At 38.6% G+C, this 288,358-nt stretch overlaps 11 protein-coding genes, 2 long non-coding RNA genes and 2 pseudogenes across 21 annotated transcripts in view; 11 read left to right on the top strand and 4 right to left on the bottom strand.

Moving 5' to 3' along the window:
• The window catches only part of LOC127424230 (voltage-dependent L-type calcium channel subunit alpha-1D-like), a 64,817-nt gene extending 62,374 nt beyond the window's left edge, over window positions 1-2,443 (top strand). The window contains exon 48 of the mRNA XM_051669223.1: window positions 667-2,443. Coding sequence (XP_051525183.1) covers window positions 667-933 — 267 coding nt within the window. The 3' untranslated portion in view covers window positions 934-2,443. The remainder of the gene's footprint in view (window positions 1-666) is intronic.
• Window positions 2,444-5,607: 3,164 nt separating this feature from the next.
• LOC127424231 (synaptophysin-like) lies at window positions 5,608-19,951 on the top strand. Of its 2 annotated transcripts, none has more exons than XM_051669224.1 (7): window positions 5,608-5,709; window positions 7,229-7,294; window positions 11,174-11,298; window positions 13,074-13,272; window positions 13,875-14,066; window positions 16,929-17,247; window positions 17,806-19,951. In XM_051669224.1, exons 1-6 carry the CDS (start codon window positions 5,692-5,694, stop codon window positions 17,211-17,213), a joined length of 885 nt encoding a protein of 294 aa, XP_051525184.1. In that variant the 5' UTR covers window positions 5,608-5,691; the 3' UTR covers window positions 17,214-17,247; window positions 17,806-19,951. The 2 variants fall into 2 exon arrangements, with proteins under 2 accessions (XP_051525184.1, XP_051525185.1); XM_051669225.1 differs by having other exon boundaries at window positions 16,929-17,258.
• Window positions 19,952-37,720: 17,769 nt separating this feature from the next.
• On the bottom strand, window positions 37,721-47,716 carry LOC127424407 (EMILIN-3-like). Its single transcript, XM_051669592.1, has 4 exons — window positions 47,571-47,716; window positions 42,456-42,575; window positions 41,612-42,336; window positions 37,721-39,681 (listed from the first exon to the last, which is right to left on the bottom strand). Exons 1-4 carry the CDS (start codon window positions 47,714-47,716, stop codon window positions 37,721-37,723), a joined length of 2,952 nt encoding a protein of 983 aa, XP_051525552.1.
• A 17,927-nt stretch (window positions 47,717-65,643) lies between these two features.
• On the top strand, window positions 65,644-89,429 carry LOC127424292 (sterile alpha motif domain-containing protein 10-like). Its single transcript, XM_051669329.1, has 5 exons — window positions 65,644-65,810; window positions 71,510-71,691; window positions 82,754-82,922; window positions 84,988-85,128; window positions 87,799-89,429. Exons 1-5 carry the CDS (start codon window positions 65,798-65,800, stop codon window positions 87,819-87,821), a joined length of 528 nt encoding a protein of 175 aa, XP_051525289.1. The 5' UTR covers window positions 65,644-65,797; the 3' UTR covers window positions 87,822-89,429.
• Window positions 89,430-90,517: 1,088 nt separating this feature from the next.
• LOC127424198 (uridine-cytidine kinase-like 1) lies at window positions 90,518-113,465 on the top strand. Of its 2 annotated transcripts, XM_051669175.1 has the most exons (16): window positions 90,549-90,611; window positions 90,700-90,862; window positions 94,067-94,251; window positions 94,424-94,530; window positions 95,168-95,338; window positions 95,509-95,580; window positions 96,895-97,084; window positions 97,200-97,261; window positions 97,654-97,670; window positions 97,822-97,920; window positions 110,206-110,299; window positions 110,531-110,593; window positions 110,690-110,812; window positions 112,323-112,430; window positions 112,611-112,767; window positions 113,012-113,465. In XM_051669175.1, the coding sequence occupies exons 2-16, from the start codon at window positions 90,759-90,761 to the stop codon at window positions 113,092-113,094; spliced, it is 1,635 nt and encodes a 544-aa protein (XP_051525135.1). In that variant the 5' UTR covers window positions 90,549-90,611; window positions 90,700-90,758; the 3' UTR covers window positions 113,095-113,465. The 2 variants fall into 2 exon arrangements, with proteins under 2 accessions (XP_051525136.1, XP_051525135.1); XM_051669176.1 differs by lacking the exons at window positions 97,654-97,670; window positions 110,206-110,299 and having other exon boundaries at window positions 90,518-90,862.
• LOC127424199 (uncharacterized) lies at window positions 102,117-103,295 on the bottom strand. The gene is made up of 3 exons (XR_007894428.1): window positions 103,257-103,295; window positions 102,858-102,973; window positions 102,117-102,264 (listed from the first exon to the last, which is right to left on the bottom strand). It is a non-coding gene; the product is annotated as an uncharacterized LOC127424199 (long non-coding RNA).
• Window positions 113,466-117,326: 3,861 nt separating the features above from the next.
• Window positions 117,327-161,257, bottom strand: LOC127424277 (uncharacterized). Of its 2 annotated transcripts, none has more exons than XM_051669299.1 (7): window positions 160,927-161,257; window positions 137,083-137,304; window positions 128,390-128,447; window positions 126,997-127,084; window positions 125,912-126,489; window positions 121,709-121,843; window positions 117,327-120,268 (listed from the first exon to the last, which is right to left on the bottom strand). In XM_051669299.1, exons 2-7 carry the CDS (start codon window positions 137,214-137,216, stop codon window positions 119,714-119,716), a joined length of 1,548 nt encoding a protein of 515 aa, XP_051525259.1. In that variant the 5' UTR covers window positions 137,217-137,304; window positions 160,927-161,257; the 3' UTR covers window positions 117,327-119,713. The 2 variants fall into 2 exon arrangements, with proteins under 2 accessions (XP_051525259.1, XP_051525260.1); XM_051669300.1 differs by having other exon boundaries at window positions 127,051-127,084.
• A 3,501-nt stretch (window positions 161,258-164,758) lies between these two features.
• LOC127424186 (uncharacterized) lies at window positions 164,759-175,914 on the top strand. Its single transcript, XR_007894424.1, has 4 exons — window positions 164,759-164,985; window positions 172,189-172,297; window positions 172,651-174,738; window positions 175,791-175,914. It is a non-coding gene; the product is annotated as an uncharacterized LOC127424186 (long non-coding RNA).
• Window positions 175,915-178,344: 2,430 nt separating this feature from the next.
• LOC127424185 (YTH domain-containing family protein 1-like) lies at window positions 178,345-187,439 on the top strand. The gene is made up of 6 exons (XM_051669154.1): window positions 178,345-178,737; window positions 179,308-179,332; window positions 180,761-180,840; window positions 181,569-183,200; window positions 185,656-185,700; window positions 185,882-187,439. Exons 1-6 carry the CDS (start codon window positions 178,711-178,713, stop codon window positions 185,906-185,908), a joined length of 1,836 nt encoding a protein of 611 aa, XP_051525114.1. The 5' UTR covers window positions 178,345-178,710; the 3' UTR covers window positions 185,909-187,439.
• Window positions 187,440-206,326: 18,887 nt separating this feature from the next.
• Window positions 206,327-212,538, top strand: LOC127424181 (glucose-induced degradation protein 8-A homolog). Of its 4 annotated transcripts, none has more exons than XM_051669145.1 (5): window positions 206,327-206,383; window positions 207,057-207,181; window positions 207,479-207,675; window positions 209,099-209,296; window positions 210,957-212,538. In XM_051669145.1, the coding sequence occupies exons 2-5, from the start codon at window positions 207,064-207,066 to the stop codon at window positions 211,128-211,130; spliced, it is 687 nt and encodes a 228-aa protein (XP_051525105.1). In that variant the 5' UTR covers window positions 206,327-206,383; window positions 207,057-207,063; the 3' UTR covers window positions 211,131-212,538. The 4 variants fall into 4 exon arrangements, with proteins under 4 accessions (XP_051525105.1, XP_051525104.1, XP_051525106.1 ...); XM_051669146.1 differs by lacking the exon at window positions 206,327-206,383 and adding an exon at window positions 206,488-206,901; XM_051669144.1 differs by lacking the exon at window positions 206,327-206,383 and having other exon boundaries at window positions 206,475-207,181; window positions 209,102-209,296.
• LOC127424062 (solute carrier family 17 member 9-like) lies at window positions 212,192-231,210 on the top strand (annotated as a pseudogene).
• A 795-nt stretch (window positions 231,211-232,005) lies between these two features.
• Window positions 232,006-249,686, top strand: LOC127424489 (dnaJ homolog subfamily C member 5-like). The gene is made up of 5 exons (XM_051669761.1): window positions 232,006-232,147; window positions 241,766-241,897; window positions 243,387-243,600; window positions 243,723-243,894; window positions 245,758-249,686. The coding sequence occupies exons 2-5, from the start codon at window positions 241,788-241,790 to the stop codon at window positions 245,868-245,870; spliced, it is 609 nt and encodes a 202-aa protein (XP_051525721.1). The 5' UTR covers window positions 232,006-232,147; window positions 241,766-241,787; the 3' UTR covers window positions 245,871-249,686.
• Window positions 249,687-250,496: 810 nt separating this feature from the next.
• Window positions 250,497-267,997, top strand: LOC127424398 (tumor protein D54-like). 3 transcript variants are annotated; one of them, XM_051669567.1, is made up of 9 exons: window positions 250,497-250,633; window positions 251,246-251,322; window positions 254,729-254,877; window positions 258,976-259,023; window positions 263,232-263,333; window positions 264,633-264,656; window positions 265,252-265,296; window positions 266,471-266,519; window positions 266,671-267,997. In XM_051669567.1, the coding sequence occupies exons 1-9, from the start codon at window positions 250,615-250,617 to the stop codon at window positions 266,737-266,739; spliced, it is 582 nt and encodes a 193-aa protein (XP_051525527.1). In that variant the 5' UTR covers window positions 250,497-250,614; the 3' UTR covers window positions 266,740-267,997. The 3 variants fall into 3 exon arrangements, with proteins under 3 accessions (XP_051525527.1, XP_051525526.1, XP_051525529.1); XM_051669566.1 differs by having other exon boundaries at window positions 250,498-250,635; window positions 251,227-251,322; XM_051669569.1 differs by lacking the exons at window positions 264,633-264,656; window positions 265,252-265,296 and having other exon boundaries at window positions 250,508-250,635; window positions 251,227-251,322.
• Window positions 267,998-268,814: 817 nt separating this feature from the next.
• On the top strand, window positions 268,815-274,299 carry LOC127424575 (pancreatic progenitor cell differentiation and proliferation factor A). Its single transcript, XM_051669931.1, has 5 exons — window positions 268,815-268,976; window positions 272,819-272,924; window positions 273,144-273,221; window positions 273,690-273,774; window positions 273,891-274,299. Exons 2-5 carry the CDS (start codon window positions 272,870-272,872, stop codon window positions 274,012-274,014), a joined length of 342 nt encoding a protein of 113 aa, XP_051525891.1. The 5' UTR covers window positions 268,815-268,976; window positions 272,819-272,869; the 3' UTR covers window positions 274,015-274,299.
• Window positions 274,300-285,330: 11,031 nt separating this feature from the next.
• The window catches only part of LOC127424061 (protein-tyrosine kinase 6-like), a 6,712-nt pseudogene continuing 3,684 nt past the window's right edge, over window positions 285,331-288,358 (bottom strand).

Raw genomic sequence — 288,358 nt, 5'->3', positions numbered from 1 at the left:
TCAAATGTAACACTTTTATTTACAATATGTAACAATTCTAACATGAAGTTACATTTGCTACTAGTTAAATTCAATAACATTACCATAGTGTAAAATTTAATTCTTACATTATTTTTAACCTTTCTTTGATACTACAAACACAGTAAACAGGCAGATAAACCTTTCTGAATATATATTACTGTAAAGGTACACAATTTTTTGTTCATGTTTCTCTGGCTATGACAGTAGTCTTGAGTTTTATACTAACACCTATTGGCATGGATGCTGCAACACATAAAAGCAAAAGCTTTTCAGTACTATGGTAGAAATGCCCTATTCAAAGTCAACCATGATCAACCATGAGCGAAGGTGTTGAATAACATGGAGGTTTCTGAGATAAAATGAGTGGTATTCGGCTGATCATATGATATGATATATTTGTTGGTCCCCATGACACGACCTGCAAATGTAGAATTAAACAGCTTTTTATAGACCACTAAAATGAATGAAACTCATATGAGTGTACATTATTTAAACATATTTTAAAAGTACTATTAATTTCTCTGTCAAACTTCAATCATTTCAGCGCACCTTTAATATACATAAAATATGAAATATAATATACATCTGGTTGGATATGTCTAGTACCATCAATACTACAGATCTTTCGCCTTTTCTTCTTCTTAGGTCTTGATCTCTGAGGGTTTAGGCTTGTATGCCAAGGACCCAAAATTTGTAGCCTTTGCCAAGCGTGAGATTGCAGATGCCTGTCAGATGACCATAGATGAGATGGAAAGTGCTGCAAGCGATCTCCTGAGCCGGGGGGGATCTGGGGAGAGCCAGAGTTTCCGGAACCATACAGACATGGGCCCCATATACAGTGATGAAGAGCCGATCAGGAGCCATGAGGAAGAGGAGCTGGCTGATGAGATGACGTGTGTTACATCTTTCTGAGTAACAGATAAAGAGAGCCAATCAGGACATGAGTGGGAGGGGCACCAGAAATGCTGACAGGCGAATCAAATTGTTCATGCTCCTTGGAGTCAGAGAAAGACTCTGGAAAGAGGACACGTGTGAGGATTCTGTGCTGACAGGAGGTGGATTTGCTCAGAAACATTGTGACTGGTTCATACTGAGTCTGTGAGAGAGCCCAGCACCAGTTGCTCTGTAAACATGGCACTTTTAAATTCTGAGAGGACTTTTTATAATCAGGTTATCATGTTGAACATGTTTTATATCTTTAAATGTGTTTTTACTCCATCGTTCTTGTTTACGTCTGTCTTTTTGTTTTTAAACTCCTTTTACAAAGGAATACTCCTGTCTTTAGATTTACAAACACTGTATTTTAAATCATTCATATGGAAAGATCTCATTGAAATCATCAATTTCAAAACAAATAACCATTATGTTTTTGTTCAAGTTCCAACATTTGTCTTGCAATGTGTGTATATGTGTATTGCATTTTTATTTTTCACCATTTTCCATAATTATGTATTGATTAATCTTCATTGGTATATTGACTGAGTGTACTATCATTGCGTTAAGAGTGCAGTAAGAGGGTTTTGTGGTGTTCACTTTGAAGGCATCCTTTTGTTCAATGAACAGAGCAATAGAGCAATGAGTCCTATTTGTGTTGGGTTTTACAGAGCCTGGCTGGAGTTTCAATGACTTATTTTTTAGAACAGCAAAAGAAAAGAAAAAAAGATTATTCTTTTTTAAATGACTTGTTTAATTTTGTATTTCTTTTATATTTAATTTGTTGTTTTTCATTTTGTTTTCATAGATGTGTTTGACTATAATTTTGCTGATATGCCTAGTCACCCTTAGTCTTGTCAGTGTCTTTTTATTAATGACTGGGTCTGTTCTCAATCAAAATACCTGTAGATCAGCAATAGCAATTGTGACCTATTCAACAAGAGGACACAGTGGCCTATTCAGTGGGCATGTTGTTCAATGAAAACGTAAATTATTAAAAATAATTTTCTTAAAATACTTAACATCATAGCAGATGTTTATAGAATCTCAAACTACTGTACTACAACATCACAACACAACTTGTAACCACTGCTGTGTGCCCCTTACAACATACATTTTGGTCCATTCATGTAAATATTTAGCACATTATTAGTGAAATCACTTTTCATGGAATATTATGGTAACTAAAGATCAGATTTATACATTGAGATTGAATGAGAGTTTATTTATTAAATTCAGAATTACGTTTGTAAACCAATATATAAGGATTAAATATTTCCACTCTGTCATTTGTTTTTCTTTATAATGTCTTGTGAATCATGGGCTGGTATGCCATAATTGCATTATTTTGCTGTTGTTTCCAGCAAATGCATTTGTACAGGTGAATAGAACACAATAATTATCACCTTAAACATAAAATATGCCATCTTTTATTCTGACAACCTTGGAAGTCCAGATCAGACACTGACCCCATTTTGTGTGTGGCTTAATGGAGAAGGCATCAGCCTCCAGAGCTGGTAATTGTGAGTTCAAATCCCACCTGGGTTGCTCTGTTGAACATACCTGACATTTGCCCAAATTGTTTGGGCAAAGTAGCTAAATTTACCGACACTGCTTTCTCTCAGTTGGAAAGATATTTAAAGTGAAAGACTGGCACAAGAAAGCCAGATGTCACTCTTACCAGAAAGAATAAAATATGGTAGATATACAGGTACAGTACATAAAGATTCTACATGGATAGGAATTTTCAACAGGCTTTTTATTCACTACTAGGGCTTCTGAGGGACAGCCCGTGTGACTTTAAGAGCTTTTCTGTGGAGTATACTGTATGTTGTACTGATGCATCACAATGTGTTGGTGGAAGTTTACACTCTGATCCCCTTGTCAAGTCTTACAATTGCTTCGATTATACAGTGTTGCATTGTGGGGGAGGACACTTGCTTTATCCCTACTGCCCCATCCCTTCCTCCAGATTGCCTTAGCAAAGCCCAGCTGTTAGAAGTCTAACAATAGCATCTATGAAAAATGTCCCGCAAAAGCATTACTCAACCTTATTTACAAACAGCAAGGTAAGCCAAAGTACTTAAGATTTTGCCATTGCAATGTCCTCACAGTATACAAAAAAGGGTCTCTAATTACTGTTTTTATTAGCAGTGAGAATAAGACAGCTATGATAGCTGCAGCGCTTTGGGCTTGGAAACAGTGGAGGAAGGAAAAAAGAGGGAATGTGAAATTATGTACATTTTTATTCAGTTTTGTTCTTTTATTCCTGTCTAAAATACTAGTGAAGACATTTACCATTATTTCTCATAACAAAAACATTTTACATTAATAAGAGATGCATTTATATCTGTGCAATGTGACATTATCATTTAAATGTTTTAAATTGTTGGGGATCAACCATTCATTGACTAAAAGACTACTGTTTTAGTCCTGTTTGTCTTTATTATGGGGTTATAAACCTTTAGCCATTTCTTCATTCCAGAAATATTTTCATGGTTTATAGCATTTCTCTTTTTCAAATATGACTGTGTTTTTTTCTTCTCTAAAAATAGTGTATGAGTCATCATTGGCAGTCATTCTTTGTATGGTTACTTCCCACAATGAGAACATTCATTTTCAACCTCTTCTGTGGGGTCTATGGAAGATCAGCACTGATTCATTTATTAATCAAAACAATATATTTTGGAAATACAGTGGACAACAACAGCCTCTGGTCTCTGTTGATGGTAAATGGGCCTAGTGTCTAATGAAATACTGAGTTAGTAGTGTAGCTCAAACATGGGCACAGATATCACCTCAATTAATAGTTGTTCATAATTGTGATGTTGTTGTTGACAACTCTCGGGAATAGCTATTATTCCTCAAATGATAACTGGGGGTTCAACTGCACCAGTGCAAATTGACACCCATCTAATTTAATCTCAGTAGTGAGAGGCCGCTTGACTCTTTTGGTGTGAGTGATCAATAACGCCCGTTTCACACATGATCCGTATGCAGTACGTATGTGTGGTGGAAATTCTGTAATAAAACACTCAAAGACTGCGGTGCCTTTTTAATAAGTATTTAATAAACACACTTGCAAGGTGGACTCAAAACCATACAGAGACTCTAACTCCGACTGGTAGTGAGCAATGAAACCTTCCAGTTCTCTAGCTTATGTGGGCACTAGGATACCTTTGCCCTGCAATTCTGATAACGGATTGAAGTAGACAACCGCAGCTGTGGTCAGCCGCCCCTGCCAGAGGCAAAGAGACAATTCCTTGCTCCAGATACTTACCTCTCGTGACAGTTTCAACCTTGACAACAGTATCTGAGTTATTAGTTAGATAAATACAAGGAGGTGGGGGTGTGAGGCCACTCTTTTCTCAGAAATGCAGGGAGTATTCAGTCAAACACACACAGAAACACAGAAAACACATAGTATATGAATATATTCACTTAAGACTTAATGTATGATTGTGATTACACATTACTTAGTATATAGTATTAACATTTCTATTACAGTATGCGGTGCGTACGCGGTGCAGAAGCAGCACGCGCTTGATTATGCTTTCACATAATATGCGTTTGCAGTGCACAACTGATCCGTGGCTTCTGTATACCACAAATACAACAATTAATTATTTTGATTTTAAACATTTAAACATGGTACTTCTCTTATGTGAAAAGGTAGTCTCACAAACATTTTAAATTAAAACTTACCATCCACACAAACAGCCGAGGAAACTGCCTCCCATGCCTTTTCTTTTGCATTTAAATCTTAATACAAAAATCCTGCGGGTCATAGAGAACTTTATGTTTTTCCATCTCCACGATGAGACAAATGTCATTCATTATGTCTTGTTTTTCCAAATGTGAGGTGAGGTGTTCTCACCACCAGCCTGTCACGTGATTGCCGCTTTCTGCTTAGATGTGAGTGTCTCCACCCAATATAACATGCTGTGAAGTGTGTTTTACATAAAAAAAAAAAAATAAAAAAAAACAAAACAAAAAAAAAACAATTATATATATATTTCGATATACTTCCAATCACATTTGTTATTTTTGCAACTCCTGGTAATAGTGTGTTGTGGTTTTCTTTGCTTTACCCAGGGCTGAAAGTCATATGGTGACTGCGAAACACAGTAGCCTTGAATTATATACATTTATAGTGAAATTGCTACATTTTCGTGTCAATCCATGCTCGTTTTGACCACGAACAGTGCGCTATCACTTTATTCAGCACGTGCAGCACAGCAAAAATAGACTCAGTGTGGAAACGTTGCTGCACTGCTGTTTCTGCACCGCTCTTGTAACGCATTGCCGTGCTGTATCCGCGTGCGGTCTGAATGCTCTAACCTGTTAACATGGGCACTGAAAAAATACGTACTGCATACGAGGGTAAACCACATTCATCATTTACGGCCTCTGCAGCACGTGCACCGCGCAATTGAAACGCCAGCTCCTTGTTGAGGGGGAAAAAGAATATTCGACAGCATTCCTTCAGACGAAGCTTCACTGACGTTCACACAGTGATGTCAATTGTGATAAGTTAACAATCTCACCTCACAGTGATCCGCGTCGGTCTACTCATCCTTCTGCTCTTTGCGCACCAAAAACGCCTTCTCTGGGTGCGTGACGCAACTGAAGCTGTTCCGTTTATCTTTCCTTTCCCCCTCCGCGGTCTGTTCCGCTTCCATCACTCTCCTCCCCCCGATTGTAGCTGTTTCTCCTATTTCCGAGCAGGCGACTAACATGGATATTGTAAATCAGGTAGGTCGTTTGGGGCGCAATTGAACCGAAGGATGTTATTTTGGATATCAGTGCTATGTTTATTGTGTGAATGGTTTGTCTTTCGGCCAGAGGTTCATTGTATGCGATGATGAAGCGCTTAGAAATTGTGGTGGAAAATTCGTATAGAGGGAGAAGTGTCCCGCTGATGCTGTCCGTCTGTTAAGTGATAATATTTTCAAAGGGCATTTCGTTGGTGACTTATTTCTTTTTCGTTTTTAAGACATCACTGACGTTATGGTTTCTGAATGGTATTTAATGCAAATCTGATGAAGCGCTAGAATAAACTCATTCGAGGTGGGCTGAGAGAAACAGTTGATGCTCAAATAAAAGACTAAATGCATATTCACGGGTAGGCTATTATTTTAAGTAATATGATGGTTTGTAGTAATCTTATATTTTGTTGTGTGGAACAGCGTAACATCTATCCACAGAGGCCGTTTATCACATGCAGATGCGCATGTGGAGAGGCTCTTTAAAATGGCAGCTGACTTTCATTCCAACACTGTGATTGTATGACTTTCAGCTCCGAACCGAGGCCCGTCTTTATTACTTCTAAATGTATATTAGGCTATATAAGACATTGATCGTGAAATATGTGCCAACACTGAATATTACACACACAATCAATCATTGGTAAAACAGAGTTTTTGATGATAATATTGAAAATGCATAATCGGACAGAAATATCTGCAAGGTGATGCAAGCTGAATTCATGTGTAAGCAAATATTATATATGTCAGTGAATAATTAATAGCATAAAGAGGAGTCCTGAATCGTTATTGATTTTTTCTTCTTTTTTTCGGATGGTGCGTAAAGAAGTACTGTCCTCGCGGGCAAACAATTGTGTCTCGTGAAACCGCACCTTTCCACGTCATTCTGCCCGAATAAATCTTATCAAATACCACCGGACTGTTGAGCAAATATGTATAAATATCTTATCATGTATGTATGAAGCAGACCAGTATAATTTGCACTCAGCGAAGGGCCATGATTCATTCTCCATATTGCTAGGGAGGAGCACCGCCACTCATATAGAATCTGGTTTCTAAAATTATTTCTTAAAGGATGAATTTGCATATACTATTGCATGCTGTTCAACACCTTTCTTTGGGACAGAGATGCAAGTGACGGGCGCGTGACACGCACTCTGGCCTCGGTTTAAGGTCCTCCCCACACACCGTCGTCTGCCTTTCAGAGCCCTTTGGTGACATACACAAAGATGTGCGTGGGCGATATAAAGAATTTATGATATGAAATAATACGTTTTTGTTGATGAGTGGCTTCTCCCGATAATGCTATACAGCAGCAGATGCTGCGCGCGCAGGTTTCGCACAGCATCCTTCTCAAAATAAACTGGAGTTTGTAGAGGCCTGTGTGTACAATGAGTCATCGTGGCGAAGAGAAATCATCACCATACTAATAACAATAACAAATGTCAATCATCTTTTGTATATCTGTAACATTTCCCCCTTTTTTTTTTTTTTTTTTTTTTGTACAGTTGGTTGCCAATGGGCAATTCAGGGTGCTGAAAGTCCCATTGGGCTTCATCAAAGTCTTAGAATGGGTAAGTTCTCTCTTTATAATTAGACTATGGTGGATTGTTAACAATTTTTGGTTCATAAATTAATTCCAACCATTTGTTTTTATTTATTTATTTATTTTTACCTTAAATGTGCACCCAGTAACTTTTTTTGTTTGTGTCATCTTGGATTTACAGTGACACCTAGCTGTGTGGATGCAGCATCATTAAAAATCAATAGTTTTAAATTACAGATGCCATTGTAGAAATTAACTATTCACAGTCAGCCATTCATTCATTTAATTAAAAAGTGAAAGTGTCCAATAACAGGGCAGTTACTGAGATTAAATGAGTAGTGCTCAAAAAGTTGTGTGATCCCAACATGGCAGCCCCCATGAGGGGACCCTCTCCATGTAGAATAAAACAGCTTTTATCCACCTTTTCCTGAGCAATCACTGGGAGGTGCCATGATGATTCCAGTTGCCTGTTTTCTGTTTCTGGTCTCAAGACGAACTTTAAAATCTATCAAAACGAGCGATCCAGATGGAGAGCAACAACCATTTAAAGGTGCACTCAGTAATTCTAATCCAAAACACTTTTTGTCAAATTCTTCAAATATCTCCTCACAGACTGCTAGCTGTCCGTTCTGTGGGTGGGCTGAAAAAAAAATATAATATTTGTACACAGCCCTGGCTCTGTAAATGGGACAAAAAAAAAAAATGGATCAGACCGATCCACACAACACTACTCCAGCCAACCAGCCAAGGTTCTTGCGTGTGCACAGGATGGTGGGTGGAGGCAGAGCAAGAGGAAAATTCATTAGAAGAGTGATGGCAAATCTGGTTGATGCAAACTTTCTAAACTCCAAGGAGGACAAATGGCTGAGAAACAGACCAAGAGAAAAAGGTCAGATGAATATAAACTAAAAAAGAAGGATTATGATAAGTCGAAGTCTAGGAGCCGTGTCAACATCAGTGAGGCTTTTCAGCGGTAGAGACCTTTGAGAGGTAAAAGGAATTAATTTGTGTGCATGAATTTGGGGGCCGGAGCTTCCAAAGGAGCACTGAAGGGAGGGGTGTGTTTGTTTTGGCAGTTGAGTTCGAATATCAACAGTGTTTCTTAGGAATCGCTGAGTGCACCTTTAAGTTTTTCGAGTACAAATTTGTTTGTGCTGTATTTGGTTGTCATTACATCTCAAAGTAGTTAATGGTATCAACTTAACTAACCTCGGACAATCGCTTCATGAAATCTACACACTCAGGTGAGGCCCTGTCTATAAAAAAAAAACGGTCATCTCGACTCTGTAAAGTGTCGGCACTATACAGCCACATATTTTTTGACCATTTTTACAAATGTAATACTTTAAACATTACATTACCACTAAGAATATATGCCGATGTGAGTGATAACACTGGAGACTGGAAATTGAAAACAGTTGAATCGTGGAACACTTCCATGTTCAGGAAAAAGGTGGATAAGCTTACTGATATGACTGGAGTCTTCATGCACCTTTAAAAACTGAAACCAGAGGTTTGAGCTTGGTCAAGGACAGATAATTACCGCGATGGGAGAAAGGTGCCATACATTGTTCCTGGCAGGCTACTCTGCCTTGCAGGCTACAACTGGTGAGGATCAGGGTGGGGGCAGGGTTAGGGCATCTGCTGCTTGCCAAGAACAAACTGTGGCACCTTTGTACAATGGGCAATGATTACTGTCCCTCATTTATTTTATCATGATGTCGTGTCATTTTCAGCGTGGCGTGATGTATATTCTGTTGACCACAAATGCATATACAAGCGTTCACTGCCACTGGAGTGTCAGACTGATTACTCATCAGTGTCTGTATGATATTGTGCACATCAAGTTCTCATACACTGAGGTTGACAGTTACCACAGCGCACGTGGGATTAACACAAACAATTTCAGAGTAATAGTGCCATCTAGTGGTCACACAATGCACCTTCACTCTCCACTGGGGTGGAAAATTACATGAAATAACAGACTACACACAGTAGGATCTTGCATTTGCATCCTGTCTATACACTCCAGGGCACTACATTGTGGACTGTACTGTGTTTAAAATCTATATTATTTAAGTACACAACATATGCAAAGGAAAATATATCCCTGACATCCTTATCATTGTAATATGTAAATGAAATATGGAATGAAAAGTGACCATATCAGTTTACTTGTAATCCATTACCAGAAACAATATAGGTCTGTGTATTAAAATGTCTTAATTTTGCATTATTTGGCATAGAAAAGTAAATTGCCACTCAAATATATAATGATAATTTTTCACATATTATTATTTTTTGAGTTTGTTAAATTTGGCCCAATCTTATTATGTTTTAATTGATCTTATGTCATCTGTTGTAATTTTGGCTTTAATGTATTTTGATTGTATCTGGTCTGGTTGTTACTGGTGTGTTTTTTCTAGTCTGTTCTATCTTTTATGACCTGGTAGACATTCTTTTATTATTATTATTATTATTATTATTATCTAGTTTAATATAGTGCTTTTTGATTAGTTCAGGCTTTTTTGTTCTTGTTGAAAAATAACTGCATTAATAGGAATTTTTATGGTTGAATTACCTAATTGTTATTTTTCTTTGTTAATATCGCAGTGTTGTTGTTGTTGTTGTTGTTTTCTTGGCCTTGTTTGACTTGTTAAGTCTCATCTGGTTTGCCTTTGTTTAGTTTGGTTTATTTTAGCTTGATGTGTGTCTATTGTCTTTGTCTTCTGTGGTATTGCATACACAACACAATATACAAACCAGCTCAGCGATATGACAGATGGCAGAGTATCTCAGTTAAATTGAATAGCTTCATTCTCCGTGCAGTCCCTCCTCCATCCAAAGTACACATATAATCTCTACCAGTGACTCAATCTCCCAGATTTAAATCCTGAAAGGAAAAATAATGTGTTTATGTCCACACCAGGATGCTGGACTCACATAGAGAAAGATGCTTCTCTTTTGGTTTGTTTTCTTTGGTGATTTTGTATGTATTTTACGTTGATACACACATTCAACAGTATATAGTATTTAATACACTCCCAAAAATATGAATTTTTCACACCTTTTCAGCATTTTAACAAATGTTATTCCTCCTTCCAAACAATGTTGCTCTGTCACTGAGGCTGATGCTGATTGCATAATACAGTGTAACTGTCGTGCTAAAATACACAATACAGTTACAGCCATGATGCAAAACACCTGTTCTCTAAGCTATTTTGTATATCACTGTGCAGACTGTTAACTCTTAATCTCGATCATTTGTCTAAATACACAAATCTTCAATAAACCCTTGATTCTCAACTGTTAGTGCACCCACTAATTCTCATATTGTTCTGTTTTACCTACATCTCTGTCCTAGCTCATACTTTTCTGAGCAACTTTTGAACATTGTATTGTGGCACTTCTCACGTTTCAGTTTTTCAATTTTCAATTTTAATTCAGCTTTATTGGAATGACAGTTTTATAACAGTATTGCCAAAGCATTACAAAGTAGTTTCTATATAGATTTTAAATAAATAAATAAATATAAAAATCTAATAAAAAAAAAAAAAAATTCAATATTACAATAGTGAAAAAAAGAAGAAGAGTGAAACACGTAAATATGAATAAATATTACATACGGGGGAAAAAGACACAAAATAACTTAACTATATTCTTATATTGTGAATGGCAGATACATATATAGTGGCTAGTGTGGTTGTGTTGTCATCTTCTCCAAGTACAAATGTGAGTTTTTCTGTATCAGACAGTTCATGGAATAAATGATGAAATGTTTCAAATTGGTTAAAGAATATTTCTCTGGCAGTCTGGTACTTTGGGTACTTCTCATGTTTCTTTCTCCTTAGGATGTGTTTGTCTGCTCTGAATAAAGGCACATGTAAAAGTTCCTGCTCTTTTCTAGGTGTTTGCCATCTTTGCATTCTCCACATGTGGGAGTTACTCAGGCTCATTCAGGATGAGTGTGGAGTGCAAGAACATATCACAGAGTGACCTGAAAATAGATGTGGATTTTGAATATCCCTTCAGGTACACCTGACCTTAAGAGCTGTGTTGCCATGTCTTGGTTATTTACTTTAAGTCACTGAATCTAAAATGACTATTTATTGTTTTGTAAATTTAAGTGCATTTTATTTTATTTTATTGAATCTTGGTGCTTGTGTGCTACATTTTCTAAGAACTTTTTGCCATCCTAAGTAGTCACAGATGTGTAATTTTCTTTTTTAAATTTTATATATATATATATATATATATATATATATATATATATATATTATATATATGTGTATATGTGTGTGTGTGTGTATATATATATATATATATATATATATATATATATATATATATATATATATATATACACTGTGTGTGTGTGTGTGTATATATATATATAAATTTTTTTTTGTTTGTAATTATTTAGTATAAAATTAAAACATCACTCTTTGTGTTATATTACTATGGTATTGATACAAAAATAAAAAGTCACCACTTCCGCAATGGGGTTTCAAATACAGCTGCTGAGGGAGTGACAAAATTTGGCATCTTTCTTTCTTCGTAATTTCTTTCGTCTGTCGTAATGCATCTCTCTCTCTCTCTCTCTCTCTCTTTTGGAAGTTATGGAAAATCATTGGAGCAAATGAGAACTAAAAAATAATATTAGCTGTGGTCTCAATAGAAGTAAAACCCACTTTAGTTTACTTCTGCGTTCCAAACCCGTAAATGTGAAAAGGGTCCATACTTTTCTAAATCTAAACCTTACCTTTCCTCTCGCCAAATGCAGTGTAGTATTCGTATTGAAACTAAGGCTCTTGTAAGTCACACTAGATAAGACTGTCTTCTAAATTCTTTTTATGTATATGTACAGTACTCCCACAACTATAACATTGTCTTTTATCCACATACACCTGTTCAATTATCGTGTTATTTGTCTCTCAAAAGCAGTGTTGGGGAGTAACGGAATACATGTAACAGGATTACATATTTAAAATACAAAATATAAGTAACTGTATTCCACTACAGTTACAATTTAAATCATTGGTATTTAGAATACAGTTACATTCAAAAAGTATTTTGATTACTGAAGAGATTACTTTGCATTTTATTGTCATTTGTTTCATTTAATATTTAGTCCTTTCAGATGGAAAACATTTATCCATATAAATGAAGCGATCCAAAGTGCATTTGAACAGCGGTGAAACACTTTCTTATGATGTGTTACATTCATACGAGCAGACAGAGAAGTAAGATTGAAGTAAGTTTGGAGCAGAAGAAATAGAAATAAACCTTGTGTAAATTATCAGCTTTACGCTAAGCTAAAATGCAATTTCTAGCCATATGTTTTTATCAAGAAAATTCACGTTGGATCATAATTTCTTTTTTTCTAGTAAGACCTTTGATATTAGGGCAAAAATCATATTCTTGATAATAATTTTCTTTATTGTTTTCCTGTAAAAATATAAAAAAATCCTGTAAATAAGATCAATTTGATTTAAATTGTTTTAGAAACAACACTGCATAAGATATTTAGGTTTTTCAGAGAATGTATTTTAACATGTGTATTTTGTCTTACTGTACTGGGAGAGTTTTTATATTCAAAACAAGTGAAAAAATCTACCAGTGCTGAAGAAGTAATCCAAAGTATTTAGAATACGTTACTGACCTTGAGTAATCTAATGGAATACGTTACAAATTACATTTTACAGCATGTATTCTGTAATCTGTAGTGGAATACATTTCAAAAATAACCCTCCCAACCCTGCTCAAAAGCCCTAATCCACCATTCTCCTCCACTGTATCTCTTCCAGGCTCCATCAAGTGTATTTCGATGCCCCCACCTGCAAGAGTAGTGGTTCCGAACATTTCTTCCTGGTTGGGGATTACTCATCCTCAGCAGAGTTCTTCGTCACCATTGCCGTTTTTGCATTCCTATATTCCATGGCAGCTCTTAGCATCTACATCTTTGCCTTTGAGAAGTACCGTGAGAACAATAAGGGACCACTGATTGTGAGTTTTCCTTCATGATACTTTAAAGAGTTAAGGATCCCATGAATTTGCTTGACAAGCACAGTTTTCTCTCCTGTTGACGTATTACCTATTGAAATAGGAAGTTTGGATCTGACACTTGAAGGTTCTTTTTTTTTTTTTTTATTGCTTACTTAAGTTATGACAAAGCCATGAACCATGATTTTCAACTTGCTTGTTGGTTGCAGGTGGTATGGGGGAGGAACAGTCTCATTCTAGAGAGTATTTTACAAAATCTAATTCTGTGAAGTGCAAGATTGGTGTACATTTTTTTGGTCCATTTTCCTGTAAAGAAACACTGTAAATTTTAAAATAAACTTTTCATTTTGTAAGGCTAACTACACCAGCATATAGATAGCTTCAATGCTAATAACAGACTAAAAAGACTTAAAGCCACAAAAATCCAATATTGATTTCAAAGGTTCTTTAATGTAGAAGTTCATTAATGTAGCAAATCAGCGGTTGGTTTTGTTGCTGAGGTGCATTTGAGGATGTGTAAACTAAGATAAAAATATTTAATTATTGAAGCAGAGATTGAGATTTTGTACAACCCATGGCCTACATTTATATATCCATCAATACAGGATTTTGGTGTGACGTGTGTTTTCACCTTCATGTGGCTGGTGAGCTCATCAGCATGGGCAAAGGGTTTATCAGATGTGAAGACTGCTACGGACCCTGATAAAGTCCTTGGTCTGATCCCTGCCTGTGAACAGGAGGAAAACCGTTGTCGTGAAGTTTACGACCCTGTAATGTCTGGTCTCAATACTTCTGTGGTAAGTCAATTCTGTTTGGCTTGACTGTCATTTTGGCTCTATCTGCAAGAACAGATTATGGATCAGACCATTGGGGGCCAGTCCCCCTGAAGATGTAAAACTGATAGAGAAAGACAAACAGTGCTTGAATGTGTGCCAGTGACTATTTCCACAATGTGAAATAAGCAAAGAATTGAAAAGTGTTACCTGTTCCTATCCCTTCCCCAGCACTAATACCATATTGCAGCTTTTATGTTGTATAGTGAAGGTACATTGTCATCTTATTTGCAATGCATTACTCATGTGGTGTGTTCTTTTTCTTAATCGCAACTTTGCAACTTTATATCTTACAATTGCCACTTTATAAAAAAAAAAAGAAAAAAAAGATTGCTGTAAATGTAAGATTTAAGCAAATGGTTAAAATTGTATGTATTTGAATATACTTTACTTTGCTAAGTATAAAAGTACTAGTGCTTGTATCTAGTTGACACTGACACTATAATATTTTAACAGTGTATTTAAATATTAAGTAATATATATACTTTAATGATACCTGTCTTTCTACAGTATCCATAACACTAAATAACACCATAATCGATATAACACCAAAATACACATGCGCTCTCTTGTTGGCAGCTGCTTTCCAGCACTCATGTATGTGTGCTCATGCAAGACGAGCGCTTGCGACACGAGATTACAACTGTGTGTCTGGTAAAAATTCCTGTGTTGGTGAAATATTGGGAACTGTGTTGAGTTGGTCCATCCAGATGCAGTAACTACCAAATATTAAGATATATAACTCTGAAAACAAAGTAATATAATATATACTGATGTGCTTGGGGAATTTGCGAGCTTTAAAGGAATAGTTCACCCAAAAATGAAAATTTGCTGATAATTTACTCACCCTCAGGCCATCCAAGATGTATCTGAGTTTCTATCTTCATCAAAACAGAATTTAAGACTTTTAGGATTTCATTTCAGGCCTCCTCCTCTAAACAATGCAAGTGAATGTCCTCCATTTTTTGACGGTCCAAAATGCATATTTAGGGTGCATCAAAATAATCCACACGACTCCAGTCGACAAATAAAGTTCTTCTGAATGCAAACGATTGATTATTTTTAGAAACAAAACAATACTTATATACTTTTTAACTACAAACGTTCGCTTCAGTACATCTCAGTGACGTAAGCTTGTTGGTAAGGTCCCGCATCACATGGAGGAGGAGTCAGGAATCGCGTCATTGTTTACATTGTTTATTTTTTATTTTATTATTATTTGGAAATAATTTTTTATTTTATTTGATATTGTTTTGAAATTGTTTTGGACTGTTTTAGTTTGTGAACGGCACAAGTTTCTCTTGTAAACAAGAGAAATTTACAAAACTCTTTTATTAAGACACTATATGCCATGAACCTCGCAAACTCTGGCAAAACTAGCACCTATTTTAGCCTATTTACAGCCTTCTATCTTCTAAACTAACTACGGAAAGCCCATAGGGACAATACCTCTTCTGAAAAGACTAGTTAAAACAAGCTTAAGCTGGTTTTAGCTGGTTGCCCAGCCTGGTCATAGCTGGGTATGGTGGTTTTGAACACATTTTTTATAGCTGGTCAGGCTGGTGTTAGCTGGTTTTCCAGCCTGGCAAAGCTGGTGTAAGCTGCGAGGTTAGCTTGTCTCCCAGCATGACCAGCTAAAAAGTAGCAATGCTCCTTCAAAAATTACAGATTTTAACAACAACAACAACAAAAAAAAAGCCCATAGGGACAATACCTCTTCTGAAAAGACTAGTTAAAACAAGCTTAAGCTGGTTTTAGCTGGTTGCCCAGCCTGGTCATAGCTGGGTAGAGGGGTTTTGAACACATTTTTTATAGCTGGTCAGGCTGGTGTTAGCTGGTTTTCCAGCCTGGCAAAGCTGGTGTAAGCTGCGAGGTTAGCTTGTCTCCCAGCATGACCAGCTAAAAAGTAGCAATGCTCCTTCAAAAATTACAGATTTTAACAACAACAACAAAAAAACTTTTATTTTGCTACTCACCTTATTTTGTCATCAGATCACTGTTTTAGGAATTATGCTTTAAAAATGTACAAAGAGGTACAAAAGTTTTTTTTACTGTTCTAAGAATAACTAGTTTCTATTGAACACGGACTGGATATGTTGAAAGAGAGCCAACAATGAAAGATAAATAGAAGATAAACATATTTAAAAAGATACAAAAAATAACTAAATATGATAACATGACTGATAAGAAAAAAGTTCGTTTTTACTTCTAAAACATTTGTGCACTTCTGATAATGCCGTCCTGACCGCTAGAGGGCGCCGTTTGCACACAACGCTGACTGAAGTGCTGAATGCAGACAATATTTCGAAACATATCCTTTTAAGGTTTAGTCACCTTGCAAGGCCATATTGCGATTTCAGTCTTAATTCAGTCAGTCATGCAGCATTAATGGATATTGCCGATGTCTCAGAAATCTGCTGGTTTCAAAGCTCTTAGAAGTGGCAACCCTTTTGTGGCTGTTATTCTTTCTGGAATGTGCATTTGAATTCACAGAGTTTTCCAAAGTTAGTTATTAATTAATTATAAATAAATGATTGTTTTTTCATATTTGCATTTACATGCTTAACCAAGCATGTAAACGTAACCAAGCATGTTAAGCATTTCATTTGGTCAATGATTAGGTGATAAATATATATATAAATATATATGGTGTATTATCTTTAGATATTTCATCAAAGGATGGCCCCATATGTATCCACAGAGTTCTCGGCTAAGCCCCGAATGTCCACTGACCATAGAACCGCCGCTGGTGTAAAGACAATATGCAGCTCTTTCAGTGTCTTTCAATGTCTTGGTAACCCTCAGCACTCTTTCTTTTCCCTTCAGGTCTTTGGCTTCCTGAACCTGATCTTGTGGACGGGTAACCTGTGGTTTGTGTTCAAGGAGACTGGTATCATTGCACCATTTATGCGCCAACAGCCCGCCCAGGAGAAGCAGCCAGCCCCTGATTCCTACGGGCAGGGAGGTTATGGGCAGCAGGACCCATACGCCAGTTCCCAGGGTGGCTATCAGCCTGAATACAGCCAGCAAGGCTACAATCAGGGTGGAGACTACGGCCAGGGTGGCTACGACCAGCAGGGGGCACCCACCTCCTTTTCCAACCAGATGTGAGCAGAGTAATATCTGAGGAAGTGGAAGGTGACTGGTGAGTGGAAGGTAATGTTTAGAAATGTATGGATGAGTTCAGAATGGCATACAACCAAACTATGCTTACTATTTCTGCCTAAAAAAGAGAAGAAATGGAAATAGTAAGAGTAGTATGGTATTATGCCATTCTGAACTCAGTTTATGCTATGTTCAGAAAGGAAATATTCTAAACATAGCTAGCTTACTACATACTGACTACTGCCCACTTCACAATACTGTGTACTACCTAGAATAAAAAAAAAATTAAAAAAAATAAATACAAAATACAAAATAAAAACTGAACAGTACACATGACACAATAAAAGTTTCAAACAGTTGTATGAAACATTGTTGATACATGACTTTATCACATTGCATGTGAGAGATGTCCAGTTATTATCTTATTATTTAGCAGTTTTAAATCAGTTTTGTATAAAATTATTTTGGCAGTCTCATCAAAATAGTGATATTAAATATTATTACCACTTTCTTGGACCTGCTCTTCTTTTCTCAATATATTGAGAAGCTATTGTGCCAATGTCAGTCTTAAATAGTTTTTCTCACTCTCTCTCCACAGAAAGAAGTTGATCGTGCGACTCTAGCAGTGTGGTGCCTGAACCCTACCCTACCCACACTTCTCCCTGTCTGTGCGTTTGTGCTTACATCTGTGAATGATATGAGGGGCGGGAGGGAGGGGAGGGGCTTATTTTAAATCACAAATAGAGGGTAGTGTGATAGAGCAGAGGGATTTTAATGTGCTGTTTATTATTGTGATGTATAAAAGTAAAAATAAAATAAAAAAAATTAGGATCGATCAAACTTCAAAACACTTGAATACCAAAATATTAAAAAGATTTGAAAAAGTATCTAAATCTTATTGCTATATGAATTTTGAATTGAGGATGTTGACAATAGTAATGCTACACTTGAGAGAATGTATTTGTCTGTGCTGTATCATTATAAACCAATATATTTCCTAAAGATATGAGTGGGATTATTCCACTGTAGTTGAGTAAAATTTAGAGACCCTCAAATGACTATAATAATCATGTGAAAATTTTCACAGAGCCCCACAGAAATTGCTCCTTGAAAATCTTTCCTCTTGTGGTTCGTAATTTGGTACAGGTTGGAAGTCCCATCAATTTTAAATATTCACCTGGTGTTTGTTTGTTTGTTTGTATTTTGTTGGTTTTATTTATTCACGGTTGGGATGGAGCACTGCTGTGACTGAGAAGAGTAGGGACATCCAAGGCTACTCTGAGCAGAATCATTCCCAAACTCATAGAGGGACCACATTATTTCAACCAACAAGCAAAACGGTTAAGGGTATCTTAAAGCATTTCTCATTTCCTGACTAAAAGTGCTGACTTTGTTTTGTTCTCTCTCTCTCTCTCTCTCTCTCTCTCTCTCTCTCTCTCTCTCTCATTGTCTTTATCAAATCTCTGTATTATGAAAAGCACATGCATTCTCAGTTAAGAATTAGCATGGTTGTTCATAACCCAATGCCTCCTCTTGAGTGCTGTGTTGATGTAGTGCTTTTTAGTTAGAGGATGCTAAAAGTAGATATAAATGTATATGGGGTTTTGTTAGTATTGTATGAGCTTGAGACAGAGAGAATCAATCCTATGTTTTGAGATGTCAGTAGTGTAGATATACAGTATGTACCAGTTTCAATCTCATCAAAATTTCCCCTTTGCCTCTCTCAAAAACATATACACTATTACAGGACTACACCCTGTGATATTGAAGTATATTTTCAGATGTACATATAAATATATATTATATATGAAATGCGCCTGCACATTCTTAAACCGAAACCATTAAATGCTGTTGTGTATAGATATGATTTGGTTGCATCAAAACATCACTTTAATGCCAGTATAAATTATTTGTTTCTGCTTGATTGATTAATCAATCGCAATGCAGATTTCAGAAATATCTGGTATACATGATAGCTAGACCTCTCATATGGAATCTGTAATAGCAAACAGTTTTCCATGATTGGAGTTTGTTTAAATTAGCTATGAAATCCACATTTATCATTCCAACAGCTTTTGGGACAGGTTAACTGATGCAATAAAGTCCTTAAATGTTCTTGTTTTGTAAAGTATTCAAACAATGAACTATATCAAAGTCTAGCAGAACTGAGATAAAAATATGCTGAGTAAATATATTATTAATCTTGTAAAATAACCAGATTTGATCATTTTCTAGAGGTTTATTTAGAGCTGATTCAGCAGACGTTGTTATGAAGAGATTATTTATATTGTTGCATGATCAGATGCTCATAATGCAAGCTTACCAAAACGTATAATTGACTATCTAATTATTATTTTTGACTCTTTAATTTGCCTGCGAATTTGAGGAAAATCTGGTTCGCTTTTGGGTAGAAGGCCATCGGCCTGCTAAATATATTAGTTTGTCTCTCTCTTCCTCGTTTTCTCTCTCTCTTTCATCTCCCACTCTTTGCTCTGGTCCACTCTTCACTTCCAAATGAATATGCTACTCAACTTCTCCGTTGTTAGTGTTGTTTGATATGTCTTGTGAAACTCTCGATGCCTTTGGGTTGTGCTGTATTTAATGTGTACGATATATTCTTAGCGTTTATGAAGATATTGATGAAAATGATTATGACCATGCTGAAAACTCATTCACCAAAATTATCCAGAAATTCTGTTGTATTGTTCTATGGAATCAGTGAAGGAAAAGTCAATAAAGAAAATGTTATCCTGTTGAAAAAAAAAAGAAAAAAAAGTTTAGGATGTTTTCTGTTGCTTTGTTTTGATCTTCGTCATCAACAGTAATCAGGAATCTATTTAATACTTATGAACACACTTTGTAGCGACTTAAGCTCGTGCAAGTAAGACATGTTAACCGTAATATGCAAATGTGGATCAAAATGACACAGCCATCTAATTTTAAAAACATAAGTTTTACATGAAGTGGTCTTTTCATGTGATATTTGATCATGTGAACTGCAACTGACTAATTTTACATTTAGTTGAATATATATATATATATATATATAGTGTGTGTGTGTGTGTGTGTGTGTGTGTGTGTGTGTGTGTGTGTCATTTTTTTTTTAAGTTTACATCACTACCCCTAGAATGGGTTGTATATGTCCCGTATGTGTTTACTATAGTATTCAATGCGCTTAAAATTGGTATTACACTTCTAATGCAATGTTTTCATTTTTCATTTGTTATGTAATACATGTTAAATACCATATTCATATTTATGTGTAGTATGCAAGTATAGCAGGTTGTCATTTAGCTGATGCTTTGTCCATGTGTTTATATCTAGGTTATATCTAAATCTTTTCATAAAAAATTATAAACAATAAATCCTAGTCCATTGTACTTATGTATGTGTTTGTGACATTTCAAACATTTCATTTGTAACCACCAAACATGGAAATTGCCCATATTATTGTTATACAGCCTTTTTTATACTGTCACCCAAAACACCTCCATTTTCAATGTGTGTGAATCTCTGCAGAATTGAATAATGAATGAATATATTAAGCATTAACATTTTTAATTATTAAGAAAATCATCATTACAGTTACTTTTCCTTTTCACAAAGAATAAGCATCTAGATTTCACCTGGGTCTTTTTCGACCCACAAATGCATTTTAAAGTTGAATATGTGTTCTAGGGTTAAAGTTAGTTTGAATAAATCACAGCATCATACCCATATTCATCTTTCAATTAAGTAAGAATTGTTATATTAATATAACACATTTTCATGTTAATTAAAATCTCTAAATAATTATTATAAAATAAAAAAATATATTTATATAAAAACATTTATACAACAATTTAAAATGCTTAATGTTACAGTGAAAGTTTATAATTACACTGTAGCAATGACACTTCAAAAGCAACAACCATGAGACAGAACAGTCAAAATTCTACTCCTGGAGGAAAATCACAATTATTAGAACGCTCCAGTATTTAAGACCAGTCGTCACGTGGGTTTATGTAGGCTTACTCATTTCAGTCTACTGTACACAGCATGGCATATAGTGCATTGCTATTTAGTATATTTTGTGTCATGAAGTGCACACCATTTTATTGTAATTTGTCAATGTGATCTCATGAGAATTCGTATGTATTCTTACGTAATGTTACAAATATTAACTTACAAATAGCTACGTATATTAATGAGATCAGGCTGAATTTGTAGCTATATCCTGTGTGTTTACAGTCTATCTACAAGTGTTATAACCAGGCCTGGTTCTACGGGGGTGCTTTTAGAGTGCTAAGCACCCTCAGTTGAATATGGAATATTGAATATTGGAGTGTGATGCCTATTAAGAGCATTGCAAAAAAAAAAAAAAAAAAAAAAACAAGCACAATGAGTCAATGTAGTAGGCCTACAATTAGTCTCATGTCTGCTTTGCTACTACAACTCAAACTTTAACGCATGGCCATGAATGCGTTTTCTGTGTCGAGGTAATGTTCCCTCTGCGCTGCATGCTGGTCATGCGGCCGCACTCAAAATCCATGAATCACAATTTTATGTAGGCTACTGCACAAAAATGCTACCCCAGGTCGCATCAAGGCATAGTCCGTACCAGGCAACAACTAAGGCAACTGTACTGGTGGCCTAAGATGGACAGCCAGACAGAAGCTCTGATACGGAACTGTCCTACCTGCATACAGAATGATACAACTGCTGTTACACATGAAGCTCCTCTCAAACCGGTTGCTCTGGCATCTGCTGCATGGGAAAAGGTTTCCATTGATATTGTAGGACCATTTGAGGCCGCACTAGCAGACTGCAGGTATGCAATCACCCTTGTGGACTATTTCAGCAAATGACCAGAAGTTGCTTTCTCATCCAGAGTCGACACAGCTGCTGTCATACTGTTCCTTTCCACTGTTTTCTCTTTTCATCAAAGTCATCTAGCAAGTCAGTCCACTGTCGGCCATCTTTGGAATGCTCTCGGGAGGCTATTTCCAGTCATGCCAGTGCAGCTCCTATCTACTTGAATGGGGGAACAACGAAATCTAATAAATGGTTGGTCAAGATTATGATCAAAGAACATATTTCAAATCAGCAATTACATCTGATAATCAAATCATAAATTGGGCTTCTTTACCCCATATTACGTTAAAACACACAATTTTCCCGGCATGTATAACTAATGTGCATGCGTGTTAGCGAGTTGATTGACAGGCGATGTCTGTATCTAAAAGGTGATTGGCTCTTTCACCTGTAAGGCGGGACTTCCTTTCTACATCCGTTGGGCGTTCCAAGGGCGAATTCCATCAAAAGTGGTCACTCCTATGCCCTGTTCACTACAAAAGACAGAGCTCTTGATGTGGGAACTCTGAAGGGAACATGGTATTACAGTTTAAATGTAGCCTTCACTAAAAGTCTTCTGAAAGGGCTCTTTGTGAAAAATTTACTTTCTTACTTTTATTTGGAATGACCTTTCGAGTGGCATCCCCTTCACAAAGTGCCCTTCAAGGGTGCAAAAATGCCGTTTGGAAAATGCCCCAAGTTCTCCTATCCACAATATTCTCAGCGAGTCCACTGTGGCTGTGTCTCATTTGGAAGGATGCGTCCTCCGGAGGTTGCGTCCTTTGAAGGCTGCATTATACCGTGTGTCCTCCTTTAAACTCTCTCGTTTAAATGAGAGGGCCTTCGTAGGATGAAAGGAAACAGAATGTAACATGGTTGCTATGACAGCACGCCACTCTTTAACAAGCGCCAGCGCTTTGAGTGAGAAGGGAACAAAGTCTCTTCAGAAGGGAATGTATGAGGTACATTTTAGGAGAGTTATAATGATGTAGAGAGAAAAGAAAATAGATTTTACAGGTGTACTTTTAGTCTAATACTTTATGTTAATTATATATTAATATAACTATACATATTATATACTCTGCACCCATCTACTGAGGTACTTCAACTTGGGAATTAACATTACTTGCGTTTGAACATCATATTTACGGGCAAATCGGCATTATTTTTTTTAGACATTTCCGTTGAAGCAAAGAATTGTGGGTTGTGAGAGCCCACGAAGGATACACCTCATGCATCCTCCGAATTCCCGTGAAAGAAGGTCGCATTCGATGGCTGCATTCGAAGTGTCCTACTCGCTTTTATGAAACGAGACAGCCTCGATGACGTATGCGGCTGACAAATGTGACCTCCGGAGGACGTATCCTTCCAAACGAGACACAGCCTGTATTTCGCAAGATGGGCGGAATTTCCAGTTGGCTAGCGGAAGTGCGATTGGTTAGCATGTTGTATGTAGCCGGTCACTGCTTCCTTGCGTGTCATGCAGTTCGATTCTTGCTTATTAAATGTTGTAAGATGTCTTAAAAATTTCCCGGACAATGTGTGCAGTTAATGGTTATCCTAATAATCAAGTGAAACTATTTGTCTAAAACTGCAATGTTACGATCAGAAACCACTTGCAAAGCACAGCGCTCCTGTCCCAGATGCTGTTTCTTCCATCGGCTTCCTACAGAAGGATTGACTTAGGAACATCTTTTTGAAAAAGCTTTGGAATAATTTGTCTGTGTGCTCTTTCCACTTTATTGGCAAGAAGTCAACAGCACTATTACCTATATTATCCACCTACTACAGACGTCCAGAAAGGAGCGCAATGAATTACATATAAACGATAGCATTATTGTGCTAACAGGTGTGTACATGTGCTGAAAGTTCATTAGAAATGTCTAGTTAACATCTTTTTTGTGAATGCTTCACATGTTTTGAAATGGCATTATTATGGAGTATAAAAAGGAACGGTGTTTTACCTGAACTGTCTGTGAGTAGAGACGATGTTTTTAACTGTTTTCATGCTGTGATGCTTAATGGATAAATTCTACAGTGGAAGACCATAATTATTCCATGAGCACTTAACCAGTCATTAAAAGAAAAAAAAAAATTGCACTTTATTCTATTTTGTATACTATTATGTTGCTAGTGGTACTTTGTAATTCAGCACTTTTTATACCACTGTCTCCTAAGATGATTCGCTTATGTTTTCCTCTCTTGTAAGTCACTTTGGATAAAAGCATCTCCCATATGAATAAATGTAAATGTAAATGTATTGGGTGTTATAGGTTATAAGGTGTTTTATCACATTTGAAATTAACTGTATTCTGATTTTCCTCTGCCCTGCATTTTTCCTGCCTGCAATTCACTTTCTTTTGAATGTCTTTGCACAATGTGCTTGTCTTCCCTTAAGAGGAAAAGGTGATTAGGAAAACAGTGTGCACTATAATTCAGTATCAGTTAAATGTATTTGTACAGTGCTTTTAATAATACGTACTGTTTTATAGTTGCTTTACAGAGAACATTGAACTTTTGTGTACAATGTTTATAATGTATGTCATGTAGTTCTTTTTGTATGGTACAGTTTATTGTTTGGCTGCTAATACATCATTAGTTCCTACACAAGAACAATAAATTAAATCTATCAACAGGATCAATAGTTCAGTCAACACTAAAACATTTCATGTAGGTTATAGCATTTAGATACAGATATTATGTAGGTAAACTAATAATTATAAAGCTAGATTGAGTTTACTACACAGTTATCTCCTGCAAAATAATTGTATTTTATCCGAAAAACAGCAGCATGACAGTCTCATCGCCTGAGTCCTGTAATACACGAGCATCCTGCTGTCTGGACCTCCCCGTATCTGCAGTAAGTACATAATCTCGGTACAACAAACTCTTCAGGATCTGACTAGACTCAATATATGCTTTAAAATGAACATAATTATCTACAGTTCTCAAAACATGCCCAGATTTACAGCTGTGAAGGCGCTAATAGGCTACATAGCTTTTCAGGTTAGTCTGCTCAGGTTCTTCCATCGATGGATAAAGACTCAACAAAATAACTAAAATGCATCTATTTGTGATATTTGGCCATCATCCTCAAACCCATAATCATTTACAGATAGGTGGGGAAGACCAATATCACCTTGCTATAATTCTGTAATTAGTTGTTCTCAAGTTTCTGTCATTTTAATGCTGTGTTAGCACATAACAAAACGATTGTTTACGCTTAACCGTAAGTTCCGCCCACATCGCCCGCAAAGCATCATGGGACTCAGGAATGTTGTGGATTCATTTAAATAGAAGTGGCCCATCTCTGTTAAATAACCTCTGGAGACATACACCTTTTTCTCAGTTTTGTTACTGTTTATTTCATACGTACATAACACCCAAACATGAATTTATTTCAGAATCAGAATGAGCTTTATTGTCAAGTATGCTTACACACACAAGGAATTTGTCATGGTAACAGAAGCTTCCAGTGCAAAGAGACTGCAACCATATATACATACATACATACATACATACATACATACATACAAGCATATACATTTAAACATATATACATATAGTGACATAAAAATAACATATAACAGATAAAAAATAGAGAAATATACAATGGAGCAATAAAGTTGTTGAATATTTTATATACATTTATGTGCAGGTGATGTAATGTATTGTATAAAAGTAAGATATGTATGAAATATGGATATAAGTAGGAATGGATGGATTGAATATTGCACATGGAGGTACTAACAAAAGGAAAGTATTTGAGGGCAGTTTTAACTGTTCATGAGGTGAATGGCCTGAGGGGAAAAAAAAACTGTTCCTGTGGCTGCGCTGGCCAGAGGGCAACAGTTCGAAAAGGAAGTGTGCTGGGTGAATGAGGTCAAGAGTGATTTTACCGGCCCTTTTCGTCAATCTGGATGTGTACAGTTCTAGCAGGGTGGGTAGGGGAGCACCAATAATCCTCTCAGCAGTCCGAACTATCCTTTGAAGTCTTCTGATGTCTGACTTGGTTGCTGAACCAAACCAGACAGATATAGAAGTGTAGAGGACAGACTCAATGACTGCTGAGTAGAACTGTATCAGCAGCGCCTGTGGCAGGTTGAACTTCCTCATCTGGCAAAAGGAAGTACAACCTCTGCTGGGCCTTTTTCAAAATTGAGTCTGAACATTTCAGATCCTGTGAGATGGTAGTGCCCAGGAACCTTAATGACTCCACTGCAGTGCTGTTCAGAATGATGAGCGGGGTCAATGTTGGGGTGTTCCTCCTAAAGTCCACTATCATCTCCACTGTTTTGAGCGTGTTAAGCTCCAGGTTGTTTTGACTGCACCAGACGGCCAGCTGTTCAACCTCTATTCTGTATGCAGACTCATCGTCATCTTGGATGAGGCCAATGACTGTAGTGTCATCTGCGAATTTCAGGAGCTTGACAGAGGGGTCCTTGGTGGTGCAGTCGTTTGTGTACAGGGAGAAGAGTAGTGGGGAGAGCACACATCCCTGGGGGGCACCAGTGCTTATTGTACATGTGCTGGAGGTGAATTTTCCCATTCTCACTAGCTGCTGCCTGTCTGTCAGAAAGCTGGTGGTCCACTTTAGATAGAGGCAGGAACAGAGAGCTAGGTTAATTTAGTCCATAGGAGAGCGAGGTAGATGGTGTTAAATGCCAAACTGAATTCAACAAATAGTATCCGTTCATAAGTCCCTGGTCTGTCTAGATGTTGAAGTATGTAAAGCAGTCCCATATTGACTGCATCATCCACAGACCTGTTTGCTCTATAGGCAAACTGCAGGGGATCCAAGAAGGGTTCAGTGATGTCCTTCAGGTGGGCCAACACCAGTCTCTCAATTGACTTCATGACCACAAACATCAGACAACGGGTCTGTAGTCATTGAGTCCTGTGATTTTGGGCTTCTTTGGGACGGGGATGATTGCGGAGCATTTGAAGCAGCAGGGAACTTCACACAAATCTGTGTGAAGATGGGAGCCAGCTGGTCAGCACAGGATTTTAGACAAGTAGGTGAAACACCGTCTGGGCCATGTGCTTTTCTTGTCGTCTGTTTCTGGAAGACCCGGCACATATCTTCACAGATCTTAAGTGCAGGTTGAGTAGCAGGAGAGGGGAGGAGGGTGGTTGTAGGAGGTGTAAATGTTTATTTGCTGTGAAGGTCAGAGCGGGTGTGGAGTGTGTGACTGGTCTTTTCAAATCTACAGTAAAACACATTCAGGCCATCAGCCAGTTGTTGATTGCCTACAGTGTTGGGGGATGGTGTCTTGTAGTTGGTAAAGTCTTTCAGGTCTCTCCACACTGATGCAGGGTCGTTAGCTGAAAACAGTTTTTTTCAGCTTTTAGGAACAGCTTCTTTTAGCCACTCTAATCTCCTTTGTCAGACTGTTTTTGGCCTTACTGTACAAGATTTTATCCCCACTTCTGTAACCATCATCTTTGGCCTGACGAAGCTGCCTGAGTTTTGCTGTAAACCATGGTTTGTCGTTGTTGTATGTTAAATAAATTCTAGTAGGAATGCACATATCCTCACAGAAACTGATATAGTATGATGTCACAGTATCTGTGAGCTCGTCCAGGTCTGTGCCTGCAGCCTCAAAAACACTCCAATCAGTGCAATCAAAGCAGGATTGTAGTTCCAGCTCTGCTTCATTGATCCATCTCTTTACAGTCCTTACTACAGGTTTTAGATTTTAGTCTCTGCCTGTAGATCGGAAGAAGATGAACCAGACAGTGATCAGAGAGTCCCAAAACTGCTCGAGGGACAGAACGATATGCATCCTTAATTGTTGTGTAGCAATGATCCCGTGTATTTCTGTCTCTGGTGGGGCATGTAATATGCTATCTGTATTTTGGCAGTTCACGTTTGAAGTTGGCTCTGTTAAAATCTCCAAGAATAATAATAAGTGAGTCCGGGTATTGTTGTTCTGTGTCTGTTATCAACAGCCAGCTGTTGCAGCGCTGCGCTCACACACGCGTGTGGAGGAATATAAACACACCAGAACAAACGAGGAAAACTCCTGCAGCAAGCAGAAAGGCAGTTGATAAAGAGTGCTTCCAAATTAGGACAGCACATCTTCTTCAGCGTTGTTACATCTGTACACCGCCTCTCATTTTCCCCGTTATCTCCGCAATACAATCCGTTCTGAACAGCTGGAAACCTGATAGATTTAACGCGCTGTCTGGAATAGCTTCATTCAGCCAGGTTTCTTTGAAGCACAATGCAGCAGAATTTGCAATGTCCTTATTTTTTTCTGGTGAGGAGAAGTAATTCATCCGTTTTGTTAGGAGGAGAGCGGAGGTTTGCTAGATGGATGCTGTGGCAGTGCAGTTCAAAACAAAACAAAAAACAGCAAAAGAACTGGAGAGCTCCATAACGAGGTGGCCCTCCATGACATCATCTTTATTTATTTGATGTTTTATTTATTTATTTCAATTGTTCCTGTTTCTTGAAAGCCTGAGCGACTTATGTGTATACATCAAACAGTATACCTCAAACAGTCTTCGGTGGCGAACAGATCAGCTGTATGTAAACAGGTTCACTGAAACTGAAGCCCCATACACACATGCAGCAACTTTATCGCTTGATGTCACAAGTCTCTCTACTGTGAAGTCACCAGTGGGTGTTCCTACTGCTGTTACTCTAACGTTATTGGTGGACTGCACGTCTGGCCATATCTTTTGAAAATATGGTCACAGATGAGGCATTTTTCTAGTAAAACTACAATTTCATTATAATTTGACAAGAAATCAGTTTTCTTGTCCCTAAAAATGCACATTCTGCAGGGGAGAGTGTTTTTTATGAACTGCAGCAGTGCTCAATGTATCATAACATTAATAAGACGAATGAATTATCAATGTATGAATCAAACTCACTCAGACTGCTGACAATTTCTTTTCCACTCATAATTTTTTTATTATATCCATGTATGTGGTTACAAACAAATCGTGTAGAACAGTGAAATCACTCACAGAAACTTCTGTCTTGTCTGCACTCGACTCCATTATCTCAAAGGAGACGGATGATGTGAGCTCCACTGACACAGTCTTCACTCCTATTGGTTGTTGCTCCCGAAAGTCGCTCCTCCCCTGCGGCGGCGAAACCCAGTTGGCTCCGCCACAGCCCGAGCCCAGTTCTCGGCCCCAGCGTAGAACCCCCCCGCAGGAAGCTGATGCCCCCCCGTCTCACAAACTGGCGCAAGGACCCGGAAGGCTCCGCTGCTAGCATGGAGCTGGTGCCCAGGCCACTCCGTCCCCTGGTGGAGGGCCGGGAGGTAAATCCTATGTTTCCTTTTGTTTTGTGTTTGCCGCACCCCGAATGGGCTGCGGTACCCACATTTTCAAAAAAAGAGCGGTTTCCTCACTCCTTGGGTCACATAATCGGCCCTTCTCCTCAGTCGCTGACCCGCCCTATGCCAGGTACGCGTAGCAAGGTAAGTGCTTTGAGGTTCCCCTCAGCGCATCCACTTCAGGACGAAGCAAGGCTCCTCGATGTGGCATTTCCTGCTCCCCCCCGCTGCGAGGCCCCGCTCCCAGGTACATCAGACGTGATTGTCCCCTTAGTGCCCTTCACCTGGAGCTTGGACGTGTGGTTAGCGCTTTTCAACTCATCGCGGTGGCTGGCCAGGACCATCCGACTCGGCTACGTGATTCAGTTCGCCAGGTGCCCGTCCCGGTTCAGCGGCGTCTGCTTCACCTCTGTGCTGGGCGAGAACGCTGCCACCCTGCGTGCAGAGATCATGACGCTTCTGCACAAGGGCGCGATAGAGCCTGTCCCTCCAGCCAAGATGAGGAAAGGGTTCTACAGCCCTTACTTCATCGTGCCAAAGAAAGGCGGTGGGTTGCGGCCAATCTTGGACCTGCGAGTCTTGAACCGGGCCTTATACAGACTCCCGTTTAAGATGCTGATGCAGAAGCGCATTTTGGCATGCGTCCGGCATCAAGATTGGTTCGCAGCGGTAGACCTGAAGGATATGTACTTTCACATCTTGGTTTAAGTCCTCCCCTTCGGCCTGTCCCTGTCCCCTTGCGTCTTCACGAAGGTCACAGAGGCAGCTCTTGCCCCGTTAAGGGAAGTGGGCGTCCGCATACTCAACTACCTCGATGACTGGCTGATTCTAGCACACTTTACACACGAGAGAGTTGCTGTGCGCACACAGGGACCTGGTGCTCAGGCACCTCAGCCGTCTAGGGCTTCAGGTCAACTGGGAAAAGAGCAAGCTCTCCCAGGTTCAGAGCATCTCTTTTCTCGGCATGGAGTTAGACTCGGTCTCGATGATAGTGTGCCTCACAAGTGAGCGCACGCAGTCGGTGCTGAACTGCCTGAAGTCATTCAGGCGGAGGACAGCGGTTCCACTGAAACACTTTCAGAGGCTCCTGGGCATATGGCATCCTCGGCAGTGGTCATGCCGCTCGGGTTGATGCATATGAGACTGCTTCAGCACTGGCTTCAGACTCAAGTCCCGAGATAGGCATGGCGCCGCGGCACACATCGCGTGGTTATCACGCCAGTCTGCCACCACTTATTCAGTCCTTGGACAGACCTTGCGATTCTGTGGGCAGGAGTCCCCCAACAGCAAGTGTCCAGATGCGTCGTGATCACCACAGACGCCTCCAAGTTGGGCTGGGGTGCCGTGTGCAATGGGCATGCAGCTGCTGGCTCCTGGACAGGACCACAGCTGTGTTGGCATATCAACTGCCTCGAGTTGCTGGCTATACTGCTCGCCCTGCGGAGGCTATTGCCGTTGATCCGGGTCAAGCATGTGTTGGTCCGGTCGGACTACACAGCGACAGTAGCATATATAAATCATCAAGGCAGCTTAAGCTCTTATCGCATGTCACAACTCGCCCTGCATCTCCTCCTCTGGAGTCAGCGGCTGAGGTCGCTGTGGGCCACTCACATCCCGGGCAGCTTCAACGCCACAGCGGACACGCTGTCAAGGCAGGTGATGCTCAATGGAGAGTGGAGACTCCACCCCCAGGTGGTCCAACTGATTTGGAGTCGATTCGGCAAAGCACAGATAGACCTGTTCACTTCCTGAGAATCCTCCCACTGCCTGCTCTGGAATTCCCTGACAGGAGCCCCCCTCGGGATAGACACGCTGGAACACAGCTGGAACACAGCTGACCCCGGGGGCTGCGCAAATACACGTTTCCCCCAGTGAGCCTACTTGCACAGACCCTGTGCAAGATCAGGGAGGACGAGGAACAAGACACCCAACTGGCACCCACACCCAGACCTCTGGAACCTCCACGTCTGGCCCTTGGATGGGACGTGGAAGACCTAAGTGGCCTGCCACCAGCAGTGGAAGACACAATCACTCAGGCCAGGGCTCCCTCTATGAGGCAGCTTTATGTGCTTTAAGTGGCGTTTGTTCACGAGTTGGTGTTCTTCCCCAGGTGAAGACCCCCAGAGATGCACAGTCGGGTTAGTGCATTCCTTCCTGCAGGAGAGGCTGGAGCGGCGGCTGTCCCCCTCCACCTAGAATGTGTATGTGGCCACCATAGCGGTACACCATGATGCAGTGGATGGTAAGTCCTTAGGGAAGCACGACCTGATCATCAGGTTCCTGAGAGGCACCCGGAGGCTGAATCCTCCTAGGCCATGCCTCTTTCCCTCATGGGATCTCTCCGTGGTCCTCCTGGGCCTTTGGAGAGCCCTGTTTGAGCCGCTAGAGTCAGTTGAGCTGAAAGCCCTCTCTTTGAAGACGGCCCTCCTGATTGTGCTCACCTCCATCAAGAGGGTTGGGGACCCGCAGGCATTCTCTGTCAGCGATACCTGCCTGGAGTTTGGTCCTGTAGACTCTCATGTGATCCTGAGACCCCAGCCAGGCTATGTGCCCAAGGTTCCCACGACCCCCTTCAGGGATCAGGTGGTGAGCCTGCAAGCACTGCCCCTGGAAGAGGCAGACCCAGCCCTGTCGTTGCTGTGTCTGGTGCGTGCTTTGCACATCTACTTAGATCACACGCGGAGCTTTAGACACTCTGAGCAGCTCTTTGTCTGCTTCGGTGGACAGCGGAAAGGGAATGCTGTCTCCAAACAGAGGCTTGCCCACTGGATTGTGGATGCCATCGCTTTGGCATACCAGGCCCAGGCTGTGCCCGCCCCTTTGGGAATACTAGCACACTCTACAAGGAGTGTGGCATGCTCATGGGCACTGGCCAATGGCACCTCTCTAGCAGATATCTGCAGAGCAGCAGGCTGGGCAACACCCAATACATTTGCGAGATTTTACAATCTCCGGGTTGAGCCGGTTTCATCCTGTGTTTTGTCAGGTATGAACAGGTAAGTTTGGTAACACGGAACAGCTGGCCGGGTGTATTACTTGCGTATAGCGCCTTTCCCCTCCCATGCGAGTTCACGAACCGTGAACCCTGAATGTCCTTCCTCCCTAGCCCTGTGGCTCACGAATTCGGCAGAGGAATTCGCAGTCGGACCCACTATGGGTACTAATATGCCCTGTACTGGGGTAGGTGCTCCACAGGTGCCGGTTACTCTGGTAACCCCCTGTGATGTATTTTCCTCAGTACGGTCTCCCTGTTGGCAGACCCACGTCTCCCTTGGACAGAGCTCTCTCTGCCCCCAATCACTGTGTTTGTAGAGCTCCTCCCCTTTGAGGCAGGACCTACCACTGCGCCTCTTCCAATGGCGGCTGGTAACCCCACGTGATGTATTGCCACATGTTACCTCCCCGTCGGACAGGATGTGGTCTCCACGGGGTCTTTTCCCCCTGAAAGAATAGGAAAGGGAAAGAACACCTTCCCCGATGTGTATAATAGCGTTAGATGGCGTTAGCCAAATCTAATACTCTGTGGAGAGAAACATAGAGAGAAAAGGCCGCGGCTGGCGTGGCCTGCTCCCATGCTAGTTTCGTCGCTTCCCCCCCTCTGGGATGTGGGGAACTAATGATGTCTTATGGGGCGTTGTGGGAGGTTACGTGCTGACTGATGCACCTGCTATTACGCACGCAGCAGCTTGCTTGCACCTGCATCAGCAGTTCATGGAACACGGTCCAGCTGTTGTGGCATTTTTCTATAGGGAACCCTAGTGTCACTACATCGACACAACGTCGAGTGAGTGACAGAAGGGGAATGTTTTGGTTACTGTTGTAACCTCTGTTCCCTGATGGAGGGAATGGGACATTGTGTCCCTTTTGCCACAAAGCTGTACTATCCTCTGAAATGGCCAGGATCTTGTCTTGGCTCCTCAGCACAAAACCTGAATGAGTGGTTGCGAGCCAGCTCCTTTTATACCCGTATGTCCGGGGGAGTGGCATGCAAATTCCACTCGCCAATTCTCATTGGCCTTTTCTCAAAGATTAGAGGTGTTTGGGGCTCCCAAGTGCGACCCCTAGTGTCACTACATCGACACAACTTCTCGTTCCCTCCATCAGGGAACGGAGGTTACAACAGTAACTGAGACGTTTAGCAGACATCAAGTTGGTTTGAAAATAGTACTAATAGCAAGATTTAAGCATAACCGATGGTGGATGGGGACGATGATCACTGCGTAAAAGGCTTAACTTTGAATCTTTTGAATTCAACTCTGACTTTCTGAAAACAATGTCTTAACAATGAACAAAACAATGAGCAAATAAGCTATAAATAAATAAAGCAATGAGTAAACAATAGAACAACAGAACAATCGCTGGTTTGAATCCCGCTGGGGGCGGGTCGACTAGGACCGGTAATACTGGTGCCGTGACCCCGAAGGAAGTGAGGTTTAGTGGGGTGGGTGTAATGGTAGCCCACTGTTATGTGATAGCTGTACATTGTGTAAACCTTACTCTCCTTGCCTTAAGAGATGCAACAGTGACTGAGGCTAGAGCCACGGCTTTTCTAGCCTCCTTGCTAGCACGTCCGATTCCCATGTCAGAGATCACTAGTTGGAATCCCGATCAGGGTGGTTCAAGTAGGACTGGTGACAGAAATACTGTTTTTCACCTTGAGCTTTAAATTAGCCACATTTAAGTGACCCAGATCTAGACATTAAACTGTAAATGATTGTTATTGACGTGTTGTGTGAGAGTGTAATCCTGCTCTTGTTCTGAGTGATTTTATACTGTTTTTATTTATTTATATTGGACTTTAATTTTGTGTTACACTTCTGAGTGCCAATGTTCATTAACACTAGGCTTTGTGGAGAGCAGAAAATGCAAAGCACATAACAAGTACAGTAGTTATGTCTTTCACTGCTAACCAAAATTCAAGGTTGGTGATCCCCGATCAATGAATTTAGCAAAACTATGTCTGACAAACAGAGAATCTTGACCTCAATACAAAGAAAAAAAATGCATGGTTCTAAGTGTTCATGATGTATATTTTAACATTTTGAATTTATTGTTATTTATTATGTGGGATGTTTTATTTAAAAAATAACAGAAGCCCTAGAGTGTTACATCATATTCTGTTGCCAATACTCATTGCAAAGTTTGAAATAATATTGCATGCTCAAGACCTAATGTGACCTCAGCTTTAGACTACTCATTGCTTCTTTAGAATGAGCAGTTGCCCTGTTTTCTCTCTTGCTGAGCCTCACTCTTCGTGTAACGAAAAAAGCTTTACATCCATCTTTGCTGTGTCTGCTTAATGAGTATATAAAACCTCACTCTAAATGCAAAAATTTGCAAATACATGTAGGTGTATGTGCATGGCAGGTGAGGAGGTGTGTGGGTGTCGGGGGACAGAAAAAGTTTCATATACTTTATTTCTTGCTTTAGGTCCTGTGTCTCATTATTATAATTTGTAAAACGGTCTCTGATGGATGCTACTTGTGGAGCCCCATTATAGGGATGGCCTGGGCCAGGATCACATTCATCATATATGGCATGAATCTGCACCTAGAACTAATTTTCTACCCATGGATGGTAAAAGAGCAAATATGTTTTTCCTATTTCCTCATACTGCAAATACGTTTTTAATACCTTTAGTTTCTGGACTTGATATTTTTATCATCTGACCATTTAAGTGTAGCTCATTAAATAGTTTCATTCTCAATCTATTTTTTATTTTAACTAGAAAATCACAAAGTCATTTGTTCTACTTCATCCTGCAGGGCTTCTTCAGAGCAATCACAGGTTCGCTCTTCCTCCTCATTACTTCTCTTGTCTGTATGAGCTGGGGATGGGAAAATATGTGGTGGTTGTTGGTCTGGTGAGTAAATTAGCTAAATAATTATATGTGTGTTTGTGTGTGTGTGTGTGGGCAGGTTTAAGTGGTTTACGAGGACTTTTGTTTAGGTTATAAACTGGTAATTACAAGAGTATTATGCTATAAATGTGGTTTATGAGGACATTTCTAGTGTCCCCATAATTAAAATTGCTTAAAAAACATAATAAATGATGTTTTATTGAAAATGTAAAAAAAAGTTTTTTGTGAGGGTTAGGATTAGTGGTAGGGTTAGGGTTAGGGGATAGAATCTATAGTTTGTACAGTATAAAAATCATTATGTCTACGGAGAGTCCTCATAACGATAGCTGCACCAACATGTGTGTGTGTGTGCGTATGTGTGTTTGTGTGTGTGTGTGTGTGTGTGTGTGTGTGTGTGTCCAAAATAATACTGTTGTGATTGTAACTGTACAAATAGTAAGTATACAAATGGTTAAAGATTTTCTTATTTCCTGTTGCCTGTGTATATTTCATTATTCATGTGCTTTCATCATCATTTCAGTTACTTCATTGTTGTCTTTATTTTCTCTATTTCTGTCTCTTTCTTTAAGGTGTTTGGTTTGATGGCAGTATTACTCTTTGGATATGATGCCTTTGTTATCTGTAAAAACATCAAGACACTGAAACAGCAGGGGAAACTGTTGGTAAGTAAAATTCATCAGCACAACTAGTAGACCTAATTATTCACCTTAAAATTATATGTAAGAGCTGTTAAAAGCCCTTTACAAAAATGTGTTATTAGGAAATAAGCTGAAATATTGTGACACATCTCTTGTTTTCCTTCCCAAGGAATGTAGTGGTGATAATGTAAAGCCCCCTTTACATTATGTAAGAGGGGGTGAAGGGGAGAGCTTGAAGCCAAACTGAAGAAAACGACGAGTGTGGATGCATCAGCTTGAGAAAATAAACTAAGGAATAAGATGTTTACATGCCATTATAAATTAAGCAATTAATTCTGTATATACAGTATAATGTTTTTATCAGCTATTGAGCTCTTAAAATCTAATGTAGATGACAGTGAGATAAAAAGAAAGTTATCATGCTCCCTGTGCTTACAATGGGAATCCCTAAAAAATACAATATTTTAATTTGAATGTGCAAATATGGTCATTCATTTATATCACTTTTTCACTCACCTATTGCATGATTTTTACATATGAAGTGCAATTATATAGGCCTACATAAAAAACCTTAATTATTGTATTATTTTTATTAATTCTAAAGAGTCTAAATCTTGAATAAAATTATCAAATTTTAAAAATTTTACTTTAAAAAAATAAGTCCCCCTCGTGCTGACAAAACAGTGCCAACCCGGATCTCATAATAGCATTCTGAGATGCTATTCTTCTCACCACAATTGTACAGAGTGGTTATTGGAGTTACCATAGACCTTGTCATTTCAAACCAGTCTGGCCATTCTCTTTTGACCTCTCTCATCAACAAGGCATTTCCATCCACCAAACAGCCGCTCACTGGATGTTTTTTGTTTTTGGCACCATTCGGAGTAAATTCTAGAGACTGTTGTGCGTGAAAATCCCAGGACATCAGCAGTTATAGAAATACTCAAACCAGCCCATCTGGCACCAACAAACATGCCATGGTCCAAATCACTGAGATCAAATTTTTTTCCACATTCTGATGGATGATGTGAACATTAACTGAAGCTCCTGATCGTATCTGCTTGATTTTATGCACTGCACTACTGCCACATGATTGGCTGATTAGATAATCGCATGGATGATTGTTGGTGCCAGATGGGCTGGTTTGAGTATTTCTGTAACTGCTGATCTCCTGATCTCACAACAGTTTCTAGAATTTACTCAGAAAGGTGCCAAAAACAAAAAACATCCAGTGAGTGGCAGTTCTGTGGACGGAAATGCCTTGTTGATGAGAGAGGTCAACAGAGAATGGCCAGACTGGTTCGAACTGACAAAGTCTACGGTAACTCAGATAACCACTCTGTGGTGAGAAGAATAGCATCTCAGAATGCTAATCTGAGATGGGGGTTGTCGCTGTTTTTGCGGCACGAGGGGGACCTACACAATATTAGGCAGGTGGTTTTAATGTTGTGGCTGATCGGTGTATTGTACAAAATATTCAATTTTAATGATTCGTACAGTATATACACAGTAATGAGTCTGACCAGCTCAAAAACTGAAAAATAAAGTGAGATTTTGTAACATTTTATTAAGAACCAGCTTTTAAAAACCAAAAAATATACATATATTTAAACATTTTTCAGAAAATTCCTATTAAAGTTACAAACACAATGTAAAAAGAGGTAACAAAGTCAGAAATTTATTCAAGTTTTGACCTTGTGATTGCCACACAATCACAAGGTCTTTAATCTGAAATTCAACAACATTGATCATACGACAGATGTTGGTAAAAGAGAAGTGTCTCCTGAGTGACTAATACTATGAAACAGTATGTTTTATATGAGTATAGACTGTCTACTATGTGTTGGTGTTTACAAGAGAACAGTCTTATAAAATTTGCTTGAAATACTAGTCACCTCTGTGCTGTGTGGGGAATGCAAACTGGTCACCTCTTGGATGGGTTGGCTCTGTTGTGAGGTGTTCTGCCCTTTGTTGTGATGTAGCTAACAAATTGTCCCCTGCTATCCTGGTCAACCCAGATTGTCCAGTGCAGTTTTGGAGGCTGTCTCTGAGCTTAGACAGCTGGTGAGAATGGTTAACAAGGGTGCTATTTACATGAGACAGATGCCCATCAGAGTGTCTTTCCAGCTGTCCTCGAATTCTCTCCAGGTCTTCAGCCAGGTGTGCCAGGCCTCCACACTGTCCCTCCACACGGGTTACACGACCCCCGACTTCAGTAACCTCCTTCTGGACACCCAAGGCAGTGGAGCGGCAACCCTGGAGTTCTCCGGACACTCTGCGTCGTAGATCCTGGAGTTCCCCTTTCAGACGGGTCAACCTTCTTTCCCCAGTGCCCAACATAGATGCTTGCCATCCCACTAGCTGCACCACACCCTTCACCTGCTGTGCAAGCCTCTCTTCTCTCTCTTGCCAGGTGAGGTTGGTGTGGCCCACTTCTTTGATCACAGAACAAAGTGACTCTTGCAAGCCACTGAGAGATCTGTTAACAGAGTTTACAGTGACTTTCAGGAGGGCCACCTCACCCTGAAGACTAGCCTCCTCCTGTTTCTCTGCTAATTGGATGAGAAGATTGGATAGGGTGGTGTTGAGGCAGTTCAATCTCTCTGCTTGTAAATCAAGTTTCCCATCCAGTTTCTTGTGGATATCCTCACTTGTTTTCTCTTCAGTTGCCAAAGGAGCTGCATATCCTGTAAGAACAGGTTGTGGAATACACAATGACGTACAGTGGACCTCTATGAATTTGAGCTGCTCCTGAACACGTTCCAAATTGTCTTCCACTTTTTCTCTGAGTGATTCTACTTCAGTTTCCAGCATAGGCACAGCCTGACCCTCCAGCAAGGTTGGTGCAGTGACATTACCTAGCTCCTCCACTGCAGCCAAGAGACGATTTTCAAGAGCCTTTAGCTTTCCCTCAAGTTGTGCCGCCAGGCTACTAGACACTCTTTTGCTAATGTTCACTTCCTCTTGATTCAGTGTAATCTTCAGCTTGTCTTTGACATAGCTTAGCCGGCCCTCCAACATGCCCTCTATATGGTCCTTGTGTCCACCAAGTTCGGCACGAAGGTGTATTTGGGATTCATTCAAGCCACCCACTGATTGCTCCAGATAAACTACCCTTTCAGTTAGACCTGACACTGCAATACAGCAACCCTCTTCAGGCTCCAGGTGCTGAAGTTGAGCTTGGAGTTTTTTAAGTTCTGTCCTCAATTGTGTTGCCCTTATGTCTTGGACTTGCTCAATATGATCCTGTCCATTCAAAATTTCGTCCTTGCACTGGAGTCGCACCTCTGTCACCAGACCTTCGCATCGCTTCTCAGCACTCTCCACTCTCTTTTCAAACCCGTCTAGGATTGCTACCCGAGCCTCACTCATTTTGGACTCCACCAGTGCCTCCAGGACTTTTTGAAAGTCAGCTTGAGTCAGGTTCACTGACCCACCAGATAGACTTTTAAGGATGTTATTGTGAACCAAGACTACTCCTCTCAACTCTGCCAGCTCAGATGTCTTCGCAACTAGATCCGCACGTAGCTCTGATAACTTTTCAGCTAAATCAGCCAGGTTTGGGAACTGCCCCACCACATCTGAACTTTCAATATCCAGTGCACCTCCAGGCAGATCTCCAAAACCTACGGAATTGTCTCTGGAAAGAGATGGAGCAGCAATAGGGCTGGGAGCAGCAGAAATGAGTGCACTCAACATCCAATTGGCATCTTCACGGAGGGAAGCACGTAAGCTGTCCTCCAGGCCTGTCACTGTACCACGGAGAGTCTCAAGACCAAGTGAGAGTCTCTGCACATCCTCCTCTAGCCTATCCAGCCGTTCGTCTTCAATACTGTTGTCATCATGATCTGTGAATAAATGTTATTTATTTTGTTACTCTGGGCTTATTTAAAGAAGCAGTTTGTGGGGAAAAAAATGCAGATTCTAAAACTAAAACTAAAACTACACAGCTGCCATTACAAATCAAGATTAATTCTTTATATTTATAAATACACTGTTCTGAAAAGCTACTGAACTTTTTAAAATACAATGTAAAGGATGACAGTGAAATAATGTTATTATCTCTCCTGTCCCTGCTTTGGCAATTTAAAAAGTGAAATACAGAATTTAAATTTGAATGTACAGTATATAGCAGTGGCATGCAGAGTACAAATTGGCAACCCTTTCAATCTACCCCAACCTCCCCCCACCCTGACTGCGTACACAAAAATACACCCCATAATATTACCTCACAGTCCCCGATGTGCCACGACGGATTGAGGATGTCTACATTGGTGTGTCAAAACGAACATTCTAAACTGTTTATTTTTCTGGTGGGCAGGAGTAGCGCAAGCGCGTGCAGCGCTAAATGGAATAGGGCATCCGTTTACTGTCAGTGCGCTGCTGCAACAGATGCTTCCATTATTGACAGCTTCATTGATTATAATATGATCTATTTGCTTTTGGAGCAAAACGCAGCTCAAGTCCTGTGTTGACAGGGTGTTAGTCAAAATACGGCTATTTTCAGTGACACTTTTTCTGTTGTGTTTCTTTCATGGAAGCTACACTCAGTGGATGCGATTGTGAGAACAAAGTATCTTTGACATAGCAATAAATTATGATTGTGCACAGTGCAGGAATGTTTTTAATTAGTCCGTTCATTTGAAGAAAATAATGTCATTCGGATTCTTCCCTGCAAATCATCCATGGATTTAAGACTGCTTGCTCTGCTTGAAGCTGGACATGTCACACTGTTCATGGTAACCTCAGGTAGAGACAAAAACACGGCTACAGGAAGGGTAACTTTCCCAACTTGCGTTCAAAGTGTAATCCCTTCTCCTTGGATCTGTGAAGGTGCAGACTGCTGATGCCCAACCCCCAATGTGAAAATAGGTCAGGTTTTCTGTCACTCTGGTAATACAAATTAATTACAGAACTCTTCAAAATCTCCTGTGAAGAGGGACACAGAAATGTAAAGATACAGCACAATAGGGGGGCCTGGGTAGCTCAGCGAGTACTGACGTTGACTACCACCCCTGAAGTCATGAGTTCGACACGGTTGCTAGGGAGGGTAGAGTCACATGGGGTAACCTCCTCGTGGTCGCAATTAGTGGTTCTCGCTCTCAATGGGGCACGTGGTAAGATGTGCGTGGATTGCGGAGAGTAGCATGAGCCTCCACATGCTGAGTCTCTGCAGTGTCATGCACAATGAGCAACGTGATAAGATGTGCAGATTGATGTTCTCAGAAGTGGAGGCAACTGAGACTTGTCCTCCACCACCTGGATTGAGGTGAGTAACCGCGCCACCACGAGGACCTACTAAGTAGTAGGAGTTGAGCATTCAAAATTGGGAGAAAACAGCGTGATAATGAGTAGTTTCGATTGGCTGTCATGGACCGCTTACACTCCGTCAAACAGGAACAATGCGAAAATAATTATGGTAGTATGCATTACATTTAAGTTGTTTTTGAAGCTGTATATTTATGTATTTTAATGCATTTATTTACTTAATGCACATACTTTGTTACATAAATGAGTGAAAAAACATTTCATAATTTGAATAACGTTTCTGTCTCAGTTTATGTCACCCCTTCTCAAAAGGGTTTGAAGGAGACGACTGCATGCCACTGGTATATAGTCATTTATTTATATTACTTATATCATAAAATCATCATTGGACATCTCACTTATTTAATGATTTTGACTAAAATCATATACCTAAAAAATTTTTATTTTATTTCTTAAAAATGTGTATTTATAACTGTAACTTTGCTACATTATAAACTAAAGCTTCCTCACCTAGGCTTGTTTCACTACCACCAGAGGGTATCTGTGCATTGGGAACAGGCTCTGTCTCACTGTGTTCTGGTATAGTGCCATGGTTTTCTGGCTGAGGGTCCTGGTAGTCTGTGATTGGCTCAGGCTCTTCAGAGATTAGATCATGGCCAGGATCTTCAGGGTCTGGCATTGGTTTGGGATGATCTACTTCAGGCCCCTGGTGGTCCGGATAAGCTTCAAATGAGGTGTCTCGGAAAGTGGGCCCAACACTGGGGCCTGGGTATCCATTCATGTTATTAGATGGTGCCTGAGGTTTATTCCAGGGGTTCCTGCTATGGCTGGGTCGGAGAATTTGCCCTTTAAAATAAGGCATTGTACCCTTTTTAGAGGGATAATGACCTTTAAATGAGGGTCTAGGACCCTTATGTGCAGGTATGTGCCCTTTATAAGAAGGCACAGGTTCCTTCTGCGCAGGCATTGGCCATTTGAAAGGAGGCATAGGACCCTTATGCACAGGCATGGTCCCTTTAAAAGAAGACATAGGATCCTTTTGCGCAGGCATTGGCCCTTTGAAAGGAGGCATAGGACCCTTCTGTGCAGGCATTGGTCCTTTGAAAATGGGCCTTGCTTTCATTCCATAGACTGCAGTGCAACCAACACCTGCATATCCAGGACAACATTTCCACTCCAGCTCAGTCAGAGTCTTATATGCCACTTTGTACATGGGCTTATAGAACATGCAATACCTGTGAGAACACACAGGGTGTCAAAATAAACTCAATCAAAAAGTGTGTGTAACTGTACAAATTTATTACACAAACATTGTGAGTTAAGAGTAAACAATTATTAATTGCTAATGTCTTACTTTAGAACTGGGCATTTCTGACCCCAGGCACACTTGTTGTACTCTGCCTTCACAAAGGGCGCTGCTCCACCCTGAACAGTGAATGAGACAGTCTTCTCCACAACAAATGCACAGTAGTTCCTGAAGAGAGAGAGTTGGGTGGGGGAGCTTTTACTCTCAATGACTGAGGTGGTCTACAGCACAAAGATCCATTATTCACACTCTCTAAACACTGATGAATTTGCTTTGAAACTGTATTGTGAAAAGCACTATACAAATACAAATTACTTGACTTGATAAAATAACCGTTTTTTTGCTGTGCTATACTGCATATGCTGCGTTTACTAATTGTAAAAAAAAAAAATATATAGTTTTTAATATTAGATACAACAAAATACAGAAATCATGTGGTATTTATTCTTTATGAAAACACTTCTAAATAATACATTGGGTGTAGATATCACTACCAATATTGTTATTTACATAGACTAAATATAGCCTACCATTAATGAAATCTTGTTTTATTACATGTCATATTTCAGTGGGGATATAATTTATTAAAATTGACAGTTACTTGAGCAAACAAGGTTTGAACAAAATCAGACTGAAATTCACGGCTGTTTAACACTTCTGTGTACAAATTTCAAGGCTGCTTATTGGATAAATACAGGTAAACGGGTAACACTTTATAATAATGGTCCATCATTAGGTAATTATGCAGGAATTAATGCAGGACAAATGAGTAGTACTACATTAACACTTTAGTTACTACTATTAACTAATATGGAAACATGATTAACCAATCAGTAAGTAATAGTGAACTGATGACTGAGGCAGTTCACTGTTAGTTAATCAGCAATTACTGAATTTGATCTGCCTCACTGAGAACTATTAACTAACTATGGCTAATTTTAAATAACTACTAATTAATTACTATTCAAAACATTAACGTGTCTAAAATGTGAATGATTATGTTTTTATTGTGAACAAGATCATGCATGGGTTCTTTGTGGGAATTAATTTATGAATGTAACAGTTCGCTAAATCAAGGCTACAGTGTCTGGTAGAATATCATAGTCAAGGATGTAACCACATATTCAGGACTGATGGGGACCAAATGTAATAATTTTAGCTTATATTACAGAAATATAGGGATGTATGTGCCCAACCTGTGTATTCCTTAGGATATCTCTTCTGTTGATTAAAATATTATTAACTTTTGCATGTTTGATGCTGAAGGTCTTTTTTAAATAATTCTGGTAACCCATAAGTAATGAGTCAAGTGTTACCACATAAGTATGAAGGAATTACTAATGACCATTATTTTAAAGTGAGGGTCATGATAACAGATTATTAATTAATGAGATCTTACTGTTTCCTTCCTTGGGAGTTAAAGGTTATCTGGACCATTATTCTAAAGTGAAAACACATTATAAACCATTAATAGTAACTGAGGTGTTACTTGTCAGTTAGTAATGAATACTCAAGTGTTTGTTCCCACATTTTATTCATTTAATCAAACAGATAGTTAACAAACATTCACAGACATTCAAAAAAATGTTTTGTTCACAATAAAAACATATTCATTCACATTTTAGACACATGTTAATGTTTTGATTAGTAATTAATTAGTAGTATTTTAAATTAGCCATAGTTAGTTAATAGTTCTCAATGAGGCAGATCAAATTCAGTAATTTTTGATTACCTAACAGTGAACTACCTCAGTCATCAGTTTGCTATTACTTACTGATTGGTTAATCATGTTTCCATAATAGTAGTAACTAAAGTGTTAATGTAGTATTACTCATTAATCCTGCATTAATTCCTGCATAATTACCTATTAATGACGGACCATTATTACAAAGTGTTACCAGTAAACGTCATATTATGTGACTACGCATCCTTTACGGTGAGCTTACAACCTACTAGTTAAGTCTTGCCTTAAGAACAGGTGGTGCAAACCAAATTAAGCACTGACTTAGTTACAAACTAACTAGTTACTAAGCCCTTAGTGTGAACTTTACATCTCAAATTAAGTGAGACCTTACACACAGCTGGTGCAACCCTACCATGAGAAAAGACGCATTTGCAGCATGCATTTGCGCTGTTCAGAAAAACAATCAAGTTTCTCACTTGATTGACAATAATAATAATAAAAAAACATTCTTTATGCCTTATTTTGTGTTCATTATGAGAAAAGTCAGTGGCGTCTCAGGGTCATTATTTAGTGTGGGGCACAAACAATCACTTAACAATCAATTATTTGACCGATCTTTGAAACATTAACGAATAATACAAAATTCTGTCTGTTATTTTGACAGATAAAAAAGAAACAAGAAAACATTTTAACCTAGAGCATCAGTTTTGACTTCACTCTTTGTCCTTCACATTCCTGCTGTGCATGTGTCCTGGGTAGGGTTGCACCAGCTGTGCGTAAGTTCTCACGTAAGTTAGGACGTAAAGATCATACTAAGGGTTGTAACGTACATATAGCTGGTGCAACCGGCCCCTGTTTATTCCCTGGTATTAATATGCATATTAGATGCTTATTAACTGGCACCATCATCATTTACATCTGTATTGTGCATCTCTTTTGTGATTAGATTTTGAGTAGAGGGTATCTGATTTCATGTATCTGACTGGACTCAAACAAGGGGAGTCCAAATTTTTATCATAAAAGCATTTTCTACTATCATATATGTGCCATTATAATAGATACTTCGCACATCAATGCCCTAGTACTTGTAAAATGAAAACAAGTATGACTGATAAAAATAGACCATGACAGAAATTTTACAGAGAGTGACGAATAAATAAATTTTTTTGGGCAACATGTGAACATGATGGCACAGAAACATGCCTAATAATTTAATCTCAGCATAAAACACCACTAAGACCTGCACATCCACATCAAAAAAGCTCAAGTGACCGTGAAAGTAAACCACAAATAGGAAAATTGTCAAAGGGTGTGCATATTATCTCACTAACTTGAATGAATAGCATAACAAAAAATCTGAACGACAGTAGAACCAAGACCGTAACTAGTGGGGTGAAAGGTGGTAACGATTCTAGGGGCCCAAAGGTCCAGGGGGCCCCACAACAAATTCTAAACTGTATTTTTTTTATAGGAAAGGGGCCCAGAGCAATGTATAGTCTGGGGGCCCAGATTACCTTGCTACGGCCCTGAGTATAACACTAAAATAATCAGAAGATTATTGAAAAGACACAAAAGCAAATTAAAATTATTAAAACGAAGAGTACACTACAATTTCTATGTCTGCATGCAAGTAAACTGAGTAAAATAACTTAACAAAGGAAATAATTAATAAACTCCCGGACATTTTGCCATTCTGTGTAAATAGGTGTACAGTATAGACACAACATTAACCAATCACAACCAAGTGTGCTGATAAAGATGAAGTGCATTTGATTGCCTGCTGTTGTCATTGAAGCAGTAATAACCTCAGCTAATTATGACTTTATTAAAGAAAAAATTTGGCGCAGGACCCCAAACTTTATTTCCTGCGCAGAGGCGCTGCTATTTATCGCGGAAGAGACCTGGCCAATGTGAACATCCAACGCGACCGCCCAGCTCACACCTCGCTCACATCACGCTCATGGAGGATGGCCATCATTGCACGCTCGTTGCACATGTGCGTGACGTTCTCCAGATCTCTGTTGATTAACATTGGGGATAAAGTGCTAGCCCCACGTATAACAAATGAGAATGAATAAATGGCTTTTACGTAGCATACCTTAATAATAATATAAATTCTCAAATTAATATATACTTTTTTCTTGTATAATGGACATAAAACACTTTTAAGTTATGGAAAATATTTTATTTCTTAAAATAAATGTATGATGATGCCATGCAATTTGCTCAACAGCGCCACCTCTAGTGGGGCCCAGCCCCACTTGCCCCTAATGTAGAAACACGGCTGAGAGAAGTATTCTAAAAGTATTCTAACAAAATTGTATCCACCTTTTTCCTGGGGGTTTTAGTGGGGAAACGAATGTGGTTGGAACTTACGCCGGAAGTCGTTCTATAGCTTTCCCTAGCTCTGGCTGCAGTCATTTTAGACCCTGTTTATAGTTGGTTATAGACGTGTTTCTGATGATCCTTTCACAAATGGTCAGCACCAAATATAGTTGTAAACAAAATGTTTTGTTATTGGGTCACAAAAACCACATAGAGAGGTAGTCAAAAACCACATCGCATTTGAGGTTTAAAATGGCATCCTGATACGTCCCGGACAGCAGCAAAGCATCACCTCTCACTAGTCAATCACCCTCCGAACAAATGTTTAAACTTACGTGCGGATTTAAAAGGAAATAACCGTCCGATCGTAAAACGGAAAAAGCAATTACATACCTAAGTATGAGAACTTCCCGGCTCTTCCTCAGTGTGTCTGTCAGATTTGAACATGCAGGGTGACAAGATGACAAGCACACACATCTGAAGCTGAACTAACACAGGTACTCCACTAAAACAACCAATAATTTTGCTCGAAATATTGCATTTGTGCTTAGATTAAATCTCAGCTGCATCTGGGAGAAACAGCATGCCTATTTTTTTCACACTTTCTTTGTCTTTATGACTTTTTTGCAGTTTATTATGGTTCAGTAACACACTGATATAGTGATTGATGTATGTCCATATGAAATCATACACGCTCTCCTCAAAATCCCAACACCACAATGAAAGAATGAATGGACGTATACCACATTAACAGCTGTGTTAACTTGACAACGGAAGTAACGCACATATTTCTCGCTAAGCATCACAGGAAGTAGGAAAAAGGTGGATAAAGGAACTGTTTTCTGAATACACGTGCTTGAAAACGTAACGGGGGCGGAATACAGTTAATTCATTTTTCTATTCTGAATACGAATCATTACAATTATTCCGTTACAGCCCAACCCTGAACATGGGATGATAATTATACATTTTTACCAACAAGTATTTTTTAATGGATTAAAAATGTAAAATGGCCAAAACAAATCAGATTACATGCAGTATTGCCTTCTAAATGTGTCTGGAATTTAGTTTAATTTATTTAGCATTCAACAGCCATTTGACCACCTGTGCAAATAATAATATAGGGAATTTGTGTTTCACTCATGGATACTCACTCATGTCTAGCAGCTGGTTTCGGGGAGCCGTATTGTGGTGGGGGTCCAGAGTAGTGGCTGAATTGGTTGGGTGGAGGGTGAAAAGCTGTCACAGTCAGTATAGCACTCAGGAGAATCCGAAGATGGAGAAAACACTGCAAGTTCATCATCCAATACTGTGATGTTATCAATACTGAGAGTTAAGTGACAGAGGACAAACCCTCAATTGCCAGAATTTATTATAAATAAAATAAAATAAATGAGCATATAGACCTAGAAACTGGCAGATGCATTAAGTCCATTAAAAAAAAGTATTACTTGCTAGTGTCACATCTGCCTGCCTAATCACTCTTATAAATTACAAAAAAAGCTTTCAGATTAAAACAACATATATTAGCTCTCAGTAAATGCACAGAAAAAGTTCTGGTGTCCAAAATGGTGATGCTGAGAAGATTCCTGCAGACTGCTGTGGTCGAGAGTCTTGGCCACCTCATAAAACACTGGGCCACCTCATTTACATAGACCAACCCACTTTGTCACCTAACACAATTCACACAAAGGTGGCATTTTGAGACCTGACCCACACAGTTCAGGATAAATTTCAATGGAAAGAGTTAAAGATGGATAAAACGAATTAATATTACGAACTGAATATTAATGGGATAGTTCACCAAAAATTTTAATTGTCTTAATATTTATTGACGCTCATGTTGTTCAAAAACCTGTATGACTTTCTTTCTTCAGTGGAACACAGAAATAAGCCTCAGTCATTATTCACTGTATTTTTGTGGAAGAAAGATGCAATGAACACATCCTTTAAATTATGAGTAAATGATGACAGAATTTTCATTTTTCTGTGAACTTTACCTTTAATTATCATTTTGTTTTACTGTTAAGCATATATATATATATATATATATATATATATATATATATATATATATATATATATATATATTAATTGATTTAAAATGTTTGTATCAAAACATTCATTAATTACCAGTAATAGTAATTATCAAGACTGTCATGATATAACAACACAACACCTATTGCTTTTTGAAATTATATAGTAAAAACTGTAGTGTATACATGTGGTACAATGTTGGATCATTTTGAATATGTTGTGTTGTATTCTACTTGGTCATCATGTTTTCAGAAAGTGTTTTACACTGTCAGTCTTATGTAATCTTTCTGATTATAGCCTGTTTGGCTGAACACTGAATGATATAGGAGCATATGGCTCTGTACATAAGTTAAGAACATATGGATTAGTTGTAGGCTGTGGTCACATGCACAAACACAAAAATAGACACAGCCATATGGAACAAATACAGTTTTCCTCAGATAAACACTTGGAGTCAGACTGTAAACAGTAACAATTACCTGATGATAGCAAAACAGCTCTAATGAAAATTATACAACGTGAAAGAGAGCATTTTATTTATTGTGTGTGGTCTTTAATGCCCTTTTAACCATGTTTGTCCCATATATGGTTAACAGACCTAAACAAACTAATAATTATTGAAGTTACCGCTCTTTTCTCTTTACTGCTGTTACATCTGTCCACTGTTCTTGTATCAATGGCTGTTGCTATGGTAGCATTTGAGGCTGTGGCTGAGTTGCAATCCTTGAACTACAGGTGTGGGGAGAAAGTGAGCATTCCAAACACTACTTACTACTCATAGACCTCAATTGTGCACACCTGCAAAAAAGCCACCTCTCTCTCACCATAAGTAAGCACACACCCCTACTCAAACCTCCCTTCTAAAAAACCACCAGGGCAAAACACAACATGCCTTTGTTTAGTTTCAATGGCTAATTAGCTGACTGTGTTTATCCTGTTTCTATGAGCTGTGGTGCTCTAATGAAGAGGGTGAGGAATCTGGAAGTTTAAACATTATTTTCAGTCTTTCCAGTTTATAAAGACCTGCTATTGTGGCAATGCATGTCTGAAATAAAAAGACTTTAAACCCCTGTTGGGGATGATTTGAATACTAATATAGGTGTTCAAAAAACTAGGCTAACTGCCTCTAATGAGATACTTTTTAATTTATGAACAAAATTGTGAAATCACATGTATTACAAATGACAATTTAGCATAATTTATCATTTGGCATAATTTCTGCAGTAATGTCAGACATCAGTCTAAGCTAAAGATCTATTAGCCTCAGCAGAACGAATGTACAGGAAAGACACTGCATGTCACAAAAACGAAAGCAAAGAGAAAAGGCGATGTTGAAAATGTTTACCATAATTTGCTGAGGGCTTGTGTATGCCACGGGACACGAACACACAGAATGGTCAAGTTCCCAAACTTGCTAAAAAGGATATTTATGACAAAATATTATATAAGTATTATATAAAAATAGTATATGAGAATATATTGATATATTTTGAGTTTTAATCATCTAGTAATCTACTTCCCTGACGAAAAAGGCGTGTAGAAAAATAAATGTAGGCTACAATATTATTTAAACCATCATCATAAAATCATGAAGATTCACTAATATACACTATTTTTTATTAACTTTACCCAAATATTAGCAAACTTGGCAAGCTAGAAACAAATAAACAGTGAGTTGCTACTAAACCCGTTCCACCAGCACAGTTGAGTACATACAGTTTGTACTATGACTATACAGAAAATAAAGTGATTACTACATACATTTTTTCATGGGATGATGGATATAAATAATAAGATGTTTATCGAGAGTGGGTAATTGAACTTTATTATACACTAAACCGTCATTAAATATAATTTACATATAGTTTACATTCTCTTTCTATAGAATTTTCACTGGACGAAAACTCCTAAGACAGTACCACCTTTTGAACGGACTATACTTTTAATTTTCACAGTCTCATTTTCTTGGTATCTACCCTTGACTAAGGTCTATATTTCATTACATTTAACATGAATCTTTCTGTTTTTGTTTTATATGCAATGTTACTGTCTTCTTAGAATGAATCACTTGTGTTGTATCTTTACTCAATTGTTAATCACATTGGATTAAATTATTTGTTTACAAAGATCTCTGGAACACTTGATTTCGTTTGGTCAATCTGCATAAAATATTATGTAGGCCTAAAATGGATGCTATCTGTAGAATTCACTGTTGTACCAGGCAACTGATTTCTATATTGACCTGTTTCATGTGACGTCACTGTATGACTGCGCTGCCATACAGTATTGTGACTAAAATTCCACATACCTTCAGCGTGTTGCGCTGTGGGATGAGACAAAAGCCGGCGAAATTCTTGCTTCTTTTTATACATTTTGAAAAAGTGAAAGGCCTACTGCTGTTTACTTGAAAGAGATAAAATGTTATTTTTCTTTAAATAAAGTTATCTTTCAAGTGAGATGGCTTCATTTCGCCAAAGTCAAGAAGCGATAAAGGGGGAGAGCAAGAATAAAAACACTTTTGTTCATTTATTAAGACATGTCAGTTGTCTGTACATATGAATACAATAAAACTGGAAATGCACATAGTATGATGTTAAATTCATAGTACCCACACTGTATAAAGGTATGTCATAACACATTGTAATAAATAAAAAAGCACTAAATGTCAGTATGCAGTCCTATATATTTAATATTTTATATACTAATGTTAGTCAATATACAACATATCATAAGATTATGAAGCACAGACTTTAATCACACACCAGACTACAATGTAAACATATTAGTTATATACACTAATATGCCTTGGTTACTTTCTGTGTATTCTTCATGAGTTAAAAGCAGTTCTTACATATTTAAATGTCTGCCAAAGTCAAATTTGGCAATATTTGCATTGACTTGAGACCTGTATACACTTTTCCTGTGAATTGGCACGTATCAAAAGCTATTTTTGAGGTTTTTCTTGATATTGTTTCACAAGTTTTTCCATTAACCACCATAAATTTCTCCTGCTGATGGCCTCAAATATGGTGGCTACGAGTAAAAAGGGACGTCACAGAAACAGGTCAATAGCTGTGCGATTTGCATGTTTCTCGTATCACTCCGTCTCATTTTCATCGAGTTGTTGGTGTCCTGATCACCCTGTCTGGGTTTATTTTGCGATAATGACCAGCTCACTATGCATTATCCTTTATCAATGTAAACTTATTGCATTGTATTATATACTCTATAAAGTAGTTTCAGTTGTGTGAATGAGGGCTTTTTAGACTGCAACCCATTTTTTTTTACTTTAAAATGGCTTTCTAAAGAAAAGACTCCCAAAAGTTAAATCTGTCTATCTGTGTGTCAACACCCTCATATTATTCACCAACTGTTTGACAAAACAGGCACAGTATGTCGCTGGCACTGGCTTTCCACCACCATTCAGGACACATACACACCATTCTTTACAATCACCTCCACCCAGGAAGTCCACAGGTTATGACATCACAGTTAACCAGTTGTTCAGGACTCAGACTCTCATTCTCATATAATGCTGTTCTGTATGCAGTAGTGGGCAGAACCTGTGTTCATCAGGTGTAATTGCCTCAAAATAGGGTTTCAATGACTATTTGCACCTTGTAGAAGTTGCAAATAGAAAATGATTTAAACAGTGTAAAACATGGAAAATAGGCTATGAGGTGTGTGCAGGGTCAAATGTTCCCCATGGGGATATTATAAGCAAAAGTTTTGGAAAGGCCTTTGACATGGACCAAGATGTATTACTTTCTCTCTCTGTCTTGCATCGTTTTTTCTTTTGTCTTTGTCTGCTAAAAATAGCACCAACCAGTTACATTCAACCCCTGATGGTGAAATCAGTTAAGTCAGCAGTGTGTTTGTCTGCTAAAGGCTGTCATGTTTGGTGTGAAGTGTGGCTGATGCCTGGCACCTTTTCACTATACAGAAACGTATGGAAACAAGACTGTTTAAACAGGTTCTTTTTCCAGAACCAAGAGCGGTCATTAATTTCTTCTCCTGCAGCCAGAACAACCAGACAGATGTACAACAACACTTGTAAAAGTTTTCTTGGCAACTCATTCTTGAATGTGGCCTATGTTTTTACTGATTCAACTGGTGCATTATTATTATTATTATTATTATTATTATTATTTTATTTCACTTTCATTCACTGGCATATGGGACCAACCCCAAACCCCTAATGGTGTTAGGAGCAATGAAAATCTGGTCTGATGTGCCTATCTAGGAGTATATATGTAGCAGTGCTTAGCTTTTGCCAGGCCAACTGCTTTTGTGTGAAAAGTTTGAACTCATATGGGCCGGGATGCTGCAGGGCCCAACACAAAGGCTATAATATCCCCAATGCCAAAAATGTGACTTTTTGAGAGGAATCGTTTTTTTAGTTGAGTACCTGTATTAAATTAATTTCAGATGTGCATACCTCACATGTGACTCAATCCACATGAACTCATTTAGGAGACACTTTATTCAAAGCGAATTCATCTGTGGCACTGCATATAGCATACTGAAGGTGTTCTATGAAGTCTGTGTATGTAACGGCTTTTCCAAATCGTTCGATTGGACGGTTATTTTTTTTAAATATTTATGTAACTGTTTAAAACCACTATTTTACAGCAAGGACTGTTTGTGGGTAAGTAGGCGGTCCTTTACTGCTGTCATTTACACTAAAAATGCAGTGTGGTGTTTTTCTGACTACCTACGAATGTGGTTTGAGTGATCAGGTAACAAAACATTTTGGGTCCTGTTTACAACTGCATTTACCACTGCCCAATTGTTATTGGATCATCATCAGATATCGGGATAAACAAGGCCATAATTACCAAAATGTGCATGGAAAGTAGCTTGGAATTTCGAAACAAATGTTAAAATTCACGAACTTCTTCACTAGCCTGACTAAAAAAAATTGCCTTTCAGCTTTCCGTAGTTCGACACACATTACGTACAATTGACAGCTAATAGCTTATTATTGATTAATCGGGTGTTTAAAGTTAGTTTAGAAGATACCAGGCTGAAAAGAGGTTAAAAAAGGGGATTATGAGAAAAAAATAGTTACTAGATTTGTCAGTTTGCATGGTGCATAATAAAAGAGTACTGAAAATGTCCTGGCTTGTGACTTAAAGGGATAGTTCACCTAAAAATGAAAATTATCTCATCATTTACTCACCCTCATACCATCCCAGATGTGTATGACTTCCTTTCTTCTGCTGAACCCAAACAAAGATTTTTAGAAGAATATATAATCTCTGTTGGTCCAGTGCAATGCAAGTGAATGGTGGCCAGAACTTGGAAAGTCCAAAAAGGATGTAAAAGCAGCATAAAAGTAATTCATAAGACTAGGGATGTCCCGATACCGATACCGGTACTGTGCTCATGTACTTGTGCTCATAAAAATACTCTGATACTAAAAACCGATCCCATCTGACAAACTAAATGTCATTGTGTAAACATTCAGTGCACAAATTAAATCCACAATGTATCCTAGTGTGATTATTAAACAATAAAGGCTGCAGTTTAATTAAATAAATATATAGTCTGCATGTGCACACACGGACTACATATTTAGTCAATGTTTGTAATCACACAGGGTCAAGTAGCGACCTACTCTTCCGGAGGTGCGTGAAGCTGTCGTCACTACACCACTTCACTCAATATTGTGTCAAAATAAAAGCACTGGTAAAATAAAATACAATGAATCACTACTGTTTAGCTACAGTATGTAATATTCACTGTAATAATAATAATAATAAAATAATATTTGTATTATATTTCAGCAATACCTCATATCTGTCATCCTCTGTTGTGCAGGACTTTATTTGACAAAAATAACTTCAATGTTGTATTTTGAGGATCTGTATAAAAGAACTTCATATGATAAAATAATATGCAATGTTATGTTGAAAATTACTGGTAATTGTTCTACTTTAATTTGATTCAATTTTTACTGAATTAAAAAAATTGTTTTACACTAAATTTTTTTTATTGATTCCTATATTAACACATAAAAGCAAGAACATATACCTACAGAATCAATACTTAACCCCCTCTATTACTACCCCCCCCGAACTTAATTATAGACACACAAAAACAAATATTAAAAAATAAAATAATTAATAAAATATAATAAATCACACATATAACCTCTACATCTCTCTCCACTGTCCCACCCCGACAGCCCTCCAAAAATGGCAAATATTTGCCCCACTTTCCCATAAACAAGTCCAAATTACCCAATTCCCCCAGACTCCGAACCAGCAGGGAGTAATACACTGATGCCTCATGACCTTTTCCAAAAGCAGTAATCACCTCTCCCAAAGCATCTGCCACTTTATGGGGGTGTGTGCTACTCCACAAAATAGTACAAAGCATGTGGTGCAGCTGTAAATACCTATAAAACTGAGATCTGGGAATCCCAAAATGATGACCCAAATTCTCAAAAGATCTCAACACTCCACTCTCATACAGGTTGCCGAGTGTAACAACCCCTCTCACAATCCACTCTGACCAACAGAAAGGGGACTTATTGAAACATAATTTTGGGTTCAGCCATATGCTTGAGGCAACATTTAAATAAATGTCCGAATTAAATACTCTGGCCACTTTTGTCCAAATCATGTGCAAATGTGAAATAACAGGGTGTGACTTAACTTCTCCAGTTAGTTTAATAGAAAGACTTTGCAATGGTGAAATAGGGGCAAGGACTTCCTGTTCAATAGAAAACCAGGGAGGGGCTCTCTCAGGTGGAAGCGACCAATGAGCCAAATGCCTGAGACCGAACGCATAATAATAAAACAAATTCTTGGGTAAGCCTAACCCACCTTTGTCAGTTGGCCTATGTAATTTGTTGGAATGCAGTTTGGGACATTTACCATTCCATATGAAGGACTTAGCAATTCTATCAAATTGCTTAAAATAAGAGAGGGGGACATCTATAGGGAGTGACTGTAGCAGGTAGTTGAATTTTGGAATACAGTTCTTTTTAATAACATTAATCTTCCCAATCATCGATAAATGTAATGAAGCCCATCTGTCCACATCGCTCGAAAACTTTTAATTAAAAGGTCAAAATTAACTCTAAATGAATTAAACTAAATCAGACAAATTTGCTGGGAATAAAATACCCAAATACTTAATGCCCTGTTTGGGCCACTGAAAGGCACCCGGCTGAAAGGCCGTTACTGGGCAGTACGCAGTCAGAGCTAAAGCTTCGGATTTAGACCAGTTGACTTTGTATCCAGAGAACTTGGAAAAGGAATGAATAATTCTGTGGAGGCAAGGCATAGATCTAGTATGGTCGGAGACGAATAATAAAATATCACACCTCCCGCCACCACCCCTGGAAAATCATCCTCCTTTCTTATCGCGGCTGCTAATGGTTCCAGGGCAAGACAGAACAATAATGGGGAAAGAGGGCAACCCTACCGAGTGCCCCTATCCAGAGTAAAATAATCAGAAATTAATCGATTTTTTTGTACCGCTGTTACAGGGTGTCTATAAAGTCACTTAATCCAACCAATGAATGTACTCCCGAACCCATACATTTCTAAAATCTTAAAAAGATAATCCCATTCTACCATATCAAATGCCTTTTCGGCGTCAAGTGAAATGGCAGCGACCAGAGACTGATCATTCGCTACTGACCACATGATATTAATGAAATGCCTAATGTTATCAGAAGAGCTGCAGCCCCGAATAAATCCCACCTGATCTATATGTATAAGAGATGTCATAACCTTAATTAAATTATTATCCAAAATTTTGGACAACATTTTTACATCTAGCTGGATCAGGGAAATTGGACGGTAACTTTTACACACACACATGGATCTTTGTCCTTTTTAAGAATCAGACTGATCCGGACTTGTGTCATAGTTGGAGGAAGCTTTCCATTCTTTAATGATTCCGTATAAACTTCTAACAAATGTGGAGCCAGTTCTGTAGCATAAAATCTAAAATATTCAGCAGCAAAACCATCGCTGGAGCTTTGCCTGTAGGTATGGCCTTAATTACCTCATCACGTTCCTCCAAGGTTATCTCAGAATCAAGATAACTTTTTTGCTCAGTCGTCAGTTTAGGAAGTTCTAATGGTTCCACAAAGTTTCTAATATCTTCATCAGCAGACGAAGACGTGGAACTATAAAGATCAAGATAGAACTCTTTAAAAGCAATATTAATATCAATGGCCGAGGTAAAAATGTCACCACCAGCAGATTTCACTGAGGGATTGGTTGAAAAAGACACTCTCTGCTTTATATATCTAGCCAAAAGCTTCCCTGCTTTGTCCCCTGACTCAAAATATGTCTTGCCCTGAATAACCAAAACTCCACTTTCCACGACAAAATAGCATTATATCTGTATTTCAATCGAGTCAATTCACTGAGGCCATCAGATGACATTCTGCGCTTCAGCTCTGTCTCTGCACTTTTAATATTCCCTTCCAAATCCACAAATTCTCGTGCTTTGGATTTTTTGGTGAATGAGGCATACTGTATGATCCGACCCCTAAGAACCGCCTTAAGTGCCTCCCAAGCCACACCCACAGAAGATACAGAGGACCAGTTGGTCTCCATATAAACATTGATTTCGGTCTTTAACATTTGTTGGAAATCAAGATTTTGCAAAAGGGATACATTAAAGAGCCAACTATATGATTTATTTTTCTCCGCATGTGGCAACATCTCCAAACTCACAGGGCGTGATCCGAGACTAAGATGTTTCCAACTGAGCAGTCAACAACAGATGAAATGAGGGATTTGGATATTAAAAAAAAAATCTATTCTAAAATAAATCTTATGAAAAAATATATAGTCTCTATCTCTACCAGATGGGTTCAAAAGTCTCCAAATATCTGCAAGACCAAGATTTTTAAACATCTTGTGAAGCATCACTGTTGCTCTAGGGGGCTGAGTCCATCAAAATATTAAAGTCTCCTCCCAATATTATATCATGAGGGGTGCCAGTGGCTTGCAGCATCCTTTCAAGATCTATAAAAAAGCCCTGATCATCAAAGTTAGACGCATAAATATTAGCCAAAATCAACCTTTGCCCCTGAATTTCTGCTAAAACAATAATGACTCTTCCTAATTTATCTTTAATCTGTTTGAGAAATTTGAATTGTAGATGTTTACTTATTAATATAATGACTCCCTTGCTCTTATTTGAGCCAGCACTGAAGAAAACATGTCCACCCCATATCTTACCAAATTTTTCAGCTTCCTGCGGGGAAAGATGTGTTTCTTGAAGAAACACTATCATATTTCTTACGTTTAAGAAAATAAATAACCTTTCTTCTTTTTATAGGGTGCCCCAACCCATTCACATTCCATGTGGAGAGAGATAGTACACTCATATTAACATTTGACATATTGATATAATAAAAAATAAAAAATGTGTCAAAAACAAAATTATACAGACCACATTCCCCATTAATGCAACAATCAAACCCCGAACTTCCCCCCGAACAAAACAAACAGAAAAACGAAAAACGTGCGCATTAACCCCGTGCACGACACGCCAACCGTCAGTCCCTCTAAACTCAAAGAGTCCATGTACGCCTACGAGAGCCCCCACGACAACTTTGCCATTGGATTGCTCAAGTCCGGTGCTTCTATACAAATTTTGTGAGGCAAAATTACATAACAGAAAATACTTTGTAAAACAGACCCCAGCCAACAGGCAGAATAACAGAAAAAACATGTAGACTCATTCACAGAACCGTCTCGAAGGTGGGATCCTCCGCAAAACAAACTCCAGCTGATATAAAGCCGTTCAGTTTCCTCGGACAGACAAACAACTGTTTAGTGAGCTGGCTGTTATGAGTTCAGCAGATGACATAATCATTCTACTGTCCCTTAAAAATACTCTACAAAAACAAACTCCAGCCAACAGGAGGCGTAAGCACAAAGAACGAACAGATTTATCCACAGCTGTTCCAAAGGAGTGTTATTCAACAGAACAAGCTCCAGCCGCTAGGCGGAGCCAGCACGAAAAACAAAACTGGCATCCCGGTTCCTCGGATGATCAAGAAACAAACTAACTCGGAGGCCGCACAAAAAAAAAAAAAAAAAAGAAAAAGAAAAATACACCATAACTTACTCAGCCTATCAACTTTATAAAAGACGTCCTTTATGTGAGCATGTAGATATTTTGCGGTCATCCATAGTGTCCATTCTCGATCTGGCCAGGAACTTCAGTATAAAAAAACGATCTTCCGTCAATGCAAAAGTTTCTTGGAGTCATGCCACAAAACAAACTCCAGCCGTTAGGCAAAGCCAGCGCAAAAAGAAACAAAAATGGCACCCAGCTTCCTCAGATAATAGAGTCTCTGACCGCGAGTCAGTCCACTGATATAAGAAACATCAAATGGATTACTCCAATGTATTTATGAAGGAGAGTGCCTGTTTTGGACATGCAAATACTTTGCGACCATTCTTCGTTTCTATTCTCAGTTTAGCTGGGAACATCATTGAAAAGTGATCTTCTGTTGGTGTAAGAATTTCTTACATTCCTTCAACCGATCACGTTTCTCTCTTGTCGAATTCGCAAAGTCCGGGAACAAGAAAACATTGTGATTCTTCCAAGAAATCTTTCCTTTGCTCCTCGCCTGGCGCAACACGAGATCTTTATTGGATGATTTCAGAAATTTGGCCAGAATCGATCGGGGCCTGTCTCCCTCAGCAGTTCTGCGAGCCATAACTCTGTGAGCTCGCTCGATTTCCAGTTTATGGCCTATGTCGAGCAGACTCGGGAAGAGCTCATCCAGGAATTTCACCATATCTCTGCCCTCTTCATGCTCAGGAATTCCAACAATTCGTATGTTATTCCTTCAGCTCATATTTAGAAATATTTGATATGTTTTGGACACAGGCAGATTAGCGGATAATTCCCTTTCCGATGACTCAAGATAATCTATACATCTTTCAATTTCTGTCACTCTTGTAACCAACTCAGAGAATTTTGTTTCCATTGCCGTAATCGAACGATGTATTACAGTGAGATCCTCCAAGTCAGCAACAGCCTACGTCAGCATTATCGAAATGTAGGACAGTTGACACTGAATTTCAGCTACCGACATGCCGTCCAAATCGAGTCCCGGTCCGCAGGCCCGTCAGAGGCCTCAGCTTGAACACGTAAGTGTCTTTTAATGTCTCCAGAGTCTGAGGATTTTGACTTCTTTGCCATGTTTACCTCAAAGAGCAAGTATGTAACTGGGTGTATCAAATCTCACCGGATTATAACATGAAAATAATTAAAAAACTAGCAAAGTTCGCAGAGCTCGTGTCCCTCACGTCTGCTTCTCGCATGGTGTCCGTGGACTCCTTACTCTATTGAATTAAATTATTTAGATATCCTTTGATGATACAATTGAATTTGTGAAGGAAAAAAAAAAAAGGATTTCATAGGGCCATACATGTTAACATGCAGAGATGCTTCTGTTCATGAAAAATAATCTTCCCCTTAAATTTGCAAAAGAATGATGATAGACAGCCTTTACATCTTCAAGAGAACTGACCTGCTGACTTTATGGTTTCAACAATTGTAACTCAGTTAGATGTAAAGGATTGTTTATAGTAATTATTTTTATAAAGATTTTTTTTCAGTGAAATTTTATAAAGTATTGTAATTAGGGTTAGGCTTAGGTTTTTACAGAACTGTATTTTAAATCTGCAACATTACAAATAAAAAAAAAATAAAAAAAGGTATCGCATCGGTACTGGCGAGTACTGAAAAGGAAGTATCGGTACTCTTACTCATTCTCAAAAAACAAAATGCTATCGGGACATCCCTACATAAGGCTGTAGTGGTTAAATCTATATCTTCAGAAGTGTTATGATAGGTGTGTGTGAGAAACAGATCAATATTTCAGTCCTTTTACTATAAATTCTCCTCTGTGCCCAGTAGGTGGTGATATGCATGAAGAATGCAAATTGCCAAAAACAAAAGAAGGTGGAAGTGAAAGTGGAGATTTATAAAAAAAGGTTTAAATATTGATCTGTTTTTCTGAATACATGAATTTAACTCCTGGATTCATGTGGATTACATTTATGCTGCCTTTATGTCCTTTTTGGAACTTCAAAGTTCTGGCCATCATTCACTTGCACTGAATGGACCTACAGAGCAGAGATATTCTTTAAAAAAAATCTTTATGTTCTGCAGAAGAAAGAAAGTCATGCACATCTGGGATGGCAGATTTCCCTTCCAAAATGCATTAGTTATGTGGGGTGGGCCTAGGTTAAAGGGTTAGTTCACCAAAAAAATGAAAATTCTCTAATCGTTTACTCACCCTCATGCCATCCCAGATATGTAGACTTTCTTTCATCTGCTGAACTCAAATAAATTTTTAGGTGAATATTTCAGCTCTGTAGGTCCATAAGATGCAAGTGAATGCAAGCTCCAAAATCCACATAAGGGCAACATTAAAGTACTCCAGACGACTTTGGTGGTTAAATATATATCTTCTGAAGCGATATGATAGGTGTCGGTGAGAAACAGATTAATATTTAAGTCCTTTTCCTTCACTTTCACTTTCTCCTTCTGTTTTTGGTTTTTCATATTCATCGTGCATATCGACCCCTACTGGGCAGGGAGGTGAATTTATGATTAAAAAAAATACTTTTTTGTCATGCATAATATGTTTTTAACGTGCTGTTTAATCAATATTGTTTAAATAACCATTACACAAGACTGCAAAATCAGGAGTTCCCATTTGTTTATTTGCCTACTATGGGGCCGTTTACATGACAACGTTTTTAACTAAAAACGGAAAACGTTTTATGCGTTTTGGCTGTTCGTTTACACGACAACGGCGTTTTGGGGCCTGAAAACGCAAACTTTTGAAAACGGGTTTCAAAGTGCAAGTTTTTGAAAACGATGCCATTATCGTCTCTGTGTAAACACACAAAAACGTGAATTTGTGAAAACGATGACGTCATGCGCACGCGTATTACGTTTTCAGCCTATAGGCATGCGTGCGAGTACTTCGAAACAACACGCGAGACATTCAAAACTACAATGGTGGACTACAGGACTGTGTTTGTGCTGCTCAAGATTTAGTTTATTGACGCTTCTCCAGCAAAGTGTAGATTTACTGCATCACTACTACGACCAGTGATCGCCATCTTCATTGTTTGTATTCACCGCTCTGTGGAAGAATGCTTATGTGCGCAGGCGCGTAGTGTTTCTTTACAAAGTGACATCGCCAACTACTGGCCTGGCATGCATAACACAGCGTTTTTAGTCGTTTTCGCGGATCCGTGTGAACGGGGATCGTTTTATCAACGTTGTCGTCTGTACGCGAAACTTTTCAAAAACGCAAAGGAAAAACTTTTCCATTTTTAGTACATCGTTGTCGTGTAAACGTACCGAGAGAAAACGACTAAAAACGCTGTATTATGCATGCCACGCCAGTAGTTGACGATGTAAAGAAACACTACACGCCAGCGCACATAAGCATTCTTCCACAGAGCGGTGAATACAAACAATGAAGATGGCGAAAGCATCAAACAATTTTGTCTGGACGGACGATGAGGTTGCTTTCTTACTACAGTTACTTTGCTGGAGAAGCGTCAATAAACTCAAAATCTTGAGCAGCACAAACACAGTCCTGTAGTCCGCCATTGTAGTTTTTAATGTCTCGCACATGCCTATAGACTGAACTCTCAAGATTATTCAATAAACTCTGCTCATTTTTACCATCACTTCATCTCCTGCCTTCTTCTGTATTCCCCCTGCTGACTCTTGGGCTGGTAGGAGAGTAAGTTAACATAATAAGCTGTTGATGTTGACTGGTTTTGGATATCAGACAGAACTCTGATACATGGATATCTTCTGACGGAGAGAGAGGTCTTGTGTACACTGGATCTAACATGCATTTTCACGGCCTCATTTTTTCATATTCTAAGCATATCATTGAATATTGTACATGGCATCACATCTCTGTCTATAGGCTATATACATAAGCGGTGGGTGAATGAAGTGCAGGGTAAAGGTACATCAAATAAAATTAAGTAAATAAATAAATAACATTTAAAATACAAATACATTTTTCCCATCTGAATCCATACATTAATTTCAAGATTTTCAAATTGCAGGTTCTGCCTACTGTACAATGTTCACACTCAATACAAAACACTCCAAATGAATACATTGTTGATTATTGTTATTTGTACAGACACCAGTATTCATATTGATAATTATACATCTCAAATTGATGCCTATCAATCCATCATTCTTTATATAACACGTAATAAGAGTGCGCATGACGTCATCGTTTTGTATGTTAACACGGAGACGATAACGGCATCGTTTTCAAAAACTTGCACTTTGAAACCTGTTTTCAAAAGTTTTTTGTTTTCAGGCCCCAAAACGCCGTTGTCGTGTAAACGAACAGCCAAAATGCATAAACATTTTCCATTTTTAGCTGAAAACGTTGTCGTGTAAACGGCCCCACAAGTAATGTACGTGAAATGTATTAAAACAGGCGTTTATCGTGGTATTTTGGTGTCTCTCAAGGATGCGAATTAAGTTGTTTCTGACCTCACGCGAGTTTGTGCTCGATTTCAGACTCATACGTGAGTACACGTGACGTCAACGGTATGAAACGGGGAAAAACAAGTACATTTCATGCTTTTAGCAGCCTGCCAAAAAATATATATATTCCCGGAAAAAGATATTGTACAGTATAATGAAATGTTTGTGATCAAAATATTTCGTCAGAATACATGGTTGATTTTGAATGGCCGTCAAAGAGGAAACATGCTCTTAAGCACCGAAGGGTGTAGTTCCAGCAGCTACCAGCAGGGATTAACGATGACCTGCTAACCAGCTAATTCTTCTCTCTGAAAAACTGTGGAGAGATGCTGCCCTCTAGTGATAAAAGTGCACGGAGCACAATTCGTCCTTTTGTCCAATAATGGGTCTCTATAGTATCTAGGTCTGAGTAGTGTCTTACACTTAGCCATTATAAACCTTAGCCATACGTGCATTATTGCATAACTGTAACGTCAATTAAAAAAATTATGTAAAAGTTCACAGAAATGCATACCCATACACTTAATGGTTCTGTACTTGTGCGTGTCCTTACGTTCCTCTTCACAGACACCACTAGCCTACAGACTACAGGTGCATCTCAATAAATTAGAATGTCGTGGAAAAGTTCATTTATTTCAGTAATTCAACTCAAATTGTGAAACTCGTGTATTAAATAAATTCAGTGCACACAGACTGAAGTAGTTTAAGTCTTTGATTCTTTTAATTGTGATGATTTTGGCTCACATTTAACCAAAACCCACCAATTCACTATCTCAAAAAATTAGAATACATCATAAGACCAATAAAAAAAAAAAAACATTTTTAGTGAATTGTTGGCCTTCTGGAAAGTATGTTCATTTACTGTATATGTACTCAATACTTGGTAGGGGCTCCTTTTGCTTTAATTACTGCCTCAATTCGGCATGGCATGGAGGTGATCAGTTTGTGGCACTGCTGAGGTGGTATGGAAGCCTAGGTTTCTTTGACAGTGGCCTTCAGCTCATCTGCATTTTTTGGTCTCTTTTTTCTCATTTTCCTCTTGACAATACCCCATAGATTCTCTATGGGGTTCAGGTCTCGTGAGTTTGCTGGCCAGTCAAGCACACCAACACCATGGTCATTTAACCAACTTTTGGTGCTTTTGGCAGTGTGGGCAGGTGCCAAATCCTGCTGGAAAATGAAATCAGCATCTTTAAAAAGCTGGTCAGCAGAAGGAAGCATGAAGTGCTCCAAAATTTCTTGGTAAACGGGTGCAGTGACTTTGGTTTTCAAAAAACACAATGGACCAACACCAGCAGATGACATTGCACCCCAAATCATCCCAGACTGTGGAAACTTAACACTGGACTTCAAGCAACTTGGGCTATGAGCTTCTCCACCCTTCCTCCAGACTTTGGACCACTGGGCAACAGTCCAGTTCCTCTTCTCCTTAGCCCAGGTAAGACGCCTCTGACGTTGTCTGTGGTTCAGGAGTGGCTTAACAAGAGGAATACGACAACTGTAGCCAAATTCCTTGACACGTCTGTGTGTGGTGGCTCTTGATGCCTTGACCCCAGCCTCAGTCCATTCCTTGTGAAGTTCACCCAAATTCTTGAATCGATTTTGCTGGACAATCATAAGGCTGCGGTTCTCTCGGTTGGTTGTGCATCTTTTTCTTCCACACTTTTTCCTTCCACTCAACTTTCTGTTAACATGCTTGGATACAGCACTCTGTGAACAGCCAGCTTCTTTGGCAATGAATGTTTGTGGCTTACCCTCCTTGTGAAGGGTGTCAATGATTGTCTTCTGGACAACTGTCAGATCAGCAGTCTTCCCCATGATTGTGTAGCCTAGTGAACCAAACTGAGAGACCATTTTGAAGGCTCAGGAAACCTTTGCAGGTGTTTTGTGTTGATTAGCTGATTGGCATGTCACCATATTCTAATTTTTTGAGATAGTGAATTGGTGGGTTTTTGTTAAATGTGAGCCAAAATCATCACAATTAAAAGAACCAAAGACTAAAACTACTTCAGTCTGTGTGCATTGAATTTATTTAATACACGAGTTTCACAATTTGAGTTGAATTACTGAAATAAATGAACTTTTCCACGACATTCTAATTTATTGAGATGCACCTGTAATTACAGTACACCCAAAGTATAGCCTACTATAGATTCAAGAGACACTTTAGCATGTTTCGTATATTTAATATATGTTACGACTATAAGATATATTTAACTGTATAGCCTATATGTTTACAAATGATGTAATAAAGAGTAAGTGAAGCATATGAAAATTTTTAGCGAGTCTTGCGCTTTTATGCATAGTGGGCACAATGCATTGCTTTAATCCACTATATGCATGATAGTGATTGATCCTTTTTCAGTTGTGTGCAAACATTGCATAATATTCCAACTTTGTCTTTGTGAAGTCTACAAATATCCATGCATGCACTTTTGTTTTAAGCCATCAAACATGTTCAAGACCCTTTATAATCCTACACAAACATGAACTAAGAATGAACTATTTTCACATTTATGACAAAGCTTCACAACAGAGCTGGTTGAGTTGAACAGTGCGCGTGGGGAGGAGAATGTGTAGCGCAGAGCCTTTTACTGGCGCGCGCTGTGTGTACTATCATATTTTACACGGAGAAGTGTGAAGCGCGTGAGTCGATCACACTACACCCTGGATGTTATAGCTAATGAAACATCTTTCCAGGCACACAGGGTGAAAATGGTACACTTCAGGGTACAACTTTTAATCTCACAGGAGCAGTGTTGCTAGTTGGAGCTTGTTGCACAGAGCCTGGGTCGTTGACATGGCAGTGGACGGTAATTATTTTGTTCCTATTCAAAAAGATACTCGTACTCGGGTCTCAGGTACATAGATTGTACAATGCTAGAGCTCACTCGAAAGATCACTTGTCATATTGCAAATCGTTTTTCTTTTTAATTCCTAATTATATGGTTTTGAAAATAATTATTTATATAATATTTGTATACATTTATATAATATATGATTGATATACTTTGATTACAACATTAATGTTGAAATTGCACATGGCACACAGGTAGGCACTTGTATTTATTTGATAGAAAATATAAAGACATTTTAATCATACTTGAGTTTCCTTGGTGCATCTTTGTAGTTTCAATGATATAATTGCCTTGTATTCATAACTTCGTGATCCATGGTTAGTTTTGGGTATGTTGCCAGTATGTTGATTATGTTGATTAATTATTTCTGGGCATCTGTGGTGGGCTTCTAATGTGTACAATGCAGAGTTTTAATTTAAAAGCATACTTTAAAAGTACTGGCTCAACAGCATAACTGCAAAAGAGGAGATGAGAGATGAAAACATACATCCCTCTCTACAATGCTTTGATTTTATTTTCATTTAGGACTAACAAAAACGTAATTATCTATAAAGTAATTCCTCATTATGTTTGTCACCGGCTTCTTTGTGAGCATATAATACCAAAATATATTGATTATTTGTGAGGATCTCTTGCTTGTGTCAAGTTAAAGGGAAAGTGTTATCTGCTTCTCAGAACATTTTGTGGTTGTCATCTGTAAATTGAAAGGTGTTGACTTGTAAATGTGGCTTCTTATTTGGCACAAAAGATGTCCTTCAAAAACCTCAAAAGAAAATACCAATCTTCTCTTTTTCCTTTTTGTTCTACAAACGAGTGTTTGTACACATAGGCACATGCAAATGCATACGACACAGTGTGGTATGAGATCACATAACATAATGAAACTAGCTTAGTTTTTCATACTTAACTAGTGAACCAGGTAACTGCTAAGCACTTTGTGTCACTACACTGCTTTAATGAAGGCTCGCATATTAATTTTCGCATTTATCTGCATAGATAATGAAGCCAGACAGATCTGAAGGAGCTAGCTCCAGATTTCTCTCTCTCTCTCTCTCCTCTATATCTGTCTGCCTATCTGTAGCTCATTACTCTGCACAGATGTTGTGTTTCTCACTTTTCCCAAAGTTCAGAACCCCTCATGCTGTTCAGAGATCTCTGGTACACTTGCTAGGCTCTCACAAGAGACCACATCGTTAGTTCAGTCCAGTGGGTGCAGCAAGTGAGAAAATGAAAACACCTTGGCCTAGATTTAATTAGTCCTATGTGATGGATGGATGGATGGATGGATGGATAATGAATCTCTAGACGGATTTAGAGATTTTCAGTGGTTGATTCTATCTTTTACAGTTAAATATTCCTAGTATTTAGCACATTTGTGTGTGTGTGTGTGTGGGCAGGTTTAAGTGGTTTACGAGGACTTTTTTTTTAGGTTACAAACTGGTAATTACAAGGGTATTATGCTATAAATGTGGTTTATGAGGACATTTCTAGTGTCCCCATAATTCAAATCGCTTAAAAAACATACTAAATGATGTTTTATTGAAAATGTAAAAATGCAGAAAGTTTTTTGCGAGGGTTAGGTTTAGGGGTAGGGTTAGGGTTAGGGATAGAATCTATAGTTTGTACAGTATAAAAATCATTATGTCTATGGAGAGTCCTCATAATGATAGCTGCACCAACATGTGTGTGTGTGTGTGTGTGTGTGTGTGTGTGTGTGTGTCACAGTGCAGTGTCTGAAAGCCTTTATGGATCAGTGAAACTAGACTTACATTTTCTTGATTGACACATGCAGTGGAATGGACCACTTATGAATTTGGCACCATGAAGTGTAGACAATGCTGTGATCACATATTCAAGAATGAGGGTGACCATATGGTATAGTTTAAAATTTGGCCATTAAAAAAACTAAATAATGAGTTATGACAAAAATCGGCTCTCTTTGACTATGATCTGTCCTGTGACAGAGGGGTTTGGCTTAAAGGAATAGTTCACACAAAAATGAAAATTTGCTGATAATTTACTCACCCTCAGACCATCCAAGATGTATCTGAGTTTCTTTCTTCATCAAAACAGAATTTAAGACTTTTAGGATTTCATTTCAGGCCTCCTCCTCTAAACAATGCAAGTGAATGTCCTCCATTTTTTGACGCTACATATTTAGGGTGCATCAAATTAATCCACACGACTCCAGTCGACAAATTTCAAATTTCAAATTCTGTTTTGATGAAGAAACTCAGATACATCTTGGATGGCCTGAGGGTGAGTAAATTATCAACAAATTTTAATTTGGGGGTGAACTATTCCTTTAACTATGCTCAGAGAAAATCTCTATATTCAGAGAAAACAAAGTGAGATTTTGTGGTACTCCCTTGAATGTATACTGTAGACATGCTTTGTTTTATAAATGAAAAGACTGATCTCATAGTGAAATCGGAAACAGTACGTTGACTTTTCTTTAGTTAAAATCGGTCTGTGCTTACAGAAACTTACTGCAAAACACTGCTTCCAGTGACCAAAGTGGTAAGTGTTATTGGGCATATGAGCACGTGTGAGCTCCATTTTACTGGTGTAATGTCCATTGAGGGGCGGCAAAAGATGAGTTGTGAAGCAAGATGTTTTTGGGTTTCCCACGCTGCTGACAATATATGACTGATATACTTTGATTACAACATTAATGTTGAAATTGCACATGGCACACAGGTAGGCACTTGTATTTATTTGATAGAAAATATAAAGACATTTTAATCATACTTGAGTTTCCTTGGTGCATCTTTGTAGTTTCAGTGATATAATTGCCTTGTATTCATAACTTCGTGATCCATGGTTAGTTTTGGGTATGTTGCCAGTATGTTGATTATGTCGATTAATTATTTCTGCGCATCTGTGGTGGGCTTCTAATGTGTACAATGCAGAGTTTTAATTTGAAAGCATACTTTAAAAGGACTATGGAATTTTTTTTTTCTTTTTTTTACAAATAAATACAAAGGACTAGCTCAACAGCAGAACTGCAAAAGAGGAGATGAGGGTTGAAAACATACATCCCTCTCTACAATGCTTTGATTTTATTTGCTTTTAGGACTAACAAAAACTTAATCAACTATAAAGTAATTCCTCAATATGCTTGTCACTTGCTTCTTTGTGAGCGTAAAATGACAAATTATATTGATTATTGATTATTTGTGAGGATCTCTTGCTTGTGTCAAAGAGAGAAGGTGTCACAGGGGAAGGTAAATGCACTGGAGCCGGTCCAAAAGTGTCTGATAGGAGATGCTGCTTGTCGTTGAGTCAGCAAAATGTGGCTGATTCTAGGGTACTGAACTCTGACAAACAACATGGCGACTTCCCATGTGATCATGTTGAAATGGACAGCAAAAACCTGCTGCTCCTAGACTTATAGTGGGTCAAGATTATGTTTTTAGAAGTTTCTAAATTTAGGATTGCAAGCCTTTTTGTGCATGAATATCCAAAATAAGGGCAACATCTGTCCTGGACTAACATGCCTTGACGTGATTTCACCCTCCAGCCACAGCAGTGCGACGTCTCCCTAATGCCCACTTCAGAGACACTGCGATGAAAGACTTTGTTCATCTGTGACTCCATTCCAAATGCATTCAAACAGGCAGGCATCCCCCATGCTCTCTTGATGAGGACAGCCTTTGTAGACGTCTGCAAGGCTGGAGGGAACGAGAGAGCAAAAGACATCCCTTTTATCTTATCCAGGCCTCTACCTTCCAACACACATAAACTCTCCCTCTCATCAACTCTTCCATTTGCACGCACACATATGAAAATACATGCTCACTCATGCAAATACCCTCACACACACATACACACACACACACACACACACACACACACACACAGGCGTAGACAGAGATTTTTTTAATGTGCTTATTTGTGCTAAGCCTATGCTGGTAATTACAAGTGTGAGGTTTTAATGAGCATGGATGCACACTGTCTCTGTCTTTGTCTGTTAATGGACTAGCCTTTATACTCATGGGAGAAAATCTGCTCAGCCTGCCCACCAAATCATTTGAAGCTGCCAGCCTTGTGAAACTATGCTCTGCTGTGTTGCCTATAGAAATGTTGTCATTGTCTTAATAGGAAACATACACTCACTTATGTATTGTACTGTAGCCTATGGACCAGAGTTGGGGAAGCTACTTTGAAACTGCTTCATGCAAAGCTACTGTACAAGCTACTCATCATTTAAAGTAGTTAAACTACAGTAAAGCTACTCTTTTGAAAAAGTAGTTAGCTACACTACAAGTTGCTAACAAAATACTTTAGCAAACAGCATTTAAGCTACTTCAGATGGCAGTTAACAGTAAATGCAACTAAAATACTGGAAAACACCATTTAACTAAACATTTCGCTATATAAAAAAAGATCAAATTCCATGCAAGCCAATCAGAATGTAGCATTGGTCAGAGGATGCAGTGACCAAAACATTCTGGAGTTGTTTTGATGAATCAGATAGAGTCAGAGAGTGAGAGTGTTTGTCCTTCTTATCCATTCCATTACCTTTGTTGATTTGTGTGCATCCATGATTGAAACACACACACACACACACACACACACACACACACACACATATGCCATGTTGACCATGTAAATACTTTGATGGACATTAAAACCCTTCAAACTTGGATTTTGCCTCTGTGTCCTTACTGACACTCCATGGCGATGACCAGATACACCACACTATAAGAACCTGTTCACTCTCACCTAGACTTACTTTTCCAAGTAAGAAAATATTTGTGTTGAATCATATGTCATTTTTTACTACCAGGCAGGTATTTTTAGGTCATGCAGGAGTCTTTATTAATGCGATTTGCTGTTTTCTTTATGAGGAAGTGAAAATGCTGGTTTACGGGGTTTTCTTTTTTCAAGCTGGTTCGTTATTTTGCAGCACTTAACGTTCTCCATCCTGGAAAAATTTAACCCCATATGCTTCTCATTAGATTATCCCACAGGCTACCAAAGCTCTGCTGTTTTATCACCCTCTGACACGCTAATGCATAATTCTCCCTGTTAACTTTGCTGACTAGCATCTTTAAGTATTATTTTGGAAGAATCCAAACCGCCCAGTCACCCGCAGGAGATATGGGTCATTCAAACATTTCTTTCTGCCAGGGCTTAGCTTTTAGCTGAGCCGAAACCATAAGCTCTCCTCTTAAAGACCCCATGAAATCATGATTGGAGTTTTGTGGCTTTTAATCCATGTCTATTAGCTTTGAAGACATCTTATGATAGTGTACTTCAAAACATTGACAGACTTAACTTTTAACAGATACTGTATACAAATGTAGAATTTCAAGATCATGTGATGTAACTAAAGTCTTCTGGCTATTTAAAAAAATATGTAATGGGCCCTTCGAAATGTCAAAACTTTCTGTATACCACCAAAATATGAACTTCACAAAAAACTCTACAGACAAACCTAGTCATTGAACTGACTCTTAACCACAACTCTTGCTTAAACTCACCTCCAGCATTTTTGATAGACATAAAAGCGCTTACACACTGAGTGCTATATGTGCTGAATATCCCACAAGGTACTTGTCCCCCTGGAACCAGAAAGAATGGAATTTGTGTGTGTGTCTAAATTAATTAATGCCAAATCTCTTGGTCTTTCTCTTTTTCTATTTTAGCGGCCTCCAGTTTTACTTTCTGTCGCCCTGCAGTGGAATACAGGGCTCTTCCAGAAGACTTTAAGTACCAGTTAAACCGCTGCGCAAGTGGAAACCTGACCTGGCATGAGGGGCAAAACCGCAAAACAGCAGGTGGTCGCATGGTCAAACTACTACAGCAGCCTGGAACCGAGGGACTGCAGGTGGGGGCCGTTTTACAAAAACTTCTTATCTTAAGTCTTAAAGAAAAAGTTAATCGATTAACTTAAAAACGATTATTCTGACAATCAATTGAGTAATCGGAAAATTGTTTAATAACTCATGTTGCATAAAGTTGTCACGGTGAAGTCACATTTGGCTAAAGTGCATTCATTATCCTAAGTTTTGATGTATTTTACAATTGAATAACAACAACAAAACAATTGTGCAAACAATATCTAAAGCCAACAGACACCCAAAGCAGTCTATAATATATATAAAAAAAATTATATAATAAAATCTGACAGAGACTGGCTTCTCCAGGTGTGCCCAACTTTTTTGAAAATGCAAGAGCTACTTTCAGGGGCGCTTTAAGGTACCTCTGGATGCAGGGCCTCCTCTGGGCCCAAGGCCCCCTCTGGGCCGTTGCACACTGTCACCATGTCAAAAACCAAGTCTCCCACTGAAAGCATTTAAACACTTCTCCCAAGAACATGGATAGGGCTAAATGGGCCCCATGGCCGCGAGCTGGGCCCCATGGGAGTTTTAGGCCCCTGGGCTACAGCCCATTTAAGCCTGTTCGCTAAGGCACTGCTGTCTACTTTTATCTTTAACTAGTTCAACATGATCTACCCATTTTAGTTTATAACTCAAATATGGGAAAATAGGCCATGGAAATAAAATATTCTTATTCAAATAAAATATCTTTTCAGAAACAATGTCTGCCCACCAATCTTGTTTAATGAGAATGAGTTGTATATATGATTACTATACAAGTATTTTATAGATATAAAAGCATTTTATTTGTTTGTTGTTTTTTAAACTATCACTTGCATGCAAAACGGAATACAATATTCACAGTAATCACATGAGATAAATTTTTTTTTACTCTTGCATTGAGCTGCAGCAGTTGCAGGCACTGTTGTGCATGTGCTACATACTGTAAATTGCAAAAGCTTGTCGCTTGCCACGTACCATGTAAAATGCCCATAAGCATCTGGACATTCAGTTTCTTATTGAGTAAACACTGTTAATAATTTCTCATGTGGAGACTGGCCATTTCTCCCTCAGGTAAGCCAAAGTTTTATATTGCATCTGTGGGGCGCGAGACGTGCAACTGTTGTTTTAACAGCAGACACTGACAGCATACAGACCTGCGGTTTTATTCAGTAAATAAAGTTTTCTGGATTCCCACATTGAGTTTTACCTGTAATGATGGCCATAAACTATAAAATATTTATCAGAAGTGGGGTGTTGCAATCTATTTTTTAAACATAATCATCACAAAATCTAATTTACATGAGGTGAAAGATTGCATTTACATTCAAATGGTAATTAATTTACATAGAACAGAACTCAAACGATAATTGCTGAAAATAACCTTCTTAGATTGTCTGGATTCGTTCAGATTTATTGAACAGAATGTGTTTGTGCATCCGTAACTGCGTGTGTAACTGTAATCAAGTCAGAAGGACTTTTTTTCCTTGACATTATTTGAGTTGCTTCATAAAAGCCTATATTGCAAATGATTGTGTAGATAAATAGGTTTAGATTGCATTCCAATGTGTATTTTTTGTTGAGTTCAGTGTGTCCAGCGCAGCAATGAACAGCTCAACTTCTCTCAAATGCAGTGAACTTACTGTGCTGTGTTCAGCGGGTCAGTGAAAACCAGAAATCATCTTTTCAAGTGCTGTTGCATTGCTGAAGTGATGTTATGTTTTTTTTTAGGTTCTGCATTGTCTTTCAAATCTAAAGTGAAGCGCTGTCACACAGCTGAAACCTCTTATTGTTATGCGTTTGCACCCTTGTCCGCAGACTGCGTAACTTCTGCCTTATTTTGAATTTATTGATTCAGCTATTTTGTAATCGAGGAATTTTTTTATCAAGTAATCAAATTAAATAGATTAACTGTGACAGCCCTAGTTTGGAACAACATGAGGGTGAGTAAATGATGACATCATTTTCATTTTTGGGTGAACTATCCTTTCAAGTTAAGATCTCATAAATTCAAGTTAGGATTCTGAAATCACCATGGTTAATAAATAAAAAGTAATTCTAGAGTTAGGACTATTCCACCTGAGACTCCAGAGCTTGATCTCCTAACGAAATTCCAACTATACACAAGTCTATGTGCATGTAAGCCTATATCGTCTTATAATGAGAACTGATGGATGGGTTTAAAAGTCATATTTGCAGCATGAGGAAGATGTGCAATCTTCTGATTAAATAATGAATATAAGACCTAATTGAGCCAAGTGGTGTATTCCATGTATTAGCTTCAAATGATAACCATTTTATACTGCCTCATTAAGATGCCTTGACTACAGAAGCTTGTTTTAGTGTATTTGCATATGATTTTATTAAAAATGATCACAAGAGTAAATTGAGAAAGACCTTGATCTTAAACTTTGTTTGACAGCTGTGAAAAATTGCCTGCCATTTTTAAGTTGGCTGTGGAAATTGCAGTCATTATACTGCAGAGCTAATGCTATGAAAGTTTTTAATTAGGACTTCCATAGTTTATTCATTAAATTTTTTTGTTTGTGTGGATATAATCAGCTGTCTATTGTTGCATTTTTTTAATAGCTGGAAAATGTTTCTCGCCTTTCAGGAATGCACTCTATAGAAAGCTGTCAATTAAAATAAGGTGCTCCCTTTCTCTTTCCAACCATCCATCTTTCTACCCATCCATCTAAAATGGTTTTTACTTAGTTTACTAAAGAATGAGTTAGATGTTGTTAGGCCAGGGGGTAGAGCAGAGAGTGGCTTTAAAAAGCCTCAGTGGGCCTTAGGTCACATGGGCACATGGGCACTGGCCGAATGCTGATTTGAGCACTGAGAGCAGAGATATGGAGCATAATGTGTGTATTCATCTTAATTTGATCTTCTACATTAGCATCTTAATGAAGCGAGCGCCTCTAGTCTGGTTTGCAAAATGTTGTGGGTCAAAGTTAGTCTCGTCCCACATAGGCGGTTTGCACTTGCTAATTAGGCCCAAACCTGATTCCGTTAAAGTAAGATAATATTATCTTAATGAGTTTGTGTTCTGTCTTATTAATTAATAAGTTATTAATGTTATTCAAAGGTAATTACGTAAGGCAAATCCAGTGTTCAGTGGTCATTTCGATTATCTTTTCCATTTTTCATTTTCTGGCTATAAATTAGTTTTCTATCCCCTCAATGAAATTATAAGAGATGCCGACCAGTTGGAAATTTTGTGTGTCGTGAGGGTTAATTATGAGGGTGAATTAAAATTACTGAATTCAAATTTTTGATATGACGTGCTTTTCTCTGAAAAGAATGGTTAGGTTTTCTTTCTCAAACGATCACACACAAAATCGACATTCTGCTTCCGAAGGATCATGTACTCTGAAATTGACCTGATTTTGCCGAATTACTGACAAGCGACATCCCCCAGTAGACATTTTTGCATCAACTCAAATGCGATCATCTAACCCTGTGGTGCTATTGATAGTGTGTTGTGCGAGCAATATGTGAGACAAAGTTTCTGTTCCAGTGGAAACCAGGAAGTAATTGTGTACATGCAAACGATGATGAGTGTGATTCGGAGGTTGCAGTTACGCTCAAAAATAAAAATTTTACTCCACTGATGGTTAGGTTTAGGGTTGGTGTTTGGGTTAGGGCAAATGGTTCATAAAATATGCATTCCTGTTGACTGTATTACATTGTGTACAACTAAAAATACTACTCTCTTCTGGCGCCACCTTGTGGATATTTCAACTCCTCAACAGCAATTCCAGCATCAGCCACTTGGGACAGTGATTCAAATTTATGGTAAACAAACCAATTTGAGCAGCAGAATTTTTGACCTTAAATACTCCCACCGCCCCTCACTGGAACGTGAGACCGGTGTAGCTTACAGATGGAACTTGTTCATATCTTCACGGCCTCCCTCTGCCCAGACGCCGCTCGGCCCCATCCTGTTCGCCACATACTCCCATCGCCAAACTCCCCGGAGAATTCCCTGGCCTGTGACTTACTCTAAACACATTAAGCCCGACTCTTTGTCTCGATGTTTCAAAATCGAGACCTCCACCATTCCACGGGATACCATCCTACCTGCCACTCGAGTGGTGGGCATGGTATCCTGGGAGGTTGAGGCTAAAGACCATGATGTGCTACAAAACACAGCACCTCCTGCCACGTGCCCAGCGGGTTATTTGTTCTGCGATCAGTTTGGAAGCACGTCCTACAGTGGGGTCACTCATCCAACGTCGCTTGTCATCCAGGGGTGACTTGCACCCAGATGCTCATTTGTTTCTGGTGGCCATTGCTTGCACAGGATGTACGCCAGTTCGTTGCCATTTTCACCATCTGCACGACTAATAAGACCTCCTGTGATCCCCCAGCCGGGCTCCTCCAACCCTGGTTACACATTTTGTAACTGGTCTCCTCCTCTCCAATGGCAACACGAAGGGAGCTCATTTCATTCCCCTCCCCAAATTACCCACAACGAGGGAGACAACGGTAGCAGCCATTAACCACGGTTTCCGTTTTCATCGCCTCCCAGTCGATGTGGTTTCTGACAGAGGCCCCCAATTTGTGTCACATTTTTAGGCAGAATTCTGTCAACAGATGGGGGCTATTGTGAGTTTGTCCTCTCTGCTCTGGTGAGTTTGTCAGTTTATTCTGTGTGTTTTGTTATTTTCTCTCCCTCATGTTTCGCAGGCAAAGCTGGCATGCATGATCAGTGTTTGTTCCCAGGGAACGCTGATCATGCCACTAATTAGCATGCTAGCAACACCTGGTTCTCCTCTAATTCACTCCCTACTTAAAGCCTTCGTGTTCTCAGAATCTTTGCTAGATTATTGTTTGATGTGAAGTAAATTCTCTCACTCTCTCTCTGCCTAGATGGTCCTGTCTCATGTATCTGTTTGGTTTCCCATCTTTGCCCGCATGTCAGGAATGTGATTACCTTCAAATCTGCTGGCCGTTATTCTCTGCACCTCACTACGCTTCTATGGAGGATTCCTATGGATCTGCTTCTGATTTCCACAACACACACACTCGTCTATGAACACACTCTTCACAGATCTGCCCATTGCATGCTTACAGCTCACACTCATTCACAAGACTCCTTCCCTCCACTGCAGCCGGTGCCGGGATTTCCAGTCTTTGCCAGCACAGTTAACATTATCATTTATTGTAAATAAATCGTTTGAACTGTTCCTCTGTTTTTGGGTCCCTTTGTCTCGCTCTCACTCTCTGACACTTTTGACCTTCATTTTAAATCATCGTTAGTGAATGGTGAACCTTGTTCACCTCTTCCTGCAGTGACAGAAGAGAGAAACAGCTAAGCTCTGTTTTATTCCTTCCCCTAATGGCTTCATACCCTAATGCTTTATTCATACCATGTACACTTGTTAGTGTTTTCCCTAACAATGTAGGTTTGTACAAAGTTGTTTATCCCCCATACATGAAAGACTCACTGTCGTCTCACCACACAGTTCGCTCATCCCAGAAAAAGTAGAAAGAACATTAAAGAAAAGAACACAGAAAACATGTCACTTTTATTACAAATCCTCACTTTCGTCATCACTGTTGTTATTGTCTATAAACTTTGCCAACACATGCCTCTTTGCACAACCTTTCCATCTCAGAATTAACAAAGATAAAATGAAGGACTGAAGTTACATTTGAAATATACAAGTGTGTATTTGTTTATTTTAGTATTTGACAGTTAAATATTAATGTGACGAGGCAGGCGAGGAATGAGGATCTAAACGCAGATTTTAACAAAACAAAGATGAACAAGGTAACTCAAAACTAAACAAAAACACAGGGAACCAGGCATGTAACATGACAACACATGTGAAGACTGACCAAGAAACCAGGGGAAACAAGGGCTTAAATACACAAGGGAAAACAAGGGAATGTTCAGGGGATAACCAATCATGAAAAGAATCTATAAAGGACTACAAAACTAACAGGCAACAGGAACGGGGAACTAAACAAGAATTTCAAAATAATAGTCTAAGCACAGAAACAGGGAATACGTGACAGCCCCCTTTAAGGAGCAGATTCCAGATGTCCATAGGGTGTGTGGGGAAGGGGGAAACATGCAGTTCAAGGGGGAAGGGGCAAGGGAGCAGAGGAACAAGGCAAAGTCAGTGAGGCTTGAGACCAAGGCAGAGCCAGAGAGATGGAGAGCGAGGGCGATGCTGCAGGCTCGGAGGACCAAGCTGGAGCCAGGGGTTCAGAGGGCTGAGGTGGAGCTGGAGACCAAAGAGGCCAGAGCAGATCAGGCGGACGGCCAGGAGACCAAGGAGATGACCAGCAGCTGCTGGGGGAGGGGTGGGCAGAGCCGCAGGAGGAAGAGGCTCTGGAGGAGTGGGCAGAGCCTCTGGAGGAAGAGTCTCTGGGGAGTGGGTGGAGCCATGGAAGACTCTGTGGGCGGAGCCGTGGAAGACTCTGTGGGCGGAGCCGGGAGAGTCTCAAGGGGTGGAGCCATGGGATGCGGAGCCATGGGAGGCTCGAGGGGCGAAGCCTTGGAAGGTGAAGCTGTGGGAGGCTCGAGGGGAAAAGCCATGGAAGGCGGAGCCGTGGGAGGCTAAAGGGGCAAAGCCATGGAAGGCGGAGCCGTGGGAGGCTCGAGGGGCAAAGCCATGGAAGGCGGAGCCATGGGAGGCTCGAGGGGCAAAGCCATGGAAGGCGGAGCCGTGGGAGGCTCGAGGGGCAAAGCCATGGAAGGCGGAGCCGTGGGAGGCTCGAGGGGCAAAGCCATGGAAGGCGGAGCCGTGGGAGGCTCGAGGGGCAAAGCCGTGGAAGGCGGAGCCGTGGGAGGCTCGAGGGGCAAAGCCATAGCAGGTGGAGTTTTGGGAGGTTTGGGGTAAGAGTCCTGGTTGACTGGGAAACGACCTCCGTGGTCGTGAGCATGGGCAGAGTCTCGGGAACGACCTCCATCATCGTGAGAACTGGCAGAGACTCAGGAACATCCTCCATCTTCGTGAGTACTGGCAGAGACTCGGGAATGACCTCCGTGGTCGTGAGCACTGGCAGAGACTCGGGAACGACCTCCGTGGTCGTGAGCACTGGCAGAGACTCGGGAACGACCTCCGTGGTCGTGAGCACTGGCAGAGACTCGGGAACGACCTCCGTGGTCGTGAGCACTGGCAGAGACTCGGGAACGACCTCCGTGGTCGTGAGCACTGGCAGAGACTCGGGAACGACCTCCGTGGTCGTGAGCACTGGCAGAGACTCGGGAACGACCTCCGTGGTCGTGAGCACTGGCAGCGACTGGGGAACGACCTCCGTGGTCGTGAGCACTGGCAGCGACTGGGCAGAAGGTGTCCTTTTCCTTCTCCTACTTTTCTGGACAGCTGGGAGTGTAGTCACGGGAGCGGACAAATGACCTCTGTGGTCGTGAGCACTGGCAGAGATTCGGGAATGACCTCCGTGGTCGTGAGCACTGGCAGAGACTCTGGAATGACCTCTGTGGTCATGAGCACTGGCAGAGACTGGGGAACGACCTCCGTGGTCGTGAGCACTGGCAGCGACTGGGGAACGACCTCCGTGGTCGTGAGCACTGGTAGTGACTGGGCAGAAGGTGTCCTTTTCTGGACAGCTGGGAGTGTAGTCACGGGAGCGGACAAACGACCTCTTTGGTCGTGAGCACTGGCAGAGATTCGGGAATGACCTCCGTGGTCGTGAGCACTGGCAGAGATTCGGGAATGACCTCTGTGGTTGTGAGCACTGGCAGCGACTGGGGAACGACCTCCGTGGTTGTGAGCACTGGCAGTGACTGGGGAATGACCTCCATGGTCATGAGCACTGGCAGCGACTGGGGAGAAGGGGTCCTTTTCCTTCTCCTCCTTTTCCGGACAGCTGGGAGCGTAGTCACAGGAGCGGACAAGGCCCCAGGCATAGGCACTGGCTCATTAGCCATGGCAGGCATGGGCAAAGGTGCAGTGGAAGGCTTGGAGCAAGGAGCTGTGGAAAGCTTGGAGCAAGGAGCCGTGGAAGGGAGCAGAAGATGCCAGTTTTGGCCAGGGATTCCCGCCATAATCCACTGTGTAAAGGGATCCGCAAAGTTCCAGAGCCTTCTCCAAATATTCGCAGAGTGTCCAGTGAGGATCAGCAGGAGGCATCAGTTCCTTCAGTGCACTATTCAGACCGGTCCGGAAGAAAACCACCAGAGAGCAGTCTGGATAGTGCACTAAATTTGTTAGCTCTAAAAACTCACGGACGTTATCCTCAACTGGACGGTCCCCTTGCTTCAGAAGCAGAATTCTGACAGCCGCTAGATCCATTTTTGGTCAGTCTTTCTGTAACGAGGCAGTCGAGGAATGAGGATCTAAATGCAGCTTTTAATAAAACAAAGGTGAACAAGGTAACTAAGAATAAAACGAAACAAAACACAGGGAACCAGGCACTGAACATGACAACACATGTGAAGACTGACCAAGAAACAAGGGCTTAAATACACAAGGGAAAACAAGGGAACGAGGAACACATGGGAAGACAATCAGGGGAAAACCAATCATGAAAAGAAACTACAAAGGACTACAAAACTAACAGGCAACAGGAACGGGGAACTAAACAAGAATTTCAAAATAAAAGTCTAAGCACAAAAACAGGGAATACAATTAATGTTTGTATTGAAGACAACCTTTGATGGTTATGGTTTATATTTCCACTTTATTGTAGTCACACTGATACTCTGTGGTCTGTATGAATGCAACATAAATAATTTATATTGTAAGTTGTAAGGGGTGTGAATTCATAAATAAATAGAGGTTCTTTCTCTATACTATTGTCTATTGGGACATTCTAGAGGGACAAGCATTGCGTCAGACTTTCCTACTGTAAGACTCCATCATCCTATGTTATACTGAGCATAAATTGTCATTTAGATTTTCAAAGTTTGACAGGTCATCAGTCGAAACATTTCAAGCCACAAACAATAGGTAGTCTATAATTTAAAGGAAGTGCAGTTTGCTAAAAAGATGTGCACCGGTTGGCACTAACAATGCAGATGGAGATACACTCACTAACATGCCTGATAGTCTCATTTTCTCAGGGTTTTTTGTCTGAAGAGGGGTCCCACAGTCACAGAGTGACCTCAGTGTGCTTATGCTCTCCAGGAAGCATTAGAGACAAAGGGACATTTACTAGGAAGATGTGCATCAATCCCAAGAATAGATGAATGGTACATTCTCTGATTCAGCCTATGTGTGCACACATGCATACATGTATGTGGTTGTATGTGCATGTGCGAGAATGTATGTGCGATTTTTTGGTGTTGCAGAAGGAAGAATTCCCCAGTGCCCTCAAGGGCAAACACAGCAGTGAAATAAAGTAGAAAGTTGCTCAGGAAGAGGGAGAGAAGGAGAGATGTGGCAAAACTGTGAAGGAGAATGGAAATTGAAGGGGGATGGGGTACAGATGGTGGCACATGGTTTAGCACAAAAAATAGATGGAAAAGTGAGAAAATGGAGAGCTGTGATTAATGAAACAAAACACACAAGACAATGTGCAAAACGCAGTCACCAAAACAGAAGTAGTTAACTTAAATGTTTTATGAGCAGTTATGATTCAGTCATGTAAATGTATATAATATGTAATAATAACAGTTTGTAGGTCACATACACATTAATCTCAGGTTCATTAACTCAGGTTCATTATTTAAAGTGTTGCTGACACTAAATTGAAAATGATTTGATAGAATTATTTCTTTGTGAGCTTTTAAAAGCTTGATTGGCCTGTGATCAAATGGAAGCGGGTGTGTTGAAGGTCAGGCGAACGATAGTGGGGCTCATGTCACTAGCACAGCCATTGTAATGAATATTAATCACTCTAGAATGGCCTTCTTTTATACCTCAGTTTGCAGAATCGTGGGCGTGTCCATTTGTCAGCCAATCAGATGGATGTGTTAGATGAAAATATTCATCTTAATCACAGCTGGTTCAAGCCAAATAAGTAAGCTGATATGACTGATCAACCTGACTTCATTGGGTTATACTAATGAAAGATATTTTGAAGGATCAGAGCTCCCTAAAGGGATAGTTCACCCAAAAATATACATTTTCTCATCATTTACTCATAATGTTGGACCTCTCAATGCAAGTATACGGATATCAAAATGTTGAAGCTCTAGAAAGCACATAAAGGCAGCATAAAGTAATCCATAAGACTCCAGTGGTTAAATCCATATCTTCACAAGCAATAGGATAGGTGTGGGTGAGAAACAGATCAGTAATTAAATTCTTTTTTACTATAAATTCGCCTCCCTGCCCAGTAGGTGGCGATATGCACAAAATATGTGAATCGCTAAAAACAAAAAAGAAGAATGTGAAAGTGACAGTGGAGATTGATAGCAAAAAAGGACTTAATGTATATACCTATATATTGATCTGTTTCTCACCAACACCTATCAAATCGCTTTCAGAAGATATAGATTTAACCACTGGAGACATATGGATTCATTTTATGCTACCTTTATGTGCTTTTGGAGCTTAAAAGTTTTGGTACCCATTCACTTGCATTAAAAGGACATACAGAGCTGAAATATTCTTCTAAAAGTATTTGTGTTCAACAGAAGAAAGAAAGTCATACGCATCTGGGATGGCACGAGGTTGAGTAAATGATGGGAGAATTTTCATTTTTGGGTGAACGATTCCTTTGGATTGCTTTTCCAAAAATGTAAGTTCTGTCTTAAAAGGAGATGTTAGTCAGAATGTAATCCTCAGTCACCTTTCACATTTGTTGCATTTTTTTTTCCATACAATGAAAGTGAATGGTGATGGAGGCTAACATTGGGGTAGCCTAGCATCACCTTTTGTGTTTCAAAGAAAAATCAAAAGAGGGGTTGAGTACAACATGAGGGTGAGTAAATGACAGAAGTCTTATTTTTGAGAGGCAAAAACCACACATGTTGCCTTCATAAAGTGTACAACTCCAGAAGGACACAGTATTTATTGCCATTTTGAGGTTGATTATCTATCCCTGTATTATCTATTTTTTGTTAAATGTACATTTTAATTAATTAATTTATTTCCTTTCTTTCTGCCTCCTCTTTCCCATGCTTTATTTCTTTGTCCTTTTTAGTTACGTTCAGGTGACTCTTACTCTGTTTACCACACCAGTCCCACGTTACCGTCTCTCTCCAGGCCAGTGGTTCTGTGGTCTCAGCAGGATGTATGCAGATGGCTGAAGAAACACTGTCCACACAACTACTTGACATACGTGGAGGCCTTCTCCCACCATGCTATTACAGGTATGCTATCCTATGTAATAAAGCCTTTATGACATAATAATAATAATGAATGAATTCATTTCCATGGTCTCATGTATTGCATATTAAAGAGAACAAAAGCAACTGAAAACTGCCATTATGACATCATTATGAAACAAAACACATGTATCACTCCACTGTGAAACATTCTATAACAGAAAACAATAGAACAAAAACACCATAATAACACATAATCCTAAGACAATACTTTTCGAAATCATTATTTTATGACATCACAATATGGGAAAGGCTATCCATAACAACTGACATATAGCATCAACAATATAATAACAATAGGCCAAGAGTTTGGCCCTATTGTTATTATATCATTATGACTGGAACATGTAAGTCATTATTCATTTGAAAATATATAACCATAAATGTGCAGAACAAAATCTTTCTGCATAGTAAAACACAGTACAGTCTACAGAGCTCAGATCATCTGGAAAGCATTTTTTAAAGGTACTTTATGCTCAGCAGGTAGACCAATCCCCTGACACTAACACATCAGTCTCATACGTGATGACAGAAGCTTTACCCTTTCAGTTGAAGGTTAGCAAACCTGTGCTCTTCTGCTGTCCCAAAAACATGCCTCCACTCAGAGCTGTTACCATTACTTCTGCTAACTGGAGAATAACTTGAAAATTCTCTTAACATTTATGGTATGTATATGAACGTATGTTTGTATTGATTTTAATGTGTGCCTGCTCAAAGAGATGGGTTCACCCAGTTGAGTCTTGGTTCTTTCCAAGGGAGTTTTTCCTTGCCCCTTTTGTCCTTGGCTTGATCACTGGGGTTATGTATGTCACTATTATTAGTAAAGCTGCTTTAAAAACAATATCTATTGTGAAAAGCACTATAAATTGACAGTTAAACCCCTATTTAACAACTCAGTCAATTCCCAGTATTCTAGCAGAATGGCTCTCTTTTACCTAATAAGTTCTGCTTAAATTCTGAAGAATAGATACATTTTAAAAAATCTCACAATTAGAATGTGTTAATGTGCTTTGTTTAAGTATAGTTAATCCACTTACTGGCCATAACACATCCAATGACACTGCTCTGGGTGAAAAGTCAGAGGCAAATTTTCAGCGCTTATTACATTTTTCATGGACCTTGATGACACATTTCTGCCTTAATTTAGGAGGAATTCTAGCAAACTTTTTTTTTTTTTTTTCATTTCATGTACATTTATAACACTATACTTTGTAATATAGTACTCTGCATACATTTAAAAAAATAAGAAAATACTCAATACTGCTGCAATGGAGTTTTAAAAATAGCTGCTAAGAGAGTGACAATAAATCTGATTGCCGTAATCCATCTCTCTCCATTTTATTCCTCTTTCGGAAAGTTCTGGAAATGTAAAAAGTGGATTTTTTCTTTTGTTGTTGGAGCAAATGGGAACACAAAAATAATATTTGCTGTGGTCTCCCATGTACTGCTATAGAAGTTTACCACACTATTTTCTTCTGTGCTCCTAACCTGGAAATGTGAAATTCATTTATACAGGAAACATTTACTTACCTGATGCAAAGACCTTCTGGCGGGTAGTCTGTGTGTAAAATTATTATAATCTATGTATATGTGTGGCCATGTGTGTATGCTTGGACTGCTGCTCCATTCACACTCTCCTTGAGCTGTTTAGAGAGAGAGAGAAACAGAGAGAGATACAATAAATTTAGGTAGAATAGAAGAGATGGTATAGAAATAAATAAGACATACGTAGTAATTTTTTTCTGCAGTGCTACAGACGGAAGTGTTTAGAGCCATAGTGTGAGGCTCAGTTGGTCACAAAATGGGGAAATAAACCCAGGGCGGCATGTGCCCTAAGGCAGCAGTTCCACACAACATGTTACCATAGTCACACATTCCACCCAGCATGCCGAGCTCTCTGGGAACAGAGCGATAATAACCTTAGGGGGACTTGTGATGCAGTGACTTGTTTCTTGCTGCCAGCAAAACTTTATATACATAATGCAGAGGGTACAGAGCTCATCTGTTTCCAAAGAGCACTTGCCTATTAATATCTTTCTCTCTCTGTTAGGTCGTGCTCTGTTGAGACTGAATGGTGAGAAATTAGAAAGGATGGGTTTGGTGCAAGAAACCCTGAGACAAGAGCTTCTCCAGCAGGTTCTACAACTACAAATACAAGAGGAAGGGCGTAACTTACAGCTACGTAGTAGAGGTGTGTATAAATATTTAATTTGAGGACAAAATTGTTGTCAAAAGTTAGCTAAATCTGACAAAACCAAAAACTGGAAAATCAATGCATGAATGAAGTAAATGCTTTTATTTTATTCTAAAATTGATTGTTAGTTGTAGGGTTGGGGTTCTTCTATAGTTTTAGTTTTATTTAAAAACAATAGAAGTCCTCATATAGATGCTAAGTAAACTTGTTGGGCAGGTTTTGTAAATTCTTAAATAATCTACAGTATATTGTGGGGACCAGCCAACCAAGTGGAATATGATTACGTAAGGGATAATGTACAGTCAGCTGGTTATTATCACACAATAAACCCAGACAAGGTGGTCAGGTCTTGTATCGCCCTGAAGGGGTTTATTTTGTAATAACAACTGGCTGACTGTACATTATACAGCTTATTACACGGCTACTAACCAAATAAATACATGGACATATAATATTGATTTGCATTGAAATTATGTAATTTGAGAAGAAAGAAATAGCTGAACAGCTGAAATCAACCTCCCATTTGCATCGGAGATCTGTTGGTGTTTATTTTGTGAAAATGACCGTCTGACTTCAAATTATTCAGCCTATTACAAACTACTTGCCAAATAAACAAATAAATGCACATTAAAAATGTATTTGAGTTGAAATGATTTTATTAGCTTACTTGTAGAGAGTGCACAGTGATCCGAGAAGCAGGAGAGATGTCACCCGGATGAGTGGTCTGATACGTGGATGTACAGTTGTTACAGAGCAATATTGGACCACTGGATGGTGCCATTGACCAATCAGAATAGAGTATTCCAGAGAGCCCTGCAATAAAAGTAGTTACTGTAATCCAAGGGCGCATTAATGCACAAGCTTACCTGGTCTTAAGCCCAGGGCACCCAACTCCATATAATTAGTCAGTAGATAGTAGATAAAGTAGTAGATAAAGTTTTTAGTAACTTACCCAACACTACAACCACAGAGGAAACAGCTAAATAAAATTTCAAAATAGTGTTTTAATGAAAATTGTAAAATTCTGAATGGCTTGTGTGAGGGAGAGGTGTAGGGTTTTACAGTTTAGAAAATGGAATTAGTTCAACAATGCAAGTCAATGGAAAGTTCCCACTATGACATAAAACGTGTGTGAGCAAAAAATGAGGGGGGGGAAATCTGAAAATCATTATAAGGAAAAAACATGGTGATGTGACGTAAATGCGATAATGTGCCTCATTCATGAAACACAAACAGAATTAATTTTTGTGTAAATTGTTTGTAAAGCCATTCTCATGCAAAATTATCGGATTCATGAAAGTTTTTGTGTTTTCAAAATGTTAGTTGGAACGAACAAAATTTACACCTGCTATGACTACATTTTTAGAAAGTGAAATTAAATTAGGACACAATACAATGGTTAAAAAAAAATAGAAAAGGCCAGGCACACTGTCATTTAACTTGCAAATCTTTATTAGCTCACAGTGTTTTGGTTAAAGACCTTCTTCAGGCATTCTATTTATTCCTCTAAAGATTCTTCTAGTTGCAAGGGAAATATCACTGTTACAATCATCATTTACCCAAGTTTCACAAGTGATGTTGGCAATGCTGGCGATGAGTTCAGCTGAATGTGGTGGACGTCCTGCATGAACTGAAAATGTTTTACACTAAAGCTTCTTGTCAAACCATTTTTATTGACCTCTTGGACTGTTTGATTCACAAAAGAACCCCCGATGGCAGCCAGAACATGCGATGACAGTTCCTCACTTTCCACATCAGCGTGTTTGCTAATCAAAATTTTGTGATTTGAATGCACTTAGTCATTAAAAACCCTCTCATTACAATTCTGCATATCCCTATTCGCATTTATTAGCACATCTGATGCCTTCCTTATAGGGCGTTATCATTGGCGTGGATTATGATAATTGTGAATAAACGTGCACACACCTTTTATTTATGACTGTTTGGAATTCACTAAAATACACAAGTTTTACTAACAAATCTGGCGTGCACGAAGTGTTTGTGAATCTGGAGGAAACTTTTCGGGAAGGTCCATGCAAATTACTCCTAATTTACTCATATATTTACGAATATTTCATGAATTAGGCCCAATGTAAGAAAAATTACAATTGAAATTTGTGAATGTCTTTTGCCTATAATTCTGTCCCATTATTGTTAGTTCATGTTTTTTATTTGTTCTTCATGCTGTAGTGTTTTATTGCGTGCATCTCTCTCTCTCTCTCTCTCTCTTTCTGTGTGTGTGTGTGTGTGTGTGTGTGTGTGTGTGTGTGTGTGTAAGTGTGGGCAGGTTTAAGTGGTTTACGATAACTTTTTTTAGGTTACAAACTGGTAATTACAAGGGTATTATGCTATAAATGTGGTTTATGAGGACATTTCTAGTGTCCCCATAATTCAAATCGCTTAAAAAACAAACTAAACAATGTTTTTATTGAAAATGTAAAAATAAAGAAATTTTTTTGTGAGGGTTAGGTTTAGGGGATAGAATCTATAGTTTGTACAGTATAAAAATCATTGTGCTTATGGAGAGTCCTCATAATGATAGCTGCACCAACATGTGTGTGTATGTATATGCAACCACTGCAGAACTATTCTGAGACATATTACATTAATTTAGAATGCCTTTTCTATCCATCTCTCACTCTTTTTCACTTACCCCCTCTTCTCCAGGGCTATCTGGAAACTTGTCATAGCTTCAGCCATGCGTGTGGCAGTTCACCCAGGCTGGGTGCACTCAGGTTGAGGCCAGAAATATTTGACTGGAGCTGTCAGGGTCTGGGACACTTTGAGACACGGGGACAACTTTCAGTTATACTGTTCTACCCCCATATTCTTTTTACGCTTAAGAAATCTCAGACCAGATGAGACTTAAGGAGCTTTCCTACATGACTGTTGATTTACTGCATCTACCCTGTATCTGCTTCAAAATGCAAACATGCAATGCAAAGGAATCCTGAATCCTTATATCTGAGTTGGACCCAGTGTGGTGTACTAAAGCTCCCTGCAGATGACTCAATTTAAATTCTGCAAGACATTCTACAATGATCTGGATGAGTGATAATCTTAACACACCATACAAAAGCATTTTTCCACAGAAAATAGGTTTACAAACAATTTTCCTCTGGAATATGACCTTGCCAGACATGCCCTCAAACGGAAGACTGTGGTATTAATTTTCACCATTAACCAACATCTTATGGAGCTTTGTGTTTCTTGCCACAGTCGCCTTCGGCTTGCTCACTGGGGTTCTAAATACAATTATTATTTAATTATTTATTTTTATTCAAAATTTACAATCATATTTAATCAAACTACACATTGATGACTCTTAAGACTTTATAGATATTACAGTTTCATTTTCTGTTAATGCATGATTTTCTGTAAAGCTGCTTTGAAACGATGTGTGTTGTGAAAAAAGCGCTATACAAATACAAATGACTTGTGGTATTATATAAGCAAAATGTAATTGGTAGAATTCCTGCAGGAATCATTCTACATGAGAGATACACCTTAAACACTCAAACCTGGATTTCTAATGTGAACTCATTCACAATTTTGAAGCCCATAGTATATGGCATTAGGATGTACAGTTCTTAAAGGGAGCTTAGAATATTTTTGTCTTGTAGCATTTAGATACTTTTTTAACTTAAGTTGATTCAGTTTCTGGGAACTAAGCGATAAAATGTGTCAGAACTTGTTCCCCACATGACGATGACAACAGCATTGACATTGAAATGATGAGTAACTTTGGCTACAAAAGGCTGTGATTATGCTGTGTAAATTACAAACCTCTGAGAATGGCAGATGACAGATTAAAGTTAAGGCAAACAGATGACGTGCTGCATCATTGTAATCTAAAAAAAAGACTCAGGTCTGGACATGCCAGAGAACCTTTAAAATAACCCACCGTACATCAAAATGTCAAGATGACACAGTGTGACATTGCAAGCTGTATGAGACACAAAAACTGTGTAAAACTGTATTTTGATGTGTTATTTTGTGCAAAGAGCTTGAGTGTGTTTTATTTAATGATGATTAAAATAATGATATGGGTCTCATTCCTCACACTATTTGAATTGTTAAGTGTAGTAAAACTATGACTCATCTTTTGATAGCATTAGACCTGAAAATGAATTTTCTGTCAGGGTGAGGGCAGTGGGAAGTGCATTTTATTGCTTTCAGGTGACATCTTTACATCAAACAATTTTTAATGAAAGTTATTATTGTAAACAAATATTGTTTTCAGTTTGTTGAAATAATAATAGCTTTGCTATTATAAACATTGTACATTGCCAGAATGCTTTATGCCACGTAGAACATATTTTCCCATGAACAATTTGCATAATGCCACACATATTTGTATGGTTTCCAGTCAGTTACAGACTGTTCTAACTGATCACAAATGTTACATATTTACTAGATTTGAGATAACAATTTAAAGCAATGATGTGCAAATACATATTATTATATATGTGCTCTCCATCCAAATGATTTAGCTTTTTACATTTTACATTGAAATTATTTCTAACATCTTATACATGACAGGTTGTTTAAGATCGCTTTGAAATCTGCATTTTTTCCTCCTTTTCTTTTAATATTTAAGCTACTTTTCTGTTTGTGTGTGAGACTGAATTGGTGTGTGATATGGGAATTAGTTATCTGATCACAATACTCCAAACAATTGTGACACTTCCGGTTGAGCAGTGTTTTTGTGCAATTTGTCTTTATAATAATGTAAGCCTTTATAACTACTTTACGGTACATTTAAAAAAAAAGAATGTGTTCTAATGATGTGTTTGTTTCTCTAGAGTTTTAGAAGAGATCTCAATAATGTCACATACTTAATGTGCTCAAATTTGCCAAGATACCAGACCCTAGCATAAATGTCTTCCAAGAACAAAATGATCTGACCTCTACTATCCATACGTTTTATAGGTCTTTACTTATACTGTATGTTAATAAATGTCTCTGATTTTGTTTCTAGAATTATTTTCATGAATTTTTCAAAGAAACATTTGAGACTTAATTTAAGCTTAAATGAAACGTAACTAAGAGCTCCATTAAGTCTTCTGACCTATGAAAGAGCAAACTCTGAGCAATAAAATTTGCCTTTGAGCTCTCTCTCTCTCTCTCTCTCTCTCTCTCTCTCTCTCTCTCTCTCTCTCTCACACTCACGCACACACACACACACACACACACACACACACACACACTTTCTCACTGTCTTTCCTGGTGCTATTAATACCTTGTATCCGCGTCACCATTAGAGTTGATCCTCTTACTCGAACAAGCCCATACATTGGACAAATGAGTAGCATCAATAAAAGTGTGAGAGTTCTGCTTCTTCTAGTCATTAAAAGCAATTGTGAAGACATTAGTGGTCAGTTAATGTTCACACATCAAGGGTTGTGCTGAGAAAACAGAGGCTCAGGTCCGGGTTGAGTCTGCAGATCTGGCCTGTTATGCTGGTGTGGCTGCAGCAGGTGTGTGCATTTTTGTCTCGCCGTTCAGAGTGATTTAATGTCCGACCTCTCCATGACCCGAGCTTTGTACTTTGGCTGTGATTATTAGCTGGTTTATCTGTGTTGGGCCATTTGAGATGCGCTGAGAAAGTGACCTTTATTGCTCATATGGAAGGTGGACGTCAGGATTTCTCAGGAGCTGATATGAGCATGCTTCTTGAATATACAGGGGCCAGAATATCAGGCTGCTGGGCTCTGCGCACAAATGGAGGGTAAGATGCACATTTATTTTGTAAAAGGTTAATTAAATGACATTTTCTCCACTGGTTTGTGTATAATCGGAACAAGAGAACACATGCAGCTAAAGAGTAAATCATTAAAATGGTTCAAAGAGCTGAAGATGTTTTTTTGCCTCCAACCCTCTAACTGAAATCAGCTTATCTGGTTTTATGTTGCTTATCTATTTATTTTAGGCCCATATGCTTTTATATGCATTTATCTGTTTAATTGCCTGATAGCATGTTTCTCAGCAGCACCTTGCTCTTTTGGTCAGTGTTTTTTAGTTGTTTTGGATGTTGTTTAGAGGAAGACCGAAATGTTATTTTTTTAAAGGAATGTTCCGAGTTCAATCGACAGCATTTGTGGCATAATATTGATTAACTCAAAAATTTATTTTGACTTGCCCCTCCTTTTCTTTAAAAAAAGCAAAAATCTGGTTACAGTGAGGCACTCACAATTGAAGTGAATGGAGGCCAATTTTTGAACATTAAAATACTCACTTTTTCAAAAGTACAGTCAGAAGACATAAACAATATGTGTGTTAGCATGATTTTAGTGTGATGAAACCACTTACTAACCTTTTCCGTTTTACAACTTAGTTGCCATGATGATGTAATATCAACAAACCCTAAAACCCTAAAATGACTGTAAAAATGACAATTTAAACAACTTTACAGCTCAAAAAATACACAGGTTTTAACAGAAGAATTAATGTAAGTGCTTTTATAAAATTATAAGCTTGAGATTTTTGCATTTAAACCCTCCAAAAAAAAAATTCGAAAAGGAGGGACGTGTCGAAATACATTTTTGTGGTAATCAATATTATGCCACAAATGCTGTCAACTGAGGTTAACTTTGATTGAACCTGAAACATTCCTTTAACTAAGGTGGTGGAAAAAGCTGATAAACAATTAATCGGCTGATCGTGTTCATAGTATTGATAGTGCTGAATGTGTTTTCTTTCTAAGAACATTTTCTAGTCTTTCCTTAGGGAAACAAAACATGCAATCTTACGAACATTTGAAATGTTTTACAATATAAACTCTATAAAGTGAACATTGTCAAATAACAAATATAAGTAGTAATCAATCAAATGTAGTTGGCAAACTATCTACGTTAATTTCTGCCAATAACCGATAGTTCCAAAATATGCCTGCTGGCACAGATTGATCTGTAAAACTGATATATCGGTCAACCTCTAATGTTGTTCACTGGCTTCTACATTACTGTGACTGGTGGCCTGATTTAGTCATTCACTCAGGTTGATGCAAAGAGTGAGAGAGAAAGAGACATTGATGTGATGGTGAAAGATCCTCTTTGTTAAGTAAGTTCAGTTAGGGTTTTGTTTTATGAATGAAAAAACTTGTTTGTTTCATTTTTAAATTGTGTCAGTCAATAATCAGTTTAGTGGCATGATGTACAATGATGGCTTACACACACACACGCACGCACGCACGCACGCACGCATATATATATATATATATATATATATATATATATATATATATATATATATATATATATATCAATCACTCACTGGCAGTTAGTTTAAAAGACGCATTTGATGTGGCACCTACAACCTCAAGACATGAAACAAGTAATACAGGATGTGTTCATTAAATAAAACTTGTTGTCTTGCTTTGACATTTTGTCCTAATTTGATTTCATTAAGTTCTATCCAATAAAAAATTTAAAATTGAAGTTTACTTAATTTGAGTTAGGACTACATTAATACTTTTTGTAGCATTGATGAAACTGGGCAGGGGATTTCCATTTCCCAGCACGCTTTGCAGGTGACTGGATGGGGTGAACAAATGTTGAAACTGAGAGTTATTTTATGGATTTTTGAATAAGATAAGAATAGAAGGAGATTTGTTAATGGTTAATGTTTTGTTATATTGGCATTTAAAAGGATTGTTTGTTAGGCTGGAGTTTTTGGAGTTACCATTGTGGTGAAGACTGGCACTTGTTCATAGATTGACAATGGACGCTTACTTTCGGTGAAGTTTGCTTAGCTCGATGACTCGATGATCAGACTGAGAGTGTTACAATTTCTGTGAGTGAGAGTGTTACACTTGCTCAACGCTAACCTGGTATATGCTAATGGTTAATAAAATGTATTTAGTTGGATCAACTTAAGACAATTAATTAGATCTTATCTAGTGTGGTCTGACAAAATGAATTTTAAGTTTGTACAGCTAGAACAAGTCAGATCTAACCAATAAATGTTTGTTGGAAAAATTTAATTTAATTGTGTTTAACTGGGTTTCTATACAAATGTTTTGCATTTTTAAAGCACATTTCTAAAAAAAAATAAAAAAAATTACTAAAGAGAATGATAATCATTGCAAAAGTTTTGCGAATAAATTGTTTCCATCACCAACCTCTAAAAAAATCCACCTCCACCTAGCACATAAACTTTTAAACGGATTTTGAGTTTATGTGACTATTAAGCCCTTTACATTCAAGTTTTCTTAAGTGCAATTTTACAATTTGCATAAAAATAGTTAGATTGAAACCCATCAATTTTAGCAAAGTTAGCACCATACTTTACCAGTTGAGGTAGGGAAACTTTGACTGTCTTTCCTTTCATGGAAAGCCATTGTTGAAATGTCACTGAATCAACTCAAATGACTTCGACTAGCTGGGAAAACTCAATTGACCATAAAGCTGATTATGCCTACTATTTTGACCTTCCTGAAGTCTGCTGTGATCCACAGGCTTCTATATGAATGTATTTTAATTAGGGTTGCACGATTATGACAAAAATCATAATTGTCGATTATTTCCCTTGATATTGTAATCACGATTACTTACATTGAATTCCTTTTTTGAGTGGGGCAAATTACAATCCATATTTTATATGTAGGCTACACCTCCAAAAAACAAGCTTAGAACTTTGTTACTTAATTGTAATATAGTTATATTATTACAGGAGCGTTCTAGGTTTGTTGCACCATTACTGATAGGCTTTTGTACTCATCGAACATGTCTGCGATTGGTTACATTGCTCAAACACTGAAAAAAATGTAAATACAAAATTTGTATTCAACGGGAGTAGATCTAAATAGAATGCTGTAATTGACACTTTTCACGATTAGTTAATTGCAGCAGTCATAATTGTAATCTCAATTATTTTTTTCGATTAATTGTGTAGCCCTAATTTTAATGATTGAATATTGTTCTTTTTGGTGCAGTGGGAGTGGTGAAGACTCTCTGGACAGGCTCCTCCCTCCGGTCAGTGCCTATCGCAGAAGGAGCAGCACACTGGGTAAAACAGAACCTCCACTGCTCCGCACAGGCACAAGAACCATCTACACAGCGGGTAGACCTCCCTGGTACAATGAACATGGAGCCCAGTTTAAAGAGGCCTTTGTCATTGGTATGACTAGAAGGGGAATCCCCATACTGAAAAGATTAAATAAATCAAACATTCTAAAATAAACACAGCACTAAAAGCACTTCCTCACTCCGTACAAACATTAAAAACATTATTGTATTGTATCTTGTTTGAACTAAGTGAATGATTGAATGAACTAATAATGTTGTTGCAGGTCTGTGTGGTGGCAGTGCCTCTGGAAAAACTACTGTAGCCAATAAAATCATTGAAGCTTTGGATGTTCCCTGGGTGGTCCTGTTGTCAATGGACTCATTCTATAAGGTGAGATATTTGTATTTGTGAGAATGTAAGAGAGAAGGCTGATATTTTGGGTGTTTGTGTGTGTCAAGGTGAAGTCTGAATGAATTTCTGGTGTGACATCTGAAGTTAATCTTGTAAATCAAGTGCTTCTCTGTGTGCATCGGTCCGTTCCAACACATGACCACACGCTCATACTGGACCTCCAGGAATTAATACACTTAACAGTTCAGACATTCACATTTAAATTTGCAAATACTGTATAACCACAAAATAGCTGTTGAGGAGATTTGTTTGTTCAGTGTTCAGCAAGGCTGTACCCCATGTCCATTCTCACATATTTAGTTTTCTTAAAGCTGCTGTGTGCAGTTTTGTTGATGTTAAAATACTTTGTCTTATTCCAGATTATTAGTTACCCATTCGTAGGTCGGGCTCCCCAAAAAGTGTGAACAACAGTCAATCAGTCATTGTTTTTAGAATTCCATTTGGTGGTTTTATTGACACAGAAGTTAAACACTGCAGCTTTAACTTCTTTTTTTTTTTTTTTAAATGTTAACATACTGTACATTTACAATTTCATTGCTATAAAAGCTCATGTGGTGATAGGGCAGGATTGTGATCTTTCAATCAAACATGCAACCTTTATGTTACCCATCTGCAGGTTCTCTCTCCAGATGAACAAGCTCTGGCAGCTAGTAATGACTATAACTTTGACCATCCAGGAGCTTTTGACTTTGAACTGCTTGTGACCACACTACAGAAACTTAAACAGGGAAAAAGTGTAAAGATCCCAGTGTATGACTTCACTACACATGGACGCCAAAAAGACTGGGTCAGTATGTAAGGCAGATGTTTTACATATTTTCCAGAAGTACATTAAAAAATATTTACCACAGGTACAGCGGTCATATTTTATAATGATGCCATGCAAAAGGCTTTTGCATAGGCAAAGTTTGTTTGATGGTCTTTGCTTTTTCACCTCACATTCCCAAACTCCTCCAGAAAAACGTCTATGGTGCCAGCGTCATTATCTTTGAAGGCATCTTATCTTTTGCAGACAAAGAGCTCTTGCAGGTATGATGGTTAATTGTTTCAGTTTCTAAGGTTCTCAATGTATAGTATATACTGATAGACAGAAGTTCAGAAAACAATTAAAGAAGAAGTTTCTGTAATGAGACAAGAGAGAGGGACCATTTATCACAGTCCATCTTAGGGCACAGTCTGGAATCTCCAAAACAGCATCGCAGTGCATTATAGTCAGATAGTGTAGATTAAAGGAACAATTCACCTAAAAATTCAAATTCTCTGATTTACTCACTCTCATGCCATCCCAGATGTGTATGACTTTCTTTCTTCTGCTGAACACAAACAAAGATATTTAGAAGAATATTTCAGCTCTGTAGGCCCATACAATGCAAGTGAATGGGTACCAACATTTTGAAGCTCCAAAATCATATAAAGGCAGCATAAAAGTAATCCATATGACTCCAGTGGTTAAATCCATATCTTCAGAAGGGATATAAGTGTGGTTGAGAAACAGATCAACATAAGTCCTTTTTTACTATAAATCCCCACTTTCACATTCTTCTTTTGTTTTTGTTTTTTTTTTGTAAAAAAACAATTTGTTGTAAAAAAGGAATTAAATATTGATCTGTTTCTCACCCTGTTTCTCATCAATATCATATAGCTTCTGAAGATATAGTTTACATTGTGAGGACCAGCAAAACTGATATATTCTTTTAAAAATCTTTCTTTATGTTCAGCAGAAGAAAGAAAGTCGTACACATCTTGGATGGCATGAGGATAAGTAAATGATGTGAGAATTTTCATTTTTGTGTGAACTATCCCTTTAAAGTTAGCAGAAAGCCATTGATTTTTGTTTTTAAGGTGCACTCAGTAATTTTCATGTTTGTCTTGCGCTTATGCAGACACCTAGCGGAGTGGAGGAAAAAGCATTAATTTTCCGTTACCAATGCCAATGTAAAAATTTGCTATTCGTAGTCAGCCATCATTATTTTATTTCACAAGTGAAAATGTCAGCTAAGAAATGGTTTACCAAGATAAAATGAGTAGTATTCTGCTGGTCATGTGATCTCAGCATGGCAGCCCTCATGAAGTGACCTGCTCCATGTACAATAAACAATTTTTTTGTACTGAGTTTATTGGAATCTTTATCTCTTGTGTACATGATTTTAAACATAGTTTTTAAAAGTACTATTCAGAGGTAAAACTTGAAATAAATTACTGTGCTGACCTTTTGCATTAGTGCAGTAGATGTAAAAATATCTTAAAGTGCATCACTATATGTTAGAATTAACAACACGCCACTCCTCTACTCAACTCAGTTTCCTGTTGAATATTTTTAATCATTGTATGTTTTCCCTGCAGCTCATGGACATGAAGATTTTTGTAGATACAGATTCAGATATTCGGCTGGTACGGAGGCTGAGGAGGGACATCACAGAGAGGGGGCGGGACATTGAGGGCATCATTAAACAGTACAATAAGTTTGTAAAGCCAGCCTTTGAGCAGTACATTGAACCCACCATGAGACTGGCAGACATTGTAGTGCCACGTGGTGAGATTTACATGTTATGTAGAGATTCTACCATGAACATTGCAGTAATTATGTAAAGTGGACTGACACTGTTATTGTCATTTTCTCTTTCTCTCCATCACACAAATACGCACAGGTGGAGGTAACATGGTGGCCATTGACCTGATCGTTCAACATGTTCAAAGCCAGTTAGAAGAGGTGAGTGAAAAATGGCATATGGGAAAATGTCCCCTGTGAATTAACCCAAAGCAAATTAGCCAACCTTCAAGCTACAGTACCTTCACATTTCCAAACACTACATAAAGAAACGGCGCCCTCTGCCTGTGAAGAGAGGTTGTACAGATATTCCTGTTTTATTTAAATTTATGTGGGGACAGTGAGGTGATCAATTATAAAATGACCTACATGTTGAAAGTGTTAATGGCACTCCATACTTTTGTTTGTTCGAGTATTTATACACTAGAAAGAAAACGTTTGTGCTTTTGGTATCACCTCTTATTCTTTCACTTTCTCTGACTTCTCATTCTTTCTTTTTCACTGTTTTTGACTTACCTTTCATCTCTGTCCTGTTGCATGCATTCTCTGGGCAGCGTGAGCTTAGTGTCAGGTAGAGAAGCTTTGTTGTTCACCTGTGTTCTGTTGGAAATGTCATGTCCTTTTTAGGTGGTCTTCATTTGTGTTTGAATCCTCTTTTTGTCTTTGACAGTGCTGATTTGCTTTATTTCTGCTTCCACTGATACACACACACACACACACAGGGCGCTCCTGGCAACAGCTCATCAGTCTCAGCCTCTCCCTCAGACTCTCAGTGTGTTGGAGAGCACGCCACAGGTGCAAGGCCTTCACACTATCATGAGGTGAGCAGCAGCTCTCATAAGAACCTTACCTTAAAGCCAGGGGTTAAATTGGGATTTTGGAGGTGGGGAAACCTAAAGAAAAATAACCTTTAAAAAAATAAAATAAGTTTCTTTATTCTTTATTTCTTTAAAAAAATACATGGTTTTCGAAATATGGATTTATTATTATGCCTGTATGGTGTGTAATTCATAGAAGTATTTTCTTTCAGATTAATACATTTTCCTGGGATAATGATCTGTCTGTCATTATTTATGCATGTCATTATTCAACTTGTGAATTGTGAAAATACATAATTACATATAATATTTGGTTTAGTGTTTTACAATGTCAAAAAACTTGATTAAGAATGCCATCAAATGTATTTTTTACATTTAAAAAATAATCAGATGACAGCTGGGACAAGTAACCTCCTCCTTGCCCTAGTTGGGGGTCATCTTATAGAACATAATAAACTTAAACCGATCAGCCACAACATTAAAACCACCTGCCTAATATCGTTTAGGTAACACTCGTGCCACTAAACAGCCCTGACCCGTCGAGGCATGGACTTCACAAGGATCTGAAGGAGTCCTGTGGTATCTGGCACCAAGACGTTAGCAGCAGATCCTTTAAGTCCTGTAAGTTGCGACGTGGGGCCTCCATGGATCAGACTTATTGGTCCAGCACATCCCATAGATACTCAGTCAGATTGAGATCTGGGGAATTCAACACATTGCACTCTTTGTCATGTTCCTCAAACCATTCCTGAACCATTTTTGCAGTGTGGCAGGGTGCATTATCCTGCTGAAAGAGGCCACTGCCATCAGGAAATACCGTTAGACATGAAGGGGTGTATGTGGTCTGCAACAATCTCTAGGTAGGTTGTACGTGCCAAAGTAACATTCACATGAATGCCAGGAACCAAGGTTTCCAAGCATAACATTGCCCAGAGCATCACACTGCCTCTGCCGGCCTGCCTTCTTCCCATGGTGCATTCTGCTGCCATCTCTTCCCCAGGTAAACGATGCACATGCACCCGGCCGTCCACATGATCTAAAAGAAAACGTGATTCATCAGACCAGGCCACCTTCTTCCATTGCGCCATAGTCCAGTTCTGATGCTCACGTTCCCATTGTAGGTGCTTCTGGCGGTGGACAGAAATCAGCATGGGCACTCTGACCGGTCTGCAGCTATGCAGCCCCATACGCAGCAAGCTGCGATGCACTGTATTTTGACACCATTCTATCATGGCCAGCATTAAGTTTTTCAGCAATCTGTGCTACAGTAGCTCAGTAGCTGTGGGATCAGACCAGATGGGCCTTCACTCCCCACGTGCATCAATGAGCCTTGGGCGCCCATGACCCTGTCGCCGGTTCACCTGTTGTCCTTCCTTGGACCACTTCTGGTAGATACTAACCACTGCATACCGGGAACACCCCACAAGACCTGCCGTTTTGGAGATGCTCTGACCTAGTCATCTAGACATTGCAATTTAGCTCTTGTCAAAGTCGTTCAGATCCTTATGCTTGCCCATTTTTCCTGCTTCCAACACATGAAATTCAAGAACTGACTGTTCACTTGCTGCCTAATATATCCCACCCCTTGACAGGTGCCATTGTAATGAGATAATAAATGTTATTCACTTCACCTGTCAGTGATTTTAATGTTGTGGCTGATCAGTGTATATCTAATTATGCTGCAATTTAAAAGTAAATGCACATTGTTCTTAATGGAGGAAACAAACACTTTCTACACAAGTACCTATTACTCAAATTGTAATGAAATAATTTGCATTCAATTATGAAAGAGTTTAAAATTCTTTACTGTGGTATGAAAAAGCATTTTCACTAGTGAATCCCATTTGCTAGAAAACCTTTTTTCCCAAAAGGAAAAAAAAAATAAAATAAATAAATGCTGAATCAACATAAATGGAGTAGGAGTACCCACACATAAATATACAGATAACAGTAAAACCTTTTACAGTGTGTTAGTCGAGTGGTCTTTTGAGCTCATGTTGTATGATATATTGATCAGTAATGTTGCTTTGGATGCGACTGATTCCGGATTCAAAACCCCTTTGTGTATACAGTTTTTTAACAATGAAGCAAAATCGTTATTGTATATCAGTGGATTTAAGAAAAGAGTAAGCAGTTGATTCCATTCTTTGAATCAGAGATCGGACCATGGCGTGGTACAGAAGTGGAACGCACGTCTATCTGTGGGGGTGCATTGTCTCGTGCTGCTCTCGTATTCTGCCTCTACTGGCGTCAGCAACTGACTAGAGCGAAGCATAATACACGTGAGATATTTTTGAACAAGTAGCCTACACTCGCGAAATAGAGATGAAATTTGAATGTCATCTTGGACTTACACTGACACCTAGTGGCGTGTATGCAGCATCATTCAAACACAATAGTTTATAGTCCCCGATGACATTGTTGAAATTCACTTTTCACAGTCAGCCAGGATTAATTTCAGGGAGTGACTATTTGCACTAGGTGTAAATAGCATCTGCCACAGCGCAGCTATTTGCACTCAAATAGTCTGGTGGGAACACTGATATTAAAGACAAACTGTGACCCTAAGTGTCTCTTCAATGGCATGTTGTGTAAAGATTCTGTGGATGTGTTTTCCTCATCTGGACAACCTGGGTTGTATTCCCCCTTTTGCCCCAGTTTTTCCCATCCTGTTTTCTGTCTCCACTCTTAATATTTCCTTTACTACTAATAATAAATAAAAATTAATATGAAGGTATATTTCCTTGCAGTGGTTTGGTCACTGTGAAGGTCAGGAAGTTTAGAGAAACATTTGATCCGGGTAGAAGTAACCATGTATAGTAATATTGTAGTAACCATGTGTTTTTGGCAGAAGCTATAGTTTTAATCCAATTAACCACAATGTTACTACAGTAATATGGTTTTACATTTACATTTACATTTATTCATTTGGCAGATGCTTTTATCCAAAGCGACTTACAAGAGAGGAAAACATAAGCGAATCATCTTAGGAGACAGTGGTATGAAAAGTGCTGTATTACAAAGTATCACTAGCATCATAATAGTATTCAAAATAGAATAAAGTGCAACAAAAATGATTATTTATTTATTTATTTATTTATTTTTTTAATTAATGACTGGTTAAGTGCTCATGGAAAAGATGTGTTTTTAGTCGTTTTTTGAAGACAGAGAGTGAGTCAGCTTCACGGATGGAGTTGGGAAGGTCGTTCCACCAACGTGGTATGATGAAGCTGAAAGTCCGGGAAAAAGTTTTGGTGCCTCTTTGTGTTGGTACAAGGCGACGTTCCTTAGCCGACCGCAGACTTCTAGTCGGGGCGTAGCTCTGCATAAATGATTTTAGGTATGCTGGTGCAGACCCAGTAACTGTTCTGTATGCCAGCATCAGAGCCTTGAATTTGATACGTGCATCAACCGGTAGCCAGCGGAGAGAGAGACAAGGAGTGGTGTAACATGTGCTCTCTTTGATTCATTAAAGACCAGACGTGCTGCTGCATTCTGGATCATTTGGAGGGGTCTAGTTGCACATGCAGGGAGGCCTGCAATGAGAGCGTTACAGTAGTCCAGTCTAGTTATGACAAGTGACTGGATAAGCAGTTGTGTGGCATGTTCAGAGAGGAAGGGTCTTATCTTCCTGATATTTTAGAGTGTAAATCTACATGATCTTGTGGTCTTTGAGATGTGGTCTGTGAAATTTAGTCTGTTGTCGATGGTTACCCCTAGATTTCTGACCGATTTGGAAGGCATTACTGTAGTTGCACCCAGCTGCGCAGTGATGTTGTGTTCAACATCAGGGTTGGCTGGAAAGACAAGGAGTTCAGTCTTGGCTGGGTTGAGTTGCAGGTGGTGCTCCTTCATCCAGGCCGAGATGTCCGCCAGGCAGGCAGAAATTCGAGCAGTCACTGTGGTGTCGTTGGGCTGGAAAGACAAGTAGAGTTGCGTGTCATCAGCGTAACAGTGGTAAGAGAAACCATGTGCTTGAATGATGGGTCCCAGTGATGTTGTGTATATAGAGAAGAGAAGTGGCCCAAGCACTGATCCCTGAGGTACCCCAGTAAGTAGCTGATGTGGCTTGGATACCTCACCTCTCCAGGCTATCTTGAAGGACCTACCTGAGAGATAGGAATTAAACCAGTCAAGTACAGTTCCTGTGATGCCCAGCGAGGAAAGGGTAGAGAGTAATATCTGATGGTTGACTGTGTCAAAGGCTGCAGAAAGGTCCAGCAGAATCAGGACTGATGATCTGGATTCAGCTTTCGCCCATCTCAGCGACTCGGTGACAGACAGCAGGGCGGTCTCGGTGGAGTGTCCACTTTTAAAGCCTGACTGATTGTCATCCAGCAGCTTGTTCTGTGAGAGATAGGCAGAGATTTGATTGAAAACTGCCCTTTCAAGTGTTTTTGCCATGAATGGTATGAGAGAGACTGGTCTGTAGTGTTCTATTTGTGTGGGATTAAGTGCGGGTTTCTTCAGCAGCGGGGTTACTCGAGCCTGCTTAAATGTAGTGGGAAAAGTGCCTGTAAGTAGAGATGTATTAATTATGTGTGTGAGTGCAGGTAGGATGGACGGAGAAATGGCCTGGAGAAGGTGGGAAGGAATGGGGTCAAGGGAACAGGTGGTGGGGTGGTTGGAGAGGAGGAGTTTAGAGACCTCAGTGTCAGTCAGAGGAGAGAGAGAAGAGTTGCATACAGGAGACATGTGTTTGACAAGGTGTGGTGCTGAGAATGTATTGCTGATAGCTGCAACCTTATTAGTAAAAAATGTGGCGAAGACATCTGCTGTCAGTGATGTGTAAGGCGGTGGAGGGGGAGGGCAGAGAAGTGTGTTGAATGTTCTAAACAAGCTGTGAGTGTCTGTGGTGCTGTTGATCTTGTTCTGGTAATAGGAGGTTTTTGCAGATTTGACATTATCTGAAAAAGTTGCAAGCAGGGACTGATATTTACCTAGATCTGCTGGATCTTTAGATTTCCGCCATCTCCTCTCAGCTGCCCTGAGGTCAGTCCGATGTTCACGAAGGACGTCAGACAGCCAGGGGCTGGGTGGTGTAGCACGTGCTGGCCTAGTGGAGATAGGACAGATGTTGTCTAGACAGGTTGTTAAAGTAGAGCTTAGTGTGTCTGTGGCAGTGTTTACATTAAGCGTGGTAAATATATTTTGTGTAGGAAGAGATGTAGAGACAGCAGTGGAAAGGCAAGAGGGTGAGAGGGAACGGAGGTTACGGCTAAAGGAAACCAATGGTGGAGTCTGTTTTAATGTAGATGGGAGTGTCATGTTGAATTGAACAAAGTAGTGATCAGAGACATGTAAAGGAGTAACAAGAATGTTTGAGTTGGTACAGTTACGTGTAAAGATGAGGTCCAGCTGGTTGCCCGATCTGTGAGTTGCTGTGGTGTGTAGTTTTTCCAAGTCAAATGAGGCCAGGAGATTATTCAATTCAGTGGCCTGGGGCTTGTCTTGGTGTATGTTGAAATCACCAAGAACCACAAGTGGCCTACCATCCTCCGGCAAGGAGGACAGCAGGACATTTAACTCCTCAAGAAAGTTTGTCAGCTGACCTGGAGGGCGATAGATGACAACAACATGGATTTTTGTGGGTTGCATTGTAGTAATAGCATGGAATTCAAAACTAGTATTGTTACATAGTGAAGAGTGTGGTGAAAAAGTCCAGTTGTTATGAATGAGCAAACCTGTTCCCCCACCCCTACCGGTGCGTCGAGGGGTATGAGAGAAGGAGAAGTTGTTGGAGAGGACAGCAGGTGTTGCTGTATCCTCTGGGCGTATCCATGTTTCTGTCAGTGCGAGGATGCTGAGGACGGACTGAGTGGCAAAGGCTGGAATGAAGTCAGCTTTGTTCACAGCTGACTGGCAGTTCCAGAGTCCCACTGAGAAAGAGAGCGGAGCAGGCGCTGAAGTGCAAAGTAGCCGTAGGTTGTGTGGGTTGCATTTGGTCTTGCATCGATATCGTGTAAACGGTCTGTAACAGATAACAGGGATGTGCCTGAAGGCATGTGTTATTCGTGAAGTAGACATGTTAGTATATAGAAAGAAAAGAGATACAATAACAAGATACTTAAGTGCTATGTTGAGTGGCGCCTTGTCGGTGTCCTTGCTCGGTGGACTCGCACAGGTAGACTCGCTGGTCTTTACACAAGTAAGTCTTCACACGAGGAGGACTTTACACGAGGGCTACCACTTCCGCTGCCGCTTCTGCATCAGCATTCGAGTCAAATATATACGTGATGATAAAGAGCCGTTCAATGAAAAAGGCAGGACACACCTTAATGCTACTTAGCACAACAAAGCTAGTCACGTGGTCAGCCGAAACTAAGGGTCGCTCGAGGTGACAAGTGCGACTTCCGTGCACCGCAAATAAATTATGCTGCACTTTAGCAATAAATAATACCCTAAAACAAGTGAAGCACTGTTTATAAACACTAAAATCCACGATAGTTTTACACACACACTGGCCAATCAACGCTAAATCTAGCAGTGAGTAACCTGGGACAAGTCAAAAACAATATAGCACACACACACACACCAACCTTCGTATAAGCAACGCGGGTTCAAGACAGTAAACAAACAGCACAAGTCTAGCAATGAATACCATTCTTCAACAAAGTAAAACAACGAAATAAACACACTTACACGCAACTGCAGACTCCTGTAGATAGATTGCTTATCCTGTTTTAAAGGGGTCATGACATATATATATATATATATATATATATATATATATATATATATATATATATACAGTTGTGCTCAAAAGTTTGCATACCCTTGGACAATTAGTAATATATGTACCATTTTTAAAGAAAACATGAGTGAGCAGGCAAAACACATTTCTTTTATTTCTTATGGGATTCATATTCAACTGTAGGTTATAATAGAATGGCACAATCATAAAACAAAACATGGCAACAAAGAAAAAAATGAAATGACCCCTGTTCAAAAGTCTGCATACCCTTAGTTCTTAATACCGTGTATTGCCCCCTTTAGCATCAATGACAGCATGCAGTCTTTTGTTATAGGTTTCTAATGGGTCCCAAATTCTTGCAGGTGGTATAGCATCCCATTCGTCTTGGCAAAATGCCTCCATGTCATGCAAAGTCTTTGGTCGTCTTGCATGAACCGCACGTTTGAGATCTCCCCAGAGTGGCTCGATGATATTAAGGTCAGGAGACTGTGATGGCCACTCCAGAACCTTCACCTTTTTCTGCTGTAACCACTGGAGGGTCAACTTGGCCTTGTGCTTAGGGTCATTGTCATGCTGGAAAGTCCAAGAGCGTCCCATGCGCAGCTTTCGTGCAGAAGAATTCAAATTGTCTGCCATTATTTTCTGATAACATGCTGCATTCACCTTGCCATCAATTTTCACAAGATTCCCCATACCTTTAGAGCTCACACACCTCCAAAACATCAGTGAGCCACCAACATGCTTCACAGTGGGGATGGTATTCTTTTCACTATAGGAATACCAAACATAGCGCTTATGGTTGTGACCATAAAGCTCTATTTTGGTCTCGTCACTCCAAATTACAGTGTGCCAGAAGCTGTGAGGCATGTCAAGGTGTTGTCGGGCATATTGTAACCGTCGTCGGGCAGCCTGTATTTCTCCTGAGGTTACCTGTGGGTTTTTCTTTGTATCCCGAACAATTCTTCTGGCAGTTGTGGCTGAAATCTTTCTTGGTCTACCTGACCTTGGCTTGGTATCAAGAGATTGCTGAATTTTCCACTTCTTAATAAGTGATTGAACAGTACTGACTGGCATTTTCAAGGCTTTGGATATCTTTTTATATCCTTTTCCATCTTTATAAAGTTTCATTACCTTGTTACGCAGGTCTTTTGACAGTTCATTTCTGCTCCCCATGGCTCAGTATCTAGTCTGCTCAGTGCATCCACGTGAGAGCTAACAACTCATTGACTATTTATACACAGACACTAATTGCAATTTAAATAGCCACAGGTGTGGGAAATTAACCTTTAATTGCCATTTAAACCTGTGTGTGTCACCTTCTGTGTCTGTAACAAGGCCAAACATTCAAGGGTATTTAAACTTTTGATCAGGGCCATTTGGGTGATTTTTGTTATCATCATGATATAAAAAGGAGCCAAACAACTATGTGATAATAAATGGCTTCATATGATCACTATCCTTAAATAAAAGACTTTAAAAAAAAAATGTTTCTTTGCATAATCAGTCATATTTTCAAAATCAATGCCAAAATTTCACAATTTCTACCAGGGTATGCAAACTTTTGAGCACAACTGTATATATATATATATATATATATATATATATATATATATATATATATAATTTTATTATCTTCGCTGAGGTCCACTTATAATGTTAGTAAAGATTTTTTGCACCAAAACAGTCCTAATTTAGTAATATATAATAATTTTCCACCATGTCTCTGAACCTCTGTCTGAAACGTTCAGTTTTAAGCTGTCTGGCCCTTTAAGACTTCAATGTAAACACCCACTGTTATGATTGGCAACATCGAGCAGCCTTTCCAATACAGCCATATTTGAAATGCAATCCGAAGAAAATGAACAAACTCCACAAGACCACAACATTTATAAAACTACATTTCAGGATTAACATATGTATAATGCACATCTAACACATTTCATCTGAATATAATAAACTGTTCACTCAAGCTGCACCATAAACTATCATGTTTCTATCATATGAAATATTCATGAATTAAATTATTTACTTACGGTTTTGTGGTTTTGTAGTGTTTTAACTGTCCCATCTTTTAATAACACTTCCTTTGCAAAGCTTGATCATATTGTGACTGGTTCACAAGCAATCCACACTGAAATGTTCCGATGAATACGCAAGCGTAATACATGGTGATGTTTGGTGCTTCAACAGGCCAAAGCAGAGACGCTCGTCTTCACAGAAGCGACATCTCACACATTTTCCGTGTTTGTTTACACACAGAATTGCATGTGTTTCTCCCAGTCAGTGGCAGCATCAGAATGAGACGCATTTTTTTAAAAGTTGTACTTGTACCACTCTTTAAAAGCGCCGCACATCACCGGAAACACATAAAAACAAAGACGTCCATATAATGCATGTTTACAAAAGACCAACAATTAAAAATAGCACAGATGGGTGCAAAAATGGTCCAGGACACCTTCAAAACAGCACAACAGGAAGACACAGCGTAGCTGAATGAAAGAGAATGGAGGTCTCCTATTAAGAGTTCTAACTTGACATTGCGTCTTTTTAAAGCGGTGTGAAATGTATGATAATGGTCAAAGCCATTCATCTAGTACAGGTTTATGTAGAAAACATTTAAATCCAGATAGGCACATGAAGATGTCCTGTGTAAGTTTTCATTGGATGAATCTCCCATGAGAGGCCCTCTCTCCTCTTCACCTGTGTGACTGACTGAGCACCAATGGGCGGGGCCAAGGGTGCAATGACGAAAAATAGGTGTTGATGTCTTGCTGAAGAGGCAGTCATATGCAGTTGTATATGGTCCTTTTGACGTCACAAGTTCCACAAATTCCAAGCAAGCCACTTGAATGGCCTGCTTTAAATAAATGCTCTTTTTCTATTAAGGAGGATGTTTTCAGTTCTGAAACTTACAGTATGTTTTTATAGTACAATGACCTCATATATGTCAAAAGATCAAGGAAAATTTGATTCCTTATGTCATGAACTCTTTAATATAGTAACCATGTTTTCATTTTGGTTTGTCTGAGCGAACAAGCAATACTGGGTAGCATGGTAGTTGAGGCGCACCATTCAAGTATAACGCCATTGTTAGCAGCTGTGACGTGCACAGAACGGGGGCAGCAGGGGCGTGAGCCCTGCCCCTTTCATTCACAAATTTAAAGGTGCCCTTCTGGTCATCTAGAAAAAAAGTTGAAATTTTAAGAATTAAATTAAAATAGTTAAATAAAACAAAATTAATCTCGTAATAATCTCACAATAACAGTAATAATGTGTTATGAGGTTTCTTTGTAAATCACAGTGTATTGAAGAAAATTAAGCGTAGGTGCCTTGAACAGGCACTACAGCATATTCTAATTGCAAGTGATCCTCCCTATGCCCTACTTACTCCAAAGTGCAGAGCCCTTGAATTGGGTACTCTGAAGGGAACACGGAATTACTGTATGAATGTGCTCTTCATCTTGTGGATGGGCCCATTCTTTTTCTCACTTTTGTTTGGAACAAGCGTTCAAGTTGTGTCCCCTCCCTTAGCAGTGCCCTTTGAGGGAGCAAAAATGTAGTTTTGATTTCCCCCGAAGCATCGAAGTGGCGTCATGGGGCATCAGCTGTTTTTTTATTCTGTTTTTGTTTCATGAATTTACAACCGCAACAGAAGATATCAGTTTACAGCATATAAACTCTAAAAGCTTTTTTTTCTCCAGGCCATTACTTGATATTAGTTTAATATGTGAGTGAAATAATGTATTGTTTTCTACTCGCAAACTTTCCGATCGGCAAAATTATTTGACCGTATGTTTGACAGTTTGTGTACAGTAAATAATCATAGTTCATAAGTTATGGAAATGGAACACTTCTAATTTATCAGCAAATTAAAAAGCACCTGGTAAGAGTTGGTTATGTTGCCAATATTCATTGTAAAGTCTTTGAAACGACACCAATTTTGTGTTGTGGCAAATTGTTATTAATTATTTTGATGGATTCTTTTTCAGCACGGAATGTCAAAAGCATGCCAAAACATGTTTATGTATTATTATTTAAGCGACTCATGAGCAAGCATACAGTAATTTCCTCATTTATTTTCTGCCCGCAATGCAGGCAACATGAATAAATAATATGTAACTAAACATGTTTACATACTATGAACTCATTTTTGATGCTCCAGTGATTTAATAAATACTTTTGAATCCAGAAATTACATTTCTTGCATTGCTTTTGGTTATTTATGAAACAAAGTCAGCATTTTGGCTGTGTACTCACAGAACAACGCAGACACACCAATGCAGAACTATAAATGCAAACCAACACAGGTCAGATAAAATGTCCATTCTATGTTTTGTGTTGTAAGTTCATCAACAGATTTATACTCAATACTGTCATAGTACTCCAAGATACTTCAAAAAATACCATGGTTTTACTATGACACAAGTGAAAAACATAGGATTATATGGTGCTTTTTGTTAGGAATATAACAGAATAGGCTATTATTGGTCAAAAACTAATTAATGGAAAAAGAAAAATGCTTAAATACTCAAAAAGCAAAGAATAAGTTAAATATATATACACTATATGGCCAAAAGTTTGTGGACACCATATGTGCTTGATTAACATTTGATTTCAAAACCTTAGGCATCAATTTCCCCCTTTGCTGTAATAACAGCTTCCACTCTTTTGGGAAGGCTATACTGTATGTAGTAACATGGCTGCAGGGTTTTGCTCTCATTCAGACACAAGGCTATCAGTGAGGTCAGGAACTGATGTTGGTCGATGGGACCTGACTTACAGTTGCTGTTCCAGTTCACCCCAAAATTGATCAGTTGGGTTCAGGTCTGGGCTTTGTGCAGGCCAGTCAGTTTCTTCCATGCCAGACACAGTAAACCATTTCTTTATGGACCTCACTTTGTTCACAGGGGCATTGTCATGCTGGAACAGAAAAGGGCTATCCCCAGACAGTTACCACAAATTTGGAAGCACACAAAGCCCAAGCCATTACATAAAGAAACATTAAGATTTTTCTTTACTGGATTTAATGGAGTAACCAAATTCATTAATTAGAAGGGAGTGCCCACAAACTTTTGGCCATATAGTGTAAGTTCTACTCTTAAAATAATAATAATAATAATAATAATAATAATAATAATAATAATAATAAAAATCTGTGCCCTTTTTTATCCTTTCGCCCCGTCCCTGATGAGGTCTGTGCACGCCACTGGTTAGCAGTTGTCAGTGGTTTGTTTTTGTGCTATTTTGCTGCTGTTGCTTTTGACAACTGAGATGAGGTGCTGATGCTCTCCTGTTCGATATCTTATTACAACTGTCTCAATGGTATATTTGTAGGACAGGGTTTTAGAAAGAGTGGATGTGTCTAATTGATGGCTGGTAGCAGTTCCAGAATGGATAACAACTCTTCCAGCACCTTTAACGCTTGTTGTTGAATGGTGCCGGCTGTTTTGGAATTAATTCATGTGTCAGTGTGAATTCTCCACATGAAAGAATGTCTTGGTGTCATAAAATCAGGCTAATGAGTCACTGGCCTGCTTTACCTTTTCTCTGCATCTCCTTTGCACTCCTCCTCAATTGTCTGTTTGTTTGTACAGGAACAAAGACACCAGCCGTGACGAGTTTATCTTCTACTCAAAGAGACTGATGAGGCTGCTTATTGAACACGCTCTGTCTTTCTTGCCCTCTAAGGTGTGTGTGTGTGTAGGTGATTTGTGTGTGCAAGATGTATGTGTGGTGCTCAGTGGGATGCTTTTATCAAAGTTTTATATTATTTTGGAGGTCAAAGCAGATTCTGTGGTGCTTTAAATTATAGTTTCATGTTTGCAGCGTTTTTTGTTTTTTATACCTGCGTTCATTCATTGCACCTCAACATTTCCTCTTCAGATTTACTATGTCATCACACAAATGTCTCTTTTACAGGCGTGCACTGTCCAGACACCACAAGGCCAAGAGTATGAGGGATGCAGATTTAGCGGAAAAGGGGTACAGTTATTTGTGTGCATTTCGGTGTCTAAATGGTTCATTTTCAGTATTTTTAGATCATGATAGTTATGAAGCAGCTCCTGTTTTCTTTCTCAGATCACAGGTGTGTCCATTCTTCGGGCAGGTGAAACCATGGAGCCTGCTCTGAGAGCCGTGTGCAAGGACGTCCGTATTGGCAAGATCCTGATCCAGACTAATCTGGACTCAGGGGAGCCAGAGGTAATAGGCCTTAAATCATAGCACACAATATCAATAATATCATCAAAATATCTTTCTATATGTGAAAGAGCTTTTCTCTATTGTGTAGACTGAATTCAATTCTGGACTACAGGCAACTTTCTAAAGGCTTTTTTTTCTCTGAACACAGATTAAGCCTAGCACTTGACATACATATAATTACTATATGTAGGCCTACAAGAGCGCAACTACAATATATGCAAAATACGTAATGCACAGGGGCACTACACAAAGGGGGCGCCAAATCATCAAAAAGGGGTGGTCGGATGGCAAAATTCTCAGATATTATATTAAAATATTATTTAAAAATTATTGCTGTCAGTCAATTAAATTTGACTTGACTTTGATATACTACCTTTCCTATCAAAATGTATTTTGTTCTTTTTTTTAAAAAAAAAAGAAGACAATATTTAACAATAATGTTTACTTAACATTTTCCAAACAATGCCTTCTACAGTATAAAGAGAGAAATGCACTAAAATAGCACCAATTCAAGTAACATGAAATGTTTCCCAAAGTCTAGGAAAGTGGGAGGTTGAAAAATTGAAAGAACTAGTCCTCATAGGTTACGTATTCATTGGAATAGGCCTGATCATTGACACAGAATCATTGTTGAGTGTGTGTTTATAGTGTGTGAATACTGTAAGTATAATGTAAGTGTAATGACCCCTGACACATTGCAAAGTTTCTGCCCTATTCCAACCAGTATTTAGAACTCACACTGAGCTAAATAAAATGTCAAAATCTAATATCAAATTGGTAAATGTGTTAATCGCATAAAAAAATGTGTTAAACATTTTTATTTATCACATTTGTTAACGTGTTAATTTTGTCTGTTCTAAAAAAAAAAAAATTTACCTTTATATTTTTACCATTTTATTGAGACTTCATTGAGATGTGGAGAAATTACATGTAAGTAGTGTATGTGTGTGAGGGGCTAAATCTTAAAAATGTTTTAATATTTTGGGATCAAATTTGATTCATAGATTTACAGAAAAAATGTATTAACGTTGAATAACATACTGAAAAACCAAAGGTGAAAGGCTACAAGTGGTTCCTCCAATACAATTGATATTTATAGCATATTATTTATAAAAAATAATAAATAAAAAAAAATGACATACGAAGACAATAGAAGGGTTTAATTATGTCCAGAAAATTGCCTCTTTTTTCAGCTTGTAAGGATCTTGGCATGAGACTGCACTCTTGTCTTATTTATGGTAGATAGTATAGTTGTGGAGTGGTTTCTAGATAAAAACAAGGGTGTGTGTGTGTTTGTGTGTGTGTGTGTGTGTGTTAACTTATACTTATGTCCGTTTGTTTCTCAACTCCCCTCACACCTCTGTTTGTCCATTTTACATGTTTGTCTCTGTCTCCGTGGTAACAGAGATCTCCTGACTCCTCAGTTTGATTTTTTTTTGGTGGATATGGTTTCCTCTTCCTCACTTCATTTTCATGGTAACTGAGGCTTTCCCTTCCTCCTTCCATTCAGCTGCACTACCTGCGACTGCCCAGAGACATCAGTGAGGATCATGTGATTTTGATGGACAGCACTGTTTCCACAGGAGCGGCAGCCATGATGGCAGTGAGGGTGTTGCTGGTATGTGGCTGACAACCTTTTTTTCCCAATACATTAAAAAACAAACAGCATGAGCTCTCTCCCTTATCAATGTACAGTCTATGTACATAAATGCTGAACATTACAAACTTAAAGTGTATTTAACAGGTGTCAGGAAATAAATTAATTAGGCACAAAAAAAGCGAATGTGTGTATCTACAGGACCATGATGTCCAGGAAGACAAGATTGTATTGGTGTCACTGCTGATGGCAGAGTTGGGGGTTCACTCAGTGGCTTACGCCTTTCCACGTGTCAAAATCATCACCACTGCTGTTGACAAGAGCCTGGATGATCTTCTTCATGTCATTCCAGGGATAGGTGAGTTTTTCCATATTAACACTCTTGCTGCCTGTTGTTTCTTTGTACTAGATTTTCATAATGATTTTAAGTGTTCCCACAATTTTTGACCAATGTATTTACAGGTTTTCCATGACCATGAACAATGAACAGATGATTTCTAAATGTAAATAAATGATAGAGACAGAACAGTAGTTTATGAATATCTGAGTCTGTGCTAAATGCTTTTTTGTGTTGATATGGGTCTATTTTTTTGTCCATAAAGGTGATTTTGGTGACCGTTACTTTGGGACAGAATGGAGCGATGCAGAAGAACAAGAACCTCAAAGCTGCCGATCAGAGGTTTAATGCTTTAATGTTTGTGCAGTCATCAACCACAAATGTACACCAGTTACTACAGTAAGTTTGCACAATATTATGGTCAGTGAGGAGCAACACTTTATTTCATAGAGTCAACCAGGACCAAAAAGGCTTTGATAGGTACAATGTAATTACATTTAAACCTATAAAATGTCTATTATTACTGTAATTTCTGTATGTAAACAGAACAGTTTGATTTGATGTCTTTGATGTTATAAATGACCTGCTCACTATCACAATAGTGTTCACTTTATATATTTCTAAGTACTAGTTTATACATTTGTGTAAATGGTTAGAATGGCTGGACCCATTTGGCTGTTTATTGGTTTTGCACATTCAGTGTGAAATAAATAAACAAAAATAACCCTTGATGCCTCTGTTTTTAATAGACTTTTATTTGTTCCCCCTTCCTCAGGTCTCCCTCTTGTTTACCTAGGAAATCTAGTTGCCTTGTATGCAGACAAACATATTCAGACATACAGTACTGTGCATAAGTCTTAGGCACATAAGATGTTTCACAAAAATATTTGTCTTAAGTTGGTTAATTAATATCTTCAGCTTTAATGTGTCAATAGGAAATATAAATGTTAGACTCCCAAACATTCCTTTTGCATATATAATAGAATAGAAGAACAGGGAGCTCTGCAACAGATGGCATGGCCCCACAAAGCTCCCCACTTATCATCTAGTCAGTCTGGGATTACATGAAGAGACAGAAGCAGTTGAGACAGCCTAAATAGATAGAAGGACTGTGGTGAATTCTCCAAGAAGCTTGGAACATCTTATTAGCCAACAACCAAGAAAAACTGTGTCCAAGTGTACCTAGGAGAATTGGTGCTGTTTTGAAGGCAAAGGTGGTCACACTAAATATTGATTTAGCTTTAATTTATGTTTACTGGACTTTGTATGACATTAATTGATCAATGAAAACTATTTATGGCATTATTTTTGAAGAAATCATCACTATGCAACATTTTTCAAAAGTGCCTAAAACTTTTGCACAGTACTGTTCCTCCCCCACTTTTAGAAATTTCCACTTGGCAACATGGAGTGAGTTTTCTGAGAGCAGGTTACAGACATTTTTCCAGACAGCCCCTACAGCTGCTGCATCCTCAACACTAGGGGGAAGTATATCACCCCTTCTGTCTCATCATGCTTTTGCAGGTTCCATAAGGATACAACTTTGGAACCAAAATGTATGAAACATTAAAAAATATTGTTCAAACAAGAATACAATACAAATCAAACCAAGCTGTTACTACAATCTAAATAAACATTGAACTAGCCATGACCTTAGTATATAAAAAGGAAAGCGATGCCTTTTATGTTATTTATCGATGTAACGTATTTCTTTTGTGGAACTAGAAAACCTGAGAGTGATTTAGCCTTTACATACACTCGGCTCAAGGACCTGTTCAAAGCTGTGGGTGAAGGTGAAGGAGTCTTTATTGAGAGAATGTAAATTCGGGTGAGAGCTTGATTGAGACGGAATAATGAACTGCCAAGTACAGCAAAGGTAGGAGGACATATAAGGGAATTAAAAGACAACTTTGAGATCTGGGAGGAGGGGAAAAAACAGGAAAAGGAGATTCAGATATTTTTGACTCAAATAAAGGAACTATCAAGACTCTTCAGCACTTCACAGATTTTACCTATTTGGCTAGAAGGGAGCTACATAAAAAAGGGCTCAATGAATATCTGCATTTAGGGCAAATATCTATTTTCTTGCAGGATAGGGACTAAAAACACTTGTCAAAAATTATGAAGGAATGGTTTGAAGTTTGGAAATTTAGAATAGCCCAGCCAGACCTCAGACTTTAATCAGGTGAAAATTGCTCACCACCCATACTGAACTCTCAATGTAATTTGGCACAGGTGGAGAAAATTTTAATTGAAGTGCTGGCAAAAATTCTACAATTTTGAAGTGCAAAACTCATGCAGACAAGAACAATTACTGCTGTATCTAGTGCTAAAGCTCTGTGGACACAGTATTGACATGGAAGGGGTGAATTTTCCAGTAAATGATAAATATGAAGCTTTTATTCAACCAAAAAAAAAAAAAAAAGAAAAGAAAAAAAAGATTAGGGTGTTTAATTTGATTTTGTGGTAATATAATAAAAAATAAAGATGCATTAGGGTGTTTAATTTGGTTTTGTGGTCATATAATATAATATTATATATATATATATATATATATATATATATATATATATATATATATATATATATATATATATATATATATATATATATATATATATAAATCTTTATTTTATTAACATTTGGAGATCAGGGCAGGACAACTTTTGTTACATCATCTGAGAGGAAATATTATGTAACATTGCCACAACAATATGTAACAACCTATGCTTAAGGCACTTTGCATTGCTAAAATTGTATAGGAACCTGAATGATAGGCTATACCCTCACTAGTTTGCCACAACATTTAAAATATAGCTTCTTTTCAGTGATGCTGTGGCTGTAAAATGTGGTTGACATTTTGACTTACCAGAGCTCCTCGTACATACTGGATTCACCTAGACAACAAACTGGTCTGCGACTGCAGCCTCAAGGTTAACCTGTTACTATGGAAACAAGTCAGCCAATAAAAAAACAGCAGACGGTTGCTATGTTGACTGCACCCTTTTTGTTTTAAGGATGACCTAATTTTTTTTTTTTTTCAGAGCAAGTCAGATACAAGCTTGTGACACACAACACTCACATACACACAATCACAATAAGAGAGGTAAGAAAACAAGCTACATTTTTACAAACACAAGTTCATATGTTCTAGTGGAGGACTTGAATGAAATAAAAATCCATGTGACCTCCATCTGTCTGTAAAGTAGTCTTTCTGTATAATGCAGGAAGGTTTTGTCTCAATGGAGAGGAATTCTTAAAAACCATACCATGACAGAGATGCAGTTGTCATAGGAACGGAAAAATACCACAGTGAAAGGCTGATGTGACTGCAAATTCAATGGCTAATTAGGGTAAACAAAGAACTCTAATGCGATCTCTCATCTACCTGAGCGTATAAACTAATCAAATCTGGTTTAATCAGATACTAATCACATCCAGATTTAGTATCAGTGAAATGTCCTCTAGAAGATTTGCTCAACCTTGTGCATTGATGCCTACATACATCACAGAATGCAAATCAAACATAGATGCACATTCTGATATGCTATTCTTCTCACCACAATTGTACAATTGTCTCAGAGTGGTTATCTGAGTTACCGTATACTTTGCCAGTTTGAACCAGTCTGGCCATTCTCTGTTGACCTCGCTCATCAACAAGGCATTTCTGTTCACAGAACTGCCCCTCACTGGATGTTTTTTGTTTTTGGCACCATTCTGAGTAAATTCTAGAGACTGTTGTGTGTGAAAATCCCAGGAGATCAGCAGTTACAGAAATACTCAAATCAGCCCATCTGGCACCAACAGTCATCCATGCGATTATCTAATCAACCAATCGTGTGGCAGCAGTGCATAAAATCAAGCAGATACGGGTCAGGATTTTCAGTTAATGTTCACATCAACCATCAGAAGTGGGAAAAATTTTGATCTCAGTGATTTGGACCATGGCATGATTGTTGGTGCCAGATGGGCTGGTTTGAGTATTTCTGTAACTGCTGATCTCCTGGGATTTTTATGCAGTCTCTAGAATTTACTCAGAATGGTGTCAAAAACAAAAAACATCCAGTGAGTGGCAGTTCTGTGGATGGAAATACCTTGTTGATGAGAGAGTTCAACAGAGAATGGCCAGACTGGTTTGAACTGACAAAGTCTGCTGTAACTCAGATAACCGCTCTGTACAATTGTGTTGAGAAGAATAGCATCTCAGAATGCTATTTTGAGATGCGGGTTGGCGCTGTTTTGGTGGCATGAGGGGGACCTACACAGTATTAGGCAGGTGGTTTTAATGTTGTGCATATATATATGCAATATAAAATAAATTTTACTGCAGAGACATAAAAGATTTGTACTGTAAACAAATCAACCCTTGAAATGTTAGATTCTTAAAGATGCAATCTGTAATAATGACTATGAAGTTAACAGTTTTAAACAGTAACGCATTCATACACAGTATGTTACCTTTCCCCCTTATGTTTAGACCAGAAAATACTGTTATACTTGTAGGATTTTCAACACATACGGATTGTATCTTTAAGAATGAATAATGAATTCTGTGTGTTTTTTTTTAAGTGCTACTTTATTAAAAAAGTATAAACTTGACCCGACATTTTTATGAATAGTCATTTTGATATAAAAACATTACAATCTTTTACACATTAGTACTTAATTACACAGCTTTAATACACACCACCCTGCTGTTTGATAAGCAAACGCACAACATTAGCTGCCACACTAAACTCAACTGGTCTTTGAGATACACAGTATAGCAAAAAATATGTGAAAAATAAAAGAATCCCAAAGCACATAATCAAAACTCACAGATATACTGCTGAGATCATTTTTCACCAGAGAAAAAATCATTCCAAAAGGACGACCAGAAAGAAACAAGTACTTTCAGGAACACCAAGAGCAAATCCCACTCCCCTCTTTTCTGCATTTTCTTGTTTGTAACATATTTACGACATTGCACCGACAATTTATAGCAACTCCGAGCTTTTTCAGAGAAGCAGTTTGATTATATTTGGTTGACCTGAGCCTCTTTGCATGTGCTCCAGCCATTTGGGTTAATTTAATCCAGATCCCATTAGTATCCGATTCTAAGACACCAAAAGAGAGCAGCTGTAGTCCATTGAGACATGCCATAGATCACAGATAGTTTGACATTGTCCATTGGTGAAACTTGTCACTGTCTGATCATAAAACCCCAAAACACTTTGATCCAACCTGCCAATAAACTAATTACAGGGCATTGTACACTATTTCAAATTGCTTAGTCATTGTTCCATTTTTTAATCTCCAACTATATCCATATAACACACAGGTAATTTTTGCCACAATCAAATGTATTGTGATTTGATTCAATCATATTTTGATCCACCAGCACCCTCTTTATTTAAAGAATGGTGGGGGGGGGCACCTGGATCTCTTGACTGCTTCTGTAAAGGGGAAAGGGATTGTCTATGATACAATTCTTCTCACCAATTGTGTTAAATTTTCTAACTGTTCAGTCTATGTTTTAGAAAGTCCTCCTCGAGTCCTCATTGGTCTCCCTAGTTTTGAAGCAAATCACTTTGGGCTCTTTCTTAGATGAAGAAAAAGGCGTAAAAATCAAACCACTGACAACAGCAAGAAATAAACCATTCTCTGATACCACACAACAGTGCTAGTTTTTCACTTTTCTTTCTTTTCTTTTTTTCCCCTTTTGCAAAGGTATTTTTTTTCTTGAAAGCATGCATCTTTTTTTTTTTTTTTTTGTCAGGCAAAGTGCATAAACAGTATTGACAAAGAAAAACACTTACTTCACCACATCGAAGTGCTGTGGTCGTGACAGTTTGAATTGATGTTATGACCAAAACATAAAATAACATGAAAAGACACTGGGGTCTCCGGTCAGATATGTCAAATCTTTTTGTGTGCAATTATTTATTTAATTTCTATCAGTCCCTGAGCTTTTGCTAATAGTTTCTATGATTCAAGATTCAAGCTCTTTATTGTCATTGTACAAGTACAACGAATTACTGATCTCCCTTTACTGACCATTAACAACCTCTAAATTTGAACTGATTTTAAATTTGCTGTTTCAATTTCATAAGGGGACTGTCTTTGACAAACAACATGCTAAGCATGAGACATTTGTGCTTCGTAAGAAAATACTTCCTTTATTTACTAGAACTGCTTGACCCATCAAATGAGAATCTCTGTTTGAATATTTTTTACAGAAATAGAGGCTTTGACATTACAAAAATAGGGCCATGTATTTTCTAAAGCTTTTAGATAATAGATAGCTTTTAACATTTTAAAATAGGATCCACTTATCTATGAACACATTAAATATAGACTTTTTGTCAATATATCATATTTTGCTTGGGATTTATAATAAGGTCCACTTCTTGAAATAGGGGACGGTGCTTTGCAAACAGTTTCTAATCAAAATACATTTATCTCATTGCAGAGAGCCGCAGGAATGGAATTATATTCTGTGCTTCAAGTTATTTTTTGTAATAGACTTGTTGCTCATATATTTTTTTATACTTTGAAATTTTCTAGGCATCAACTATACGCCTGACCTTGTCATAAACTAAAGCATGTTATGACAAATAAACAAGGATTCCATAATATTCCTATACAGAAATCCCCAGTGATGCTACTCTCTGTTGTGATATGTTGTCTGTGGTGATATGTCATGGCTGGTGAAGGATTCTGGTGACTACTATTAATGTTTGTGATGTAGGTATGTGAGCAATCATTTAGTCAGATTTTCATGTAAGCATTCTATCATTTTTGTGCTGCAAGAATGCTGACCTTTAACTAGACTTACAAAACTCAATTAATGCTTAACTAATACTTGGAACCCATGTAAAATATATAGCAGTGGTGCTGTACCTCATTGGGTTAGGACACACGCCTGTCCCCATTCAAGATTCAAGCTCTGTTCATTCACTATAAGAAAAGTTCCCCAGAGCTCCCCCTACAGGCCAGTGACATACATCTCCATGCCATCATTGAAGGTAAAGATGGTGGTTGTGCTGGAGGTGGCCGAGCTCTGCTTTAGGTCGGGGATGCTCTCGTACAAGCTCTCCCCAGGAATCAGCAGGGCTTTGGCTGGGAGATGCTGCAGTTTGGGTGTCTGCTGGGGGGGTGGAGGGGGTGGGGGTGGTTGTTGCAAGGGCTGCTGGGGCCTCTTCCTCTTGGGTCGCAAGGTGGCACTGGCATTGGGTGGAGGTCTGTCACGCTTCCAGCCTCCCCCGCCCTCCATGGTCTCATAAGCCAGGTCTGACTCCTCTGTGCTGATGGCTTCGTAGCAGTGGTCCTCCATGCAGGCAGGAGGCACTCTAGAGCCTTTGCCCTCCTGCGGGGCCCACGTCTGGGGTTTGACTACCACGCTGAAACCCCCGTCACGCTCACCACGTTCACCCCGTGCCAAGGTCCTAAAGCCGCTGATGTCTCTTGCGGCTGTGGGCGAGCCAGGCATGCCTCGCTTCTTTTTACCTGGTTTGCAGACTTTGGAATACATCTCTGTGATCTACATGGCGACAAACAGACAAACCATCAAAGGGGTCATTCACAAAGGATGCGTAAGCGTGTTCAAAGCAACATAATTTAGCAGATGGGAATAAATGCTGGTGTATCAAAAAACACTTTTAAAGGCTGAACTATTTTAAACTTAACACAGCATCTTAAAGGAATAGTTCACTGCAAAAAAGAGTCTTTTGAAGCAATACAATCACTTTGTGTGATGAACTTAAGACGTTTGTCCACTGTGAAATCAAACTATATTTATAATCAAATTTTCAATAATAATTTGAATTTTTAAAAAGTCTTTAAATCTCTTCGCATCTTGTGACCAAATGTGCGATATGACGTCATGCCATTTGGTCACGAGACAGATTTGATGTTATCGACATATGCGTCATATTTGATTGTATTTCACATATTTGATGTGAAGACTTTTCTAAAATTCCACAGAACAGTTTGGAGCGAATGAGGGTAAGTAAATAATGACAGAATTTTGATTTTTGAGTTCCTTTAAAAACTGGATAATCGTAACATGAGACGCTGAAAAAGCAGCGAGACGTGTCGCAATGGTCAAAGACGTCCATCTAGCGCATATTTACATAGAAAAACTGAAATGGAAAAATAAAAATAAAAAAATATTAAAGAACAGTGCAGACTGACTCAAGAACACATCCTTTGTGAATGGCCCCTAAATCTGCAACAGAAATATCACCTCCATACAAAAGCAAAATTCATAAGCAAACATACAGTTCTTTTCAAAATTTCAGACTCTGAACCACTGAACCCTTTTTATGTGTGTAAATTATGAAAATGTGTGTATATATCTTTTACTCTGAATGTTTGCTTTTACAGTTCCTGCTGTCTGGTGTTCTACAAAAACAATCTTACCCTTTAAGTATACGCATTTGTGCGTTTCCAGCTGTTTCTCGTTAACTTTGAAACACTTTTCAAAGTAAAGGCATCTGTAATGTTTGGAAGGTTACAAGGTTTGAAGGGCTCTGGGTTCCCTCACAGTGGACAATGTGTCTAGGTCTATAATGCAAGCATTTTTGACTCAGGGTTTAGTCAAGGGTTTTTAAAAATAGCCATTTCTAGCCATTGAAATATTTTGGAAATAAGCATAACAAGACAAATTTATATGTACATTTATGCATTTGGCAGACACTTTCAAGGCAACATTTTATCAGTATGTGTGTTCCCTGGGAATCAAACCATGACCTTAGTGTTGCTGGTGCTATGTTCTACAAGTAGAGCTACAAAAGTTATATTCACTATAGAAATGTCCATGACTTTTCAAGATTTTATTAATTTCCATGATTTTTCCAGACCTGGAAACCATCATTTAAGGAATTCCCTGATATTTCTAAGTTTTGAATCCTGTTGACTGCATTTAAGGAGAGGTGGAGGATATGTCTCAGACCTGTGTGGAAACTAAAAGCATGCTCACCCCTGCTGCTGATGCTGCCATGTTCTCTTCAGCGTGAGAGCTCAGAATACCCATCTGCTTGTGCTGGAAGATGATGTCATCATCTTCTGGAGGTTTCCATATGTACTGCTCTCCATTTCCCATAAACACTGCCTCCTGAATGTACAAAATAATGATTGACTAGATAGAATAAATATTATATTACAGTTTAACAAGGCACCATCTCAAACAATAAATACTGGAGAATACTGCTGAGTTGAACATCATGTATTACTGTGCTTACTGATTACCGGTACATCAACATTAACCTCAAAGCAAAGTTCAAAGCTTTAAAGTGTGGTTGCCTGTTTTTATGGTGCTTGCAAGACAGCCATGTATTGATGTTACTAAAACATTCTGGTTAGGGTTTGTTCTAATCCCTTAACGGATTAAAGGAATAGTTCACCCAAAAATGAAAATTCTCTCATTATTTACTCACCCTCATGCCATCCCAGATGTGTATGACTTTTTTCTTTCTAGAACACAAACAAAGAGTTTTAGAAAAAATATCTCAGCTCTGTAGGTCCATACAAGGCAAGTTAATGGTGACCAAAACTCGGAAGCTCCAAAAAGCACATAAAGGCAGCATGAAAGTAATCCATCCGACTCCAGTGGTTTTATCCACCTTCTGAAGCAATCTAATCGCTTTTGGGGAGAAAAGAACAAAAGGTATCCCTTTTTTTACTATATATCTTGACATCAGCAGTCTCTTTGGTGATCATGATTTCAAGCTCGATTATGCTTCCTAGCAAGATCTATCATTCTGCACATGTGTCAAGCACTAGGAAGTGTAATCGAGCTTAAAATCATGTTTGTGCATTGAGACTGCAATCGCAAGATGTACAGTGAAAAAGGAGTTATATTTTGGCCTGTTCTCACCCAAAACCAATTGGATCACTTCAGAAGACATGGATTAAAACACTAAAGTTATATGGATTACTTTTTTTTTTGCCTTTATGTGCTTTTTTTGGAGGTTCAAATTTTGGCTACCATTTACTTGCATTTAATGGACCTACAGAGCTGTTCGTTTGTGTTCTGCCGAAGAAAGAAAGTCATAGAGGGTGAGTAAATGATGAGAATTTTCATTTTTGGGTGAACTGTTCCTTTAAGTATTAAACAACTGCAATGAATTCAGCCAGAACTGCTTAAAGGGATAGTTCACCAAAAAATGAAAAGTTTGTTATCATTTTAAGTAAGGGCTGATATCTCTTTTTGTGTTCCATGAAAGAAAGAAACTCAAACAGGTTTGGAACAACATAAGATTGACTTAAATTATGACAGAATTTGTATTTTTGGGGTGAACTATCCCTTTAACATACAGTCATTCAAACTTTGGTTTGCTATCTATTTTGGCTTCTGTAACCTTTAAACTTCTAAAAAATTTTAAGATTAATGTTTGTAAATCACCCATTGATGTTCAGCATTCAAAATCTAATCAACTGTGATGATGTCAGCGTAATATTTGCATTTAGAACGCTAATTGGTCTTTTACTTACAGCTATTTGCTTTTGGATTTGATTGGTCTTTTGTATAACCATCTATAGCCAGTAATGGCAAAAGAGCAGGACCAAAGCCTAAAACTGTAAATGTAAATGTAAAATGTAAAACCTTAGCTTACATAAAAATGTAACTATTATTTGCCTGCTTTATAAGCAATGACATTATCTTCAAGAAATGCAAATCTAAGTTTAGTTTTGAGGGACAGTTCAAATTAATCAGAACAAAGAAACAAAACATGATAAAACTCTTTAAAATGATGTCATGGTCACACACAATAAACAAGCTAGATATGAAAAATCCACAAAGACATGACAAAGGTCAGCTGAGGAGTCACTTCAGAGTTCTTCTCCCTGAACAATAAGCCCATGTAGCATAATCAGGCTATAATCCCCATGCTTAATATTAGCCTCATGTCTAACCACTCAGTGTATCTAATGATATTGGCTTTAATGCGTTTCCTGTGCTGTGGCTGTAAGGGAACAGGCTGGTGCTTGCTGTGCACTTTCTCCTCATTGTTATGCAGAGGAAAACGGAAGTGGGGTGTGTCACTGTGCCATTTTTAAGGCAAGGATTAGCATGTTATTGAACTTCTTTCGTTCACCATTGCAATTCGCTTTGTCTCACATTAGCACTGGCCCATTTTCTGGGTCTGGCTGTTTGCCAGGGTTTGAGTGATTGAAAGGTTTCACTCCATAGAGTTTCTACATGTTGCATCATTCTCATAGTAAAGGGCATCTAAGTGAGCAACACATCAAATGCTGTAGATGGATCACACTTGTGAGTATCATTGATTTGGACAGATTTCTCATGGAGGCAATAATGTAGTATACTTGTAGTATACTTAATTTCTCAAGTCCACTCTTGTGCTAAAGCACACAAAAAAAGAAGAAGCCATTGCCTGCATGCTTCTATTTTTAAGATATTCTTTATTATAGATGGTCGAAGGCCATTAGTTGTTGTATAACAACAAAATACCTTCAATCAGCAACAAGGGTCTCACATACTGCAGTACTGCTTTGAATTTGTAGCCTCAGCTAAATCCCAGCGGTTCTGGTGTTTCATGAATTGTGGAATTACATGAGTGCTGACTGAGTGTATGAGTAGAATATAGATACAATAACATTTAAAAGTGTTGGGCTGTCATGATACCAACGTTTCATTAGTCAATACCAAGACCTTAAAAATTTCGATACTATGTTATTGAAAACACTCTTTTATTTAGAAAGTGAATTATTAAAGTATTTTATTTTTTTCAATCAATTATTCAAGTAAGGACATAGACTATGTCTGCAAAAAAGACTTTTCTGTAGTCATTTATGGCATTTTAGCATTGAAAGTAATTTAAAGGAATATTCTGGGTTCAATAAAAGACAAGCTCAATTGATAGCATTTGAGGCATAAAGTTGATTATCACAAAAATGTATTTAGACTCATCCCTCCTTTTTTTTAAATAAGCAGAAATCTGGGTTACAGTGAGGTACTTACAATAAAAGTGAATGGGGCCACTCCATAAAAGCTAAAATGCTCACTGTTTCAAAAGTATAGCCACAAGACATAAACAATATGCGTGTTAACATCATTTTGGTGTGATAAAATCACTTACTGATTTTAAGTTATATCCTAACTTCTTTGCCATGACAGCGTAATAATGTAAACCCTGTAATCCTGCATAAAAACGATAATTTAAACAACTTTACAACTCAAATAATACACAAGTTTTAACAGAAGAATTAATGTGTGTTTTTATAAAATTATACATTTCACATTTCTGCCTTTAAAACCTCCAAAAATTGGCCCTATTCACTTCCATTGTAAGTGCCTCACTGTAACCTCAATTTTTGCTTTTTTAAAAGAAAAGGAGGGACGAGTCGAAATTAAATGCCACAAATGCTGTTTATTGAGCTTAACTTAAACTGATCCACCATAATTTCTGTACCACTAGCATCACCGAACATCCATCCATCCATTTTCTATAGCCGCTTATCCAATGTAGGGTAGTGCAAGCGGGACAAGCCTATCCTTGGTGTTTCTACATGGCCAAAGGCAGGGAAACACCCTGGGCAGGTCGCCAGTCCATCACAGGGCTAACACACACAGACAAACACAAATCACACTCTCACTCACACCTACAGACAATTTAGAGTCTCAAATTCACTTGACCTGCATGTCTTTGGATTGTGAGGGAAACTGGAGCACCCAGCTGAAATGCACACAAACACAAGGAGAACATGCAAACTCCACACAGAGTGAGCTGGGACTTAAGCTGGGGACCTTCTTGCTGTGAAGTGACAGTGCTACCCACTAAGCCACATGCCACCCTCATCACCAAACAGATTTGCAAAAACAATAATTTTTCAAACAGATTCCAGGACAACTCCTCCTGTCTTCTATAAGTCGAACAAAAAGATAATTCCGCCCAAAACTCATTGATTGAGGCAATGTTGCTGTGTCTGGCTAGATGGGCTGCTTGTTTTGATAGCGCCACAGTATTACACTTTTAGGTGAAATCAACCTACAAATGACTTACTTATAGTTGACTCTGCATGTTAAGCTGGGAAACTAGATACAATTTTAACACTTAAAAAATTACACACATCAGCTTTGTGTTGTTCTTGTTCATTGCCCTAGGACAGCGTATTTATATTCTCATAAAGCTGATGGCATCTCCCATTATTCTCTGCCTACCTTAGGGAAAGAGGGAAGGTTAAAGGCCTCCATATTTTTTCGAGGCATCTTCTGACTGTGTGGGTGGGATGGAGGTGGGGCTGGGTGAGTGGGAGGGGCATGACGAATGTCTCCACTGCTGTGTGGTTGTTGTTCCCCGAGCCCCTCCTCTGTCTCTGTTCCGTTGTCCCTCTTCTGGGCTGCTTTGTCCACTCTCCGGACCTTTCTGATGCAGGCGTACTCCACTGTCTCCTGGGGTTGAGGGGGTGTGTTTATCACCTGGGGGATGGTCTCTGTTTCTGTGATCCCACCCTCCATGCAGTCCCCATCAGGATCAGGAGGAGCTGGGGTATTAGCAGGGACTGCCGGTGGGGCGGGTGTGTCTGTCTCTCCTGCTCTACCTCCGACTCCGTAGCGGGCATCCTCAGAACCGCGCGTGGGAGAGGAGCGGCGGCCCACCTCAGCATATGTGTGTTCCCCGTCCTCACCGGAGGGGATCTGAGGCAGCTGGCGGCCCTGAGAATGCAGGTCAGAGTTTGAGCGACGGCTTGGGAGTAGGAGCAGATCCATGCTGGCGGGACGGTTCTTCTTAGAAGATTCTACAGAGAGCAGCAGATCAGTTAGCCAAGATTAAGAGTTTAAAATCTGACAACCAGTATTATTAAAGTGATAGTTCATCCAAAAATGAAAATTCCTGCCCAAAATTGGGTTCCAAACCCAAATGACAGCTGCATCTTTTGCTATCATTGTATGGAAAAAAGATGCAATGAAAGTGAATGGTAATCTTTTGTGTTCCACAGAAGAAAGAGAGTCATATGGGTTTGGAACAAACACAAGGGTGAGTAACTGAAGGCATAATTTTTGGGTGAACTATTCCTTTAAGATTTTTCAAAGAGACAATAAAAAGATTTGCTCGAAACTGCAGAGGCAAAGGGCAGCAGACACATGCCAATCACTATAGAGTAAACCCCCTTAATTACGTATACTAAGGTGGCGATAGAAACTCCCAAAATGCAAGCTGTTACCGTGCCTACACTTTGCCCCCCGACATGTGTAAAGAACTAAGGTCTATGAAGCTTTAATAAATGTGATTGTACAGTACATACTCTTGCCATTGCAGTTGAGTCTGTTCATCTCATGAAGCTTGGTGTCTGACTTACTGATGGAGCGCAGCTTGGACTGCCGCAGTATACTCTGAAAACAGATGCAAAGAGAACTGCTTAATTTTACTGTATGTAAATATTCAAATAAAAATAAAATACAATGTAAACCTGCTGAAAAGACCAGCATTTTTTGTTTTGGATGCTGGTGATAAAATCATTTTGGGTGAGAAACAAAGAAAAAATTCAGTCCTTCTTCACTAAAAAGCTTGACTTCTGGTCAGCTCTCTTATCATGAAGGAATCTCGTTCATGCATTACTCCTTACCCAAAGGGTTAAATCATTTGAGTCATATGCATTACTTCTATGCCTTTTCGGAGCTTGAAAGTTTTGGACTCCATTGATTTACATTGGATGGACAAAAACCTCACACATCCTTCAAAAAATCTTTGTTTGTGTTCTGCAGAAGAATGAAAGTCATACGAGTTTGAGACAGCATGAGGGTGAGTAAATGATGAGAGAACTTTTGGGTGAATTATTCCTTTAAGAGTCAGACTGGGGGGGTCTGGGTAGCTCAGTGGTAAAGACGCTGGCTACCACCCCTGGAGTTCACTAGTTCAAATCCCAGGGTGTGCTGAGTGGCTCCAGCCAGGTCTCCTAAGCAACCAAATTGGCCTGGTTGCAAGGGAGGGTATAGTCACATGGGTTAACCTCCTCGTGGTTGTTATAATGTGGTTCGTTCTTGGTGCGACACATGATGAGTTTGTGAGTGGATGTCGTGGTGGATGGCGTGAAGCCTCCACATGCGCTATGTCTCAACACACTCAACAAGCCACATGATAAGATGCGCAGGTTGACGGTCTCAGACATAGAGGCAGCTGGGATTCGTCCTCCACCACCCAGATTGAGGCAAATCACTACACAACCACAAGGATTTAAAAGCACATTGGGAATTGGGCATTCCAAATTGGGAGAAAAAAAAAAAAAAAAAGATTCAGATTGGGAAGAAATAGCTCTTTAATGTAAAACATTTGCACAGTTTGATTTTTTACAGTGTACTGGTGTTGTAAGATTAGACAGAATGTTTTTTATTTTAGATCCAAAGCTTCAAAAATCCATCCAAATTTTGGCACAGATCTATTTCCATTCAGCCGATTAAGAAGATTAATTTAATTCAGGATGTGCCTTCAATTCATTACTTGAAAATTAGTGTGAGGAATAATTTAAATCCTGAAACAAAAACATTAACTGGTTGAACTGACATGGAACTGAGCCCAAACCTGGGTCCCTTATAAACTGAGGAGAAAGAGAGGGAACAGACTGAGAGAACGAAGAATGAGTGAGAGAGGGGAAAGAAAGAAAGATGCAAGTAGGAGAGAGGAGACTGAGAAATGTTCACCATGTCCATGAGTCTGTGTTTCCTCTCCTCCCCAGGGCCATTGTGCGTTTTCCCTTTCCTGCAGGACACAGAGAGAGATGTAAATCACGCACTTTCACAAACGATCATCAGGAATCTATGCATTTTAGCATTTCAAATGGATTCACATAATCAGACACCACCAAGGTGTACAGTTTTAAATGTTCTGTTCATGCAGTGATTTATGGAGAAGGAATAGCCTGACTCATTTGAGGTCCTTTATTTAATGTACTTTTGTAGCTCCAACTGTTTATCTTGTACAGGAAGAAAACACAAACATAATTTTAATTACTCTAAGCATTCAAGGCAGTTGTTTTTCATAACCTTTTCAAAGGGACGGTTCACCCAAAAATGTAAATTCTGTCATCATTTGTTCACCCTCATGTTGTTAGGAGAACAAAAGGAGATGTTAGGCAGAATGTGACTGGCAGCCTCAGTCAACATTGAACATACAATGAAAGTGAATAGTGACTGAAGCTGACATTCTGCCTTATTTCTCCTACTATGTTCAATGAAAGAAACAAAGTGTGCTTGTCTACCATCGGGCCAAATGGTTCTGAGAACAGTACGGAACGGTTACAGTAGCATTTCCACTTGAGCACGGTTCAGCATGGCACGATTAGAAACCGCTCTCGGTCCGGAATTCTTGGCACGGTTAGCTAACCGTACTCATCAGTGCTCAACCGTGCTGGTGGAATGGCTTTTGTACGTGCCGACTCACGATTGTCAATTTTCCAACGCCAAGGTATCTCATAGCGCTTTGAGTTGTTTCTAGCTTGCCAAGTTTGCTTATATTTGGGTGAAGTTAATAAAAGTTAATAAAAAAAGTGTATGTTCAGTGTATCTTCATGATTTTATGATGATGGTTTGACTAGTACTGTAGCCTACACTTATTTTTCTACACGCCTTTTTCATCAGGGAAGTAGATTACTAGCTCATTAAAACTCAAAATATATAAATATATTCTCATATACTATTCCCATAAAATACTAATATATAATAATTTGTCAATAAATATCCTTTTTAGCTACTCTGGGAACTTCACATTTCTGCATGTTCGTGTCTGGTGGCCAGTGCCGGTCCTCCCTATACGCAATATACACAAGTTAAGTAGGGCCCCCGATCCGCAATGGGGCCCCCCACGCTGGCGAAGATGTAATAAGCAGCAGTCAAGTACTAGTACTTGTTGCCATGCATACAGGAGAGCTTTGTCTGAAAAGTGGAAAATGCTGCCTTTGGGGATTGTATACGAAGGTAGAATGAAAATAAGGTGTTTTTTCATAAAGCTGTACTGAGACCAAGTTCCATTTGTTCAAAAATGCTGTCAGTTAAGCCATTAATTATTAGGCAGCAAGGCAGCATAACCACAATGGTCAAAAAATAAATACAAATATAAATAACATGCAAATATAAATGTAATGTCAACTGTAGTGTCGTGATGCTATTGGTTGGGGGTTTATTATCATTATTATAATATATTATTTCATTTCCATTTCAGACGTGCAGCAGGTAAAATGAGATGCGTAACGTAATAGATCAGAATGGCTATGGTTACTAGACATCAGGAGCAGAAAAAAGGAGAAAATGAAATTTGAAAGTGAAATGATCAAGCAAGAAGGTATCTCCTTTTATCATATTTAAAATTCTTATTTAATCTTTACATTATCATTAGAAAGCTCAAACTCCAGTTCTCCAGCTTCGATATAAGACCACTCTTTTACGACAGGAATGCCACATTGAAAGTATTTTCTTAATTTGTGTCAGGAGTACACATCAAAGAATCCAAAATCAAAAGGTGACATATGTGATATGTAATAAAGAATGTAATAATCACATACCTGTTTCATGCAGTTTCTGCTGAATATGCTGTCATGTCAATGGTCAATAAACAATATCCATTAGAACTTTAAGTCCAAAGTGTGCACATTTAGAGAAATATGCTCATATGTTTACTTCTGATTTCTTGGGAAAAAATATCTTTCATATTTTCTTGTAAATTTTGCAGAATAGGCATTCATCTGTGATACATTTTCAGAAAGCTAGACTACGCTAGTGCGTTATTTTTGTCGAGCATTTAGCTGTCAAACAAAATGTGATTTTATTTATTACATCATTAATTTGTCTTCCTCCTATTTTAATATTTTTTATCTGTCTTTCAGTCTTCATTCATTTACTCTTGTTCATTGTTTTACTGTTTCATTGTTTGTAAAAACTTTGCCATTACTAGTCTGTAAACCTAGCTGATACCATTACTTTGCACTGTTACCTGTTACTATGTTAGTCCATTTTAAATGAAGAATCAAATTGCCAAATCTGCCTTCAGGGACAATTTTCAAGTTCATCAATAAGACCAGTAGTACCAGCGAGACGTTGGTAATGTACAGCTTAAGCAGGCCCCAATGCTGGCCCCAGTAATATAGAGCCAGCAAGTGCCATGCCAACTGTACCTGCAGACTGGTCTTATGTTCCTTTTCCTTTATTTATTTAAAATTGGCACCTTATATACTGTTGACCAATTGTCAGTATAAAAATAATAACTAAAGTTCCTTAGAATTAACTCGCTGTATGTTGTTTGTTTACTGTTCTGTTATTTGAGGGGTGGGGGGATTGTTTTGGGGGTTACGGACACACTGTTGTGGTCCCCCACACAAAGTTTTGCTTAGGGCCCCCAAAAAGCTAGGACTGGCATTGCCAGTGGCATACACAAGCCCTCAGCAAATAAACCTCTCGCCTTTTTCTCTTTGCTTTCCATTTCGCAACATGGAACGTGTCTTTCCTGTGTATTTGCAGAGTAAAACCAGGGAAAAAGCAGTCCTAAAAACTGGAATATGCAATCATCCTCCATAGTGCACTCGCTCCAATGCTGTTGCCAAAATACAGATCTGTTACATACATTCTCCTTATTTCACTTGGAAAAAGAAACCATAACTGCGCCAACTGGCCTAGAACGGCACGGTTTTGCGACGAGAACTGTTTGGTCCGATGGTGGAAAAGTGTTAAAGTCATACAGGTTTGAAACAACATGAAGGTGAGTAAATCATGACAGAATTTTCTTTCTTTTATTCTAGATGCTTTGTTCTCAAAATCCACACTGGATTTCTTTGTCATAAAACACAAACAAACAGACTGACATTTAAAACAACAGAAGGCTTTCAAAGATGGGAGGATGATTAACAGGCCTCTGAATAATTCTTACCAAAACTGAGCCACAAAAATGAAATTCAATCAAACAGCAATAAAATAGTAACATGGGTGCTAGGGATTATTGTCCTTATGAGCAGACAGGAAGTGACAAAGGTGACTGAACAGTGAGTACAGTATCTAAAGTAAACTTACATCAACACACACATACACACAAGTGATGGTTCAAGATGGTTGACAACTAGTTCAACAATCAAGTAGTCGACTGGTGAGATCAACTAATGAGTTCTGGATTTAATTTTAGCTTTAATACTGTTTCAGCAGCTGTGGTTATGAGGGCATGATCTTAAAAATGCACCTGCTCAGAAAGTGTTTTAGCAAGGTAACAGCCAAAGAGTTACTGTTTCTGTTAGCTAAAAACACTAAAGCACATCACACTGTCGGCACATGCAAACTGTATCACTAAAATCACAAACTTGTCATCAAAGTATAGCCACACACACATACACACACCCCCTGATTGATCCAGACCCCTTGCCCAGAATGTTCTGCCAAATGACTTACACCAAATTTGGCCAGACATCTGTTTATTTTTGTCGGGAGAAAAACAAGAGCATGTCAGCCATTGCTTTCTGATTGCCTGCCATTACTTTGATAAGATCACAGGAACAGTGAAGTCTTTCAGGACGACTAAGCAGAAGAGTGGATATAAAATTGACTTTTACTAAGGAGGATATGAGGCCTTTGACTTATATTACAGGAGTTTACTTTTGCCTTACTATTGTGGCAGATGAATCAACGCATTGATTAGACAATACAAAAAGTGGCTAAAGAACTCAATATATTGTTTGTTTTATTCTCATATCACTGAACAAGCCTACAGTTGGCAGCAATCTGTTTCGCATTGAGTTCGTCAATGTGTCCAGTTCTCACAGTATGTGTTCTTGTCTGCCCTATTTCTAACTGTCGCTCTATTTACATGTGTGTATGGAAGCCCAGGAGTGCCATTTATAAAAGAATGAAGGAATAAATTATCAAACTATTCATTTGAAAATAAAAATGTGAATAAATAAACCAATTCATAAATGGACAAATAAATAGACGCATTTTAATGTGAATAAATAAACCAATTTAAAAATGGACAACTAAATAGACATTTAAATGTGTTTATTTAATTCATGCTTTAAAATTTACTTATATTTAGCAATAAAACAGCACATTAATAAGTAATTTTAAATGCACCTTTTAAATTGCGTTTTAAAAAGCATTTGGCAATTTCTTTTCTTAATCCATTTGCCAGTTGCTTTTCTTTATCCATTTGCCAATTGCTTTTCTTTATTGTTTGACTTTTCCTTTTCTTTTACCATTTGTCAAACCATACCAGCTGAAGCCCAGGAGTGTCAATTAAAAAAGAATGAAGGAATAAATTATCAATCGATTAATTTGAAAATAAAAACTTGAATAAATAAATCAATTTATAAATGGACAAATAAAAAGACACATTTAAATGTGTTTAGTTAATTAATGTTTAAACATGTAATTATATTTAACAAGAAAATTGTGAAAATCTTAAAGTGCTCGAGCTTGGCCAGTGCTTTCAGGTACGTGCATGAGCTGTGATGTCAGCAGTATGAGACCGAGAAAAACAAGTACATTTATACTCTATTTTTTACTCTTACCTTGTTTTATATTCTATGTCTCACAGTAATGTTCGGTGTGCACTTGCTTGTTTCTCCATTCACCAAAAAAAAAAAAAAAACTTGTGTACGTGAGAACACCTGGCAATAAAGCTCATTCTGATTCTGATTCTGATGGATGACAATCGTGAAACATAGGGTGCTTCTCAATCGGAAGGCTGCAGCCTCGTTAGGCTGGATATCTCGGCTGCCACGTCATCAAGCATCGACGAAGGCCATCTCAATTGTGAGGACACTTGGAAGGCAGCCCACTTCGTTGCCTTCGTTTGCCACATTTTGGAGGATGCATCGAGTGTATCCTTTGTGGCCTTCAATTACCCACAATCCCCTGCACATGTCCCAAATTATTTTAAAAAAGGGCAGATTTAGCTGTGTCTCATTTCGAAGGCTGTGTGCTAGCTAGGACGCATCCTTTGAAGGCTGTAGTATCCACCTTTTTCCTGGGGAAATGTATGTGGGTGGGACTTCCACCAGAAGTCGTTCTACACTAAAGCATTCACTAGCTCTGGCTGCAGTCATTTTAAGACCCAGTTTACAACAGGTAATAAGATGTGTTTCAGATGATCCGATCGCAAAGGTCAGTACTGAATATAGTTGTAAATGAGGTGCAAAATGTTTTGTGATTGGATCACAAAAAACACATTCAGAGGTAGTTAAAAACCACATCACATCTGAGGTTTAAAACTCTTTAAAAAGCATGAGTGCTTTGAGTGAGAAGGGAACAAAGTCCCTCTGGAAGGGAATGTATGAGGTAAATTTTAGGAGAGTTACAGAGAGAAAAGAAAATAGATTTTACATGTGTACTTTTTGTCTATAATACTTTATTTGAATTATATATTACTATAATTTAATATATTATATACTCTGCACCCGTCTACTGAGGTACTTCTACTTGGGAATTAACATTACTTGCGTTTGAACATCATATTTTCAAGCAAATTGGTGTAATTTTTTTGACAAATGATGTTAATTTCCGTTGAAGCAAAGAATTGTGGGTTGTGAGTGCCCACAAAGGAAACACTTCATGCATCCTCTGAATTCCCGTGAAAGAAGGTCGCAATAGAAGGCTGCATTAGGAGTGTCGCACTCGCTTTTCTGAGACGAGACAGAGAGGTCGCAGCCTTCAAAACGAGACACAGCCAACGAGTCGGGTGACCACGGAGGTGGAAACCTTAATGACGCAGCTTACTTTGTTCTCTCTCTCTTCAAGTTTTTATTTGCATTTGCAGCTATTACAATATGTAGAAAAAATGCAAGTAGTTTAGACAATACAACAAAGCACCAAAAAAGAAATTAATAAAATTAATAAAAAGGGCAATTACATGAATTTGAAAAGCTTTAAAAGTTGTATAGTTTTTACAAGTGTAGGGTTCCGTTTTTTCATTATTGAAAGGATTTAAATATAAATTCTAAGATCAGTGTTGCAAAATGTATTATATAAAGGCTTTTTTGAGTGACTTGTTTTCTGAAGAGTACGGGTTTTCTAAACAAAGTAAAATATCACATGGTTCTAGCATATGGTTTGCCATGTGCACTTACTAGACCATAATGCTGAATGCTGAGGAGGAGTCTAGCCTACAGCCTCAGAAGGACTGGTCTAGGAAGGACACAGCCTAGCTAGGCTGCAGCCTTCCATTTGAGAAGCACTTTTGGGTGGTTTCCCCTAGATATGGCTGGAATCCCAACTTCAATGCAAGTATATGGGTGTTTTCCTCCCGTTTTATCATATGGCAGGCCAAAATAGTAAGCCAGATCACTTAGAAAAGTGATAGCACACTTAACCTAAACAACCTACATGATTTAAATATTATTCATATCCATAGCACAAACGGTGTGAGACTAGATAAGCACCAAAGTTTAATATTTAGAGTAAGGTACGTCCCAGGTTACATTCCAATAAGTTACATAGGCCGATTGACAAGGGTGGGCTAGGCCTACCCAAGATTTTGTTTTATTATTATGCGTTCGGTCTTAGACATTTGGCTCATTGGACGCTTCACCTGAGAGGGCCGCTCCCTGGTTTCTTATTGAACAAGAAGTTCTTGCCCCTATTTCACCATTGCAAAGCCTTTCGTTCAAACTAACGAAAGGCTAAGAAGTTAAGTTACACCCCATTATTTCGCATTTGCACATGGTTTGGACTAAAGTGTCCAGAGTGTTTAATTCTGACATTTATTTAAATGTTGCCTCAAGCATATGGCTGAACCCTAAATTACATATTAATAAGTCCCCTTTCTGTTGGTCATAGTGGATTGGAAGGGGGGGGGGGGGGGGTTTACTACACTCAGTGACCTATATGAGAGTGGAGTACTGAGATCTTTTGATAATTTGGTTCAACATTTTAAGATTCCTAGATCCCAGTTCTTTAGGTTTTTACAGCTGTGCCACCTGCTCTGTACTGTTTTTGGGAGTGGTGTACACCCCCCTAAAGTGGCAGATACTTTGGAAATGGTGATTACTGCTTATGGGAAAGGTCATGAAGCATCTGTGTATTACTCCCTGTTAATTCAGAGTCTGGGGGATGAAGTTTTGTCTTCTCTCAAGAGATTATGGGAGAAAGATTTAAACTTGGTATTGGAGGAGGGAGAGTGGGCTAGGATACTAAAAAGCATCAGGTCTGCATCTAGAGATGCAAGGATCCGTCTGATGCAATTTAAGATTTTGCATCGGTTTTACTGGACCCCCTCTAGATTGTATTGGCTTGGTCTTAAAGACTCACCCACCCGCTGGCGATGCCAGTCAGAAGACGGGGACACAACCCATGTTTTTTGGGGTTGTATTAAGATTCAGGAATTTTGGTTGAGGATCCAGCATTTTGTGTGTGACATACTGGACACTCAGTTTTCATTTTACCCCAGACTTTGTATTTTGGGTGATGGAGGTGTCCTGAATATAGGAGATAAATACATAAAAAGCTGGGTCCTAACCAGCGTGATGATTGGCAGACAGCTAATCCTTAGGGGATGGAAGTCAACTGATGCACCCTCATTTCGTGAGTGGTGCACCGAGTTGGGTAAAGTGGCAGCTTTCAAGGAGATGACTTCCAGACGGCTGGGGAACCTGTCAAGTTATGGCAGAAAATGGGGCAGTTATTTGTCTCATTTGGAGATGTCCTAGTGTGGGGCAATGTTTTTTTTTTCCTATACGTTGAACTTTGTCTTTTTTTATGTACTTATATATTTCTATTTGTGTGTCTGTTTATATGTGGGTATTTAGTTATTTTATATTTATGCGGGGGGTGGGGGGGTAGGGGTTATAAAGGGTTATAAGTTGATTCCTAATGCATAATTTTGTGGTTACATTTATTTTTGTCTGTCTTGGAATCAATAAAAAATGTTAATAACAAAAATATTTAGAGTAAGGGGCCTGGACAAGCAATGAACTAAAACAAATGAACTACCAAACAAACTCTGTGCTAGATGGCAACACTGTGAAAGGATGAGAAATCAGAAGAGCATTTCACAGTTGAGTATGTGTATGTGTGTGTGTGTGTGTGTGTTTGTGTGTTTGGGCAGGCTTACGAGTACTTTTTTTAGGTTACAAACTGGTAATTACAAGGGTATTATGCTATAAATGTGGTTTATGAGTACATTTCTAGTGTCCCCATAATTCAAATCGCTTAAAAAAAACATACTAAACGATGTTTTATTGAAAATGTAAAAATGCAGAACGTTTTTTGTGAGGGTTAGGTTTAGGGGTAGGGTTAGGGTTAGGGGATAGAATCTATAGTCCGTACATATCAAAAATCATTATATCTGTGGAGAGTCCTCATAATGATAGCTGCACCAACATGTGAGTGTGTGTGTGTGTGTGTGTGGGTGGGTGGGTGAAACTCACCTCTGGCAGCCCACACATAGCACAACGATGAGGATGGTGACAACAAAGGCTGAGGCGGCAGCGATGGCCCCCAGCAGCAGTACTTTGCCGTAGGGATGAGCAGAGAAGTTCACTCCGTCCTGCATGGAGGCCATGTGGAAGTGCAAACACACACACTTTCACTCTCTCCCTCACAAACACATATGCACACACACACTCAAACCGTCCCCCAATCCTCAAGATCTGAAAGGGAAAGGTGAGATGCTATGAGTTAGTTCCTTTGCTTTGTAAAAGTAATGGGAGATGTTTTCACCCATCAGAGTGAATATGAATCATTCTCTTTTATTCCTCCCAGTCATTCTCTGGACTGTGAATGAATGACAGAGTGTGAGTCTCCCCCACACTTCCTCTTGTTCTATCTCTTGCACTTTATTTGGGCTCTTTTTCTCTGTGTGAGTCTGCCTGTGTCTCTCTCTCTCTTCTATCTCTCAGTGTGTCATTTTCTGCCCACTTACTGTCACTCTGCACTTGTGTAGAAATCATTTACCCCCGACTGGGGGACACTTTACATCCTTTCATGCAAAGATTCACAGGCATCAGGTACCTCACCTGTCAACAATGGTTGATGCGCTTGCTGAAACTCTGAAGCTTTTACTCTGAAGTTCCTTAACTGTAAAGTTCCTTTTTAAGCAGATATGATCTCTGTTTGAGTTGTCAAAACCACTAAGTTTACATTCTGCTCTCACTTGAATAGGATATACAGTACACATGAAGATTTTTCCTTGGTCCTTTGCAATACCTCAGATTCACCCAAGAACGCTCTTCTTATCAAGTACTCTTTTTCTCTGTAAAAGTTCATTCCCTCATCCAGGAAAACTATGAACAAAACAATTCAAAGTAAAAGAAGAGAATACAATCCACTGCAGATGCAAATTATTTGTGTATTATTTGTGTGTATTATTTGAGCTGCAAAGGTCTTTAAATCGCAATTTTTATGGTTGTTTTAGGGTTTAAGGGTTTACAGAGTTATGTTGTCATCGATGTTGTAAATTTGAATATAACTTTACCAGTGATGGGCAGTAGCTTTCCTACAAATAGTTATAAGCTTAACAACATTTTATGTAGCGAGGCAGTAGCTTTGCTGGTTTTTAAATAAGTAGCTTTTCAGTACCGAGGCTATTTTATTGAAAAAAAAATGTTTGTTAGCAAAACCTACACCGCTACATCATGTCGTAAACCTTGTGTTTTTTGTTGCCAGGTTTGAATCAGAACTAAAGATGTCCGATTAACAAATAAATCACTCATTTGGGTGGGTTCTTTACAATGAATTGGTCACACATGATAGCAAAGCGATCTGAATCGGTTCATGATCGTTTGGAGCATTTTCTCTCTCACCAACAAGCTAACCGAGTACTTTAAAACATGGAAAACAATGATAACGCTTATTGCAGTAGATTTTTTTTATCTACAATCAATGAAAACCAAAGCTGCAAATGCATCCTATCGTTTGCCAGTGATGAAGAAGGTCTTTATTAAGTTCAACACGTGTGCAACTTGTGAACAGCTACTGCAGGTAAACAAACACATTTTCCAACCAAATCAGTATCAAAACACTTAGTAGCCTACACGAAAACACATAAAAAAGTACCATGGAATTACCTAGTTTTTTGGACATCTACCATTACCTGGGAGCACCATGTACTGTAAATAAAATGGTATATGAATATGGTACTAATATAGTGAAGTACCATGGTAGTACCATGTTGTTTTTAAATACCTTGAGGCACCATGTAAATATAATAAATATGGTAACCATATTTAAAAGTACAATGGCAGCACCATGGTATTCTTTGAAGTATTTTGAAGAACTATTTAAATACAGAGTGGTACATAAATATGGTAGTAGTTGTATATCAAAATACCATGGTAATACCCTCTCATACCATCAGATATTGGACTGTTTTTGCCCAGGTGTGCTCACACACACATACACACACACACACACACACACACACACACACACAAGGAATTTGGCCTCTAAACAGAAGCTTCCAGTACATACAGTAATACAACAGCTAGACACAGAATTACAGAATAAGGTAAATAGTACATGTATGTAGGGGTGTTACAGGAATGTTCCAAGGAAATCATGTTAAATGTGTTTGTAAATGTAGTAATATAATATGAAAAATAAACTGTAAAAAAACAACGCATGGGTCTGTATTGGTAGCATGTATAAATATTAATTTGTATTTTTTAAAAGTCTTTTAGAAGCTTTGTCAATGATAGTATGTTCTGTGCATCTGGTTGAAAGAAAAAATTAGTAGCTTAAATGTAGCAAGCTACATTTGGCATGTAGCTTGCAGTGTAATTTAACACGCATGTTGTTAATGTCTTGTGGCTATACTTTTGAAACAGTGAGTATTTTAATATTTAAGGATTGCCTCCGGAGGCCTGGGTAGCTCAGCAAGTACTGACGCTGACTACCACCCCTGGAGTCCAGGGTGTGCTGAGTGACTCCAGCCAGGTCTCCTAAGCAACCAAATTGGCCCGGTTGCTAGGGATGGTAGAGTCACATGGGGTAACCTCCTCGTGGTCGCGATTAGTGGTTCTCGCTCTCAATGGGGCACGTGATAAGTTGTGCGTGTATCACAGACAGTAGCATGAGCCTCTGCATGTCATGCACAGCAAGCCACGTGATAAGATGCGCGGATTGACGGTCTCAGAAGTGGAGGCAACTGAGACTTGTCCTCCACCACCCAGATTATGGTGAGTAACCGTGCCACCACGAGGACCTACTAAGTAGTGGGAATTTGGCATTCCAAATTGGGAGAAAAGGAGATACAAAAATAAAAAATAAAAATAATAATAAAAAAAAAAAAAAAGGATTACCTCCATTCACTTCTATTGTAAGTGCCACACTGTAACCCACATTTTTTCTTTACTTTTTAAAAAAAAAATAAGGAGTGACGAAAATCATTATTGTGGTTATCAACATAATTAACAAATGCTTTCAACTGAGCTTAACTTGTATTGAACCGGGAATATTCCTTCAAATGCTTAGCTACAAAAAAGCCATAGAACATTTTCACCAATATTGCCCAGGAAAAAAATACAGTTCATTGAACACAGGTTGACTTCTTGTGACAACATTCCCCAATAGCAGGGCATGTTGTCACACTATTTGGAGTAAGTTGTCACCATGGAACCTGCCATTAAACCAGTGATGTTTCATGTGAACAATGAGAGGAGACATGTTGCCTCGTCATGACACCACCACCCAAACATAGGTACAAAAAGATTTATGAAGCAACACATCTGGAAAAGGTAATGAACAAAAATATCTAAGCATTGATTTGGATAACAAATATTGTAATTGATATATTTATGTAATTTAAAACACATATGACAAGCTGCCCTGATTAAAAATGTGACAACCTGCCCCATCCTGATTTTAATGAAGAAATACCTTTGTCCTAAAAACACATTTAAACCTTTCAGTAAAAATCAGCCTTCATAATATAGCTGACCCTTGCCTTAATATATGCCAGTGTGGTTTGATTATGTGGTGGGCGGCTGCCCATGTCACCCGTGCATAAATCCGCCACTGCCTCCAATGCACTTCCAGTTTCAATAAGGGATATCGCAGAGGACTGCGCAAGAGGACAGATGTGCATTGAACTTACCCCAAGTGAAACAAATCTTTATTGCATTCTTGTGAGTGCTTCTCCAATTGTCCAATGTTCTCCATTACATCAGTCTCTGTGACAGAGATCTCCTGAATGGGCCAGTCCTTCTGAATGAAGAGTCAGCCCTGAAAGGTTCAGTCACCTCTTGTTTGCATGAACAATCCTGTCTTTTATTCTTCATTATGAAAACTTGCACTGCTGACAGCAGTACATGGAATTCTGGGGCTATTTCTGACTTTCATCTCACAGGCATCATGCATGAGCTGGATTGTGTGGATTTTGTCAGATAAAGAATTAGCCCAGATTTAATTATTTTGACTGGTTTAGTACTATCAGGGACATGAGTCATGATCAGAATAAGAGTCTGTTGAAACAACAAAGGAGGCAGACAATAGAAGAAGAAAAGAAAATGCTTTTTCTTGCTACTTCTCAGCTGGAAAAAAATCATGTTTACTACAATGCAGTTTTACACATATTGTAACACTGCATCAAGGGGCTTTCACATGACTTGCGTGAGCGTCGCCGAATACATTGAACTCTATACAGTAAAGTGTTGCCCCTGATGCCGTGTTGCGTTTCCGTCAAAGCATTGTAAAGTGGCGCTCAAAGTTCAGACAGTTTTTATTTTGACCCTGTTGCCGCTGACCTTTCAGATGATGTATCATTACGTGGGCATTGCCAATGCTAGAATCAAAACAAGACGTTCTCTGCAGTGCTTTTTATGTGGAGATAAAAGCAGTGCTTGCCGCTGGCATAGAATGGTGCATTGATGCCCTGACACGAGTCATGTGGAGGCTCTTTAAGGTTGGGTTAAATATTGAATATGATATGTCGAACACAATACATTCGCAATGATTTTGCTGCCGATATAACATTAAGCAAAATCTTGAAAATTGCGATGATTTTAATGTGCTCATTATGTTGCCAAAAGAGCTTAATACAGAGATGTTTTAGTAGCGTTAAGGCGGTTTTACATGGGACGCGGTCACCGTGCTTTGTTGTACACGACTGCTTGCGGCGCACACCACGCAAGATAAAAATATGTTATCTTTCTGCAGCTGCTACCTGTCACTGACCAATCAAAGCTACATTTATTCACAACCAATCAAACAACAAGTAGCTTTTATGTAATCAAAAACAACATGGAGACGAATATACTCGCTGTTGCTGAATTTCCTCCTGACAAAAAATTTTTCTTTGAGCGTTTATATAGACATAAATAGGAAAACAGCCTTATGGAAAGCTGTGAGTGCACGAGTCAGTGTACCAGGTGAAAATAGTCTACAGGAATATGTATAGCTTATGTTTGGAAAATAGATGACTGTGCAATGTATACAAATGGGCCATGGACCGTATACTTTAATTTTCTCTTCTGCAACATTTTATATATGTGCAATCACTTACATGAAAACTAATACAATATTTACAGTAATCGCCTCATATAGACACAGTAACTGAGCTGAAGCAGTGGTTGGCATTATTGCACTGATACGTTTCGCACCGCTTCTCATGTGAATGGAAAACGCCTGTACAAATGAGAAGCGGCAAGATCGCAAGCCGCCCACCACATCCCATGAAAATCGCCTTTTAGAGTTGGTCTTCAGGCACGTTCTAAAAGTCGAAACAATTATTTTCTAAGAAGGTATGTATGGACACTGCCGCCGCTCTCCATCTGTCTGCGGCCCCCAGCTATGATTCCGGAGGCAGCTCAAAATCCTGCAGCACCATGGAGTGCAACTCGCATTGTTTTCCATTAAAATCAACCCAAATCATTACCAGAGGACATCAATTATTTATTCTAGCCATCACTGGATGATAACTGTGTATACTGCAAACTCATCAGCATCACTTTGTTCATTCTTGAAGATGTACAAAAACCTTCATCTCTTTTGTTTAATGACCAGATTCACAACTTTGGACTGCCACCTGCCCCACATCGACACGTCCTGTGTGATACCTGTCCTGTGATGTGCACAGAACGGGAGCAGCAGGGACGCAAATCTGAAGGTGCCCTTTTGTTGTCCAGAAAAAGGGGGTACATTTTAATAATTAAATGAAAATACTTAAATAAAATTAAATCTCGCCAAAATCTCACAATACCAGTAATTATGTGTTATTATGAGATTTCTTTGTAAATCGCGGGCGTATTAATGAAAATTAATCGTAGGTGCCTTTAAGAGCGTGCGCTACAACAGATCGGGGGCGGATTCCAATCACAAGTGATCCTCCCTATGCCCTATACTCATTCCGAAGTGCAGAGCCGTTGAAGTGGGAACTCTGAAGGAAACATGGCATTACTATATGAATGTACCCTACGCTAACAGTCTTGTGGATGGGCCAAGAAAAGATTCATTTTCTCACTTTCGTTTTAAACGAACTTTCAAGTGGCATCCCCTCCCACAGCAGTGCCATGAAAGGAAGCAAAAAATGCAGTTTTGAATTCGCCCTGGAGCATCAAAGTGCTGTTACCTCAAACGAGTACCAGGTCAGATAAAATGTCCGCTACATGTATTGTGCTGTAAGTTCAACAAAAGAATAATACTCAATTGCTACTGCACTTCCGACATCACGTACCACTAGTGTAGACAGATTTATTAATTATAATGGGAGCGGTCACTCCACTTTCAGTGATAGAAATTCAATTAGTCTTTTATTTCAATTATCATCTTTAATGCATATACTGAAGGAGCTGTCTGGTTCCGCCAAAGCCAGTTTGGTTTTGTTGAAACTAATAAACCATTAGACTAATCACTTTCAGAAATATACCATTAGGCTACCACAGTAGCGCCGCTCACTATACGCATATTACACAGTCTGCTTTGGGTACCAACTCCCTAGGGAGGCACCATCATACCCTAGGGGGGCACCAGAAACTCCACCGGCTGCCCTTACTCATGCATGTTATACATTATTCAAGGACCCGGTAGCATTCGCAGAACACAGTCGATCGCCTCGCGCCTTCGCACCAGGCACCATGTTACCAGGGTAATGCCATTGGTACTGAATGATTGATCATGTTCATATTTCATGATACAGACATTGTACTCCAAGGTACTTTAAAAAATACCATGGTTTTACTATGACACATGTCAAAAGTGGGGTTAGCACAGACCATGTCTGAAAATAAATAAATAAACAACAAGTGAGAAATATAACAGAATAGGCTATTATTTGTGATTAAGGAAAAATGGGGGAAAAAATGATGTACTGTATATATTCAGTATATAAAAGAAAATTGTTAAATACTCAAAAAGCAAAGAAATTTGTTAAGTATTTACAATTACTACTCATAAAAATGTTTTTTTTTTTTTTTTTAATCAGTGCCCTTTTTTATCCTTCTGCCCCTGCCCCTGCTAAGGTCTGTGCACGTCACTTTACCTGTCCCTTGTCCTACACACAACGCTGGGCTTCTCATCTGGTATGTGACATGGTTCAGTATTAAGTACAGTAAATGTTATAATACCCCCTTGTGTTTTCCCAAAGCTATTACTGCAGACTATATTAAACTGAAGGCCAACTAGTGAGTTGGAAAGCACACAAATTAGGCTTCTATCTTAAATGTCAGCTAATGTTAATATATGGATGCCTCAAAAATGTATCAAGAAAATAACATGCGATCAACTATCAATGTATCAATGTTTTATGACATTCCTACCGTTCATGTAATGAAAAATAATGTGGAAAACACGACTTGATTATTTTTAACAAGATTTGTATCTAATGCAACAGTGGGTGTATGGTTGATATGATAGTTCCTCTGTGAAAACAAACACCATTTTAAGCCATTTCAGAGCAAATCCATATTTCAATTTTTTTAGATACATTTCAAAATAAATATAAAATATTGTGAAAAGTATAAAAATGGCTAAATAGATTTAATTTTTTTTGCAATATCTCCCAGCCCTAATAAGCATGCACACCCTCCTGAATAACCTGAATTCCTGCTGAACTCAACACAGGAGACTTGAATATGCATAAATGAAAGAACATGTCAAAAGATCAATAAGTGGATCCATCATGCTCTGACTTCCAGTTAATACACAGACAAAAGAGACTGTGTATATCAAAGGCTGACAGCCAAAAGTAGGGAAAACCCGCTGTGCTAAGAGAAGGCACGCACCCAGATTCTCAGATTTCAGAGAAAATTATGAATTTTAGGATTGGATCACCAGAGAAGTTCTGTCCACACAACACCACCAAACAAATCACTCACTTCCTCTGATCAAAAACCTAGTGAGCTGCCTATGGAGGCAGTATTTTAAGACATCACAGGCAAGCTCCAAACACGAAGGCTGTTCCAAAAGGTGGGCAACTTAATTATGCTGGCTTCTAAAATACCTTACTCTGGCACAATTACATGTATCACATGTATAAAGCAACATATTTTATTCACTACTATAAAAATAGATAAAAAAGTGCAATAAAAAATATTATTTTATCCAATATTTGTGTGCTATGCATTTTAATACATCTTGGAGTTTCACACCGTTAGCTTAGCAACATGTTAATGTCAAACTCTTTTAATAATCAAACGAGACTCATTTGAGCAGAGTGGTATTTGTGTGGCATGCATAGTACCAATGTAGATCCAAATCAGTCACTTATGAGGCTCCTGTCTTAGTAGGCTCCTGCCTATGTAGACAGTGGGCAGTAAGGAAGCTTTTTGGAAGAGAGCCACTATGTACAGAACAGACCTGTCTGAACTTACTGAGGTTGAATGGAACTAGGTGAAGCCTAGTCCAGCAAAAGCTTGGAGCTGGAGATTTGAGCCAATATATCCAGCAACAAACCACAGCGGCAGTAAATGATGGCAGAATGTGGACAAATGCTGCAAATACAATCCATTTAGACAGTGATAAAGATATCAGTTTCCTGCATTTTACTACAATGCTCAGATCCACAAAGAAAAGATGTCAAAACATGACACAAAACCAACCCCAAAGTTACTAATCCCAAAGTTTAACCTCATGTTTTTTTCTCACTATAGTATCATGTCCCCAAGCATCTCTGTGTCTTTATTTTTAATGAAGCTCTCTCAATCACCTCCACTTTCTCAATCCTTCCATTCCGTCTCTTGCAGTGCATTAAATGATCTATTTTAACAGGATCTCCTTAGTGTTTGAGTAGTAGAAGGGCACAGTAGAAGGAGTTTTTATATTTTGAATGTCCTTTTTTAATTCTCATAGATATTCTGAATTGTTGACTGACTGAGGCTGAGTTCACTATAGCATACCATGCTTCTCTTACTATTTTTCCCATATAAAGATATGGCAGAAATCAAGAGTCGTTTGAAAGTATGACTGATTGATTGAGTGATTGATTGAAAGGTGAAAGGTGACAATAACATCACATACAACTTAAATGCTTAATCACTTGAAATTAGATTACACATCTGAGCAATGCTCCTCTTCAGTTCAAGAGAATATCAGAGGTGATTGCTCATATCTTTCTCTCTGGATGGGCTTGTATTCATCGAGTACATATCTTGTGCATTTGCACAAATCAAAACTAAAAATTGTTCAGGAGATGGAACTAATATTCACATCAGAATATGAAAGAGTGATATTACTGTAGTTGGAAGTTAAACTAAAAGCAAAAGGTTCTGATGTGGTGATAATTTATGATGCAGTGGTCTGATAGAACTTGGTGGTGTTAACCTTATGGTTCGGATATGGGCTTGCAATGCAAAGGTTTCTGGTTCGTTCCAGTGTGAGGGAAACCAATGATAGTAGAATAATTTTTGATATTCTTCCATGTTGGATGCTGGTGCCAGAGATCCCATTACTCTATGACAAGGAAAATGACATAATGACATTCACTGGGGAGTGTCGTTTGTCCTATGAGGAAAGCGATGAAAAAGAGTGTTCCATTGTTCCATCACAAACACATCATTAGTCTGAGGCCAGATGGAGCTTGATGTGATGTTTCACCTCACCGAATGGCCAAATCACATGTTGGACTTATTAATTTGTAAAGTCAATCTCTATAATGATATGTTTCATGCAGAGACATAAGCAAGCGTGAGCTGTGTGGATAAAATAGTCCTTGTCAATGTGTGGATGCTGTTCAGTGCATAAGTGAGAGAGCGAGAGCACGCACAAAGACATAGTGGGGTCCAACAGTCTGAGAACACTGATTCTATTTCACATACTTTTCTAAATAAATGCTAAATTTTGCACTATACAATTTACATTAATTTACATTATCAGCATAACAAACTGAGTGAAAAGTTTAATTTAATAATGTAATATGAATTTCAGAACTTCTTAGTATTTGGTAGGTCCCTATTTTGCTTTAATGACAGCATGAATTTGAGCTGGCATGGACTCCACAAGTTTCCACTAAAACTGATGAGCCATGTTATCCTTGCATGATGTTCCAAAGACCAATTCATATGCTTCAATGGAAGCAATGACATCTGATCTTTTGTACAAAGCAGTTAACATCACAAATCTGCTTAAATTTGATTAATGATCAAGAAAATGTGCAGAATCTTAAATATTTCTTATTCGTTTTCTGCCATGACTCCTCTTAGTTTAAATGTTTTCAAAATCCAACAACATTGTTTATTTCCAGGTTTACAATAGGTTCTCAATCCCAGAATGTAGTCTCAGACTTTTGTTCCCCACTGAATATTGAGATTTTTTGTTTTTACTTACAAATCAATTAAATGTAGACTTTTCTGCTGGCATTGCTTGCCATTACTAAGAGTTCAGTAGCGCTACAACCACAAAGCACTGCTAGCACAATGCTAACACCACTTGCACTCGCTTGATAATAAATTACTGCCACTTCACCCCACTCATATCAGTTTCATAAGCTAAGAGCCAAATTGACCCATCATTCCCTCTCGTATTACAATAAAGTTGTGAGACTAAATGTGCAAGGACATTTTTACACTGAGTCTTTCGCTTTTGCTCTTTTGCACTGCATGCTGCAGTGCAGTCTCAGGCCCCTTATCAGATCTGTAAGTCTGCCGATCAGTCCTTTTACTGCCACCTTCTTCTTTACAGATGTAAATTCCCCAGGAAGTCAAAGACCAGGCAGACTGACTGGGGTTATTCTAATCCAAACACACAAGCAAGAGTGTTGCAGTAATACTGTATGTTAGTACAATTTCTGCTGGCAAAGTTCAAGTATACCTCAAACACTGGAACTACCCAAGAGGAAAGAAGCAAAGATTGAAAGTGTTAGTGACAGGCTGAGGTAACCAAGAAAAAATACCACAACTGATGGTTAAACTACACTCACATCACACTTTCTGGACTAAGATAAGATTGGGTAAGTGAGAGGAGTTTGTGGCTAAATCTACATCTTGTCTTTGCTGGGCTAATTAAACAGCAAAGAGTTTGTTTCCTGTGTAATTACACAGTTAGATACTGTTTGGGATGGAACGGAGCCCTGTTTCTGATACACAGTCCCTGTCTTTACTCTCAGGCTGATTAACTTGCCTTTCTGAACAATCAACTCATCAGAGTAAGACAGAATACTGTTTAATTGGTGAAATCAGCTAATGCTAAACAATTATTTCGGATACCAAGAGCAATCCTCTTAAAATTATTACTACTTCATTATTGATTAATGTGACCAAGTAAAACTAAAATATCCTGTTCACACTTAATTGGAGAAGTCTGTAGCATTTAGGGACAAATGGTACAGTCCAGCACACAATTTCAATTAAAATACAAATGAATTGAAACAACTCCTTTAGTCTTTAGAGCTCCAAACAGAAGTCATAATCTATTACTACAGTATACAGCTACATACAACTCTATGATTACAATATACATTTAGCCAGCAAAGAATGTGTAACAGTAATGTTGTTAAGATGTGCAAAAGATTTCAATAGCAGGCTAATTAAGATCTCTCTGGCATACTTGATTCTAATTGGTCAATTACAACATTCTGCAGTGAAATATTTCTATAATTAACTGTTGTCCCAGGCAACCAATTTCCTACATAGCTGTGTTAGGTTAATGTCTCTCATATCACTCTATGGATTCTTTCTTCTTTCTTCATGTTTGTGTATTTATTTATTTTGTAAGTAGCTGTGTAAAAACGGCATAATGTCCAGTCCAAGGAGTTCAAATATACTGTACATATAGAGAGCTATCTGTTAACATTCCCATTCATCGAAATATCAGTTGTTCGTCTGGCACATGCCACCCCAGAAGTATGCAATCGGGATGCTGCCATATTTGCTTCAAGGGCACTTAGTTCTGGAAACATTTATATTTGAGCCAATCACCTGAGCCGTAAGTACCATGTGACTGATCACTCTATATTGGAACTCCTTTCAGCAGTCAGAAGATAACCAGCCAAACCTTGACCCCCTGGATCCACCCAGCATGCACTTCTTCTAGCTCTGTAAATTCAAGGCTTAAACTACTGCTCCCTAGTAATTGTTGTATTGCAACAACAAATGCATCAAAAGCATACAGGTCCCACTTAGATTCCCCCGAAGCATCAGCATGTCCAAACTCCACTATATGTGGTCACAACGTCATGAATAATACTCCTTTTTTCGGTTCTCTATCTTTCTCTTCTTCATCATTACGTATTTGGAGGGGAATTTTGGAGGAATCAGAACACATAACAATGGCAGATTTATTTCCCTCCCTATCTCAAACACCAGCAGCTTCCAGTCAATTACTTCCCCAGAGAAAGAAAAAGAAAGACAGAGTGTGTGTCTGTGAGTAAGGAGGTGAGGAACCAAGAAAGAGTGAGATTGGAGAATGGCATGTTTTCATTACTGTGAAGCCCTAGATTTCAGTCAGAGAGAAACTGGCACGTCCCCCCAAACCCCCGAGACATGACTCTCTCATCTCCTCCCCCTCTCTTTTCTCTCTTCTTCTTTCTTTCTGTCCGTTCAACATCAGCAAAACGATTGGGGGAATGGGTACATGAAGAAATGAGAGGAAATTAACTAAGAAAATTACGTAAACAAACAGCTATATTTAAAACAAATCTCAGAGCAATAAGGGTTTAAAGAGATAATCCATCACCCAAAAAATGTCATTGTTTACTCACCTTCATGTTGTTCCAAACCTGTATTACTTAGTTTCTTCCATGGAACAAAAAAGCAGACATTAGGCAGGATGTTAGTCTCAGTCACCATTCACTTTCATTCATCTTCTTTCTATACAATGAAAGAAAAAGATGACTGAGGCTGTAATTCTGCCTAGCCTTTCATTTTGTGCTCAACTCGAACAACATGAAGGGAATTAAATGATGACATGGTTTTCATTTTTGGGTGAACTACCCCTTTAACTCACTTCACTAAGTGTCCTCTGAGCAGTGTGGCTGTTTATGTCTTTGTGAAAGATGTTTAATGATTTATTAGAGAGCAACTGGTAAAAGAGTGTCCTCTGTCATCTTCTCTGATAAACACATCTTTCCAAACCACACAGCATATCCTTTACACAACTGCTTTGTTCTAAGAAAATGACTTGTTCCAGAACTTTAAATAATAGAAGTTGGAACTATTTCAGTACTTCTGAACTGCTACAATGCTGTTATTTCCATCCTATTACAACACTTAAAGCAAAAAGTAGCCTACTAAAACCCACTTCAGACAATTATATATATATATAATTATAAGTGATGTGTGCTAAGGCTATTGCTATTATTATTGCATATACTTAAAATTAGGAATTTGAACAAACCTCTAATCCTACATATAAACTTGAGTAAATTCCACACCGTTTGTGCTACATAATTTACATGGAAGAGGTGAGGGAGAGGGGAGATGTGTGATTTTGTTTTTTATGCTTGTCTTCTGATGATCTTATGATTTTTGCCTGACAGAAAATAAAACAGTATAAACAAAACCCCATTGACTTAAACTGAGGGATAGACCCGAGCCATTTCTAGCGACTAGAATATCACAGAGACATGGGGTTAGGCTCTTTTGACTTAGGCTTAGCAACTACCTAGAAAAACCATAGCAATGATAAAGCAACCACCCAGAAGACTCTAGCAACAGAGTGTCAATGTGCTAAAAACCACTCAGAGCACCTTAGCAACTGCATAGCAATGCACTTTTGATCATCAAGACAAAAATCAAGCCTCCAAAGGATGACTAATCATCTCTGTAATCAAGGACAGAAAAGTCTCATATTATTACAAAAAATCTCTCTTTATTACATTTAGACAAGTCCAGAGGAATCATTTAAAATGATATTCAAAATCTTTTATGTTCCCTTCCAAAAATAAAACCCCACACAAAACACCCATTTACCGTGGCTTAGAGCAACATAACTGTACTCACGAAAACCAGATTTGTTGAGGTTGTCTAAATGGGTTACAGGAAACAACCGCCCCGGCGCAATTGAGCTGCTGGAGTGAATTCACTTGTGTATCTCTCATACTGTGTATCTTGTGCTATGAATAGAAGAAACCCAAGTAATATATCAGGAATAATTTCCTAATATCAGTCTGCATTTACACAGCCTGACTGTTTGTACATCTCTCCTACAAACCACTATTAATCTTAGGAAATACAATTGTAGAAAGTAGTTGAAACTGCTTAAAAATCAAAAGAGCAATTTTGTTTCTTACAATTCCATTTGTCATTTAAAAAATATAAAAATATATTAGTTTACAGAAAGAAATAGGAATAAATTACTGGTGTGATGAATAGTCTCCAGTGCTGGACTGTAGACTAGAACACAATGACTGAAATTAACAGACTGTAGGGTCACCAGAGATTCCTGAACTTATGACCTTTGTCTAGAGCAGACAAGAACTCTCTGACCTCTCTACAAGCCTGTGGGCAGTGGCGGATTTAGGCATGGGCGACATGGGCAGCTGCCCGGGGCGGCAAGGACAGATGTAGGCTACAAGTTGCCTCCTGTGCTTTAAGAGAACCAAGAGCTATGACCACTCATCTGCTCCACGAGAAGGCAGAGAAGGAATTCTTCTGCAGTTCACAGTATCATCACCAGAGCCTCAAGTTTAATGGATGTCTGCCTGCAGGGCCTTATCACACCTTCACAGACCTACAGCAAATCTTCGATGCCCCTCTCAAAATCTGCAGGCTTTGTTCACTCGGTAGGCCACCACAGGATAAGCAAGAGGCTGAGGAACTTTAGCACAGGGAAACACATTTCAGATGTGACAAAATGAGGCGTGTGATTCACATAAGAGGCTTCCCAAGCAGAGGATGACTTTCATGTACTGCAACTGCATTTTTAAAGGGATCATTAACCTAGAAATGAAAATTCTGTCATCATTTACTTACACTCATCATGTCGTTTAAAAACTGCGTGACTTTTTTTCTTCTGTGGAACACATGGGGAGAGATTATGAAAAATGTTGATGCCTCATTTCTCCATATTAACCTGCTTCAGTGATATCACTTTTTCCGTGCAGCTGCCATATTTGTGACCATCAGCAGGAGGAAGCAACGGCGGTGAATGGAAAAACACCCGAGAAGTGATATCAAGAATAACATCAAAAACGTTGCTTTTGATCCATGTCAAGTCCCAGGAAAACTGTATACAGGTCTCAAGTCAGTACCAAATTTGACTTTCATGGACATTTAAATATATTTGATCTACAATTCATCTCCATACGCCAGTGAGTCTGACGTGTGACCAGCGAGTACACACTCCTACCACTACATCCCCATAAACATCTCTCATTCAGGATTTACAAATAATTTTGTGTTGTTTTCTGGTCTGACTTGGTCACAATATTACAAAATGTCTGTGATGATCCCGTCTGTATGAATGTAAGAACTGCTTTTAACTCATGAAGAATACATAGAAAGCAACAGAGGCATATTAGTGTACGGTATATTAATAACATGTTTACATTGTAGTCTGGTGGTGTGAATAAAGTTTGTGCTTCATGTTGGGCCTCAAGTACACAAACAGGTAACAAAGGCAGGCCTACATACAGTCATAAAGCCTGACTGTGGCCTATACGAACACTCAAAGCCTGATAACAACAACGGCGCCAAAATCAAACAAAGGGAGTCTAAAACATACTACAGATCCCATGAAGCCTTGCTCACTTTACACCTATGTGTGAAATTCTGAAGGATCGAACTCTCAACTCCTATTGGATGAAACGCACGACAGAACATGTCCCTCAACCATGAAGTCATCGAGAGTATAAAAACCTCGGAGATCTTTCTGGGCGTTGCTTCCAGCAACAGTATGTGCCTCGTCTAGATGCAGCCCTGCTGCTCCCAGGTGTAGCCTCGGTGCCCAAGGAAGTAACGTATGTACCTGTAACGTATGTTTCTCCGTGTTCCACAGAGCACGCTAACGGATCCGAAGGAGACCACTAAGCAATCTTCTTCACCCATTTGCCTGCAGAAGTGAAGAAAGAAGATTTCTCTTCCCTCTTCAACCGAGTCGACTTCACTGATTTCTCCGCCAGCCAGCCGAGAATCAGCCACCGTACCGACTGCCGACAGAGCGAGGAAACGGCCTCCTGTCATCACCCGAGACTCGAGGAACCGAGTCGGAGTCAAACAACGGACGAACACACATTCTACCCATGTCCTCACGCAACTAAAGTAAGAGATTTATGTCTGGGCAGAGATAGATTATTATAGTGTGTTATTCTTGTGTATCAAGGTTATTGCTTGTACAGTTTACGGACCGCCGAGTCCGCTCATTGCTGCTGATAATACTCAAGGTATTGTAACTTACTTTTACCACGAATGAGATTTGCTGTGTTGTCGTCCAACCACGTTGGACTGTTTGTACATTTCCGCCATCGTGGGTGAGACCGGCACACTGAGTTTATCCATAAAAGAACCAGCGACCACAGCGGACGGATTACGAGCTGTTCACCACGTCTCTGAGTGATAAAATAACGGTTGCCTTCTCTCCCACGATCGGTGCCATCACTCTGTTCTCTCTCTCTCGTACTAACCGCACACACACATGACCCCTCACAAACATACCCGCACACACATTTGGCTTGCAGATAACTTGGCGATAGAGTCCGCTTTGTCCCTAAGTTATCGTACCAGCAGAGACACGTGTTAAACAGGCAGATGCCATTAACCAGTCTCTCCGCCCACATTTGCGTGACGTACTCTCCACGAGAGCCACGTCCGCCATTTTGTGTCCTCCTTCTCTCCTTACACACACCCACACACACACATACACACACACCTTCCTCTCATGTATTATAAGCTTATTGTTATCATATCTAATCATGTTACTGTTTAGTTTGTAGTTGGAAGTTGGAAGTTTATTGACTGCATTGTATTGATTATTAATTGATATTACTGCATTAATAAACTTTGTTATACTTTAAAGAGAAGTGTTTTGGTATTGTATTGCATGCACCTGTGTCAAGGGCTGGTAGGGGATGTCAGTGCTCGGATTCAAGCCTTCATTGTTTTCCTTTTGAATGTCGATGTTCTCCGGATGTCGACTTTCCTAAGAGGACAATCCTATAGTCAGACTGCTATACTGTATGGTTATTAGTCCCTGATTCCAGGGTGGAGCCCCGGCTATATTAATCCTTATTAATATTCTATTGATTTTGATAATTGATAATTATCTTTGATGATTGTTTATTTGAAGGATCAATAAGCTAATGTTAATTCTAATCAATGTTCTATTGATTTTAATAATTAATAATTATCTTTGATAATAATTAATATTCTATAAAATTTGATAATTGATGGTTATCTTTGATGATTGTTGATTTAAAGGATTAAAAGCTAATGTTGATTCTAATCAATGTTCTATTGATTTTAATCATTAATAATTATTTTTGACAATTATTAATTATTGCTAATAACCAAACCTGCTCCTGAATGAAGCGCTTGACATACATAATCTTATGATGTGTTTTTTATTGACTAACATTAGTATATACGCATTAAATATATAGTGACTATAATCACATTATAGAGTTTATTATTTATTTCAATGTGTTACAATCATGACATACCTTTATATTCTGGGTGTTATGAATTTAACATCATCCCATATGCATTTTCAGTTTAACTGTATTCAACTCGATTATGTTATAAACTGAACTGACACATGTAATGGCAATACATGTCTGAATAAATGTGCAAAAACCAACAAGTGTTTCATCACTGCTCTTCCCCCTTCTTTGCTTGACTTGGAGGAAACCAGAGAAAGTGTAACATGTTCTGTTTTGTCGGTGTCTTTGGACTCTAATTTTGAAAGTTTAGTTCCTGTTTCCTGTATGTCAAGTGATTTTCCTTGTTAGTCATGTGACCCTCATGTTTCAGGTGTTTTGTTCTCATTGGTTTATAGTCATTGTCTTGTTATCATGTTCATTAGTCTTGAGTCAAGTCAAGTCAATTCAAGTCAAGTCTCTTTGTTCTAGTTTATGTTGGTTATTCACTTTGTAAATAATACTGCACTTGGGTTCTCACATCATCATCATCATCTTCGTCCATCCCTGTCTTCATCATGTCTCTCTAAGTTACAGAATACACGACCGACATCATGAACCCAGCAGTAAAACTGATGCGTTTGCATCAGGGGAACCGACTCCCCGAGGATTTTGTTCAGGAGTTTTGTGGACTGCGTGACCAGGTGGATTTTCAGGAGGTCTCCTTGAAGCTGTTTTTCATGCAGGATTAAATAAGCCATCTATTCCTTAAAGCCTGCAGGTGGAATAGCTTAGACAATTTAACAGTATATTGACTTTGCCCTGTTATTGAGTGGTTCAGCCGTTAATGTTGGAGTGGCAGATGAGGAACTCAGGACTCCTACAGTGACCACCACATTTGAGTCCTCAGCCACCCTGATGCTACCACTGACCGAGTCCACCATGCCAGAGTCCACCACCATGCCAGAGTCCACCACCATGGCCGCCACGCCTGACACGGTCAATGAGCCAGTGTCCACACCTGCCACGGTCCATGAGCCAGCACTCACGGCTGCCATGGTCCACGAGCCAGCGCCCACGCCTGTTACGGTCCACGAGCCAGCAGCCACGCCTGGAGCCTCGTCCATCCCAGAGCAAGCGCCTGGAGCCTCGTCTGTCCGGCTGCCTTGATCTCTGAGCCTCCAGCCGCTCTGCCCCCTGAGCCTCTGCCTTCAGCAGCTTCTCCCTCTCAGTCTCCAGCGGCTCCACCCTCTGAGTCTCCAGTGGCTCTGCCTCCTGAACCTCCAGCAGCTCCGCCCCTGAGCCTCAGCTTCCAGCAGCTCCGCCCTCTTAGCCTCTGCCTCCAGCGGCTCCGCACTGGTCTCCTGGTCCACCCCGGTCTCCGGTCCCTCTGCCCTGGTCTCCTGGTCCACCCTGATTTGCGGGCCCTCCACCAGCTCCACCCTGGTCTCCTGGTCCGCCCCAGTCTCCGGGCCCTCCCCCAGCTTTTCCCTGGTCTCTTGGTCCACCCTGGTCTCCCAGCCATCTGCCAGCTCCATCCTGGTCCCTGCCCACTCTTGATTCCCCAGATATTTTTTTTTTCTTATTTTCCTTAAACTGGGGGATCTGTAACATGTTCTGTTGTGTCTGTGTCTTTAGACTCTTATTTTGAAAGTTCAGTTCCTGTTTCCTGTGTGTCATGTGATTTTCCCTGTTTGTCATGTGACCCTCATGTTTCAGGTGTTTTGTTCTCATTGGCTTATAGTCATTGTCTTGTTATTATGTTCATTAGTCTTGTCCTGTCATTGGTTCATGTTTCATAGTCTTGTTATCTTGCTTATTAGTTCCATCTTGTCATTGGTTGTCTTGTCAACTTGTTACCAGTGTTATTATAGTTTTGGATTTTTAATTTTGTTTTTATTTCCATTTTATATTCAATTTGCCACTACAATTTAGTTTAGTTTTCATTAGTTTTCACAGTTTGTCTGTTAGTTTTAGGTTTCTCAGTGTTTTGTAGTTTCAGTTTAGTTCGTTTTTATGTTTTAGAGTGTTTACTGGTGTAATTTAAAAAGTGTAACATCATAACATTTCTCACGGCAGTCTTGTGTTACTGTGGATTGTAAATGTTGCAAATATTATAGGGTGAACATGGGTAAAGTGACAAAGGATATTTAAGCTTGATCCACATTGTATCCAAATGTATTTCTTTAAATCAGGGGTCAGCAACCTTTTTGACATGGAGTGCCATTTTTTATTTTCCTGGTCAATGGCTGTGCCAACTATTTCTGAAGAACAAATTGAAGAAAAATGCTGTTATATCCCAACAAAAACATTCAAACAAAAACAGTTACTCATTCACTCTCAAAAATAATCAAAGCCAGGCTTTGGAAAAAAAGACCCAGACGTAACATCAATACACATAGTTTCCACAATTTGAAATGGTTTGAAACATGCTTAAACATTTAATTAAAATGTTGGTATGTCTCTATATTTACAGACTGTATTATAATCAACTATATGGCTTCTAAACGAGTGCAGCCCTCTTGCCTCCTTAGAGAACCATTTCTCTCCACATTAGAAAACAGTTTTTGAGTAACCATCTGGAAGAAACAGTTATTTTAATTAACTCTTCAGATGTTACACCTAATCACCTGTGATCCCATGTGTGAATATCTTGTTTATTGGACAGTGCAGACTATTCTGCTTGAATTCTCTGTCGCTCATGGTTGCGGACACCATATCTGTTCCATTCTCCACCAATCAACAGGAAGCTTATGTGACTGAGCAGCTTGGCCCCCATGGTCTGATTCACTGCAGCCACTCAATGCATCAGATGCATGTATGGCACCCTCAAAACCTAAATCTGTCTGCATATACAGTAAGTGCATGCACTGACATGTAATGAGTGGTGAATCATCACACACTGTGAGCCTGAACTGACAAGCATTCCCTCTACATTTGTTACAGAGATATACTGGGGCTCGTTCAGTCATCTGTGCTCTGTTCAGTGTATGTACTTACATTTACATTTTACATTTATTCATTTGGCAGATGCTTTTATCCAAATCGACTTACAAAAGAGGAAAACATAAGCGAATCATCTTAAGGAGACAGTGGTATGAAAAGTGCTGTATTACAAAGTTTCACTAGCATCATAATAGTATTCAAAACAGAATAAAGTGCAACAGGAATTTTTTTTTTAATTACTGGTTAAGTGCTCATGGAAAAGATGTGTTTTTAGTCATTTTTGAAGACAGAGAGTGAGTCAGCTTCACGGATGGAGTTGGGAAGGTCATTCCACCAACGTGGTATGATGAAGCTGAAAGTCCGGGAAAGTGTTTTGGTGCCTCTTTGTGTTGGTACAACAAGGTGACGTTCCTTAGCCGACCGCAGGCTTCTAGTGGACGCGTAGCTCTGCATAAATGATTTTAGGTATGCTGGAGCAGACTCAGTGACTGTTCTGTATGCCAGCATCAGAGCCTTGAATTTGATACGTGCATCATTCGGCAGCCAGTGGAGAGAGACAAGGAGTGGTGTAACATGTGCTCTCTTTGGTTCATTAAAGACCAGACGTGCTGCTGCATTCTGGATCATTTGCAGGGGTCTAATTACACATGCAGGGAGGCCTGCAATGAGAGCGTTACAGTAGTCCAATCTAGTTATGACAAGTGACTGGACAAGCAGTTGTGTGGCATGTTCAGAGAGGAAGGGTCTTATCTTCCTGATATTGTAGAGTGTAAATCTACATGATCTTGCGGTCTTTGAGATGTGGTCTGTGAAATTTAGTCTGTTGTCGATGGTTACCCCTAAATTTCTGACCGGTTTGGAAGACGTTACTTAAATTCTAGACTCAAATGTTGCACACAGGCGACAATAAAACAACCTGTCCCATGCGCTTATTAAAGGAAGGTCCCATAACTCTTCTGGGGGTCCACACTTAAATCATGTTTACACGCATATTGTTTATGTATTGTGGCAATACTTTTGAAAAAGGTAATATTTTAACGTTCAAAAATTGGCCCCCATTCACTTCCATAGTAAGTGCGTCACTGTAACCCAGATTTTTTTGCCTTTTTTTTTTTTTTTTAAAGAAAAAAACATTCCAGGGGCCTGGGTAGCTCAGTGAGTGCTGACTATCACCCCTGGACTCACGAGTTCAAATCCAGGGCATGCTGAGTGTCTCCAGCCAGGTCTCCTAAGCAACCAAGTTGGCCCGGTTGCTAGGGAGGGTAGATTCACATGGGGTAGCCTCCTCATGGTCACTATAATGTGGTTCTCACTCTCGGTGGGGCACGTGGTGAGTTGTGTGTGGATGCCGTGGTGATTAGCGTGAAGCCTCCACACGTGCTATGTCTCCACGGTAACACGCTCAACAAGCTACGTGATAAGATGCGTGGACTGATGGTTTCAGACGTCCTCCGCCACCCGGATTGAGGCGAGTCACTACGTCACCTTGAGGACTTAGAGCCCATTGGGAATTTTAAAAAAAAACATCACTTGAAAGTGCAAGTCCATCCTAAAACAAAGCACAAGCACCAGTCTTCACCACAATGATAACCCCCCAAACTCCAGCCAAACAAACAGTACTTTAATAAAAATTATAAATCAGAACAGTACAGTGGTGTTACAGTGGTGCTGTGACCCGGATGGGAGTGAGGTTTAGAGGGGTGAGTGTAACGGTAGCCAGTTGGTAGGCAGCTGTGCAGTGTGTAAACCTCACTCCTCTGGCCTCAAGAAGTGCACTAGCGACTGAAGCTAGAGGCTGTATCCTTTAGCCTCCTCGTTAGTGTGCCCGTCTCCCATGCCGGAAACATCAGTTCAATCCTCGCATGGAGCAGGTCGAGTAAGACCGGTTACACTACAAAAAATATTAATGTAGACCTTACTCAAATGGATTAAGTCAATTTTAATTTTACAAATTTAATTGAATTTAACATAATGAATTTAAGTTAAGACAAAATGTTCTAGCATTGTGTTGCTCTAGTTCATTTTTATTAACAGTCAAGTGAACAACCTGCAAAAATCCTTTTTTGAGTGCATGTAAACAAGTATAATGTTCATATCGTGTGGTTATACGCTTATATAGATTTTATACAGACTTTTATATAGACAGATTTTTTATATAATAGAGTGTGTAGTTTAACATTGTGGATAGGCCCACCCACTGCCAATTAAAGAGCCTTACTGTAACCACAGGCAGTGTTCAAATTGTGACAGAGCTCTTCTACAGTTTCCTCAAAACCCACCACATTTCTTATGAGAAAAACGAACAAGGGGACTGTTTTTTTTTTGTTTGTTTGTTTGTTTTGCCTTATGGGGGGGGGTCACATAACTCTTCTGAGGGTCCAGGACCCCCCTCAATTCGAACACTGGGAACGAGTTGACATTATTTTCTGTGGTAAACAAGATCATGCCACAAATGCTTTCGATTGAGCTTGACTTGTACTGAGCCCTGAACATTCATTCGACCCGTGCCCAAATTTACACATCAACATCTTCAAGTAGCCTGCTGCGCCTTTTTGCACACATATGTCGCAATAGCGTCTGGTAAGGAGATCAGTCCGTTTGAACAGCGTCTGCGGTAGTTTCAACAGATACACAACAGGTTAGAAAAATCTAATTCGGTCTTTCTTTACCTGAATTTTAAGATGCTGAATGCTACAACAGAATGCTGGCAAATTTTTATCTATGCCAGTATACAACACCATTGTTTTCTCGCCACGGTGATATGTAGCCTAGTGCAATCGTATTCATATGTTATGGCCCGCAGCGGTCGACCTCTTGTTTAGCAGGGGTAATTCGTTGCTCCCGTGGGTATTGTCCCGCCAATCTCCGATGCACTCAGGAAATAATCTCGCAAAATCAAAGTGGAAATCCACGCGCAGTGCAGGCGCGTCCTCGAGGCCGGCTCCCACAGCAGACAGCGAGAGGTTTCCATTGAAATCCCTTTTGATTGGAAGGAAAACAAATAAATAACCGACTGTCACGTCGCTGTTCTGTTAATTGACTCTATAATTCACGGTATTAAATCTGATACCAAGCAGTACTCGTTTCTGCTGAGTGAGAGCGTGCCACAATCTAAAACTCTGCTTATAAATCGTTTAATTAAGCGTCGAATCACAAAGGGCAATGCGGCTACATTGAAGCTGTTTCACACGTGTCATCTCGTCTATTTTATATGAAGGGAGTCGTTAATCTTATATGAACGGGACGCATATTCTTCCTTCCTCCACAAGAAAATGATTATGTTATACATTCTGATATGCGTTTAATACAGCATTTCTTAGGATTCTGTTGTTCCATAATGCCAATGAAACACGTATAGAGAGATGCTGCTGAAGGGCTCAATACTCACTCAGTTTAGGGATTCAGGGGGCGCGTCGCCGCGCAGCATCCACCTCGCTGGACTCTCGGCTGCTGCTGCTGCTGCTGCTGCTGAAATGTCTGGCACCCGGTCGGACCCCAGAACACCGCAAGCATAATCAATAACCTGCGTTTAGTCTGGTTTCGTGTGTTAGGAAGGACATGTGTGCAGCATGGCATTTGGCGTCCTCATCGCAAACTCTGACCATCCCCATTGTTCCTGTGCATTGGGCGTCGCTTACAAGGCAAAAGGTGCAAACGCACAGCTGGGTTATTCCAAGTCGAGGTTCGGTTGTGATATCAAGAGCACGTCACAGTTGCCTCCGTTGAGTCTCAAAGCCTCTTGAAGCCTCGGTACTGTCTCGAGCATCGCCGACAGCACCATATGACAGCGCGATGCCCTCTCCATTGGCATCTGGAGATTGCGTTTTGCGCCGCTTCGTGGCAAGTCCGGGAATGTCAGTATAGGGATCAGGCAACAGTGCTAGTAAAGTGAATCCAACGGGGAATTATTAACCCAATAAGACGGTCATTGGTTGAAAAGCCTCCTTTTTTTCTCCCTTGCAAAGGCACTGTCTACAATGATTGCATCAGATGGTAACAACATCATAGTGCTTTGATATACCATTGGTCCTGAGTGATTACCATATTACCATGTTGGCATGCATGGTGTTAACATACACCACATTTACAAAGATACTTCACGGGAAAAAATACTTAAACTGTAAAAAGTGAAAATGTGCAGTTGTTTCCCAAGAGCTAGGCTATTTCTCTGCGATTTTACAATTAAATGGATAGTTCACCCAAAAAATGAAAATTCTATCTTTATTTACTCACCTCCATATCCTCATATACTTTCAAACTTGAATGACTTTCTTTATTCCATGGAACACAGAGTTAATAGATAAAATGTTAACCTCAGTCACCATTCACTTTCATCACATCTTTTTTCCACACAATAAAATTGAATGGTAACTAAGGTAAAAAATAATATCATTTTGTGTTTTACAATGGAAGGAAAGCCATACGAGTTTGAATGACATATGAGGGTGGGTAAATCATGACAGAATTTTCATTTTTGGGGGTGAACTATTCCTTTAAAAAATAATTTTGTTAGTTTAGTTTAATTCTTACATCATAGCTATATTTGACTTTAATAAAACCAGGTAATTATGGGTACCCGTTTTTTTTTTTTTTTTTTTTTTTTTTTTTTTGTTCCAGTCACTTGCTGTAGTAAAAACAAAGGTATCTATGAAAAAGTATGAACACTTTTATGTCTAAATTGAGTGTGAGCACAGGAAATTTGTCTCTGGGATACTAGTAAAACTAGCTAACGCTGTGAATGTGTGTTTTTATAAGACGTACATTTACTCACCAATATTTCTCTGAAATAGTCTTGTCAAACATGCACAACTCAATCTTCACAAAAAGAAAACAACTCACCAATCAAACATAGCTCTCTCTAGATGGTAAATTTGTTTATCAGCACATATACTGAGACACACAGATCTAAACCCCTGCACCCTGCTGTTAATCACCCATCTGTGGGAACACGGACTGGGCCAGTAAGCATACTCGCTGTAGCAGGCAGCTGTGTTCAGGTGGTTAATGTGTGCTGAACATGGCTGTTCACGGCAGGGGCCAGTCAGGGGGGTGTCCAAATTATGAAAAATGCAACCTCAGGGCTGACATCTTAATTACTGCACAGATATAGAAGAAATACACACTCAGTAGCCCATACACACATAAATGCTAAACAGTGGGTAGCATTACTGCTTAAGATGCAGTTTTGTGAGATATTCAAAATGTTCAAGATGTGTGTTCGCCCTCATCAATTATTTGCACAACAAAATACAAGCTCCAAAATATCAATCAGGGTGTGCTAGTATACTAATACAAAGGGCTGCCATTCATGCATCAGTGACAGCTGGTGCAGATTCTTACAAAACCTTGGGATGCTCTGGTCACTCAGTACGAGGTCAACCTCACTATGGATAATTGTAAGCTGAATGTAACTTGAAATCGAGAGCTGTTGCCTAACTCGCTCTGGAAAGGAAGCCTGCACCCAGAGGCCTCCATTCCATATGGAGAGGCTCTATCTGAAGCTCATGTTTGAGGTGCCCCATTCTGACATCACTGCTGTGGAACTCGCTAATGAGAGCAAATCTGAGCCCTTTTCAAAAGTATGACTCTGGCACTGAGGAAGAGAACTGGCCTAGTGTAAGAGTAGTTAGGGTTTTTGTTGCCACCCCTAAATTTGCAGTCAAATTTGCACTTATTCAGAAGGGCTTGTTACTGCTGTGTCAGGGAGGGGTGGCAATGGGATATGCTACAGGTTGTTACACTTTCTCAATTTATGCAGACCTCTGCTGTTAGAATTTGTTCATCAGCTCCAGGAAAAACATTGGTGATCCAACCTGCTAGCCAGAGAGCTCTGGGTGTGTCCAACTGACCTGGAACATGTAAATGTCTCTGTGGCGGCTTTATAGTTCTGATTCATGGTAAACCATTTGAAGACATTGAAGTGCCCCATGAGACGTATATTTGGTGGTACAAGATTGGGGTCAGTAACATCTGCAGGCATGTACCCAATGGGTTCGGAGTTTAAAATCCCCTCGACTTCAATAAGGACTGTACTCAACCTTTTAAAATAATGGCATACAGGGCAACCTTAATAGGTCTAATTTCTCATTTCCGAGATACCCCAAAGTGAGTAGACTACTACTGGGAGGGTTGAATTTGATTGCTGCCATGTTTTACTCGATTTTAATTAATGAATAGCCCATTCCAGTGGGGAGACAATCTATACAAGTTTGTGTTTCTACGAAATCCATCACATCACCTAGCAGACTTGCCTTTGGAAATGTCCCCATATTGTGTGAAAAACGTGCTATTCACGCATGCAAAATGTATATAATCAATGCAACTTCGATTGGAGTCACCTGTAAAAGGAATATTCCTGGTTTAATGCAAGATAAGCTCAGTCGACAGCATTTGTGATGTAATATTGATTACCACAAAAATAAATTTTGACATGCCCATCATAAACATTTTTTTTAAAAATATGACAAATCTGGGTTCCAGTGAGGCACTTACAATGGAAGTGGAAGGGGCCAATGAGTAAAGTTAAAATACTGTTTCAAAAGTATAGCCACAAGACGTAAACAATATGTGTGATAACAAGATTTTAGTGTGATTTTTTTTTCTGTGTAATGTAAAGCCTATAGCCAATTTTACAACTTTGTTGTCATGACAATGTAACGGTGTAAACCCTAAACACCCACAAAGTGTAAATGTAAACAACTTTACAGCTCAAATAACAAACAGGTTTTAACAGAAGAATTAATCTAAGTGCTTTTATAAAATGATAAGCTTCACATTTCTGCTTTTAAGCCCTCTAAAAATTAGCCCCATTCACTTCCAAGTGCTTGTAACCTCAATATGTTTTTTTTTTTTTTTTTTTTTTTTTTTAAGGATGAACGAGTCGAAATTATTTGTTGTGGTAGCCTAATCAATATTATGCCACAAATGCTGTCGATTGAGCTTAACTTGTATTGAACCCAGAATATTTCTTTTAAGTTTTTAGCGCCTTTAACCGCAAACAATGTATCCTAGAACTGAGCCGTTGAAACAAAAAAAATCCAGTCGCATTCAGGGTATAGTCAGATCAGAAATATTGAAATAGACGTGATGAAGGTACAGTCACTTTCCAAATCAGTGAAAGCCTCCAGTGCTCCACCTGCCGCACCCTCTCGACAGCGCATCGGTGGTCCGGGGGCCGCCCCTCCGTATTAAAGACCCAGCACGTCTATTTACACCCGATCTCGCAGTCCTCATATCCGCCTATGGCTTCATACGCTGTTTAACCCCTATGTACAGCTCGTCTATAATCACAGCTCATGGGGGCAGAATACTGAGAATAAATACTGAAGATAATCAAAAAGGAAACTGCATTATTTATCTTTTTGAGTTTCACGAGTAGGCTACAACAGACTGAAGAAGATGGGGTGCTGCACGGGGAGGTGTTTGTTGATATTATTCTGTTCAGCTGGTAAGACTTTGCGTTTCAGAATTATATTTTTGTAGTTTGTGTTCTAATCTGTCTGATAAATGAAAACGCTGTTGATTAAATTGGCTGTTTTTGTGTTAACTTCGAGTAGAGTTTAAACATCTCATGTTTTTAAAGTGCGTTAGTTTTGTGGAGGTTTAGGCTGCAGTCTCTCAGGTCATTGTTTGAAAGGACTTAAATTGTGTGCCTGTGGTTCTGAATAGAACATAGATAACCATATAGGCTTTCCATAAGATAAAACTCAGATTTGTACAGACATATCAATGTGTGCCAGAGTATTGGACACTTTTCTGTATACGTTGGCCGACTTTGTTATCGTCGTCAAAATATGGTTCCCTTACGACTCAGTACACTTGACATTGCGTAGTTACGCATATGGGGAGTGCCTTCATACATGACCTATTTGAAACCTCTCTACAATAACGCCAATATTCTAATATTGGCTATGGTGTTTGACCCCCACCTGTTTTGGCGCAAAACTGACCGCTATAAAAACAGGTGCACAGATATCATTTCCTTAGAATTTCTTCCTTCAAGACAGTGATCATCTCTTGTCTCGAAGCCCTCTACCCTTCACCATCAATACACACAAGTCAGCGGACGGAATCTTCTTCTCCGGCGAACATCTCTCCGCCTCGCCGCTTGACTCTTCGCTGGTGAACGGGCCTCAGCATCCTGATTCTCCGCAGTGCGTCGGCAGGTGTAAAGTATCCTTTTAAAAGCAATTGTAATTTGTGTGATATAAATATAAATTATATAAATATAAATATATATGACAGGGAGATGCTTCGTGTAGCATATCAACCGCCTAGAGCTATCGGCTGTAATTCTAGCCTTAAAGGCTTAAAGTCGGAAATAGCGAACTGTCATGTCCTGGTTCGCTCAGACAACATGACAGTTGTGGCATATATAAACAGCCAAGGTGGAATTAAATCAGAATCAGAATGAGCTTTATTGCCAAGTATGCTTACACATACAAGGAATTTGTCTTGGTGACAGGAGCTTCCAGTGTACAACAATACAAAAACAATACAAAACAGCAGCAAGACAGATAATAATAAAAAATAGAAAATAGATATACACATACGTACCTACACACACAGACACATACATACATACATACACACATACACATACGTAGTGCAATCTAATACAAATCTGTTATCTGTTATGTACAGTGCAAATACAAATCTGTTATGTACAGTGCAAATGTTTTTTGTTTGTTTGTTTTTTCAAAAGAATGAAATGGCAGAAGAGGTTGGATGTGTTGGATAAATATAAGAAAGACTAAACTGTGTATTGCACATAGTTATTGCTCAGTGGGGAAATTTAACTGTTCATGAGATGGATAGCCTGAGGGAAAAAACTGTTCCTGTGCCTGACGGTTCTGGTGCTCAGAGCTCTGGTATTCACCACCACTGTTGGGAGTGACGCATCACCTCCTCCTATGGAGCGTGCATCATCTCCTCTCCCTGAGATCGACATATGTCCCAGGCTGCCTGAATTACGGCGCGGACCTACTGTCACGCCAAGGGGTGATACCGGGCGAATTTCATCCTCAAACTGTGTTGAGGATTTGTGAAATATTCGGCAAAGCAGAAATCGATCAGTTTGCCTCAGTGGAGAATACCCATGTTGGGAACGGACGCAATGGCACACAAATTGCCGGCGAAATGCAAATATGCGTTTCCTCCGGTATGCCTGATCCACTCTATCATATGCAAAGTCCGAGAGGACAAGGAAACGGTTCTATTAGTTGCACCGAAATGGCCCAACCAGCCATGGTTTCCAGAAATGATGGAGATGCTGTACAGCTCACCATGGGAAATACCACTGAGGAGGGATCTCCTGTCTCAGGCGCAAGGCACAATCTGGCATCCCCAGCCCCAGCTGTGGAATCTGCATGTGTGGCCCCTGAACGAGGCGCACTACACGTGCCAGAACTGATGCGTTCAGTCATGAACGGCATTTTACAAACCAGAGCACCGTCCAAAAGACGCCTCTACACACTAAAATGGAAGGTGTTCACTGATTGGTGTCTCTCACATAGCAAGGACCCAGTAAACTGCCCCATATATGAAATTCTAATATTTCTTCAAGAGCGATTAGACACAGGACGCAGTATGTGGCAACTATATCTGCGTATCATGCACATGAAACCGGCGCCTCTATAGGCAAGCATGATTTAATCATAAAGTTCCTTAAAGGAGCAAGACGATTAAACCCACCTCGGCAAGCTACAGTCCCGAATTGGGACTTAACTTTAGTCCTAAAAGCTCTCGCAGGGCCCCCCTTCGAGCCTTTGGACTCTGTTGATTTGCGCATGCTCTCCATTAAGACCGCACTACTGCTGGCTCTGGCCTCAGTAAAACGGGTATGTGACCTGCATACACAATTAGTCAACAATTAATGTCTGGAGTTTGGCCCCTTTCAAGAGCCACTGTCAAACCCAGGAAAGGCTATGTACCCAACATCCTGACCACACCCTTCAAAGCGCAGGTGGTTCACATTCAGGCCTTCTTCCCTCCTCCATTTAATTCGGATGAGGAACAATCTTTGCATTTGTTATGCCCTTTGCGGGCGCTACAAGCATACGTTGAGTGTACTTGCCAGTTCAGACTTTCTGATCAGCACTTTATATGCTATGGAGGACGCACAAAAGGCATGTCCGTCTCCAAGCAAAGACTTTCTCACTGGATTGTCGATGCAATTACCCTGGCTTATGAGTCGCAGGGTCAGACTTGCCCAATTAGTGTTAAAGCACACTCAATTAGAGGCATGGACGAATGGTGTGTCCTTACAAGACATATGTTTTGCAGCAGGATGGTCCTCTCAAAACACATTTGCAAGGTTTTACAACCTAGAGGTAACGTCTCTTTCTTCACAAGTCCTCTCTGTTTAGAGCACTTGGTATCCATTGGCCATATATACTTATGCCCTTCCCCTTAAGTACGGGCTCCCCATCATTTACACAACCGCCTGCATTCATGCCATTATAATTACCATAAAGTCACAAGCACTTCATTATAAATAAACTCCCTTCCCGTCTGGGTTCATAAGGAGTTAATTCATACTATATGACTATAGTTCATATATTCATTATGAGTGCTCTCCTCCTGGCCATCACGAGGATCACTCACTGCGGCATGCTCATGTCGGTCACCGTCCCATAAGATTGCGCCGCCATGTTTCCTCTCTTGGAAGTTATGTTGTGTAGTGCAGCATGATGGGATTCTGTTCCCCATATGCGTAACTATGCAATGTCAAGTGTACTGAGTTGTAAGGGAACGTCTCGGTTACTTATGTAACCTCGGTTCCCTGAGACGAAGGGAACGAGACATGCGAATGCTAGCCGCGCTACAAGACTCAGAATTCTTGAGGCACGAGCGATGCGCTCCTTGTTCTCAGTCAGAAATTGAGGAAATGGTGTCTGTGCACCTGTTTTTATAGCGAACAGGTGGGGCTCAAACACCATAGCCAATATTAGAATATTGGCATTATTGTAGAGAGGTTTCAAATAGCTCGTGTATGAAGGCACTCCCCATATGTGTAACTACGCAATGTCTCGTTCCCTTCGTCTCAGGGAATCGAGGTTAGGTACGTAACCGAGACGTTCTCACATAGGTTACTCTAACTTTATAGAGTTATAGTAGCCTAGTAATATAGATAGCAATTATTATAAAATGCCATACGCAAAATTATGTTCACCCAGATCGGAATACATAAATTTACATTTTATAGGATGTAAAAGTTCGCAGTTTTCGGGATTGAAAACTGTGAACTTTTACATTCTCTGCGTACAAAACGTGAACAGCTATATTGACAGTATACTGTCACAGAACTAACTGAACTGAAGCAGCATTGATTCTTCTTAATTAAACTTATTCACAAGGCTTTATTAAAAAGACACCTTTTGTATATTAGAGATTGATGGTACACTCAAAAAATCATTTTAAGATTTACACATCTTTAATAAAAATAAAGCAAAATAAATAGATTTAGTTGTATTAATTTAATTTAGTTAAACATTACACAGTTACATTTGATGGAATTTTGTTATTAAATTGAAATGAATAAATCTTAAAAATAGGCTAAAATATTTTTTGAGTAAAACGTTTTTTGAGATGCCAATCAACTCTGCATTATACTGAGAAAGTGTTGTGTATGTACAGTATGTGTTTACTGAATTGGTTCTTATCTTTATCACTCATCATTGACTGACCTGGTCTTCCAGTAGATGATTTTCACCTCTCACATTAAGTGTCAGTAATTGGATTCTAATTGTTGTGTTATCTCAGTTCAGTGTTGCACTGGTAGTCCCTCTTGTTTCTGCGCTGAACACAAACAGATGCAGTGACCTATGCCTGTTGTTATTCTCCTTAACCTTTACATGGCTTTTAACTTTGGTTTAACCTTTGCTTTTCTGCCTTTCTTAACCTTAGCTTTTTTTCTTTTGCTTGTGTAAGACAGAAAGAGAGTGACTGAAAATGATTAATCAGTTCAGTCTTTTTGGTCATTCTATTTTGTCAGTCTATTTTGACCCTTGACCCCCATTTTGACCCTGGTTTGACTGTTCACCTGAATGTTAGTCCTTTTTCTTATTGATCTGTTATGATATAATTTTTTAACTTCATAATCTTAGTGGATTACAGTAACCCTTTTAAAAAATACTGTTGGCTTATACACAAATGATGAAGATTCAGTCAGACAGGGCAGAACAGAGGCATTCAGTTGTTAGTCTTTACAGTTGTGTATGTTTGATCTCAGGCTGGCTCAAAGAAGAAAATATGGTTTATCCAATTTAGCTCAGTTTCATGCCAGTGAATAGAAAAAGAGAAGAGAGATAGTCCACGGCAATAACACCATGTCCGAGTCTTGGATTAACATTATTCTTTCATGTAGCCTATATCAACAGGTTCTGCCACTGTTGTTGTGTAAATATGGTTTCAAACATATTTTAAATACTTCAAAAGAGCTAAACACTATTCTCATTTATGGATTTACCAGCACTGAAATTTTTACTGAGGCCGTGAAAGTGGATTTTAATGCTGATGTCTCAGATATATTGCAGTGTTTTATCTGTATCTGTAAAGCATGTCCCAGTTTAATGTTTTATTATTTGGCTCATAATAGTAGACACACCTCATGCAGAAAGAAAGAGCAAGGGGACTGTGGTGAAGACATACAGTTGAAGTCAGAAGTTTAAATACACCTTAGCCAAATACATTTAAACTCAGTTTTTCACAATTCCTGACATTCCCTGTTTTAGGTCAGTTAGGATCACTACTTTAAGATTGTGAAATGTTGGGGCCAGGGTAGCTCAGTGGTAAAATACACTGGCTACCACCCCTGGAATTCACTTGTTCGCTAGTTCAAATCCCAGGGTGTGCTGAGTGACTCCAGCCAGGTCTTCTAAGCAACCAAATTGGCCTGGTTGCTAGGGAGGGTAGAGTCACATGGGGTAACCTCCTCGTGGTCACTATAATGTGGTTCATTCTCGGTGGGGTGCATGGTGAGTTGGGCGTGGTTGCATGAGGACTCAAAAAGCACATTAGGAATTGGGCATTCCAAATTGGGAGAAAAAGGGGGAAAAATAAAAAAAAAAGAAGAAGAAAAAAAAGAATGTGAAATGTCAGAATAATAGTAGAGAGAATTATTTATTTCTGCTTTTATTTCTTTCATCACATTCCCAGTGGGTCAGAAGTTTACATACACATTGTTAGTATTTGGTAGCATTGCCTTTAAATTGTTTAACTTGCCTTTCACAAGCTTCTCACAATAAGTTGCTGGAATTTTGGCTCATTCCTCCAGACATAACTGGTGTAACTGAGTCAGGTTTGTAGACCTTCTTGTCCGCACATGCTTTTTCAGTTCTGCGGCTTTGTGGTGGCCACTCCAAGATCTTGAATTTGTTGTCCTTAAGCCATTTTGCCACAACTTTGGAGGTATGCTTGGGGTAATTGTCCATTTGGAAGACCCATTTGTGACCGAGCTTTAACTTCCTGGCTGATGTCTTGAGGTGTTGCTTCAGTATATCCACATCATTTTCCTTCCTCATGATGCCATTTATTTTGTGAAGTGCACCAGTCCCTCCTGCAGCAAAGCACCCCCACAACATGATGCTGCCACCCCCATGCTTCACGGTTGGGATAATAATGGTCATTATGGCCAAACAGTTAAATTTTTGTTTTATCAGACCAGAGTACATTTCTCCAAAAAGTAAGATCTGTGTCCACATTACATTTACATTTATTCATTTGGCAGATGCTTTTATCCAAAGCGACTTACAAAAGAGGAAAACAAAAGCGAATCATCTTAAGGAGACAGTGGTATGAAAATTGCCATACTACAAAGTTCATCTCTAGGAGACAGAATGTGTCTCCTTCCTAAGTGGTGTGATGGCTGCGTGGTCCCATGGTGTTTATACTTGCGTACTATTGTTTGTACAGATGAACTTGGTACCTTCAGGCATTTGGAAATTTCTCCCAAGGATGAACCAGGTCTTGGCTGATTTCTTTTGATTTTCCCATGATGTCAAGCAAAGAGGCACTGATTTTGAAGGTAGGCCTTAAAATACATCCACAGGTACACCTCCAAGTCAATACACCTCCTATGAGAAGCTAATTGGCTAATTGTCTAAAGGCTTGACATCATTTTCTGGAATTTTCCAAGCTGCTTAAAGGTACAGTTAACTTAGTGTATGTAAACTTCTGACCCACTGGAATTGTGATATAGTCAATTTAAAGTTAAACAATCTGTCTGTAAACAATTGTTGGAAAAATTACTCGTGTCATGCACAAAGTAGATGTCCTAAACGACTTGCCAAAACTATAATTTGCTAACATGAAATCTATGGAGTCGTTAAAAAATTAGTTTTAATGACTTCAGCCTAAGTGTATGTAAACTTCTGACTTCAACTGTATGAATTTGAGGTCGAACCTCTAGGAACAGCTGGGACAAAGCAGTAGTACTGGCACACACAGAGAGAAAGGGGGTGGATTGTATGGGGGATGGGTGGTGGAGAGGGTTTATGACTGCTGCAGTGAAGCTTTATGAGAGGAGCTGCATCCCCCACACACAGCAAAGCTGGTACTTTTGTTGTGTCAACAATGTGCTGAGATCTTGTTCATCTCTTCCCCTCTCTCACCCTCTCTCCCTCTTTATATCACTGTTGTGGAGAGACAGGTGTTTGATTTTCTAGGTTACCAGTGGGCACCCATCCTTGTCAACTTCCTGCACATCCTTGTGGTGAAATTGGGCTTGTTTGGGACAGTCCAGTACAGGCCTAGTTTTGGTGTGTATATACCTCAATTTTTTTTATCTTTTGAACCCAACAAGTATGAAAAGCAGTGTTAATGTGGCATCACTGTGGTTGGCTAGTTTTATTAATAATAAGATAATTGTGTTAAAACAACAATTAGGACATGTTGCATTCTATAATTATAATAAAGGCTATGCAGATTTTATTTGTTTAATTTTTTTTGCTTCTGAGGGGCTGTTCACACTGAATGCGTTTATTTATTTATCTGTTCAAATAGTGTTTGAATGCAAACATGTGCTGGACATGAAAAATCAATGAAAAGTAAATAACGAACCATAGTGTGGAAATTCAAAGTTTACATGTATTATTTTGTTGTTTTGTTATAGGGCAGTGATTATCTGTCAATGGGACTTCCCTCTCACTGGTTATGGTTGAAGGACAGTGGTCCAGGCTGTGCAAACAGAAACATCCCAACCACTATGTGGCAGCATCTGGAAAGTCTTCCTCTGTTCTCAGAGTTGGGCTGCACGCTTGAGTATCAATACATCGAGGTTGTGCACAGCGCCCTGCAGCTTTTCCTTTCTGTAAAACCCTAAAACACTACTCCATTAATTCAAGTGAAGAAAAATGTGCTACTCCATACAGCATTCTAGGGCATTGTGTGCTTTCATCTTTGTGGTAACAGTTTGGGGAGAGCCCTTTTTCTATTCCAGCATGACAATGTCCCTGTGCACAACGCGAGTTCCATTAAGAAATGGTCTGGTGCAGAAGAACTTGAGTGGCCTGCACAAAGCCCAGACCTGAACCCCATTAAACATCTCTGGGGTGAATTGGAGCACCAGCTGTGAGCCAGGCCTCATTGCCCAACATCAGTGCCTGACCTCACTGATGTTCTTGTGTCTGAATGGGAGCCAGTCCCTGCAGCCATGTTACTACATATTGTATAGTGGACTCAATTCAGTCCCTGCGTGCTGTCTTACTGACAGGCGGCTGTTTTCATATGTTCACACGCTTATTTGAGTGCGTACCTGGTTACCCCTTTTACACCAAAATGGACAATTAATCAAATTAAAATGTTAAATGTCCTAGAGTAATTATTAAACCACAAATGGATATGATTTAATTAAATAAACATACAGTCTGCATGTACTGCGTGCTGCAAAGGGAATATGTGAAGCTGCTCATATGCTGAAAACAATAAATTTGCATTGCATGCTGCGCTTGTTGTAGTATATGACAGACAGCGCTCATTCACTGTGACACACACAGCGCCTGCAGACTATATATTTATATAATTAAATTGCATCATTTTGCACTTTACTAATCACACTGGGCGATATAACCAACTGTGTGAAGCTACCATCAAAAACGCACACAAACTGAAAAGCCATCACATCAAAATAAAAGCTTGATGAGTGAGATTTAAGGAATTGCGACAGAAATGCGTTACTACTGTATAGTAAAATGTATTTAATTATTATTGTTATTGTTATTACTATTATTATAAACCAATATCACACAAGCAAATGATCTGTTAAACTGAATAAATATTTTCATCTATGTTTTAATTTATAATGTGATGCTCTGTTGTGCAGCACTTCATTTGAGAAACAATGAGACCAAAGTTGTGTTTAAGATTATGCTATGAGGATCTGATTTGCTGGAGTGCTTCATTTGATAAAAAAAAAAAAAAGAAAGAAAGAAATGCAATGGTAAAGTTGAAAAGTATTGTTGAAATTGTTGAAAAGTAATTCTTTTATTTTCATTTAATTTAAGTTTTCTGGATTTATTTGATTAGACAATTTTATTGATGTAATTTAATTAAACTTTAAAACATGTAATTCAGAAAAAACTAAAACACAGAATATGTGGAAAAATAAATCAGAATTTACCATGATAAAGTAAAGAGAGCACCCTTATGTAGAATTATGTAGCTTTTTTTTATTTTTTATTAATAATATACAATAAGTCAAAAGTATGATCGATTTCTGTGGCTGTTAAACTTTTAAATAGAACAAAGTTACTTAGTCCACATTTAATAGTCGTGTAAGCATTAAAGTGGTCACTGTGGCAGTGACAACCACATCAAGTTTTTTAATGGTGAATGTTATTTAGATGTTGCTTCATAGTGATGCTGTAATTTTGTGTTTTCCCCTCCCCTGCATGCTCTGTTGCTTTTCAGTGAATTTGAGTGTCAGCTTAATTCATCTTCCTCCCAGGAACTGCTTAAAAGCCCCTCTTACTTCTTCCTCTGAAATGCACACAAACACACACAATGTGTTTCTTGCAACCTGACAAAAGAGTCAAATAGGAGTACATACATGCTTTACATTTCTGTTTCTAATTTTCTACCTGTATTGTGTTATTTTTCAGATTTTTATAAGTAACCGGTGTCTAGAGCTCATCGACATTTCAAGAAAGAGAAGGAACATTGAAAGGGAAAAAGATAACAGTATAGACATCACCAGTTCTCGGTATGAGTGCAAGCAAAGGAACCCAGATCTGATGGCTTCCAAATTATTCATCTTTGTGATTATGATATATAAATTAACATAACAAAACACCCGATCACAATTAAGAAAACACCGGTACTTATAAACAATTATAGTTCTGTTAGAACAGAATTCATGTTTTAATAAAAGTTAAGGGGGCATTGAACATGTACAAGTTTGATTTTCTGCAGACTGACAATTATATTACAAGAATTTACAGAGACTAACAGAGCCTACCCCTCAACCATTCCATACTGTTTTGTGATTTTTTTTTTCCAGTGGTTTATATTTTTACAATTCAAAAGGGTATACATTTTACATATTTAAATGAGATGAGTTTGAATGTATTGTAGAGATTACTTTCTGTGTGCTTAATGTTTTGATGGTTGTTAAATAGGGGCAAGTGACATGTTACATGTACTTGTGTAGAGTACAGAGCAAATGCTGCTTAAAGGGATAGTTCACCCAAAAAAGAAAATTCTCATCATTTACTCCCCTTCATGCCATCCCAGATGTGAATGACTTTCTTTCTTCTGGTGAACACAAACGAAGATTTTTAGAAGAATATCTCAGCTCTGTAGGTCCTCATAAGGCAATTTAATATTTAAGTCCTTTTTTACTATAAATCTCTACTTTCACTTTCACATTCTTTCACATTTTTAAAGTGAATGTGGAGATTTATGGTAAAAAAAACACAAATTAAAAAAAAACTTAAATATTGACCTGTTTCTCACCCACACTTCGCTTCTGAAGATATGGATTAAACCACTGGAGTCGTATGGATTAGTTTTATGCTGACTTTATGTAGTTTTTGGAGCTTCAAAGGTCTGGTCACCATTCACTTGCATTGTGAGGACCAACTGAGCTGAAATATTCTTCTAAAAAAAATTTTTTTTAAATGTTTGTGTTCTGCTGAAAAAAGAAAGTCATACACATCTGGAATGGCATGAGGGTGAATAAATAATGAGAGCATTTTTATTTTTGGGTGAATATCCCTTTAATGTTTAATAATCAACATCTCTCTTTTTTCACAGCGACAGTACCAGTAATACACAGAGACATATTTGCGCTAATGTGTATGAGAGTGCTGAGAGTGAAAGTGTCCTGATGGCCCGAAAAAAACATGTTGAAAACACATGTACAGTGCATCAAACATCAGTTTGTAAGTGTAAATATTACAGCATTTACTGATAACTGAATTTCAGCGTAGTGAGTCATATCGTTTTTTCTCTTACTTCTTAAATTCCAATTTTAGTTGAAGATATCCCAAATAATTATTTGATGAAAAACACCATAAGGTCTCGGTGTTGTTTTATGGAATGTTGAAACGTAATGGAGGAAATTCCCCAATTCTCGCATTGCAGTGATACCTAGTGGTTACAAATAGATAGTACATCATAACTATGTACTGAAAGGATTTATGCTCTTGATAAATATGTATTCCCGGAACATTGTAGGGTATAGGCTATAGCTGACTGACAAGGACTGTGTATGGTAAATGTGGTTCTGGGGCACAATCTTTTATTATTATGAACATAGTCTGTTCATAGGCTCTTAAACATATATACCATCCAAATCCAACATGTTCCAACCTCCCTGTCCCTTCCACCCTGTAAACTTATAATTAAACCAACATGAATTCATGAAAAGGAACTCATTAAGTATAACCCTCTTAGTTTATTATCTTACACCCTTTCTATTGTCTATCTGAATTGACTGCTTTGTTGAAACAGAGTTGCTCCCTGCATGGTTCCAGTCCTCTAGATCTGTGGTTCTCAATCCGGTCCTGTAGGTCCCCCAACACTGCACATTTTGTATGTCGCCCTTTTCTGAGACACCCAGTTTAAGTCTTGGAGTCTCCACTAACGAGCTGATGTGTTGAATTAGGTGTGTTTGATTAAGGAGACATCCAAAATGTGTAGAGTTGGGGGACCTCCAGGACAGGTTTGAGCACTGTGAATCTAGGTAGTTCCCCACTGTAAAATTATGAAACAGGGAGTCCCCTGTCCCACTAATATCAATCTAAATATCAATTGCGTACACTAAATCACCTTCACCAGCATGAGGTTTGAGTCACAGAGTGACAAAAGACATTCTTTTAACACTGAAAATGTAAATGTTAAATGTAAGTAGTGGCATGGCAGGACATTTCCAGCTGCCAATGTAAAAGGACTATGGCTCATAAATGGACAGTGCTTTGAGAAAAAGACGGTCATAAGTTGGGTCAACAAGCCTGTCAACAACTTCTGCTATGACATACTTGGCAATTTAGTACGGAATGATGGATACCTCAAAAGAAACCAGTCTGTTTAATTTTTACAATAGCTGGTAGAGCAAAAGAATGGTGAAAACCCTGGACTATTTTCACAATTAAAAGGAGAGTTCACCCAAAAATGAAAATTCTGTTATCATATACACACCCTCATGCCATTCCAGATCTGTATGACTTTTTTTTTCTTCTGCTGAACACAAACAAATATGTTTAGAAGAATATTTCTGGTATGCTCTGTCAGTCCTCACAATGCAAGTGAAAAAAACTCCAAAAGCACATAAAGGCAGCATAAACATAATCCATAAGACTCCAGTGGTTAAATCTATATCTTCAGAAGTGATATGATAGTTGTGGGAGAAACAGATCCATATTTAAGTACTTTTGTTGTTTTTTTACTATAAATTCTCCTCCCTGCCCAATAGGTGGCGATATGTATGAAGAATGTGAATCGCCAAAAACAAAAGAAGAAAAATGTGAATGTGGAGATTGATAGAAAAAAGGGACTTAAATATTTATCTGTTTCTCACCCACACGTATCGTATTACTTCTGAAGTTGTGTATTGAACCACTTGAGTTGTATGGATTTGTTTTATGCTGCCTTAATGTGATTTTGGAGCTTCAATATTTTGGTACCCATTCACTTGCATTGTATGGGCCTACAGAGCTGAAATATTCTTCTAAAAAAATCTTAATTTGTGTGCAGAAGAAAGTAAGTCAGACACATCTGGGATGGCATGAGGGTGAGTAAATGATGAGAGAATTTTCATTTTTGATTAAACTATCCCTTTCAAATTTTGGTCCCGAGTATTTGCGGGATGATTTATGACCTGGATGAAAATTCATGAGAGGTGACAAAGGTGAGGAAGTCATAGCAGGTGTTTCAGATGTATATTTTCAGTTGATTTGTTTGTTGTATTTAAAGCTTTTATTAAGTGTTTACGCTTACAGTAACCTTTCAGATGATTTTAATAAGGAAAATGTTGAAAACGTTACCAAACAAATTTGGACATTTAAGTTTCAGAAAGGATGACTTTAACTGAAAGGTGAGTAGTTTGCGTTCCTGTATGACAGTTTATTTATTTATTTATTTATTTTCTAAAATTAAAAGAACCACTTCATTTTTTGGCAACAAGTTTCTCTGACAGCTGCACACTTTATAATCGCAAACCAGGAAGTGAAGTGAATGTTAAAAACGCCATCTGATGTAACATTTCATTAGGTAGGGGGAAACAGCAAGTTGAACATCATAATTCTAGGTACTCTCAGGTTCATCACCTCCTCATGACCACCCGGCTCATGTAGCGTCAGTCCCTCCGCGCAGATCCCGGATGGAACGGCCATTGGGCGGAAGTGAATAGAGGTGCACAATAACTGCGGGCTGGGAGGAGGAAAAATACATATAAACACTTATAAAAAATTACACGCACCGTGTGACAGCATTGGATATAATCTCCAAAACGCAGAACCTCTGATACTCGCAGAAACATCTTAACGCTGGGACTGCGCTCAAGAGGACCTGATCACCGGAATCAAGTCTGGAACTTGCTGAAAAAAAGCGCAGTTCAGCTTGCACGGAGCCTAGAGGAACCCACGGGCTTCGGGTTACGCCGAGCACCCTCGCCGCCGCTGCTTCTTTTTCTTTGCAAGACTCTTGGCGAATTCAAAGGGACTCTTGATGAATTATGTCTACCACCAGTATTGACCCACAGGTAGGTTGGAGTGGCACGGCGCCGGCGAGGCCTTTAGAAAGAGCAGGGAATGCGCGTCCAGCCTCCGCCGCTTCTGCGGAGACATTATAGGCATCTGCCCCTCCGCCGCTTCTCATATGCGCGATGGCTAACGAGTTAGCTTTTTTTTTTTCCTTTACTATTTTGATGGGCTTGTGTTTTTAAAATTACATCCAACCATTCCCGTTTGTAGCATGGCAGATCGCTAAATGCGTTTTGCTCCGGTGTGCCATCAGGATAAAACTTAATTTAGTGCAGAATCTCTCCCATCAGCTTCCGAGAGTTAGAACCAGTTTTCACTGGACTCGGGCTGATCTGCGTGGCCGAAGAAATCTTTCGCTAATTGTATGGACGTATAATTTCTTGCATGGCTAAATAAATATTTACTTAAGCACCCGTTTCTCTTTGAGAATGATGAATGACCCCTCATAGTGTATTTGTGATGCTGTGATGGAGTCCAAGTGCATTAAGATCATGAAAGACTGCATTAAATCAAATGTGTTAATGTTTTATTTTTATTTCTTATATCCATCTCTGCTGGCCAATGGGAAGACATCTAAAGGGCAAGACGCTAAAGGTGAGTTTGCCTGGGACGGTAGATTCTTATTTTTGCGGCTTAGTTGTGATTATATTCCTCTACATCATATATGTGTGTGTGTGTGTGTCTGTACATAATTTGAAATTAAAGGTCCACAATATTGGATGTTGGGATGATGCATATAATTAAAGAAATGTTCCAGGTTCAATACAAGTTAAGCTCAATCAACAGCATTTGTTGCATAATGTTGATTACCACAAAATAATTTAGATTTGGGAATGATTTCCCTCGTTTACTTGGGGGGAAAAAGCAAAAATCAGGAGTACAGTAACACACTTACAATAGAAGTGAATGGGGCCAGTCAATAAACATTAAAATTAACACTGTTTAAAAACTGTGGCCACAAGGCGCAGACATACGTGTTAAAATTATTTTAATGAGATTAAATCACCTACTAACCTTATCTGTGCAAAGTTAAATCCAATATTTAAACTTTGTTGTCACGGCGACATAACACAAGTAAACCCTGTAATCTGGTAAACGCCATAACCCTAAAATCATGTTAACACATATAATGTTTACATCTTTGTGGATATTCCTTTGAAACAGTGTGTGTTTAAATGTTTATGGACTGGCCCCATTCACTTCCATTGTAAGTGCCTTTCTGTAACAGCATTTTTTTTTTTAATGAAGGAAGAGTTTAAATAATTTTTTGTGTTAAACATTATGCCAAAAATGCTGTTAAGTGAGCTAAACTTGTATTGAACCTGGAACTTTCCTTTAAGTCAAATTTCTCCATGAATATTGGGAAACTATTCGCTGTGGCCTGCTGGTAAAATTTGGGCATTCATTCTCAATTACTTCTATCAAGTCAAGGCCTGGTTCCCTTGAGGTCATATATCATCCAGATGTTGTCTAGAAAATCTAAATGAGTATTTCCATCCATCACCTGATGGAGCCATACCTCCTCATGGAGCCCAATAGCAATCAGCAAACTGCTCCTGTTGGATTAACACTATGCTGACATATCTTTTGGCTTTGGAAGCATGGCTTTTTGAACACATTAAATAATTATGCTTCAGAATTCAGTAGCATTAACCATTGAATGTGTGGATTTTCTCCCTGTGGGCTTTTGTGAAATTTATTAGCTACGAGTCTCAGTCAGTAGAGTTTGAACAGTCCTCTTCATCTATGATTTTGTGTCTGAATGTATCTAGGATTGTGGTAGTCAGACAGAACATGTGGTACATAACTCCCTGAGATCAGTGGTGTGACATTCACATTACTGTAAATATGCATCATTCAGTGAAGCTCTTCTGATACAAAAGTTGAATGGCATCCTGTGCTGTTGGTTAACTTGTATCTGGAAACGGTGAAAGCTGTAGGCCATAGGATGTTTTATGGGTTGGTTGTCAGATTTACTGAATGAAAAATAATCCTGATGTCAAACTTTGTTCTTTATTTCAGTGCAAAATGGCTCTCTCCATCAAAAGGAAACCGTCCACGACAGTGACTTTGAACCATACCTCACTGGCCAATCTAATCCGGTGTGTATTTTAGTTTGTATTTGTGGTATAGGTGTGGAAAGGTGGGAAATTCATAAAATTTACTCTGTACATTTTCACAATCTCTTTCTTCCTTTTGAAATGAGCTGGTTGCAGTCATCTATTAAATCATTGATTTTTTTAATTTTTTTTTAAGTTGTCAAGGGATGGCTAAGAAATATAAAGTCAGTTTCATTTATTTATTTATTTTACCCCCTTTTTCACCCAATTTGGAATGCCCAATTACCTATGCGCTTTTGAGTCCTCGTGGTTGCGTAGTGATTCGCCTTAATCCGGGTGGCAGAGGACGAATCCCAGCTGCCTCCGCGTCTGAGACTGCCAACCCACGCATCTTATCACGTGGCTTGTTGAGCGCGTTGCCACGGAAACATAGCGCGTGTGGAGGCTTCACGCCATCCACCACGGCATCCACGCTCAACTCACCACGCGCCCCACCAAGAACGAACCACATTATAGCGACCACGAGGAGGTTACCCCATGTGACTCTACCCTCCCTAGCAACCGGGCCAATTTGGTTGCTTAGGAGACCTGGCTGGAGTCACTCAAAGTCAGTTTAATTTTTAACAGTTCAGAGGAGGGGAAGTTTGAATGTTCTTTTTTTATTATTATTATTCCTCTATAGAGTTCTATTTGTGTTAAATATTACATTTGGTTTACATTTATTCATTATTAAATAAATTGTAACAGTCATATCTCTGGTTATCCCTCAGAATAACAGTTACCAATCTATGACTGACCCATACCTGTCCAGCTACTATGCCCCCTCCATTGGGTTCCCATACCCCCTCAGCGAGGCCCCCTGGTCCACCGGCGGAGACCCGCCAATCCCATACCTCACTCCGTATGCCCCCCTCAGCAATGGAGACCATCACTTCATGCATGACACAGTGTTCGGACAGCCGGGGGGTCTGGGCAGTAGCATCTATCCCCACCGTTTTAACTTTTTTCCGGAGAACCCTGCATTTTCTGCCTGGGGTACTAGCGGCTCCCAGGGCCAGCAGACTCAGAGCTCTGCATATGGGGGCAGTTACAGTTATCCGCCCAGTTCTCTAGGAGGCACCCTGGTGCCAGATGGGCAAACGGGCTTCCCCAGTGACACCCTAAACAAGGCACCAGGTATGAACAGCTTGGAGCAAGGCATGGTAGGGCTTAAGATTGGTGGTGATGTAACAGGAGGTGGATCAGGAGTGAAAACGGTGGGCTCAGTGATCGGTGGAGGGCCAGTGGCGGCAGCAGTGGCCACGGGTAATGGTGGAACTCCTATAGGCCTGCCACCCCCCAAACCCACATCTTGGGCAGCCATTGCTAGCAAGCCAGCCAAGCCTCAGCTGCTGAAGGTGAAGAGTAAGCCAGGGATGCCCATGGCTGGAGGCACCCTGCCCCCGCCACCCATCAAACATAACATGGACATTGGCACTTGGGATAATAAGGGGCCTGTGACGAAAGTGGCTTCCCCACTGCCCCCCCACCACCACCAGCAGCAGCCTCCCCTCCACTCCCAGGGTCACCTACCACCTCACCATCACGGGCTCCCACCTCAGCCCCCCATGCCATCTGCCCAATCACTTGCCCAGCAGATGGCTATGCAGGGCCCGCCCCCTCCACAGCCTTACCAGAACCACACCCCAGCTCCTCCCCCTCAAACCCGATGGGTTGCCCCACGCAACCGTAACCCTGGTTATGGTGGGGGCGGCAGTGTGGACAACAGTATCTCCTCAAGTGGTGGAGGGGTCGGTAACGGGGGCGGAGGTGGTCCTCCAGGCTCCGGGACCAACGAGTCGCACCCGGTCCTGGAAAAGCTCCGTGCAGCGCACAGCTACAACCCCAAGGACTTTGATTGGAACCTAAAAAACGGACGGGTGTTCATTATTAAGAGTTACTCAGAAGACGACATCCACCGCTCAATCAAGTACTCCATCTGGTGTAGCACGGAACACGGTAACAAACGGCTGGATTCTGCTTTTCGCACCATCAACGGCAAAGGTCCTGTCTATCTGCTGTTCAGCGTTAATGGCAGCGGACACTTCTGTGGCGTAGCGGAGATGCGCTCGCCTGTAGACTACGGCACCAGTGCCGGCGTTTGGGCACAGGACAAGTGGAAGGGCAAATTTGATGTGGACTGGCTGTTTGTTAAAGACGTGCCCAACAGCCAGCTCAGGCATATCCGACTGGAGAACAATGACAACAAGCCTGTGACCAACTCCCGTGACACACAGGAGGTGCCTCTGGAGAAGGCCAAGCAGGTGCTGAAGATCATCGCCACCTACAAACATACCACCTCTATCTTCGATGACTTCTCACACTACGAGAAACGGCAGGAGGAAGAAGAGGTGGTAAGAAAGGTACTGTGCACGCTTCAGTCTTTCTAAAACCAGAAAATAGTTTCTTTATTTAGGTAAAAACATATTTAGATGTACGTTTCAATATTTTCAATAGCTGCATTGATTAGCGTGGGAATGTTAAATATTATTTTTTAACAGTTTTGCCCAGACTATGTTTCTCTATGAGGGTGTTATCTTTTAAGGTTTTGTGATGCATATATTGAAAAAAGTTGAATCGCTGTGTAGACCCTGTTGAATAGTTAGATCCTGTTAGACCCTCTTGAGGTGAATGACCTTAAGTGATGATTAACCAAAGAACTTTGAATGACATGTGATGGGTTGAAGTGTACTAATGTCACTGAAACTGTCTACAGAAAACTGTTTTTAAGTTTTATATTACATCAGTACCTGCTTCATTCTGCTTTTGATGTTTGGTGCTTCAGTGTGGACATTATTCAGTAATAATGTTTTGAAATATGGGTGTTTGGTGGGGGGGGGGGATGCACGAGTAACCGATTAATCAAGTACTCGTTCAGCTTTAAATATTCGACTAGTAAAAACACTACTCGAATATTACAATATTTTCCTTTGTGTCATTGCCTGCCGTGGGCAACAATGAAACTGCTCTCTCACTTAAATTTTGCCATTACAATCTTGCATGATGTTGTAAAAGGAATAGTTGATCCAAAAAGGAACATTTTTTCAATATTTAAAGTGATTGTATCGCTTCAGAAGACTTAGAATGTGTGTTTCTATGTACATATGTGTGAGTGCAAATGTAATTTTTTGAATCTAGATGTTGTTTATGCATAGTGCTCTTTTTCTATCAGAAAAACAGGTTCAAAGGTTAAAGGTTGAGTTGATTATGCATTTTGAAGTAGTACTCGACTAAAAATTGCTTGAAATGCCCATCCTTAGTTTTAAATACTGTGCTGCTACTTTAGTCAATAGGGGTGTGACAATTCGCTCTGACAATGATTCGATTCCGATTCTCTACCTAACGATTACGATTACTGTGATGCATTGTGAAATCTGAAACCAGTAATTACAGATTAAATGTCATGTGCAGGCAGATACGATCCAGGTTTTAATTGAGCAGGGTCATAGAATAAAAAAACTTCTATTAGTAGCATGTAAAGTTTGTAACCGTGAATTTCCCATTCATTTTGGGATAGGGAAAAGCGTGCCAGCTGCTAAACGGAGACACCTCCGCTTGTCCAGCCCATTTACGAGAATTCAATCGCATTGTCATGCAGGACTGTTTGTGAAAGATAAAAATGTTCGATCTTTTTGCGGCTGCCGCGTGTCATTGACTAGTCACAGGTGACTGTAATCAACTGGTTAGTTCCCTTCAGAACAGTCTGCAATCGCTACCTATTTGTATCATTCACTATAAAGAGAATGAATTAACGAGTGAGTGTTTTCGTTCACAGCCAATGGCTATTGGCTAAACTATTTTATGGAGAAATGACACATTTTATTGAGATACAAAACCAATATGAACATAATATATATTGTAATCGGGGTTGAAGGCAACAACAACTTGCGTTGGTCAAATGGATGCAAACAGTTTTGAATAATGACACAAAGCCAAACTTGGCAACATCCATCCATCCATCCAATTTAAAATGTTTAAAGTGCGCTTTCTTTCCCTTTAATCTCACGTGCTCCGCTCCTTGTCTGCTGCGAGAAGGTTAGTGTAATATGAGATGGACACATTGGGTATTAATATATAATGATAATCGATTCTAAAATTTTGTAATTGATGCATCAAATTTTCTTTGATAGATCAATGCACTGCGATGCATTGTTCCACCCTTATTAGTCAAGAATCAAACTTGAAATTATATTTTATCAGTAAGGCTTTTAGAAGGGATGGGTATTTTGAGAAAATATAGTGAGTAGAGGACGATCAATGCATAAAAAAAGGAATATTCAATTGCTTTATTTTTTGAATTTTAGTTCAACCTATTTTTCATAAACAACATGTACAGTCTATTAAAAAATGACAACAAAAAAATTCAATCGTACATAAAAACATACATTCTAAGTCTTCTGAAGTGATGCAATAACTTTATTTAAAGTTTATTGTCTTTTTGGGTGAACTATGCCTTTAACAATATCATGCATCCTCAGCGCCAACCAATGCTCTGTAATGAGTTGTAGCAGCAAGATTTTACTAGTATAATATTTACAGATGGAGTACTCGATTGATCGATTGTAAGGACAACACAAACAGTTTTTTAACTCTTAAACACTAAAACTGCATTTTGGTTTACTTCTTAACATTCATTTAAAGTATGATTAATAATAATTTAGAAATTACATTGATAAAAGTCTTATTCACTGTAAATTATTTGTGCTCTGGTCAGATGAAAAAAAAAGTCTGTTAATTAAGAACTTTTATTTCTTATTTACTTTGATTTAAGACAAATGAATGATTATTGATTTCAGTCTTTTTCATTTCCACTGACAGAACTTAGAGCCTGCACCTCTCCAGACCCGATCCCGACTGGATCAAGTAAGCTTTTCTTTTTTATTTGTTTGATTGTTTTTGTGTGAGATGGAGTAAAAATTAAACACAGAGCTTGTGTTTGTACAGAATAAAGCCTTTCTGATTGGTAGTTGAATGCAGTGGTGGAATGTTGAAATGAAATTAGTTTTTGATTTTATAGTAACTTCCCTCCATCTCTCTCCTCTAGGAACGCCAGAACCGAAATAAACAATAGAAGGCTGCCCCCTACAGCTGATGAGCAGTTGTTTTAGGACTGACCATTTGAAAATGAAATTTAAAGAGGACACAAAATGAAATTTAAAAAAAATAAACAATCATTATGTTTTTCTATTTAATTCTGGTGACTTCAGCCAGCGTCAGACTCGAGCCTCTGCGCTTGTGGCTTCACCTGTGGGGGCTGAAGTCCAATAGCGCCTCTCAATGTTGTCATCATTTCAATTTTTATTTCTCTTCTTTTCTATCATTTGGTATTGTTTCCATACCTCTCTCCCCCCTTTGACCAAGCAATATCTGCACAAGTCTTTCTTTCATCTTTTTTTTGTTTGTTTGTTTGTTTGTTTGTTTTTTCAGCCCCACTGCTCATTATTGCCCATCAGAGTTGGATAACCAAAATGAGTGGGTAGTGAATTTTGGGATGTATGTATGTGTGTGTGTGTGTATCAGGGATGGTGATGGAGTGTGTCAGTCATGTCAGATGGAAGAGTTGATGGGACATGTTCAGACTCTGCTCAGTTCGAGGGGGAGAGGGCATTTTCAGCATCAGTAACTGTTATTGGCCAGTTTTATGTTCTGTAGATCCAGAAGGTGTTTGAACCCATTCGTGGAGTATCATGTAACTGCGTAGAAGGGACAATGAAATGTGTCTTGACATGATGAGATGATGTTATAAAAAACAAAAAAAACTATATTTTTGAATTATGTAACACTTGACTTTTTATTTTCAGTGACAAGCCATGTATGTCACAATTCTTTGAACTTTTCTTTTTCCTTTGTGTTTGTCCTGCTTGGAGCCTTAACATTTAAAAGCTACGGTGTCATCAAAACCGTTTAATAATGGCTGTTCTATACCTCAATTGAAACAGCATTATCAGGGAGAAGACATCACATGCATCCTTACCCAAGGGAAGTCGACATTGTCACTGGCTGGACTTAAAAAAAAAAAAAAAAAAAAAAAAGTAGAACTTGTTTTAGTTATTGTTCAAAGACCAATGCTCAGACTCTGTTCACATACCTACTTGTTTAAAGAGCAGAAATGTTACTACTTACTGTTCCAAACCCCACCCAGCAGAGGTCGCTGTTTCTTTAAATCAAACTGAGAGATGTAGCAATTCACTGCTTTCATTTGAAATCACTTTAGATGCCTCACTTTTTTTTTTCTTGTTCTTTCTTAACAGATTTAATTTTATCGCTTTTTCCTCCCCCATTTTCTCAGTATATTGCTAAGCTTTAACGTAGGATCATATGATTATAACAATAACAAAGAACGCCTCAAAACGTGTAACCTGAAAATTAATGTTACTGGTTTACTGTTAAAAGAGGACAAAAACAAACAAACAAAAAAAAAAGAGTATATGGTTTCTGTGTGTGATTTTCTAGGACCTGCTTGCTGTTTTGTGTGTTTGTGTGTGGGAGAGCAGAATTGAACCATGTGAGGGGTTTCAAATTTCTAGAGTCATATAACAAAAGATTCATGAAAATATATGAAATGCTAAAAATATTTAAAATAAAAATAATTACAAGACAAACATTTAAGTCACCCCTGAAATGGATATGCATTGTATTGGAAGGTCACTATCTATCACATTCTTAGATTTGATCATGCTCATTATTAAAATAATACTATATGGTGTAATTGGTGTTTGAAACTGTTCTTTTTTACTGCCTTGTTGTGAGACTGTCTATGGGAGGATTGTACTGTCACTATGGCAGATTGGGGAGATGATTATTTTTGCACAGAGATGCCCAACACAAAGAAAGATTTTTGTATGACCCATTAACACACTCAACTGATAGGGTTTAGTTAAATTTTGAAGGTGAAGAAATCACCTTAGAGCACCAGAATTACATTTTTGTTGTTTAAATGTTGTCAAAATAATTTGGGATTTAGTAATACCATGGTTTTGTGAGAAAACCCATGAATACACATGAACAACATAGAAATAGAGCTAATTATGAAAAATGTGGAAATATTGTAATCCCCTCATGCCTGGGCAAATTTAAGGTGAAAGTTTGTTAAAGAATAGTTTATCTTTGAAATGTTACCTTGTACTTAGATTTATAAGGCTGTGTAATTGGTTTGTCATGTTCATAGAAAAACGGCTATCATATTGTGCGAATATTATTTTATTAACTACTTTTAAGTAACGTGTCATAGTTACAGTAAAGACTCAATGAAAAGAAACATTATGTGCATGCCTACACTGTAAAAAAAAAAAAAAACTGGCAGCTGTGGTTGCCAGAATAATGTGAAAAATACAGTAAAATTGTGAACAACTTTACAGAACAACCTGTAAATTTTACAGTTTAAAACTAGTTTTTACGGTATATTTTGCGGTGCAGTACTGTCATTTATATTATTAAATGATAAACAATATATTAACCTTCTGAAACTGTAAAAATCTGCTTTTCACTTTATAATGTATTGTTAATCACTGTAAAAATTACAGAAGGGTACATGATAACATGAAGTTCATCAATAGTGGCTTTTCCAGGAGCAATGACCAATAAACATGTTGAGACAGTGCTCAGTTGCACTCACACAAACACTAAACACCATCCGGGTAACACATGTGAAATTAAAATAATGTAATAAACATTAACTAAACTACATCAAATATAACACAGAGCACCCCAATGTACATAACTGATATTAAAAATAAGAAGAAACATAACTATTCCCATAAAATAATGAAATGAACTGGATCAAGCAGGGAATTCTGGGAACGCCCGATTACTGTTTTTTACTGTAATTTTAACAATAATTTACTGTAAAAAGTACATGTACTCTTAATTTATATAATATACATCATATACATTTTTAACTGTTAATTGTACGGGAAAATCATTCTTTTTACATCTAAAAAATATAATTTTTTACAACATTTTTGTGTATTGACTTTTTAAAATATATTACAATTTTTTAACATATATTTTATGGTAACTACTCGTTAACCAGTTTTTTTTGCGGAATTTTTTTTACAGTGTAGCACTTGCATAGACTGTTGAAATTCAACATCATTATCGAAAACACTTTAAGACAATAGTTACGTTATGCATTGTGAAAAACTCATGGAGAATAATGTAGAAAAGGTGTTGAATTTATTACTGAGACAGGGAACAAAATGTCTCTCCTACAGAAGTGTGGATTCGTTAGCTAACAGAATAGATTGTCTGAATTGATTGGCTGCCATCTTGCTTTTACCCATCCAGCCCATCCATAAATCAATAGACAAAAGTGTAGGAGAGGGTGATTATGTGGAGTTCAGGTAGAAGGCCAAAAATACAAACTAAAATTCCCAGGTGACAGATTTGGATGAAATAGGGCTTTTTTGACATAAACAGAGAAAGTCAATGTAGATGTGACAGGTTGAAACGTTTTGTATTGAAAGACTGCAGTTTTTGTTTCAATATTTCAAAACAATCCTTGTACACACACACAAATAAAAATGTTCACCTATTTTTAAGATTTACTTATTTGAATTTGAGAACAAAATTCCATCAATTTGAATTGTGTAAAAATTGAGAATTAATATATATATATAGATATATTTAAATTGCTCAATTTAATGGAATTTTGTTATGAAATTGTAATGCGTAAATATTTCAACTATTTTTGAGTGTATCAAATGTTACAAAATGCTTACATGCTGCAGGGCATCTTAAGAGGTCTTATGCATCAATTAAACTGGAATTATTATTAACCGAAAATGATCTCACTTAGCCTATAGACTAATTGAATATAGTCTTAGTGATTAAATAACACAATAATTGAATTTCACATTCCTGTCAGCTCCTAAATTAATATTCCTATCATGCGCCCGCAAACCAAGCGGCCTCACTCAGTTCCTGCTCAGTCAAATACAGCACTGTGGCTTGACGAGAATTAACGCGCACTTCTTCACTCTGCATTCTGCGCATCTCCCGTGTTGCCGCTCATATTCCGAGACGGGTTTGCCGTTTTTAAGACCCCTCTCTTGGCATTCACCGCGTGCCTTAATTGTATGGATAATAAATCAAGGTCCGCCGTGAACACGCAGAGTGTAGGGCCCATGTCACCACCCTCCATGACGCGCGCGCGCGCGCGACCGCACAACCACAGACAAACACACCAGAGCAAGCTGCTCTTCAAAGAGTACCGCAAAGAGGGATGTCGTAATGCGTTTGGATAAAACAACAATAGCCTACAATGTCAATGTCAAAAATACTAATCATAATAAGGTTTTACAGGCCTCGTTGTTTTCTGATTCTGCTGTAAGTAACACAGTCAAATGATAAAACATATTATAAAGCATCAGTCTGTACTAAGAAATACGCAGAGCAGGCCATGAAGTGGACTATATGCATTCCCCATGAGCAGCTCTGGGAGCTTGTATAAGATTCTGCACCCTCAATTCAAGCAGCCATTGTTATTGTGCCCCTTCTTTTGAGTCTGTGGAATTTTTGTGCCTCAATGGCAATACGTTTAGGAATTTGAAATCCCAAGAACGCCCAAATAAAGCATATAAGGAATGTATCAGTGTAAACCAAAGAATTGCATTGCAGCCGACAGAATGAAGGCATCCACCGGCGCGTCGAAAATCTCTCCGTACGTCCGTCCGAAAGGCGCACATTGTTATGATTCTCACTCATTTTGCTGACCTCTGCAGTAGTGCATCCCTTAGACTACATCAACTGTAAAAAATAAATAAATAAATATATTAAATAAATTAATCTCTCAAAATACACATATGTAACTGTTTTACAAAAATCAAGCTTATTCTAACAAAAATATTATCACCGCCAAACCAAGCAAAATGATTTAAACACCATTACAGTCCCCGCAAACACGATGCTCCATTTTCTTCATCGAGCATCCTTTGAGCCACCGCCGTATATCTGTTGCATCCCGCAGCGAGGTCACGTCTGTAGTTTAACGCTGAAATACGCTAATTGTATCCCATTTTTAATCGTATTCGTCTTCTGCTGCATTGCTAAAGGGTCTCTTTGCGTCTTGGCTTCGTTGATCCATTCTGGAGAGATCAGTGATTCCGCGCGCTCGCCCTCCACTGCTGATTGGACTCAAGCGCGAGAGGATTACATCGGGACACGGTGACGTCATGACCCGCACCGAGGCCCCCCTCCCCTCCCGTTAACCAAATCCCCATCAGTACGATGCCCTTGAAAACCAGTGATGCTGACATTCCGAGGACTGAGAACCATTAGCGCCCTTTGCATTCGCTGTAAAGGCTACCCAAAATTGATAGCTTATACTGTAGCTGTTAGGCTATAACAATAAGATTGAACTGCTTCATAGATTTTTGTCTGGTTTATTGTCTATCTTTACAGAGGGAAATGGAGACATGCAATCCCCACCATCTCATAAAATAGGCTAACACTGTATTCAGGTGTTGCGGTTATCATTTAGGGATAGTTCACCCAAAAATAAAAATGATCTCATCATTAATTAAATTATAATACAATTATTAAATTATTAAATTATTAAATTATTAAATTATATAATTATTATTAGGCTCTCATCATACTTTAGCCATCCCAGATGTGAATGATTTTCTTTGTTCTGCTGAACACAAATGAAGATTTTCAGACTAATATTTCCGCTCTTTCGGTGCATCCAATGCAAGCGAATGCGAATGTGTGTATCAAAATTTTGAAGCTCAAAAAGCACATAAAGTGAGCATAAAAGTAATCCATAAGACTCCATTGGCTAAATCTATATCTTCAGAAGCAATGTGATATTGTGGGAGAAACAGATCAATATTTAAGTCCTTTTTACAATAAATTCTCCTCCCTGCCCAGTAGGTGGCGATAAACAGAAAGAATGTGAATTGCCAAAAAAAAAAAAAAAATAAAATTAAAAAAAAAAAAAAGAAAAGAAAGAAAGTGAAAGTGGAGATTGATAGTAAAAAAAAAAAGGACTTAAATATTGATTTGTTGCTCACCCACATTTATCATATTGCTTCTGGAGACATAGATTTAACCACTGGAGTCAAATGTATTATTTTTACGCTGCCTTTGTGTGCTTTTGGGGCTTCAAAATTTTGGTACCCATTCACTTGCATTGTGAGGACCTACAGAGCTGAAATATTCTTCTTAAAAAACCTTCTTTTGCATTCATCAGAGGAAAGAGTCATCAAAAAAGTCATACACATCTGGGTTGGCATGAGGGTGAGTATAGCTTAAATCAGTGGTTCTCAACATTTTTTTTTTTTTTTTTTTTTTGATGAACGTTCCCCTACTTCATTCCCTTACCGAATTTAAATGGTTTCCGCTTCTCGCGCCTTGCTTCTCACTGATTCTCTCAAAGCTGCGAGTTTAAGGGCTTGAGCTTTAAGATCTTTGCGCTCCCGCTGCTCTGTCCATTGAGCCGTATCCATCTACAGAGCCATACAGGCGCATTAGCCGAGGTTGTGCCTCCGCCTGTGTATTTGATGCTGCTAAACCAGATACTTCAGATGCGTCACTAGACTTCAAAATCAGATGAACCGCGGTATGCGTACCAACCCGTAGCCAATTGAGAACCAGCTGATATACTCCAAGTCTAGATAAACGTTTTAATGCAAAGAGGAACTTGACAATAGATTTTATTATTATGACTGATGAACGCCCCCCATTTGTAACCTAATGCCCCCCTCTCTACTAATTTGCTCCCAGCGCCCCCTGGCATCCTTTGAACGCCCCCTGGTGGGCGGTACCGCCCACGTTGAGAACCCCTGGCCTAAATGATGAGAGAATATTTTTCTTCTTCTTCTTTTTTTAATGAAAATTTTAAGCATAAGACTGTAGTCTATCCTTTGCATTTTGCCTGAAATTGTAGCAATACAAAGAACAAAAGACGTACATTTTAAAAATCATTGAAACGAAATGCGAGAAAACATGCGCCCAACCATAGCTCGAAGAGTCCAAATAGGATTTGATGTTGAATTTGCGCACTGCACCAGATTCTGCGGTCGTGCGACTTTCTGAAGAGAGTCGTACACATAGGCCCATCTAATTTCTACAAAAATAAGAGCCGGGGCAGGAAATGGAGGGGATTTTATTATAGCAGGCCAAGAAGACTTTAATCCATCCACCATCTTTAATTCACCTCACTTACAATCCCCCTAATTTCCACTGTAAATGTGTGCAATCCATTAATAGATGTTCAATATGGATATGGTTATTTATTCTTCCCTCGAAGCGATATTTTGGACTTATTTCCGTCTCCACTGTGCGAGGGAGGAGTTGAGTCTTTGCATTACAATAACGCCTTGACGATTCATCCCGTGTGTCCCTGCCCTGACTACCGCTCCTTCAGCGGCTTGTCCGCCCCACCGCGCGACCGGGGCCTGACCATCACAAGACGTCGGCACAAATACAAGTCGGTGCAGGAGGGAGGCTTTGGTGATGCAGCGGTGCGATTTATCGGCTTTGTCATTGACGATGAGTCAAGATAATGTAGATGAATAACAACTGAGACAGCCCATTGAGTTGAAGTAACTGCCTGCACCTGCTTCTACTGTCATGTATATCTAACCATGCTGGCGAGGTCAAAGAAACCTCATATTATTTAAGGGATTATTAAAAGACGTTTAGACCTTCTCGTTTAGTATTGGCCTAATAAATGATTGTTACTGCTTATGCCCTTTTTAGATGTGACTGTAGGCTACCACTGTTTGCCATTTAACATTATGAAAGCATATTAAATCATCCCTGAAGAGCTTTATTATTTGAGAGGTACAAAATGTACAAAATGTGAATTAATCTCGGATAACATCAAAGTCTGCTGTTAAATCACACGGTCAAAAAAAAAAAAAAAAAAAAAAAAAAAAAGCAAACATTAATGTAAGTATAGTAGTAAGTACACTGACAAAGCTGGCTGGACAAAACACAGTTTTACCTCTACTGAAAAAAAAAAAAAAAAAGAAAGAAAAAAGAAATGTTACCCTAAAATGTGCTTCATGTGGTAACATCTAAATCAACTGGTATGTTTCAAGTCAAGAATATTATTTAACATCACTGAATCAATCTGAAAACATAAGGTTGCACCAACAAACCAAATTTTTAGTTTTAGATTAAGTAGAAATGGCTCTTTTAAAGGTAACAATTGATGTTACCACGTTTTACAGTGTAGTTAAAAAGGCGAATATCTTTTAAAGGGGTAGTTCACACAAAAATGAAAATTCTCTCATCATTTACTCACCCTCATGCCATCCAAGTGAAAGTGAAAGTGGAGATTTAGAGTAAATAAAAGGACATACATTTTGATCGGTTTCTCACCCACACCTATTATATTATATGTGGAGTCATATGGATTACTTTTATGTTCTTTATGTGATTTTTGGAGCTACAAAGGTCTGATCACCATTCACTTGAATCATATGGACCTACAGAGCTGAGATATATACATCATTTAAAAAAAAAAAAAATAAATCTTTGTTTGTGTTCTGCTGAAGAAAGAAAGTCATACACATCTGGGGTGGCATGAACTATCCCTTTAATGCTGAATGTATTGCCTATGATAAAAATGTTACAACATTTAAAGACTGAATTGTCAAGTGATGAACTTTTAAAAAATCTTGTTTGAGCTTCCTGTGCTCCACATTCCCACTCATTTGCTTTTGCTTTTCTTATATCTATTTCCTTTCTTTTTTCACTTCTTCGTTCTCCATCTGTTTTATCCTTTCATTCCCCTTGCTATCTATTCTTCCTTCCTTCCCCTCTTATTTTCTTCCTGTCAACTCCTCTTCTGAATCTTTTTCTTCTGAACTTTCCTCTCTTCCTCCCACATGTTTCTACATCACTCTGTTCAATATGAGATACACTCTGCCCTACATGTCTCAGCTGATTGGACCAGATGCTCAACTCAAGTTCACCATAGCAACTATGAATCAGATGCTCAGCAACGGGTTTTACTTTCACCCCACTTCCTACTCAGGGACCCCCATCTCCTCACAGCCAACAGTCCAGTGGATTAATCTGGTAATAATTGATAGAGTTTCACAGTGCTGATCATAGCAGTGGGCAGCTGAGATCCATGTATTGTGAAGATATGTTTCATAAGGATCAGGATGGAAAAAATATATATTGTTATTGATATTGTGAATATAGTTTCTGGTGTGCCTGAATAAGCCAAAGTTTATATCCAGAATAGACTGTCTGTGTGAATTTCCAGAACATACAGCGTACAGTTATAAAGTATACATAGGCAGTTTATGTTTTGTTTTAGATTTTCATCTGTACAAAAAATAATGAAAAGCTGATGCTTCATGGCATAATTTAATTTGTTTGGTTGAACTGTTTCTCACTAAAATACTTTTGACAAATTAATTTATTTTAATTTTATTGAAAGTCTGTTAATCTGGAGGAACTTCAACAGCCATATGTATTCAGGTGCTGCATGTGTGTATATTGTTATTGCTGCTATGATTTCCCCGTCAACATTACTTATTTAATTTACCAAAGACAGGGGATTAATTTAGAATAAGGTAAAAAATAATGATTGGTACATTAAGGTAAAAGGTCATCAGCAAATACTGATGAGAGAGTGTCTGCATGGACAGATAGTGTATGTGTGTGTGTCTGCCTGATCTGCGCTCATCTCCTCTGTTAAGTCTGTCCTCTCCTCTGTTTGCATTATGTTAGGCAGGATGGGAGAGCTTAACTGAAAGAGATAGTTCACCCTAAAATGAAAATTCTCTCATCATTTTCTCACCCTCATGCCATCCCAGATGTGTATGATTTGTTTCTTCTGCTGAACATAAAAATAAAGATTTTTAGAACATTCCAGCTCTGTAAGTCCTCACAATGCAAGTGAGTGGGTACCATAATTTTGAGAGAAAATGTGTGGGTGAGAAACAGATTAATATTTAAGTCCTTTTTTACTATAAATTATCCTCCCTGCCCAGTAGGTGGGCGATATGCAAGTAGAATGCTAATCGCCAAAAACAAAAGAAGAGGAATGTGAACATGAAAGTGGAGACTGATAGCATTATTACTTTAAGCTAGGTCATGTGGTGTATTTCTGGACATGTGTCATTTATTCAAGTGCAGCCTACACTCCACTAATGATATGGCTGATGTAAGTGATAAGTGATGATGTAGCAAAATCTTGTTATTTTGCGATCACTTGTAAATGGATCATGGCTGCAGTTTGATAAACTCACTCAGAAAAGCAATTATTTTTATTTTACCATGGATGTGAACAAAACATGTCCTGGCATGAATCTCCAAAATATCATTTGTTTATCCAGCGTCACCAATATGATACAAAAAAGACATTACCATGACATTACATTAATATAATTCCTCTCAATCTGTCATTCCTGTACATGTTTAAGGCCATTGGAATCATGTTTGGATTTGAATAATTAAAACAAACAAATTAGGCCATCAACTCTCACTTGCTAAACAGATGTGTTGCTCCTTATCACAAAATACTTGATTGCATTCCATCAACCCCCTCCACATGCTCCAGAACTGGAAGTCTCATTTCCAGTCATGCTCATTTGCATTAGTAGATGATGACTAATTAATCAGTCTTCTTTGGGGTTTTTGTTGGGTGCAGAAGGAATATTGTCATGACTGATATGAACCCTGTTTATAACAATACAACAGAAAAAAATGGTAATCTCTTGTCCTTTTACAGGAGCGTTAAGAAGAATGGACAAAAGGATAGAAATCAAAGACAGAAAAGAGGAGAAATGAGAGAGTTGTAGAAATTATACTAAGTGACAGAAGAGTGACACAAGTAATTCAGTTTACAGTAATGAGACAAATGCATGTTTTTATGAAAAGACGATTTAGTGTTTTAGTGATGAGAATGCTTCAGTTGAATGAATAAGCCATCATCTATACTTGTACAATATTAAATGATAAAGCTTTGGCTGATACATATAGTTTCCAGAGAAATTAGCCTAATTTGACATGACTGAACTTGACTTTTAAATCTGTTTTCATAATCTTTATTTACATTATTTTCACAAGTGTTTGTGTGTATGCGTATGCATTGGCCAGTCTTCCTCTGACTATTTGAGGAAGATATTTTGTGAATGTGTGCTCTCTCATGTATACTATTTCTCAAGCTAGATTAACTGTGACTGTCTTCCAGCAGTTTATGACCCAGTTTCCAATGGCAATGCCAGCTAGTTTCTTCCACCTCTCACAAAGTCAGTTTATATGACAGAAGCCTTCAAAAATATAGAATTCTCTGCAATAGCTATTCGACCACGTGGCATATACTAAGTGGTATGTAATTGCATAGAAAGAAAGAAAAGAAAATGATAGGGGCGTAATGCGCAGTATTAAAAAACAGAAAATACAAAATATTCATCATCATGATTGACTGTTATAACATAAAAATCTCCCTTATTTGTCAAAAAACATGTTTGTTTATATTTTTTTGGGGGCCGGACCCAGATTTGATTGGACAGAACGTTAATCCTTGATAAGTTTCGCCATTGTCAAATAGGCGTTTACCACATGCGAGAAACTGGAGCGGCAAGGGACGTTGGACGAATACAATCATATTCGCTGATAGGATGAACATCATGAGAGAGAATGCAGTGCCAGTTGATGACCAAGGCTGTGGACTGCTCTTCTGCGCTACGATGAACTGCATGCCCCACGGCCAGAGTCTCGCAGATGGAGTTCCCACGCAACCCTCCGATGAATTACGCATGGGTCACAATATAATCGAAGAGACAGCACCGGAGACGCACAAGAAAAGTTTTCAGTGTTTGGAAGATGGATTTCATGTAAACTCCATGACGAACAGAAGAACAATCGAAAAGCCCAGCTCATTGCGGCTACTGATCAATGCGCGTGAACGAAGGCGCATGCATGATCTGAACGATGCACTGGACGACCTGCGAGCTGTCATTCCATACACGCCGAATCAAAGCGTGAAAAAACTGTCCAAGATCGCAACGTTGCTCCTAGCCAAGAACCACATTCTGATGCAAGCTCGAGCCTTGAAGGAGATGACCAGGATAGTTGAGCAACTGGACATTACACAAAACATTATGACATCACATATACTGTCACGAGCGCATTAAAGTTGTTCTTTCTTTTTTCTTTTTATATGTATATATAAGTAAACTATTCTAATTACAATAACGATATGTAGCTACAAAAACGAATTGGTTTCACAAAATAATTACAGTGCATTTTTACTCTTAAATAGTCTGTCAAATAAAGTGTCCCTGAAGATGCAGTACATTTATACTGTAAAAAAAATGTCCGTCATTTTAACGGTAAAAGACTGTAAAAATGCTACAGGGGAAAAAAACCGTTAATTGGTTAACGAGTATTAACTGTAAAATACACCGTAAAAAATTTATTTTAAAGGAAAATACATTTCGATGTAAAAAGTATGATTTTCCTGTATAATTAATGGTAACATTTTTTTATTATGTATAACAAGAGAGTACATGTACTTTTTACAGTAAATTATTGTTAAAATTACAGTAAAAATAGTTATGTTTCTTCTTATTTTTAATATCAGTTATGTACATTGGGGTGCTCTGTGTTATATTTGATGTAGTTTAGTTAATGTTTACTGCATTATTTAAACTTCACATGCTACCCGGATGGTGTTTAGTGTTTGTGTGAGTGACACTGTGCACTGTCTCAACATGTTTATTGGTCATTGCTCCTGGATGAGGGAACTTTATGTTGTCATGTGCTGTTCTGTAATTTATATGGTGATTAACAATACATTATAATGTGAAAGCAGATTTTTACAGTTTCAGAAGGTTAATATCATGTTTATGTTGTTTCTTTTACTGTAAATTTAACAGAATGTTTTTTTTTTTTTTTTTTACAGTGCCAGCATGGTCATGTAAATTACAGCAGTTTTAAACTGTAAAATTTACAGGTTCTGTAAAGTTGTTTACATTTTTACTGTATTTTTTACATAATTATTCTTGCAACCACAGCTGCCAGTTTTTTTTTTTTTTTTTTTTTTTTTACAGTGTAGCCTTAATATATGTTACTGTTGATTCCATTTTCTGTCACATCATGTAATGTATTAATATTGTGGAATGACGTTTTTAAATTAAAAATTTCTTTTAATTTAAAAACGTTTTTATAAGACATTTCTTTCAAGATGCTTGTGTCTTGAGGTTTTGGTTTGGTTTTGGTTTGGTTTGGAAAAGAAAATAATATTTAGTTTCATTAATAAGTATTTATTTGCTTTTATTTATTTTGAAACAGGGAAAATGAAGTCACCAAAATGCAAACACTGGTCAAGTTGTAAAAAACAAGCCACAGCTGAGAACATTCTGGACTCTGAGCACGTTAAGATTGGTCACATAAACTCTATTATACTGGAAGTAGGCTGAAACATAGAGTATTGCTCTTTTTTAATTTTCTTTTTAGCATATTTTCTTTGAAAATTGTATGCTCTTTTTAGTATACAACAGGGCTAAAGACCCCCGGAGTAAAAGGCACTTATGATTTTATTTTAAAATGCCAAATATAACCAAACATCACCACAGAATTCCACAAATCATCTAATTTATTCTGAGCCAAAATACTTACTTTTTTTCAAGGTGATCAAAAGTAAATCAAAAGTTTTTCAATAGCTGTCCAATAAGTGAAAGGATAGTATTTGGAGTAAAAAAAAAAAAAAAAGTCACCTTGTTGCCAGGGCTTAAGGCTCCCCATAAAACACATATCTTAAGTTGGGGGAGTAGAGTTGTTATGAAGAATAACAAGTCGGCTCACATTGATAGATCCATGGTATTCAGAATGGATATTCATTTGATTATAGAATGCTTGAGATTTTGTGAAATGCCAAATGTGGTTGTTATGAACAGAAAATGGTGCACCCTTTTCTGAAGTGGTTATTTTGAATAAGCATTATCTAAAATTTGATACTCAAAAAAAGCATCTTGCTGTCTTAAAAGTATCTGCATAAGTTGACAAATTTCATCCAATAACTATTGCCCCGGTATATTATATCACTGTATCCCCCCAGGGCCCTTTAACCCCAAGTGTGTGTGTATATATATATATATATATATATATATATATATATTCAATCTTGATTGACTTTGCGAACAAATAAATAAATAAATACATTTGTTTGTGTTTTTTTGTTTTTTTTTTACATTAAAAGTGTGATCCTGGACAGCTACTCAAAAATAGACATTTTAACAGAAGCCTTACAATAAAATGGAGACTTTAAAATAATATACAGTATTTTCCTGTTACATAGGAATCAACCTCCAAATCTTGCATTTATTTTTATAGTTTACAGACAGACAGTTTTTGGTAAACAAAATAAATAAAAATATCACACTAAAAGGATTTTAATTTCTTGCATCACCTGTTTTGTTTGAGAAATAACATATGTGGTTCAACCTGAAAGCACAAAACATAAACACTTTTTCATTGGCTCGTACCTTCTGGTCATCATACTGCAGAACATAATACCAGCTATTGTCTTTTTAATGTTATGATGAGAAGGGGAAATAAACAATGCCCCCCCCCCCCCCCCCCCGAGCCTTAATTAATTATCTTTCTGGCCCTATATTTCAGGGCTTGTTTTGCAATAACAGTATTGTGCTAGCTAAGAGGATTTAAGCTTGTTTGGGAAGGTTAGAGAGTAAGGTAAAGCATCAAACGTGATTGCTTGTGGTGAGCTGTTATCTCTCTTTGCATGCACAGAACAATGCTTTTTTTTTAATATATATATATATTTTATCAATCTATTTCAAATTTAGAGAACATTGGAAATTAATTCATGAGTACATTAAATTCAATACACTATTACTAAAATCAAGTAGCCTAGATCTATTTAAGAAAAACATTTCACTTAAAAAAGTCAAGTTTTCCATTTTTTACTTTTCTGTTATTTATTATACTAAGTGTCTGTGCAAATGATATCACGTAGTTCAAATAGTTATATTTTTTATTATATATATATATATATATATATATTTGTTTTATAAATAATCTGTAATAATTGCATTATTTGTAATAAATAAATAACTGCTCCAGATATAAATGTTTTGTAAATAAAATAAATCTGTGTGATCAGTCACATGTTTGGGCCAGAATCGGAAAGTGCTTCGGAGGTCTCGAACGTGAGACTGTGTGTCGAACTTCTGAACTTTGGATTTGGTGGATGGCATAAACTGGTTTGTGACTGGATCAGAATGGTGACTGAGGTAGGGGATGAAGATGATTATATGGATTTTGATGGGCATATTGGCATGGACATATAGCAGCGGTGTGCAAAGGAAAGCAGAGGTCTCTCAAGTGTGGAGGTGAACATAGAATTGAAGACCGTGGAGGTAACGTGCATGATAAATGTTGTAACTGTGGTGGGCAGCACAAGGTAACATATGGTGGTTGTGATGTCAGGAAGAGGGCCATAGAAACTGAGCAAGTGAAAGCAGTTAACAGCATAAGCTATGCAGAGGCAGTGAGTGAAGAGGATACAAGGACAAAGGAGAAGAGATGAAACAGACAAAGTTAATCACATTTTGAGATCAGAGATAGGTCAAACAGAGAAAACTAATACAGCACTGACAGTGGATAAGCTGATGTTGTTAATTGCCTGTGTAATCAATTGTACCGATCAAGTCACACACAAAACGGAGACTATTTTAATAATTGTGAAGGGAGCTGAGAAGTTTTTGAGTATAAAAGATGTATCCTGAGCATATCAATAAAAGACTAGAAGCAGATGGGAAGCCGGGAGACCCAAGTGATAAGATAATTTGAATATTATACAATGGAATGCAAGAAGTTTAATAGCAAATGGGCAAGAGTTTAAAGGATTCATTAAAGAGTTTAAAAATAAATTAGAAATCATATGTGTTCAAGAAACCTGGCTTAAGCCAGCATTAGATTTAAATATTAAAGGCTACGGTATCCGCAGAGATAGAGGGGAGGGCAGTGGAGGAGGGTGTAAAATATTTGTAAAGCAAGGAATACAATATAGAGTTCTGGGGAAAGGAACAGGTTTGGAATATATAATAATAGAAGTTTGGACAAAAGAAGGAAATATCAAAATTGTTAACTTTTACAGTCCCTATAATAACCTTTCAATAGAATGAATGGATTAACTCAATGTACATTTAGGAGGGAAAGTGATATATTGTGGAGATTTTAATGCCCATAGCAAGTTATGGGTTAATTGTAATGACGACAATGGAATGGTGATTGAAGAATTAATGGAGATTAAAAATCTAATATGCCTAAATGACGGAAGTGGTACAAGAATTAATATCAGATCAGGCCATTGATCTCCCACTGGTGTCAGACTCATTGGCAGGTGTTTGCTCATGGGAAGTAGTTAGAGGAATAACTATGGGAAGTGACCACTATCCGACAGTGATTGAAGTAGGCCTGAGTTTAGAAGAATATGATACAGGAGCATTACAGAAATGGATTTGGGAGAAATTTAGGTATATTAGTGACCAAGAAATGCAAAAAATGTATGTTAATGGAAAGGTTGATCATTTAAATTATGCTGTTTGTAAAGCTATTCTAGAGGCTGCAAAGCAGTCTATGCAGAAAAAGGGAGGTAATCACAAAAAGAAGATTGTACCATGGTGGACAAAGGTATGTGATAAAGCAATTAAGTCTCGAAATAAAGATTTCAAAATGTAGAAAAGGAGAATCTTATTGAATATAAAAGGATGCAAGCAAATGGAAGGAGAGTCTGAGGAAATTTTGTGACTCAGTGGGAAGGGAGACAGGAATTTATAAACTTTGGAAAATGAAAAAAAGAATGAATGGGATTAAAGGAGAGTATGGGTACCCAGTCCTAAACAATGGGGATACAACAGCAGTGAGAGATGAGGAGAAAGCAGAGATGCTGGCAAAATCTTTTGTCAAAATTCACAGTTCAGACAATATTAGTGAAGAGGGGAAAAGAGGAAGGGAAACTACGATAGCGGAGAAAGAAGAGTTATTACGGCATGAAGAAAATACCAATGACTTACTAAACGTGCCATTTACAAAGACAGAATTGAACTGCTCTCTCAAGAAAAGATGTCAGAACCAGGCAAGGATCAGATTTGTTACATAATGATAAACCATCTCAGTGAATTATCCAAAAATAGTTTTATTATAACTACAGCATATAATAAAGTTTGGGAGGAAGGGAAATTACCACAGAGATGGAAGGAGGCTGTTGTAATTCCAATACGCAAACCAGAAAAAGATTGCATAAACCCAGGGAATTATAGACCAATTGCTTTAACATCCAACATCTGCAAAATAATGGAGAGAATTATAAATGAAAGGTTAACATATTATATAGAAAATAAAGGATATATATCCAAATACCAGAGTGGCTTTAGGAGAGGAAGAAATACCATGGATCCAGCTTTATGTCTAGAACATGAAATAAGAAAAGCACAAATAATCAGAGGAAGTGTAGTGGCTGTCTTCTTTTAGAGAAGGCATACGATATGATGTGGAAAGAAGGATTATTAATCAGACTTTGTAAATTAGGTATCAAAGTTCAGGTATATAGATGGATAAAGGACTTTTTACTAGGAAGAGAAATTCAAATCAGAATAGGAAAGAGATATTCAGGAAAATTTGTTGTTGAAAATGGAACACCTCAAGAAAACATAGTAAGCCATTTATTGTTCTCCATAATGATAAATTATTTATGGAAATACATAATTGGGATGGAGTTTTCGCTTTTTGCGGATGATGGGGCAGTTTGGAAGAGGGGAAGAAATATGGAATTCATTGTAAAGAAACTGCAGGGGGCTTTCACGAAAATAGAAGAATAGTCATATAAATGTGGTTTTACATTTTCAGTTGACAAGACAAAGACAATGTTCTTCACAAGGAAAATAATTGGTAGTGAGGTAAAATTCAAATTATATAATCAAGAATTGGAAAGAGTGAAGCACTAAATTTCTAGGGTTATGGTTTGATGAAAGAATTACATGGGTAGTACATATTCAGAAAACATTGGACAAATGTAAGAAAGTACTAAATGTAATGAGGTGTTTAGTCGGAAGCAAATGGGGGGGGGGGGGGGGCAGACAGGACTGCTTTGAGGGCCGTATACATTGGATTAATTAGATCAGTATTAGATTATGGTTGTATGGTGTATGGATCAGCAGCAGACACATCTCTCTAAAAGTTAGGTAATATACCATTTCAGGCTTTGAGATTATGTACAGGTGCATTTAAAACAACCCAACAGCAGTATTACAGGTAGAAATGGGAGAAATGCCACTAGAAATGAGAAGGATACAGCTATCACTGAATTACTGGGTTAATTTACAGGGTCATAGTCAAGATCATCCAACACAAGATACTTTAAAACATTGTTGGGAAAATGAGAGGATGGAAACAAAAAGCTTTGGATTGATAGTGACACAGAAAGCAACAGAACTTAAAGTAGATCAGTTAAACATTAGTCTAACAGTGCCATTACCAACAATACAACCTTGGATACTTCCTGACGCCACAGTAGATATTACAATATAAAAGAAGATCAAGGATAGGGAGTTTAATTCACATACCATACAGAAACATATTGATAATTACCACAGTTATGCCCAGATCTACACAGACGCATCAAAGAGTATAGGTAATAAAATAGGAGTAGCGTTTATTGTTCCAGAGTTTCACATCTCAGTAGGGAAAAGGATCAGTGAAGGATTATCAGTTTAATACAGGAGAAATGCTTGCAATATTGTTAGCAGTACAGTGAATAGAGGATGCAAGACCATTGAGAGCAATCATTTGTTCAGACGCAAGCTCATCACTAGCCAGTTTACAGTACAGTCATTCAGACAGCAGACCAGACATTTTGATAGAAATACAACAAACGTTATACAGAATTCAAATGATGGGACTTTTATGGGTATTGGTATCAAAGGAAATTAACTGGTAGATAAGCTGGCAAAGGAAGCCACAAAAAATTAGCATACTGATTTGATAGTTAGCCTCAGCAGGACAGAAATCAAGAGCATTATTAAGCAAAGATTGAAGGAAAGGTGGCAAAAGCAATGGGAGGAAGAAATGAAAGGATGATGATTCTATAGAATTCAAAAGAAAGTGGGAGAGATGAGGTGTGCAGGAAAGAACAGAAGAGAGAAGATATTAATATATCAATACTTAGATTTGGACACACTGGATTAAACGGTACACTATTCAAAATAAATAAACATAATACAGGCAGATGTGACTACTGTGGGCAAAAAGAAACAATAGAGCATTTTAGGATCCATTGTCAGAAATATGAAGCAGAAAGAAGGAATCTGATTCAAAACATTAGAAAGATAAATGTACACTTTGATATAATAGATATTCTACAAAAGAGCCCAGAAAATGAGTGTTATCGAATCCTATTTCAATATCTTAGAATAAATAATTTAATTGAGAGGATATAATTAAGCAAAAGAAAAGAAAAAGAAAAGGAGGAAAAGGGAAAGGAAAGGAGGAAGGGGAAAGGAAGTAAAGAGGGAAGACGGAAAAGAAGGATATTTTTTTATGGATATTGAAATACTAGACATTCTGATACACACTCCATAACAGTTGATGGTGGTAATGCACCAATTAGTTGTTTACCAACCACCAACAATCCTCAAAAGAAGAAGGAGTCACAGGTTTACTGACCTGGCAACCTTAAAGGAATAGTTCACCCAAAAATGAAAATTTGCTGATAATGTATATGACCTTCTTTCTTCATCAGAATAGGATTTAAGATTTTTAGGAAAGTATCCCAGGTTTTTAGCTTCGTCCAATGCAAGTGAATGGACACCAATTTTTGATGGTCTAAAAAGCATATTTAGGCAGCATCAAAGTAATCCACACGACTCCAATCGATTAAATAATGTCTTCTGAAGTTAATCAAAATGTTTGTGTGAAAGACAAATCGCTAATTAAAACATTTTAAACTTTAAATCGGCACTTCAGCCAGCTCTCTGTAGCTGTTTGAACTGACCTAACTCTCACATGAAGTATGATCCTCTGTGGCAAACAGAGCAGAACTTCTGAATTCTCACGTGAAAGCACCAACGTGATGACGTCACGCGACAGCAACGTGAGGTATTGAGTGTTTACAGGAAGTGATTTTTTAAAGTTAACAATTAGCGATAAGTTTTTCACACAAAAGTATCGATTCACTTCAGAAGACATTACTTAATCAGCGGGAGTCATGTGGATTACTTTGATGCTGCCTTAGTGTGCATTTTGTACCGTCAAAAATTGGTGTCCTTTCACTTACATTGGATGAAGCTAAAAACATGGGATACTTTCCTAAAAATCTTAAATCCTGTAGTGATGAAAAAAGGAGGTCATATACATCTTGGATGGCCTGAGGGTGAGTAAATTATCAGCTAATTTTTATTTTTGGGTGAACTATTCCTTTAACAGCTCTGCCACAGCAACCGTGACGTCACTATTCTGCCCAATCACTGACATCCATTGAAGTCTCCTTAAGAGCTCTGCTCTGTTATCGCGTGAGCTTCACTGAGGCCACCGCTGTTTTTAACAGTAAACAGTAAGTATTTCTCACCATTCTCTGTATTTTGCAAAAAATAAAAATAAATAAATAATAAAAAAATTAAAAAAAAATAGAAAAAATTATGAATAAACAAGAGTTAAATTAATATATTTGAATTGTATTTTATTCTGAGATCTGGTCACTGGCAAATTGTGTAGTCAGAAAATGGCTGAACAAGCCTGCTCGCGAGTCTCAGGCTCTGTTGATGTACATTTTATCGATGCTCTCGCTTATAACGCCTTTCCGAAAATATGAATTCGGCATTTGATCGCTTAATTTGTAGCAAGTTTTAAATACAACATGGCAGCTGCAAAAGTGTCGCAATTTCAAAGTCTTTTTACGTCGTGTACGGAGTTTTTCTTTCTGGCAAGTGAGCCACTGGCTGCTCAGTTGTGCTTTCTGGGAGCAAAAAACACCGCGAAAATACGAACGTGCACAATGCCATTCATTCATTCATTCATTCATTCATTCATTCGCAGGCATACATCAATATCATGATTATAGACCGCTTAAAAGTTAATATAGTTTTCTATTTTTTGAAACTGAACTGCGGGACTTTAAAGAAAATCAAACTTCTGCTTTTGATGATTACAGTTGATGTCGAGTGACGTGCGATTTACTTCAAAATGTTTGTTGTTATTACATGTCATGTTTCCCATATCTACTACAGCGCATTCATGATGAGTTATTCAGAAAAGCCTGATGTTACAAAGGAGGAATGGATGGATAAGCTGAATAACGTGCACATTCAGAGGGCGGATATGAACAGGCTCATCATGAACTATCTTGTAACGGGTATGTCTGTATTATTGTTTAGTATTAGTTCGCAAGATGCTAGATTCAGGTTCAAACACAAAGATATGCACTACTAAAATGTAACTACAGAGGCCAGTACAAAGATATGTTGTTCAAAAATGTAACCGTAGATTGGCAATAGAAACATTCCTAATTCAGGTAATTTTCAGTAGAGTAAGACAAGACACATTTGCTTGAACTAAACTTTAGCTCTCACATTCATTATTTGGTGTTGGTCCAAATCACAACCAATATTTGAAGCAATATTATCACTCTAATAATATGTCTTTTCCACAGAGGGCTTTAAAGAGGCTGCAGAGAAATTCCGTATGGAATCTGGGATTGAACCAAATGTGGATCTGGACTCTCTGGATGAGAGGATAAAGATCAGAGAGATGGTTCTGAAAGGTCAGATCCAGGAAGCCATTGCACTCATTAACAGCCTCCACCCAGAGCTCCTTGACACCAATCGATACCTCTACTTTCACCTTCAGGTAAATTGCTGACCTCATATGGACATGCTAGGAGGGGTAGAGAGTCTAACAGAGCCAATATTAACTGACAAAATCCTGACACAATTGCATTTATCCACATTACACAAGCAGAGGTATTAATGAAGGCTTTTTGTTCAGCCCAGAAGACAAATAAAACCCCACATCGTGTGGTTCAAAAATCTTTTTAAGTCTATTGTAAATATAAATTAAACCTGGAAATAAAGTTTTAGGATTTTGCAGGTGCAATTCACCGAAAAGGGCTAAATAGTTTATCGGCTTATGCGTGAATGGCTTGCATGCACTGCACGAGTCTGTTGGGTATACTGCAGTCTCGTCACATTTTAACTTTTTGTTTAGCCTCCCATTCAGCTGATGAAAACAAGCTGCATGATCATAAAGGATTACATCAATATGTAGATTGGAATGCAGGTGCAAAAAACCTCATGTAAATAAAATAGCCTGCTTCTCTCTCTCCTCTCTCGCTATTGTTTGCGTACTAGTGATTACCCCTCTGCGTGATTTTGAAAACTATACATACTTAATTTTTGAAATATTTAAATTTGGTTGGTGTGGATGTCAGCACAGCCATTAACCAGGAAATTAAAAAATGGCATTCCATGTCAAAAAAGTTGCCGACCCCTGGTCTAAAGACTTGACATAATTTTCTGGAATTTTCCAAGTTGGTTAAAGGCACATTGGTTAAATGGCACATACTTGGTGTATGCAAACTTCTGACCCACTGGAATTGTGATATAGTCAATTAAAAGTGAACAATTGTTGGAAAAATTACTTGTGTCATGCACAAATTAGATGTCCTAAAAGACTTGCAAAAACTATTCTTTGCTAATATGAAATCTGTGGAGTGGTTAAAAAATTAGTTTTAATGACTTCAACCTAAGTGTATGTAAACTTCTGACTTCAACTGTATATAGAGTCAAGCACTTTCAAATTCTACAATTAATTGTGATTAACTATGAAAAGTTTATAAAAATCTGTATGAATTTATAAAAAAATTTAAATTTCAACTGACAGCACTATAAAATAATCACAATAAAACCTTGACTGTCAAACAGTTGTGAATAAGGGGTTCCCACTAATGGAAAACCAGGAAATGAAGAGAATTTTAAAATTATCATTTTCAGGAAATCAATATAATCTTAATATATCATGGACATTTCTATAGTGACAATGCATTTTCTTTTTTCCCGCTCTGCTTTAAAATATTTCATTGGTTATAAAGTGCTCTTAAATGCAATCTCTATAAAAACAATATTTAAAATCCTTATCATATAATCACAAACAACTGGAAAAGTTATGGAAAGTTTATGGACATTTATCAAGGTGTGGAAACCTTGTTAATATTTCCAGTAAACGCGTCAAATGTGCAGTAGAGTTTACCAGTTTGCGCTCTCTCCTTGTATAGCAGCAGCATCTGATTGAGCTGATCCGTCTGCGGGAGACTGAGGCAGCGCTGGAGTTTGCACAGTCGCAGCTGGCTGAACAGGGGGAGGAGAGCAGAGAATGTCTTACTGAGATGGAGCGGACCTTGGCACTACTCGCTTTTGACAACCCTGAAGGATCTCCATTTGGAGACCTGCTCAACACGATGCAGAGGCAAAAGGTGTGTATGTGTGTGGGTGTTTATTTGAAAAGGATATAATCATCCCAATAAATTGGTGATCTTTGTTTTGATAAATAGTGGAAGTGACCCTGTATGTTTGATTTGTTACTCTGTTTTCTCATTTTAAATGATTCCTCTGCTGTGCTGTATGTGATATTTTGTATATATTATGTCTTCTGGTTGTGCTTGATGATGATGGTAACTATGTACAATCTGGTGCAAAACACATTTCTGAGAGAACAGACAAATGATTATGTTTCCTTGACAGTCGATTCTCCTTTTTATATACAGTAGGGGGCATTACAGTACAGTTGAATTCAGAAGTTTACATACACCTTAGCCAAATACATTTAAACTCAGTTTTTCACAAGTCCTGACATTTAATCGTAGAAAACATTCCTTGTTTTAGGTCAGTTAGGATCACTATTTTAAGAATGTGAAATGTCAGAATAATAGTAGAGAGAATTATTTATTTCAGCTTTTATTTCTTTCATCACATTCCCAGTGGGTCAGAAGTTTACATACACGTTGTTAGTATTTGGTAGCATTGCCTTTAAATTGTTTAACTTGGGTCAAATGTTTTGGGTAGACTTCCACAAGCTTCTCACAATAAGTTGCTGGAATTTTGGCCCATTCCTCCAGACAGAACTGGTGTAACTGAGTCAGGTTTGTTGGCCTCCTTCCTCGAACACGCTTTTTCAGTTCTGCCCACGGATTGAGGTCAGGCCTTTGTGATGGCCACTCCAATACCTTGACTTTGTTGTCCTTAAGCCATTTTGCCACAACTTTGGAGATATGCTTGTGGTCATTTGTCCATTTGGAAGACCCATTTGTGACCGAGCTTTAACTTCCTGGCTGATGTCTTTAGATGTTGCTTCGATATATCCATATAATTTTCCTTACTCATGATGCCATCTATTTTGTGAAGTGCACCAGTCCCTCCTGCAGCAAAGCACCCCAACAACATGATGCTGCCACCCCCATAGTGTTCTTCGGCTTGCAAGCCATACCCTTTTTCCTCCAAACATAACGATGGTCATTATGACCAAACAGTTCAATTTTTGTTTCATCAGACCAGAGGACATTTTCCAGAAAGTAAGATCTTTGTCCCCATGTGCACTTGCAAACTGTAGTCTGGCTTTTTTATGGTGGTTTTGGAGCAGTGGCTTCTTCCTTGCTGAACAGCCTTTCAGGTTATGTCGATATAGGACTCATTTTAATGTGGATATAGATACTCATCTACCTGTTTCCTCCAGCAACTTCTCAAGATACTTTGCTGTTGTTCTGGGATTGATTTTCACTTTTCGCAGCCAATCAGAAGTTAATTGCCTAAAGGCTTTACATCATTTTCTGGAATTTTCCAAGCTGCTTAAAGGCACAGTTAACTTAGTGTATGTAAAGTTCTGACCCATTAGAATTGTGATGTAGTCAATTAAAAGTGAAACAATCTGTCTGTAAACAATTGTTGGAAAAATTACTTGTCATGCACAAAGTAGATGTCCTAAATGACTTGCCAAAACTATAGTTTGCTAATATGAAATCTGTGGAGTGGTTCAAAAATTAGTTTTAATGACTTCAACCTAAGTGGATGTAAACTTCTGACTTCAATTGTCTGTATTGTAAATCCTTCCTTAATGCCAGTTTTTGTCTCGCTCTATAGGTGTGGAGTGAAGTGAACCAGGCTGTTCTAGATTATGAGAACAGGGAATCTACTCCGAAATTAGCAAAGCTACTGAAGCTCTTACTGTGGGCTCAGAATGAACTGGACCAGAAAAAAGTGAAATACTCCAGAATGACAGACCTCAGCAAGGGCACCATTGAGGGCTCCAAGTAGAGACTGTAATCTACCCACAAGGACACATTTATTCCTATTATAAACAGTCAGTGACTGGATGGGAAATACGTATATATCTATATATAATGGCTTTTTCTTTATGCCTCTATAAAAAAATAACTTAAGCAACTGTATATGATATTATTTCAAACAGAACATTACTGAAACACTAAGCCTACATTTTTATGTAGGTAGCCTATTTTCTGAAGAACAGAATATTCAAATGATTTTTTTTTTTTTGCTACTAATTCAATGTGAGATGATCTGTGCTTCCAGTATTGATTTTTGTCCTTTGAGTTTTTCCATACGCATTTGTTTATACAATACCTTCATGCTGAAATTGTGCTGTTATTTGAAGACAAATGGGCAATACAAGCTACTGGTCGAAAGAAAAAGTCTTCAGATTTAACATTTGTTAAACTAGAGATGGGGATATAATTTGTGGCTGAAAATGCCAGACAACTTTTCAGAAAACATTGCAAAATGTATTTTTTTTTTTAAACTTTAAAGTTTTCCATTAATTTTTTTTTATTATTATTTAATGATGTGCACTCTCAAAGCTTGGTAGGTTTTTATTTATTAATTTGAGTAGTTCCATCATTATCAAGAATCCAACAATATTTTGTATTTTGTTTATGAGTAGAGACAGATGCTGGTAATGTCAAATGATAAGCTGTTTTAATTTAAAATACAAATATTGCTAATGCTATTGTTACTACATACCTATATTAGGTTCACATTTTGCACTGCCTGTTTGTGATAAAGTTGATTTCTCAATAGACTTTTTGAATTTATTCACCAACATCTACATTTCACAAGGTCAAATCTCAAAATTCCATTGTGATCCTTTTGATACACAATAATAACTTGTTTTACTGTGGTCTTGTGTTAGCGATTTTACAACATTGACCACATTTCTTTTGGTCCATTTATGTTGCTTTCAATTGAAATTAAAAAACAAAATATAATTTATGCTTTGAATTTTGGGTTTTCATTTAAAAAAAAGATAAATTGTTAATTATCGCCAAAATAAAAAAAAAGATGGTTATATTGTAGTAACCATGACTGTAGTAACCATGTTGAAAAAAGCATGGTTTGCAGTTGAACCAAAGTAACCACAAAATAATGTTTATTACCATAATTTTTCTCCCCTGTAATATTACTATGGTTTCACTACAGATATCATGGTTAAAATATGTTTGTTGTCGTAAAACCATGGTCAATTTTAAGGTTATGATATTACCATAGTTTAACTCAAGTTACTACAGTAACACCATGGTTATAGATTTGTTATGAAAAATGTTTAATCTGGCTCACATTGACTGATCTGATCATAATTTTAAGTCATTAGTTTATACAAAACTTGAGATGTCATGATAAATGTGATTGAAATAAACCATAAATGATGCACCCTTTTCTGAAGTTATTTTGAATAAGCATTTTCTTAATTTTGGTACTCAAAAAAAAAAACATTACAAATAAATTTGTCTCAAAAATATTTGCATAAGTTGGCAAATTGTGCCCTATAACTACTGCCCCAGTATCTACACTATATCACTATAACCCCCCTGGGGGCCTTTTGCCACCTTTTTTAATTTTTTTTATTCAAAACAACCTTCCATTACTCATTTTCATGCAAATTATGTTGCTCCATCAATATTAAATAAAGATAAATGTATTTCTTGAATCTCTATACACTTTGTGACATGAAAAATGCAAAAGAAATTTAAGGGGGAGGTCACGTGATGCCATGCGGGGAGCAGACGTGTAAACGGTGAGCTCTGCGCACTTTGCTAGTTTTTTAATTATTTTCATGTTCATATTTGTTCTTTGAGGTAAACATGGCAAAGAAGTCAAAATCCTCGGGCTCTGGAGACATTAAAAGACACTTATGTACTCAAGCTGAAACCTCTGACGGGCCTGCGGACCAGGGACTCGATTTGAACGGTGCAGTGGGAGAAATCCAGCGTCAACTGTCGAACATGTCTGTGATGCTAACAAAGGTTGTTGCTTGTTGATCGATTACGGCGATGGAAACAATTCTCTGAGTTGGTTACAAGAGTGGCAGATGTTGAGAAACGGATCGATTATCTAGAGTCATCGAAAAGGGAATTATCCGCTAATCTGCTCGCGAAAAGATAGACGTGGAAAACATTTTGGAAAAACTGGAACATTTGGAAAATAGGAGCCGACGAAATAACATTCGGATTGTTGGCATTCCTGAGCATGAAGAAAGCAGAGATATGGTGAAATTCTTAGACGAGCTCTTCCCGTGTCTGCTCGACATAACAAGCCATAAGCTGGAAATCCAGCGAGCTCACAGAGTCCCGGCTCGCAGATCTGCTGAGGGGGACAGACCCCGATCAATTCTGGCCAAATTTCTGAGATCATCCAATAAAGATCTTGCACGAGGCGAGGAGCAAAGGAAAGCTTTCTTGGAAGAATCACAATATTTTCTTGTTCCCAGACTTTGCGAATTCGACAAGAGAGAAACGCGATCGGTTCTAGGAATGTAAGAAACTCTTACATCAATGGAAGATCGCTTTTGCACTGATGTTTCTGGCCAAACTGAGAATAGATACTACGGATGGCCACAATGTATTTACGTGTCCCAAGCAAGCTCTGTCCTTCATAGAAACAATGGGTGAGTAAGCCATTTGGTGGTTCTCATGAAGCTCCAGGGTGGATTAACTCGCTGTACTTACTCTGGCTGTCTGAGGAAGCTGGGCGCCATTTTTGTTTCTGTTTCTGTTGGTTCCGCCTAGCCTGGAGTTTGTTTTGTGGAATAACACTCCTTCAAGAAACTTTGCATGGACGGAAGATCGCTTTTACACTGAAGTTCCCGGCCAGATTGAGAATGGATACTAAAAATGACCGCAAAATATCTACATGCCTACACAAAGGATGTCTTTTATAAAGTTGACTGACTTGACTGAATCATTTAGCGCTTTGATGTATACCTTTTGCAAATTCCTGATTTCCAACAAATGTTAAAGACTGAAATCAATGTTCTGTGGGCGTGGCTTGGGAGGCACTTAAGGCGGTTCTTAGGGGTCGGATCATACAGTATGCCTCATTTACCAAAAAATCCAAAGCACAAGAACTCGTGGAGTTGGAAGGGAATATTAAAAGTGCAGAGGCATTGTAACGATGCTGGCACTGGCAATGACGAAGACGATGACGTGAAGATGAAGAACCCAAGTGCAGTTTATTTACAAACGTGATAACCAATAACCCTAACTACAAATGTGAAACATAAAACATAAACATGAACTTGACTATGGCTTGACATAAACGTGGCTTGACTTAAACATCTACAATCACATTCAATACTTGACAATTAGACAATGCAAACATGAGGGCTTAAATACAAGACATGGGAGAACATAAACCAATGAACAAACAGAACTGATAGCAAGCTAATTAAACAATAAAACAATGAAAACATGACACATGAACATGGAGGGAAAACATGAAATCACATGACAAGGGAACAGGAACTAAACTTTTCAAAATAAAAGACATGAATCAACAAAATACACATGACATATCCCCCCCACTAAGGGGCGGCTCCCAAAATACACATGACAGGCATAGCTGAAGCACCGAATTTCGTCTGATGGCCTCAGAGAATTGACCCAATTGAAATACAGATATAATACTATTTTGTCACGGAAAGTGGAGTTTTGGTTATTCAGGGAAAGACAGTCATACTTTGAGTTGGGGGACAAAGCAGGGAAGCTTTTGGTTGGATATATAAAGCAGAGAGTGTCTTTTTCTACCATTCCCTCAGTGAAATCTGCTGGTGGTAAAAATTTTACCTCGGCCATTGATATTAATAATGCCTTTAAAGAGTTCTATCTTGATCTTTATAGTTCCACGTCTTCGTCTACTGATGAAGATATTAGAAAATGTGTGGAATCATTAGAACTCCCTAAATTGATGGCTGAGCAAAAAAATTATCTTGATTCTGAGATAACCTTGGAGGAACTTGACGATGTAATTAAGGCCTTACCTACAGGCAAAGCTCCGGGGGCAGGTGGTTTTGCCACTGAATTTTTTAGATCTTATGCTATAGAATTGGCTCCACTTTTGTTAGAAGTTTATACAGAATCATTAAAGAATGGAAAGCTTCCCCCAACCATGACACAAGCCCGGATCAGTCTGATTCTTAAAAAGGACAAAGATCCAAGCGAGTGTAAAAGTTACCGTCCAATATCCCTGATCCAGCTAGATGTAAAAATGTTGTCAAAAATTTTGGCTAACCGATTAAGTAAAGTTAGGATATCTCTTGTACATATAGATCAGGTGGGGTTTATTTGGGGCCATAGCTCTTCTGATAACATTAGGCGTTTCATCAATATCATGTGGTCAGTAGCGAATGATCAGTCTCTGGTCGCTGGCATCTCACTTGATGCCGAAAAGGCTTTTGATATGGTTGAATGGGATTACCTTTTAAAGATTTTGGAAATGTATGGGTTCGGGAGTACATTTATTGGTTGGATTAAGTGACTTTATAGACACCCTGTAGCAGAAGTACAAACAAATGGATTAATTTCAGATTATTTTACTCTGAATAGGGGCACTTGGCAGTGTTGCCCTCTTTCCCCATTATTGTTCTGTCTTGCCCTGGAACCATTAGCAGCCGTGATAAGAAAGGAGGAGGATTTTCCAGGGGTGATGGCGATAGGTGTGGCGCGTAAACTTCTGTTTTACGCAGGTGATGTTTTATTATTTGTCTCTGACCCTACTAGATCTATGCCTCCACAAAATTATTAATTCCTTTTCCAAGTTCTCAGGATACAAAGTCAATTGGTCTAAATTCGAAGCTCTGGCTCTGACAGCATACTGTCCAGTAACGGCCTTCCAGCCGGGCGCCTTGCAGTGGCCCAAACAGGGCATTAAGTATTTGGGTATTTTATTCCCAGCAAATTTGTCTGATTTAGTTAGAGTTAATTTTGAACTTTTAATAAAAAGGTTTTCGAGCGATGTGGACAGGTGGGCTTCATTACATTTATCGATGATTGGGAAGGTTAATGTTATTAAAATGAACTGTATTCCAAAATTCAACTACCTGCTACAGTCACTCCCTATAGATGCCCCCCTCTCTTATGTCAAGCAATTTGATAGCATAGCAAAATCCTTCATTTCAACAAATTACATAGGCCGATTGACAAAGTTGGGCTAGGCCTACCCAAGATTTTGTTTTATTATTATGCGTTCAGTCTCAGACATTTGGCTCATTGGTCGCTTCCACCTGAAAGAGCCCCTCCCTGGTTTTCTATTGAACAGGAAGTCCTTGCCCCTATTTCGCTATTGCAAAGCCTTTCTATCAAACTAACTGGAGAAGTTAAGTCACACCCTGTTATTTCACATTTGCACGTGATTTGGACAAGAGTGGCCAGAGTATTTAATTCGGACATTTATTTAAATGTTGCCTCAAGCATATGGTTGAACCCCAAATTATGCATCAACAAGTCCCCTTTCTGTTGGTCAGAGTGGATTGTGAGGGGGATTACTACACTCTATGAGAGTGGAGTGTTGAGATCTTTTGAGAATTTGGGTCATCATTTTGGGATTCCCAGATCTCAGTTTTATAGGTATTTACAGCTGCGCCACATGCTCTGTACTGTTTTTGGGAGTAGCACACACCCCCCTAAGGCGGCAGGTGCTTTGGGACAGGTGTTTGCTGCTTTTGGAAAAGGTCATGAGGCATCAGTGTATTACTCCCTGCTAATTCAGAGTCTGGGGGATGGAGCTTTAACTTCTATCAAGAGATTATGGGAGAAAGATTTGAATTTGGTATTGGAGGAAGGAGTGTGGACTAGGATTCTAAAAAATGTCAAGTCTGCATCTAGAGATGCAAGGGTTCGCCTCATGCAATTTAAGATTTTACATAGATTTTATTGGACCCCCTCTAGATTATATAGGCTTGGTATTAAAAACACACCCACCTGCTGGCGTTGCCAGTCAGAGGCGCTGATGAGCCTTCTTCACAACGACTTCAGTGTGGATGGACCATGTGAGTTCCTCAGTGATGTGGACACCTAAGAACTTGAAGCTGCTGACTCTCTCCACTGGTGCTCCATTGATGGTGATGGGACTGTGTTCTCTGTCTTTTCTTCTGAAGTCCACCACAAGCTCCTTTGTCTTATTGATGTTGAGGGAGAGGTTGTGCTCCTGACACCAGTGTGTCAGAGTGTGCACCTCCTCTCTGTAGGCTGTTTCATCATGGTCAGTGATCAGACCTAACACTGTCGTGTCATCAGCAAACTTAATGATGGCATTGGAGCTATGTGTTGCCACACAGTCATGTTTGTACAAGGAATACAAGAGTGGGCTGAGAACACAGCCCTGTGGGGCTCCAATGTTGAGGGTCAGTGATGAGGAGATGTTGCTGCCTATTCTAACCACCTGGCGTCTGCTTGACAGGAAGTCCAGGATCCAGCTGCACAGCGAGCTGTTTAAGCCCAGAGCCCGGAGTTTCTCATCTAGCTTGGAGGGCACTATGGTGTTGAATGCTGAGCTGTAGTCTACAAACAACATTCTCACATAAGTGTTCTTTTTTTCAAGGTGGGAGAGAGCAGTGTGTATTGTAGATGCAATGTCATCATCAGTGGAGTGGTTGTTGCGGTAAGCAAACTGCAATGGGTCCAGTGATGGAGGCAGCACAGAGCAGATGTAATCTCTGATTAGTCTCTCAAAGCATTTGCTGATGATGGGGGTCAGAGCAACAGGACGCCAGTCATTTAAGCAAGTGATTTTTGATTGCTTTGGAACAGGCACAATGGTGGACGTTTTAAAGCATGTGGGGACTACAGACAAAGAGAGGGAAAGGTTGAAAATGTCCGTAAAAACACCAGCCAGCTGGTTCACGCATGCTCTGATGACGCAGCCCGGAATGCCGTCTGGACCCGCGGCTTTGCGGATATTCACCCGTCGGAAGGATCGGGTTACATCCGCTACAGAGATGGAGAGTGAACTAACCTCTGTAGGTTCGGCTGCGGGAGCTCTCTCCGCGAGGGCGGTGTTATTTCCCTCAAAATGAGCATAAAAATTATTTAGCTCATCCGGGTGAGAGGCAGTGGTGTTAATGGCGGAGTTTTTATTCCCTTTAAAGTCCGTGATGATGTTAATTCCCTGCCACATGCTTCTAGAGTTGGTGGTGTTAAACTGTCCTTCAATCTTGTTCCTGTACTGGCGTTTTGCTGTTCTGATTGCCCGTTCCCGGAATTAAAAGCGGAGGTCCGCACATTAAGTGCCATGTGAACATCGCTATTAATCCATGGCTTCTGGTTCAGATAGATCCATGTTGTTCTGGTTGGAACGACGTCCTCTACGCACTTTCTGATGAAACACATTACGCTATCAGCATAAAGCTTGATGTCATCATCAGAGGTGGACCGGAACATCTCCCAATCCGTGTGATCAAAACAGTTTTGTAGCGTAGAGTCTGATTGGTCCGACCAGCACTGGATCGTTCTGAGAGTGGGTGCTTCCTGTTTCAGTTTCTGCCAGTAAGCGGGCAGAAGCAGAATGGAAAAGTGGTCCGATTTGCCAAATGGTGGGTGGGGGAGGGATTTGTAGCCATCCCGGAAGGGAGAGTAGCAATGGTCCAAAACCCGGTCCCCTCGTGTGTTGAAACTAATGTGCTGGTGGTATTTTGGTGCGACTGATTTGAAACTGGCTTTATTAAAGTCCCCGGTCACAATGAACGTGGCCTCAGGGTGCACGGTTTCCTGTTTGCTTATAATCCCATACAGTTCCTTGAGTGCCCGGTCTGTGTCGGCTTGTGGGGGGATGTACACAGCAGTGATAATGACCACTGTGAATTCTCTCGGTAGCCAGAATGGTCGACACAGAAGCATGAGAAATTCCAGATCAGGAGAGCAGAAAGACTTGATAGAATGTACGTTCCTCTGATCACACCAGGATTTGTTGACCATAAAACATACACCACCACCTCTGCTTTTACCTAAGAGGTCTTTCGCTCTGTCCGCTCGGTGCACGGAGAACCCCGCGGGTTCAATGGCTGAGTCTGGAATCTCCGCAGACATCCAAGTTTCCGTAAGGCAGATAATGCAGCAGTCCCTCGTCTCTCGTTGGAAAGAGATCCGCGCTTTCAGCTCGCAGAGCTTGTTATCCAGAGACTGAACATTTGCCAGTAGAATACTTGGTAGCGGGGGTCGATTTGCGTGGCGTCTTACTCTGATGAGAACGCCGGTTCTGTTTCCCCTTTTCCTCCTGCGTTTCCACGGCCGTGCAGCCCAGACAAAGGGCTCCGCTTGCGTGTTTGTAAACAGTGGATCGGCATTTAGGAATTTGAAGTCCGGTTTATGGTGTGTAATTGCTGAACCAATGTCCAAAAGTGTTTGTCTGTCGTAGACAATAAGGCAGACAACATCCAAGACAAAAAACATAAGAATTGTAAACAAAACAAACAAAACACTACCATGTTGTGTCGGAGCTCGCAATGCAGCAGTCATACTTGACGCCATCTTGAGTCCAAAAAGTGGTGTGCGGAGATGGGGTGGGTGGCAGCTTTTGAAGAAGGGGTATCTAGAGAATTGGTTAATTTGGACTTGTTTATGGGAAAGTGTGGCAAATATCTGGCATTTTTGGAGGGCTCTCGGGGAGGGACAGTGGAGAGAGAGGTGTAGATGTTATGTGTGTGATTACTATATTTTATTTATTTGTTTATTTTTTAATATTTGTTTTTGTGTGTCTATAATTATGTGGGACCACTGGGGTGTTCTTGTGGGTGGGGGTGGGGTTGGGGATTGGGAGGGGGTAGTAATAGAGGGGGTTAAGTATTGATTCTGTTTGTAAATGTTTTTGCTTTTATTTGTTAATATATGAATCAATAAAAAAAATGTAATTAAAAAAAAAAAGTCATTTTTTTTTGTTTTTTTTGTAAGTCATGCTGGGGGTTCCCCGGCCTGAGGCAAAGGAGGGAGGAGTGTGACGAGGAGGAGTGCGGGGCCGGGCCTGGACTATGCACGCCCGGCCCCCAATCGGGCTAATCAGCCGAGGAGAGGGATAAAGGCAGCCGGACATGGCAGTTCGAGAGAGAGGGAGCCACACGCAGCTGCTGTGTGTGTGTTTATATTTGTGTCTTTTAAGTTTTCATTAAAATATTACTTTGATGCTTTGCCTGTTTCCTGCCTCCTCCTTTCCCATTTTAACCCCTCTGTTACAGCACCATTCTGAGTGAACTCTAGTGACTGTGGTGCATGAAAATCCCTTGAGATCAGCAATCACAGAAATACTAAGACCAGCCCGTCTGGCACCAACAATCATGCCACAGTCGAAATCACTGAGATCACATTTTTTCGATGTGAACATTAACTGAAGCTCCTGACCCGTATCTGCATGATTTTATGCTTTGCACTGCTGTCACACAATTGGCTGATTAGATAATCATATGAATAAAAAGGTGTACAGTTGTAAATATTAAAAGTGCTCGGTGAGTGTGTATGTATGTATATATATATATATATATATATATATATATATATATATATATATATATATATATATATACACACACACACACACACATTAACTGAAGCTCCTGACCTGTTTGGCTGATTAGATAATCACATGGATGATAGTTGGTGCCAGATGGGCTGGTTTGAATATTTCTGTAACTGCTGATCTCCTGGGATTTTCACACACAACAGTCTCTAGAATTTACTCAGAATGGTGCCAAAAACAAAAAACATCCAGTGAGAGGCAGTATACTGTGGATGGAAACACCTTGTTGATGAGAGAGGTCAACAGAGAATGGCCAGATTGGTTTGAACTGACAAAAGTCTACGGTAACTCAGATAACCACTCTGTACAGTGGTGGTGAGAAGAATGCTATTCTGAGCTGCGGGTTGGCGCTGTTTTGTCGATGCGAGCGGGACCTACACAATATTAGGAAGGTGGTTTTGATGTTGTGGCTGATCGGTGTGTGTGTGTATGTATATATATATATATATATATATATATATATATATATATATATATATATATATATATATTTGTTGTTGTTTTTGAGTATTCATCACCTACCCTTTTACAGAATTGGAGGAAAGAGAGTACTAATGCTGTTCACAACCTGCTGGGTAGTCATGAATGCTATCACCCCGTTTCTGGCCAACATAAGACACAGACCTGTTGTTACCATGACGATGGCAAGGTTTCTTATGGGTGTAATGTAAGGTGAGAGCTTTTTGAGGATTGCAAGAGAAAAATGTACGCAAAGAGCCTTGCAAATCTGTCTAAATAAGGGCAGCATGTTCGACCTACAAATTACAATCAGGAAGTCGGGTGCTGCCAGGGACATTGGCCGTAATTACTAGGGTGGGTCTGTGTTAGTTTAATCAGAATCAGCCCACCCTGACTAATTCAGAAAGTTCATTTTGCACACAAGACATTTTTACACTGACTGATGTTTCATCTTTGATAAAAGTATCTGCCAAATAAATAAATAGTAACCATAATAGTTTTTAATATCTTACTTGCAAAATCATGAAATGACAGAGAGAGACTGTGTTGGTGAAAAAGGGTTTACTACCCTTCTCTAGCCAGTGTCAGTGTTCAGCGTGTGGCAGAGGAAGAGAGAGATTTTTTGATGAGCACTCTAGCCTGTGGAGGTTACCTTGGGTGAGAATAATACCCCAAAAAAGGTCATGAATCACATACACACAGATAGTGTGCTGAAGGAGGAGCAAAACTTTGCCCACAGAAACTTATTTACAAAATGATTCTTGATAATAGATCTTAACCTGTTCTTAAAAGGATAGTTCACACAAAAATGAAAATTCTCTCATCATTTTCTCACTCTCATGCCATCCCAGATGTGTATGACTTCCTTTCTTCTGCAGAACACAAATTATATTTTTAGAAACATATCTAATGCTCTGTAGGTCCATACAACGCAAATGAATGGGTGCCAAAATGTTGATGCTCCAAAAAACACATAAAGGCAGCATAAAAGTAATCCATATGACTCCAGTAGTTAAATCCATATCTTCAGAAGTGATATGATAGGTGTGGGTGAGAAACAGATACATTTTTAAGTAATTTCAGTAGGGGCGATATGCATGAAGAACGTGAATTGCCAAAAACACAAGAAGAAGAATGTAAAAGTGATCTGGTTCTCCCACACCTATCATATAGCTTCTGAAGATATGGATTTAAACAAATCAAATCAAATCAAATCAAACCAAATCACTTTTATTGTCACACAACCATATACACAAGTGCAATGGTGTGTGAAATTCTTGGGTGCAGTTCCGATCAACATAGCAGTCGTGACAGTGATGAGACATATACCAATTTACAATAACATCAAATTAACACAGCACAATTTAAAGTCTAATATACACATAATTACACACAACAATATACAAATAATAACATACACTGTACAGTATACAATACACACAATATAGATACACATTATTCAATAAAAAAAAAGTATATATAGTATATATAGAATGTACAGAAGGTAACCATTGGAGTCTTATGGTTAACTTTTATGCTGACTTTTGTGATTGTTCTTTTTTTTTTTTTTTTTTTGTAGCTTCAAAATTCTTACACCCATTCACTTGCATTGTATGGATCAAAAGAGCTGAAAAATTCTTCTATTTTAATTTATTGATTTTTATTGCAAATGTACAGAAATCAAGGAAATTCTTCCAAAAAGAAAAAAGTTATTTTTAGAAGTTTTCTTGAAGTAGTTAAAGTTTTACTATGACCGTCTAAGTGAGGTTGATCCACTTTACAAGAGTTGGTGTCTTTCTCAGGATGCTGATGGTTGGAGGTGTGGGTTCCCTGATGATAGACTTATTTGGTTGGGAGTGTGTGTTTTATGGAGCTGGTCTCTTTACAGCTTGCTGGGTCTATTGTTTATGGAAATGTCTTCTCCGAGGTAATAATTTAAAACTAGTTAGGTATCTCCTCTCCATACAGTGCTTTACAGGCAGGGTTTAATAGTTCATCCAAAAATGAACATTCTGTCATTATTTAGTCAACCTCATGTAATTCCAAATCCATAAGACTTTCTTTCCATACTTTAGTAGTCCAGACATTACTATTTAACAAGTCCTCTGAAGCCCATATGATAGCAGTTATGTGAGGACTATACCTAAATTAAATGGGTTAAGAAATGTATTAATATAATAAAAAAAAAATGCATTTTCAATTTGGGATGAACTATTTCTTTAAATGAGGTTTTGATGAGGTTTTCTACACTCTGTTTACTGATGAGTGTTATTTTATTGCTCTAAAGATGAACTTTCCCACATAAGCTGCATCAAAAAACAGTCAGTGTTTAACTCCAGCATTTGTGTTTGCCATAGCAACTGTGTGGAAATGAATACAAGGGCCTTTTTTGGCCAGTGTTATTTCAAGACAGTCTGACTCACCATGCAGCACCATAGCAATAGAGAATTCTGTACTGGTTAACTGTCTTACATTATCTTCAGAACTGGTGTTCTTAAAATCTGATATAGTGATACATTTGTCAGTATTTAGAGCATTGTAGTAAAAATACTGAGTCCGATTGTGCGGTGTGTTTGTGCTTATAATTGTTTTTAACACACAGGTCCAGTTTTCTCCTTTGACTCGCTGTGGATCAGCAACAGTTGTGCATCTGAATCTCAGTCAGCGGCCTCTAGAACCCATTTGCTGTATCACCTCAAAGAGCCTTGTGTCTGGTGAGGTTTAGAAAATGAACATTTGTACACCTCCCTCATTTGCACAGTGCGTGCTCTCCACTTTCACTCTGTGTCATTGTCCTGTACTGGTTGTCCATTTCCATTGTCTTGAAAGAGGTTTTCAATGGAAAATGCCAATAAATAAATAAGGCTGAGAGCAAGATTTGAAAATCAATATTGTAGTGTACTGTATATGCCAGGCAATTAAAGGTGAAGTGTGTAATGAATAAAATTATACATTGCAGCTTCAAAAAGCAGATTTTACAGACACCTAATTCCATATTATAAAGTGTTTTCAATCAAAAAATTTAATTTGCTGTATTACATCCTAGAGCAAAGTTAGACTTATTAAATGGCCAGCAACCGCCTGTTGGTGCAGTATTTATGCGAATAATTGCTCATTGTGTGTGTTTGTGTGTTTGTGTGTCAGGGCCATGGCCATTTCTCACCTCTGCTTTAGTAGCAGCTATTACACCCTCATGTCATGGCTACCAACTTTCTTCAAAGAGACATTTCCTTATGCCAAGGTACCATAGTCATCAAAGCATTTTATGTAACACCATTATCTTTATGGTCATTTACCTGCCTGTGATGTCTGATACCTTTATAGAGGTGTATTTGTGTACTTACTTGACATCTCTTGCACTCCACTTCCTTTTTCTGTAACCTTTACTGAACCTTACAATTCAATTGTAGCAACTCCCTTTCGTTGAGTACATTCATGGCATAAAGTGACAGAGACTAATCAAACTAATTTAAGAGTGTCACATACAGATGCCATTATTAGTAAAAAAAAAAAAAAAAATCCCCTAAATTGCTAAATTAATTGTTTAGTCATAAGATGCCACATAAACTGTGCCCAATTTGAAGAGCTACTCAAACAGGCCACAGGAAGTGCAAGAGGTTTAATGTATTTGTTCTACAGCTATTGAATTCAAGCCTTTGATTGTGGTTTTAAATGAAAAGGATGCAGCTTTTTGGTTGTTTGATGTTTTCATTTTTAAAGCATTCTCTTTTTTGTTTGATGACAGGATTAGGTGTTTAATATGATCCCTTGGTTTGTGGCTATGCCCTCTTCACTGTTTGGAGGCTGCATCTCTGATCATCTCATTAATCAAGGTTTAACATTCACATTTTATACGTCTAGCATGTCCAAACATAACAGTTGGTTGAACTAAGGACCCTCTTTGTTTCAATCAGTAATCATCAGCAAATATTTTGGCCTAATTAATCACATGTTTGACCATTTGTCTTTGTCTTAGGGTTTTGAATAGCAGCAGTAATAAAAATGATGCAGGTAACACAATATGATCTAAAAAACTGAACTATGCCTGCCCAACATATACAGTATAGGTCAAAGGTTTGGACACACCTGACAGAATGTATGTTTCTCATAATCATTTTGATTTGAAGGCTTATGCTAAAATACTTTTAATTAGTTTTTTATAATATTTTGACAAACATTATGCAGTGCATCCGGAAAGTATTCACAGCGCTTCACTTCTTCCTCATTTTGTTATGTTACAGCCTTATTCCAAAATGGATTAAATTCATTATTTTCCTTAAAATTCTACAAACAATACCCCATAATGGCAACGTGAAAGAAGTTTGTTTGAAATCTTTGCAAATTTATTAAAAATAAAAACCAAAAAAAATCACATGTACACAAGTATTCACAGCCTTTGCCATGACACTCAAAATTGAGCTCAGGTGCATCCTGTTTCCACTGATCATCCTTGAGATGTTTCTACAACTTGATTGGAGTCCACCTGTGGTAAATTCAGCTGATTGGACATGATTTGGAAAGGCACACACCTGTCCATATAAGGTCCCACAGTTAACAGTGCATGTCAGAGCACAAACCAAGCCATGAAGTCCAAGGAATTGTCTGTAGACCTCCGAGACAGGATTGTATCGAGGTACAGATCTGGGGAAGGGTAAAGAAAAATTTCTGCAGCATTGAAGGTCCCAATGAGCACAGTGGCCTCCATCATCCGTAAATGGAAGAAGTCTGGAACCACAAGGACTCTTCCTAGAGCTGGCCAGCTGGCCAAACTGAGCGATCGGGGGAGAAGAGCCTTAGTCAGGGAGGTGACCAAGAACCCGATGGTCACTCTGACAGAGCTCCAGCATTTCTCTGTGGAGAGAGGAGAACCTTCCAGAACAACCAACTCTGCAGCACTCCACCAATCAGGCCTGTATGGTGCAGTGGCCAGACGCAAGCCACTCCTCAGTAAAAGGCACATGACAGCCTGCCTGGAGTTTGCCAAAAGGCACCTGAAGGACTCTCAGACCATGAGAAACAAAATTCTCTGGTCTGTTGAAACAAAGATTTAATTCTTTGGCCTGAATGGCAAGTGTCATGTCTGGAGGAAACCAGGCACCGCTCATCACCTGGCCAATACCATCCCTACAGTGAAGCATGGTGGTGGAAGCATCATGCTGTGGGGATGTTTTTCAGCGGCAGGAACTGGGAGACTAGTCAAGATCGAGGGAAAGATGAATGCAGCAATGTACAGAGACATCCTTGATGAAAACCTGCTCCAGAGCGCTCTGGACTTCAGACTGGGGTGAAGGTTCATCTTCCAACAGGACAACGACCCTAAGCACACAGCCAAGGAATTGACAAAGGAGTGGCTACAGGACAACTCTGTGAATGTCCTTGAGTGGCCCAGCCAGAGCCCAGACTTGAACCCGATTGAACATCTCTGGAGAGATCTGAAAATGGCTGTGCACCGACGCTCCCCTTCCAACCTGATGGAGCTTGAGAGGTCCTCCAAAGAAGAATGGGAGAAACTGCCCAAAAATAGGTGTGCCAAGCTTGTAGCATCATACTCAAAAAGACTTGAGACTGTAATTGGTGCCAAAGTTGCTTCAACAAAGTATTGAGCAAAGGCTGTGAATACTTATGTACATTTTTTATTTTTTTATACATTTGCAAAGATTTCAAACACTTCTTTCACGTTGTCATTATGGGGTATTGTTTGTAGAATTTTGAGGAAAATAATGAATTTAATCCATTTTGGAATAAGGCTGTAACATAACAAAATGTGGAAAAAGTGAAGCGCTGTGAATACTTTCTGGATGCACTGTATACTATATATATAGATGGGGCTAAAGGCACACCTTATGAAAAATTCGCTTTTTCTTTGGTCACAAAGGGTATCAAGATGGTAAAAAATTATATATTTTGTGTGAAAATAAATAATAACAGAATGTTGTTTGATTGATAAAAATTCTTTAAAAAAAAAAAAAAAAAGTGGCACATTTGGGATAAATGGCCTGCAGAGGATTTATGAAATCATGTAGACATATGGGCAATAGTAAAAATTTGTCAATTAATGTAAATAATTTTGAGATAGTAAGATGCTTTTTTTGAGTAACAAATTAAGATAATGCTTTTTCAAAATAACTACATCAGAAAAGGGTGCACCATTTCCTGTTAATTTCAAACACATTTGGCATTTCATAACATCTAAAGTATAAACAAATATAAAGTATAATCTCCATTGTAATTGGATCAGTCAATGTGAGCCCACTTTGAACATTCCTCATAAGTCTATTACCCCAAATACTATCCTTTCATTAACAGTTACTGAAAAACTTTTGATTTAATCACATCCATCAAAACTGAAAATAACAAGATAAGTGTTTTGTCTCAAGATAATTGAGATAATTTTATGGATTTTCATTAGCTTCATAAATTTGCAACATTTTAAAAAGTATTAAATATTAGATCAAATAGCCTTAAAATCAAACTTTAGACTTTACATGCAGTGATCTCATGGATCAGAAAATTTTTGGAACACAAAATGTCACACAGGTGTTTAGTAAAGTACTGTGGTCGTTTTTGTTGCTATTAAGTGTTTTGGGAGAAAATCAAATCAAATGTACCTTTTAGTCCCCGGGGGCCTTGAGCCTTGTTGCACCCTACTTTATTGTTATTGCAACATAAACAAAATAGTAAAAATAAATAGGTAGGTGTTTCCAAACTTTTATCTAGCATTGGAAATTTAAATGAATGTAACAGCAATAAATGTGGAAGTCACTGGCGAAGCTAAATAGATAATCCTGAGCTGAATTGAATTGTGCTACCTGCAAGAATTATTTACATGCGGTTAGCAGAATGTGGTTAATACAAGTTAAGTGGAAATAAATATGCAGCACAGCTTAGCATAGAGATGATTCTGGCTATTGAGATTTTGCGTACATTGCTTTTTACAGAACATATTTACATGAAGTATATTTCAGGGTTTCAGAATATATATTTTTTAATCTAAAACAAAGACTATGCATTTTCATCAGATTTGTGATCTGTATTGTGTTTGTATGTGTCTGTTTGGAATACTGTATGTCTATTTAGTTCTTCGCAATGAGAGTAGCCATTGAATAAATTACACCAACTCTCTGTTTCCATGTCTATCTGTCAGTGGATCCCCAGCTTTCTGATGGACAGACAGCAGCTTGTGAGACAGGGGAAACTCTCTTCCAGCACCTGTACAATCAGCACTGGTGCCCCCCAGGGATGTGTGCTCTCCCCACTACTCTTCACCCTCTACACCAATGACTGCATCGCCAAGGACCCCTCTGTCAAGCTCCTGAAGTTTGCAGATGACACCACTGTCATCGGCCTCATCCAAGATGACAATGAGTCTGCATACAAAAGGGAGGTTGAACAGCTGGCTGTCTGGTGCAGTCAAAACAACCTTGAGCTGAACATGCTCAAAATGGTGGAGATGATTGTGGACTTTAGGAGGAACACCCCAACACTGACCCCCCTCACCATTCTAAACAGCACTGTGTCAGCAGTGGAGTCATTCAGGTTCCTGGGCACTACCATCTCACAGAACCTGAAGTGGGAGACCCACATTGACTCCATTGTGAAAAAGGCCCAGCAAAGGTTGTACTTCTTTCGCCAGCTGAGGAAATTCAACCTGCCACAGGCGCTGCTGATACAGTTCTACTCAGCAGTCATTGAGTCTGTCCTCTGCACTTCAATATCTGTCTGGTTTGGCTCAGCTACAAAATCAGACATCAGAAGACTACAAAGGACAGTTCGGACTGCTGAGAGGATTAATGGTTGCCCCCTGCCCCCCCTTCAAGAACTATACACTTCCAGAGTGAGGAAAAAGGCTGGAAAAATCACTCTGGACCCCACTCACCCTGCCCACTACCTTTTTGAACTGTTGTCTTCTGGCCGACGCTTCAGAGCTCTGAGCACCAGAACCGTCAGGCACAGGAACAGTTTTTTCCCTCAGGCTATCCATCTCATGAACAGTTAAATTGCCCCATTGAGCAATAACTATGTGCAATACACAGTTTAGTCTTTCTTATATTTATCCAACACATCCAACCTCTTCTGCCATTTCATTCCTCTGAAAAAAAACCAAAAAAAAAAACATTTGCACTGTACATAACAGATTTGTATTCACACTGTACATAACAGATTGTATTAGATTTGCACTACCCATGTGGATGTGTGTATGTACGTATGTGTATAATTATTTTTTATTTTTTATTTTTTATTATTATCTATGTCTTGCTGCTGTTTTTGTATTGTTTTTGTATTGTTGTACACTGGAAGCTCCTGTCACCAAGACAAATTCCTTGTATGTGTAAGCATACTTGGCAATAAAGCTGATTCTGATTCTGATTGTGTTCATCTTTCTTCTCTGTAAGACGAGCAGTTTTATCCAGGCTTTTGCTTGTGTGTCTGTGACTGTTGGCCTGTCTACCTTTAATAACAGGTTAGAATGATCTGTCTTATCTAAACCATATTATATAATATATATATACTATAACCATATTATAAACCATATTGTTATCATACACACTGCTTAATGTTATGTAACACTGCTTCATACTGTAGCAGTGATCATATGATGTGTTGTGTTTTTTCCATTTTCAAATGTAAATGCTTTGAAGATTTGCCCAACAGACAGAACTGTCTAACTAACTGGTGATTGTACTGAGAAGAGCAAGTAAAACAGAGTAAACTGTATATGTCTGTGTGCAGTGGTGTGTCCACGAATGTGCATGACCTGGCACCATTGTGTGCGGGAGCCCTGTTTGGTGAGTCCACCTCTCGCTCCTCAAAACATAAATGTGATTTGTGAGATTTTTTTAGGATATTTGACAAATGATGGTTCATTAATTAGCTGTTGCTTGATCATCAGTCATTTGAAGTTGATCAGGGCTGATATTTCTATTTTAAGTTAAAGGAACAGTTCACCCAAAAATGAAAATTCTCTCACCATTTTCACACCCTCATGCCATCCCCAAAGTGTATATCTTTCTTTCTTCTGCAGAACACAAACAAAGATTTTTAGAAGAATATTTAAGCTATTTCAAGTGAATGGTTTCCAAAATTTGTAACCTCCAAAAAGCACATAAAGGAAGCATAAAAGTAATAGAAATAGATCAATATTTAAATCTTTTTTTTACTACAAATTCTCCTCCCTGCCCAGTTGGTGGTAATATGCATGAAGAATGTGAATTGCCAAAAGCAAAAGAAGAAGAATGTGAAAGTGAAAGTGGAGATTTATAGTAATAAAGGACTTAAATATTGATCTGTTTCTCACCCACACCTATCATATCACTTCTGAAGACATGGATTTAACGACTGGAGTTGTATGGATTACTTTTATGCTGCCTTTTTGTGCTTTTGGAGCTTCAAAATGTTTGTACCCATTCACTTGCATTCAGCAGACCTACAGAGCCGAGATATTCTTCTAAAAATAATTTGTGTTCAGCAGAAGAAAGAAAGTCATACACATCTGGGATGGCCTAAGGGTGAGTAAATGGTGAGAAAGTGTTCATGTTTGGATGAATTATCACTTTAAGGGCAAAACTAACTTGCTGTTCTATCTGTATCTTAATCATCTATGCTTTTTGTCATACATTGTTATGTAGTGAACCAAACTATCCAAACACAATGTTATAATTTTAAGGCTTATGAACATGTCCTTCTCTTTCCTACAGGGGTTATGAACACATGTGCTGCTTTTATTGGTGGATCTTTAACCACTCTATAAATTAATCAAGTGCATAGACAAAGATTGTTCTCATTCAAGCCATATTTAAAGCCCTGTGCAATAACTTATATAATTTCCTACTCCATTTGTAGTTTATTAAAATGCCTCCTTTTTATCCTTCTCTTTTATTATCCTCATTTTTTATTCTTTCTCTTATTACTGTGCTTTAAAGGTTTGCTGATGGTGTATATTTCTGGATACATGATTGAGATCACTGGCTCTTGGGTGACTGTGTTCTCCCTCCTGGCTCTGGTGAATGTCATTGGTGTTGCCGTATTTATTTTGTTGGGTGAAGCAAAGACAGTTGACCAGTAGGACGAGCCTCAGGTCATCTGAACTTTATGCACAAATTCTGCATTTCAGGTGTAGATTGGGGATTTATTGGTGGTCGTTTGTAACAAATGAATCGAAACCCCTCAACACTAAAGAAAAAGAAGAGTTGGACTGCAACATACAGTGTAATAGACGCTGTATCTGTGCAATATTTTCAGTGCAACACACAGTAAAGCACAAAATGCGCATATAATATTTATACATACATACATATGTACATACATAATTTAGATTTTATACATTCAATTGTACCTTTAAAATGTTTGAGAGGACTGGTTGGAAATAATATTTGTTTACAACAAATACCAATTTGAAATATTAATTTGGTTTAATCTGAAATATTTGAAACATGGGGACTTTTTATATTTAGCTGACGGGGTAGCATTTTTGTCAGTCGTCAAAAGTTGTATTTAAATAAATACATTTTGTATGATATTTTGCATAATTAAATTTGTGATTTTCTAATATGTTTTTGAAACACATTTGATAAATGTTACAAACAGTTGGGTTGCATGTCTACTGATTGTTCGATGTAAGTTCTCTTAATCACCAGAAGGTGGAGGCAGAGAGAATTGATGTTGCAAAAAGTGTTATCGGTGATTCATTAATATTTAATATTTAAACAGATTTGACATCATGGAATATCAGGATTATTATTATTATTTTTTAATTATTATTATTATTATTTTTATTTTTATTTTTACGCCTGACCATATTCTGGTGAATACAGTAAAGCTTTTACCTATTTATTCAGTGAAAGAGTTTTACAGGGGGTGACGCACGCGCCATCACGTGTGGGCGGAGTCAAGCGAGATCTGCTGCATCTGGTACTTACGTGATCACGCGCGCGGTTCCTGGGGATGCAACCACAAATGTAACATCGGCTTCTTTACTGCACTGAAATTAAATCAAGACGCCGTGTGTCGGGGCCGACGATACGGTAAGCGGAGCATGTGTTAAAGCAACCTCACACCTCCGGACAAACCCCATTTTCCACAGTTTGATTCATCAGTGGGTTTGACTGAACTGGTCTCATTCAGTGTAACGGGAGCGCGAGCCAACAGGCCAGAGGAATATGGATGCTGAAGCTCAGAGCAAACCAAAGCACAGGGGCTCTTCCTAGTGATGCAGAAGCAAAGCAAGCCAAAGCTTAACTGTAAATCCTATCTTGTTTTAAGTAGTCTATAGTATATAATACAGAAGAGCACAAAAAGCATTTTGAAGAGCAGAAAAAACGGTCTCGTGCCACAGTCGTTTGTCGCTCAGATTTAGCAAATCGACCCCTCCTCAGTTGTTGACGTTGTGAATGAATGAATAAGATGTCACATCTGCCCTTTTTGCCATTGCATTTGAATACGGATTGGGTAGTAATAATAGCCGCACATATTGCGGCATTTCTCTTTATAAAAACGGGCGCTCCTGCATAAAGACTGAATAGCTCAAATGCTCGGGAGTCTCTGAACGTAAACGAAACGGCAGCATCTCAAACTCATTCATTATTGGCTGGGGCCCAAAACCTCAAGTGTATAGGCGCGCTCGAATTTCGTTTCCAATTACCCCAAAATGCAATGACCCCAATGTTCACTGGGTTTTGAGACAGCCAGCGCTCCCATAACATACGTAGTGTTGTGTTGGATGCAGCCAGGCCCGTTCCTGACTAGCTAACCCCCAGCGCCAGAATCGTCCTGATGCATTTGGAAAATGTTCTGCCATGCAACCAAAACGCTTATTTGCATCCCTTTAAATGTTGATCAGAAATCTTAGGCCTTATTATAGGTTTTGTCGTGACGTCATCACATAATTATAACGTTTCGCCTACAATGGTCAACGTCGATATGGAACAAGAATTGTAGGCTATTAAGAACACAAGCCCACCGCAGAGCTTAGTGTTGATGGATCAAATACGAATAATTCAGTTCTGATAGGTGTATTCTTGCTCACTCATTGTACTCTTTGATAAACATTTACAGTCCTGTGCAGGCAGTACAATTTTGTATATGAGGATGTTTTCAAAAATAATGCCACAAATCATTTGTATTTATCAATTAACTTAATACAAACTGCAGTAAAAAAAAAAACTAAATCAATATTTGGTGTGGCCCACCCAATGCATTTAAAACAGCACCAATTCTCCTATATAGGTACACTTACGCACAGTTTTTCAAGGTTGTTGGCAGATAGGTTGTTCCAAGCAGCTTGGTGAGCTTAGCATAGTTTTATGTGGTTAGGCTGTCTCAATTGCTTATGTATCTTAATTGTAATCCCAGACTGACTCAATGTTGAGATCTGGGCTCTGCTGAGACCTTATTCTCGCTAGTGCCATCTTTGATTTTTAATGGAAATGACAACAAGGCTGTGAGGGATAAACTCACCATCTTTTCAAATGGGCTGTACTGCAGTTTAAAGTGTTTTTGTATCATTCATTGGAAAAAACATTGATAAAATATCTGTCCAAAAACAATCAGTATACAAAGAAATCCAGACAACATGAGCTGTGGAAAATCAGATGTGAGCTTTATACAGGTTTATTTGGACAACGGCCTCGTCGTTCCCATTAAAAAGATGGCACTTGCGTGAATAAGGTCAATACCGTCTGTTGCAGGACTCCTTGTTCTACTTTTATTCTGTTATTTTCTATTTGCAAAAGGGATGTTTGGAAATCAAAAATGTGTATTATGTATTGATGCTCTAAAGCAGAAGAAATAAAATAACCATCTCAAGACAAATGTTTTTTGCGAAACATCTAATGTGCCCAAGACTTCTGCACAGCACTGCAGGGGTACCTGCAGGATTTAATCTGAGGGTACGCACAAAAATCTGCCTAATAAACCTTATATCTAGGGGGGTCTGGGGGCATGCTCCCCTGTGAGAATGTTTTTTTGTTTGTTTGTTTTTTTTGCAAAAAACAACACCAAAGTGTTCAGTTCTGGTGACTTTGAGAAGCATTTGTTTTATTTTCTTGAGTATGTGTAGCATTCATGTAACTATTGGCTAAAGAGTTCAAACTTCCAGTAACCATTTTCATGCTAAAAAAGTCAAACGCACCACAACAAATAGAGCAGAACGCAGGTGTCTCGAGATGCGTTTTTATCAGTTGAAGAAGTTCTTTTTAACTTGACACAGCATCTAAAAATGCAGCGCTCCAGTGAGAGATGCTAAAGACACAGTGAAACGTGACGCAGTTGTCAAGACATCTATCTAGTGAATGTTTATATGGAACACGATTGAAAAACAGTGTGAGCGGATGCAAATACACGTTCAGTTTGAACAGCCCCTTGTTCACATGACACAGCACTTGCTCAAGTTTCTCAAAGTTACCTCTCAAAAAGACTGTCAGTTGATTGTTGGTACATTTCCACTGAATCCAGCGCTGTTTGTTCTCTGTATTCGTGAATATCCTGATACTGTTTTACTGTGTGAGAAACCGCTCCAAATGATTCAGTGAGAGAGCGGTCCGAACGAATTGTACTGAATCAAGAATCAGACCGTTTTGCCAATTCACTGAAAAGAACCGACTCAAAAGAATTATTAATTCGCTAACTGGGCATTGCTAGTTCGTTTAAACAGCCAACAGAAATACGGGACACTTTTCATGATTGATGAATTATTCTGAGAGTAAATATTTCTCAGGTCAGTAGGAGCCCTCATGGTACGCACAGTGCGTACGGCCATACAGCTGCAGGTACCACTGCAGCACTGTACATATTTATGCTCTAAGCAGATTTATTTTCAGACTAAAACATGTGCACAAATCACTTGGAAAAACTCCTGATCAGTTGCACAGTGCTCAACCCCCCTGCCTCTTCAGTCCCTCTCTCTCCCCAGGAGCCCTGAATGCTTGTGTCAGTTATTGGTGTCTAGCAGTGCTGAGTAAACTAGCCGAGGTACTACCGTCAGCCGAGGAAAGCTCCGTGTGCACAAGATTCATTTGACACAAACCCAAGGCTCCCCAGACATGATGAGACAAGCAAACACATGGAGAGACTTGCTTTATTTTACATGAAATTCTCACTTGTATAAAACAATGTCAGTTATGTTTGGAATAGAATAGCATCCTACCATACTACACTTACTATACCTGCAGGATCTATATTTACTATAGTATCTATCCTGTGCACAGTATGCAAATTTTCTTTATGCATACTAGAATACCCGGATGACCTTCTACATTTGCTAAAACAAGCAGTATACAGCAAAGCTTATTGTGTGGAATACTACATGGCACAATGGAATGCGCTCAACTTGACTTTGCATTTCTAGTGTGATGGATAAACTGGAAATAATATCTTGATTTTTTTTTTAACATCTCTTTGTTGACTCATTGTTTGATAGGACCGCCAAAAGCTTAGACATTTTAATCCAAAATTTTATTAAAATACAAAATAACTGTTTTATATTTCCAAGATGATGACTGGACGCAACTCTGTGAATTAAACATAATGTAATAAAGTAATTTGACAAACGTAGTAAGGTGTACATGTGACACTGTAACATACACTGTTTGAAATGTTTGTTACTGATTCGTTTTCTATTTTAGTAGGCAGCATACAGTGTATTCGGCACAGTATTCACTCTGTAGTAAGCTAGTATTTAAATCTGAAAACGTGGGGGCCTGGGTAGCACTGCGAGTATTGACGCTGACTACCACCCCTGGAGTCGCAAGTTCGAATCCATGGTGTGCTGAGTGACTCCAGCCAGGTCTCCTAAGCAACCAAATTGGCCTGGTTGCTAGGGAGGGTAGAGTCACATGGGGTAACCTCCTTGTGGTCCCAATTAGTGGTTCTCGCTCTCAATGGGGCGCGTGGTAAGTTGTGCGTGGATCGCGGAGAGTAGCATGAGCCTCCACATACGGAGTCTCCACGGTGTCATGCACAACGAGCCATGTGATAAGATGCGTGGATTGATGGTCTCTGATGCGGAGGCAACTGAGACTTGTCCTCCGCCACCCGGATTGAGGTGAGTAATCGCGCCACCACAAGGACCTACTAAGTAGTAGGAATTGGGCATTCCAAATTTGGAGAAAAGGGGATAAAAAAAATGCCGAAAACGTAGCACACATCTTTGTGTTTCATGCAGTTTGTTTGATACACAATAGTAAGGCTATAATCCACAACCTACTGTACAAATAATAATATGGATCTGACAAGGGATGCACCGATATGACAATTCTTGGCCAATACAATACCGATTTTAACAAAAAAACTATAGACCGTTACCGATATTCTGCCACTCACCTTATTTTGTCATCAGACCACTGTTAAAGGAATAGTTCACCCAAAAATGAAAATTCTCTCATTATTCACTTATCCTGATGCCATCCCTGATGCCATCCCAGATGTGGATGACTGTGTCTTCAGCAGAACAGCTTTTTAAAAGTTGGTAATTAAAACTTTATTTATTTATTTTTTACACAAACATATCCATTCACTTCAGAAGACATTGATTGATTGACTGGAGTCGCATGGATTACTTTTATGCTGCCTAAATGTGATATTTTTGGACTGTCAAAGTGCTGGCACCCATTTCCTTGCATTATAAGGACCTGACAGAGCTCTATCTTCTTCTAAAAAGTTTTATTTGTGTTCTGCTGAAGAAAGACAGTCATACACATCTGGGATGGCATCAGGTTAAGTGAATAATGAGAGAATTCAAATTTTTGGGTGAACTATTCCTTTAAGAACTATGCTTTAAAAATGTACAAAGAGGTACAACAGCTGTTTTACTGTTCTAATAAATAATTTATTTTGAACATCGATTGGATCTGTTGAAAACATGACAGGACAAAATTTTAAAGAGCCACAATAAATAACAAATTGAAAATAAACATTTAAAAATATTTCCCTCATCATGTAGCTTATTGCTAAGTGCTGCGTAGTCACATCCATTTATGACGATTTTTCCACATTAATGTGAGTGAAAAAAAAAAATTAATCTTGAATGTTTTTTGGAATGCCAACCCTTCCACATATTGTGGCAAGCATTATTTCTGGATTGTGCATTTTAATTCCCAGAGTGAATAAATAAACCATCAGTTTTTCATATCAGCATTTTCATGCTTAAAACTGATATGCAGATGGTTTTCATTTGGTATAAAATTGGATGATATATCGGCAGCTGATACATCGGTGCATCTCTATATCTGACTGATTGATTGACAGGGTGACACTCGAAAAAGTTGTCAGCACTCTGCTTGGTTTGTGAAATATGACATCTGCTGAAAACAAACCTGTGAATCAGAATCAGCTGACTGGAAAAGAGTGAGTCAGCTGGTGAACATGAGTAATGCTTCTGATCACTGGAGAGGCCTGCTTATAATAACAACATTATAGGATTGCAGGATTTGTTCAAAAGTCACTGAATTGGTGTGCAATTGAGTAAGTTTTCAATTAAAATAGTCTTTCTGATGTTATTCTTCAGGGTTCCCATGTGTCCTGGAAAACCTGGAATTTTGCAGTGCAGTTTTCCAGATATGGAAAAGTCATGGAAAATTGGAAAAATACCTAAATGTCCTGGAAAATATTTTAATATAATAGAACTGTTTGACTGTGTTGCTAGCAAGGTTTTTGTTACATGCACAAAAACATGGTAACAATTGGGACTCGGAATAGGAGTGAAATACACAAATTCGTATAGTTTTGTCCCTACCGCGGTGGCGCATTGGGAAACAACGCTACAATTAACTGTAACGAAAAAATCCCTGTCACATACTTTTTCTACTCATCTGCTGTCATCTCTGCTTTGCTCCAACAAGCATTGCTGTTGTATTAACCACAAAATCATTTGAGTTATAAACTTAACACAACGATGACGGTCAACCCACTGATTTGAAAAAAAAAAATACATTCACACCCCGAGTTGGTAGCGTGGTGATTCGACCTCGGGATGTGAATAAAATTTCAATTATTCAATGATTGGTGTCTGCTTATACCACTATTACCACATGTACAGTTGAAGTCAGAAGTTTACATATACATTTCAACTCAGTTTTTCACAATTCCTGACATGTAATCGTAGAAAACATTCCCTGTCTTAGGTCAGTTAGGATCACTACTTTATTTCAAGAATGTGAAATGTCAGAATAATAGTAGAGAGTGATTTATTTCAGCTTTTATTACTTTCATCACATTCCCAGTGGGTCAGAAGTTTACATACAATTTGTTAATATTTGGTAGCATTGCCTTTTAAATTGTTTAAATTGGGTCAAACATTTTGGGTAGCCTTCCTCAAGCTTCTCACAATAAGTTGCTGGAATTTTGGCCCATTCCTCCAGACAGAACTGGTGTAACTGAGTCAGGTTTGTAGGCCTCCTTGCTCGCACACGCTTTTTCAGTTCTGCCCTCAAATTTTTTATCGACTTGAGGTCAGGGCTTTGTGATGGCCATTCCAATACCTTGACTTTGTTGTCCTTAAGCCATTTTGCCACAACTTTGGAGATACGTTTGGGGTCATTGTCCATTTGGAAAACCCATTTGCGACCAAGCTTTAACTTCCTGGCTGATGTCTTGATGTTGCTTCCAATATATCCCCATTATTTTCCTTCCTTATGATGCCATCTATCTTGTGAAGTGCACCAGTCCCTCCTGTAGCAAAGCACCCCCACAACAAGATACTGCCACCCCCATGCTTGGATGGTGTTCTTCGGTTTGCAAGACTCACCCTTTTTCCTCCAAACATAACGATGGCCATTATGGCCAAACAGTTTAATTTTTGTTTCATCAGACATTTCTCCAGAAAGAAAGATCTTTGGCGTTTGGAAATTGCTCCCAAGGATGAACCAGAATTGTGGAGGTCCACAATTTTTTCTCTGAGGTCTTGGCAGATTCCTTTTGATTTTCCCATGATGTCAAGCAAAGAGGCACTGAGTTTGAAAGTGGGCCTTAAACTACATCCACAGGTACACCTCCAATTGACACCAATTAGCCTTTCAGAAGCTAATTGCCTAAAGGTTTGACATCATTTTCTGGAATTTTCCAAGCTGCTTAAAGGCACAGTTAACTTAGTGTATGTAAACTTCTGACCGACTGGAATTGTGATTGCAATTAAATGTGAAACAATCTGTCTGTAAACAATTGTATATTCATAAGAAGTTGTTAGTGTAAATGGACTGTATGCAATGAATTGGAAGAATAGAAATATGGATTTACATTATATTGTGCGTCCTTGTTAAATGGAACACGTTCCTTTTATACACATGGAAAATGTGGTTCAGGATATAGATGTAGACTCAAAGACTTTAACAAAGAATGTAAGTATTATGAATCAATTTAATCTACTGACACAAATCATGGCTTGTATTAACAGTGATTTTATCGGCATGCACTTCACTTCTACAGGTCGACATTGATTTTGAAAATTAAATTCATTTATTGAAACACGAAGGGATTAAACCAAAAATATTTCCAAATTCAAATTACACTTCATATGTAATGAAAATATAATCAAAATAACGAAGTAGTCAAAAAAAAAATCATGCCAAATCCAAACATTTTACTCTCTCTTTCTTCTGGCCCCTTTTGCAGTGACTTAAACAACAATAAAAGTAATAATAATTGAAAAAATAAACCATGACCTCTAGAAAATGTAACACACATCTCATAATTTTTTGATTCAACAAATTGCTTAAAAAATGATTGAAGGGACATTATGTGATATTCTGTACTTTAAGAATTTGGACAAGAACTTTATTACCAGTTACCACCTGCTGGTGAAATCTCCAAACTGCAAATGCAGCAACTGAAGTTGGGCTTTGTGCTGAGTTTAGAGGTGGTATTGAAATGTCGTAGCACAACAACCGAATTCTTAGGAAAATGGCAAATTGCGCTTTGCGCCACTTCATTTACATACACCCAAAGTTTGTGCGCCTACACCCACAGAGTTGCAAACACTCCTTCCCACGGCCATTTGCGCTTTGCACTGGCATGAAAATTGCACTTGGAATTTGCGCTCATGAAAATGGGATAAGACGTTGCGCTTTGCGCACTCACAAAAATAGAGCCCCAAATATTTGGACAAAGAAATATTTAAATGCATAATCAAATTAAAACTGCAATATGTCTTAGTGTGATAATTAAACTGGAAAAGTCTGTGATTTAATTAATTAAATATATTATCTGCATGTGCTGCACACTACAAAAATTACTGTGTGAATCCAGCCGCTCATACACTGAAAACCCATCATCATCATCGTGCATGCTTTGTGTTTGTGTGTGTAATAAAAGACTGAACAGAGCATTCTGAAGTGTGCAGCACAAAAAGACTATGTATTTATTAAATTAAATCACAGCTTTAAGGAGGTTTATAATCACACTAGGCCATGTAGCAAACTGCATATCTACCATCCAAAACACAGAAACGGCAAAATAAAAACTCGATTTAAATGGACGCATGTATTTTTATTTAAATATTACACTTGTCAGGCACATAAAATGTCTGGGAAATGTCCTGGAAAATTGTGCCTAAAAGAGTGGGAACTGTGAACTGTTGTTAAATCATTGTTGTATGTGCACTGTTAAAGACTTTATACCTTCTTTAAAGGACCTAGCTGCTCTGTGTTGTCTCCAAGTTGCAATATTGGCTAGAAATCCATTTAACCTACTAATTATCCTGAGTGGTTTTAGTGTTTAAACCTCAAACTGTGATCTGGAGAATATCGAACACGTTCTCTCTGCTGGCTCTTCATCTGACAATGCATTTTTGTGTCCTCTGGGGTTTTAGAGGCACATTTATCATCAGTGCGTATTTAACAACTCAAAGGGGTTCTAAAACGTCAATAAACTTTGCTTAGAGCAATATTCCACAAGCACACAGGCTAAGTAGTGAATATAACGCATGTCCTCATGAATGTGTTTTTTGGATGGGGGGGGGGGTTGGATTAGCTGGGAAAGGGTCTCTAAATTCAGTGAAGAAACATGGATGGAGAGAGTGAGTGAAAGAGAAGACGACACAGCCATCAAATGACCTCAGAAAACTGTCATTACCCCAGCATGCCTTCTATTGGAAATGCCAAAGCTCTATCTCTCCTCTTGCCCATTTTAAGTCACCAGGCTAGAAACAGCTAGTTGTTGTGTTCAATGAGACAGTGAAGTCCTTCCCACCAATCACCAAATAATTTATGTATGTGAACATCTTTAACATATAAGTCAGGACAGACACTTCTGCTACTTATTGGCTTCCTGGATCTAACGATTCATGATTGTTTTTGAGTTCGTGGTGATGAAAATTAGATGAGGCATGAGGTCGTTGTTCAACAAGTGCTATGCTTCCTCCATAGAGCCATAGGATTAGTGTAGAGCAAAGGTATCAGTGTAGTAAAAAAATAAAATAAAAAAACAAACGTGAAAGAATATTGTAAGCTGGTTCCATCGTGTCTATCATTAGACAAAAACCCCTGCAGTCAAGTTGTACAGTGGATCTGTAAAGATATCCTTACAAATGAAACAAGTTAAAGACCCATGTTCTAGCTCATTACCTCTCCCCGGAAATTAGCCATTAAAATCTGTAAGCATGCATAAAAGCAAGCCATTTTTAATAGGTAATGTTTTGTGATGTATGTGTTCAGTTTGTTGAGGAGCTAAATTGCCATGGCGGAGCAGCAGAGGCAGCGTACTCTCTCCACCTCTGGAGAATCACTCTACCATGTGCTGGGTGTCGACAAAGTGGCCACTGTTGATGACATCAAGAAGTCTTACAGGTGAGTTTGAAAAGCCTCACCCCTTTCCTCAGCATCCCTTAAAAGTGTTCTTCTCAACAACATTTGTCAGAACACTTTTACTGCTTTTACTTTCAGTGGTTTTCATCGCATGCTTATTTGTTAAATGCAGCAGACAACAATGTCAATAAAGTTAAGTGCATTCAGGGACCATTTCCCATGCATAGTTTAAGCCTACTCTTAGACTACTCGGAAAAAGTGGCTCTGGTTTTGCAGTCTTTCATTAAAGTAATGTTCCGGGTTCAGTACAAGTTAAGTCCTCCAAAAATTGGCCCAGATTCACTTTCATTGTAAGGGCTTCACCGTAACCTCCATTTTTGCTGGTTTTTTATTTTTTATTTTATTTTTATTTTTTTTATATAAAGAAGAGGAGGGACGACACAGAATACATTTTTGTGGTAATCAACATTATGCCACAAATGCTGTTGACTGAGCTTAAATTGTATTGAACACAGAACATTCCTTTAAGAGAGGTTAGGGTGTAATTTTCTTGGTATAAAAACCTTGATAAGAAATATGACAGTATTATGCTTTTGTTTACAAACCACGTAAATAGATGGTGATTGTCCTCTTACTCTCTCCTTAAGATTAATTGCTTATACTTTACATTTTGTAAGTCGCTTTGGATAAAAGTGTCTGCTAAATTAATAAATGTTAATGTAAGGAAATTTTTATAAGCAACCTTAGTGATAGTACAGTCAAGATAATGGTATTGAATACAATTTAATATGAATCAAGTCATATTTGCTTTATATTAAAAGAATATTTAATATTGTAGATTTTTTTTCATATTGCGATTCATATCAGGCTACATACAGTGCTGACCCTGACAAAATGTAATTCTGGAAGTAAATGTGTAGCTAGGCATTCAAATGTGTAGGTTCATAATTTATTTAAAGTGTTCAGAATTGGGGGCCTGGGTAGCTCAGTAGTAAAGACGCTGGCTACCACCCCTGGAGTTCGCTAGTTCGAATCGCAAGGCTTGCTGAGTGACTCCAGCCAGGCCTCCTAAGCAACCAAATTGGCCCGGTTGCTAGGGAGGGTAGAGTCACATGGGATAACCTCCTCGTGGTCGCCATAATGTGGTTCATTCTCGGTGGGGCGCGTGGTGAGTTGAGCACGGATGCCACGGTGGATGTCCACACGCGCTATGTCTCCGTGGCAACGCACTCAAAAAGACACGTGATAAGATGCGCGGGTTGATGGTCTCGGACGCGGAGGCAACTGGGTTTCATCCTCCGCCACCCGGACTTAGGCGAATCACTACGCGACCACGAGGACTTAAGCGCACTGGGAATTGGGCATTCCAAATTGGGTGAAAAAGGGGAGAAATCCAAAAAAAATAAAATAAAACAAGTGTTCAGAATTCTTAGACCTTATGTGTGAGCTTTTTTTTTTCATTCGTTATGGTACCAAAATAGAGGTAGTGTAAGGTTAATATAGTTTTTGTGTAATTTATTAACTTTTTCAGGAAACTGGCATTGAAATATCACCCTGACAAGAATCCTGACAATCCTGAGGCATCAGATAAGTTTAAAGAGATAAACAACGCCCATGCCATTTTGAATGACCCCACAAAGCGAAACATCTATGACAAGTATGGCTCTTTGGGGCTTTATGTGGCTGAACAGTTTGGAGAGGAGAATGTTAACACCTATTTTGTCCTGTCCAGCTGGTGGGCCAAGGTAAGTGGCATGTCTGTGGGTGGATATTGTTATATTATTATCATTAGTGTAATGTAGATTTCACTAAATGTGTAATTGACACCCCTTTAATTTGTTGTATTTCTCTCTGTCTCCCCCTACAGGCTCTGTTTATTTTCTGTGGCCTGGCTACAGGCTGTTACTTCTGCTGTTGCCTGTGCTGTTGTTGTAACTGCTGCTGTGGAAAGTGCAAACCACGGCCACCCGAGGGACAAGAGCAGGAGTTCTATGTCTCCCCTGAAGACCTAGAGGCCCAGCTGCAGTCCGATGAGAGAGGTTAGCTCATATAATGACTCTATGTCCTTCATGAATGTAGCTCTATACATGATATCAAAACTGAGTCTATTTACTTTCTTAATGCAAGTTCCTGGTCTTATTGTCCACTAGGGCTGTACAGATACTATCACATATTGTTATGTCGCAATACTTGTTCTCACGATATTGTATTGATATTTATGATCCCTGTATCAATATTTTAATTAGCCTATTTGTGTATTCATCAGAAATTAAGGGGGACTCAGGGCACAAATGCCACCGAAAGTGACAAATATGACCCAGAAATTCAGAATGTCGTTCTTATTGTCCTTTTTTATGCCTAGTTACATATTAAGTTAATTTTATGGAAAATATTATAAATTAAATATGAATAGACATTAATTATTATATATTAATATTATAATATACAAATAATTAGTGTATACTGTATATAATATTACCATTTATTTTAATGTAAAATAAATGTAATGTATTGGACATAAATGATGACACACTATAACTTTTTATATATATATATATATATTAGAAAAATGCCTTGACAAAGGTAAAATATGAAAACCAAATTTAGAGGGCAAATGTTGCACCTCAATGGAAAAATTAGTTTCTGACACTGATACATATAATTTCCATCAGTTAAATAATGAAGAAGCAGGTCGTGTAAATAACCACACACTCTGAGACCGGCGTTTTGCATTGCGGTTAGAACCGCTTCAATGAGGTGAGACAGAAATTGAACCTGAACCCAAGTAGGTAAAGCTGCAGGCCGGAGATCTCCAGATGGGGGTGTAATCTCCAAAATAGGTCGTGGTTTCTCCGAAATGGAGTGTGGCAACTCCAAAAGGGGGCAACACCTCCACAGGCGGTTAGGGTTAGTGAAAGGGTTAGGTAAGGGGCTGACTATATCTTTGCTCCTGCCCCTTTTTGGAGCTCTGTCTGCAGCTATACCCTTCTCACTGAACCCGCAGATTCACTCTTCTCTCATGGACACTTTGGGTCTCTCTTGCACGTTTGCTGCAGTTTCAGTCATGATTGAATTATGACTAATTATGATATTGGGATATATCACGATATAATGAATCACGACGTGTATGGGGGTTGGCGATACCCAGCTCTATTGTGCATAATTCATTGGTGCACATAAATTCTAAATTAAAATATTTGTTATCAAAATGTAATAACTTGCTCCGCCTCTAAAACAACTTTCTTTTTTGGATGACATCACAAATTCCTCATTTCAACCCCTCTCCTCCAACTTCCTTGGTATATAACCAAATTTGAAGCTCATAGTTTTATAAAAGCACTTGCATTAATTCTTCTGTAAAAACTCAAGTATTATTTGGGCTGTAAAGTTGTTTAAATCATAATTTTTTACAGTCCTTTTAGGATTTTAGGTGTTGCTGACATTACATCCTCATGGTAACGAAGTTGTAAAATTGGCTATAACTTTACACAGAAAAGGTAAATAAGTGATTTTATCACACAAAAATCATGTTAACACGCATATTGTTTATGTCTTGTGGCTATACTTTTTAACAAAAAAATTGGCCCCCATTCACTTCCATTATTAGTGCCTCACTAGAACCCAGATTTTTGCTTTTTTTAAAGAAATGGAGGGACGAGACTAAATTAATTTTCGTGATATTTCAGTATTATGCTACAAATGCTGTTGACTGAGCTTAACTTTCTTTAAGTTTTTGGATAAGATATTACTAGTTCAAGTTAGGATCTTAATAGAGAAGATTCTAGAGTTGGGATGTTTCTGTAATACAGCTCCAGATGCTTTGTGTCTACACTATGATCTCCTGTTGAAACTAAACATGCACTATTGTCTGAACCCTGTGTTTTTTCCTGAACTCCACACAGAGGCAGGTGGAGGTGAGCCCATTGTGATGCAGCCCTCATCGGCCTCCGAAACTACCCAGCTGACATCCGATGGTTACCATACCACCTACCACACTGACACCGGCTTCAACTAAAAGCTCTGCCCTCTCCACCTCCACCTCATGGCTTATCTCTCGTCACTCTGCGCCACCTCTCTGAGGGAAAAAAAATGAATGGAAAGTATCCTTCAACTACAACAAAAAAAGCCTGTTTTTGAGATTAGGAGGCCAGCGATGGAGGAATGATAGCTGAATTATTTAGCGTATCCTGTCCCTTATTCACATACAACTTCCATCACCCATGAGTGTCACACATTCACCTTACCGTAGCTTAAAAAAAGGAGTTTACGAAAAAAAGATAAAAAGATCCTGTTGTTTACCCTCTTCTCTTTGTTGCCTTTGACTTCCAATTTTGCCTTCCACTCATTCCCTCCTTCCTCCACCCAGATTTGCTTGTCGTCCTGTGGCATGCACGGTTCCTTGACTTCGTTAGATGAAGTTTTTGCAATTTCGGTTTTCTTGTTGGTATATCCATTTCTAAGTACTTCTGAGTGTGCTTTAAATTTGACTGTGAACTTGCCATTGGTGTTAGAAGACCAACGAAGGTCCTCTAAGAAACATGTCATGGAATTCTCAATTCAACCTTTTTTTTTTTTTTTTTTTTTTTTTTTTTTTGTAAAATTATCTACATTTTGTGGCAGTTAACAAAAACATGTTGATTGATTTGGTTCTACGGACTCACTTGCTTTGGTAATCCATCAGTACTGTATTTTTTTGTTACATTATTCCTCTTGTTTTCTGAGAGAGATAGATACAAGTGATGCAAATGATAACATGCCATTTACTCTAAGTTTTGATGTTGGTGTTCCTGTGTTGTTTTAAGGACCGTTTGCAATGAGTTGATCCAAAATGAGGACTTCTGTATATTTGGAATGGTTTTAAATGTCATCTTTGTGTTGTGGTTGTTTGTTATGTGCGAAAACAATGTTGGGGCACTCAGCTTTTCTCTTAGTGTTGAGCTCCATTTGGCCCAGTTGTGTTTCTCCTTGAAAGGGAATCATGAATGCAAAATGATAAACTCCAACAGTGTCATCTGATGTCACATCTTGTGTACGTAAGGTTGAAGCTAATAAAGATGTGACATTTTTATATAGATATACAATCTACACACACCATGTGTATGTACAATACAATGCAGTTGTGGCCAAAAATATTGGCACCCTTGGTAAATATGAGCAAAGAAGGTTGTGAAAAAAAATCTGCATTGTTTATCCTTTTGATCTTTCATTAAAAAAAATCACAAAAATCTAACCTTTAATTGAAGTAAAACAATTGAAAGAGGGGAAATATCTCAGTAAATAAATATTTTTCTCCAAAATACATTGGCCACAATTATTGGCACTCCTAGAATTTCTTACGAGTAAAATATATCTGAAGTATATTCCCATTCATATTTTAAATTTTTAGTGCACCTGGGTGACTAGAAACATGAAATTGTACAGCCATGACTTCCTGTTTCACAGTGGTATAAATATGAGGTAACACACAGGCCAAATTACCTTAATCATCAATCACAGTGAGCTTCACAAAATGGGAAGTGGCTATAAAAAATAGCCAAAGCATTGAAAATGCCCATTTCCACCATCAGGGCAATAATTAAGATGTTCCAATCAACTGGAGATCTTAAGAATCGGCCTAGAAAAGGACATGTCTATATTATCTCCATGCACGGTGAGCAAGATGGTTCAAGTGGCCAAAGAATCTCCAAGGATCACAGCTGGAGAATTGCAGAAATTAGTTTCGGTCTTGGGGTTAGAAAGTCTAAAAACAAATGTCAGACATCACCTACATCACAAGTTGTTTGGGAGGGTTTCAAGAAAAAAAGCCTCTGCTCTCATCCAGCAACAAACTCAAGCGTCTTCAGTTTTCCAGACACTACTGGAACTTCAAATGCAACCGGGTTCTATGGTCAGATGAAACAAAAAAAAGAGCTTTTTGGCAGCAAACACCAGAGATGGGTTTTGCGCACACAGAAATGAAGTACCCAATGCCCACGGTTAAATGTGGTGCTGGATCTTTAATGTTGTGGGGCTGTTTTTCTGCCAGAGGTCCTGGACATCTTGTTCGGATACATGGTATTACGGACTCTATCAAATACCAACAGATAAAAATCAAAACCTGGCTGCCTCTGCCAGTTGTTGGATCTTCCAGCAGGACAATGATCCAAAACAAACATGAAAATCAACACAAAAATGTTTCACTGACCACAAAATCAAGGTTCTGCCATGGCCGTCCCAGTCCCCTGACCTGAATGCCATAGAAAATTTGTGGGGTGAACTGAAGAGGAAAGTCCACCAACATGGACCTCTGAATTTGAAGGATCTGTAGAGATACTGTATGGAGGAATGGTCTCAGGTCCCTTGCCAGGTGTTCTCCAACCTCATTAGGCATTATAAGAGAAGACTCAAAGCTGTCATCTTGGTAAATAGTTGAATAACTTGCAAAAAGTATTCAATAAAAGGGTGCCAATAATTATGGCCAATGTGTTTTGGAGAAAAATATTTATTTAATAATGATTAAATAAGTATTTATTCATTTAAATATTGATTTTTCCCCTGTTTCAATTGTTTTACATCAATTAAAGGTTACTTCAATTTTTTGAATGAAAGATCAAAAGGATAAACTGCATATTTTTTTTTCACAGCCTTCTTTGCTCATATTTACCCATGGTGCCAATATGTTTGGCCACAACTGGATATGTATATTTTTATGCATTTTAGTTGTTGCTGCATATAGTAAGAAGATTGTGTCTGTGGTGCTGGCCCCTTGTGGTCACTTGAGACCCCATAATGCCAAGATATATTGTCTTTTTTTTTTAATCATTCATTCATGTGTGGTAGCGATTTTATGCTGTTGATTCCTCAAATTTATTTATTGAAGTGGCAAACATGAAGCATTTATAACACTACTATAAGCATCTGGATAAATGCTTAAATATTGAAAAATGACTGTGTGTGAATTTTTCTAGGCATCCATCACTTTTGGCATACATAGGTTCTTTAATATTTAATTCAATGGATTGAACAAACTTGCAGTTGTGGATTTTTTTTTACATTTTGTGTGCATCTAAGGTTTCTTGCTACATTTTATGAGGAGATAAAATATACTTAAATATTTTAGCATTTATTTGATAGGTTCTCCTCTAAGTGGTCTCAGATGTGACATTATGCTTCAAGAATATTTAATCACCATTCAACTTTTTTTGTGTCATATTTTCTCTGTGTCATATACTGTATTATGTGATAGGATCCTGATCCCTCATGGTGTTGCTCTTGATTATGTTAACATTTTGCGCTGTCTGTGATATTGTGAGTTAGAAGGTCTGTGGCGACAGCTGAACCAGGTTTGAGACGTTCTCGGTATACATTTAAAGTGCTTTAATTGCCTTCATAAACTGTTTTTTTTAAGATGCCCATTAATGCCATGTTCTCTCATCTTTTCATTATTTTCTTCTAACTTCTTACATAGGCAGTTCCAGATTATGCTGTTTGTCTATCTGTTCTCATTTTTTCCTTCTCAGCTCAAACTGAAGTATAATACATATATCACCAGCCATGTTTTCTTCACATTGATGTTATTCTCCAAATTGCCAATGATGCTTTATTAAGTTAACATTTAGTTATATATTTTACCATCTGCTCCCTCCTTTCTCTCTCCAGTTCCCTCATTCCTCTGCTCTAAATGGCTTTTAATGGATGTTAGCCTCTGTGGTCCCTTTTCCTGTGCATTTGACTGTATCAGAAATACCCTCATAAAGAGTATGGCTTTTTTGTTGAAATGTTGGATTTATTTTTTAAGTCGAATGGACATTGTTTAATGGAGAAATAAATAAAACATTCTGGAGTGAAATGATCAGGAAGTTGTTGCATATGTCTTCAGAAAGAAGAAAATGTTTAGTGTAATTATAGTAAAATAGTAATTTTATGCTTTTTAACATTTTATTTATGATCTTAATTTGTCATGTTTATAATGGATCGTCCTTGTATCAAATGGTATGTTACATGAATTCGACTCAAACTATGCTACTCTTATGTCAGTGGTGAAGGTCTCTTGTACATACAATAACTATAAAAAATGATAATAGACCTTTATGTGGTAGCATGGTTATTGTATGACTAAAAGTAAGAAAAAGAAAAAACATTTATTTGCTTGTGTAAAAATAAATGTTTCTGAATATTTGATGTGGCTAAGAGTAGTCTTAAAATACATAATAGGAAAAAACTAACTTAAACTCTTAAGTAAAAAAGGGGTTTGGAAAGACAATTGAGGGGAAGCTCATTAAAGGGCATTAAGCATGGCAGAACAGTAGGCCAGCCACCCACAAAAGTGAGTATTTATCTGTCTTTAAATGGAAATGGAAAGCTTTTTTTAAATAATTAAACCAAAAGGATGTATCTCCACTGGGAAATTAAAACACTTCTCGGTTTTGTCTTTTCATAAAATACATATCTTTCAGTGTATCTGTTCATGTTCACATTACATAAAGAGCAGTGAGCACTGCATTAAAGAAATACAGGAAAAGAGAAAACGCCAAAACATCAGAAAAATATAGATACACTTTTAATTTAAAAAATAAATAATTTATAAAATATAACAAAATAGTAATCCTTCCACGCGCCTTCACAGCAAGGGCAGTGCGTGGTGACGTCATTCCCATGTTCCGGAAGCTTGCGCTTGTCGATAAACCTCTTGTGTACGTTGTCGAAGTCAGCCACTAATAAACTGTGTGACATTTATCTTACATCTAGTAAAAGTGATCTAGGATCATATTCCATCAGAAATGGACTCTTCTGAGCATGGTAAGGTGTCGTCCTCGGGAGAGGTTTGTGTATTTTTGAGCTGTTGCCGTAAAGATTCGCGTCTGTTGTTGGGTGTGTGGCGCTAATAAAAAGTGCAAAACAAAGAATCTGCGAAAGAGTTATAAAGACAGTGTCATATAGTGAAGCAATCACAGCTGTCATAACTGTTTAAACTTGCTATAATGCTGTCTGTTGTGCCGGTTTGGTTGCATTGGCTTGGCTTATTTTGGGTGTGTTTTAAACTATTCAGTACTAGCCTTGCTGTGTAATTGATGACACATTACACGCCAGGTCTGTATTAGATCAGTGCGGCGGCATGACAGCTGATCATGTTATGTTGGACTAGATTGAGATAGTCTTCTTTTAGTGTTAACTATGTACTCTATTTTAATAGAAATGAGACACTTAGCATGATCTATTCGGCATCACTGTCTGCATAGTATAGTAGTATGTGAACATTCTTGATGTTGTGACCAACAGGAAAATTATCAGACAGAAGTGTGTGTCTGAGATGTTCTTTGAAGACACACAGTATCAGTATTAATTTGAGTTGTTATCTCCTGAATCCCTGCATTTTCAATGCTGAAACCGGTTCTTCAATGACATCTACAGGTGTAGCCAGCGGAGGAACTCTGCCTCCAGGCCTGACAGAGGAAGAGGCAGAAGAACTGCAGCTGGAACTCACCAAGGTACCACAGACTGCACCCTCCACCCTGAGCACTAAACAGTTAATCTACACCCTTTGTGTTGTGTAGGTCTATCATAATAGCTGTGGAAGATGTGTGCTTGTATTACACTGACATCATAGGGATAAGTCTTAGGGACCCCTATTTATGACAGTCACTAGTCACTGTCGTCTTTAACTGTATGGACAGAGAGAGGCTTATTTTGCAAAATGTCTCTGTTTGTGTTCCATGAAAGACACCAGCACAATTTACTACAGTCAGTGCCATTGCCACTTACCTACAATATATAATACAAAATGAATTAACAATTAAAGCTTTTTTTTTTATGTTAAAGGGAAAGTTCATGCAAAAATTATAATTTTCTCATCATTTACTCACCCTCATGCCGTTTTAAATTTCTTGACTTGAATTCTTCTGCGGAATACAGTCGAAGAAAATTTGAAGGATGTATGATGTGTTTTTGTCCATACAATGTACACTGATCAGCCACAACATTAAAACCACCTGCCAGATATTGTGTAGGTCCCCCTCGTGCCGCCAAAACAGCTCCAACCCGCATCTCAGAATAGCATTCTGATATACTATTTTTCTCACCGCAATTTTACAGAGTGGTTATCTGAGTTACAGCAGACTTTGTCAGTTCGAACCAGTCTGGCCATTCTCCGTTGACTTCTCTCATCAACAAGGCGTTTCCGTCCACAGAACTGCCGCTCACTGCATGTTCTTTTGTTTTTGGCACCATTCTGAGTAAATTCTAGAGACTGTTGTGTGTGAAAATCCCAGGAGATCAGCAGTTACAGAAATACTCAAACCAGCCCATCTGGCACCAACAATCATGCCACAGTCAAAATCATTGAGATCAAAAAATTTTCCCCATTCTGATGGTTGATGTGAGCATTAACTGAAGCTCCTGACCCGTATCTGCATGATTTTATGCATTGCTGCCACACGATTGGCTGATTAGATAATCGCATGGATGATTGTTGGTGCCAGATGGGCTGGTATGAGTATTTCTGTAACTGCTGATCTCCTGGGATTTTCACACACCACAGTCTCTAGAATTTTCTCAGAATTGTGCCAAAAACATCCAGCGAGTGTCTGTCTTGCGGATGGAAATGCCTTGATGACAAGAGAGGTCAACAGAGAATGGCCAGACTGGTTCAAACTGGCAAAGTCTGCGGTAACTCAGATAACCGCTCTGTACAGTTGTGGTGAGAAGAATAGTGGTGGCATAGTGGGCCAAAGCACAAAACTAGTAAGTAGAAGTTGCCGGTTCTATCCCCACAGCCACCACCATTGTGTCCTTGAGCAAGGCACTTAACTCCAGGTTGCTCTGGGGGGGATTATCCCTGTAATAAATGCACTGTAAGTCACTTATATAAAAGCATATAAACTCAGCAAAAAAAGAAACGTCCTCTCACTTTCAACTGCTTTTATTTTCAGCAAACTTAACATGTGTAAATATTTGTATGAACATAAAAAGATTCAACAACTAAGACATAAACTGAACAAGTTTCACAGACATGTGACTAACAGAAATTGAATAATGTGTCCCTGAACAAAGGGGGGGTCAAAATCAAAAGTAACAGTCAGTATCTGGTGTGGCCACCAGCTGCATTAAGTACTGCAGTGCATCTCCTCCTCCAGATTTGCCAGTTCTTGCTGTGAGATGTTACTCCACTCTTCCAAGGCACTTGCAAGTTCCTGGACATTTCTGGGGGAATGGCCCTAGCCCTCACCCTCCGATCCAACTGGTCCCAGATGTGCTCAATGGGATTGAGATCTGGGCTCTTCACTGGCCATGGCAGAAAACTGGCATTCCTGTCTTGCAGGAAATCATGGACAGAACGAGCAGAATGGCTGGTGGCATTGTCATGCTGGAGGGTAATATCAGGATGAGCCTGCAGGAAGGGTACCACATGAGGGAGGAGGATGTCTTTCCTGTAACGCACAGCGTTGTGATTGCCTGCAGTGACAACAAGCTCAGTCCGATGATGCTGTGACACACCGCCCCAGACCATGACGGACCCTCCACCTCCAAATCGGTCCCGCTCCATAGTACAGGCCTCGGTGTAACGCTCATTCCTTCGACGATAAATGTGAGTCTGACCATCACCCCTGGTGAGACAAAACCATGACTTGTCAGTGAAGAGCACTTTTTGCCAGTCCTGTCTGGTCCAGTGAAGGTGGGTTTGTGCCCATAGGTGACGTCTGGTAAGGACCTGCTTTACAACAGGCCTACAAGCCCTCAGTCCAGCCTCTCTCAGCCTATTGCGGACAGTCTGAGCACTGATGGAGGGATTGTGTGTTCCTGGTGTAACTCGGGCAGATGTGTTGCCATTCTGTACCTGTCCCGCAGGTGTGATATTCGGATGTACCGATCCTTTGCAGGTGTTGTTACACGTGGTCTGCCACTGCAAGGACGATCAGCCGTCCTTCCTGTCTCCCTGTAGTGCTGTCTTAGGTGTCTCACAGTACAGACATTTAAATTTATTGCCCTGGCCACATCTGCAGTCCTCGTTCACGCAGATGAGCAGGGACACTGGGCATCTTTCTTTTGGTGTTTTTCAGAGTCAGTAGAAAGGTCTCTTTAGTGTCCTAAGTTTTTATAACTGTGACCTTAATTGCTTACCGTCTGTAAGCTGTTATTGTCATAATGAACGTTCTACAGGTGCATGTTCATTAATTGTTTATGGTTCATTGAACAAGCATGGAAAACATGTTTAAACCCTTTATAATAAAGATCTGTAAAGTTACAAAATTATCTTTAAAATACAGTGTCCTGAAAAAGGGACATTTCTTTTTTGCTGAGTTTATGTAAATGTAAGAATAGCATCTCAGAATGCTATTCTGAGATGCGGTTTGGCACTGTTTTGGTGGCACGAGGGGAACCTCCACAATATTAGGCAGGGGGGTTTAATGTTGTGGCTGGTCGGTGTAAGTGAATGGGGGGGCGGGGGGGGAATTCTAAGCTCCAAAAAGAACATATTGGCAGCATGCCAGCATCAAAGTAATCCATACGAATCAAGTGGTTTAATCCATGTCTTCTGAAGCTATACGATTGCTTTGGGTGAGAAGACCAAAATCACACCACTGTTTTTTATTTGTATTATTATTGTTTTTGTATTTAAACATGCTAGACAGACATCTTTGACCTTTGCGCAATGTCTCGATGTTTTTCAGTGTATAGCTCTGGATTGCTAAGTGGCAGCTATTCTTTTTTTTTTTTTAGACATCGTGTCAGGTTAACAAGAGCATCAACTTTCTCGAGACACCTGCGTTCTGTTCTATTCATTGCACTGCAAACTTTTTTGTGCAAGCGTTCAGTTTGAATTACCTCCTACACACTTCAGCTTTAATTATCAAATTATACGAATGTTTTGTTTTGTTTGGCGTTCCTCTGTGTTAGGTGGAGGATGAGATTCAGACACTGAGGCAGGTTCTTACAGCAAAGGAGAGGCACGCCGCAGAGCTGAAACGCAGGCTTGGCATCAGTCCCCTCTCTGAACTCAAACAGAACATTACCAAGGGCTGGCACGAAGTCCAGTGCTCCAATGCGTGAGTACCTCCTGTCTGTTTAATTTCTCACTCTGTTTGACACTCACCTTAAAGGAATAGTTCACCCAAAAATGAAAATTCTCGTCATTTACTCACCACATGCCATCCCAGATGTGTATGACTTTTTTTCTGCAGAACACAAATGAAGAATTTTAGAAGAATATCTTAGCTCTGTAGGTTCATACAATGCAAGTGAATGGGTACCAAAAATTTTAAGCTGCAGAAGCACATAAAGGCAGCATAAAAGTAAACTGTCTCTTTAACATCATCTCTGACCTCATTCTGTGTTCTTAAGCATCAGCTATATAAATATATGTATCTATAAATTACAAAAGTATATCAAATTAATTCTGCAGTCCTGTCTTTCCGCAACATAATCTTTTGTGTTCACTTACCAGCATCTCAGCTAAACCCTTTTTTAAAAATACTTATTTCATTTTTTGGTAACATTTCTATATTTCTGCTTCTAGTTATATGAGAACTTCACAAACTCTTGGAGACTTGAAACATAGAGTTACCTCTTCTAATTTGTGAGTTCTCTCTCTTTTGCCTGTAGTTGCTTGGTCTTGTGATTTTGCTTGCTAGGTGTGGACCTGCTGCCCTCTTGTTTCTATTTCATTTCTATTCTTAGTTTCTGTTGCCATGATCCTCTCCTAAATAAAGTAAAGAGTAAAATTTCAGTGTTCCCTTTACACTATTACACTAGTTTGCCAGATCTCAGTGAAGTCAAATCAGTCCTCTTTTGTTATCACAAAAATACAGTTGCAGAAAAAATATGTGAACACTTTGGATTTACCTGGATTTCTGCATCAATTGGTCATGGATTTGATCGGATCAGTTAAGTCACAGCAATAGACAAATATAATACTATGCAAAAACACTAAAGAACCCTTGGATTTAAGGGTTCCATTCATCACACATACTTTTTCCTACAAATGTATGATATTGTCATAATTACCTTTATGTCATGAAACCATACATCATAGTAGCGCCATCTTTGATTTTTAATGGGAATGACAATGAGGCTGTGAGGGATAGACTCACCATCTCTTCAATGGCACGCATGGTATAAAGCTGTAAAAAGCTCCTAGTTCACATCTGATTTTCCGTAACTCATGTTGTCTGGAGTTTTTTGTCTACTGAATGTTCTTAAAAATACATTTCTTCAATGTTTTGTCCGCGGAATGATCCAAAACACTTTAAACTGCAGTACAGCCCATTGAAGAGACTATACGTCTATCCCTCACAGCCTCTTTGTCATTCCCATTAAAAACCAAAGATGGCGCTGCTGTGAATAAGGTCTGTAGAAGTTGCATCAGTTCACATATAAAACCAAATTATAAATAAATGCTCTTTATGTTGCTATAAAAGAACTTCATGGGAACCTTGACCTGTAGCCTCAACATTACAAACCACCTGCACAAAATTAAACATGTCAGCTTTGTGCTTTCTCATTTCCTATGGCCATTCATCTGGATTTAGTCTTTGTGGTTCAGTGACACCTGTGCTGTTTGGTCTTTGGCTCATGTAGAAGCAGAATAAACAGACGTTCCCACCAATTCATTGATGCAGTTGTACAATATGGTGGTGTGATGACAAAACCAACATGAATGGCATACATTACAATACATTAAATTACACAAATTGTGTGATATCAGACCTGTATTTAGTGTGTGTAAATAAAATACTGGAAATGTGAGGGGTTTTGATTTTTTCAGCAGAATATGTACATATTGGTGGTGCACAGTAATAGAATAGCAACAGTAAATAGTAGTAGATGTATTCACACAAAAATTCATGGTGTGTGAGTGCAACATTATAGCTTTCTGTGTTAATATGCTGTGTTCTGTGCTTATATGTGTTAACTCACATATAGTTAGAAACAAGCTTTTATGATCACTAAGGGCATGGCATAGTATTTGGACTTGAAGTAGAAGTCAGACCTGTTTTAGGTGTATTTCAACATCCCAGGCTGACTGTGTTTAAAGTGATATGCATTCAGTTCTGTCTTAATTGTAGATACAGCAGGCTGCTTTAAGATGCCTTTCACACTGGCAGTTTAGTCAGAATCAAAGTATGGTTTGTATGAAAACTTTATAATATGAAAGCTGTTTTTCAGACCATGGTACCGAGACTACCTGCAGGAGGTGGTCTGAGTACACCTGCAATGGGACCGTTGTACGGTTCGCATAAGTGAGAACGCAACCTGTGCGAGGGTCCACAATAAACAATAACAAGCACATACATTTTTTTTAGCATCTTCAGTTGCACAAAAAACACACACACATGCATCATGATTTGCAGGGGAACGTAAGCAGGGCTGCAAGTACAGTGGCATGCAAAAGTTTGGGCACCCCTGGTCAAAATTACTGTTCTTTGAATAGTTAAGTGAGTAGAAGATGAACTGATCTCCAAAAGGCATAAAGTTAGAGATGAAACATTCTTTTCAACATTTTAAGCAATATTAGTGTATTATTTTTATTTTGTACAATTTTAGAATGAAAAAAGGGAAAGGAGCACCATGCAAACGTTTGGGCACCCTAAGAGATTTGAGCTCTCCGATAACTTTTACCTAGGTCTTAGACCTTAATTAGCTTGTTAGGGCTATGGCTTGTTCACAATCATCGTTTGGAAAGGCCAGGTGATGCAAATTTCAAAGCTTTATACATACTCTGACTCCTCATCTTGTCCCAACAATCAGCAGCCATGGGCTTCTCTAAGCAGCTGCCTAGCACTCTGAAAATTTAAATAATTGATGCCAACAAAGCAGGAGAAGGCTATAAGAAGATAGCAAAGTGTTTTCAGGTAGCCGTTTCTTCAGTTCATAATGTAATTAAGAAATGGCAGTTAACAGAAAAGGTGGAGTTCAAGTTGAGGTCTGGAAGACCAAGAAAACTTTCAGAGAGAATTCCTCGTAGGATTGCTAGAAAGGCAAATCAAAACCCCTGTTTGACTGCAAAAGACCTTAGGGAAGATTTAGCAGACTCTGGAGTAGTGGTGCACTGTTCTACTGTGCAGCGACACCTGCACAAATATGACTTTCATGAGAAGAAAACCTTTCCTGCATCCTCACTACAAATTTCAGCATCAGAAGTTTGCAAATGAACATGTAAACAAGCCTGATGCATTTTGGAAATGAGTCCTGCGGACTGATGAAGTTAAAATATAACTTTTTGGCCATGATGAGCAAAGGTATGTTTGGAGAAAAAAGGGTGCAGAATTTCATGAAAAGAACACCTCTCCAGCTGTTAAGCACGGGGGTGGATCGATCATGCTTTGGGCTTGTGTTGATGCCAGTGGCACAGGGGAACATTTCACTGGTAGAGGAAAGAATTGATTAAATTAAATACCAGCAAATTCTGCAAGCCTACATCACACCATCTGTAAAAAAAAAAGCTGAAGATGAAAAGAGGATTGCTTGTACAACAGGATAATGATCCTAAACACACCTCAAAATCCACAATAGACTACCTCAAGAGGCGCAGGCTGAAGGTTTTGCCATGGCCCTCACAGTCCCCTGACCTAAACATCATCGAAAATCTGTGGATAGACCTCAAAAGAGCAGTGCATGCAAGACAGCCCAAGAAGCTCACAGAACTAGAAGCCTTTTGCAAGGAAGAATGGGCAAAAATCCCCCAAACAAAAATTGAAAACACTTAGCTGGCTACAAAAAGCTTTTACAAGCTGTGATACTTGCCAGGGGGTGTTACTAAGTACTGACCATGCAGGGTGCCCAAACTTTTGCTTCGGGCCCTTTTCCTTTTTTGTTATTTTGAAATTGTAAAAGATGAATATATAAAAGTCAAATATTAAAGAAATGTGTCATCTTTAACTTTAAGCCTTTTGGAAATCAGGCCACCTTTTGCTCGCTTAGCTATTCACAGCAACAGAAATTTTGATCGGGGTGCCCAAACTTTTGCATGCCTCTGTATATAGTCGCCGTCTCCTGGACATGCACATCTGCTGAATTACGGCATGCAATGCACGGAGGCGCCAGTCTTTCACTCTGGTGCGCATAATGGCAACAGTGTGCTCAGTTCACAACCCTTTGCATGTTATTATGTGCTAATAATGTGGAAATTTTTAATTTGTGTGCAGATATCTAACAGCCTCGGCCACACTGGAGGACATTAGCCGCTCTAATGCGTGAGTTTGATTCATTTGTTGTTATTTTTTATTTCTTGTTTCACCAGTCTTTATAACTTTGTTACAGCTCAGGGTTTTGCTATGTTGTTAGAGATGATTTAGAAAAATATTTCTGTTCTGAAGAAAATAAATTTTAACAATTTTGGCAGGTTTTCCAAGCAAACTTTGAACTGTTTATCAATTAAGCACCAAAGTAAAGATCATCTAGCTCAGCTTTATTATACACATTCAGTCCATAATGTAAAACTGTGATTGCAAGTCTCAGGACCTCCTACATCAACAGTAATACACAACTAACATAATTTTAGAACAAAATATTGTCAGCAGTTCATCCAGGACTTGAGTAGAAACTTCTGCCTTTTTTTTTTTACAGGATTTTAAAACTTATACAAGATGCAAGATTTTAATTTTGTAACAGCATTGATGACACTACTGTTCAAGAAACTGCACTAGTGTCATTTAGACCCCAATTCCACCTGGTAAAAAAGATGCATTTTTGGTGATCCAATCACATGTGGTCAGCACTAAATACAGGTCTAAACTGGGTCTAAAACGTTTTGTGATCGGACCACAAAAACCACATACGAATGTGGTCAAAAACGCATGTGAATGCATCACATTTGAGGTGTAAACGCTAAACCGTCCTGTATGCGTCCCAGCAGCAGCGAAGCACCACCCCTCATCTGTCAATCAAACACTGCGCTAAAACAAGAGTTTCAACTTTGCTGGTTACGAGCAGCTTTAAAAGGAAGTAAATTTGATCAGAAAATTTTAAAAAGCGGATACACACACAAGTACAAAAACTACACGGATCTTCTTCGGTGTGTCTGATATCAACATGCAGTGAGACTTTTGAGAAGCATGAACATCTGCAGCTCAGGGTTATACAGGTAATCCACTAAAATAACGGACAGTTCTTTTCATAATGTTGCTTTTGTGCTTAGATTAAATTTCAGATGCATCTGAGAGAAATAGTGCGCTGTTTTTTCACGCTTTCTTTGTCTTTTCTGACTTTGTTGCGGTTTATTTCATGCAGCAATACACTGACATATTGATTGATGTACAGTTGTGCTCAAAAGTTTGCATACCCTGGCAGAAATTTGGAAATTTTGGCATTGATTTTGAAAATGACTGATCATGCAAAAAAACTGTCTTTTAAGGACAGTGATCATATGAAGCCATTTATTATCACATAGTTGTTTGGCTCCTTTTTAAATCATAATGATAACAGAAATCACCCAAATGGCCCTGATCAAAAGTTTATATACCCTTGAATGTTTGGCCTTGTTACAGACACACAAGGTGACACACACAGGTTTAAATGGCAATTAAAGGTTAATTTCCCACACCTGTGGCTTTTAAAATTGCAATTAGTGTCTGTGTATAAATAGTCAATGAGTTTGTTAGCTCTCATGAGGATGCACTGAGCAGGCTAGATACTGAGCCATGGGGAGCAGAAAAGAACTGCCAAAAGACCTGCGTAACAACGTAATGGAACTTTATAAAGATGGAAAAGGATATAAAAAGATATCCAAAGCCTTGAAAATGCCAGTCAGTACTGTTCAATCACTTATTAAGAAGTGGAAAATTCGGGGATCTCTTGATATCAAGCCAAGGTCAGGTAGACCAAGAAAGATTTCAGCCACAACTGCCAGAAGAATTGTTCGGGATGCAAAGAAAAACCCACAGGTAACCTCAGGAGAAATACAGGTTGCTCTGGAAAAAGACGGTGTGGTTGTTTCAAGGAGCACAATACGACGATACTTGAATAAAAATGAGCTGCATGGTCAAGTTGCCAGAAAGAAGCCTTTACTGCGCCAATGCCACAAAAAAGCCAGGTTACAATATGCCCGACAACACCTTGACACGCCTCGCAGCTTCTGGCACACTGTAATTTGGAGTGACGAGACCAAAATAGAGCTTTATGGTCACAATCATAAGCGCTATGTTTGGAGAGGGGTCAACAAGGCCTATAGTGAAAAGAATACCATCCCCACTGTGAAGCATGGTGGTGGCTCACTGATGTTTTGTGGGGGGAGCTCTAAAGGCATGGGGAATCTTGTGAAAATTGATGGCAAGATGAATGCAGCATGTTATCAGAAAATACTGGCAGACAATTTGCATTCTTCTGCATGAAAGCTGCGAATGGGACGTGCTTGGACTTTCCAGCATGACAATGACCCTAAGCACAAGGCCAAGTTGACCCTCCAGTGGTTACAGCAGAAAAAGGTGAAGGTTCTGGAGTGGCCATCACAGTCTCCCGACCTTAATATCATCGAGCCACTCTGGGGAGATCTCAAACGTGCAGTTCATGCAAGACGACCAAAGACTTTGCATGACCTGGAGGGATTTTGCCAAGACGAATGGGCAGCTATACCACCTGCAAGAATTTGGGGCCTCATAGACAACTATTACAAAAGACTGCACGCTGTCATTGATGCTAAAGGGGGCAATACACAGTATTAAGAACTAAGGGTATGCAGACTTTTGAACAGGGGTCATTTCATTTTTTTCTTTGTTGCCATGTTTTGTTTTATAATTGTGCCATTCTGTTATAACCTACAGTTGAATATGAATCCCATAAGAAATAAATGTATTTTGCCTGCTCACTCATGTTTTCTTTAAAAATGGTACATATATTACCAATTCTCCAAGGGTATGCAAACTTTTGAGCACAGCTGTTTGTCGTCATGAAACCGAGTCCTTCCCCTCCAAATGCGATCACAAGTGGTCGCAGTAGACGCATTTAAGCGACCAGGTGTAAACAGTGATGTCTCACCTGACCAGATCTTAATGCCAGGTGTAAATGGGGTCCAAGATGCATGTTGTTTTCTCAGGGACACTAGCAGCGTGTATCCCTCTATATTCCCCTAATGGTAAAGATTATTGTAAAAGGTAACATCTGTTCTCAAGTGTCTCGAAGAGTCCCAAGAATATTTTTAAGGACAGTTCAGCAGGCTCAGACCTGGGCGTACATATTCTTTCAGACACAATGATTTCAATAACTGTCCAGTTCATGGATTGCCTTTGTAACTGGGATCAAACCTGTGTTCTTTTGTGACCAACTTATATCCCTAGCCATTAGGCCAACACCTGCCTCAGACATGTGTCTGATGAGATCTCAGTGCTCTGTGATACTGTCTGATCTCAGACCTTCATAGCAAAGACAGGTAGTTTGGGAAGGGTGCAGTGTTTGTGCTCAGGGCATGTGCAAAGAAAGCTGACTGGGAGAACACCTGATGGGATTTTGCAAATGCAAAGTGGCTTAGCCATAGAGGTAATGCCATTAGAGGACAGTATGATGGAGTCTCTGTGACTGCACTTGTTTGTGTTAGAGCTTACATGCATGAAAGTGTGCAAGAGACGGAAAACGAGAGTGTGTGTTTGTATATATTTGGAAAAGGACTGGTGCTTGTGAATATGCATGTACAGCTGTGTGTGAATAGTTTGCATTTCTCAGTGTATCTGGGCCTGTATGTGAATTCAGGATGAGAATGTGTGACAGATAGTTGTGTCTAGATTGTTAGTCCTGAACAATCACTTTTCTTGACCTTCTAATTAGAACCTCTTGTTGCACAAGCTCAATCCAATTAGCAACATTTCTAATGAGCAGTCCAAGTGATCTTTGAGCTCAGTCAGCAGATATGTGATGTGGAATTCTGCTGATTATTATTTATTTTTTATTTTTTGGGGGTTTCTCTAGTTAGTATTGCTTTTCCTTTAGTTTCTAGTAGTGTTCTTTGAGGCTAGAGAGAGTAGAATCACTGGCCCTTCATGCCAATAATCTGCCCTTCTGTTCTAGTATAACTGCAGGTTTCTCTCTGATTTGTAATCCTTGGGAAAAAGTATTCAGTATTTTATATTTTAAAGCAAGTTGTGCACAGTGCACATACTTTGTCTTTGAATCAGAGCTTAGTGAATTGTCGGTGAGTGATTTCAGCTCTGCGTTGTTTGGTCTTAAAATCTGAGTCAGGTTCCTGAAATAATAGATTGTAGCAATAGTGTTAGATGTCAGTGCTGAAATTTGTTTCTATTTTGGAAGTTTCTACCCCTATTTTAACCACAAAATAATCTAAAAACATTTCTAATACATTGACCTCTGAAGCAACATTCTGTATTGGTTCTGGGTTGCCTCGCCGTTAAAGACATCAGTTATTGTAGTTCAGTGCCTGGTGTTTTCTGATAAAAGATGAAATCTCTCTCTGTAGGTATAAGAGGACTCAGGAGACTCTGTCTCAGGCTGGTCAGATGACATCAGCTGCGTTCTCAACAATGGGCTCTGCAATCAGAAACAGACTGGGAGAGATGAAGTGAGCCCTACATTCCTTCTCAGCATGCCATCTCATCTCTCTCTCTCTCATTGTCTGTCCATCTTCTACCTCTTATCTCAGTCTTCCATCTTGTCATCCATCCCTCAAACCTCTCATCCTTTTTCACATCACTTTCTCTGTTCTTTTATTCAGTGAGGTTGTTTTAAAAGCAGGAAATAAAAACATAATTTTTTTATTTCATTTCATTTTGAGCAGAAACAGTTTTTTACAACAACAATTAATTTTGACTCGTCCGTCCTTTTCTTTAAAAAGAGCAAAAATCGAGGTTACAGTGAGGCACTTACAATGGAAGTGAATGAGGCCTCTTTTTGTAGCGTATAATTTTATAAAAGGATTTACTTCAATTCGTCTTTTAAAATGTGTATTATTTAAGCTATAAAGTTGTTTAAATCATGTTTTTTTTTTACTACAAAATTCAGGATTTCAGGGTTTCCGGCGTTACATTGTTGTGGCAACAAAGTTGTAAAATTGGATTATAACTTTACACAGAAAAGGTTGGCAAGTGATTTTATCACAGAAGAATTTTTTATACCTTGTGGCTATATTTTGAAACAGTGAGTATTTTAACACGTACGGATTGGCCCCATTCACATCCATTGTGAGTGCCCCACTGTAACCCAGATTTTTGCTTTTTTTTTTGTTTTTTGTTTTTTAAGAAAAGGGACGAGTCGGAACTAATTTTTGTGGTAATCAACATTATGCCACAAGTTTGTTAATGGAACTCAACTTGAATTGGACCTGGAATATTCCTTTAGTACATGGTTTAGCCAACAGACATCTGTCTTCATACCAGTTCTATATATTTAATAACTAACAGCAAATGACGCTCAGTAGATATAATAATGAGGTGTTTTTGTCATGGGAAATCTCCAGATGGCTACAGTAGCATAAATGAACATTGCTCAGAACAGTGTGTTTTGAACACCATGTCAAGGAACAGAGCTTATCAAAGTGAGATTAGTTCCCCAAATAACTTTTGCAGCTAACAAGGGTGGATATTTGCATAGCTTCTCAAATTGTGTAGCATAGCTTCTCTTCCCTGTATTGTTTTTAGCTGTTTAACCAACTAGCTCCTCTAGCTTAGACCCAACTAACAAACAGTGCTGTACTATACACTGTTTAACGTATCTGATTTTCAACCTTTGTTTGAACCTTCTCACACCTTCCCAGACACAATCTTTTCTGTGCTATAGAGTGTTATGTTTTTTTAAAGAGGTTTGAAGTAGTTCTTGGGTTTATTGCTGTGTTTGTCTCCACACTGCTGCGTTTGCTGCTCAGGGCTCTGCCATATTCTAACTCTGGGTAAGAGCTATATGAGAGCCGCACTCATCTTTTTGTTTTTCCGTGTACTTAAGAAGGGTTTTAAACTGTTCTTTAGTAGCTGTGAAGACGGTGTGAATGTACATTGCCCCTTAAAAATTATTTGGACACTTAAGTCACACTATGTATGAATTCTGTTGAATTGGATAACAAAACATCAAATCAAATGCCATCTGCAAACAAATTATCCTGGAGCTTTTCTCAGAGAACTAACTTTTCTGAGACACATTTGCAATTACTTTTAACCAACCGGTCCCAGGGTCATTTTTTATGGAATGTGTGAGGTACAGGAAGTTACCCTCAAGTTCACACAGGTGTCCAACAAAGCTTTATCTAATGCAATGATATTCAAAACTCTTAGGTGTGGGTTAAGTGTCCAAATACTTTTTGAGGCCACTGTACTTCTGTCATAGTAAAATAAAACTCTTATAAGCTGTTAGTTGTAACACTTTAACATCCTGTTTAAAGTTTGTTCTAATGCCTGAATGACTTTCATTGTGCTGTGCAATCTCTTTTTCTTTGCTTTGTGCTCGTCTAACGCTGCCTGCTCACTCTGTATCCAACCTGCTCTCTGCAGTAGCAGCTTTTCCATGCGTCACTCTTTAAGTATGCCAGCAATGAGGTAATGTACCAGCTTCAGTAGCCCTTTTCTCCTCCACTTCCCTCTGCATATTATTATCAGTCTTTTCCTATTGGTGCACTTGGGTAAACTCTTTCTTGAACTACTTTGCCATGAGGATAATTTTGAATGCATGATGTAAAGGGCTTGTTAATTGCTGATTTTGCTGGGGAAAAATTCGTGAAAATTGAGTGATAAGTACAAGTGGTGAGCTGAAAGGCAAAAGACGCAGAAATCTGCATTGCTAATGTTTATTTTGTTTTACTTTATTTATTATTGATGTTTTTAAACAATGTGCATAAAAGAGGCTTTTAAGTTTTGTATTGTAATTTCGTTGAAGATATAGTGCAGTCATGTATAAATTAACCTTCACAATAAGAATTGTTGCCCATCAGCAACTATGTTTTCAAAATAAATAATTTAAAGAAAGACTCTTTGTTTCCCTGCTGTACCGAAACCGTACTGAAACGTGACCCCAAAACCGAGGTATGTACCAAACCATGAATTTTGTTTACTGTTGCAGCCCTAATGGGGATGGATGCTATCAAACTCCAAACATGACAACAAAAAAAAAGCATCAGAAATGTATCATAAAAGTAGTCCATACAACTTGTTACACTGTATTCCAAGTCTTCTGAAGCTATACAATCGCTTTATGTGGACTACTGATATGATACTTTTAGGAGCTAGACAGTGCTTATCCCTATTTACTTTCATTAAGTGGGAAAGAGCTCCCGGTACATTCTGCTTAAGTTCTCCTTTGGTGTTCCACAGAAGAAAGTCCATTTGTAACAAGTCTTTACAAACTTTATCATCAGAAAATGTCTCATTTGCATCATCTTGGCTTAGGAAGCAATAAACAGTACAACAGAGGCAAAAGACAAAACAGAAATGATTGCCAGTTCACAGTCCACTGTTTATGATGAAAAACTACTGCATGGAAATCAAGAGCTTTCTCACTTTATATATGTGTTTAAGCCCTGTCAACACTGCTTCTCTTTAACAGGTAGATAAAGGGAAATGTATTCCTTGCCTTTTTCCTTTTATAAGCATAAATTACCTTGTATTTGTCTGTCTGTCTTAAAAATGCTCTCCAACACTTCAGGTTGCATGAAAAACTTTCTAAATGAAATATGGGCTATTTTGAGAATTATTCCATTTTTAAATATTTTCTCAGGAACTCGCCAAGCTTTAAATCCTTCGAGGACAAGGTGGAGAACATGAAGGTAAGAGCTGGACATTCTTCATTGTTTAATTCCTTGCTAGACATATAAAAGTCAGTTCTGTCTCAAATAATGAGGGTAATGTTTGTACATATTTGATTATACTGTCATTATTCAGTCCAGCATCTGTATTTCCCTTTTTTGCTTCCAAAAGTACAAAGTAATGGGACAAACGAATGGTGAGAGTGACCATTCGACAACCAGCAACAATGCACCCTTCTGAGCAGGAAGTACAACCTCACGACCAAGAACTGACATCTGTGACCCATTTAACCCCTTATACACTCCAGTCCACAGCTCTATTAACTTCAACTGAATGTATAAACAGAAAACAATGCTTTAATATGTTAAGATGCCAACATGCAAAGATTGTAATTTTTACTTCTACAGTTTGTGTTTGACTTTCACCCTTGAAAATGTATTGTAGCCAAACTGTTAAGCAAAACCTTTTTAATAAGCATATTTGGAAAAACTGGAGAACACCTCTTGTGATCGTTGTTGGAGAACATGCTCTGTGCACCAAATTACCTTTTATTATGGTTTCTTTGTCAGAAACACAGGGCTTCTCTGATACTTTAGATCAGCATCAAGATGTGAACTGTTTGCACATCTCACACACTTTGAGTGTGCTAAAACTGTAAGGCATCCTTAGCCTGGTCTGTTGCCACTGTTCATTATTGTTATTGTTCCTGCATTGAAAATTGCACTTGTAATTACCCTGCTAATTAAAGGCTTGTTACTCAGGGCAAAAGGTGCTAAGCTTTCCTTATGATGAGACCCATGCATCTGATATGAATAGCATTTCTGAAGATGTATACAAAATGATTTCATGATTGTTTCAAGTCATAATGAAAAAAAAAAAAACAACTACAGCCTATCTGGCATTTTCTAACAAAGCAAAGATATCTCCAGTATGTTAAGAGTGAATGAAAAAATTCTTCAAGCAAACTACACCTTAGGTTTTTTTTTTTTTGCTTCTTTTTCCTCCAACTTAGTTTAGCGTGTGTTGAATTGTTGTTAATTTAGTTTTTTGAGGCATACTAAAAACTTCACAGGGATTTTTTTTCTCTCTCTCTAGATAAGTATTAAATACTTCTTACTATTGGTGTTTTTCCCTTGGTTGCCTACAGTATATTTTAGAGTGCTGTGTCTAATATAGATTGTAAGGTTTTTTTTAATGTTAATGGTTAATGGAGTTAATGGTGGCTGAATTATTTAATTTACTAATCAGGTGCCAGACTTGTATTTCAGTGTAATCTGAAAAGCAGAAAAATCAATGAAATTGCTCTCTCATTTGGATTTGTGGATTTGAAATGCTTTAACCTTAAATATTGTTGTGCGTATACCCCTCCTCCCCACTTTTTTGGGCAGTTTGTTGTTTTGCATTTGGTTCTTTGTACTTTCTTGGCTGATGCTGATGAAAGTACTGGTGATTCAAAGGTCTGTGAAATAATAATGTTATAATGGTGACCTAAACACTGTATACATGTTGAATGCTTTACTGCTGTTACATACTAGACTGTGCAGGATTTATTAAAGACAAAGAGATTAAATAAAGGAAATAAATGAAGTGAACAATTTGGTTTGGTCTGTGCGTACACACGCATTCAGAATAAACCTTATTTTTCATGCAGTTTCACTTTACGGTCGGTACTGGAACCAAACATAGTAAACTATAATAAACGACAGCAGATGGCGACAAAAACGTGTGAAGGATGTAAGCCTTACACATCACAAGCTATCTATCTATGCGTTTTAAATGAAGTTAAATGGTATAAATTGGAACGTGAGAATAATATTGATAAATCTTGTTAGAGAATAAGTGACTGTTTACAGTATGCTTTAGACATTTTTTTCTGCTTTAGAAAGCTTCCAAGGCTCATGACTAATTAAATGGTTAACATGTGAATTGAGGTTGTTTTTTGCCCTTGTCTGTGACAGCTGCGAACTCCCCGTCCCCTTTCGTTCTGTGAAACGACATTGTTTTGACCCGTCTCATTCCTATGGCGTGCGAAATGGTTCAAAAATAAGACTAATGACTTGTCGAGGGTCGCCGGCTGCGTGAGGAAAGTGAGTAGCCTATCCAGATGCACCGTCGGCTTCTCAGTAGTCAGCGCCGTTCTATCGGTGAGTGACTCAATAGCTGAGTGGCTTCCCTCGGCAAGTCATTAGTCTTATTTTTGAACCGTTTCTGACGCCATACATTCCAGCGACCAAGCCACGCCCTCTAACTCGTGCCAGCGACACAGCCACGCCCCCAGGGAGGGACAGGTTTCTAAAGTCACTCAAGTAATAAATAGACCATGCTCTACACACTGTAGAATTTGGAGCGGAGAGCGAAAGACCTTGGAGGGTCTCATCCAAACACCAAACTACAAATGGGCCCCGTCGCCTAGCGTTTACCCGACCAAGCCTTGCATTTGGTGCTTTACCATCATCAGCACTTACCACACTTTAAAGGTAAGCAAATGAGATATAGAGTTAAATATATTAGGAAGATAAATATTCTTTCATTAGAAGATAATCCCATCACTTTGGTCAGACAGCAGGCAATGGAAACAGGTAGAAGACATATATTTACATTTTTTATATTTATTTAATTTTAATTCATATCAATGGTTCTGTTATGGTACCAATAGATAAACCAACTAATAAAATAACTGTTAAACAAATCAGATTCATAGATAAACCAACGAACTAATAAAATAACTTAAGGTATTTGGGTATTTAGCACTTTTGATTATTTCACTATTGGACTGTTTCTTTTATTGTTAGGTTTAAATTTCACATTTAGTGCATGTCAGTTTTTCAGATTATTTGACTGGCTGTGGTAGGTCTCATATGCTGCTCTATCTAGCACAAAAGGGTATTAACGCCTGGTAAATCCCTGTTCCAACCTGGAACTTGACATTGACATCTATAGGCCAAACAAACAAAGCTTAATTACACTACTTAATTCCATTGGAAATAAAAATTTGATTAGTTTTGTATGCATGACTTTTTGTATGGAGTCTTTTTGTATGGGGGAGTACTGGCTATAGGGAGAACCGTGACTTTTCCTGGTGGGCCAGCTGCGAAACGGGGCGGATATGCTGAAGGAGACAGCAACACACATTACCACAAACCTACCCCCATGGACAACTTGACATATATATATATATATACTGTATATATGAGTTTGGACTTCAAGTCAGAGTCCAATTTTAATGGACTTGGATTTGTCACAGACTCTGATTCATTTTTACTTGGACTTGACTCGAACTCGAGCCTTTGGTCCAGCCGAGTCAATGATATTTGTGATGCAATGAAAAAAATAACAAATAACAAAACAGAAATTAATGAACACATCTCTGTCTGCATGCAGCTGTATTAGCCCCTGAAGTCGTAGAAGTAGCCAGAGTTGTTTCACTATATTTAAGCAAACACACGCGCACGCACATATGCACGTGCACAGGCACAATCATCAGTCAACCAATACACTTGAAAGTTACTACAGAGACAACTAACATCGACTACCGAGGTGGCTGGCACGACGAAAGCATAAAGACGGTATTTATCCAATGTAATAGAAACTAAACTAGGCAGTTTCACACAACACGGACCTGATAACTGGTAAAATTTCATGTGGCGTTTGCCCAACCTAGACGGTGCTCGCATTGCGGTTTCATCATGGTTAAAAATGTAAAATCAAGCACTTCATTGGGTCAAGTCACCCACATCATGTCTCTCACAGTTTACTGAAAACAGCATATCAAAATAAAAATACATAAAAATAGTATTATTATTGGATATTAAGTCTTTTTAGGCGTAATGTATCTATGTAGGCTTCTGTAGTCTCTTGTGGTCCACGCAGTGTTGTCAGCTTGAACTGGTCCATAATAGCTTGATAAATTAACTGTGTAACATTTTAACTTGTCGGGGGAAAAAAGCATTATTGCTAAAGCAGACAGCAACTCTAAACAGATAAACAGCACCTATTTATTATTGATTGAGTATTTTCAAAGCATTGTATTTTAAGCAGCTCGTCATTCTTTTACAGCATATGTCCACCATTCACAACATTCAACCATGCACAATAAAATATTAGGATATTTTGGGCAGTGAAATGTTTTGTTTATAATTTAATTACAGACTATAAAATAAATGTATTATTTGATGACAGACTTTGTGTATGAAGCCAAACTTCATGTTACGAGATGAATTTAGCTGGTTGTGATGTTTTTATTTTCAATTTTTATTTTATATTATTTTTATTGTAAACCATTGGGTAACTTATGCACGTATTTTTTTATTTTTTTTAGCCTATATCTCTGACATTTTTGAAGGACAATTCTGTTAAATTTATGACTCAAAATTATTATTCTCCATGTTTTTGCGTTTAAAGAAGAGCTCAATGAAATTTTCTTTGGTTGGTATTTAAAGATTTCAGACTGATTGCAGACCAACGTGGCTGCTACTCAAGCAAATATGAATTATTATTATTTTTTTATCTTCTACGGCAGCTGCTGCGAGCCACACACGGACGCATCAGGGATTTAGGTACACGAGCAGCGTGCAGATTTGCCCTGCATTGTGCAGTTTCCCGCAAATTAACTAGAAAATCATGTCCGTGATGACATGGCCCTAATATTATCAGTGGGCTTTTCCAGTGTTTTTGGATGTAGCATTTACAGTCAAATCGTGAGACATAACTTCTTATAAAATTCAAAACATAATAACCTTGGTTGTAATGACTAATGTAGCTTTCACTTTCTTTAGTCTATATTTGAGTGGAGGGGAAAAAGCAACAAATAATTGAAATGTCAACAGAACGCAATAAGAAGTGTGCTGAAGGACAGTTTTGTCTTCATACACCTAAAGCATATTCTTTCATTCTTAAACCACTTAAGTCTGTTCAGCAGGATACTAAACATAAAATATATAGATGAAAGGCAACAGATGTTTTTGTTACATTTATATTGACTAACAGTTTTTCTTAGTTGTGAAGTTTAAAATAAGCTTAAGATATTGATGTTGAGTTCATGGTTAAAATTTTTATTCAGGTTCATGAACAGATTAATTCGGACTCAGCCCCTTTTGGACTTGTATTCAACTCGGACTTGATTGTTTAAAGACTCGGACTTGACTAAGGTGGACTCAAATGCAACACTAATATATATATATATATACACCAATCAGCCACAACATTAAAACCACCTGTCTAATATTGTCTAGATCAGCAGTTACAGAAATACTCAAACCAACCCATCTGGCACCAACAATCTTCCATGTGATTATCTAATCAGCCAATTGTGTGGCAGCAGTGCAGTGCATAAAATCATTCAGATATGAGTCAGGAGCTTCAGTTAATGTTCACATCAACCATCAGAATGGGGGAAAAAATGTATCTCAGTGGTTTGGATCGTGGAATGATTGTTGGTGCCAGATGAGCTGGTTTGAGTATTTCTGTAACTGCTGATCTCCTGGGATTTTCACACACAACAGTCTCTAGAATTTACTCAGAATGGTGCCAAAAACTAAAAACATCCAGTGAGCAGCAGTTCTGTGGACAGAAATGCCTTGTGATGAGAGAGGTCAACAGAGAATGGCCAGGCTGGTTCGAACTGACAAAGTCTATGGTAGCTGCTCTGTACAACTGTGGTGAGAAGAATAGCATCTCCGAATGATATTCTGCGCAGTTTTGGCAGTACGAGGGGGACCTTCACAATATTAGGCAGGTGGTTTTAATGTTGTGGCTGATTGGTGAATATATATATATATATATATAATTTTGTATAATGTAATGCTGGTTGGTATTCCTCTCTCCTAAATACTCCAAGCAACTTCTTGCAGGCAACCTTGGAGATCCTTATTGGAGAACCGGGTACTTTCATATATTCAACCAATGTGCAGGTGTCATGAAATGTGAGCTTACATGCATGCACGTTGCAGTGCCAATCTGGGTCTCAGCTGCTCTAGGCTAAGTGGGTAGCTGGATGAAAACTTGATACTTAAGATAACAGCTATTTTTATGTGTCATCATGATCTGGAGTATGATTTCTCCAGTTTCAGTGGAACATTCTCTTGTCCCTCCATGTCTCAGACATGGAGGGACCTTGCATGAGATCTTGGCAGGGTTAAAACAGCATTAAATCAATGCAGCGTTCCAACACACAGATGGTTTGGGCATCTGCCTGCCTAAGATGTTTCCTGGGCTACACTAGTATTTCAAAGGCAACGTTGTTCTGGTGTCATGCAGCTGTCCTCCTCATTGGCTGCTCAGATAGACCTTATCCATTCTGTGAACATTTTGTTTTAAACAGGGCTTCCATCTTTCCAACTTGCATATGGTTGACTCTTAGAGGACGGTGAAAATGGCAGCAATTCCATCCAGCGGTTCCCTCATTGCCACCCATGATTACTACCGAAGTGAGTTCATTTTGTGTTCATGATCATATTCCTTTTTACATTCTCATCAATCAAAACAAAAAATTTACTATATCCTTGATAAATGAGGCATAGATTTTGATAATGTAAATTATCCATTCTTTTTATGCACAGAATGGCAAGAAATTATTTTTCTTTTTTTTTTTGACCCTTGGTTGCAAATGGATCCCTTTTTTATTGAATTTTGTATTCATGTTTTAGGGCGCATTGGATCTACCTCCAGCAATAGTTCCTGTGGCAGTTCGGAGTACACTGGGGAGGTCATTCCACACCCACCAGGTATATCATCTGAAGATGTTTATTTAAATTAAATATGCTGAGATCCACTTAATTTATATAGACAGTGTGTGTGTATAAATATATATATATATATATATATATATATATATATATATATATATATATATATATATATATATATATATATATATATATATATATATACACACACACACACAGTACATACATACTGTACATACATTATAGTATATACTGTGTGTGTGTGTGTGTGTGTGTGTGTGTGTGTGTATGTGTGTGTATGTGTGTGTATGTGTATATATATATATATATATATATTAGTATTGTGTATATACGCATGTGTGTATATACATACACATACTTATGTACAATACTATATATACACAGTATTTTATGTATTATACATAATATAAAAAAAAATACATTACAACACATATTGCGCATTCACGGTAAAGGGAGAGAAAAGCTAAATGTGGTATTTTATGGCAGGTCTGGCACGGCAGGACTCTGGCCACTGGTGGTCCAGTTTCTTCTTTGGGAAGCAGAACCAAGCAGGATTTGAACCCCAGCAGAAGTGAGTTTGAGATTATTTCCCAGCTTCAATTTAATGCATTTTCATAAGAGTCCTACATTTTTTTTTTTTTTTTGCATGGTAAACCAACCTTGTTTACCTGTGATTTTAATTGGCAGGGCTGGCACCTACACAGTGACAAATGGTCAGGTGACCTGTGTTGCCCGTGACATTGTGTTGAAGAGACAATTGAGTGAAAGCAGTGACTCCGGGAAGGAGCCTGGATCTCCCCTCCCCTCATAAACCACCCTCAACCCGATGCTACACCCTTCACCCCATCCGCGAGTCACCGTGGGCAGACGCAGGGACGGAGGCTCCATTTTTCTTTTTCTTTTTAGTAAAAACTGTCTGCTTTTATGTCATGTTATAGTGCTCCTTTTTTTTTATTTTTATTTTTTTTTATGACCAAATCAAAGCTGTAAAAATAAATTCTTTCCATATGGTTTGAGTGTTTTAGTGTGAACCTGTATTACTTGTTGCACTTTGTGATTATAATATTTGCAAGAATAAATGACTGACTGCAGCCCACTTATGTTGTGATCTCAATATGTTTGCAATGGAAATGTCACTGTAATGGAAAATCCCTATTAACAATGTAGTTCTATATAATGGATTAGCACTACACTGTCTCTGGTAACTGACTCTGCTGTTGTACAAACAAAAAGAGCCTGACGGACAGCCTGTGTGCAAGACTTTTGGAATTAAGCAGGCTTTAGTGTGATTAAAACACAGTGCTAAGACAGGACACTAATATGGTTTATATAACACTACATCCTGCTCAGAGGATTGATATTGGATGCATCTATTGTACATGTGATGGAAAAAGAAACTCAAGCAGTATTTACAAGTAACATCCATCTGTCATAGACAGCTAGCGAAGTTAACATTCAGAAACAAGCTACTATAAATAAGAAAATCACAACAGTATGGTCATCTGTAAGCATACATGGCAAATAAAACAAGAAGGAAAAAACTTTTTAGCTAAATTTATAAAGGGTAAACCCCCTTTCCCCAATGTGGCATTTATGCAGAATTTTGGACAAAAATAAACCAGCTGTGTGTACTTTTTAGTAGCCATTAGGACCTTTATAATACACCAACACGCTGTTTAAAACAACTCTCTGAACTAATTCTGGTGGAAGCGGAAGGACAATTTATTCTCAAAATAAACATTTTGAGCTACAACAGGTGTAGTCTAAAAGCCACTGCTTTAAATATATACACTATGGTCCTAATAAAGTGCCCAACGTGGTCTTCTGCTGTTGTCGCCCATCCACCTCAAGGTGTGACATGTTGTGCATTCTGAGATAATATTCTGCTCACCACAATGGTACAGAGGGGTTATCTGAGCTACCATAGCCTTTCTGTCAACTTGAAACAGTCTGGCCATTCTCCGTTGACCTCTGTCATCAACAAGGCATTTCCGTCAGCAGAACTACCGCTCAATGGATATTTTTTGTTTTTCGCACCATTCTATATACTGTTGTGTGTTGAAATCCCAGGAGATCAGCAGTTACAGAAATACTCAAACCAGCCTGTCTGGCACAGAAATGGGACAGGTATTTATCCTTTCTGGAAGGCTCTCAGTGAGGACTATGTTGAGAGAGACAAAATTGTGGTAGTAATTGTAGATTCTGTTCTTTGTGGATTTCTTTCTGTGGTGGTGGGGGCATGGTTGAGCGCAGACATGTGAATGGAGAGCGAGATCAGGAGATGAGAACAGTAAGGATAATCACCTGGCAATGATTGTCTCTAACAGCTGTTTGTCATTGCAGTGAGAGTTGAAGACGGATTTAAGAGCGAGCCAGACGCCAGTAAGGAGAGAGAGAACTACCATGTGCCCACAGAGACTAGTGTTTAAAGAAGAAGTGAAGTTTTCCGTTAAAAATAAAATAACTTTTTGTGTTGGAACTCGCCGACTCCCGCTTCCTCCTTGCCCCAACCACAAACCCTGTTACACTTTCTTTTCTCTTTGTTTGTTGATTTTAATATTTGTTATTATTTCAAATATTTTATAGTTTATACGTGTGCATTGCGTAATTTTGTCTTTGATCACAGGGATAATGGGGGTTAAAGTTGATTCTGTATATATATATTTTGTTTATTCTGTTTTTAATTTTTTACAAGAATCAATAAAAAAAATTGTTAATAGCAAAACAAAAAATTATCTTACAAATTATCTTACAAAATTATCTTACAGTATTTTGTCAAAAACTTCAGATAGACAAGTTCACCTTATCTGGACCGTCACTTAAATTCACACAGGGGCCGGGGGCAATTTTTTGATGGGTGGGCCCAATAAGTTGGTTACACTGCAGAGGACCTTAGTGGTCCCATTCCCCAATGATGACCTTGCACCCCATGGCACCGCTTGTCTAAGTAACTAACACTTTATTTGGGTCGATGTTTAATGTTCCCTTTACTTGAACTTTGGCTAGTTTAATATTTTGGGGGCAGTAAATGTCCATCACTGATGCAACAGTTGTTTCAAAACAGAGACAAGAGCTAAAACTGGCACACAGCCTCAGTCATTATGGATTCTTCCAGCAAGCTGTTTTGTGTGAACCTGCCCATGCAGAGCATTCCTCCAGTCTCATCTGTAGTTCAAGGTCACTCTGCACAAAGTTGAACACATGCACACAGAAGAATTTGTGAACAGACACATTACTGGATGTATGCCAGTAATGCTTGTTTCAGTATCGCACTAGCACAGGTTGAGACACTCACATAATTCTTGGTTACAGTAAAACAGTAAAAGAGAAAGCATCTAGTTTTTTGAAAAGATCAGAGAGTTTTATCAGTCTGTAATTAGCTTATTTAACACCTGCAACCCATTTTCCAATGTATTATTTCAGCCTGTTCTTTATTACCAATGGTGTTTATAATAGAAGGGTTTATTCTGATAATTTGCAATGAAGTTTGAATGTGCTTTTTGTTTATTGCTGACAGGGGCAGTCATATTTTATCTGCTTTATTAAGGCTGCCCCTTGTTGTTACCTTCATGAATGAACGCGCACCTTGCATGTGCATTGAACCTTAGTATTTAAATGCTCCAAAGTGCCTGTCATTGAAACAGCTTCTGAATATTTAATTGTACTAGTAAGACTGAACCAGTCTGCAGAACCCCTGATCTTAAATTTAAAAAACTTACTTATAGCTGTTTATGAAAAATCATGATTTTAGTTCAATTCCGTTGAACACAAATGGAGCTGAATGACAGCCTCAGTCATCATTCACTTTCATTGTAAAAAAAAAAAAAAAAAAAAAGTAGAGATAAAGAGAGAGACAGAAAAAAGAAAAAGTATGATATGTTCCTGAATGATCGTCTTTTGTTGGTCCTGGAACAATCGTCCAGTCAAAAAAAAAATAAAAATGAACCCTATTCAAACCTAAACCTTGTCCTAGTCCAAACCCTAACCCCATACTCTCCCTAATCATACAGACAATTTCAAGAATGTAAACAAAAACAAAGGAATTAGAATGGTCAAGACATATTTCCAGGTCCTTTCAACAAAGTCTCTTTTTCAAGGCAGTCCACTTGGTGACTGTTTTTGTAATGTTCTTGGGCAGTTTTGGCAGCTATTTCTCTATGTAAGCATGTGCCATGAAAGTGCAGTTCCTATCTACTTGAATGGGGAAAGACTGAAATCTCCAAAACGGTTGGTCAAGGTTACGATAAAAGAACATATTTCAAATAAGCAGTAAAATCTGACAACACTGTGGGGCTTCACTCGAGCAGTCTGGCTTCCCTGGGCCTTGGCACTTGAGGGGAATAGCGGCCCAGCATCCTAGCCCGTCGGCCGCGACGTGTGCTCCAACTCGCACGGGGTTCCGGGGTGTGGGTCTGGCGACGCATCTAAGGTGATTTTCACACTGGGCACGTTTGCTGCAGTCCGAATCTGAGTGCGATTGTTCACGGCACCCTCCGCGGCATTGGTCTGTTTTCAGACTCATGTATAAGGGCTTTTCCACTGCACAGTACGGCTCAACTCGACTCAACTCTGCTCGTTTTTGGGGGGTTTTTCACTGTGGATAGTACCTGTCACCTGGTACTGTTTTTAGTACCACCTCGGTTGAGGTTCCAAGCGAGCTGAGCCGATACTAAATGTGATGTCAAAACCCTGCAGATCACTGATTGGTCAGAAAGAGTCATCACTACCAGTGTCACTGGATTTGCGACATGGGACATCAACCTGCTAGTTTTAATGTTAGCAACAGCGATAGCAGTATAATTTGTTCAAGCGACTTTCAAATTGTAAAAAGAAATGGCTGTGTGCAAAACCACACCGTGGTCAATAAATGAGGTGCAGACATTCTTCCCATTAGTAGCCGAGGAGAGGATCCAACGAGAGCTGGATGGGGTGACGCAACTATGATGATCAGCCTATAATCCCACCCACGTTGAGGCTGCACTAAACTGCAGTGGAAAAGCAAGCTCAGAAAAGTAAAGCGAGCAGAGTCAAGTCGAGTTGAGTCGAACCGTAACGTGCAGTGGAAAAGTGCCATAAGTTTCACTTTTTCTTTTCATGTTTTTCAAAATCCAGCATGTCAACACTCTGCTATTTTTGGATTTCTGTCGAACCCCGGTGCTTTTCCGTCATCAACTTGCATCATCACAAACGTGCACACGATGGAAAGCACAACGCGGGTCGCTATATTTGTGTGTTTGTTATTAAATTTGTGTCATCATGCACACCAGAGTGAACAACATTGGTGCCTCTGTGCTTTGCATGCCATAATTCAGCAGTTGTACATGTCCAGGGGAAGGAGACTATATCTGATGCTCACAAACAATCTTTTTTGAGGACACAGCTGGTTGCATGCTCACCCACTCACAAATATACAAAGCACCTCACCTTTTCTGTGTCCCGCAACGCTTCCCTGCCACACATGATGCACGTGTGTGTGTTTGTTTTTGATGATGTCATCATGCTTAAATCGGCAAAAATGCATGCACAAGTCATTTTACTTCCGGAACAAGTGTGGACCCGAGTACAGGTTGCTTTCTCATTCATGCAAACCGCGCCACAGTTCCAGTGCAACCGAACTCAGACCATCTCCTACAGGTAGTCTCGGTTTCGGTACTGCGGTCCACTCCCCGGTTTGCAAAACAGCTTTCACATTAGCAACTTTTCATGCGAACCGTGCTCTATTTCAAACTGCCAGTGTGAAAGTCCCCTAACTCACACTGGAACCACACCGCTCCATTCCTGGACCTGTAAAGACACCAGCAGGTAGAGACCGGTGTCCTGAGGAGAGATGTGCACTGTGTTTAAAGGTAGCGGTGATAGGCTCTTCATTGGGATCATGCGAGCCCCATCACGCGAGGCGGGGCGACGATGATCTATGGGAAGTGCGTGTAGTTCCATCACAACTGGTATAATTGTTTCTTTACCTCAGATTACGCTATAAACGCAATTAATCCATCTTGTATAGCTAATGCGCATGTGTGTTTTCGAGTTGATTGACAGGCGATTTCTGTATCTAAAAGGTGATTGGCTATTTTTCCTGTAAGGCGGATTGACCATTGGCTGCCATTGGGCGTTCCAATTTCTACCATTCATTTTAATAGAAGTGGCCCATCTCTGCTAAACACTCTCTGTTTTGACAAGCAGGAAATGGTCATGGAACAATGACGTCACTTGACATCACCAACAAACAGTCCTTAAAATTTCTATAATAGTGTAGAGGTTTGCAACCCGATTGGGCCCGACGGGACCCGAGAACCCGATGGGTTTCGGGCCGGGTTCGGGTCAGTTTTTCAAATAGGACTTCGGGTTCGTGTATGTAATTAATTAAAAAAATAAACAGGCTACCGAACTTGTTTCGCAGTCTCACTCACAGACACGCGCGAACGGACGAGTTAGGGGCCGCTCACACCCAATGTGTTTTTGCGCACTTCTGTTCTGTTTTTGCATTGTTTGAACACATGCTCGACGAATGTCTTTGACATTTGCACCACGTCTCGCTTTTTCTTCAGCGACTCGCGCAGGGCTGACATATTTTAAACACCATATCAAGTTAAAAAGAACTTCAAATTGTCAAAAACTCATGTTGAGACACATGCGTTTTGTTTCATTCTTTTCGCTGCGTCTAGATTGTTTTTAGCGCAGTTGTCACAAAGATTAATAAAATACGGGATACCAGTAAGACAGCATGTCAGCATCCTCATATAACCTAAGGACGCAAAGGTGCAAAATCTCACCATAGGAAAAAAAAAAAAAAAAAAAAAAAAAAAAATTTTAAAACTGTCCAAAGACCTTGGCACCCTGGTAACTGTAGCAAAACTTCATGAAATGTCACTCTACCAATCAGAGCCTCTTTGCACAACTGTGTAAGAATGAAGCGCACCAAAAATATTCTGCTTTTCAACTGAGGTGCGGCGCGCTGACTGTCAGGTGGCCATGCGCGTGTGACTGCACAAACCTCTTTAAACAACATAACTTGCTGGCATGTTAACACTTTATTATGAGACCGTCAAGCAGCTGCAGGGGAGCTCTGAATGTAAACCGCTAGAAATGTGCAATTATCGTTTCTATCGCGGTTATGCAAAATCCAACCGCATGGCAGGGAATGTGCATTCCAAAAAATATTATATTAAAATCATCATATTAATTTTATCGGTCTACAAACTTTATCGCTTTTCAGATACTTTTTGCATTTCTCTCACGACCTTTGCGCTTCATCTCGCGCGCACATGAGCACACAGTGAGAGAGAATGAACACACCTTTAATTACTGTTGCTAATACCGTCGTCAAGCTTTCCTTTAGCGTCTGTTCTGCCACAAAGCACGGAGGGAGAATCGATGGAGTAAATTACCTCAGAAATTATTAAATAACACATTTGTTAACCATTGTATTATATAGAATTATAATATATGGGTTACTGGCAAATAAGGTTGCCCGAGGTGATATAATGATTAAAAAATAAATAAAACACAATTGTCAAGTTCGTAGACATGTAATCTTTGAGTTCATGTTGTTTTTACTTTTTATTTTTATTTTTTGTGAAAAACATTTATAGCATTTGTGACTAAAAATGCCATGTGGTGCAACCATCAAGTAAAAGGTATCAAAGGTATTTCCTTGCACCTTGAATACATGAGAGTGTACACAATTTCATCTTTAATAAAAAGAAATAAATACAATAAAACAAAAACAAAACAAACATATACACACACACACACTATCGGTCAAAAGTTTTGAAACACTTGACTGAAATGTTTCTCATGATCTTAAAAATCTTTTGATATGAAGGTGTATGCTTAAATGTTTGAAATTAGTTTTATAGACAAAAATATAATTGTGCCACCATATTAATTTATTTCATTATAAAACTCAAATTTAATAAAAATAAAAAAACGTTTTTGAAATTGATGACTTGGACCAAATAATAAAGAAAAGAAGCCAATAAGTGCCCAACATAGATGGGAACTCCTTCAATACTGTTTAAAAAGCATCCCAGGGTGATACCTCAAGAAGTTGGTTGAGAAAATGTCAAGAGTGCATGTCTGCAAATACTAGGCAAAGGGTGACTACTATGAAGATGCTAAAATATAACACAGTTTTGATTTATTTTGGATTTTTTTAGTCACAACATAATTCCCATATTTCCATTTCTATTATTCCATAGTTTTGATGACTTTACTATTATTCTATTATGTGAAAATTTTGGGGTCACTTGCCTGAAATGTTTCTCATGATCTTAATCTTTTGATCTGAAGGTGTATGCTTAAATGTTTGAAATTAGTTTTGCAGACAAAAATATAATTGTGTCAACATATTAATTTATTTAAAATTGTATTTAAAAAAAATAAAAAAAATAAAATTATATATATATATTTAAATGGATGACTTGGAATAATTACAAAACAGAGAGTGTTTAGCAGAGATGGGCCACTTCTATTAAAATGAATGGTAGAAATTGGAACGCCCAATGGCAGCCAGTGGTCAATCCGCCTTACAGGTAAAATAGCCAATCACCTTTTAGATACAGAAATCGCCTGTCAATCAACTCGAAAACACGCATGCGCATTAGCTATACAAAATGGATTAATTGAGTTTATAGCGTAATCTGATGTAAAGAAACTATATATATATATATATATATATATATATATATATATATATATATATATATATATATATATATATATTTATTTATTTTAATTTATTTTTTTTTATTTTTTTTTCACAAATATCATGAGTTTAAATCAAGAATATCAAAAAGTTTTTCATGGTTGCACCAAATGACCTGAACAAAATGTGCCTATTTATTAAAATGTCAAAATACTGATATTTAATGATATGACAAAATAATGATTTGTTTTTAAATCTTCACAAACAGTCTAGTGGGTCTAAAGATATCTTCTCTGTTTTATTATTTTTTTGTCACATGACAACAACATTTCTACTTACATGTTGGTTGTACCACATGATTTTATGGACAAAAGTTTTTCAAATATTAATCATATTTTAAAATAAAATTGTTTCAGGGGGCCTGGGTAGCTCAGTGAGTATTAATGCTGACTACCACCCCTGGAGTCATGAGTTTGAATTCAGGGTGTGCTGAGTGACTCCAGCCAGGTCTCCTAAGCAACCAAATTGGTCCGGTTGCCAGGGAGGGTAGAGTCACATGGGGTAACCTCCTCCTGTTCACGATTAGTGGTTCTCGCTCTCAATGGGGCACATGGTAAGTTGTGCATGGATCACGGAGAGTAGCATGAGCCTCCACATGCAGAGCCTCCACAGTGTCATGCACAGCGAGCCATGTGATAAGATGTGCGGATTGACGGTCTCAGAAGCAGAGGCAACTGAGACTTGTCCTCCGCCACCCGGATTGAGGTGAGTAACCGGGCCACCACGAGGACCTATTAAGTAGTGAGAATTGGGCATTCCAAATTGAGAGAAAAGGGAATATGTTTCACTGCATGTAAAAAAAATAAAAAAAACAAAACAAAAAAAAATCATAATAAAAGATTATTTATCATAACTCATGGCAACATTTCTTTTTTCTTTCTTTTTTTTTTTTTTTTTAAAGAATTTCAGCTTTTAATGAGAATTTTTTTACTGTCTCCAGATGGTTGCATCACATGACATTTTTGACTTTAAGCCAAAGAAAAAATATCAAAATGACTTTGAACTCATAAATTGAAAACGTTCCTCATAGAAGAGGTGTATTCAAGTAATTGTTTTGTGTGAATTGCATTTGTAATGGTTTTTGAATAATTTATTAGACACGGACAAAAAAAATAAATAAATAAATAAATAATTAGTGTCACTTCATTGACCTATATATATATATATATATATATATATATATATATATATATATATATATATATATATAAGGTCAGTGGAGAAAGGTTGGGAACCACTGGTCTATACAACCCCTACAATCCTATAAATATATTGATAATAATGTTCTGTGTATCTGTGCTATACATTCATTCTATACATGTTGAGTCTTTGTATTTCATTCAGTAGAGTGGCCTTGACACTTCTTTCTCTGTGATCCATGCAGCTTCTGGATGTTGGTCTTCTTGGTGGTGCATATGAATGAATGATTTTGACCTTGTTCAACTATCTCAATTGATTCTTCGTGCTATTATAGATCAGCATCTTTACATCTTAATTTGTTGCAGAGTCTCTTCTGTTGCTGAATGCATTGTGGCTAATAGATTTTCTATATAACTAACCTTTAAGTGGATTTTGTATCCTGGTGGATACAAACATTTAAGAGGCTGGGGAGAGAAGCAATGAGTGGGTTGGTCAAATTTTTGTGAAAAGTATTGAAAAGGGGCTTCCTGCAAATACTGAGGACATGTGATTTTGTGTATAAAGTCTGGCATCAACTCACAATCTTTATCTAAAAGTAGCCTAAAAAGGCAGCTTTTTTTGAGAAGGCAGCTGACCTGGAGGAAAACACTCCTATCTTTTCAATGTTATATTCATGATTTCTACAAGCTATAAAATTGAAACTAAAAGCAATATTTCAGGGGCAAAAATGTGGTTATATATTATATGGTTCCTAATGTGTTGGAAAATAGCAATGAATTATTTTTTAGAGGTACCTTTATATGCTTGCCATTTTAGGGTTAAAATACTCAAAACTGATGAAAACAAAGATGGAAATTGCCAAATGAACGTAGGTGATTCATTGGAAAGGAAAAGGACAGAAAGAGGCCATGAGAGTATATCAGAGTACGGTATATAAAAAATGTCCTTTTTGGATTGTGGCCTGCCCTCTGGAGTCTGAATCATTGGGTGTCTGATTGCAGAGTACAAGAGGTGCCCAAAATCTGACAGGAAAGTAATTCTAGCCAATCAACAAGCAGAAGTGTCCAAGCACCCATCTTCAACAACCTGTATTTTTTCCAATTACAACAGCTAGACAAGTCCCAGAGTGTTCCCGTATCTATTTCTGCTCACCACACACCCAAAACATGAACACATTGTGGCAATGCTCATGTTACTGGGTTGAGTTTGAATGTTTCAATGGTAACAACAATAAATTATCCGCATTTATGTCAACGGGGATTGCAAGGCATGTTGATTCTGCATTATGTGTGTATTTCCATTTATAAAGAATTGATATCACACAATCAAACAGCTGATCATGATCTTTTTTTCATTAAATGCACACCATTAAACCCTAATTCTGTCAAGTAATGATTCATTTATGAATGACCAGTGAAACTCTGGAGCCTTATAAGCACTTGGCAGGCTAGTTACCCCCTGTTGGTGACCAGGCAACACTAAACCAACTAAAACTGCAATGGTACGTTTTCAGAGATTGTAAAATGTCTACAGGAACTGGCCAGACACATTCTGATCACACATATCATGTTTGCCATCTCTCTTATCTCAGAGTTGATCAACTGCAGAGACAGTAAAAGGGGTCATACCATAAGAAAACAAATTTCCCTTGATCTTTCTGAAATAAAAGAGTTCATTGCACTATAAAACATACTGAAACTTTCAGAAATCAAAACGTCCTCCCTAGTCCAAATAACATTTCATTGAAACTAAGCTGCACAAACGTCTTATTCTGAAATCCCTTGATTTCTATCGCCAGGAATTAATTTTCCTTAACATGTGACCACCTACATTCACACGTCAACAAAGCCAAATCGCAATCAGAAATTAGCCCAACCTAGTTACTGTGAGTGGTGCACATACTATTATTCCTAAACAACAGAAGATGGTCACTAAAAACTAAATAATGACAAACAAACACGCTATAATTGTATGTAAACCTCAGATAAAAAATTAAATAATAAAACTCTGTATGATATGACCCTTTTAAATGTTTTCAGATAACTTTAAATCATATTTGATCAAATACAGATTGATTCGGCTGATATTATATAATTTGGCAAAGGTGAAAACAAAAGGCACAATACTGTTTTTTATTTTTATTTATTTATTTATTTTTTTTAATTATTATTATTCGAAACATCTGAATAATTCAGAAACTTCTGTCTTTCCCTCTGGATGGGAAACAAACATCACAGTAGTACAGAAATAATCATCTGTATGAGTATTGGCTGTTATTGTCTGTTTTGATTTGAGGACATGGTTGATACAATTAAATGTGAATGTCACATGAAATTAGAAAATTCATAAGTACACAACATAGTAAAAGTGCATGAATAAAAAGGGTCAGAGAAATGGGTATAAATGTGCTTACAAAATCGCAAAAATAATTATTCTTTTTGATATTCCCACTTTTAAGTCTGTCTGTGCAGTGCTGGTGTTAACTCTCAGCATTATACCCATTCTCTGTCTCATTGCTGCCACCTGGTGGACCTGATGTGTCATTGCAGCTCTCCATGGTCCATTCCATGTATCGAGAACAGCTACTCTCCAAGAGCTTTTTAAGTAGGTTGAAATCTGGCCTTTCATCTGCCGAGCCACTCCAGCACATCAGCATTATGTCATAAATGTGCGACGGGCACTTATGGGGCGCAGGCATTCTATACCCTGACGAGATCAGATGAAACACCTCATGATTTGAGTAAGCTGCAAAAATTCACACAGAAAATCGATGTACCTAACCATGCTGAGATCTGCATAAACAAGTATATACAGTGGTGTACATACTTGGATATGGGACTCCACCATTCGTGAAAATTTCATACAGGAGGACTCCAAATGACCAGACATCAGATTTGTTGGAGAACCGTCCGTGGCTGATAGCTTCAGGAGCAGACCATTTATATGGTATCTTTTTTATCTACAGATGAGTAAATTGGCTCCTGTGAAACAAGAGCCAGCAAAAAATTATTCCACATATTTTAAAAGGGGCGTGTCTTAGCAATTATACAGCAATACTGCTTTAAAGCGTTCAAGGAATAATTCAGTCCTCAATAAACTCAACCTTATGTCGGTCTAAACCCGTGTGACTTTCTTTCTTCCGTGGAACAAAAAAGGAGATGTTTTAATGAATAGAGCACTATGAGAGAAGTTCGTTCTTAGTGGCACGCTAAAGACAACGCTCATGTTCTCATGTGAAAACATATCACTTCTCTGTGCAATATACCTCAAGACTTTCACTGAGCAATTACTTAAATTTAGGGTTGTTTCTCACCAAAATCATCATATGCATTCAAAAGATGAGGCATATAAAGATAGGCATATCCACTGCAATAGTATTGAAAATACAGGGAGGGATATTTCTTAAAACATCTCCTTTTGTGTTTTGCATAAGAAAGAAATTCATACGGGTTTGGCTGTATATGACTCATAATGATACATTCACGTTACAATAACTATTTTTTTCCAATATCATCCTTTATCAACTAGAAGGCAATCCTTTCCTTGATGATTCGAGCTAGTCCAAAGTCGGGCACTTTACAGATGTAGTTCTGTCCCACTAGATGACTAGGACATTCTGGGCCACCAGGTCTCTGAGAATGCTGTTCTTCTCCTCAAGATATGCCATCCCATCAGCCACCTGACTTGCCATATCTGTCAGTGCCTGCTGCTCCAGGTTCCACCCCTCCTCACCTGGAGCCAGGAAAAATGGAAGGAATCTACTTAAGACTTTAAAATGGCACTTTGTGTGTGATGTGTGACTTTAAATAATGACAGGGTATTTTCAACCAAATTATTCTCAGGAAAGGATCTCATTCTTATTTAGATTCATACTCAGAAATTGTCTTCACAGTGATATTAGTGTATATACACTGGCCCAAAACGTATTTGAACACACACTTATAAATGTATTAATTTAATTGAACAGATAAAAAAAATATTCTGTTAATAATGCAACAACATGCATACATTTTCTAAGTGAGGCTTAAAGTGATAGTTTACCCAAAACTGACAATTCTGTCATCCTTTACTCACCCTCATATTGCTCCAAAGCAGGGACTAAAAACGAAATGTTTTTCATTTCGGTTCGTTCTGAGCAAAAACTTTTTTTGTTCCTGTTCAGAAGTTCCACAGCCTCCTTTCCAAATGGTAACCGGTTAGAACAAAATAAAAAACAACAATTGCATTGTTGCCACATCTTGCAAGAAAAACAAGCAATGTGGTCTGGAAAAACAAGCTCAAGATAAGCAACTTGCCTCAACAAAATAACTGAAAATAAGTAATTAATTTTTTTTCCGGTGTGGTGGATTTATCAGCATAGAAATCATAACTAGCACAAAGTTAATTCAAGTATAATTTTAATTACAGATTTGTTCTCAGTCATAACCTGGCAGCATCAAATCTGTATGCAGGGGCGGACTGGCCATATGGAGAACCGGGACTTTTCCCAGTGGGCCAGCTGCGAAATGGGGCCGAACGGGCCATGATAAGCTGAAACAGGCTGCGCGTTATGCCAAACGGGCCGCGACAGGCTGAAGAGGGATGTAAAATGGCGCCGCATTATGCTGAAGGGGGCTGCAATATGCAGAAAAGGACTGCGACCCCCAAAAAGTGGTGTTGTTCCAAAAATTTATTGTGATATACCCTTTGGCCTTTTTTAAATTATTGGAACGAAATTAACCGGTTATAACTGGTTACCAGCATTTTAAAATAACGTTTTCATTCCGGAACAATTGAAAATCACTTTGTTCCTGTTTCAGGTTATGTTCAATAAAAAAAATGTGTTCGTTTTGGTTTTTGTTTTCTTTCCTTGAAGTGTTTTTAGTCCCTGCTGCAAAGCCATATGTCTTTTATCTTCCGACTTTTCATTTTGGGGTGAACTAACCCATTCAGTGTCCAAATACTGTTTAGGGCAACTATTTATTAACACGAATAAAAGATACATTAAACATTAATGTTGATCAGTAAAACTTGAAGATGAACTAGACTGACAGCCGAGAGTGAAAGGGTAGAATTGTTTACCTCGCAGGAAATCGAGCAGGTTGCCTTTTTCCATAAGCTCAGTGATGATGTAGAAAGGTGTGGAGGTTGTGCAAATGGTAAACAGTATGATGAGATACCTGTGTCTGAGCTTTTCAATATTTGAGTCTCCATATGAAACTCCCTGTGGTTTAGAGACTCTAGAGGAGAAGGAGAGAGTTCAGCTGATAAGCATCAGCTACTTATCAGTCCTACAAGGTGTGAATGAGTGATTTAGTATTTATTAATA

Source organism: Myxocyprinus asiaticus, chromosome 33 (genome assembly GCF_019703515.2).
Source record: "Myxocyprinus asiaticus isolate MX2 ecotype Aquarium Trade chromosome 33, UBuf_Myxa_2, whole genome shotgun sequence".
NCBI lineage: Eukaryota > Metazoa > Chordata > Actinopteri > Cypriniformes > Catostomidae > Myxocyprinus > Myxocyprinus asiaticus.
This window is presented reverse-complemented; position numbering and strand designations above follow the sequence as displayed.

Coding starts and splice junctions, on each gene's coding strand:
- LOC127424198 (XM_051669175.1), top strand. CDS start 90,759: ATGGAAGGTGGACGTCAGGATTTCTCAGGAGCTGATATGAGCATGCTT. Junction 97,921..110,205: donor GGCCTTCACACTATCATGAG/GTGAGCAGCAGC, acceptor TTGTTTGTACAG/GAACAAAGACACCAGCCGTG. Junction 112,431..112,610: donor TGGCAGTGAGGGTGTTGCTG/GTATGTGGCTGA, acceptor GTGTATCTACAG/GACCATGATGTCCAGGAAGA.
- LOC127424231 (XM_051669224.1), top strand. Junction 7,295..11,173: donor TCATCAAAGTCTTAGAATGG/GTAAGTTCTCTC, acceptor GCTCTTTTCTAG/GTGTTTGCCATCTTTGCATT. Junction 13,273..13,874: donor ACAATAAGGGACCACTGATT/GTGAGTTTTCCT, acceptor CCATCAATACAG/GATTTTGGTGTGACGTGTGT.
- LOC127424398 (XM_051669566.1), top strand. CDS start 250,615: ATGGACTCTTCTGAGCATGGT. Junction 251,323..254,728: donor TGCAGCTGGAACTCACCAAG/GTACCACAGACT, acceptor CCTCTGTGTTAG/GTGGAGGATGAGATTCAGAC. Junction 259,024..263,231: donor GACATTAGCCGCTCTAATGC/GTGAGTTTGATT, acceptor CTCTCTCTGTAG/GTATAAGAGGACTCAGGAGA.
- LOC127424575 (XM_051669931.1), top strand. CDS start 272,870: ATGGCAGCAATTCCATCCAGCGGTTCCCTCATTGCCACCCATGATTAC. Junction 272,925..273,143: donor CACCCATGATTACTACCGAA/GTGAGTTCATTT, acceptor TTCATGTTTTAG/GGCGCATTGGATCTACCTCC. Junction 273,222..273,689: donor GGTCATTCCACACCCACCAG/GTATATCATCTG, acceptor ATTTTATGGCAG/GTCTGGCACGGCAGGACTCT.
- LOC127424277 (XM_051669299.1), bottom strand. CDS start 137,216: ATGGCCTCCATGCAGGACGGAGTGAACTTCTCTGCTCATCCCTACGGC. Junction 121,844..125,911: donor ACCTTCCCTCTTTCCCTAAG/GTAGGCAGAGAA, acceptor TTGTACATTCAG/GAGGCAGTGTTTATGGGAAA. Junction 120,269..121,708: donor TGGCAGCATCAGCAGCAGGG/GTGAGCATGCTT, acceptor GTCGCCATGTAG/ATCACAGAGATGTATTCCAA.
- LOC127424489 (XM_051669761.1), top strand. CDS start 241,788: ATGGCGGAGCAGCAGAGGCAGCGTACTCTCTCCACCTCTGGAGAATCA. Junction 241,898..243,386: donor GACATCAAGAAGTCTTACAG/GTGAGTTTGAAA, acceptor TAACTTTTTCAG/GAAACTGGCATTGAAATATC. Junction 243,895..245,757: donor GCTGCAGTCCGATGAGAGAG/GTTAGCTCATAT, acceptor AACTCCACACAG/AGGCAGGTGGAGGTGAGCCC.
- LOC127424181 (XM_051669143.1), top strand. CDS start 207,013: ATGTTTGTTGTTATTACATGTCATGTTTCCCATATCTACTACAGCGCA. Junction 207,182..207,478: donor CATGAACTATCTTGTAACGG/GTATGTCTGTAT, acceptor TCTTTTCCACAG/AGGGCTTTAAAGAGGCTGCA. Junction 207,676..209,098: donor ACCTCTACTTTCACCTTCAG/GTAAATTGCTGA, acceptor CTCCTTGTATAG/CAGCAGCATCTGATTGAGCT.
- LOC127424292 (XM_051669329.1), top strand. Junction 71,692..82,753: donor CTGGAACCGAGGGACTGCAG/GTGGGGGCCGTT, acceptor TGTCCTTTTTAG/TTACGTTCAGGTGACTCTTA. Junction 82,923..84,987: donor CTCCCACCATGCTATTACAG/GTATGCTATCCT, acceptor TCTCTCTGTTAG/GTCGTGCTCTGTTGAGACTG.
- LOC127424407 (XM_051669592.1), bottom strand. CDS start 47,716: ATGAACTTGCAGTGTTTTCTCCATCTTCGGATTCTCCTGAGTGCTATA. Junction 42,576..47,570: donor AAACCAGCTGCTAGACATGA/GTGAGTATCCAT, acceptor CTCTCTCTTCAG/GAACTACTGTGCATTTGTTG. Junction 42,337..42,455: donor CAGAAATGCCCAGTTCTAAA/GTAAGACATTAG, acceptor GTGTTCTCACAG/GTATTGCATGTTCTATAAGC.
- LOC127424185 (XM_051669154.1), top strand. CDS start 178,711: ATGTCTACCACCAGTATTGACCCACAG. Junction 178,738..179,307: donor CCACCAGTATTGACCCACAG/GTAGGTTGGAGT, acceptor GCCAATGGGAAG/ACATCTAAAGGGCAAGACGC. Junction 179,333..180,760: donor TAAAGGGCAAGACGCTAAAG/GTGAGTTTGCCT, acceptor TCTTTATTTCAG/TGCAAAATGGCTCTCTCCAT.